Source organism: Malaclemys terrapin, chromosome 9 (assembly GCF_027887155.1).
Source record: "Malaclemys terrapin pileata isolate rMalTer1 chromosome 9, rMalTer1.hap1, whole genome shotgun sequence".
NCBI classification, from domain to species: domain Eukaryota; kingdom Metazoa; phylum Chordata; order Testudines; family Emydidae; genus Malaclemys; species Malaclemys terrapin.
The window spans coordinates 104,854,835-105,138,922 of record NC_071513.1 but is presented as its reverse complement, the minus strand read 5'-3'; the positions used below and the strand labels follow the sequence as shown (position 1 = coordinate 105,138,922).

At 49.3% G+C, this 284,088-nt stretch overlaps 6 protein-coding genes and 1 long non-coding RNA gene across 14 annotated transcripts; 6 read left to right on the top strand and 1 right to left on the bottom strand.

Annotated features, from left to right (window-relative positions):
- The first annotated feature begins 24,145 nt into the window (after nucleotides 1-24,145).
- LSG1 (large 60S subunit nuclear export GTPase 1) lies at nucleotides 24,146-47,159 on the top strand. Its single transcript, XM_054040290.1, has 14 exons — nucleotides 24,146-24,524; nucleotides 25,449-25,575; nucleotides 27,599-27,719; nucleotides 29,945-30,031; nucleotides 35,132-35,218; nucleotides 37,354-37,414; nucleotides 38,255-38,431; nucleotides 39,486-39,908; nucleotides 40,202-40,303; nucleotides 41,035-41,180; nucleotides 41,563-41,684; nucleotides 43,115-43,194; nucleotides 43,839-44,009; nucleotides 46,382-47,159. Exons 1-14 carry the CDS (start codon nucleotides 24,435-24,437, stop codon nucleotides 46,559-46,561), a joined length of 1,974 nt encoding a protein of 657 aa, XP_053896265.1. The 5' UTR covers nucleotides 24,146-24,434; the 3' UTR covers nucleotides 46,562-47,159.
- A 9,473-nt stretch (nucleotides 47,160-56,632) lies between these two features.
- On the top strand, nucleotides 56,633-77,793 carry TMEM44 (transmembrane protein 44). 2 transcript variants are annotated; one of them, XM_054040822.1, is made up of 11 exons: nucleotides 56,633-56,796; nucleotides 62,353-62,479; nucleotides 65,555-65,648; nucleotides 66,342-66,511; nucleotides 67,210-67,296; nucleotides 68,596-68,766; nucleotides 69,072-69,218; nucleotides 69,824-69,928; nucleotides 70,268-70,426; nucleotides 74,985-75,160; nucleotides 77,165-77,793. In XM_054040822.1, exons 1-10 carry the CDS (start codon nucleotides 56,678-56,680, stop codon nucleotides 75,084-75,086), a joined length of 1,281 nt encoding a protein of 426 aa, XP_053896797.1. In that variant the 5' UTR covers nucleotides 56,633-56,677; the 3' UTR covers nucleotides 75,087-75,160; nucleotides 77,165-77,793. The 2 variants fall into 2 exon arrangements, with proteins under 2 accessions (XP_053896797.1, XP_053896796.1); XM_054040821.1 differs by having other exon boundaries at nucleotides 70,187-70,426.
- Nucleotides 77,794-97,506: 19,713 nt separating this feature from the next.
- LOC128842925 (uncharacterized) lies at nucleotides 97,507-119,818 on the bottom strand. The gene is made up of 5 exons (XR_008446146.1): nucleotides 119,725-119,818; nucleotides 111,059-111,226; nucleotides 107,423-107,489; nucleotides 106,792-106,992; nucleotides 97,507-99,022 (listed from the first exon to the last, which is right to left on the bottom strand). It is a non-coding gene; the product is annotated as an uncharacterized LOC128842925 (long non-coding RNA).
- On the top strand, nucleotides 100,806-219,428 carry ATP13A3 (ATPase 13A3). 5 transcript variants are annotated; one of them, XM_054039253.1, is made up of 33 exons: nucleotides 100,806-100,823; nucleotides 155,381-155,477; nucleotides 157,735-157,908; nucleotides 160,277-160,447; nucleotides 160,871-160,941; nucleotides 164,948-165,028; nucleotides 169,617-169,686; nucleotides 171,512-171,646; nucleotides 176,210-176,282; nucleotides 179,192-179,323; nucleotides 180,436-180,615; nucleotides 187,905-188,062; nucleotides 188,827-189,015; nucleotides 190,203-190,264; nucleotides 191,045-191,195; nucleotides 191,699-191,815; nucleotides 192,902-192,919; nucleotides 193,035-193,188; nucleotides 193,290-193,410; nucleotides 197,624-197,748; nucleotides 199,682-199,860; nucleotides 201,208-201,330; nucleotides 201,419-201,498; nucleotides 202,408-202,450; nucleotides 202,557-202,666; nucleotides 203,913-204,009; nucleotides 205,085-205,157; nucleotides 206,658-206,835; nucleotides 208,151-208,338; nucleotides 209,558-209,646; nucleotides 210,161-210,241; nucleotides 213,092-213,181; nucleotides 214,911-219,428. In XM_054039253.1, exons 2-33 carry the CDS (start codon nucleotides 155,427-155,429, stop codon nucleotides 215,106-215,108), a joined length of 3,762 nt encoding a protein of 1,253 aa, XP_053895228.1. In that variant the 5' UTR covers nucleotides 100,806-100,823; nucleotides 155,381-155,426; the 3' UTR covers nucleotides 215,109-219,428. The 5 variants fall into 5 exon arrangements, with proteins under 5 accessions (XP_053895228.1, XP_053895225.1, XP_053895227.1 ...); XM_054039250.1 differs by lacking the exon at nucleotides 100,806-100,823 and adding an exon at nucleotides 104,739-104,850; XM_054039252.1 differs by lacking the exon at nucleotides 100,806-100,823 and adding an exon at nucleotides 132,177-132,200.
- Nucleotides 219,429-224,584: 5,156 nt separating this feature from the next.
- On the top strand, nucleotides 224,585-230,413 carry GP5 (glycoprotein V platelet). The gene is made up of 2 exons (XM_054040371.1): nucleotides 224,585-224,604; nucleotides 227,620-230,413. Exon 2 carries the CDS (start codon nucleotides 227,634-227,636, stop codon nucleotides 229,578-229,580), a length of 1,947 nt encoding a protein of 648 aa, XP_053896346.1. The 5' UTR covers nucleotides 224,585-224,604; nucleotides 227,620-227,633; the 3' UTR covers nucleotides 229,581-230,413.
- An 18,580-nt stretch (nucleotides 230,414-248,993) lies between these two features.
- Nucleotides 248,994-257,435, top strand: LRRC15 (leucine rich repeat containing 15). Of its 3 annotated transcripts, none has more exons than XM_054039611.1 (2): nucleotides 248,994-249,038; nucleotides 254,177-257,435. In XM_054039611.1, the coding sequence occupies exons 1-2, from the start codon at nucleotides 249,032-249,034 to the stop codon at nucleotides 255,961-255,963; spliced, it is 1,794 nt and encodes a 597-aa protein (XP_053895586.1). In that variant the 5' UTR covers nucleotides 248,994-249,031; the 3' UTR covers nucleotides 255,964-257,435. The 3 variants fall into 3 exon arrangements, with proteins under 3 accessions (XP_053895586.1, XP_053895587.1, XP_053895588.1); XM_054039612.1 differs by lacking the exon at nucleotides 248,994-249,038 and adding an exon at nucleotides 249,587-249,840; XM_054039613.1 differs by lacking the exon at nucleotides 248,994-249,038 and adding an exon at nucleotides 249,908-250,017.
- Nucleotides 257,436-260,693: 3,258 nt separating this feature from the next.
- On the top strand, nucleotides 260,694-266,858 carry CPN2 (carboxypeptidase N subunit 2). Its single transcript, XM_054040089.1, has 3 exons — nucleotides 260,694-260,735; nucleotides 261,162-261,409; nucleotides 265,157-266,858. The coding sequence occupies exon 3, from the start codon at nucleotides 265,163-265,165 to the stop codon at nucleotides 266,801-266,803; it is 1,641 nt and encodes a 546-aa protein (XP_053896064.1). The 5' UTR covers nucleotides 260,694-260,735; nucleotides 261,162-261,409; nucleotides 265,157-265,162; the 3' UTR covers nucleotides 266,804-266,858.
- Nucleotides 266,859-284,088: the final 17,230 nt, after the last annotated feature.

Here is a 284,088-nt window from a genome sequence, read left to right as displayed (position 1 = left end):
AGGGGCGGCGCTGGCGAGGGGCGGAGAGGAGCAGGGGGAGGAGAGCGGCGCCGCGTCTGCAGCCGCCCGCCCGCCCTCCTTCGCCGCGACTCCGGGCCCGGCCAGGGCAGCGACAGGCCGGGCCGAGCGGCGCTCTCCGGGGCGCGGATCTCCCGCGGGCGGCGGGGGCACGGGGCCGGGGGCAGGAGCGACCACAGCCGGCGGTTCCGCCGGAGCCAAGTCCCGGTTAACGGGGCCGCGCCGGGGGGAGCCGCGCGGGGGGCGCCCCGATCCATTCACATCCCCGGGGACCGGCCCGCCCGGCGGGTGCTTAGCTCCGGCTTAGCCTCGGAGGGGGGTTTTACCTGCTGTCCCGTGCCATGGGCAGGGGATACGCCGAGTTACAGGGGACATTCGCCTTTGGCTGAGGGCTGGCACTCCTGGGGGGACTAAGGGAGGGGTGTGAATGGGATTGACACGTGCAGTCAGGCCAGTTGGGGGTGAGACCTCCTCCAGTGGGGGCTGCTCGGGCCAGACCCAGTTCTGACAGTGGCTCGGTCATTTGCAGCTTGATTCAACGCTAATCCCATTCCACAGCCCTGGCCTGCAGCTGTGTGTGGGAGGGGGGGGCGCTCCTGCACCCCGGCTGGGACCGCCAGCCCTGAGTCAGCAGCCGGCTTCAAGAACCTGCCATGCAGCTATGCAGTCAGCCGTCTGCCTACTGAGTTCTGGGAGGTGGGCAAGGCCCCTCCCTGCCCAGTCGAAGGGGTGGAACAACTTTGGGCCCAAATGATTTGGGGGGACAACTAATAAGAAAACAGGGACAGGCATGTGGTCATAGGGGTAAGTAGGGAACCAGAGGGGGACACCGAGCAGAGAACCCTGGACAGCGCCCGCTGCTCCTCGAAGGTGTCTAGGGAGCCAGTGGACGTGGCCCAGAGGAACTCTGCCCAGAGACGTGACCTAAGGGAGGATCAGAAATCGGCCCCACAGTCACAGAACACCTCCTCGTCTAGCTTCCTGCTCCTGGTTTTATAGATGGCCACTTTGGGCAGCGCCAGGAGGGGGCTGATGAGGAGGTCTCATGACTTCGTGGGGCCCGGATGGGGTGTGCGTGGATCAGGAGGGTGGGGACAGTGCAGCCAGGACCTACAAACGAGGTTCTGGAGGAGCCGGAAAAGGGGCTGCGACCTGGCGCACTCCAGGTAGATGTGTGCCAGGGTCTCCCTACACCACAGATGGGGAGGGAGGTGAGCTGCGCCGAGTACAGGCCTGTGCTCACAGCTCCATGAGGGAGCCACCAGCTGATAGCAGCCAGCCTGCCGTGTGAGCCTGCCCTGTGAGCCTGTCGTGTGACCCTGTCGTGTGAGCCTGCCCCGGGAGCCTGCCCCGGGAGCCTGCCCCCTCAGTTGCATTGATCGGTGGGGTCGGAAGAACTCCACTGAGCATGTTCAGGATGTCCGGCTGATGCGCTCTGTGAGAAGGGGAGCTGCCGGCTGCAGCAGAGGACGGCTGCCTGGGTAAATAATAAATAAGGGATGGATGGAGAATGTTCCCGCACCGAGGGAGATCAGGCCCTTCTTTGGGCACTCCCGGAGGGAGGGGGTTTCTCCCCACCGAATGTGGCTGCTTTGGCAGAGTGAGCGTTGGCTTTGTGCCTGCCCCCAGGGAACTCCAGTTCAAAACGTTTTCCTGGAAGAAGGTGCTGCCCTCCGAGTCTTATGCCCCAGGCTTCCCCCCCTTGCAGTCTACTCAGTTCACATGCTGGGTGGCAGGAATGGCCCTTAAATGGGTCGTAAAAATGGCTACAGAGCTGAGCTGCTCCCAGCGCCAGGTTGGGAATTCAGGGCTGGGCTCATTCTGTCTGGATGTGGGCACAGGGATGCACCTGTGCCACTGGCTGCTCCACAGGATGGCTGCTCTCCACAGGAAGGAGGCCGTGCACTGCTGCCACCGACTGATGAAAAGGACTTCCCCACTCTTCCTTCTCCCCCTGGCCACCTTCCCCCAGGGGCTGGCTCTGCCCACAGGAATGGACAGATCTGGTTGAGACAGCAGGCGACCTTCACACTAACTACCTTCTGACCACAGGCAAAGCGCAGTGCAGCTGGGACTGAGTAAGCCATGTTTGAACAGTGTTTCAGAGTCCAGGGAAGGGAAGCTACCAGGCCACAGACCAACAGGCATCACTTGTAACTAGGGCTGTCAAGCGATTAAAAAAATTAATTGTGATTAATCACGCTGTTAAAAAATAATAGAATGCCATTTATGTACATATTTTTGGATGTTTTCCACATTTTCAAATTTATTGATTTCAATTACAACACAGAATACAAAGTGTACAGTGCTCACTTTATTTTTTATTACAAATATTTGCATTGTAAAAAAGAAACCGTATTTCAATTCACTGCATACAAGTACTGTAGGGCAATCTCTTTATCATGAAAGTTGAACTTACAAATGTAGAATTATGTACAACAAATAACTTCATTCAAAAATAAAACAATGTAAAACTTTAGCGCCTACAAGTCCACTCAGTCCTACTTCATAGAATCATAGACTATCAGGGTTGGAAGGGACCTCAGGAGGTATCTAGTCCAACCCCCTGCTCAAAGCAGGACCAATTCCCAATTAAATCATCCCAGCCAGGGCTTGGTCAAGCCTGACCTTACAAACCTCTAAGGAAGGAGATTCCACCACCTCCCTAGGTAACCCATTCCAGTGCTTCACCACCCTCCTAGAGAAAAAGTTTTTCCTAATATCCAACCTAAACCTCCCCCACTGCAACTTGAGACCATTGTTCCTTGTTCTGTCATCTGCCACCACTGAGAACAGCCGAGCTCCATCCTCTTTGGAACCCCGTTTCAGGTAGTTGAAAGCAGCTATCAAATACCCCCTCACTCTTCTCTTTTGCAGACTAAACAATCCCAGTTCCCTCAGCCTCTCCTCATAAGTCATGTGCTCCAGCCCCCTAATCATTTTTGTTGCCCTCCGCTGGACTCTTTCCAATTTTTCCACCTGTTTCTTGTAGTGTGGGACCCAAAACAGCCAATCGCTCAAACAAGTTTGTTTACATTTGCAGGAGATAATGCTGCCCGCTTGTTTACAATATCATCTGAAAGTGAGAACAGGTGTTCACATGGCACTGTTTTAACTGGCATTGCAAGATATTTATGTGCCAGATGCGCTAAAGATTCACATGTCCCTTCATGCTTCAACCACCATTCCAGAGGACATGCATCCATGCTGACGACAGGTTCTGCTCAACAATAATCCAAAGCAATGCAGAACAACGCATGTTCATTTTCATCATCTGAGTCAGATGCCACCTACAGAAGATTGATTTTCTTTTTTGGTGGTTTGGTTTCTGTAGTTTCCGCATCAGAGCGTTGCTCTTTTAAGACTTCTGAAAGCATGCTTCACCCCTCGTCCCTCTCAAATTTTGGACGGCACTTCAGATTCTTAAACCTTAGGTCGAGTGCTGTACCTATCTTTAGAAATCTCACATTGGTACCTTCTTTGCGTTTTGTCAAATCTGCAGCAAAAGTGTTCTTAAAATGAACAATATGTGCTCAGTCATCATCCAAGACTGCTAGAACATGAACTATATGGCAGAATGCAGATAAAACAGAGCAGGAGACATACAATTCTCCCCCAAGGAGTTCAGTCACAAATTTAATTAACACATTATTTTTTTAACGAGTGTCATCAGCATGGAAGCATGTTCTCTGGAATGGTGGCCAAAGCATGAAGGGGCATATGAATGTTTAGCATATCTGGCATGTAAATACCTTGCAATGCCAGCTACAAAGTGCCATGAGAATGCCTGTTCTCACTTTCAGGTGACCTTGTAAATAAGAAGAGGGCAGCATTATCTCCTGTAAATGTAAACAAACTTGTTTGTCTGAGCGATTGGCTGCAGAGGAAGTAGGACTTGTTGGCTCTGAAGTTTTACATTGTTTTGTTTTTGAGTGTAGTTATGTAACAAAAAAATCTACATTTGTAAGTTGCGCTTTAACGACAAAGAGATTGCACTACAGTACGTGTATGAGGTGAATTGAAAAATACTATTTCTGTTTGTCATTTTTACAGTGCAAATATTTGTAATAAGAATAATATAAAGGGAGCATTGTACACTTTGTATTCTGTATTGTAATTGAAATCAATATATTTGAAAATGTAGAAAAACATCCAAAATATTTAATAAATGTCAATTGGTATTCTATTGATTAATAGTGCAATTAAAACTGCGATTAATTGCGATTAATTTTTTGAGTTAATCGCGAGTTAACTGCAATTAATTGACAGCCCTGCTTGTAACATTAGTGGGCTGACCGTGTTCACAAACTGCTGGAGCGAAGACGTTCAAAGGAGATGGGCCAAAATATTTACCTAAGGGAGTTTGCAACCGGCCCAGGTGTCCCAGGAAATATTTTCTGTGTGGTTTGGAAGTGTTTAGTCGAGTGTGTTGGAACTGATTGGCTTTCATTTGCCCCCCTTCAGCTTCTACTGAAGTCAACTGGGGTGTTTCCATAAACTTCAATGGGGGTTGAATTGGGCTTGAACTGTCTCAGTGTGTGCCCAGTTCTGCTGCACTTAAGCAACTCCCAGTGACTCAGTGGCTGTGAGATCAGGGCCTGCATTGTGTTGTTAGAACAGTCATTAAATCTGCCCAAGTAGTAATCATCATCATCATTATTGTAGGTAGCGCTTACCTACAACCTTCCATCCAAAGCCCTCTAAGTGATGTACAGGCATCACCTAATTAACGCTCCGCACCAAGGAGAGGAGTGAGTGCACTGAGGTGCAGCGGCCTCACCAGTGCGGGGATGTGGCCGGTATCTTGGATCCCCTCAATAGACTTTTTTTCAAAATAAAAATAATACTAAACTTCTCAGGCAGCTCCAGGGACCCATCGTCAGGGGAGGCCATCCAACGTGGAGTCTGGTTCTGTGGGTCGCTGCACACTCCTGCGGTTTTTCCATAGGTCCCCAGGCCCCGCATGGGAGGGCAAACCCGGTGAGTTAAAGATTCTCTTGTTACTGTGGCTTAACATCTCAGTCCTCTAATGTTGTTTTAATAGATTTGGCTAATGCACCACTCAGATCCGAAGTCCTGCAGCAAGGGAAAATGCGATTATGTATGAGTAATGCTTTGTTTCTTATTTCTATGCAGCAGCATGATTACAAGCTGTATTCTAACTTTTTGCTTGGGTTTCACACACATATAGACAGAGAGAGATCGTTGTAGATATTTGGTTCATCTCTGTATGTATCATGGAGTAGTTACCGGTTTTCATGTTATGCATCAAATCCCCAGATAGAAAAACAGCCTTTGGCAGAAAATAGCAGCTCACCGTTCTTTAGATACATGCACCACAAAAAGGGGAGCGATGTTAACGCATCAAACAGAAAACACGTGCGTATGGTTAACTCATTTGCCAAACAATGGATGGAGTTTGGTTTACCTTAAAACAAATCTAAAGCCAGTCTCTTTTTTGTGACACTGCGCCATCTACCCGATTCTATTGGAACTGCAGGTACCCCATTACTGATGTGAAAAGTATTAAACTAAAGCAGGGGTGGGCAAACTATGGCCCGGGGGCCGCATCCAGCCCATCAGACCTTTTAATCCGGCCCTCGAGCTCCCACCGGGGAGCGGGGTCAGGGGCTTGCCCTGCTCCACGCGTGCTGTGGCTCCCGGAAGCAGCGGCATGTCCCCTCTCCGGCTCCTACGCATGGGGCAGCCAGAGGGCTCCGCACGCTGCCCCCGCCCCAAGTGCCGGCTCTGAAGCTCCTGCCGCCAAGGGGGGACATGCCACTGCTTCCAGGAGCTGCTTGAGATTAGCGCCGCCCGGAGCCTGCACCGCTGACATCCTCCCACGACCCATCCCCCTGCTCCAGCCCTGATCCCCCTCCTGCCTTCTGAACCCCTCAGTTCCAGCCTGGAACACCCTCCTGCACCCCAAACCCCTCATCCCCAGCCCCACTCCAGAGCTCGCACCCCAGGCCGGAGCCCTCCCCTCTCCCCCCCGAACTCCAACCCTCTGCCCCAGCCCTGATCCCACTTCCGCACCCTGAACTCCTCCTTTCTAGCCCCACCCCAGAGCCCACACCTCCAGCTGGAGCCCTCACCCCCTCCTGCACCCCAACCCCCAATTTCATGAGCATTCATGGTCCGCCATACAATTTCCATACCCAGATGTGGCCCTCAGGCCAAAAAGTTTCCCACCCCCGAACTAAAGCGTACTTTCATGATATGTCTATATTTAAAAAAAAAGTAAAGTGCCCTGGCTCCAGGACACTTCTTGGCCTGCAGCGCGGGGTTATAAACTGGGCACAGTGCATGGGGCGGTCGTTTGGGGGCTAGTACTAATAGCCCATTGCACTGGCTGTACAGAGCCCCACTCACCGGTCAGGATCCCAGAGCACCTTCAAAGCATGAATCCAGTTTTGCAGGATCCCTGGGGGCTTAGTATTATTACTCCCTGTTTCCCAGGTCGGGAAACTGAAACACAGCGGTTCAAGGCCTGCTTGTATGCGGCACTGCGCACGCTGGGCCTGACCCAGCAATGCACTGCAGCATGTGCGTAGCTCCATTTAAGTCAACGGGGTTCTTCGTGCTCAGCACTGTGCAGAACTGAGTCCTAAATAAGTTGCTCAGGGTCACACCATGGGCCAGTGGCAGAGCAGGGTAGGGAACCCAGGTGTCCTGACTCCCACCCCCATGTTCTAAGACCCAGCCCATCCTCCCTCTCCCTTAGTGGTAGTATTCCCTCTGGCTAGGTAGGTATTTGTCTCTCTGTGCTCCTGCCTGGCTCAATGGAGGCCGGATCAGGGTGTTCCTTGGGCTCCCTTGTGGGTTCCCACTGTCCCCGAAATGCCTCTCTCTGGGCACGGATGCTGAGCTTTTGTCTGCCCATGTCTTGGCCAATAAGAGGTGCTTGTGCCACCCTGCAGCCCACCAGCCCCAGGGCATTGTCACACAGGGGCACTGGCAGCCCGTTTAGTACACATCTAATCAACATGGCTGGGACTGGCAGTAATTAGAGATTGGTTTCTGCCTGCAGCCCACTGTGTCCATTCATGCCAATGGGATTTGCCCCTGAAGTGAACAGAATCACATTCCCGCGCAGTCCAGCGGGGAACAGCTGGCACTAAAATCCAGCCAGGCGTTCTGATGGCGCCCGACAGCCCTGGCCGCAGCCTTTGCTCGTGGTCTGACCTCACCTTTCGCCTTGCTAGACGGGATCCAGCAGGGCTGCTGCCTTCCCAACCCTGGTCAACCCTGCTGTGGAAATCAGGCTCCACCCCGGCATCAGATTGCCTCCCCCAGCCCATAGGAGTTCTCCTTCGACGCCCACCACGAGATCACGCCTGCGGGGTCCTTGGTCTGGCACAGATAACTGCCATTTCTTCGCTGGGAAACAGCCCTGGCTGAAGGTGAATGGCAAAAATCTAACCTGCATCCACAGCACAGAATTGCCGCCGTGGTGGAGATTCTTGGCAGCGGGGCAGAAAGGGCCCGGTGTGAGTGGAGGTGCGCAGCAGAGGGCCCTCCCCAGCCCCAGCAGTCTGGCGTGGGAGCACGCGGTGCTGCTGCCTTTGCCACACCCTTGCTGTGGAAGAAGGTTTCTGGTTCCCGTGCGCTCAGATGATGCCTGTGCAGGACGTCACGTTCAGATCCGTGTGTTTAAATCCCTTCCAAACGCCAAATGGACGTGGTCCTGCTTCTCCCCCAGATTGACGAGACCCTGATAGCCCTTGAGACCCGACCCAGCCTGTACTTCAGTCACGGAATAAACCCCCGTTTACTGAAAATCACCTGCCTCTGCACAGGCAGCCTCAGCGCTTTCATGAGCCGTGGGACCATGTGTCCCTAATGTCCCAACCCGCTCCCTCTGCAGACAGCACAGCCCTCTGCTCCACCCTCCTTCCCGCTGCCTCTGCTCCCTTCTTGCTGATTTCTGCCTTCCCACAGTAGAGCCTCTGCTAGGCCCGCAGGAAAGCCAGTGGAAACGCTCTCAGTGACTTCAGTGGGACTGAAGTAACTGCTGTGTTCAGGAAATGAGACAGTGAAAATAAGAACCAGGTAAGGCCAGGGCTGGTGCAGCTGGTGCTGCTGGGCTGAAGTGGGGACTAACCCACACACCAGGACTGGCTCCAGGGTTTTTGCCGCCCCAAGCAGGAAAAAAAAAAAAAAAAAAAAGCCGCGATCACGATCAGCTCTACTGCCACAGCTTCAGTCTTTGGCGGCAATTCTGCGGCTGGTCCTTCGCGCCGAGAAGGAGTGAGGGACCCGCCGCCGAATTGCCACCGAAGACCCGGACGTGCCGCCCCTCTCCGTTGGCCGCCCCAAGCACCTGCTTGCGGGGCTGGTGCCTGGAGCCGGCCCTGCCACACACGCTAGTCGTGGGGCCATCTGGTTAGTGCATGGTGTGGCGCTAGCCCAGACAAAGCAGTGAATAGCAGGTAACCAGGCTGGTTTCTGGTCTGCAGGAAACATCAACATCTGCTCAAGGGAAAAGGGCAAATGTGAGATGGAGAGAGGCTGCATTTCTCCGGTGGTATTTTCACGACCACCACTTGCAAATGAAGCTACTCAGGGGATTGCCTGGCTCTGGGGATAGCTGGTCAGAAGAGTTCTTCCAGCTGAACGGTTTTCTGTGGAAAACGCTGATTTGACTAAAGTGAAATGTCTCAGGGAACATATCGACTTCATCCCAGTGGTTAACAAAAATCTGCTGCACATTTCAATAAGGTTGAAGCACTTTGTTTCAGTTTTATAATTTCGGCATTTCATATCATCCTCAAAATGCTAACCCTGAAGCAAAGAACCTCGATAAAGTAGTTTTGATATTTTGAAAACGAACATGTTCTGGAGGTTTGGGGTCAGGTTAGAAATTTCGACTCTTTGTCCCACTTCAGGATGAAGGGAAAGTTCCCACCGCCTGGAAATTCCGAGCTGCTACCAGCTGTCAGGTCAGGAATGGCCCAGGGCCCCTCTGACCTCCAGGCCGCTGGTCCCGCTGCAGCCCCAGTCTGCAGTGCCAAACAGTGTTTCCAGCTGACGGCTGATCCGTGCTTGCATGGAATGAGTCAGCTGGGCTTCTGGGTAAAATGAAACCATTTAATACTCTGGGGGAAAGAGTGTCCTGGGATTTGTTAGAGCCGGATTTAACCCTCCTGTGGGAGCAGATTTTATTAAACACCGAGTACAGCACAAGATGAAGACTCCAGGCCTGCGAGGTGCTGCCACCCTACAGCTCCCGGGGACTGACACGGAGCCAGAGCTGCTTAATGCTCTCCAGATGAGGCCTGGCGTTTGCAGACAGGAGCGCTGACTAGGGGAGGGTGGTGGGTGGGTAGTAGGGCATTCACTGGAGCAGGCCACCCTGTGCAATGACTGCATCTCTTGGGAGTGGATGGGCCTCAGGGCTGTTTAAAATCACACCCAGCAAATAGGACTGAGGAGTTACTGTCACTGTGTTGTGAAACTACCGCTCAGGCCAGTGACAGCTCTGTGGGCTGAAGGCCGGACACCTCGGCTTCCACTCCCAGCTCCTCCACTGGCTTCACTTCAAAAATCGAGAGTCTTTGTCCTGATCTGGGACGAAAGGAAGTTTCAAAATGTCGAATTTCCCCCAGAATGGAAATTCTGACTTGTGACCAGCTGTGCTCAGGGGGCTGTGTGGCCTAGGCCATGTCCTGCTGTTGTACATACAGCCTGTGGCACACCCAGGGGTGCTGCTGTGGTATGTACAGCCTCTGGGCACACACAGGGTGCGGTTGTGGTACATACAGCCTGTGGCACACACAGGGGTGCTGTTCTGGTATGTACAGTCTCTGGGGCACACCCAGGGGTGCAGTTGTGGCATACAGCCTGTGGCAGACACAGGGTGCGGTTGTGGTACATACAGCCTGTGGCAGACACAGGGGTGCGGATGTGGTATATACAATCTCTGGGGCACATGACTGCGCTGTTTTATAAGATCAGATACAGTCTGTGAGGTTTGCTGCTCGCATCCACCCAGGTTTGTTTTTCGAACACCAAGCGCAGGCACACCCTGCTTCCTGTGCGGGATGGATTCTCGAGTCGTCCAAGCAGCATTTCCTGTACCGACAGCTATAATTAGAACAGCTGCTAGATGACATTCAGAACCCTGCTGCCTTTACTCACGCTGACTGGCATCTTCTCCACGAGTAGCCTCTTCCATTTCAGTGGGGTTACCTGTGGAGTCGGGCGCTGCGCTGCGCAGCGTGAGTGAGAGCCGCATTCCGAGACCCTCCTCGGCTCAGACTGTCATTGAGACAATAAGGCAGGTGTGTGGGGCGGCACTTGGGGCGGGGCAGTGTGCAAAGCCCGCTGGCTGCCCCGACGCATAGGAGCTGGAGGGGAGACATGCCGCTGCTTCTGGGAGCCGTGCGGAGCAAGCTCCCAACCCCACTGCCCGGCAGACGCTCCAGGGCCGGATTAAAACGTCTGAAGGGCTGGATGCGGCCCCTGGGCTGTCGTTTGCCCACCCCTGCTCTAAGCAGTATGATCCCCCGACCTCAGAAATGTGGCAAATGCACATCAATCACTCCCTGTGCACGTGCTGTGACTTCCGCTGTCTGAAGGGGTCACAGAGAGTAAGCAGCAGGGACTGGCAGAGAGTGTCGGCCAGGCTGGTGAGAAGGACAGAGAGAGCTTCCGTGCAGCCGGCCAGTATCCATGGGCTTGGTCATTCCCTGCCCCCCACTTGAGTTCCTAGTCCCACCTCTGGCTGCCCCATGCCTCAGCCAGTTCTGAGGAGCAGGAGCGAGCAGACAGTGCTTCTGAACATGTTTGGGGCCCTCCACACTTGTCTGTTCAGCAGAGGATCACGTGGGGGAGTCAGATTCGGGGCTTCAGTCACCCCGAGATGAGTGTTAGTGTCAGGCAGCTTTATAACAGTTCGCTGTCACTTGTGGGATTTTTTATTATTCTCTTTCTACGGCGCCATACGAACAATCCCCTTCCGAGCAGTGATGTTCCACCACACTGGCTGCTTGGGGTGCGTGTGAGCGCAGCTAGGTACTTGGGAGGAACAACCGGTGCCCATACTTACCATCAAAGCACATTCCTGTCTCTGATAAACTCTTTGAGCCAAAATCTGATCTCATGTTTTGGGGATCCGTTTCCTGCCTTGATGCAGTCAATAAAATGTAAAAATAGCCTTTGGTAGAACCCCCCTCTGATTATCCCCGAAAAGTTGCTGCGCTGGCTGGAATTAAAACAGCTGCAATTTTGCATAGAGCTAAATTATCGTTTGAGTTCTGGTTGTGGGGGGGTGAAGCGGAGATTCTTAATCTATCCGTTTGTAACTAACAGGCCTGGTAATACCACTGACTCGGGCACTGTGCAACTGCATGACTAAACAGCAGTTATTACATGAATATTTTAGAAGCACAGTACTGAGATCTCCCAGTGCTGTCCCGGAGGAGAATGGAAGAAAAATCTGCTACAAAGAACCATGTTTCCTGTCAGCAAAATGCCCTGGTGTCCTTGGCTTTTGAAAATGAGCTGCTGCTACTAAATAATTCTCAGGATTTGCATAAAAACTGGAACAGTGGTTTTGCTCCAAGGCAAAATAAGGTGGAGAGCGACCCAGTCATGTGGACACATGCAGAGAGAACAGATGATTCCACACTGCAGTACAAGAGAAGCAGACTTATTCTTTGTCTACCACTCAGCATAGCTTGTAAGTGCAAATGCCATTTGCTACGGTTGCCTTCTGCAAACTGACCGAGATGGCTACTGAATTAGAGAAAGGAGTCCATAGAAATATACAGGTAGGAAAAGGTGCTGTGGGAAGTGGGGCTTGTGATTCAGTAGGGGGCACTTTTTCTTGGGGTCAGCATCGAACCCAACCCAAGCCCAGTGTTAGGGCTTGTCTATACTGCCGTGTGGGGTCGATCTCAGATCATGTAGCTGAAGTTGCGTGAATAGTGTAGCTGAAGTCGAGGTACTTAGATCTACTCTTCACTGCGGTAGGTCGACAGCTGACGCTCTCCCGTCGACTCCGCTTGCGCTCTCGTTCTGGTGGAGTACCGGAGTTGACGGGAGACCGCTCAGTGGTCGATGTAGACACGATAAATTGACCCCCTCTGGATTGATCGCTGCCCGTCGATCCAGCGAGTAGTGTAGACAAGCCCTTAAAGGGGGCCAAGCCGCTGGAGAAGCCATCATTCGATGAGTTGTAAAAATGAGGTTCAACATTCAAATCCAGGTCACTTCTAGCGCCATGTTAATGGCTGTTCAGCCTGGAAGCCATTTGAATGTAACAACTTTATTGAACCGACCCACATACGGACAGAACGACACATCCTGTCAGTAGATAATGCTCTTTAGCTGCCCTAGCTATCCCCGCACACTCATATATACAGTCACTGCTTTTGTATTCAGCTCTCGGGACAATGTTTTTTGCCAATCAGCACCTCTCACAAACGCTGAGTTCACACACATGAATTCACACGCAGCCGGCATTAGAAGAGGGGATTGCTGCTTTATGGTGATGCTAAAAGAAATACATTTTGTTCAGGTGGGGTCTGTAAACAACTAAATGAGCACAGGATTAGAAATCCTGCATTGAAAAACAGACAATGCTCTTAAGAATCTGCAGAAGACTCCAGTGTCTCTATTTGACGGGTCACCCACCAGCAACTCCGCTGGCATGGTTCTGCTCAGCACAGTGCACACTGGTACATTTTGCTGCTGACATCCACAGATGCAAATCTTTTCTTATTATTTATGGGTCCCCCAGGACAGTTTCTGCCTCAAGAACTGGGAGAATTCCAGGCAATTCTCCAGCAACCGTAATACATAATGCAATAAATGTTGGCAATGCGCAGGTCTCTGGAAACACTTCATTCTCCCAAATTGATGATCAGGGCCGTCGCAACCCATTAGGCGACCTAGGCGGTCGCCTAGGGCGCTACAATTTGGGGGCGGCGACTGCGGCGGTATTTTGGTGGCAGGACCTTCTGCCGCCACTGTAGGGGGCGGCATTTCGGGGTGAGACCTTCCACCGCCTAGGGCGGCAGAAAAGCTCCTGTTGATGATGCCTGGGAAAGCTCCCAGTCAAAATCCACAAAGCCCTCACCTCATCCCCCTTCATGTCACTCCTCCAACTCTCCTATTCTGTGATGTGCCCAGAATCCTACAACCCAAGAATGGCTAGGCCGGTGGCCAGCTGTGATCACTACTCCAGATTGGCTAAGCATTGTGTGCACATCCTATTATTTTTTTAACCTGTTTTCCCCCAACTCCATCATGGTCTGCTTGTTTCATCCGCTATCATCTTGTCTTTTAGGCTACACCTACACTGGAAGCTGGTGGTGTAACTTACAGCTGGAGGAGACCTACCCCTGTTAGCTCTGATTGAGCTAACACTCAAAATAGGAGTGTAACTGCAGTGGCGCGAGCAATGGGATGGGCTAGCTACCCGAGTACATACCATGGGGCTCAGATGGCTACGGGTTCAGGGCAGCTAGCCACTCTGCTCTGTTTTGAGAACGCTTTCTCGATCGGAGCTATTGTGGGTATGTCTCCTCAAGCTGGGAATTACCCCTGAAGATCAACGTGCTGATGTATGCTTCGACTGGAAAGGACTTGGGGCAGGGAATGTATTTTACCATCTGTTTTCACAGACTCAGCCCAACAGAGCCCTTGCCTGGTGGGGCTCTGGAAGCTACCGCAAAGTTAAATGAAGCTAAATCCTCCTCTCAACAGTCACAGATACATATTTGCAAAAAGAACAGGAGTACTTGTGGCACCTTAGAGACTAACAAATTTATTTGAATACTTACATGGGGAGATAGATTCAATGTTTGTAATGGCTCAGCCATTCCCAGTCTCTGTAAGTACTCTGACACTTCTTATCAACCTGTCTGTACTGGGCTATCTTGATTATCACTTCAAAAGTTTTTTTTCTCTTCCTTAATTGGCCTCTCCGAGTTGGTAAGACAACTCCCATCTGTTCATGCTCTCTGTATGTGTGTATATATAGCTCCTCAATGTATGTTCCATTCTATGCATCCGAAGAAGTGGGCTGTAGCCCACGAAAGCTTATGCTCTAATAAATTTGTTAGTCTCTAAGGTGCCACAAGTACTCCTGTTCTTTTTGCGGATACAGACTAACACGGCTGCTACTCTGAAACCTGTCAAGATACATATTTGTAATTCATGCATTCCATTCCATTTATTCTGCATGTCCTGCAATATACATGTGTGTGTGTGTGTGACTGTGGGAGAGAGAGGGAGAACCACTGCCCTCTACTGGGTGGAATCTGATCTGCTCAACTCGTACCATGGGCCCTCTGCTTCTAATGGCTGATACAGATTCTCCTTCAGTTGATGTGGGGAGGACTTGTGCCTTTGGGGCAGGAGGAGCTGAGTTCTATCCTGGAGTGGCTGTTCTATATTGTTCCTATACTGTTCTGTCCTATATTGTTAAAGGAAGAACCCAAGAAGTGGAGGATGCATTGCCATTCTTCCATGGCAAGAAGTAAAGAGTTGCACCTCTCCCTGCACAACCTCAGAGCTGACCTTCAGGAAGCAGGAAGATGGTTCTCTTCTGCTTCCTGGATTGCACATGCCTTTGATGTTTGAGTTACAAGAGTTGCCAGATGCAACCAATGAAGAAATCACTGGTGGATGTGTCAGTATTCTGGCTGCTGAATAAGAAGTGGGGGGAGTGTATTTTTTTAACCAAAGTATTAAAGAAATATAAAAATGAATACTTTGGCCTAATACAGCACCCTTCATTGGCGCATGAGGACCTTAGATTGCTTATTCCAAAGATGAATAAATTAAGCCTTACCATACAAAGCTACCTACGGACCATCACCATAATGTCTGAGCACCTTCCCTAAGTAAAATGACAACAGTGATCTCTCTTTCTTCCTTCTCTGCTGGGAAGAAGCAGCCTTTGCTTTTTCCAGGGGGCAGGAGAGATGGAAGAAAGATGTTTGTGTGGTGGAGGAACCTACCACCACAGCAGTGACAGCAGAGGTTCCTGCAAGTCACAGTTGTGCTCTGGGAAACCTGTATTACACCTGCCCACTTTTTACACAAAAAACAAAAGAAGAAATATATATTTATAACACAGGCGAACCAGGTGTGCTGAGAGCTGGGAGCACTCTGACCTGATGGATATTTATCCCGACATGTGATATAACACGGGTGTACCAGGTATGTCAAGCATTGGGAGCACTCTGACCTGAGAGATACATATCCTGACATGCTTTATAACACGGTTGTACCAGGTACATTGAGAGCTGGGAGCACTCTGACCTGACGGATACATATCCTGATGCGCCTTTGATGATCAACATTCAATAGTAAGAAACAGCTTGGCCCCTGCGCATGCCCAATGACTGTGCATTCAAGAGTTAACCTGGCATGATCTCTATTTAAATCTGACACACATGACTTTGGCGCAAAAAGTAATGGTTGGATTCAGTCCAGGAGACGTAAAAAGAGAAACTTCTCATTAATCAATTCATTGCAAAAGAACAGGTCAAATTGTTTAGTAATTTACCCTTTACTCTCATCTCGATATGGATCTGTTGCAACGGCTGCTATTAAAGTCCATTTGAATAATCCTTTTTGGCTGGGCCAGCTGCCTGTCCCTGTCCCAACCTGTGCCCAGGGCTTTCACTTTCATCAGATGTTGGCAGCCATCTCATCTGCACTCTCTGTTTGCTAGACAGGGCCAGCTCTAGGCACCAGCAAAACAAGCTGGTGCTTGGGGTGGCACATTTTTAGGGGCGGCATTCTGGTGCGGGCCATGCCACCCCTAAAAATGTGCCCCGGCCGCCCTAACTCACCTCTGCTGCTGCCGCTCGCGCGCCGCTGCTTGCCCTCCCTCCCAGGCTCTCAAACCCGGGAGGGAGGGGGAGATCCTGAGCAGCCGTGGTGCGCGAAACAGCTGTTTGAGAGCCTGGGGGGAGGAGGCAGGGCTGGGGATTTGGGGAAGGGGCAGAGTTGAGGCGGGGCCGGGGGTGGGGTAAGAAAAAAACGGGGGTGGGGGGCGGCTAAAATTGTTTTTGCTTAGGGCGGCAAAAATCCTAGAGCCGGCTTTGTTGCTAGAGTCACTATTTCAGAGCCAGTAAGGTTCGTTTTCTATTTCTAAATGGGATAAGCAGGGCCCGAATCTCTACTTAGTGTCTTTCTTAGTTTGATTTTGTGTAGTGGAAACGAGAGGAAAAATCTAAGTACTCAGTCACCTAGTTAATTCTCACAAAATCATCACCGTTATTCCGCATCATTATTACCTGTATTAGAGGCAGGGCCGGCTCCAGGGTTTTGGCCGCCCCAAGCAGCCAAAACAAACAAAAAGCCGCGATCTGCGGTGGCAATTCGGCGGGAGGTCCTTCGCTCCCAGGCGGAGTGAGGGACCGTCTGCCGAATTGCCGCCGAATACCTGGACGTGCCACCCCTTTCCGGAGCGGCCGCCCCAAGCATCTGCTTGAGAAGCTGGTGCCTGGAGCCAGCCCTGATTAGAGGCCCCGTCAGGGATCAAGGCCCCACTGTGCTAGCCGCTGTGCAGATATGTGATCAAAAGACAATACCTGCCCCAAGAACCAAGCAATCTACATCACGAACATTTACTCTCCCAGACACCAACTCTATTAGCCGCTCCCCTGCTAAGGATACAAAACCAAGAAGGAATGATTCCTCTACTTAGCATTTATATGATTATAGTTTACTAGCTCATCAAAAATGACTCATTGAAAGTGAACAGGTAAGTGAAAGAGATCGAGTTCACCCTCGCCTCCTTTTGGCTGTGCAAGAGACGTTTTGTCCACTAGTGCTTTCTTCAGCCTAGTTGGACGTGTCTCAAAGTAACAGAGATTTTGCCAGATCTCTTGGCCCCGATTTTCAGTCGAGGTTGCACAGGGGGATGGATGGATGGATGGATGGATGGATGGATGGATGGATGGAGGAGGAGGTTGCACAGGGGGGTGGATGGATGGATGGAGGAGGAGGTTGCACAGAGGGGTGGATGGATGGAGGTAGGAGGAGGTTGCACAGGGGGGTGGATGGATGGAGGGAGGAGGAGGTTGCACAGAGGGGTGGATGGATGGATGGATAAATGGAGGTTGCACAGGGGGATGGATGGAGGGAGGTGGAGGAGGTTGCACAGGGGGATGGACGAATGGATGGAGGAGGAGGTTGCACAGGGGGATGGATGGATGGAGGAGGAGGTTGCACAGGGGGGTGGGTGGATGGATGGAGGAGGAGGTTGCACAGAGGGGTGGATGGATGGATGGATGAATGGAGGTTGCACAGGGGGATGGATGGAGGAGGTTGCACAGGGGGATGGATGGAGGAGGTTGCACAGGGGGGTGGTTGGATGGATGGATGGATGGATGAGGAGGTTACACAGGGGGGTGGATGGATGGATGGATGGATGGAGGAGGAGGTTGCACAGGGGGATGGATGGATGGATGGATGGAGGTTGCACAGGGGGATGGATGGATGGATGGAGGAGGTGGTTGCACAGACGGGTGGATGGATGGATGGATGGATGGATGGATGGAGGTTGCACAGGGGGATGGATGGATGGATGGATGGAGGAGGAGGTTGCACAGGGGGATGGATGGATGGATGGATGGATGGATGGATGGATGGATGGAGGAGGAGGTTGCACAGGGGGGTGGATGGATGGAGGAGGAGGTTGCACGGGGGATGGATGGATGAAGAGGTTGCACAGGGGGATGAATGGATGGATGGAAGAGGAAGAGGTTGCACAGGGGGGTGGATGGATGGAGGAGGAGGTTGCACAGGGGGATGGATGGATGGAGGGGGAGGAGAATGCACAGTGGGAGGGATGGATGGATGGAGATTGTACAGGGGGAGGGAGGGATGGATGGAGGTTGCACAGGGGGATGGATGGATGGAGGAGGAGGTTGCACAGGGGGATGGATGCAGGGAGGGGGAGGAGGTTGCACAGGGGGATGGACGGATGGATGGAGGTTGCACAGGGGGATGGATGGATGGATGGAGGTTGCACAGGGGGAGGGAGGGATGGATGGAGGTTGCACAGGGGGATGGATGGATGGATGGAGGAGGAGGTTGCACAGGGGGATGGATGGAGGGAGGGGGAGGAGGTTGCAAAGGGGGATGGACGGATGGATGGAGGTTGCACAGGGGGATGGATGGATGGATGGATGGATGGATGGATGGATGGATGGATGGAGGAGGAGGTTGCACAGGGGGATGGATGGAGGGAGGGAGGAGGAGGTTGCACAGGGAGATGGATGGATGGAGGAGGTTACACAGGGGGATGGAGGGAGGGAGGGAGGAGGAGGTTGCACAGGGGGATGGATGGAGGTGGAGGAGGTTGCACAGGGGGAGGGAGGGATGGATGGAGGTTGCACAGGGGGATGGATGGATGGATGGATGGATGGAGGAGGTTACACAGGGGAATGGATGGATGGAGGAGGTTGCACAGGGGGATGGAGGGAGGGAGGGAGGAGGAGGTTGCACAGGGGGATGGATGGATGGAGGAGGTTGCACAGGGGGAAGGAGGGATGGATGGATGGATGGAGGAGGTTACACAGGGGAATGGATGGATGGAGGGAGGGAGGAGGAGGTTGCACAGGGGGATGGATGGAGGTGGAGGAGGTTGCACAGGGGGAGGGAGGGATGGATGGAGGTTGCACAGGGGGATGGATGGAGGGAGGGGGAGGAGAATGCACAGGGGGATGGATGGATGGATGGAGGTTGCACAGGGGGAGGGAGGGATGGATGGAGGTTGCACAGGGGGATGGATGGATGGAGGAGGAGGTTGCACAGGGGGATGGAGGGAGGGAGGGGAGGAGGTTGCACAGGGGGATGGATGGATGGATGGAGGTTGCACAGGGGGATGGATGGAGCGAGGTAGGAGGAGGTTGCACAGGGGGATGGATGGAGGTGGAGGAGGTTGCACAGGGGGAGGGAGGGATGGATGGAGGAGGAGGTTGCACAGGGGGATGGATGGAGGGAGGGGGAGGAGGTTGCACAGGGGGATGGACGGATGGATGGAGGTTGCACAGGGGGATGGATGGAGGGAGGGGGAGGAGGTTGCACAGGGGGATGGATGGAGGTGGAGGAGGTTGCACAGAGAGATGGATGGATGGAGGAGGAGGTTGCACAGGGGGATGGATGGATGGATGGAGGGAGGAGGTTGCACAGGGGGATGGATGGATGGAGGGAGGGAGGAGGAGGTTGCACAGGGGGATGGATGGAGGGAGGGAGGGAGGAGGAGGTTGCACAGGGGGATGGATGGATGGATGGAGGGAGGAGGTTGCACAGGGGGATGGATGGATGGATGGATGGATGGATGGAGGTTGCACAGGGGGATGGATGGAGGGAGGGAGGAGGAGGTTGCACAGGGGGATGGATGGAGGTGGAGGAGGTTGCACAGGGGGAGGGCGGGATGGCTGGAGGTTGCACAGGGGGATGGATGGATGGATGGAGGAGGAGGTTGCACAGGGGGATGGATGGAGGGAGGGGGAGGAGGTTGCACAGGGGGATGGATGGAGGGAGGGAGAGGTTGAACAGGGGGATGGATGGATGGATGGAGGTTGCACAGGGGGATGGATGGATGGAGGAGGAGGTTGAACAGGGGGATGGATGGAGGTGGAGGAGGTTGCACAGGGGGATGGATGGATGGAGGGAGGGAGGAGGAGGTTGCACAGGGGGATGGATGGAGGGAGGGAGGGAGGAGGAGGTTGCACAGGGGGATGGATGGATGGAGGGAGGGAGGAGGTTGCACAGGGGGATGGATGGATGGATGGATGGATGGAGGTTGCATAGGGGGATGGAGGGAGGGAGGGAGGAGGAGGTTGCACAGGGGGATGGATGGAGGGAGGGGGAGGAGGTTGCACAGGGGATGGACGGATGGATGGAGGTTGCACAGGGGGATGGATGGAGGGAGGGGGAGGAGGTTGCACAAGGGGATGGATGGATGGAGGAGGAGGTTGCACAGGGGGATGGATGGATGGAGGAGGTTACACAGGGGGATGGAGGGAGGGAGGGAGGAGGTTGCACAGGGGGATGGACGGATGGATGGAGGTTGCACAGGGGGATGGATGGAGGGGGGGGAGGAGGTTGCACAGGGGGATGGACGCATGGATGGAGGTTGCACAGGGGGATGGATGGATGGAGGGAGGGAGGAGGTTGCACAGGGGGATGGATGGAGGGAGGGGGAGGAGGTTGCACAGGGGGAGGGAGGGATGGAGGAGGAGGTTGCACAGGGGGGTGGATGGATTGATGGAGGGAGGGGGAGGAGGTTGCACAGGGGGAGGGAGGGATGGATAGAGGTTGCACAGGGGGATGGATGGATGGAGGGAGGGGGAGGAGGTTGCACAGGGGGATGGATGGATGGAGGGAGGGGGAGGAGGTTGCACAGGGGGATGGATGGAGGGAGGGGGAGGAGGTTGCACAGGGGGATGGATGGAGGGAGGGAGGGGGAGGTTGCACAGGGAGGTGGATGGATGGAGGGAGGGGGAGGAGGTTGCACAGGGGAAGGAGGGATGGAGGAGGAGGTTGCACAGGGGGATGGATGGAGGGAGGGGGAGGAGGTTGCACAGGGGGAGGGAGGGATGGATGGAGGAGGAGGTTGCACAGGGGGATGGATGGAGGGAGGGGGAGGAGGTTGCACAGGGGAGGGAGGGATGGAGGGAGGGGGAGGAGGTTGCACAGGGGGATGGATGGAGGGAGGGAGGGGGAGGTTGCACAGGGGGATGGATGGAGGGAGGGGGAGGAGGTTGCACAGGGGGATGGATGGAGGGAGGGGGAGGAGGTTGCACAGGGGGATGGATGGAGGGAGGGGGAGGAGGTTGCACAGGGGGATGGATGGATGGAGGGAGGGGGAGGTTGCACAGGGGGATGGATGGAGGGAGGGGGAGGAGGTTGCACAGGGGGATGGATGGAGGGAGGGGGAGGAGGTTGCACAGGGGGATGGATGGATGGAGGTGGAGGAGGTTGCACAGGGGGAGGGATGGATGGAGGGGGAGGAGGTTGCACAGGGGGATGGATGGAGGGAGGGATGGAGGAGGAGGTTGCACAGGGGGATGGATGGATGGAGGAGGAGGTTGCACAGGGGGATGGATGGAGGGAGGGGGAGGAGGTTGCACAGGGGGATGGATGGATGGAGGGAGGGGGAGGAGGTTGCACAGGGGGATGGATGGATGGAGGTGGAGGAGGTTGCACAGGGGGAGGGATGGATGGAGGGGGAGGAGGTTGCACAGGGGGATGGATGGAGGGAGGGATGGAGGAGGAGGTTGCACAGGGGGATGGATGGATGGAGGAGGAGGTTGCACAGGGGGATGGATGGAGGGAGGGGGAGGAGGTTGCACAGGGGGATGGATGGAGGGAGGGGGAGGAGGTTGCACAGGGGGATGGATGGATGGAGGGAGGGGGAGGAGGTTGCACAGGGGGATGGATGGAGGGAGGGGGAGGAGGTTGCACAGGGGAGGGAGGGATGGAGGGAGGGGGAGGAGGTTGCACAGGGGGATGGATGGAGGGAGGGAGGGGGAGGTTGCACAGGGGGATGGATGGAGGGAGGGGGAGGAGGTTGCACAGGGGGATGGATGGAGGGAGGGGGAGGAGGTTGCACAGGGGGATGGATGGAGGGAGGGGGAGGAGGTTGCACAGGGGGATGGATGGATGGAGGGAGGGGGAGGTTGCACAGGGGGATGGATGGAGGGAGGGGGAGGAGGTTGCACAGGGGGATGGATGGAGGGAGGGGGAGGAGGTTGCACAGGGGGATGGATGGATGGAGGTGGAGGAGGTTGCACAGGGGGAGGGATGGATGGAGGGGGAGGAGGTTGCACAGGGGGATGGATGGAGGGAGGGATGGAGGAGGAGGTTGCACAGGGGGATGGATGGATGGAGGAGGAGGTTGCACAGGGGGATGGATGGAGGGAGGGGGAGGAGGTTGCACAGGGGGATGGATGGATGGAGGGAGGGGGAGGAGGTTGCACAGGGGGATGGATGGATGGAGGTGGAGGAGGTTGCACAGGGGGAGGGATGGATGGAGGGGGAGAAGGTTGCACAGGGGGATGGATGGAGGGAGGGATGGAGGAGGAGGTTGCACAGGGGGATGGATGGATGGAGGAGGAGGTTGCACAGGGGGATGGATGGAGGGAGGGGGAGGAGGTTGCACAGGGGGATGGATGGAGGGAGGGGGAGGAGGTTGCACAGGGGGATGGATGGATGGAGGGAGGGGGAGGAGGTTGCACAGGGGGATGGATGGAGGGAGGGGGAGGAGGTTGCACAGGGGGATGGATGGAGGGATGGGGAGGAGGTTGCACAGGGGGAGGGAGGGATGGATGGAGGAGGAGGTTGCACAGGGGGATGGATGGAGGGAGGGAGGAGGAGGTTGCACAGGGGGATGGATGGAGGGAGGGAGGGGGAGGAGGTTGCACAGGGGGATGGATGGATGGAGGGGGAGGAGGTTGCACAGGGGGATGGATGGAGGGAGGGGGAGGAGGTTGCACAGGGGGAGGGATGGATGGAGGGGGAGGAGGTTGCACAGGGGGATGGATGGAGGGAGGGATGGAGGAGGAGGTTGCACAGGGGGATGGATGGATGGAGGAGGAGGTTGCACAGGGGGATGGATGGAGGGAGGGGGAGGAGGTTGCACAGGGGGATGGATGGAGGGAGGGGGAGGAGGTTGCACAGGGGGATGGATGGATGGAGGGAGGGGGAGGAGGTTGCACAGGGGGATGGATGGAGGGAGGGGGAGGAGGTTGCACAGGGGGATGGATGGAGGGAGGGGGAGGAGGTTGCACAGGGGGAGGGAGGGATGGATGGAGGAGGAGGTTGCACAGGGGGATGGATGGAGGGAGGGAGGAGGAGGTTGCACAGGGGGATGGATGGAGGGAGGGAGGGGGAGGAGGTTGCACAGGGGGATGGACGGATGGAGGGAGGAGGAGGTTGCACAGGGAGGTGGATGGATGGATGGAGGGAGGAGGAGGTTGCACAGGGGGATGGATGGAGGGAGGGGGAGGAGGTTGCACAGGGGGATGGATGGATGGAGGGAGGAGGAGGTTGCACAGGGAGGTGGATGGATGGATGGAGGGAGGAGGAGGTTGCACAGGGGGATGGATGGATGGATGGAGGGAGGAGGAGGTTGCACAGGGGGATGGATGGATGGATGGAGGGAGGAGGTTGCACAGGGGGATGGATGGAGGGAGGGGGAGGAGGTTGCACAGGGGGATGGATGGAGGGAGGGGGAGGAGGTTGCACAGGGGGATGGATGGAGGTGGAGGAGGTTGCACAGGGGGAGGGAGGGATGGATGGAGGAGGAGGTTGCACAGGGGGATGGATGGATGGAGGGAGGAGGAGGTTGCACAGGGGGATGGATGGATGGAGGGAGGGGGAGGAGGTTGCACAGGGGGATGGATGGAGGGAGGGGGAGGAGGTTGCACAGGGGGATGGATGGAGGGAGGGGGAGGAGGTTGCACAGGGGGATGGAGGGAGGGAGGGGGAGGAGGTTGCACAGGGGGATGGATGGATGGAGGGAGGGGGAGGAGGTTGCACAGGGGGAGGGATGGATGGAGGGGGAGGAGGTTGCACAGGGGGATGGATGGAGGGAGGGATGGAGGAGGAGGTTGCACAGGGGGATGGATGGATGGATGGAGGGAGGGGGAGGAGGTTGCACAGGGGGATGGATGGATGGAGGGAGGGGGAGGAGGTTGCACAGGGGGATGGATGGATGGAGGGAGGGGGAGGAGGTTGCACAGGGGGATGGATGGATGGAGGTGGAGGAGGTTGCACAGGGGGATGGATGGATGGAGGGGGAGGAGGTTGCACAGGGGGATGGATGGAGGGAGGGGGAGGAGGTTGCACAGGGGGATGGAGGGAGGGAGGGAGGAGGAGGTTGCACAGGGGGATGGATGGAGGGAGGTGGAGGAGGTTGCACAGGGGGATGGAGGGAGGGAGGGGGAGGAGGTTGCACAGGGGGATGGAGGGAGGGAGGGAGGAGGAGGTTGCACAGGGGGATGGATGGAGGGAGGGAGGAGGTTGCACAGGGGAAGGAGGGATGGATAGAGGTTGCACAGGGAGGTGGATGGAGGAGGAGGCGGCCGGCGCGGAGGTGCTGACGGACCGTCTCCATCGGACCGATGGGAGCCCGGAACGCTTCGCTCTGGGGACGCGTTTCCACCGGACACCGGAAGTCGGCCGCGGCGGCCTGTACCGTTGCCAAGCGGTGCCGGGCCGGGCCCTGCTGAGGCTGCGGGGAGCCCGGTCTCCTTTCCGCCGGACGGACAAGGGGGACAGAGGTCTCCTGGGAGCCTTCCCTTCCCCCCCCCCATGTGCAGGGTCTCCTCACCAACCTGGCTTCCGGGTCACGGAACGAGCAGTTCCGGGGCAGGGACGGGTGCCGGTGGAGACCAGACCAGGAGAAAAGCGTTTGGGACAGCGGAGGCATCGGCATGGGGAAGAAGAGAAGCCCGGGGCTGGGTCGGGCCCTCATGAAAGAGAGGAGCCAGGCCAAGCGGGGCAGCCGGCAGCCCGACTCCTGGGTAACGGGCCCCTCGCGGAGCGCTGGGCGCCGGCCTAGGCCCGCACTAGGCTCCGCGGACTCTATCCCCCCCGGTGTGCCCCCCCCGTGTACCCCCCCGGCACAGGGAGCCCTCTCCCCCCCACGGGGAGTCCCCTCCCCCGCCCCGGTGTGCCCATCCCCCCACCCCACGGGGAGCCCCCTCCCCCGCCCCGGTGTGCCCATCCCCCCACCCCACGGGGAGTCCCCTCCCCCGCCCCGGTGTGCCCATCATCCCCCCCACGGGGAGTCCCCTCCCCCGCCCCGGTGTGCCCACCCCCCCACCCCACGGGGAGTCCCCTCCCCCGCCCCGGTGTGCCCACCACCCCCAACGCGGAGTCCCCTCCCCCGCCCCGGTGTGCCCATCCCCCCACCCCACGGGGAGCCCCTCTCCCCCGCCCCGGTGTGCCCACCCCCCCGCCCCCATGGGGAGTCCCCTCCCCCGCCCCGGTGTGCCCACCCCCCCGCCCCCATGGGGAGTCCCCTCCCCCGCCCCGGTGTGCCCATCATCCCCCCCGCCCCCATGGGGAGTTCCCTCCCCCACCCCTGTGTGCCCATCCCCCCCCAACGCGGAGTCCCCTCCCCCGCCCCGGTGTGCCCATCTCCCATGGAGTGCTCCCACCCGGGTGCTCAGACTAGCTGAGCGCTCAGAGCCTTGGTCCCGTGACGTTGGGTCTCTCCTAGCCTGCACCTCAGCAGGTCGGTGCGGTGAACACAGGGAGAATCACAGTGTGGGCCCCATTGTGCTGTCTGTGTCCTTGGCAAGAACTGCCACCTGCCAGGCCAATACCCTGAATCCTCTAGGCCCAGCGTGAACATGCCATTGGGGGCTCTGTTAGATGGCCTCTGACTTGGTGCTTACGGGCGTTACAGAGCAGCCTGACAACACATCTGCTTTTCTTTGCAGCTACATACAAGTGAGTTAAATGATGGGTATGACTGGGGCCGCCTCAACCTTCAGTCAGTGACGGAACAAAGCTCGCTTGAGGAATTCCTTGCTACGGCAGAGCTTGCAGGAACTGAATTTGCGGCTGGTAAGTTTTTGGCCATGCTAGAGACCCATCATGATATGATGATTTGAAATGTAAAGATATGTTGTGTATTAATAGGCATTAGGTATGTTAAAAGCTGGAGCGTGCGGCTTCTGAGGCTTTCCCTATGTTTTTGCATAAGCTGCTGTAGGATTACATAAGAACATAGGTTTGACCCAGTATGGCCCTTCTTAAGATCCATCTAGCTCTGTATCCTGTCTTCCAACGGTGGCCAATGCCAGGTGCCCCAGAGGGAATGAACAGAACAGGTAATGATCAAGTGATCCATCCCCAGCTTCTGGCAAACAGAGGCTAGGGACACTATTCCTGTCCATCCTGTCTAATAGCCATTGATGGACCTATCCTCCGTGAACTTATCTAGTTCTTTTTTGAACCCTGGTATAGTCTTGACCTTCACAACATCCTCTGGCAAGGAGTTCCACAGGTCGACTGTGTGTTGTGTGAAGAAATAATTCCTTTTCATAGAATATCAGGGTTGGAAGGGACCTCAGGAGGTCATCTAGTCCAACCCCCTGCTCAAAGCAGGACCCCATCCCCAGACAGATTTTTACCCCAGTTCCCTAAATGGCCCCCTCAAGGACTGAACTCACAACCCTGGGTTTAGCAGGCCAATGCTCAAACCACTGAGCTATCCCTCCCTCCTAATTAAACCTGCTGCCTTTTAATTTAATTGGGTGACCCTTAGTTCCTGCGTTATGAGGAGTAAATAACACTTCCTTATTTACTTTCTCCACACCAGTCATGATTTTATAGACCTCTATAATATCCCCCCCTTAGTCGTCTCTTTTCCAAGCTGAAAAGTCACAATCTTATTAATCTCTCCTCATACGGAAGTTGTTCCATACCCCTTATCATGGTTTTATGGAAGATAGGTATTGTTGAACAAATCTGTTTTTTTTAATACGATAACAAGGTTAGTTGATAAAAGTAGCTGAATAGATGTAATAGACTTTTGTAAGGTATTTGACTTAGTACATAATGATATTACGATTTAAAAAATTAGCACCATACAAAATTAATAGAGTACATATTGAATTGCTTAAGAACTAGCTTACTGACCATGCTCAAAAAGTAGTTAACTATGGGAAATTGTCATTGAAGAAGTGTGTTTCTAGTTGAGTTCTGCAAGGAGCAGTATTATCCCTGGTGCTGTTCAACACTTTTGATGCAAGTCTGGGGGTGGGCATGTGTATTTTGAAATAAGTGTCCTATTTGATTTAATATCAGTTGGAAAAAGCTTGAATTAAGCTAAATTAAAATAGGGTACTGTTATTCCATATTGAGCATGCCCACCCACTGACTCATACAAAACAATGGAAAATGTGAATTTAAAACCAACTTGGCTATTTCAGTGCAAATTTGTGTGTAGAGCAGGCCTTATGTGGAATGTCTCATGGTATCAATCCATCTCCTAATGGAACCAGAAGCACATCGCACAGATACACGCTACACACGGAACGTTACTTTGCATTATCTGCAAAGAAGCCAAGGATTGAATGGGGACTAATCCTTTGTCCCGCTAGGTGAAGGTTGAAGTGTACTAGCAGAGGAGTGGGTGGAAAGCTTACATAGCTGTCATCTGTGCTTTCTGCTCTATTGTTAGAGGTCTTCAGTCTCCCGGTACTATTAATCTCATACCTTTCCCAAACATTGAATTAGCATTAAAAACAATTCACTTTGACAATAGTGTTAAAGTCTCCCCAAAGGACTCAAACTGTGTTTATTGTAATGGTCAACAACTGATGTAGCATCTGTAAACTGAAGGACATATGCTGTGTTTGCACAAATTCGCAGTCAGAATTTGCATATAATTATTGGTGTCAAGTGAGCCCAGCAACCATTGACTGGTACGTAGTTGAATGGTTTTCACTGGAAAGGTTTCCTACCAGCTTGGCGTGTAATCCCACCACCTTCACATGGGCATTCTTTTATTGGAGCCCAGATCCTAACATCTGCACTTGCTGAGTGTGAATGTTAATGGCAGGGTTTTTTCCTTTATAAACAGAGAAAACGAATATCAAGTTTGTTCCTTCTGAGGCGAGGATTGTCCTGCTGACAGAAGAAGAGACCAAAAATATCAAGAAACTCCATGAGGAAAACAGACAGTTTTTGTGTATACCAAGAAGGTAAGATCCCGCTCAGGGCAATACTGCAGTGTCTCCTCCGTTGAGTCTATTGGCATTTCCTGTGTAAGTTTCCTTTTATGGGGATTTACAGTGCAGCCGTTATTATTTGACACGTTTATTCTAACATTTGCACTTCACTGAAATGTTGTCCTGTTGCTTGAATTTTTTATCTGAATGTACCAGTTACATCACAGAAAACCTGCCATTGGTGCTGTGAGGGGTACCAGGCACCTCATGATGTCCCTTGGGTGGCAGTGCACTCTTGGTGTAACATACCAGGCTCAGTGCTGGAGCACAGAGGCCCAGCAGCAGAGCAGGTAGTGTGCTTTTTTAAATAAGGTGAGGCACCAGGCAACTCAAAATACCGTATACCGCTTTGGGAGTGTCCACACTGGAGCTGGAAGGTTTTCACAGGGTACAGCAACACCGGAGGTGTAACTTCCAGCTTGGGTGGACACACCCATGCTGCCTTTGATTGGCCAGCATGCTAAACCTCGCAGCCGTGGCTGCACGGGTGGTGGGATGGGCTCGCTGCCCGAGTACAGTCCTATCAGAAATCCTAGCTCTGGTTTTGGGGCAGCTAGCCATCCCTCCGTGGTGCAGCCAGGCTACGATGCTGGCTTTAGCATGCTAGCTCAATCCAAGAGAGCGTGGGTATGTCTCCCGGAGCTGGACATTGCATCTCCAGTGTAGATGTACCCGGCGAAACCAAAGCAGTCCAGCACCCACATACTAGGGTATGCAGCGTGCCCTAGTGGGTAGAGCACTGGACTTGAACTTAAGAGACCTGGGTTCTGTTCCCAACTCAGCCACTAGCCTACTGGGTGACCTCAGCCAAGTCACTTCACCACTCGGTGCCTCAGTTGTCCCATTTGTAAAATGAGAATATTGATACTGACCTCCTTTGTAAAGCGCTTTGTGGTCTACTGGTGAAATGGTTAGATACGAGCTAGATGATGAGGATGTTGGTGGTATTATTGGAAAGTGAGAAAATTTCAAACTATTTTTGTTTGGTTGGTTTTTGTATTATTGCTGTTCATGACCATGCGAATCTGGGTAAAAGAGGATTATTCCCTCTTCAGAAAACCTGGTGACTTCAGAGCTACTATATTTATAGAGGAATGATTTAGATTTCATTCACATAGTATTCTGCTGAGGTGATTTTAGTAGGACACGTGTCCTGTTGTTCTGTCATTTCATTACTACTGTAATACTACTTCAAATATTAAAAAAAGTTAAGCTAACAGGTTGACTTGCAAAACAGCCAAATAAATTCTTGGTTGTATGTAATACTCTATTTTTGAGCCACTTCATGGTGCTCAAACATATATGCTGTGTACTGAATTGTTAACTAACCTGTTAATTTAGTTTTTTTATTATAGTTGCATGATAAAATAATTGGGTTTTCTAATTCAAGGGTAATAGCCCTCCACCTGAATGCTCTGGTCTGAGGCCATAGTGTGTAGTCTCAAAGTGCATTGTGTATGTGTGGAGACAACAACAAAAAAGCTTTAAAAATGATAAATACAGTTTACTTGAAACACAAATAGGACTATTACGCTATGGATAGATTTGTTTCTTGTACTCTTGTTCGTTTAAAATTGAGTCTTTAGCTCATCTACAATGCTGCAGTGCAAGACCTTCCCAAGAACAGGATCCCTATGCAACAGCTTCCGATTGTCACTCGTCCTTGCATGCGGTGTTAGTTCACTGCCTTCAGAAGCTGAACCAGTTGCAGAATTGAGAATCATAAGAATAAACTGTTAAGATGATTGACTGGAATATAAGAGTTTTAACACTGAGAAAGATGCAGGTACTGATTATTTTTAAAAGTCAGTTCTTTAAAGAGGACTGTTAGTCTCAGCCGCACTATTTGAGATCAGCCAGATAGAAGAGACTCTTAAACTCAAAAAGATCTAGCGGGAGAGATGAATCCCACATCCTATGCAATACAGTTGAGGAAACTGGCCTTTTGAGTGAGAGATTATAATGCATCATGGAATGCATTGTTCTGTTTAATGCACTCATCACTTTTTGAAATGAGATTTCATATTTAAAGAGAACAAAGAAATATGATATCTGTACATAAGAACAACAACCAATAAAATGCCTCTGAACTGTCCAGAGCAAATGTTCTTCCTGATCTGAAGTTTATTGGACAAATATAACCAAGAAAACATTCTAAAGCACTGTTGTATGTTTCTTTCAATATATGATCATTCTAGACCATACTGGGATAGGAGAACCAGTGCTGAGAAGTTAAAGCAAGCAGAGAGAGAGAGCTTTCTGGAGTGGAGACGACAGCTTGTTCGGTGAGTGTGCTACTCGTGCTTAACACTACTAATCAATGACATTAGAGGAGGGGTGGGTTTTCTATATCTTTGTTAGAGCCCTAAGGACACAGGGATCATGTCTTTTGCTCCTGGTAAATACCGGAAAAAACCCTTGGTGGTTTGTGACCACTGTGATCCTGGCCCATCCTTGTGGCAAGTTTCCGAAAAGTACCCTGGTTATTCTGAGGTTAAGAATTTGGACCATATGGCCTAGAATCCTAGCATTGTGGGGCTGGATGGGACCTTGAAAAGTCATTGAGTCCAGACCCCTGCACTGAGGCAGGAGCAAGTAAACCTGTAAATCATGTTTACATACTGCAGGTTTCTCCTTTTTTCCAAAAAAATGGAGGTTAATTTAGAATCCCCTGAGACTCCACGCTCTGAGCCGAAGCACAATGTCATACCCACACCCCTTTAGAGGAGGCGGGATAAGCATGTGTCTCTAGAGAATGTCAATGTCACTTCCGGTTTCTACAGGCTAGTGCTGCTCAAGAGAAGTGTGAGGTGCCCACCCCCCATGAGAGCCGAGCGCAGCTGGCCCAGAGAGTAAGCTGCCAGGAATGGCCCCCAAGTGCATTTTTTTCACATGCCAACTAGCTGTGTAGATACTGGGTGACACGGGGGTAAATTCTTTGATCTGTTCTGATACCCTAGCTCTGAACTTTCCAAGTTTGTTTGCTGATGGAGTTGGCTTTTCTTTGCTGTGACCTGTTGCCATCACATCATCTGTGTACTAATGGCACTAAGGTGGTGTGACGAACTGGGCCTGTTCTCACGGTGGTCTGTGAATGCTGACAGGGGAGTGTGCTGGGATAGTCTGCATTGCAGGATGGGATCTGCCCGAGGGCGCATACCTGAGTGTGTAACATGAGAACCCAGGAAGGGGTTGAAGGTGAGGTGACTCCTTAGCCCAGGAAACTGAACAAAGGCTGTGGGAGGGGTCGCAAAAGGAGAGTGCTGGAAGCAGGCTAGAAGGAGGCTGGAGAGATGGCTGGGGGGCAGAGATGGCTCTGACCCCCCAAAGGGGGGTGGGCTGGCATGCCCTGGGACCCCAAGCTGGACCTAACTGAGGGGGGCCCTGTTGTCTGTGCCTGCAAGACCTGTCTTGGACTGTATTCCTGTCATCCAAATAAACCTTCTGCTTTACTGGCTGGCTGAGAGTCATGGTGAATCGCAGGAAGCCGGGGGTGCAGGGCCCTGAGTCCCCCAATACTCCGCAACAACTGGTGGCAGCGGCGGGATCTACTGCACCCCGTGGACGGCGCTTCCTGCAGTAAGTGACTGGGGAGCAGTAAAACGAAGGGGGATTGACGGGGACCAGGCGCGCTGAAGAGTGAGAGAGAGACGGTTATTACCCCTGGGCGTGTGTGACCAGCGAGAAGGACTTTTGCAGTAACAGGGTCCCCCGAGGGGATCGCAGCGAGTGGTCCCAGGGGCGGAGGAGTCTGCAGCTCGACCCTGGCAGAGAGGTGGTGACCTCGAGAAGGGCTGGCACACTAGGGGGCCCCCTGGGAACTGTGGGGAGCTGTGAGCACACAGGCCGGTGAGTGGCCAGCAGGAAGATGTATGCCAAGCGGCTTAAGAGCGACCTGGTGGAGCTGTGCAAGCAGAGGCGGCTGCGCATTGGGAGGCTCACCAAAGAACAGCTCATTGCCCAGCTGGAGGCAGAAGATCGCGCGAATGAACTGATCCCTGTGTCTCAGGGAAGCAGCCTGGCAAATGCAGCGCAGGCACCAGTGTCTGTCCCAGCTGGGAGTGGTCAGCCGGCTGCTGAGGGTGTCCCGAGACCCCTCCTTCCTATGCCTAGGGGAAGGGTGGGGAGGAGCCCAGCAAATACCGAAGGCGCCGTGGCCCCCCCGGCCAGCAGGGGGTCCCCCCGGCGAAGCTCGCCGGCCAGCAGAGGATCCTCCCGGCGACGTTCGGCATCCGGGGAGCGGAATTGGCTGGAATGGGAGAAAGAGCTAAAACTGAGAGAGCTGGAGGATCGTGAACAACAGAGACAGCATGAACGGGAGGAGAAAGAGAGACAGAGACAGCATGAACGGGAGGAGAAAGAGAGACAGCATCAGCATGAACGGGAGGAGAAAGAGAGACAGCATCAGCGTGAACGGGAGGAGAAAGAGAGACAGCGTCAGCAGGAACGGGAGGAGAATGAGAGACAGAGACAGGAGAATGAGAGACAGCGTCAGCATGACCTGGAACTGGCGAGATTGAAGGGCAGCGAACCCCCGGCTGCGGTGAGTGAGGGGGGACCCAGGACTGCACGGAGCTTTGATAAGTGCATCATGGCCCCATACAAGGAGGGGGAGGACATGGATGACTTCCTGGAGGCCTTTGAGACGGCCTGCGAGCTGCACCGGGTGGATCCCGCGGACAGACTCCGGGTCCTTACCCCCTTACTGGACCCCAAATCCGTGGCATTGTACCGCCAACTGGGAGAGGCAGAGAAAGGGGACTACGAACTATTCAAAAAGGCCCTGCTACGAGAGTTTGGGCTGACTCCTGAGATGTACCGGGAAAGGTTCCGGAGTCAAGATAAAACCCCTGAGATCTCATATCTGCAACTAGCCGCCCGCATGGAAAGATACGCCAGCAAGTGGGCTGGTGGGGCCCAGACGAAGGAGGACCTGATTAAACTGCTGGTACTGGAGCAACTGTATGAGCGGTGCCCATCCGACCTGAGGCTGTGGTTGGTGGACAGAAAGCCAGAGAACCCGCGACACGCCGGGCAGCTGGCTGATGAGTTTGTAAAGAGCCGGTCAGGGGGTGGCAGGGAGGAGTCCCAAAGGAGCAATCCCACCACAACGCAGAGAGAGAGTCACCATGGGACCTCCCCGTGGGAAAATACAGAAAAACCCCATCAGAGGGGAACATCCGGCATCAGGACCATCCGACCCACTCAAGGGGACCCATGGGACATGGGCTGCTACCACTGTGGCCAAAAGGGCCACATACGGGCCCAGTGCCCCAGGCTCAGGGACAGACTGAGCAGGCCGAACCCACAGAGGGTTGACTGGGTAGAGACCCAGCCCGGCGAGAGGCAGCATTCCCAGGGAAGGGGGGCTGGCAGAGTACCACCTGCTAAGGAGGGAGGAGAGCCCCAGGCCAGCTTCTCTGGGGGGCCAGATGCTCCGGATTCAAAGTTCTCAGTTTACAGGGTTGGCGCGGGGCTGTCCCTGCGGAGCGAGTGCCTTGTTCCCCTGGAGGTGGATGGGAAGGAAGTTTATGGTTACTGGGACACGGGCGCAGAGGTGACACTGGCCCGGCCCGAGGTGGTGGCCCCAGATCGGGTGGTGCCCAACACCTTCCTGACCCTGACCGGGGTGGGCGGGACCCCATTCAAGGTTCCCGTAGCGAGGGTACACCTGAAATGGGGGGCCAAGGAGGGCCCCAAGGACGTGGGAGTGCACCACCATTTGCCCACTGAGGTGTTGATGGGGGGGGACCTAGAGGACTGGCCCAGCAGCCCCCAGACCGCCTTAGTTGTGACCCGCGGTCAGAGCCGGCGAGGGGCACTGCGCCCTGGCCTTGGGGGGGGTGCCTTGCCTGAGGCGCGGGACTCTAACCTGGTGGGGAGGGAACGCCCAGGGACGCGGCTCAGGGAGGCTGCAGCTTCGGACCCAGCGGGCGAGAAAGAGCAGGTGGCCATCCCCGTCCCAGGCCGAGTTGCAGAGAGATCCCTCCTTGCGGAAGATAAGGGACCTGGCCGACCTCAATGCGGTACAGACCATGGGACGAGGTGGCCGGAAAAGGTTCCTGTGGGAGAAGGGGTTCCTGTACCGAGAATGGGCTCCCCCAGGGAAAATGGAGTCAGGGGGGATCAGGAGGCAGCTGGTGGTACCCCAGAAGTATCGCCGCCAGCTGCTGTGCCGGGCCCATGACATTCCCCTCTCAGGGCACCAGGGAACCTGGCGTACCCAGCAGAGGCTGCTACGGAGCTTTTACTGGCCTGGGGTCTTTGTTACTGTCCGACAGTACTGCGGATCCTGTGACCCCTGTCAGAGGGGGAGGAAGGCCTGGGACAAGGGGAAAACAGCTTTAGGACCCTTGCCCAGCATAGAGGAGCCTTTTCGGAGGGTGGCCAAGGTAAAAAGGGCGGCTCTAAACCAAGAGAGCCCAAAGCACAGACCTCCAGACTGGAGCGCTGGGAGAAGACCACAGCCCAGTTGGAGCCCCAGAGGTATGGGGGTGGGAAAAGGGCGCAGGCCGCATAAACCTTCCCACATGCGAACTGCGAGTGCCATCAAGCAACCCCAACCTAAGGGGGAGCGTGAAACTGGAGGGGCCTGGTGTAATTCTCACCAAGGAATGGGAGGGATGCGGGGGCATCCATGGGAACGGGGGTAGGTTCGAACTTCCCCGGGTCACTGGCTAAAGTGACCCTGCTCAGTTCGGTCTCGAAGGGGGGAGAGATGTGACGAACTGGGCCTGTTCTCACGGTGGTCTGTGAATGCTGACAGGGGAGTGTGCTGGGATAGTCTGCATTGCAGGATGGGATCTGCCCGAGGGCGCCCGAGGGCGCATACCTGAGTGTGTAACATGAGAACCCAGGAAGGGGTTGAAGGTGAGGTGACTCCTTAGCCCAGGAAACTGAACAAAGGCTGTGGGAGGGGTCGCAAAAGGAGAGTGCTGGAAGCAGGCTAGAAGGAGGCTGGAGAGATGGCTGGGGGGCAGAGATGGCTCTGACCCCCCAAAGGGGGGTGGGCTGGCATGCCCTGGGACCCCAAGCTGGACCTAACTGAGGGGGGCCCTGTTGTCTGTGCCTGCAAGACCTGTCTTGGACTGTATTCCTGTCATCCAAATAAACCTTCTGCTTTACTGGCTGGCTGAGAGTCATGGTGAATCGCAGGAAGCCGGGGGTGCAGGGCCCTGAGTCCCCTATACTCCGCAACAGGTGGGTTTTCTTCAGGAGCTGAGATCTATTTAGAGACCTCACTGGAGGGGCACCTTAGTGTTTGGGTCCCTGCCTTGTAGATTACTCCATGAGAGGCGAGTGTGGTGTAATTCTAAGCAGACTTGGTGCTGTGTTTGCTGTGTAACAAGATCTGTGTGTGGAGTATCCTCTCTGTTTCTCTCTAGGCTAGAGGAAGAAGAGAAACTGATTTTGACCCCATTTGAACGGAATTTAGACTTTTGGCGCCAGCTCTGGAGAGTCATTGAAAGAAGGTAACATTTATCGGTTTCTGTGTCACGGATGATAAAAATCATGACTTAGAGAGAGAGATCATTGCCTTTTTTTGTTATTCATTTAAATCAGATGTTTTTTATTCACTTGTTGCTAGTACTTTACTTTACTCCCACTTCATAGTCTTAAGTGGCTAATGTGGACATTTTGTAACTATGAAGCTTCAGACCTAAAATGCTCATCTATGCTGAAAACATATCCAGGGCTTCATTAGCAGCCTCACTGTGAGAACAGCAGAAACTGAAACATGATTGATAAGCAGATAGCCCGTGCTGTGTTTGCAACCAACTCCACCTTCCAATATATTGAACTTCCCCAAGTCAAGAAAACTGAAAAAATCATAGTTTGCAGTCTGAAGTCAGTGACTTGTACTTCTAAGGCACATAAAGGCATTTGAAAACCCCACCCTTAACTGCCTAAATATGGACTTAGTAATATAACTTTAGGTTCCTATTTTTTAATATCTTGGCCTGTGTATATTTAAAAAAAATAACAAAGTGATTGTGAACATATTGAAGGACCACATTGTGAACACTGCATTAATTTTGTTTTCAAGTGAGAGATTTTATGCCACTAAAAGCAATTTAAATATCCCCCCCCACACACACACACACAATTCTAGGCCCTGATGCTGCAGATGCGTGTGCACATGCTTTGCTTGCAGCACAAGTAGTCCCACTGACATCAGCAACACCTGCAGCCCTCTTTCAGTGGATTCCCTGATGGATCTGCCTTCTAGGCTGTCCGTTCAAAATCTTTTATCCGCTTTAACCACCACCCCTACCCCACCTACATAGTCATTCCATGGCACTGGGGTGGTAGGAAAATGATGTGTTCTGGAATAGTGGAGCACTTGAAAGTTAAGGTGAGGTGGAGAGTGGGCTCCTGGTCTAGGGCCTCTTGCCATTCAGAAGAAGATTATTGGGGACATTAACAACAGCCTGGCATACCACAGAAATAATCTTTCTGTTTGCTCTGCTTAGCTGAAACAGAGGAGCAAAGCCGTGTGCCAGTTTAATCTAGTTTAGGCATTTAATTTTATTAGTAATTAACTTTGAGATTGTATCTCTACTGATTTTTCTGAAATTGAAAAATACTTCAGCAGCAAGGTCACAGTGATCTGCTCATTTCATAAAGAGCCTCTTTGTTACTGTCTCAATGTCACAGGAGGCTTTGGTTGGTGAGCTCCCATGCTGTGAGAAACATCCTCCTTTGTATGAGCCCTTATGTCTGGTATCCAGACACCTTACACGTGCTTAGACAGTGGTGCTGGTCTGTACACATCTGTGTGTTCTCCTTGGAGCTCATGTTTGTGGTCTAATCATAAAACTCGAAGATGGGAGAGACCTATTACGCCATCCAGTCCATATCCCTGGCAATATAGGCTTGCACGTTACGGGCATTTTCTAGAAGTGTTTGTTTCAATCTTGTTCCAAAAGTCTTCAGCAATTGGACGTCTCCCATTTCCTTCTCCTTACTATACACAGTCCTAATACATTGCTATCAGGATGATATTCAGCTTTTATTATTTCTATCCCATCCCCATGTGATGCATTATACGATTCCTTTGTGTCTGGCTTTCACTCCCTTCAGATGTAGCTGGTACTAGTTTTTCTCTGTGTGATGTTTAATGGACTCTCTCTACATCATTTTGTAACTGTATCTTTCGTCATAAAATTCCAAACCAACCAGTCTAATCTCAATGCTGAAACACGTGTACGGGCTATCCCTCCATCTCTGAGGTGGTCCCTCCCTGGGAAGTTTTAGTTGAGTCTACACTATTGGGTTCCAAGGCGGGGATGGAGAATTGGATAGCAGTGGTATCTCTGACATAAATGGTATTCACACTGAACAGTCATGAGTCTTACTCATATTCATTGTGGTAAACTTCTTGACTTGGGAAGTTTTTCCCAAGGGCACACTGACAAGGACTGTGTGTGTGAAGGAACTGTTTCAGTTGGAGTTCTGAGCAGGTTTGACACTTGGGATCAAATGGGCTTATCCTGCATGATTGATCTCCTGGGGCTTTCCCTTCTCCTCATGTAGTGCTTGGCAGTCATTGAGCTTATACAGAGAACAGCCAGCAGAAGGTGCTTATTGGCCTTTTATTTTGCAGTGACATTGTGGTTCAGATAGTAGATGCCAGAAATCCTCTCCTATTTAGATGCCAAGATCTGGTAAGTTAAGTGAAGCAAATGTCCTTCTAAACTACTGTCCTTGTCTCAGTGCTCACTTTGACTGTGTATAATTTTATATGCAGTATCATTATATGGATTACACAGCATATAAGGTGTGTGTGTGTATTATATACTCCTCTCAAAAGCAGCGTGGAATCAAAAACCAGTGGATTACTCTTCTCCTAAACATTTAAAAGAAATATTGGGAATTTAAGGGCTAGTCTACCCTGGCAACGCTAAAGTGCTGCCGCGGCAGTGCTGTCACGTGCTTTGTGTAGTTGCGGCGCTCTAAAAATCCACCTCAACGAGGGGTGTGGCTCCCAGCGCCGGTGCACTGTCTACACTGGCACTTTACAGCACTAAAACTTGCTGCGCTCCGGGGGGTGTTTTGTCACACCCCTGCGTGGGAAAGTTGCAGCGCTGTAAATTGCCAATGTAGACAAGCCCACAGAAACAGCAGCCTCTGAAATAAAATGCCCTGCAGCAACAAAACTGCGGACTTGATAAATAGAGTCAGCTTTGGGACTCGGTACTCCAAGTCTGGAGCCTTTCTGTGCCACGCCCGCACGAGTATCTAGGGTATGTTGTGTACGTAAATGCCAGCTGTGTCTGGCCCTTTGTATTGCAAATATCCACTTTGTGCAAGCAGTCCCAGTAACTGCATTTGCAAATCAGACATGCAGCTGTGTGCGGAATCCTTTGTAAATCAGGCCCTAATGGTAGAATTGTTGGTGAGCCTACCGAAGGGTACGTTGAAGCAGACCTACTTTTACTTTCCTTGATGTTGGACTGCAGCGGTTTCCAAATCAGAATCCTGTCTAGTCCTTTTGTGTTCTCCAGGAATGTTACGTGAAGGAAATGAGCAGCGACAAAGAGAACATCGTTCTACTAAACAAGGCGGATTTGCTGAGCAGAGAGCAGCGCGTGGCTTGGGCGCAGTTCTTTGAGAGAGAAGGTGTTAAAGTTGTGTTCTGGTCAGCCTTGGCAGAAGGCATGCGGCTGAGTGCTGAACGTAAGGTAGCTTAGATCACTTGTTCACGGGTGGTTGTGTGTCTGGTGAATTGTGAAGACTGAGACGTATGATTTTTCTTGGGGTCATGCTTGCAGTAGTGTAACTGAACTCCAGAAAAAGAGGGGAAATACCCTCTTCCTTAAGGAAGGGTAACTCCTGAGCCTCACTCTAGAGCAGGGGTTCCCAAGCTGTGGTACACATGCCTCTGGGAGTACGAGACATATCTCGGGGGGTATGCGGGAGGAATTGGGTAAAGGTGGCTTTTATTTATTAATTATTTTATTTATTGCATTTTCATAGTAGGCTACTCAGACAAAGTTTTAAAACTCTGTGGGAATTTGTTATATAAAAATACAGTAGTTAATTTACTTCAAGATGTACAATGAGAACACAGATGCACAGAGACACTGATGTACAGAGCCCTCCCCTCCAATCACCATACAGCGCTGGTTCAGTTGTCCAGCAACTGTCCAGTCTAACTGAGCTCAGAACTTAGGGGTTTTGGGTTGTATGTCGCACTATACGTATGTCTGTACGTAACAGTGAAATATGGACAGATGGCTCGAGAAAGGTAGCTTTAAGAACACACAAAGTATCTGTGATGAGAAGGGGGGGTATGTAGGCAGCTGGCAGATCTGGAAGGGGGTATACAATAAGAAAAGTTTGGGAAGATCTGCACAGTTACAAAATAGCATTTCAGTGGCAGATAGAGACGTGCACTGAAAGCTGTTGTGAAATGGCATAATATACCCCTTCAGTTCAGTTAGCACAGCTCTTGCAGGCCTCTTTCAAGACAAATGAAATAAGTACTGAGCAAAGATGTGAAGCCACTCGAGGAAGACCTCTACTGAGCTCCAAACCCTCAGACTGCTGCCGACACAGGAGTGTGGCATGGCTTATCGGTAGTCTGCACTAATCCTGTAAAATAGATAAGGGGGTGAGAATTAAATCTGGCTGCATAGATTTGTACAGTACAATAATTATTTCCCCCCAGCACTGCTGCTGGTTACGTTCTGCCCTCTCTCTATTCCATCCATGCAACTCTCATTCTTTACCCAGGGACTAGAACTTGAGGAGGCAGCAGAGGTGGCAAGTGACTCTGAAGCTGACAGGTCCAGTGAGGAAGAGCACAGAGCCCTGCAGAGCGGTGCAGAAAGCACACTCAGGGGTAACGCTCTGCATCTTGAAAGCAGAGTCCTGGGTAGTGATGATGACGACAGTGATGAATATGAGGACTGTGAAGAGGAGGAGGATGCCTGGCAGACCTGTTCTGAAGACGATGGTGAGGAAGAAGTAAAGTCCAGTGACCCAAGCTGTATGGAAAGCAGGACTGACAGGGCTTTAGGGCAGAGCCCAGCGCCACTGCAGAGCAGGCACATCGGTAACTTCAGCCATCTGGTACAGAAAAACGAACTGCTGGAGATATTCAGAACGATACATACTGGGAAGAAGGTGAAGGAGGGAGAGATCACAGTAGGGCTGGTAAGTTGGAGCTTGTACTCGAAATAGGCTAACGTGGTCCAAGAGCCTTGCAGTGTGAAATGTACACTTGTCCAGAAGGCCCGCTTCCCGTGAGGACAAAAACCTGGCAAGTGAAATCAGTAAGGATTCAAAGTGTGGATTCATTTTAAGCACTGCAGCCTTGCAGCTTTCTACAGTACAGCTTTCAAACGGTGCTTAGATTGATGGTTAGCCCCTGTGCCAAACCTCTATTAGTAGCTTAATAATGCCTTGCCTGGTATGACTGTCTTATCAATCCACTTTCTGCCTTCCAGGTGGGTTACCCTAACGTTGGTAAGAGCTCAACAATCAACACAATCCTTGGAAACAAGAAAGTGTCGGTGTCTGCCACGCCAGGTCACACAAAGCACTTTCAGGTATCACTGGGGTGCTGGCATTTCAGTCACCTCCGGCTGAAGAAAGTGTGATTGCAAGGTGGCTTGCCCCCATGACAGACGCTGGGAGTTCTCAAGTCTCTGATTTGAATGCCATGTATTATTTTGACCTGTGCCAGCGTGGTTTAGGAACATCTCAGGGGTTCTCAAGCATTTTCATAGAGTTGGCTACAGCTTAGAGAGTAACACATGAGAGCTTCTGTTCTGATGGAAATATTTTCCATATTCCATTGTAAATGTGGTACTTGGCCTTCCTCTCTCCATCAGCACATGGCAAGAAGGGGTTCTCAGTCAGAAGTAGGTACTTTAGATTCCTAAAGGTTGAGAAGCACCTTCCATAGCATAAAGTAAAGGAAGAGTATCGTCCTTGACTGTTCTGCTTTGCCCCCGCTTTGAGATGATCGATTCTTTTCAGACTGCAAGGAAAAGCCTTCAGAGCCGTAGCTCTCCTTTGTGCCCGGGAGTCACTGGTACACAGCTGGGTTCTTGTGGCTTTCAGCTGAGCAAAGTGTAGGCTCTGGCTGGCCATCCTCCATGCCACCACTGTAGTGTTGTGGAGTTTCTGCTCAATGAATCTTCTCCTGCACTAACCTTTTTTCCCTCACCTCACCCACACCCAACTTTACTGTGATTTTTCTGCCTTTCGTTCCCTTTCCTCACTTGGAACATACGTTGGCTGCTCTCAGTGACCTGTGCTTTTCTTGTCCATTTAGACTCTGTATGTGGAGCCTGGCCTATGTCTCTGCGATTGTCCCGGTCTGGTGATGCCATCCTTCGTCTCTACAAAGGCAGAGATGATCTGCTGTGGAATTTTGCCTATAGACCAGATGAGGGACCATGTTCCACCTATCTCTCTAATATCCTTTGCTCAGGGTTTGGAAATGTATTTGCACGTGTGTTTGGCATGTGGTAACACTTAGATGTGAAATATACTGTATGCTAGCAGGAACTAAGGCTGTCTGGCCATATTTATTGAAGTCAGTGATGTTGCCCAAGGGATGCAATAGACCTGTGTTTGTCGTCTTCTGCCTTTGTTCTTTTGAGTTGTGTTATTTTAAGATAATCCTCATTGTGGAGGCTTATGTGTCTTTCCTTTTTCAACCTATATAATCAAATCTGAAAGTCATTCTTTACTCTGAAAAGCAAAGTAGTCTCCCTGAGTAACCTAGAATACCTTTCGCCTGTGCATCTCGTGCACGCAGAACAGAACTCAGCCTGTGGCTTCCTTCACTAGCTCACATTTGCCAGCATATCCCACGACATATTTTAGAAGCAACCTATGGAATAAATATCATAAGGCCCAGAGAAGATGAGGAGCCAGATCGCCAACCAACATCTGAAGAGCTGCTAACAGCATATGGATGTGAGTGATGATACCCTAACCCCTCCCCCCCGCAATTCACTTAGTCACTGAAGCATAGGGTTAAATTCAGTTTCACACTTGGGTGTCTCAGGTACTAAAAACTTCCTTCTTGGACTATGAGGCCTTTGCTGGAGGCCATGTGTAGATGGCTAATCCTCTGTATGTGTTATAGTTACTCCGGGGGGAATTCTATGCCAAAAAATTATGTGCATGGTATTTTAAAATTCTGCAAAATTGTGCATATTTTATTTGTGAAAGTAACAATATAATCACACCAGTTTCAATTGTTTTGGTAATTTTTTTCAAAATACCCTGTCAGCAAGTATGTCTGTAACAATACAGACAACAACAAAAATTCCCCTTGGAGTAGAGAGTTAAAGAAACCCCTACGACAACCCAGTTCCTGTTTCTCTGTTATGCTTTTGTTGGGCGCCTCCGTCTGGGTGTGTCACACGTGCCAGCTGGGCACATCTTGGGAGGGAAACTGCCCCTTTGGTCTCAGACACCTGCACCCCCTACCCTCCAGAGCTCAGCTGCAGGATACCCCTCCCCACCCCCCGAGTCCAAACACTCCCTCCCCCCCCCACCCCCCGATATCCCTGGGATCCAGAGGGAGAAACAGCCTGATGCTGGGTCCTGGGCTTGTATGGAATTTCCTGCACTGAGAACCCTCATTTGCCCGGAACCTCCCAGCACCCCTTTCCCCTGGCAGTGTCCTGTATTTGTGAGCTGGAGAGCCGAGCTCTGCTGGGCCAGCAGCCCCTACAGGCAGCCGGCAATTCTGCAGCACAAATTGTGTAGCGAAAAATGGAATTCTGCATTGGGCAGTAGTGCAGAATTCCCACAGGAGTATATTGTTATGCTTTGCAAATTTGCTTCCTGCAGATGAAATAACCCTAATCAGAAGGCATTTACATAAAACATACATATCTGAATGGTACCTGGCAATGATCTTGAACATGGAAGTTAGTTTGTGACACGCCTCCTGTTAGGTGCCTGATGCCAACACTCCCGAATCAGTCAGCAGGGTCAATCTGAGCTAAATGCAACAGCTGTTTAGCTCCCTCTTCTGAGGACTGAGTGTACTCTCTGGTGTGTTTAATCTTCTCTAGCCTAACAGCGATTGGGTTTTGGGGGGTTGTCGAATCTCTGCATTTCCTTCTGACTAGAATGCTTCTCAATGCCCCTTGCAATCAACAGCGTTCCCCACACCTGGTGACAGCTTTCATCTTCCTTCCCCGCTCTTCCCAACAAGTCTAGCATCAGACTGGGATTTGGAGAGGACATGGGCTTTTTCTCAAAAGAAAGGGCTGTGCTAGCGACAGCAGTATCTATTGCATAGCTGTGGGTCTCTCTTCCCTTGATAGACTGTTCAGAGAGGCTGCTATAACAGGTCTCTGAATTTTAACCTTCTGCTGCCTTTCTCCCAGATATGAGAGGATTTATGACAGCGCATGGGCAGCCAGACCAGCCAAGATCAGCTCGTTATGTGTTGAAAGATTACGTCAGTGTAAGTTCTCACTACCGCTGTTCTCGATCCTGCTCAAGCCGCTCTGCCTTTGGGGGATGACGGAGTGCAATACGCTGAAGTGTTTCTTTAGCCAAAACTCTCTAATCTGGGCTTTTTACTCAAAAAGAGTCTAAGAAAAGAATGAGCTCTCTGCTGATGACAGTTAGGAAGGTGGTTTTGTGTGTGATGGCAGAAAGAGACCTGCTAGGCAGCTCATGCTAGCTGGAGAGGAAGGAGTATCTATCAAATATACAGCGCATAGTTGGAAAGAGAACTTGTTTTGGTTAGTAGCCTTATGATGGCTGCAGTGCCCATAACTTTGACAATAATAATCCTTTGCACTTCTATAGTCCCTCTCATTGGATGAGCCTTATTAGCCCTCATGGCACCATTGGGAGGTCTGTGTTGTACCCATTTGGCAGCCAGGCAAATGAAACATTGCGCAGAAGGGTTTAGAGTTAGACCGAGTCACTGGAATAGAGCCCAGGAGTCCTGACACTCAGTCTGCAGCTCTTAGCCACTAGACATAGTTTTGCTCTCTTAACTCATGGAGCCCACCCTTGCCCTTTCAGGGTCTGGCTGTGAGATTCTTGCCACGAGGATGGAAGCCATTGATTGATTGATTGATTGATTTGATTTTTCAGGGTAAGCTGTTGTATTGCTATCCTCCTCCTGGGATTGACCCAAAAGACTTCCAACACCAGCACGAAAGATATACACAGCACAAAGCTATGCAGGGCAATGCAGAAAAGTCCGAAAGCAATCTGAACGCAAAACAAATTGAGAATGTGGTGGACAAAAAATTTTTCCACCAGGTAAGTTCTGGAGTAGTTGCCTTAGAGACATCTATGCTAGTAGCAATTTGTCAGCATCTTTAGAACGTAATCAGAAAAAGTAACCATGGAGGATGTTAAACAGCAGCTACAAAAGTTAGACATTTATAAATCAGCAGGTTTGGATAACTAGCATCCAAGAATTTTAAAAGCCTTGGTGAAGGAGCACTTTGGACTGTTAATATTGACTTTTAATGTCTTGGAACTCTGGAAGTTCTTCTTTAAGTAGTTTCCCTATGGGCACTCCACTGTAGATGCGGTAACACCCTGCGCCGGGGATCGGAGATCAGTAGCGGTGCCTATTGGGGCGCACATGCACTCCTCCCCATCTCGTGCCGTGAGCTTCTCAGCCGCTGTTGGTCTGGTATGGAATCCACAGCAGAGCCCTTCAGACATCCGTAGCCTTAGTAACAGAAGTGTTTCCGTTATAACATTCACTAATATAACAGTCACTACGCAAGAGGATAAATGGACACAAGTCAGATATCAGGAATGGCAATATACAAAAACCTGTAGGAGAACACTTCAACCTCCCTGGCCACACAATAGCAGATGTAAAGGTAGCCATCTTACAGCAAAAAAACTTCAGGACCAGACTCCAAAGAGAAACTGCTGAGCTCCAGTTCATTTGCAAATTTGACACCATCAGATCAGGATTAAACAAAGACTGTGAATGGCTATCCAACTACAGAAACAGTTTCTCCTCTCTTGGTGTTCACACCTCAACTGCTAGCAGAGCACCTCACCCTCCCTGATTGAACTAACCTCGTTATCTCCACACTGATATATACCTGCCTCTGGAGATTTCCATTACTTGCATCTGAAGAAGTGAGGTTCTTACCCACGAAAGCTTATGCTCCCAGTACTTCTGTTAGTCTCAAAGGTGCCACAGGACCCTCTGTTGCTTTTTACAGATTCAGACTAACACGGCTACCCCTCTGATACTCGTTATAACATTATATATCTTAGCCATTGCCTTTTTTTTCTTCTTCCCCCTGTTTTTTAAAAAAAATCTGTTGCTCTTTCCTCCCCGTTATTCTTTAGCTTAGCATAGGTTTCTTTTTCTACGCTCTTCCCAATTGGGAAGTTCTCCCTTCTTGGGGTTATGCCCAGATCCCATGGGTTCAAGAGGTGCCTCTCTTGTTGTGAGACCATTCCTGTCAGTGACAGTCACTCCCAGTACATGTCCCTCCCTGAGACAGCATATGTCTCTCAGAAGTGTACTCACTGCCTCAAATGAAAGGCTTGGTCCAGAAACGACTGGGAACTGAGGCTAATTCTTTCACTAATGGAGAGCTCTCATTGAGACCAGGGTCTGAGGCTGGTCGTAACCTCTCCTACGCAGCGGTCACCATCGGCACAATCATCAGCCTACCCTCATTCGCCACACAGCACCAAGAGAAAATCTACTCTCTCCCGCCCAGACGAAAGGAAGTGGGCCACTAGCTCACCCTTTAAGGAGGCGCCTCAGAGAAAGTCTTCCCCTGCGAGGTCAGTAGCCTCAGCGTCTTCAGAGGTGAGACTTAGGAGGCGACCATCTGAGCACCTCTGGTACTGGCACCGAGGAGAGGTCCAAGGACCCTAAACGGGCAGGACCACAGACAGAAACACTGTCCTTCAGCACCAAGAAGGACTCTACAAGAATTTTGAAATTGGTACCACTTGTCTCAACTAAAACAACTTTGAATGCTTCCGCACCGAGCAAGCCCTCAACAGTGACGTGACTCTCGGCTCCAGGTCCCTCTGGAGGAAGTCAGAGAGCAACAGCACAAGTTGCTTGACATCTTGCAAGCTCTACATTGGCAAATATAGCATTCTTGATCAGCGAGGCCTCGCTGGACCCTGCCAAGGTGATCTGGCAGACCCCAGTGTCCATAGCACCCACTTGCAAGCGAGCGGACAAAAAATACTATGTCCCTGCTAAAGACATGGAATTTCTTTTTTTTCCCACCCTACTCCAAAACTCCCTTGTTGTCAGTGCAGTACAGGAGAAGTTCACAGTTAGGCCCAAACTGAGCTGCCCATGTGCTGGGCATTTCCCGGGTGGGCAGGAGCACGAACGAATCCCAGCAGAGTGACTATAGTGTTGCTCTGCAAAGGCCATTACAGCCCAATGACTAAAGTTAGACCACTGCAATCCCAATGTGCCCCTAGGTAGCAGTCTGACCTATGGCCCTCTGAGGCTCTGTCCCTTGGCACCACTCCCCCTTTGCCAGAGGGACCTCTGCAGTTCTGGATGTGCCCCCTAGCATCTCCATTGGCTTATGCCTGATGTTAAAATTAATATGTTGTAATTTAATCTACAATTAAATGCCTCCATGCTTACAGGTTTGCAAATATTTATTGTTTTTTAGGAGAATGTCCGTGCTCTAACAAAAGGTGTCCAGACCGTGATGGGATATAAACCTGGCAGCGGGCCTGTGTCTTTGGCTGCATCCAGCTCCGAGAATGTCAGAGGAAAGCCCTGGAAAAAACATGGGAACAAAAACAAAAAGGAGAAGGTTCGCAGAATCACCAAGCACCTAGATGCATAGCTGTGGCATTAGCCCCATGCGCTTGCGGCCAGGCTGGAGACCGCAATGTGTCCTACATATTATGCACGCACACTGAAGCAGAAAGGATAAACTAGTATCAGGGTTTCACATTGGAAATCTGAGTGTGCTACAGACTGCCTGGGGCAGGTGTGTGAGGTCAGACTCTGCCACACAGTGTTTCTTCCTTCGGAGAAAGAAACAAAGCTCCCTGCTAACCATCAGAGAACTCGCCATTGGTCTCTCCTGAAAGCAGGTCACTTTAGGCTTTTGATTGCTCCTGAAAAGTCAGTCCTTTTGCCGAGAGTGGTTGGAGTCATGTTAGGAGTATGTCTAGCTTCCAAACAAAACCTATTTTATAGCCGTGGAGGGTTAAACAAAAACCTGTACAACTGATTAAGAAGTTGAATAATTGAATCTTATTGGATAAAGTTTGTTATATTTGAGACACTTTCTTCTGTCTCCCTTTTTTATCTGTTCTGGTAAATTCTGGCAGAACATAAATTAATGTTCAAAAAATGTAGTCGTGAATTTTTTTGCTATTTAGTTCTGGCAGCAGGAATGGTTTATCTGTATTAAAGTCACTCCCTACTTGCTGCTTGGCCAGTGTAACATTCAGTAGAGTTTGTCTCTGGAAACTTCTCTCAGTTTACTGGCAAAGTAAAGAGCTGGAGATGAAGCTGGGCCTGAACATGCTGTGGGGAAGGAAATGTGGCTTTTCTTTCCCTGATGTTCCGTTGGTTTTGGAATTAACGCTTCTATATGGTTTTCATTTATCTCTTAAAACAATCTCCATCTGACTGAGTACTAGTCTCTTAAATCAATTAGATTTGATGTCCTGTTGGTGGCCATGTCTTACTATGTCTCATCGAAGGTCTAGTGCTGGGCAGATATAGATATAAAATATGCAGTAATGGAAGCATCATATGTAAAACCAGAATTGAGCCCTAAAATAATTCAAACTAATGAGCCCATATTAGTTACAGAAATATTCAATCTTCAGGAATTCAGTGTGACTTCAGTGGCAGGACATGCTCAACAAATACTGTCAAAGTTGAGAAAAATCCAGACTCCGAAGGTATGTGTCAGAGGCCAGAGCAACCCCCCAAGCGAGGCTTGCACACTGAGTTCCCTGTGTCCATCTGTCATTACTCTCCATTCCTGATCCGCTGGCCGGGAGTAATAGGGCTGGAAAGCATTGTGAGGTTAGTTAACTAGTACTTTGTTTTTCCAGGTTTCTTGATGTTCTCTAGAAATTATACAAGGTATTTACTCCTGGTGGAATTCTGCGCCAAAAAATTAAAAATTCTGCGCACAATATTTTAAAATTTTGCATATTTTATTTGTCAAAATAACACAATATAATCACACCAGTTTCAATTATTTTTGGTCATTTATTTCAAAATACCTGTCAGCAAGTATGTCTGTAACAATACAGACAACAAAAAAAGATTCAGGAAATGTTTTTTGACAAATAGATTCCTTACTAGGCATATTGATACAGAACTCTCTTGAGTAATAATTCATTTAAACGACAATACAGAACCGTATTTCCCACCCCTCTCAGAAGCAGAGCAAAGGCTTGGGGGAGTCAGGGGTAACGGAAGAAGAGCTATGGGGAGAGGGAAGTAAATTCCTGGGAAGGAGTCTGGGTGTGAACTTGGAGGGTTGTTGGGGGGGCGGGAAGGGATTGTTGGGGAGCTTTCCCCATGCAGACTCTGGCTGACCCCTAGCCTCTCCCATTCAGTCAGGCACATCTGCCCCATCCCCATGTGTCTCTGTGCCCCCACCCAGCCACTCCCCTGTCCCTATGTAGCTCTGCCCCCTCCCCATCACCGTGTGTCTCTGCACCTCCGCTCCCATTCACCCCGTAACCCAGTCTGTCCTCCCACACTAGCCCTTATGTGCCCCTGTCTGACCCCCTTCCCCCCCCCAGCCCAGCACCCCACACTGTCTCCCCACAGCTCCTGGCCTGAGGAAGAGACACTTTCTCTCCCCTCGCTGCAGCTTTGGGCTCTCACCGCAGCGCCCTCCGGTGGGCAAAAGGCAGAACTGCAGACGTTTTCTGCTGGGAGCTGCTGCGGTTCTTGCGCCATAGCGCCCTGTGGTGGGCAATAGGCAGAACTGCAGCAACATTTTGGCAGAAGCTTTTTTCTGCACCCAAAAAACAGAACTCTGTGGGGCTCATTAAATAGACACACGCGCAGTAGCACAGAATTGCCCCAGGTATTGGACTTTGTTTGATGGCACTTTACACCTGAGGATCTTACACCCCCTCACGAACATTGGTGGCAGTAGTGAGGGGAATTGCCGTCTTACGTAGGGAAGTGTCACTGCCCCATTGTACATCTGTGGAAATGGACACTTCGCGACAGCAACTACCTCGTGCAGGGAGGCCAAAGAACTAACTGCTCAGGGCCCTGTATGTTGAGCCTCTCTCAAATGTAAAACTCACAGTGTAATCAAGTATCAGAGGGGTAGCCGTGTTAGTCTGGATCTGTAAAAAGCAACAGAGGGTCCTGTGGTACCTTATAGACTAACAGACGTATTGGAGCATGAGCTTTCGTGGGTGAATACCCACTTCGTCAGATGCACCCACGAAAACTTATGCTCCAATACGTCTGTTAGTCTATAAGGTGCCACAGCACTCTTTGTTGCTTTTCACAGTGTAATCGGTATTCTAAGATAGCATCCCCTAGAGAAAGATGGTGTCAAGTATCAGGGGGTAGCCGTGTTAGTCTGTATCTACAAAAACAACAAGGAGTCTGGTGGCACCTTAAAGACTAACAGTTAGTCTTTAAGGTGCCACCAGATTCCTTGTTGTTTTTTTAGAGAAAGATGGGTACATGGAAGAGCCTTCTGTGGCCCGGGTCCCTGAGAGAAGTTGACAGCAGCTAAAAATAGGTTTTTGCCTTGAAGCTTTCATTGCCAAGAAACCAAGCTCCAGGATGGAGAGGCTCTTTTGAAGTGCAGTGGAGAACTCCATGTCAGAGATGTAAGGAGAGGTGATGCTGGCGATGCAGATGTGAGAGCAGCAGCACAGAGTAGCTATGCTCCACAGGTGGCATTCTCTGCCCTGTTAATACAAATGTGTTCTTGAGAGTGGGAAGGAAAGAGGTCTGTTAATGTGGGGTGACCATGTTGAGGCTTCTCCAGTAAGAAGCAGCAGAGGTGCTGAACTTTCTATCCTCCAGTGTGAACTGAATCTGGGAATCAGATGTAGTGAAAGGGGTTAATGATTCTATTCTCAAGTGATTGCTTCAAGATCTGCTAAGTACAGAAGCCTGTGGTGCTCTGCTGATGCCGCAGTGATGTTCCAATGGACAAGACGCTGGATTGTGAGTCAGGAGAGCTATGTTGTGTATCTAGCTCTGCCACAGACTCTGTGGGCTTGTCTGCACACAGTCTTGAACTGGTTTAGTTAAACCAGTGCAAACCCCCATGTGCACCTACCTTGGTTTAAAACTGCTAAGCTCTGTTTAGCTTGCCCTGTAAATTTATAATATAAAGTGTCCACACACACACACACACACACACACACACACACACACAACTGCATTGATCTAACCCTTCATACAGCTATCCTGTTATGGAACCTGGACATTGAGTTCTGATCTCTGCATATGAGAAGAGGTGTTTTAAATCACACCTTTAGTTAAACTGGTGCAACTGTGTGTGTAGACCAGGCCTCAATTGGCCATTGGCTAAATCATATAACTTACCTGTGCCTTCGTTTCCCCTCTCTGTAGAACAGGGGTGATACTTCTCCTCTCCATAAAGTGTTTTGAGATCTATGGATAAACGGTGCCATAAAAGTCATGGAGAATCTAGAAATATCTCGGTGGATTTCTCAAAGTCCGGTTGTGGCATGTGAAGGGCACGATCAAATCACGGCTCAGGAAAATGGAACCATCCTGCCCTTGCCAGTGCTGGCAACTTGAACCCAAAGAGTGCTTAATAGTATTAAACTGCCTGTGTAACAGGGTGGCCTCCTCCTAAGGGCCAGGAAGCCTGGAGCTAGAGGCCACCCTGTTCAGTGGGCCCATCTTTGCCTCCCAGCCTACGGGTGCTGGACGAAGTGGTGTCACATGACAGCCTGAAGCTTGGGCCTCGTAAAAGGGAATAAAACACAGTTTAGTGGAGGAACCACAGGGAGCAACCTGGGCTCCTGTGGCAGGCCATGAAGTAGGGTCTGCAAGGACTCAGGGAAGCAGCCTGGATGTCAGCACCCTGTTGCAGAGCATAGAAGACAGACAGGTAGCCCTGAGGGCTGAGACCGTGAGAGGGATGGTATGGACGCCGCCTGAGAGTCCAAGCTCCACCCCAGAGCAGAAAGACTTAAAGGGAGCCCAGAAGGTAGGTGGAGGAGGAATCCCTGGCCACAAGGGGGCGCGTGGGAGTCAAGTGCCCCTGTTACAGTGTGTTTGTGTCGCATTACAAATAGCTTTAGATTCGCCAACAGATGATCCCACTCAGGCAGACAGGGGAGGGAGCTGAAGACAGACATCTTGGTTGAAGTGCTCTGGATCATGGTGTTACAAAGCTATGTTTGATTATTGTAGAAGGTAAGAGAGAAGCGGTTTTCGTGCAGCACATCAATCTAGGGGCTAGTCACGTGCTCTGAAGAGGGGAAAAGAGCAGACCGTGAATTGCCTGCTAATGAGTCCAAATCCCGTCCCCATTGTAAACAAACGGTTATGAAAATGTCACAGGTACTTGACAGTGGAACACTGTTTTGGCTTCAGCCCACCTCTTTCCCTGTAAAAGACTTCTAACTACGTCACAGCGCTGGCAACTTGAACCCAAGTGAAAGTGCTGCTGGATGCACCACAAGATGCACAATGAATGTCAGACTGACAGACCGGGGGGGGGGGGGAGGAGAGAGAGGGGTGTGTGTGTGTGTGTGTGTGTGTGTGTGTGTCTTGGCTCTGAGGCTCCTGAGAGCTACAAAGATGGAGTGGCTGACAGGTGCACCCCTACAGCTGCTGTCTGCCTTAGATACTAAGCAGGACCATTCTTCTGCTGAAGACCAGAGAAGCTGTAAGATGTTACGACTCGTTTCACAACCACTGTGTGGCAATTGCACCAGGACATACCCACGTGCTTGGCTTTTGTGGGAGAACATGCTGCTTATTTTAAGATGCTCCTTACTAACGAAGAGATGAAAGCTGACCAAAGGGCACTTCCGCTGCAGTGATTTGCCCGTGTCATTGATGGCCACGGGAGAGGAGACACTCCTGCTTTTTTGGAGCAAAATAATAACTTCACTGTGTGTATGTTTCATTCATTCAGTAGCCAGGGTTATTTGCTGAATGATTTCTACAAATAAATCTTGCTTTGTAGACGGTTCATGAGCAGTTCCGCACCTGTATTCAATACCTGAAATTCAGGCTGTGACAACTAGATGTACAGGTCACGTGCTATTGTTCCAGCTCCTTGATCGGAAGAGTGTAACTCCTGGAAACGGATTTCTGCAGCAGCTACTCACTTTGACAAGTTCCAGCTTCACTTCTACAGACATACAGGTGCGCATGTTCACGCACGCACACAATAACAATTCACTCTTTCCACAAACATTCCTGCCAGTAACTGCAATCCCTACATTATTTACAGTAAATGAGGGCAGAAAAGGTGCAGATGTGGGTGGAGTGAGTGCAATGAATTATTAATGGTTCAGAGCTGTGTGCATTATTTACCCAGCTCTGTTATACCTCAGATGTTGGCTTGGCACTGTACTCAGGAGGGGGCACAGTCGTACCCAAGGACTTCCCAGACACTACAGTCCAGACGCAGAATGCCCCAAAGATTACAGGGGATAGTCCAGGCTCATGTTTAATGTAATGCTGCTGTTGGGCTGGTACAACAGGCAGCTTTGAGCTCAGCAAACAAGCAGTAAATTTAAATCAACATTTTTCTTGCTTTATCTTTTTCTTCTACTGCTGGACCAAGTCGTCCCCTTCCTCCTTGCTGAGAACAACTGCCTTGTCCTGGGGACAGTTCAGATTTAGTTTCTCTCAGCAGTTGCCAGGCATGAGGTGATGCAAAGATGGATCCTAGGGTGAGGGTGGATATATGAGGGGTGGGATGGTGCTAGATCAGTGACTCTCTGTCCCCATTGCTTTCATTTTTAAATAAATAAATATTCCTCCCGTGTGTGTGAAGTGAATCTGCTGCGTGTGAGTCATGCTGTGATGTACTGAATCGGCAGGGACAGTTCACAGCACTCCCGGAGCTCTACATCACTCCCCTCAAATTGTCACAATGTGGGGTTGATTCTGAAGCCTGTTGCGTCAGACATCACCAGTTATTCTGGGACTGTGGATGGAGTAGGGGAGGGTGAAATTTGGCATTTTGACCTACAGGAACACTTGTTTTTGTCTCAAATTGTGAGCAAGTGCACATCGCAAAGATTCTGGTGGAAAAGAAATTTCAAAATTTGACTTGAAACATTTTGTTTCAGCATTTCTGGGCAAAACGTTTTGACATTCCCCAACTCGAAGTGTTTTGGTTTAGTGAACTGACGTACCATGCAGTGTTTTGAGTCCGTTCAATACTAAACCCCACTTTTCCCACTAGTAGTGCATGGCCTCATGAGAGTTAATGGTTAGGAACCTGACGGTACCATTTTCCCCTAGAGGCCAGGCTACCTGGTTCAACTACATCTCCCGCGATGTACCCTAAGACACTTAACTCCCATGCTGTGCCATGCAGCTCGGTCAGAGGGAACTCCACGTTGCAGTATGGGAGTTGTAGTCCTCCAGCCAATAGATGAGAATGGAAGTCTGAATTACAATCCCATGAGGCAATGTGTTGATAGGGAAATTCAGATTTATTGATGTAAAGTGATTCAAAACTAAATGTTTCAAGTCGGTTAAAAAATAAAATCGTCTGAGTTGGGTTGAATTGACCTGAAAGAAAATGTCTTGATTTTCCTGGTGGAAAACTGAAAACTTTTAGCAAAATCAAAATTCTCCTGCAGAAAAATTTGATTTTGTGGAAAGTGCATTTTCTGTCATAATGACTTTCTGACAGAACATTCTGGAATGGCTCCGGAGCAGAGTCTGATCTGAGTTCTGCCTCCCCTCACTCCAGGCCTCTGTCTGTATGTGTGTTTTAAAAGCTCAGTTTGCAATTGCAGATGGTTTCTGAGGGAGAAGGGTCTGAACTGTCAGTTAAGGAGGTGGAAAAGCAGGAAGTGAGGGCATTAATGCTGCCAGGGATTGGGCATTGGCCGCTGTCAGGGCAAGCGCCAGTTCCTATATATAAAAGCACCAGGTGCGAGAGGCTCGTCACACAAACCAGCAAAACAAAGAGCCTGGCAGGAACCTGTAATAAGCAGCAATATTTGCTCAAGGCACAATGTCCACCTAGCAATGGGCCCCACCCTGTCCTCACCTTTTCCTTCCGTATGCGAGATATAGCTACAAGCTTTTATGGCTCTTTCATTCGACCGCTGGAAAACCATGGTAAATAGCAATAAAATTAATATTGTACACTGCTCTAGTGCCTTCTAGGCTGAAGGATCTCAAAGCATTTTACAAACCCTGCTGAACTTGCTCCCCTTGAAGTAAAGGAGTGAGGACTTTAAAATGTGGCCCTGTACGTGCCAGCCTGGAGGAGGATATCAGCCAGCATGCCCCCTGCACAACTGTGGGGTAGAGAGCAAACTTTGGCCACTCATCTAAAGGGACTGGTCTGCCCCAAAATAGCTGAAAGTGACAGGTGTTTGTACGGTGCTCATCTGTCCTCCGAGGACATGCAGTGTCCTTGGTGAGGGCAGAGGGTGGGCAACTGCATGGGGCAGCAAACATCCAGGGGATAGCTCTTCTTTCAGGGGCACCAACGGACCCATGCGCGTGGTCCCTGGTGCCATAGCTGGCACCTTAAGCACTGTATTTGCCCAGGTCCTGGCCTGGATTCCACCTAGCAACACCCAGACGAGCCTCTCACATCTGGTGCTTTTATATATAGGAAGTGGAGCTTGGCCTGACAGCTGCCCTACCCAATCCCTGGCACCCCTCTGGCCTATCTGTAATCAACGGGGAAGGAGAGGATTTCTGGCCAACATGGCTGCATGGGGCAGTGGATCGGGCACAGGAGCGAGAGGCAGGAGACCTGGCCTCTATTCCTGGCTCTGCCACTGAGTCAGTGTGTGATACTAGCCAAGTCCCTTCATACCTCTGTGCCTGGGTTTCTCCACCTGGAAAACAGGGATAATAAGGCTTGCTAACTTCTCTTGAGTGCACTGAGATCTGTGAGTATTATTTCTGTGCGCTGGTCATCCACCAATGGCTTCGCTTCAGTGCTGTGTCCTGTTCCTCTGCCCTTTGTCTCAGGAGCTCTTCAGAGCAGGCACTGCCCCTTTTCTTGTGTTCTGACAGCACCTGAGACACGGTGCTGCTTCTACAATCTAAGTAAATTCAGCCCTGTCCGTTACTAAGCAGTGGGTGTCATTTCTTACCATGCTGCAACTAAACACTTGTAACTTCTCCAGAGTGCTGCTGGGCACTGTCTGCCTGGGAAACAAGGCTTTGCCGAGCCCCTGAATAGGTCACAAATCTGTGACGAAGCCGGACTCCTGTTATCGTGCTGCATGCCAAGGTCACTACGAACTCCAGAGCGGCAGGGGGGCTAGAACTCACATCCTCCTGCTCCAAAACCATAGGCCTCTTCTGCATGAGCTGAGGAGAATTTCCTAAAGCTGGTGTGAAGTTGGGCCTCTGACACAAGGGTAGGCAGTTCTGTGTCCATGCCACAGTGGGATGTGATGACACATACACAGCCTGTTTTGCACTAGTGCGATCAATGTGTCCCATATACTAAAGCACACGAAGGCTGAGGGGCGCTGGAGATGCATTATCCCCCTCTTAGAAATGGGAAAACTGGATGAATGTGACTTGCTGAAGGTCACACACTGAATCGTGGCAGAGCAAAGGGCTAGGAGCTAGAAACTCCTGGATTCTGTCCCTGATCGAATCCCTTGACCGCACTGACAAAAACCTTCCTTGCTGCCACTGCCTTCCATGTTCCAGCACCAGCAGTGAGCCGGGGGCAGTTCCTGTCTGCTGCGGAGGGGTGGCTGGCGTGTAAGCCCTTGGGGGCCCGGATGGTCTCTCCTATTGAAGCACTTGATGTACTTTTAAGTATCATAAACTAATAAATATTTCTCCCATCAAGCGGGGCAACAGGTGCCGGAGCTTCCTCTCAGATGTTTCCCTAAGAGCAGGCAGGTTTCTCCAGCGTGTAGAAGCCGGATGGCTCCTACACAAGGCTGCGCTGAAGGAGCAGCCACGCTTCAAAGTAGGGTGACCAGATGTGCCGATTTTATAGGGACCGTCCCGATTTTTGGGTCTTTTTCTTATCTAGGCTCCTATCACCTCCCCCGCCCCCTGTCCCGATTTTCCACATTTGCTGTCTGGTCACCCTACTTCAAAGGAGCCATTGCCAGTGGAGCAGGGGACCGCTGGGCCCTGTCAGCTGCGGAGTGACTGGCCCTGTTCCTGGCTCCCAGATGTTGAAATCCTCTTGCTGCTCTGGCTAATGCTTTAGGTCAGCTCCTGAACATGCCCGCAGCAGGGTGAAGTGCTGCTGGCCCCTCTGCTGCCCAGAGGCGCGGCGGGTGTGGGCCCTGGCTGTTCGGGGCCGGTGAGAGGAGGATGTGCCCCAGGTGCTGCACACCCTGTGGGCCGGGAGTGCGTTCCCCGAAGGGAGGCTGGGGGGCCCCGGGGGTCTGGGGTGAGCTCACGGCGCTGGCCTGTGGCCATGCAGGTAGCAGCCAAGAGCCCCAGCTGGAGCAGGTCGCTGGTGCTCGGCGCTGTACAGACAGGCCCAGCCCCCAGAGCCCACAAGCCGAGCACCGGACAGGAGACGCGGGGGGGGGGGACACGGGCCCTGGCACGGCCTGGCCCCGGGGGGCGCGTCTGTCCCGGGCCGGGCCGGGCTGCCAGGGACGCGGCGCCGCTCGCGGCTTCCCCGCTAGGGGCGTGTGGCCCGGCCGGGAGCGGAGCGGAGCGGAGCCGGCTGCGCCCTGCCCGCCGGGACCGGCCCCCGCGCCCCGGACGCGCCCCGGACACGCCCCGGGCGGCTGCTCGGCGGGCTCCGGCCAGCGACGGGGCTGCGATGGGAGCCGCCGCCGGGAGCTGGGGGCACCTCGCCGCCTGCCTGGCCCGGGACAGAGCCTGCGCCTCCGCCGCGCTGGGCAGCCTGGCCGCGCTGCTCTGGGGGTCCGCCCAGGCGCTGTGAGTCCGCCCGGCCCCGCGCCCGTCCCCCCGGCCTCGGGCCTCCTGCCCCGCGCCTGGCCCCGTGCCCCTCTGACCTCCATCTGTGCCCCCTGCACCGCCTCCTGCGCCCCTCTCCCCGGCCTCGGGCCTCCTGCCCCGCGCCTGGCCCCGCGCCCCTCTGTCCTCCATCTGCGCCCCCTGCACCGCCTCCTGCGCCCCTCTCTCCGGCCTCGGGCCTCCTGCCCCGCGCCCCTCGGCCCGGCCTCGGGCCTGCCCCGCTCCCTCTGTCCTCCATCTGCGCCCCCTGCACCGCCTCCTGCGCCCCTCTCCCCGGCCTCGGGCCTCCTGCCCCGCGCCTGGCCCCGCGCCCCTCCACCTGGCCCCGTGCCCCTCTGACCTCCATCTGTGCCCCCTGCACCGCCTCCTGCGCCCCTCTCCCCGGCCTCGGGCCTCCTGCCCCGCGCCTGGCCCCGCGCCCCTCCACCTGGCCCCGTGCCCCTCTGACCTCCATCTGTGCCCCCTGCACCGCCTCCTGCGCCCCTCTCCCCGGCCTCGGGCCTCCTGCCCCGCGCCTGGCCCCGCGCCCCTCTGTCCTCCATCTGCGCCCCCTGCACCGCCTCCTGCGCCCCTCTCCCCGGCCTCGGGCCTCCTGCCCCGCGCCTGGCCCCGCGCCCCTCTGTCCTCCATCTGCGCCCCCTGCACCGCCTCCTGCGCCCCTCTCTCCGGCCTCGGGCCTCCTGCCCCGCGCCCCTCGGCCCGGCCTCGGGCCTGCCCCGCTCCCTCTGTCCTCCATCTGCGCCCCCTGCACCGCCTCCTGCGCCCCTCTCCCCGGCCTCGGGCCTCCTGCCCCGCGCCTGGCCCCGCGCCCCTCCACCTGGCCCCGTGCCCCTCTGACCTCCATCTGTGCCCCCTGCACCGCCTCCTGCGCCCCTCTCCCCGGCCTCGGGCCTCCTGCCCCGTGCCTGGCCCCGCGCCCCTCCACCTGGCCTCGGGCCTCCTGCCCCGCTCCCTCTGTCCTCCATCTGCGCCCCCTGCACCGCCTCCTGCGCCCCTCTCTCCGGCCTCGGGCCTCCTGCCCCGCGCCCCTCGGCCCGGCCTCGGGCCTGCCCCGCTCCCTCTGTCCTCCATCTGCGCCCCCTGCACCGCCTCCTGCGCCCCTCCACCTGGCCTCGGGCCTCCTGCCCCGCGCCTGGCCCCGCCCCCCTCCACCTGGCCCCGTGCCCCTCTGACCTCCATCTGCGCCCCCGGCACCGCCTCCTGCGCCCCTCTCCCCGGCCTCGGGCCTCCTGCCCCGCGCCTGGCCCCGCGCCCCTCCACCTGGCCCCGTGCCCCTCTGACCTCCATCTGCGCCCCCGGCACCGCCTCCTGCGCCCCTCTCCCCAGCCTCGGGCTTCCTGCCCCGCGCCCCTCCACCTGGCCTCGGGCCTGCCCCGCTCCCTCTGTCCCCCGCCCCTCTGTCTCGCCTCGGGCCTCCTGCCCCGCTCCCTCTGTCCTCCATCTGTGCCCCCTGCACCGCCTCCTGCGCCCCTCTCCCCGGCCTCGGGCCTGCCCTGCGCCCCTCCACCTGGCCTCGGGCCTGCCCCGCTCTCTCTGTCCCCCCGCCCCTCTGTCTCGCCTCGGGCCTCCTGCCCCGCGCCCCTTGGCCCGGCCTCGGGCCTCCTGCCCCGCTCCCTCTGTCCTCCATCTGCGCCCCCTGCACCGCCTCCTGCGCCCCTCTCCCCGACCTCAGGCTTCCTGCCCCGCGCCTGGCCCCGCGCCCCTCTGCCTCGCCTCGGGCCTCCTGGCCCGCGCCCCTCCACCTGGCCCCGTGCCCCTCTGACCTCCATCTGCGCCCCCGGCACCGCCTCCTGCGCCCCTCTCCCCAGCCTCGGGCTTCCTGCCCCGCGCCCCTCCACGTGGCCTCGGGCCTCCTGCCCCCCGCCCCTCGGCCCGGCCTCGGGCCTCCTGCCCCGCGCCTGGCCCCGCGCCCTTCTGCCCCGCGCCCCTCCACCTGGCCTCGGGCCTCCTGCCCCCCGCCCCTCGGCCTCGCCTCGGGCCTCCTGCCCCGCTCCTGGCCCCGCGCCCCTCCACCTGGCCTCGTGCCTGCCCCACGCCCCTCTGTCCTCCATCTGCGCCCCCTGCACCGCCTCCTGCGCCCCTCTCCCCGGCCTCAGGCCTGCCCCGCGCCCCTCGACCTGGCCTCGGGCCTGCCCCGCGCCCCTCTGTCCTCCATCTGCGCCCCTGCACCGCCTCCTGCGCCCCTCTCCCCGGCCTCAGGCCTGCCCCGCGCCCCTCCATGTGGTCTCGGGCCTCCTGCCCCGCGCCTGGCCCCGCGCCCCTCCACCTGGCCTTGGGCCTGCCCCACGCCCCTCTAGGTACCCCGCCGCCCACGCGCTGTGAGTCTGCCCGGCCCCGCACCCCTCGGCCCGGCCTCGGGCCTCCTGCCCCCCGCCCCTCGGCCTCGCCTCGGGCCTCCTGCCCCGTGCCTGGCCCCGCGCCCCTCCACCTGGCCTCGGGCCTGCCCCACGCCCCTCTGTCCTCCATCTGCGCCCCCTGCACCGCCTCCTGTGCCCCTCTCCCCGGCCTCGGGCCTGCCCCGCGCCCCTCTGCCGAGGAGCGAAAGCCAGGTCCCTGGGGCCAGAGAAGGGGGCGATGCAGATGGGGTGTGGAAACCTGGCTGGGCCAGATCCTGCTCCGTGCCTGGGTTTGCCCCGGCTGCCAGGAGACACCCTGTTATCCCCCTGGGGCCCCAACACTGGGCTACAAATTCTGGAAGAACGACTTCTCCTCCGGCCCTGGTCGTTCTGGGTGGCGTGAGGGGGGCCCTGGAGGTGGTTAGGTGACCAAACACCTCCCCCCCCCCCCCCCCCCGTTGGTGACTCACAAGGAGACAAGTGCTTCCTGCAGCCCGAGCTCAGACCCCAAACTCTGAGAGAGGAGCAGGACACAGCACACGCGCCCCTTGGCATCTCCCCGCCTGGCCCCTGCCTTTGTGGATCTTCCCATTCTTAGACTCCCGGCTCTCCATGGGCACTGCAGGGAGCCAGGGTGCCTAACTCAGGCTTTGTGGCTCAAGGATTTTCCTGTCATTTTCTAGAACCTACAAGTTAGGAGCTGTGACCATCTGCATTGCAATGCCTGAGTCTGCTGAGGGTTCGGGCCCTGGTGACCTGAGAGCGCCTCCGCTCCAAAGCACTCAAGCCACATGACAGCCACCTTCTTGGGCTGGGCATTGAAATACAGAAAAAGCAACCTGTGTGTGCGGAATGGGGGGCCTGAGGAGCCTGCGAGGAAGGAGCAGAGCCCTAGGAAAGAAGTTCATAAATAACCAGGGATTGACTTGACCTGCAAACTCTTTGGGGGAGGGGCTGTCTAGTGTAAAAATGTCATTCGGAAGGCCAAAAAAGAATTTGAGGAACAGCTAGCCAAAGATTCAAAAGTAATAGCAAAATCTTATCAACTATATCAGAAGCAGGAATCCTGCTAAACAACCAGTGGGGCCACTGGACGATCGAGATGCTAAAGGACGATAAGGCCATTGCGGAGAAACTAAATGAATTCTTTGCATTGGTCTCCATGGCTGAGGATGTAAGGGAGATTCCCAAACCTGAGCCATTCTTTTTAGGTGACAAATCTGAGGAACTGTCCCAGATTGAGGTGTCATTAGAGGAGGTTTTGGAACAGATTGATGAACTGAACAGTAATAAGTCCCCAGGACCAGATGGTATTCACCCAAGAGTTCTGGAGGAACTCATATATGAAAAGCAACAGAGGGTCCTGTGGCACCTTTAAGACTAACAGAAGTATTGGGAGCATAAGCTTTCGTGGGTAAGAACCTCACTTCTTCAGATGCAAGTAATGGAAATCTCCAGAGGCAGGTATAAATCAGTATAAACCTCGTTATCTCCATACTGATTTATACCTGCCTCTGGAGATTTCCATTACTTGCATCTGAAGAAGTGTGGTTCTTACCCACGAAAGCTTATGCTCCCAATACTTCTGTTAGTCTCAAACGCGCCACAGGACCCTCTGTTGCTTTTTACAGATTCAGACTAACACGGCTACCCCCCTGATACTTGACATCATATATGAAAGTGAACTTCTCTACCTATGGTCATGGCTGGCCTGGTTGACTTAGTCTTGTTGTCTTCCTGCAAGGTATCATCGAATCTACAGGCCTCGTACTCTGTTTTATTCCTGCTGATTTTCATGCCATTTCTTTCAAGCAAGCACCTTTGTCTTGCTAAATCTTCTTCCACTTGCTCTTTGCTCTCCCCTGTGAGCGCTATATCATCTGCAAAAACCACGGTGCACACCGCATGTTTTGTGTAAGTGCATCGAGCGCCAACGGGAACCAAAAGGGGCTACTGCGGAGCCTTGATGTGCTCTGACTCTTACTAAAAACTGTTCGGTTTCTCCACGTGGCCTCCCGACCGTGGTAACCGCACGTACCGACGGGGCGTGTCCCAGACATGTCTGATGTAGTCTTCAGGCATCGGTTTCGTTCTCATACACCACCAAATAACTTCTCTTGGAACATGGTCATAAGCCTGCCCAACATGGCAGAGTACTGTCCGCAGGGTTTCTACTTTTCTCTGTATTTTTTCCACAAGCAATCGTAATGCAAAGAGAACATCCATTTGTTCGGTTCCGGTAGAACAGCTCCTAATTTGTTGGGTACATTTGTGAAATGGCTAGAATGAGTGGGACAAGGTGGGTGAGATAAGCTTTTTGAAAGCGAGGAGCTTTCGAGCCACACAGAGCTCTTACTGAGTGGTGCATTTTGGGGATGTAATTGGCGCTCCCAGGTGCCCCCAAGCCCATTCCCCAGAGTGTCAGCACCCAGCCTGCACCCACTGGTCTCCTTCCTGGGCCTGGTGACCGATGGGGATGGTTACAACTGGGGAGGTGGCGACCGAGCAGCTAAACAAAGCAGCGGTGCCATCTGCTCCAGAGCCGCTCCCTGCCCTTCCTGCGGGGCGAGGCTGGTGCAGAGATGGCACTGGCTGATCCACTGCATGGGTGCAGGGAGTTCCCTGAGGCTGCCTCCGGTGCTGGGCCTTGTCCCCCTGTGTGTGTTGGCTGGGAAGAGGATGCGCAGGACGGCCCGAGCCCGGAGTTTGGTGTGGGGTCGTCGGGAGCCGGGGGACCGAGTGCTTTCCACCACCGGGGGTCAGTGTCACTGGGGCAAGGCCTCCAGCAGGGACGAGTGATCTGGGCGACCCCTCTGGGGTGCTTTGAAGGGGCCCGATTCCCAGAGGTGGGTGCTCAGCACCCTTTGGAATTCACCCCTCCTCCGAGGGGTGTTGTTTGCCCTGCAGCAGATCATCACCGCTGAGTCTTGGCCCCACGTGGGGGGCTGCAGCCCAGGGAGGGGAAGTGAGCTGCCCTGGCCACCCCGGCACAGACCTAGTGCTAGGGCCACTGGCTGTGCGGTTCCCGGAGCAGTCTTGGGGCAAGCCAGAGAGCACCCCGAGCCGTGGGGCCTGGCCTGTGCCTCATCCTAGCCGATAAAGCTGGGCTGAGAACCCCAGCCCCTGGGTGAAAGGGCAGCGCTCCCCTGCTCTGATCCCTCTCCCTCTGTGTCCCTCCCAGGCTGGTCCGTGCCCGCTGCAGGACGAAGGGCTGGCAGGAGGTGTCGGGACTCTGCATTATTTACAGCTTTGTGGGCAGCATGTGCAACACGATCGGGGCGCTCCTCGCCAAGCAGCTCGCCATCCAGGTACGCAGGAGACGTCCGGCCTGGCCCCGCAGAGGCCTGCAGATCCTGGAGGTCAGGCATGGGACAGCCCCCAGCCCAGCCCCTACGGCCAGTGCAGGATGTTGGCTAGGGCTTTGGTAGGGTGACCAGAGGGCAAGTGTGAAAAATCGGGACGGGGTGGGGGGTAATAGGAGCCTATATAAGAAAAAGCCCCCCAAATCAGGACTGACCCTATAAAATCGGGACATCTGGTCACCCTAGGCTTTGGCCATGGTGATGGCGCTCCCTGTGCGCCCCTGGGCCCAACAGAGCACAGAGTACTGCCCCAAACCCCTCAGCCCTGGCCAGGCACAGCTGTCCCTGGGCGCCTTGCCTGGGGGCTGGAGGGGGCAGGTTCCCTGGCTGAGTTCTGTCCCTTTGTTCCACCAGATGCCACGGTCCCCCCACCACGAGACCCCGCCCCAACTCCCCCCGCAATCCCAGGAGGCCAGCACAGATCCAAATGAGAGCTCTGATCCCTGGCATCCCCCCGCCATGCGGGCAGCCAACTCTGACACAAGCCCCCACCCCCCCTCAGCCCAGCCATGGCTGCCTCAGGCCCCCTGCTGAGGAGGGGACTCTGGGGTGAGGATAACGCAGGCTCGGCCCAGCTACCTTTCCCTTGTATACTGTGCTGGGGGCCGTGTTCGTTGCCCTGCCCAGCCAGGCCTGGCCCCACAGAGACGCCTCTGGAGGGGACGAGGGGATGGTGGCAGGGAGTGGGGCGGTACATGGGCAAGGGTCCCTGCCCCACGCAGAAGGGGGGCCTCAGTCCCCCACTGATGATATGGCTCTTTAAGCCTCGGTGCCACTCTTTGCTGCAGCTTCTTCCCCTTGACCCGGAGCAGTGGTTCCGGGGCGGGCGTCTCCCTGGCTGAGTCACTGGAGCCCGGAGGTGAGGCTCACACTCCCCACCCTGTTTGTCCTGTTCCTCAGGGCTGACAGAGGAACAGCTGCTTCCCTGAGGTGAAGTCATGAACAGCCAGAGCCGGTTTGGGGGGGCCCTGGGCCCAGCCTCGCTCACTGCCGGTGTCTCCTCAGCGCAGGGCGATTGGTCACTCCCAGCATTCACGGCTGGCGCTCGGGGTATGTCCGCACTGCAGGCAGACGCCTGCGGCAGGCCCGGGTCAGCCGACGCAGGCTCTGGCTAAGGGGCTGTAGAATTGCAGGGTCCATGTTCGGGCTCTGGGACCGTCCCCCCTTGCGGGGTCTGAGGGCTTGGGCTGGAGACCGAACATCTACCCTACAATTAAACAGCCCCTTAGCCCGAGTCTGCTGGCCGTGGGTGTGTAATTGCTGTGTAGACATACCCTCAGAGGCCGCGATAGCTGCATTAGAAAGAGACACAAGGAGACACCCAGTCCTTGTCCCTCCCAGACAGACCATCCATCCCAGTGTATCTGTCCGGGGAAGATGCGTTCGTTCTGTGAGCACGCTGAGTTCTGCCCCTCTGGCTCAGCCAGCAGTCCCTTCCCCGAGTGCATGGGGCAGGCGGGATGGAGGGGACCCAGGAGTGCTGCTGCCTTTAGTTCGGCCGGGCTGCGTGGGACTTTGCTCTGGTTTAACCTAGGGTGACCAGATGTCCCGATTTTATAAGGCCAGTCCTGATTTTTGTCTTTTTCTTATATAGGCTTCTATTACCCCCGCCCCCGTCCCTTTTTTTCACACTTGCTATCTGGTCACCCTAGTTTAACCGGTGGTGGGATTCTTAAGCCCAGCTAGTGAAAACATGTGCGATGTTCTCTTCTCCCACATGGGGGCGCCGCAGGCCCTGACTTGTGCGCACCATTCCCAGAGCTGGGCGTGCAGACGGGCTGCGTGTGTGGACACATGGACCCCCCACGGCTGCAGGGGAAGGAGGCACGTCAGAGCTGGAGCGGCTGTGCCTTTACCTGCTCGGAAAGGGGGCTGTACGCCACGTGCTTCCTGAGCTGAGCACGAACAGGCGAGCACGGCAGGCCAGCCCCATTGCTGGGGGGGAGAACAGCCTCACGGCACTGCCCTGCAGGGCAGTTGTCCCCACTCCCAGCCCCTGGGCTGTTGCTCAGAATGGAACAGCCCCTGCAGGTTTTTCACAGCAGGGCTTGCTGGGGCAGGCGGGCTCTGTGTTGTGCCCCCGGCGCTGTCTGCGCCTTAGCACAGGGACGGTTGGTGCAGCGCTGCCACCAGCCACTGTGGCAGAGGGTTTGGAAGCTGTTTGAAAAAATTCCTTTTGTGCTTAAATTCTCCAGGCAGGTTCCTGGGGCCGGGATGAGTCCCTGACCCTGTCTGACCTCGCTGCGGAAGTTCCTCTCACTGGGAGTTCTTGGGGGGGTGCAGGGCACTCTTGGGGGCGTTGGACCAGACTCTGTGTGCTGTGGCCAAGAGGCTGTCTGCAGCGGGGGCTGAGAAGACGGATACTGTGCACTTCACTGGCTTATCTGGAGTAAAATCTGAACTCTGTGTCATACTCCAGGGTCTGCCCCTGCCTGGCCTGGGAGCTTCAGAGCCCACTGGGGTGACGTTTGGCACCATGGGCTGTCGGCCAGGCTGGGAGTGACAGAACTCCAAGCACTATAGCTCAGGAGAGCCACCCCAGCCGTGAGCCGGTCACCATGCCAGGCCTTCGTCTGCCCCGAACAGTCAGCTGCTGGCTCTCCCAGGGACGCCGGGTGTCGGCTAGATGGGCAGAGCTTAGTTCAGTCCAGAGCGTGCTGCGGGAGCTGTCTGCCCCATTGCTCTGCCCTAAGCTCTCTGCAGCAGGCCCTGTCTCTGCCATGGCCCATGACGCTGTTGGTCTGGGGGAGGCCCAGGGAGCGCTGGGGTCACCCGAAGGCTGCCACAGAGATCTGTGCTGAGAGCTGGGGACTGGAAGTCGGGACCCATCTGCTCTTTCCCAGCTCTGACATCTGCTGGCTATGTGACCTTGGCCAAGCTGTTCACCTCTCCGTGCCAGGGCCATGCGCAGAAGGAGGCTGATATCCTCCTCTCAGGGCTGTTGGGAGACTGGTCCTCACTGTCCATAAAGCGTTTCTCCATCCTGGGATCGTGGCTCTGATCCGATTGGTCTCTCCGCAGGTCTTCATAGGGGGGTACATGGCTGCTGTTGACATCATTCACTTCCTGCTGACTCTCTTTCCTGTCTGTGTGTCTGACCCCAGACCCACACCAGGTATGTGCCCGGCGGGTCACCCTGTCCTGAATGGCGGGGGCGGGGCGGGGCGGAACCCCAGGCGATAACCTGGCCCCTCCCCAGACTAGATGCATACAGGAGTGCTGGGGGGCCCAGCGTGCTACAGGGGATGAATACGTTCCAGGCCACACCGAGGGCTGGGGAGATGAGTGGTGAGAAGCATGCGGCTGGGAGGGGGATTTGGGGAGAGGCCTGGCTTGGAAGGCTGGATGCTGGGGGGAGGGGCTGGGCGATGAGGGGTGGAGGCTGGGCTCGGGGAGGCTGGGTGCTGGGGAGTGGGGCGAGAGGGCTGAGTGCTGTCTGGGGGGGAAGTCTGGGTGCTGGGGGAGTGGACTGGGCGTGGAGGGGGTGGGCTGGTTGCTGGGGGGTGGTGGGAGAGGGCTGGGTGCTACCTAGGAGGGGGGGTTGGCAGGGGTAATAGAGGGCTGGGAGAGGGGCAGGATGGGAGGGGGTGAGGACAACGCCCCCACTCCCAGCACAGCCAGTGACCGGGGGCAGGCGAGCTCTTGGGGGACGAGGATCCCGTTTTGGGGAGATGTTCTCCAGCAGCAGAGGCCGGTGCTGCCGAGGACCCGGTCCCTACGCTGAGCTCTCAGCTGGTGCTTGCAGTGCGGGGCCGGTTCCCCGACAGGCTTTCGTTGTGTCTCCTGGCTGAGACTTTGTCCTGCGCAGCTCCGCCCGGCAGGAGGAAGAGGAGGAGAAGACAGGTGAGGAGTAGCCTCCTTGCCCTCGCTCTGCCCCTGTGCACGGGCCCCGGCTGGTACGTCCTGGCGATGGCCACCTCATCCTCCCCCAAGGAGTTCCACGGCGCACAGAGGAGACTGCTCGGGACGGCACTGCAGGTAACGCAGCTCCTGCTGCCTGTGTCCCTCTGGGCTGGCAGGGATCCAGCCAGGGCAAAGCTCCCAGCGGCAGCTCCTTCGGTGCAACCCCTCGCAGAGCCTGCTGGGGCCGGGGGGAGCCTGCCTGAGGGAGCCCCGGCCAGGAGCTGCGTCAGGCCGCCGGCACTGGGGTGTGGTTTCGCCTGCTGAAGTTAGAGGCGATTAGGCTCACAGACATCAGAGTTGGGAAAGGGGGTGCTGCCAGGCCCGGGGGCGCAGGGGCTTGTCCGCGCTAGAAGGAACGGGGTGAGGCAGCACGCAGCCGTGTGTGTCGGCTGGCTGGGGGCCGGACGGGCCCATCAGATTGTCTGTCTCTAGCTCCCGTCATTCTGGGAAGCGACGCTGCTCTAATGAGCTACCGAAGGGCGAAGCTGCGGGGCTCCAGAGATCCCTAGAGACGCAGGGGAAGGTTTGTCCCATTGTGCACAGCAGACGCTAGGCCTGGCGTTTCCAGGCTGCCCTGGTGGCCCTAGAGAGCGGGAACCGTGGTGGGTCCAGCAGTCGCGGGAAGGCAGGTGCTGTGCGGGAGCTGACAGCGTGTCCGGGCGGATTAGCAGATGGGGGTGACACGCAGTGCCTGGCGGGCCCCTCTGCTGTGCAGTGGGGTGTGCCCTGGGGGCTCCCAGTGGCTCAGGATTTCTTACCCTCCCGTTCCGCAGGAGAACACGGAAGTGCTGGGCTTTGCGCTGGGGATGCTCGCTGCGCTCGTCGCCTTCACGGCCAGGATCCCCGCGCTGTCTGGAGCGGTAAGTGGGCTGGCCGGAGCTAGGTAACGCGGAGCCCAGCACAGGGCGGGGGCCCTGGTGGCCGTGCAGTGCATGTGGCTCCATGGCCTGGGGACAGCGGGTGTGCACAGCAGGAGGGGCACAGCCTGCGAGCTAGCTCCAAACTGGGGTGTGTTGCCCCGGCCATGGCGCAGGGCTGCAGCCACAGCCCCGCAGGGCCTCTTGCCCTGGTGCAACAGGGCCCTGGGCCAGTGTAGATGTGGGTCTTGTGGCCCCTCCCGGCACGCTGGGGCGTGGCACTGTCTCCTGGACAGCCTCTCCCCGCCTGCCCATGTGCCAGGGGGAGTCCCACCCACTGTCTTCCCCCGGCCCGGGCCTCCCTTCCCAGCCTGCCACCGTCTCTCCGCAGCGCTCACTCCTGCCCTGACGCTGTCGCCCTGACGCTCCGCGAGGCCCAGGGACTCTTATCCCACACCCTGTCCCCCCTGCTCCCCAAGTCTGTCTGTCTGCTCCGACCGTGCTGTCCTGCAGCAAGACTCCTCTGTGGCCTGCGCCACACTTACAGCACAAAAACAACAAGGAGTCTGGTGGCACCTTAAAGACTAACAGATTTATTTGGGCATAAGCTTTCGTGGGTAAAAACCTCACTTCTTCAGATGCATAGCCTTACAGCACAGTCTGTCCCTGACGGACCCAAGGGCCTGAGCCCGCCCGTGGCAGCAAACCTGTTGTGTCCATGGGCCTGCTCAGGTGTGAGTGTTTGCTGGCTCGGGGCTGGGCCGCGGTCCCTGCTGCTGCCTGGCAGGCCTCGCTCGCCCTAACCAGGGTTTGTTCTGCCCCTGCTGCAATAGCAGCACGATCTGGGATCGACCGGGCAGCTCCCTTGGGGACCCAGACCGAGGGGTTTACCTGTGCCCCTTGCCTTGGGCTCAGACTCCAGGTCGGTAAGGCCCGTGGAGGAGGAGCATGGCAGCATTCACGTTGCCCTTGCAGGGTGGTGGCCTAGAAGGAGGCAGTGCCCCTGACCCCCGTGTCTGCGTGTTTGCACAGAGAACGGTATTTGGCTGTTCCCGTCTCACTGCAGAGGCAGATAAACGTGGCTCGGGACACGGACCGGGCTGCAGGGAAGGCCGGGCCAGATGTCAGCTCCCAGCCTGCAGACAGCTATGCGCAGTCGCTGTGCTTCCACTGCTGAGTGCACTGCGCTGTATCTGCTGCAGGGTGCTGCCTGGCGAAGCAGGGACTGGCCCTGCTGCCATGTGGGGGGATCGGGGAGCGCTGATTCAGGGAGCCAGTCTGACCTTCACCTGCTTTCTGCAGTGCAGAGGGAGGCTGTCTCCAGTGACCCAGCTCTGGGCCAGCGTCTCCTCGGCCCTGGCCAGCGTCCTGTATGCAGCGGCCATTGTGACTCACGACCAGCGGCCCGCGTACTTCGTGAGAGCCATGCCCTGGCTCCTGCTCGCCCTGGGCTCTGCTGCGCTCGACGTGGCTGTATCCTTTCCCCGCCGGCTCCACGGACTGGCACGGGGGGTTGGAACAGAGGCCGAGGGCCTGAGCACCCCTCGTCTCCGGGGCACGACGCAGGCTGCAGAGGTTAGGCCCCTGGGTCTGATGGGCCCTGAGGGCTGCGGATCCTGCCCAAACCCCACGCCATTCTGGCCAGCTTGGTGGTGTGGGGTGGGCATTGTCCCTGAGCCAGTGCTGTGTAGCTCCCTTCCAGGCAGCCCTGTTGTGGGGCAGAGGTGGAGCCGGTGTTCCCCTGAGACGCCGTCACTTCCTTAACGCTGGGAGCTCAGATCGCCTGTCTGTCCTGCTTGATGAAAAGCCAGATGGGCCAGCGGCTGGGCCTTGTGGCTGAGGCAACAGAGACCCCGGCCACGTGGGCGCTGCTGGCGCAGGTGGAGGAGGAGGAGGAAGAGCCGAAGGGAACCGAAGAGGAAAAGGTTTCTCCTCCTGTCTCTGGGTTCTCCCCTGCCCTGCACCGTGTGCTGCCACTTGCCCTGCAAGGGGAGACGGCCAGGGGCCGGGGTCCCACCCCGCGGTGCCTTGCCGAGGCATTAGGATGGGCGTGAGGCCCTTGCAGGGACGGCTGTGCCCGCTGCAGAGCTCGCTCCTGTGCTGCCCGCAGGCGGTTGGGAGCCTGCCGAGGATTTTGTGCCTCTTGGGTTTGACATTGGCCGTTTTACCCCAGCATCCTGCTACGTCGCTGCACGGGACGCAGCCTGATCCGGGGCCCCGCTCTCCTCTGTGTGCCCAGCTGGCTCCCGGCTCCTTCCTCCCACCCCCTTTGGGGGGCTGCACAGCCCACGCTGACAGCCCCTTGGGGTATCCCCTGCGCCTGCTCCCCACCCCCTTCCTCTCCCTCTGCCCTGCGGCCCAGCTGCTCTGGTTCTTCGTGGAGCCGGCCGTGACGCTCTGCTAGTTATACAGAGCCGCAGTGGGAGGGAGGGAGGGAGGGGCCTTGCTCCGGCCTCCACTGAAGAGCTCAGCCCTGCCGTTCCCAGTGCATGTTGGGATTTGCTCGCTCACTGCCCCCCCTCTCTCCAAGGCCCCCAACTGGCTGCCGCTGAGCATGTTCCCGGCCCCCAAGTCGCTCCACGAGGGGGCAGCCGTCGGCTGCTGCCTGGATCTCACCATCGAGCAGGTGCAGCAGGTGAGGCAGGAGAACCGCTGGGGCGCTGGGCGGGCTGACAGCACGGAGCTGAGCTGCGGGTGGAAGTGAGAGGCTGGCCGGGATTGCAGCGGGCTGCGGGGGGCGGCCAGCCAGTGAGAGACGCCGAGCCGGGCTGAGCCAGGCTCTGTGGGTGCACACGCCCGTTCTGGGGTGACCAGGCGCTCATCAGTCTGCAGCTTTTGGGAGCCCTGCCCCCGTAAGCAGTGGGGTCTGCTACCCAACCATCTCCCCACACAGGCCTCTCCTCCGGGGCTTTCTGATCCTCCTACTGTGCCCCTTGATTCTACACTGGTAAATCCTGCTCCCTGCTACGTCCAGGCTGGCCGCGGTGCAGTGAGGCTGCCGGGAGATGGACAGACGAGTGCTGCCGACCCCGCCCTGCCGGAGCCCCCTGCCTACCCTCCAGTCCAGGTCACCCACGCCAAGCTCTCCCCCTCCAGCTCCTCGTACGTCTCCTCCATCAGCTCCGAGCTCGAGGTAGGTGGCTACCACCGGTCGTCTGCCCTGGATCCTGCGCTAACCCCGGCCTCTTGCCTTGAACTCGGCCCGCGCTGCCTTCACTGGTGCGCGGTGCACAGAGCCGCTGGCCCCAGGCCGGGGACCGTCCCACCCAGGTGTGTGTGTGGCAGTGAGAGCGCTCCCAGTGCAGGCCGGGTCCCCAGAGCCGGGCTAATTGCCACGGGATAGGTCCAGTCACAAGAAGCCAGCTCCCCAGATAACCAGATATCCCCCCCCCCCACACACACACACACACAGATGCCCCCTCCAGGGCTGCGGGAGGGCCCGTCTCCATCTCTGCCTCACTGACTGCCGTGGGGCGGGCCGGAGGGCCAGGGCAGTTCCCACTCAGGCAAAGCGTCACTTGCCATTAGCAGGAGCTAGCGGGGCTGGTTGTAGACTGAAGACTGAAACGGAGCTCAGCACGTAGCCCCTGCGTTCTGCGTCGTAGGCAGGGCTGGGTGCGTCGCCCCGTATTAAACTCGACCTCATCTCCCTGGCTTCAGTTGCTTCAACCTTTGCCAAACTGTCACTGTCTGAGCTGAAAGTCCCAGGCTGGGGGCTGCCTCAGGCTGAATTGTATTTTGAAGATTTCACCCAAGATGGTTCGGCTGGTTCCAGGAACGAGGCTGGGAAATATGTTGTTTGGGCCAGGTTAAAAACTCGGGCGACTTTTCTTTCAAAAGTTCGAACTGACGCGCAGTTCTGGGGCAATGCCAGCGCCTCCCAGGCCTGCTTTGCTCCTCCCCAGGAGGAGATTTCTGCGTCGACTCATTGGTGCTGCTGTCACACTGCGCGACGTTTCATAGAAACTCTGCAAAGCCTGTCACGGTTGTTGGGGCGATTTCTGTCCCGAGCGACGTGCATGCAGCTCGCCCTGGAGCAGTGCCGTCCCTCCGAAGGTAGAATTCAGCCCACAGTGGTGTGATCCCAAGAGCTGGACAACCCATGTGCACGAGGGAGGGCGGGGAGCAAATAGTGGACTATTTTATGTAGTTCTAAAAATGGGACCATTCCGTTCCAGAACATAAATGGGAATGCTCAGCGTTCCTGTGCCATTGTTACAACCCGCCAGCACCCTGGGCTCTGGGCCTCTCCCCTCCTGTGGAAACGGGGCAGTGTATGCTCCTTGAGAGACGGGCTGATGCATGGCCCACTGCCCTTACTGTCCCTCAGCCTGACAGAACGGAGAGTGCAGAAAACCTCTGCCAGCACTACCCCCCCCGGGTTCCCCGGCCTGGTGCTCAGAGAGATTCCTGTCTGAGGCTGCCGTTTCTTACCGTGTCCCTGGCGTTTCAGCAGGCGTCTCTGGGGGAACAAAGGGGTTTATGGCAGGAGATTACAGCAGGTCAAATCCCCTTCTGCCTGAGCTAGCACTTGCCTTGCACCGGGACCAGCACAGTTACCATATGGAGGGGGACGAACAAAAACACATTTTGATTCTATAACGTTTGTTTTGTTTCGTTTCTGTTTTTTTTTTTTTTTTTAAACACCTGCACCTGATAACTGGTTCCAGTAGGAGTGCACTGCACACTAGAAAGAATCTCTTCGGATGATTGGGGCGAGGTGGCTGGTTTGCACTCCATTTCCATAGGCTGAACGCGGTTTGACAGTCACTCCGTGTTTGAAAATAACAAGATGATTGAGCTCAAACAGCTGAAATACTCTTGGCGGGTAGGGGGCAGTATTTCCAAGTACAGCCCGGAGCAGCCCCAACTGGCGCATGTGGCTAGTTGGCAGACCCAGGGAGCCTTCGCTGGCGTTCTGGGCTCTTGCAGATCCCACACTGAAATGGCTCCTGTGTTTGTTTGGACAGACTGGATTGTGTTTCTGTCACAGTGTCTCACACACCTTGTGAAATCATGTTTTCCTTGCAGTCGTTCTTCCCCCCGGCTCACTTTGCACAGTCGCTCGCCCACTCTCTTTGGCTGTTTTGAAAATAAGAACTCCCCGTATTTCTCTCCTCGCTACAGCTTTCCTGCTCTCGAAAGCTGCTTGTGAATGCTCCCACGTGGCTGTCTCCACCTTGGCTAGGTACCAGAGCGAGGCGTCAAGAGAAGGGGTCTGGGCTGGGCTGCTCGGTGATGGCTGCTCTAGACCAACTCTTTTCTTGATCTTTGTTTTTCTTTTGCAGCAAAAGTACTGGGAGGCCTTAAACTCAGAACAGGTCTGGCGAACTGTCACTTTGCTTTGCGCCGGGCCCGCGACCAGTATTCCAGGGACACCCATGTCTGCCAAGCGTCTTTCACTTTAAATCCATGAAGCATTACAACTGAAGTCTGTCTTGGGTTAGATTCATGAGACATCACAAGCCCCAGAAAGAGGCCAGATTGCAGGGCAGGAAACAATCACTCATGAATTGAAGAAACATAACGTGCTTGCTTCGTCCTTCGTGCAGTCCCGGGGAGAGGCTCTGCTCCCAGGCCCGCTGGTGTAAATCGGAAGGGACTCCCCTGACCCTTAGCAGAGCTACTCCGGATTACACTGTTGCACAGGAGTAGAGTCTCCCCCATGATCTCCAGCCCAGGGTCGTTTTTAGGTCACAGAACTAGTTGAGGTCAAAGAGGAGAGAAGTCGTCTAATCTCCCCTGAAGGAAGTTACCCCACCTCCAAACTGGCTTTCACTGGCTGGAGATAAAGTAACAATGACGATAAACTCCACGCAGCCCTGGACTCCAGAAAGCCGTGTCCCCTGGGCTGGCATACATCAGCCATGTGGTGCCGCAGCCAGCGCTGGGTTCGTCTTGTGGCTTCGTAGTTTTATAGCGTCTCCTGTGGGGCAGAGGGAAGAAATTCTGCCGATCCGTTCCTGGGAAGGAGATGGCTGGGGAGGAGAGGCACGTCCAGCTCTGTAGTGCTGGGAGTGGCTTGTGTGAGTCGCTTGGTCTCAGTCCCGTCCATCCACTCTCACAGCTGGCGGAGAGGTCAAGCAGGGCTCGCGCTGTCCGTCCCCCCGAGAGGTGCCCCTGCAGGACAGATCTGGGGGCGCAGGCAATGTGGAATGAGCTTCTGTCCCCTGCTGGTATGCAGCGTGGGCAGGCAGATGCCCCTTCACAATGAACAGAGGCAGAAAGGGAGTTCACACTGACCTGTGGGATCCCAGGTACCGTATGTGCCACATTGAGCCATAGGAGTTGTGAGTGGAGCTTGGGGACTGAATATCACCACTTTTCTCCCTGCTCTGCCCTCTGAGGGTGATCCCTGCTGCATTGTGGGAAGTCATGTGGGTCCGCAGTGCGGTGACTGACCTGGGTGTGTGGGTTGTTAGTGCGCTTTATCACAGCTACCCCGTGTCTCCCCCGGGTGCAGACCCGCCCTGTGTGACAAGGGAGGCGAATCGAGTTACTCTGCCTGAGTGCTGGAGGAGTTTGTATGTGTCACTAAAGCACCAGGAGGGCTCGGTACACCTGGGCCGTTGTTCTACGAGCCCCGTTCGGAGGGCTGCAAGTCAGGGCGGGCATGAATTGGCATCTCGTGCCGTCACACAGCATTGCCTCAAGCCCTTTCTGAAGCAATGGCTTTAAATGATGGACTTCAATCCATCAGCTGTATGATTCTGTAGATCCACTGGCTAGTTATATGGGGGGCTAAAGCGGTAAATACTGCCTGGAATCCAATGGGCCTCGTTCTGCACGGCTGTGGGTACAATGCAGAAAACGTTCCTGACTCCAGAATGGCTGAAAGCCCTTCTGCTGATGTCTGCAGATATTTCCGAGGTCCGTGGTACAGAGCTGGAGCTGTGTTTACCAGTCAGGTGGCCTGTGTGGCACGAGTGTCCCCTGATTACCTCCCAGGTGGGGAACAGTTGTTCTGGCCGCTCGCTCTCGTTATCTCTTGACAGTAGGTTAGGTTCAAAGTGACAAACGGGGCTGAGTGCTGCTCTGGAGAGAGCGCCGGCCGGCCGAGTATTTCTGGCAATGACCCGCAGACAGTGCAGTGAGCCTCACACCGACCTCTTCTCAACAGCAACATCCGTTGTCCCTGGAAGTGAAAGTTGGCTGAGGCTTCTCGGGTTAGCAGCCCTCGATAGTCCCCTTAGTGGAGATCCGTCTCTGGTTATTAACTGAGCAGTAACGGCCAGAGCTGGTTAGAAAACCACCGAGAGTTTCTGGAGAGTTTTCACCCTGCTGGGATCCGACAGGCGGCTTTTCCTTTCATTCCGCATTTGTTCATGAAAATTTGTATTTGATTTCAAAAATGTTTTTTCTCAGTTTGTTTCCCCCTCTTCCCTCCGTTTTTTTTCCATTTTCCCGCTTCCAGTGGGAGGGGGAAGGAGAAAAGGAGGGAATGAAAAACCTACCCCAAAAAGGTTTCCATGTGGAGTTTTGTTGAAAAATTTTTAAAAATGAGAATTTTGTGACAATTTCTATTTTCAGATAAGGTTTGAATTCAGGTGGTTTTTCCCCCTGTAAAACCGGCCTGAGCAGCTCCTGTGTGGCCAGTCTGCATCCAGTGGAGAGCAGACCCCACTTCTGTAGGAGCTCCGGTGCTACAGACCTGCCTTGTCCCTGTAACCCGAAACCCTTTCTCTTCGCAGTGGGACTTCGAAGGCATGAATCTGCAGTGGAACAGAAACGGTACCGAGGCGCCAGACATCCAGCCCGGCAACAGCTCACTGCAGGCTTCGGGTTTGACGTGAACGCCCTCAAACAAGCCGCAGCTGCGCTGAGACTGTGTGATACTGACGCCCCCGGGGCAGAGAAATCATAGCAGGTAACTCAAAAAACCAGCAGAAGAAAGATCCTCTGTGGAAGATCCCTGGCAGGTCCAGGTTACAGCAGTACTGTGGGCCATATCCGGGGATGCGGCTGGTTTGCACAGGGCAGGGAGTAGATGCAAATGTAGCTCAAATCTCACCGGTGTACTTCCCTGATCCTGCTGCAGCGTTGGGCGGGGCGGCTTCTTCTGCACTGGGCTGGAGCAACCTGAAGGCCACGCAAACAAACCCTGTCTGCAAACAGCCCAAGGAGCTGAAAACACAGCTGGGGCTCGGCGTGTCTCTGGCCACACGCCTGTTCCCTGCGGCACTCACACGGGTGGTGGGGAATGGCAGAAGAGCCCCATGGTCAGCGTTCCTTGGCCTGAGACTCACCGTGACGCTGGGGCAGCCCACCCCAGGCCCTGTTCACATGGGGGGGCTTACAGTGACTGCACCTCACCAGGGATGCTGCAGTGTCTGCACTAATCAGGGCTGAACTGCGCCCATTGCCCAGTGAGAATAACTGACCTCTGGGGGAGCGGAGGGCGTGGGGGCAGTTTCCCCGCCCGGGCACCGTTGGGTTGGCCGTAGCCCATTGATCAGGGTTTCCAGCCCTGCTCCCCGAGCTGCAGGGAGGGACTCACAAGCACCCCCACTGTGGCTGTGCGCTTCCTCTGAGCCGGGCCCCGTTGGTGCCGGAGGGGGATGAGCCCTGACAGGTCAGTAACAGGAGCACGTCCATCTCCCTGGCCGGAGTTGGGACTTCAGAGCTGCCAGTCCCAGGACAGATTCAGAGGAGAAATAACACGCTGCTGTTTGACCGCGAGGGAACTGAGCAGCGTCACAGAGCTTCTCCATTACTTCCAGAGCAGGTTTCTGGCAGATCCGCTCTGGTTCAGCCCCACGACGTGAACTGACAGTGGGGAGTCCTACGGCCTGTGCTGGGCGTCTGTGTGGGGCTCCTCAAACAGCTGCTTCGGACTCAGCAGCCAGTCCTGGCTGGCGTGAGCAGGGGAAGCACAGGCCGCTGGCTCTGCATCACTTCCGCTAACAGTGTAGGTGGCCCCCAAGCCTCCCGTTATCTGCTTGTAACTGGCCGGATTCTGACCAGACCTTGCCGACACACAACAGGGTTTGCTGGCCAGGCAGAGCGAGGCTGGCTCGCACCAGCTCCTGGCATGGGGAAGCTCTGCTGTTCCTGAGTTACCTGCATGAGGGCAGTTGCTGCCCCAGCTGTGGGGGGTAAAGGGGGGGGTCACACTCCCACTACCACAGCTGTGCTGGCCTTTGGCCTGGGCAGGGCCCTTGGAAAGAGCTGCAGGGCGAAGCAGGTTTGGAATCCCCGTTTCCTTGGCCAGTCCAGGTGCTCTGTCACCTCGGGGGCCCCCCCGCGTGCTCTGGGCACTGGTATCACAGTGCCCCCACACGCAGATCACTGGTGTCTGAAACTGCTCGGTCGAGCCGCAAGCCCCCCTTCGTCTGCACCTTTTCGAGCTGCTCCTTCTAGCGCAGAGACGCTGCTGGGAGTGAGACGCAGGGGGCCGCTGGGATGCGCCCCAGGGAGAGCTGCGAGGGCTGAACGTTGGGGTGGGGGCGCTGTTGTGACCCGAGAGGATGGTGTGAAAAGCTGGCAGCAGCGGCTGTGTGGGCTGCGTGCGGCGAGGCGGGGGTGCAGCTGGGAGATGTCAGGTCCCGCACTGCAGCAAACAGCAGGATGGTGCGTCCCGCCCTGCGTGAACGTGGAGCCAGCTCTGCCTGCGGGAAGGGGCGCTGGGGCAGAGGGGTAATGCCGGGCTCGCTTTGGCTGGAGGGAGCAGGCCCAGGCAGGGGTGGGTGGGAAAGGCTTTCCTTTTCTGTTATGCTATTGGGTCTTAGAGCAGCACCTATAGCCCCCTATAGATTGATCTCCTGTAGACTGTTCCGGGGGAGGGGTCACAGGCTCCCTTTGTCACATTGCGGTGGGAGATTGCAATCCCCTGACCGTGTGCCCTGGCTGTTCTACCCCTTCTGCTCTCCAGAGTCCCTCGCAGCTCCGCTCCGTTCCCCTGGCAAAGCTGGAACCCCTCCGCTCTGCGCCGCCACCCGCAGCCAGCCGTGCCCAGAGCCAGGCTTGGGGCTTGTTGAGCACTAGGCCTGATGAGCTACAGCAAACGGGAGGGCGGCCTTGCTGTGCATTCCTAGGACACTGAGCTGCTCTCACTCTCGGGCTCCACTCGCCTCACCCCTGGCTTCTGGGAACGCAGCACAGGCGAGAAGACGACATCTGACGAGAGCGTCTGGCATTTTGTCGCTCCCAATCTGATCTCGCAGCCCTCAGCCTGCCTGGCGCTGCCCCGCTCCAGGTAGATGACCCATCTGGCAGCTGCCTAGGGCAGCGAACGTACAGCGATTGTTCAGGGAGTGAGCGACTGTGACCTGCGCTGGGTCAGACGCTCCCTTGGCCCAGAACAGCAAAACATTCCCGAGCCGGCGCTGATAAGAAACCTCCACATTAATATTTCTAACGGCTGGAGATTAATTGCCTGTTAGTAAAGCTCAGAAATCCAGACAATGCAAAGACTGGAAAGCCAGGGGAAAGGAAATTCTTCTGCTGTATTGCCTTTTCCTATTCAGATAATGCACAATAAAATATGAGCATGCAAGTCAGCGCCTGGGGAGGGCTGCCTCAGTCGTGTCCAAAGCAGTACCACTTGCAGATATGCCAGGAGAAACCCTAGAGCAAGTGCTCTCACATGTTGTGCAAGGGGGCAGACGGGCTCTGCTGCCTTCAGGGGGGTATGTAGTGAGCAGTCATATTGATACTTTACACATCCCTGGTGTCTTCTCACCGAGAATCTCAAAGCCCCAGGCACCTGTGAACTGCTTGTGCCGCAGAACACTGCGAGGACGTGGGCAGGTCTTTGGCCCAGGGGGAGATGGGCAGAGAGGTGGCTTGGAAGACTCAGGCAGCCAGTCTGGCAGAGCCCAGATCCCGTGTTGCAGACACGTATCCTGTTACCATGCGGCCAACAGCTCATACACGATGGGGACAGGGAAGGGGAGATAGTGAATGGATGTTTGACAACAGCAAGTGGGTCACGACGCCCTGTGGGGCAAATCCTGCTCCCACGAGTAATCCTGCTGGCCTCCCGGGGATCCCTTCCCTGGCCTAGCAGTGCTGTGCCCTGGGGGCAGACGCGGTGACAGTGAAGTGTGTTCATGTGCCCTAGGGTGACCAGATGTCCTGATTTTATAGGGACAGTCCTGAGATTTGGGGCTTTTTCTTATATAGGTGCCTATCGTCCCCCACCCCCTGTCCTGATTTTTCACACTTGCTGTCTGGTCACCCTAATGTGCCCTGCTGGCCTCCAGTGATTGTGTGCGTGATGGATCTGGCGTTCTCTAGGCCTCAGAGGACACCTTTCCCCTCCCTCCCCAGCCGCTCTGCCACATGGAACAATGGGAGCCTGGCATTGCTGGGCCCTGGATGGGAATAGCTGGGCTTAGGCGGGCCTAGGGAGGAGCTGGATTTTCAGGGTGGGGAGGGGGGTTTGCACGTCTGCTCACGTTTTGCCGTTTCACCGATTCATGGAGTTTAAGGCCAGAAGGGACCATTAGATCACCCAGTCTGGCCTCCTGCATCACACACGTTGCCCGTTACCCCCGTGTTGGTCCCAGAAACTTGGGTTTGGCTCCAGCATCTCTGAGCCAGTGCGTTCAGGTGCATCGGGGTCTGCCTCCATCACGCAATGCAAGGAGAGCTGGTTCTCCTCTGCTGGCCCCCCTGCAATCTGCTGACTCCAGGGTGCAAACCAGGGTGGCACTTGGTTGAAAATCTGCAAGCAGAGTAGGTGTATGAGAACAAGGGGTCAAAAAGTGTTTGCCCTTCCACAGACCTTTACTATAAAACTGAGTAAAGACTGGCTGTGATATCGAGGGGAGGGGCACTATGGGACCTTGAAGGGTCAGGCTGGGCAGGGAGTGGGGCTGCAAGATTTTCTTTGCTTTCGATTAATAAAACGTTCAGTGCCTTGTGGCCCCCAGGCTTGTTTGTGAGCCCCGGGGGTCATGATCCATGGGCTGAAGGGGGTGAGGGGCTGTACAGTCTTCAGCATCGGTTGGAGTGTCCCTGTCTGTCAGCATCTGGCATAACAGGAATGTCCGCCCCTCTCTGCCCTGGGCCTGCAGCCTCGACGCCTCCCGCTCCCGTGCCTGCCTCCACCGGCCGTGTTTGGGGACCCAAAGCCGTGGCCAGCGGTGCTGCTGGAGATTAAGGGGCGAGTTCACTGTGCAGTGTTTTTCAAGGGGAAAATCCCTAGTCCTGCTTGGTGCTGGTGCTGTTGTGTAGCAGCCCTCAGGCCGTGACAGGCACGCTGCTGCGGGACAAGGTCTGGCTCCGCCACAGGCGGCATTATGTCAGTGGTGACACAGAGAGGTTCTTTGTGTCGGCCGGGCCCTGGCCCCCGGCTGGTGCCTCGTGCCCCTGCCTGCCCTTGGCCTAGTTACTCTGCATCACAGACGGGATCAGGCTACGTGGGAGTGACATACCTTGTGCCTGGGGTGCAGCGACCCCCCCCGGCCAATGCGGGATGCAGCCCCTGCTGGCTCTGCCTGGGATGGAGTCCAGCCCCGAGAGCTGGTGTTAGTTTGTGGCACCGTTGGGTGCGTATCCCGGGCCAACAAAGGGGTGCTTGGACCCGCTCAGCAGCGTGTTGTGCTTCCGTGTGGGTAGCTGGCGGGTGAGCTCTGTGCTCCGGGACATCCCATGCAGGGTGCTCGTGCTCGTTACGCTCTGCCTGTAGAGAGCTAGCCAAGGGCAAAGTCTCTTGGGGCCAGCGCTGGGGCTGGGACCTGCCGGGGGTGTGGTGAGGCTCCCGCTGCTCCTCAGGAGGTGCCCCCCCCCGGGAAGCGGCAAGAGGAGGTGATGGACGTCACTGGATGGATGGGGGCTGGAACCCCGGTTTCACATCCCGCACTCCCTCGCCCATTCGGAGATGCCACCGCCTCGCCTGGGGACGGGCCCAGCGCTCGGTTCCCCTGGGGCCTGGCTGGACCAGGGCTGAGGTGGAATTCCTGGCTCCCATTCGCCCAGGCCTAGGCCCTGTCGGGTGTGTGCACGCAACAGAGCGGTCATGGGACGCTCGCGCCTCCGCTCGGCTTGTCTCTTAGCACCCAGGAACCGCGGTGCCCAAGGAAAAGCCCGGCACCCTTTGTTCTCTCTGCGCCCGTAACTCCTGCACTCGGCCTCCCTGTGCCCCGCCAGACCGGCTGCAGCATTGTCCGAGGTAAGGTTGTGAGCAGCCCCGGGGCGAGGCAGAACCGCCCCGTGGCTATTGTGTCAGGAGCGCCGGGTGGCTCTGGTTCCAGCAGCCCAGGCCGGAGGAATGTGGCTCGGTGCCAGAAGCTGCTGATAAAATCTCTGCTTGCAAAGGAGGTCGAGTCCCCGCTCTCCTGCCGGCGATGTAATCTGCTCAGTGCTTGCCGGGCAGCGATAACGGGCTCGGCCTCATGCGGCCCGGACTCCGCGCGCTCCGGCTGTGACCACAATGAGGAAAGAGCTCAGGGTGCACGTTAACCTCCCCCAGCCCCTCCACCGCTTGGAACAATAGCCTCTGTGGGCGATTACGGAAAATCACATGCTTAGTCCAGCTGCAACCAAACCAATTTGTCAATGTCCCGTTTTCATTTCCCCCGATAAGACAGGGCCGGGGAGTACAATAATCCCTTCCTGAGAGACAGCTGCGGCTCCCCTCCCCAAAACACACACAGCAGGGAGGCTCATTTTGGCCTTTCTGGGCTTAGTGGGAGCAAGTCGCAGTTTTTCAATCCCACTGGGGCTGCGATGCCAGGGGACGGGCAGGGAGCCTCTGTCCCAGCAGCTATCTGCAAATCAGAAAATTCTAGGAGTAATAGAGCATGGAAAGGTGGTTTCCATCTCCTGGGCTGGGCTGTGTGGGAATAGCCAGCAAAGATGAGGGATCGGTTTAGCCCAGTGGCGAGAGCGCTGGGCTAGGTGACAAAGTCCTCTCTCTGCCACTCATTCACTGCGGGTTGGACAAGTCATTTGACCACCCCGTGCCTCAGTTTCCTCATCGGTAAAACGGTGGTAGAGCTATTTACCCTCCTGTGTAAAATGCTTTGAGAGTCTCCCGTGTGACATGCCAAGCAACATTATTAAAACACTGCACATTTTAAAGCCCCTATGCCCACATCAGAACGGTCCCCCAAACACGACACCGCCTGCTTCAGAAGCAACCTGCCGAGGGGAAGGAACCCACATCGCAGAAGATGGGTGCAAAGAGGAGTGAGGAGCCAGCCCCAAAGGATGCTGGGAATGCACCCAGAATGCCTTGGGCCCAAAGCACCGATTCCATTCTCCACACCCCCCGCTGGTTCCGTGAACGTTCGCTGCTCAGCCAGGAGCCGCTTGGTTCCGTTTCGTGGCGGTGCCATTTTTCTCTCATCACTTTTTTGGAACCAAAGAGCAGAGCAGCTCCTCCTGCTCCCTCCAGGAGCGTGCAGCTTGCCCTGACGCACACCTCCAGGAGGGCGGGCATGCGGCTCTTTGCCACGCCCGCACTCAGGGCAGGCCCTCTGTTCACGGTTTAGTCTCCCCCGCCCCCGAATTGTTCTGTTGCCTCAATGAGTTTTTGTTTGTTGTAGTTGTGGAAAATCCCCTGGTTGTGTTATTTGCAAAGCTGCAACTCAGGCTTCACTGGCGTGTGGGATCTGGGCAAGGCACTGAATGACCAGGAGGCCTGAGCCCTCCCACCCTGCTCCCCCAGGGCAGGCCTGCTGCATGAGAAGGGGCCGGTTTCACAAAGCCCCATTTCAGAGCAGAACACTGTTTCAAAGAGGGATTTAAAAGAGGGCAGAGAAAGGCGGTACAGATTCAAGATTCCAGACAAACCTCCAGGGCATGAAGCTCAGGGAACCAAACTTATTATGGACAGTAAAGACTAACAGATTTGTTTGGGCATAAGCTTTCGTGGGTAAAAAACCCACTTCTTCAGATGCATCTGAAGAAGTGAGGTTTTTTACCCACAAAAGCTTATGCCCAAATAAATCTGTTAGTCTTTAAGGTGCCACCGGACTCCTTGTTGTTTTTGTGGATACAGACTAACACGGCTACCTTTGATATGGACAATAGAGAGGAGAGCATACTTATAAAGTTCTCAGAGGACACCACGCTGAGAGGGGTTGCAAACACTTTGGAGGGCAGGATTAGAATTCAAAACAACTGTAACAAAGTGGAGAATTGGTCTGAAATCAACAAGATGAAATCCCATAAAGACTAGTGCAAAGTACTGCACTGAGGCAACTGCATCACTACAAAATGGGAATAACTGGCTAGTGGCAGCACGGCTGGACAGGATCTGGGTGTTCTAATGGATCACAACTTGAATATGAGTCAACAAAGTGATGCCGCTGTGAACAAGGCTAATATCATCCCAGGGTGTATTAACAGAAGTCGTATACAAGACTGTGACCGAATACACCCCTGTATTCACACCCTACACACGACTGCAATAGTCTTTGTACAAAATATGCCTTGTGAAGTATCATTTGAATGCTACTAACTCACTGTCAATAACAACACCATGATGAAAGGTGCAGGAACATTCTATGTAGAGTTATTAAACCTAAGTGGAAATTGGGTCTGCAATGTGGTTACCAGACAAGCCTGGGGAAAACAGTTTCTCAAAGACAAAGAACAAGCTGGTGCCTCTAGCCAGGTGTCATCAAAGCTGATGGGCCATCACCTGTCAAATGGCCGTTCTTTGGCAAGGAAGGGGGGCGGGAACAGACAGATCTGCATCTTAGCAAACAACAGCGTGGAACCTCTTTCATTGGGAGACTCCATAACTCCAGCCTCACAGCAGGAATGAACTTTATCTGGGGTAACCCTCAGGAAAATGCATTTCAAAAGGGGGAATGGACAAAACCACCGCAAGGTCTCTCTCCTTATCCATTTCTCTCTCAGCTAAGAAGACAGAAGTGTGACGTTTTTGATATAATCTGGGACCATATAGATCATTGTTGCAACCAAGGTCCTGTAGTGGCACCCAAATCTTGTATAAAGGGGGTCAAATAGGGTGTCTAAGACAAGGTTATGGTTTACTGGTTATGATTATGCTGTATATATGTGTGTATCAATTTTGTAGTTGAAGTTATGAATATTGGCTCTATACTGTCTGTATTTCAAACTTATACTATGCTTCTGGGTGACATCACAGACAAGCTGGTGTTAGCTCTGCCTAGCCTGCTTGATGGCCCATTAAGGACCATCAGCTATACAATGGACCCATTGAGAGAAGGCAAATATGCCTTGAGACTAAGCAAAGTATGCAGGAACTGGTCCATGTGACTCCAGACTCCATTTTGCTGTAATTTTCCACAGTAAGAACAAAGAGGTGTTCTTACACCTGGAAAAGACTATATAAGGCTGATGCCTCATCTCCATTTGGTCTTCAGTCCTGCTTCTTACCTCTGGAGGGACTTTGCTACAACTGAAGCTCTGAACAAAGGACTGAATGACCCATCCCAATGGGGGATGTATTCCAGAGACTTGATTTGAACCTGCAGTTTATTCTATCTCTGCTACAAGCCTGAACCAAGAACTTTGCCATTACTGTATGTAATTGATCCCATTTAACCAATTCTAACTCTCATCTCTATCTTTTTTCTTTTATGAATAAACCTTTAGATTTTAGATTCTAAAGGATTGGCAACAGCGTGATTGGTGGGTAAGCTCTGATTTGTATATTGACCTGGGTCCTGCTCTGCTCGGCACTGGCAAGGCCTCAGCGGGAGGACTGTGTCCAGTTCTGGGCGCCCCTCTTCAGGAAAGTTGTGGACAAAGTGGAGAGAGTCCAGAGGAAAGCAACAAAAATGAGGACCGGTTTAGAAAGCTTGAGCTCTGAGGAAAGGGTTCACATACTGGGCCTGGTTAGTTGTTAGAAAAGCAAACTGCGAGGGGACCCAAGGAGAGTCTTCAAATATCGTAGGGGCTGTTATGGAGAGTGAAGAATGGGCTTTATCTGCAGCAAGGCAGATTTAGGTGGGACATTAGGGAACAACTTTCTAACTCACGGGGTAGTTCAGCTCTGGGACAGGTTCCCAAGGGAGGTTGTGGAATCCCTGTCACGGGAGGTGTTTAAGAACCGGCTGGACAAACCCCTGTCAGGGATGGTCCAGGTTTACTTGGCCCTGCTCACCAAAGGGGGCTGGGCTCGATGACCTCTTGAGGTCCCTTCCAACCCATCACTTCTATTCTGTGATTGATCAGTCATCCCCTTCGGCCGGTCACATGTGTCGCCTGTTCCATTCCGTGGCTGTAGTTAATCCCACACGGTGTGTTAAAGCTTTGCACATCAGAGGAGCTCACAACGCCCCTGAAACAGTAGCGTAGCTAGCGGGGTGCAGGAGAAGCAGCTGCTTCCCCTCAGCACATGTTCCATAAGCAGCGCCTTTCCAAAAGCGGCTGGAGGAGCAAGGGGGGGCACAGGCTGGCGGCCCGCAGCGCAGCTGGCAGCCATGTCGGGGTGGCGGGCACGGCCGGAGGAGCGGAGGGGGGGGCGCAGCATGGCGGCCGGCAGCCGGAAGAGTGAGGGGGGGCCACGGGGGTGGCACAGTAGGGATGGAGGAGCCATGGGGGGGGAGGGGCGGTGCGGCCGGAGGAGGAGCCAAGGGGGGGGGGCGGGCGCCTTTTTTATGTTTGCTCCCCCTCCACTTAGAAGCTGGCTACGCCACTGCCCTGAGCAGATAAACATTGTCCTGTTTCACAGCTTGAAAACACGGCGTACTCGACATTTCATGCCCCTGGGACAAGTGATTCTTAGGGCTAAGGAAGGTTCCTATTGCCAACCAACCGCACACCTTTATCTGGCTCTTCAGGTACAGACCTGCCACTGCCAGCAGGACCCACCTGTGTGTACCAAGCCCGCTGGAAGACAGCCCTCAGCCAGAGCTGCTGCAGGGCCCTCGCTAGGCAATCCCACCTCGCAGCTGCTGTGCACAAGCCAAGCTGAGCTCTGCTAGCAAAAGGACCAATAGGACCCGCAAATGGCATTGTCATCACAATCCGACTTCTTACCCTGAAAGTCTGCCAAGAACTTCGGCTTGTAAGAACCCAACGGGTGGTGAGGAGCAGTTCTGTGTCCTAGCACAGGGATTTGCAGGTCTCTGCAGTTGGTTTTCTCAGGGGGATAATGCCCAGCCCTGCTGCTGAAGGCATGTCCCTCTGGAGCGACTCACCTATTGTTCAGAACTCATTTTCTGCGGGTTGAATTCTGGCATATCATTATCTTCGTGAGCCTGGTAACATGACCCTACACAACCCCCAATGCAGAGTCAATCTAGCAGCATTTATTGGCTAAATTTAAAAGATCTAGTTTCCCTTTTTCCTGCCTTCTCACCCCGACTCGACACCCTGATGATATTTTCCTGTTCTTTCTCCAAACAGCGGCCTGGGGTGGGAATGCGCCAGGCCACCTTCATTTTAAAGAACTCGTTGCAAAGGGAACACCGCTCTCCTATTGCCGCTGCCTCTCAGCGGTGTGTGCATTGCACGCTGGGAGCCAGGCGTGAGCTGACCGCGGGATTGGGAGCCAGGAACTCCCAATTCTCACTGGGGTTCTGACACAGACTTGGGTGAGTTACCTGGGGTCACTCACAGGGAAGCTGCTCCCCGGGCTGACAGCAGTTGCTGTGCTTACGTAGCTCTGGGCTCCTCCGGTCCTAGACGACTTTGAGCACTGGGGGCAGGTCTTTCGGCTGCACCATTGACATTCACTCCTGTTCCTTGCCTCCAGTCCCTCCTCCTACACCAGGCTTTTCCTGAGCCAGGCGAGAGGGACGTCAGTGCCCTGGCCGGCTGCCGCCTGCTTGAAGCTCCCCGTTCTGCAGATGATTGTGAGGAAGCTGGTGGCTGGCCAGCTCCAAACATCCTCACGGCCATTGTGCCCGGGCAGTCAGCCTCCGCCTGGGCTGTGGCGCAGGAATGGAGCCAGCGCCATGGCTGGCCATCTCCGCAGACAATGGACAGAGGCGAGATGTCCTTGCTGATACTGCCCACGATCCCACCAGCCTTTGGCACTGACGACAGACTGGTGCCGTGACCGCAGGCCCTGGCTGTGGAGGGGCGGGCCGGGTGCTTTCAGGGGGCACTGACCCCTCCCAGAGGGTGCTGATCCGTGCTGAGCCTTCTCCCCCGAGGGGCTCTCTTCCATCAGCTCTTTGTTCAGCCACTGCTGGGGAGATGGTGAGACGATACAGGCTGCAAAGCCATCGGTGCCTATACTGAGCTGCGACCCGACAGCACAGGGCCCTCGTTCCAACCCACTGGGGAGGTGGTGATTTGAGTCCTTGGGCTGAGCTTCACCTGACAGCAACCTTGAGCACGTCAAGTGTCCCCCTCTAGTGGGTAAGGGCCTACTACTGCTGCCAGCTAACCTGGGCTCCTTCAGCGGGGGGAGGCCTGTGGTTTTGGTGCTGAGGGTCACAGTCTCATGGTGGGGGAAGTGCTCTGTTGAGTGAGGCATCTACCCACCCATTACCCTGCAGGTGCAGGCTTACCCTCAGCTCCTCCCTGCACGGCACGCCCAGGGTGTTGGGTCACCAGAAAAGGGGTTTTTTACTTATGGGCGGTAGGAGACTGCACTGGCGCCTTTCCTGTGTGGCTCTGGCCTGGACCAGGGCCTTTGTTACCACTTGGTTTAGACTCTTGCCTGGGACAAAGCCACCTGGTCCAGAATTAAATTAATGGAGATATCCTAACTCCTAGAACTGGAAGGGACCTTGAAAGGTCATCAAGTCCAGCCCCCTCCCCTGCCTTCACTAGCAGGGCCAAGTACTGATTTTGCCCCAGATCCCTAAGTGGCCCCCTCAAGGATTGAACTCACAACCCTGGGTTTAGCAGGCCAATGCTCAAACCACTGAGCTATCCCTCCCCCCAATGCAGCTGCCCACCTTCTGAGAGGGCCGGGGTGATGAAACCCCTCCCCAGTGTGCTGGCTGCCAAGTGACTGCCCGGGATCTCAACAGACTGCTACATACAGGCGCCAGGTTCTCCTAGGGACGGCCCCCATCTCCAGCTCCTTGGGCGTCTGGAGCGCCACATCCCAACGGGGAGCTGATGGGAAGTGGGGCTTAGGGGCTGTCACCAGCAGGTCTGCCCCTCGTGGATTCCCTTCCTGGTCGCAGGCAGGACGAGCTCCAAGTCACAGTGTTTCTAGCTCTTCCTGTTGAGTGAATGATGGAATCCTGGGTTCTTAGCTGGCTGGTTGGTTAAAAGTTGTGGGCAGCAGAGTGTTTTGTTCGTGGTCCTTGAAATGTTAATGGATCCCATTTAAGGCTTTAAAATGCACCCAGATCGTGTGGAGATGGGCACCCACTTAGGGCTGGTTAGGCTGAGAACATACATTGGACAGCTGTGTCTCTCGGAGCTGTGGAAAATCCACACCCCCGAGAGCATCGCTCTGCTGACCTCACCCCCAGCGTAGACAGCCCAAGGCTGACGGAAGAATCTCTCGGAGAGGTGGATTAACTACAGCAACGGGTCGTCTACACCGAAGCGCCACAGCGGTGCAGCTGCAGCTCTGTAACCGGGCCGCTGTGGTGCTTCAAGAGTAGACATGATACCCTAGGCACCAAGGGCCTTCAAGTGTAGACATGATACCCTAGGCACCAAGGGCCTTCAAGTGTAGACATGATACCCTAGGCACCAAGGGCCATGAAGAGGACTGAAAAAGGCATGGGAGCTAGATTGATCTCACTGATGTATATTCATGCTCATATCTCTGTCTGCATGAGAACGATTCTCTGTTTCTTTCTGGCTCGTGAACTGAAAAGCTACTTGGTCTGGACCCTCCCGGACTGCTCCTGATTTCTCAGGGAAGCTGAATTGCTTCCTTTGTAATCACTCAAACCCCTCCCCACTTCCTCTGGGTGTGTGCAAGAGAGAGACAAGTAGCGTCGCCCCCTCACCCAGATTTATTAAGGAACTCTCCTTCTCACATCTGCCCATCACTGCCCCACTCCTTCTTCAGTTCCCGGGGCTTCTCCCCCCTCTGCCCTGTCCCAGGGCACGTGCTGCAGGGCTGGAGTGGGGAGCTGAGGGTCTCTCCCCACTGCTTCCTGGAGCAGCTGGGCTGTTTCTGCAACATCCAGAGGGGACAGTCTAGTCACAGTTGCCTACGGGGCTCCAAGGTCTTTGGTACATCATCTGCAGCGGCAAGGCCTGTGGGCAAGATGCTCGGCACCCCCCTTCAGCACACAGGGCCCCAGGGTGCCTCACATGGAATCACAAGAAGGGATTCCTACCTGGGGGCCCACAAAGGTGTCCTGTGAAAACACACCTGGAGTTTCCTCCACCCCTGCTCCAGGCCCTTGGGAGCGCGCCCAGCCAGGCAGCAGCACCCATGCTCCTTCGGTTAGGACATGCCTGGGCCTGGGCAGAGCGGCAGGAATCCACCCAGCAGCTGCAGGCCTGGAAACTACTTAAGGAAGCAAAAGGAATGAGTCATTTCTTGTGCTAATAAGGGCGGGGCAGGAGGGCTGCGGAGGATCCCCTGGCCTGGTTTCACCTTATAAATGGGGACTTTGCCAGTGTGGGGAAACATCAAAGCTGGCGGGGCAGGAGGGCTGCGGAGGATCCCCTGGCCTGGTTTCACCTTATAAATGGGGACTTTGCCAGTGTGGGGAAACATCAAAGCTGCCTGTTCTACTTTGTCACAGCTGTGTCTGGGCAGGAAGGACCATTTGTTGGTGGGGGCCTGGGAAGAGAGCAAAAGACTCAACCAAAACTCACCATGATCCTACCTGTTCCTGAGCCGGGATTTCAGAGCAAGTCTGGGGATTTGCTGAAAACCCCCGTGCCTGGAACTAGGCAAGCAGGTGAGAGTCTCAGCCTTTCTGGAGAAAAGTCACATTTCCAGCGTTTGTTGCTGTGGAGAAAGGCGGGAAAGGGTGACTCACGTGTGGCCGAAAGGCTCAGACCCCAGGACAAGAGCCAGGATTTTTAGTTATTTAGTTCATGATTTTTAAGCTGATGCCTTGACTGCGGGTAGCCTGATGCCTGATATTTGAGCGGGGGAGGCCGTGCTGCCCTCTGTACCAGGCACCTCCAGGAGGTGTTGGCTGGCTGCAGGCAAGCCAGGTACCCCCTCAGACAGTTCTCTCCTAGTGGGACGGTTGAGAGGCGAGCTCCCAGCAGTGTGGGGAGGCTGGGCTGGTGAACAGCTGCCTTGCTCTGGAGGTGAAAGGTGCTATCAACATGCAGAAAGCATTGGTGCGTCCCAGTGGGGTGAACAGCACCTCCCTGAGGTGGCGGATGAGGCCTGGGGAGCTCTGGAGGGAAGGCAGTTCCTACAAGACTCCTTAGAAAACTCCTGCCAAAGCGCTTCAGAGGTGTTAACTAATTAACCCTCACAGCTTGCGTGGGGTGTGGGGGCTTGAGGCACAAGGTGGATAGGTGACTTGCTCAAGGTCACCGAGTGAATGGGTGTCAAAGCTGGAAAGAGAACCCAAGAGTCCAGACTTCTACATCCCTGGTGTAACCCCTCGATTGCAGTGTCTGTAAACCAGCCACCAGAAAATCTCTGGATGCTTGTGTAGCCTCATACCACAGTCCTGGTGAGCAGCTCACTGGACCTGCTGGGGAGTCGCCTACAGCCCAGGGGCACCAAGATACAGGGTGGGATCATTACTCTTGCATCATGCTGACACGGGGCGTTCGCTCCAGACAGGGCATACAGGAAGAGCGCAGGGAAGCCAGGCTTGGGGAATAAGGTCAGAGCTCCCAGTAAAGCCAAACTCTTGTGGGTGTGTGTGGGGGGGAGTTTGGATGCTCTGGGCCTGGATCCAGGAAGGGGCTCAGGTGTTGCAAAGCCCAGCATCGTGGCATGGAGCGTTTAGGTGCCTAGATAACCCCAGGCACAGACAGCAATCCGCCTAGCAAAGCTGAGCTCCCCAGCGGGGCAGAGACACGGGCCTTTAGAATGGGATCTACCAAAGCCAACAGGCCTGGCTGGTGGGAGCCCCTTACGCTAGCCAATGGGAGGTGCTGACCAGAGGTGGGGGATGCTAAGCCCTGCCCCTTCTGCAGAGTTTGGCACCCACATCTGGGGAGGCGCCTGGCTCTGAGCCGTGAATGGGAACGCACCCCGGAGCCAGGCAGTGCAGGCGTTTCTGGTGAGCGTGAGGCAGGTGCTTGCCTGGCTCCGCGCAGAATGGCTGGAGGTGAGGGAGGAGGTGCTGGTTCTGGTGCCCACGGGCCAGCTCTTAGCCCAGTGGTTGGGATGTGGGAGACCCCTGTTCAAATCCTGTCTTCCCCTCCAGCAGAGTTGGGAATCAGACCTGGGGGGGGGGCTAAGGCGAGCACCAGCAGCACCCCCTCCTGCTTGGTAGCAGCCTCTGAACACGCCTACCGGCCCCGGCCCCACACGTGGGACTGGCTAGTGATCCCCTGGTTGGTGAATCGCGCCGGGGCTTCGGCAGGAGCCAGGCCTGCAGGTGCCTAGCGAGAGCAGCAGCGCGCGCCCAGAACACCGGTGCCGTGGGGGCTTTGAGCGAGAGAACTTAGCCCAGGGTGAGTGTCGGTGCCGGCACTGGCACTGGCACTGTTTGTCGGGAGTTCTGTGGCGCAGCAAAGCCTCCGGCTGGGATTTAAGTGCCTGGCACCCAGACTGAGCGTGAAGGTCAAGGTGGGGGGCGGGGGAGAGAGACGGGCTTGGACACAATCAGCTACTTGATGCTGCAGCTAGTGCATCAAGTGTCGCATTGTGTTCACAGGGGTCATCTGGGGCCTGCTGCGCTGCTTGTTGGCTCGCACTGAGGCCGCTGGGTGTGGCGTTGTCTCCCCAGGGATGTGGGGACTCGACTGCATGAGTCCCTGAAAACCAGAATGGGCCAAGCGCTGGAGAGAACCTGGGGAAAGGGGATAGATGTGGGCAAGACCAGTGAAGGACTACGATGATTCTGCAATTACCACCCCCTCCCCTTCTTTAACCAGGGGTTTGAGTCAAAGCTGGCAGAATTTCAGCCCAGAGGAAGCTGTAAATCCAGTTGGCTGTAGGATGGGCCTCCGTGTCACTTTGCAATAGCAGTGTAATTATTACTGCCCAGGAAAGGCTGGTCTCTTTGCCCAGTGCATTCTGTCTTCCTTTCTATGAACCCCACAGAGTCACTGACGGGCAACGCGCTGGAAATGCCACCAGTTCATGTGACTGCTGTGCTTCGGAAGAATTCTTCTCCTTTTTTACTCCCATCCAAATCCCTCAGGAGTTTTTTCTCTCCCTGCCCGATTCCCTTTCAAGCACCCAAGAGGGGCTTCTCTCAGTGAGCCCTAGAGAAAAATCGGTTTCTGTGAAATCTGCTGGTTGAGATGAACCTGCCTATATGAGTCTAACGGAGAATTCATTTCTGTCACAACCCTTCCAGCCTCAGCTTCCAGAGCTATATACATATATGCTCAATTTTGGGGGGGAGCCAAGCTGGAACCCTGTCCTCCTGATACCTCCTCAAGTGGTCCTTAGGGATAATTTTGATTTAGTCCTGGGACCCAATTATATCCTATACCCCACTTCATTTATTTGGGCCAGGATGGGCTAGACCAGTGGCTCAGTCTCAACCTTTCCAGATGACTGTACCCCTTTCAGGAGTCTGATTAGTCTTGCGTACCCCTAAGTTTCCCTTTACTTGCTTATAAAATAAGACATGAAAATACAAGTGTCACAGATTTTTTCAGTTTGGGATTGTAGTGTATTTATGGCGTTCAAATGGTCTATCTTTTTGTTCCTCTTCCAGAATGCCAGACAAGAGATTTGCTGGGGTCCTTGGCTCAGGGCCCCACATGAGGAGTGCTGGGGTACATGTTGTCCTCTCATTGGCTGCTGTGTGTGCTTAAAATGGGCCTCAAATCTATCTTGTTTCATGCTTTCAAATCTCTTTCTTTCACTTCTGGATAGCAGCAGGGTGTGGTGAACTGAACCATTATGTGTGGCTTGGTGGCAGTGCTTTAAAAAGACTATTCTCACTAGATACACAGCAGCAAATCTGTGGCACTGATCCCAATAAATGGGGGTAGGGTTGTGCTCTAGTGAATTAAAATTCTAGAAGATGAATAGTGGAATGTCGGGGGGAAATGAGCCCTGCTCTTCTACTTTCTCCATTAGCAGCTATGGATGGAAACCAGCTTGAGAGCATTGCTTGCAATCTCCTGCCAGGACAGAACCAAGTTACTTCCTCTGTCAAGGATCACCTGTTAAACTGATACCTTACCTTGCTGGATCTCGGCCATGAGGCTTAACATCTATGATGTATTAGGTGATGGGGGGAGGGATAGCTCAGTGGTTTGTGCATTGGCCTGCTAAACCCAGGGTTGTGAGTTCAGTCCTTGAGGGGGCCATTTAGGGATCTGTCTGGGGATTAGTCCTGCTCTGAGCAGGGGGTTGGACTAGATACCTCCTGAGGGCCCATCCAACCCTGAGATTCTATCCACAGTAGACCTTAAACAGGGGTGGGGGTGGATGTGGTAGGGGGTAGCCATTTTCTCCCTGGCTGCACAATTCCCCTACAGACTATTTATCACCTTTACTGGTAGCAAGAGATGGAGCTGGATGACTTTGTTTTCAGGCTGGCAAATGGCACAATGTTTGTAAAGTTTCAGAGTAGCAGCCGTGTTAGTCTGTTTCCGCAAAAAGAAGAACAGGAGTACTTGTGGCACCTTAGAGACTAACAAATTTATGATAGTTTAGTGTCCTTTTTCCTTTGTAGAGAGGCAAAGTTTGTCTTGTAAATGGCTTGTCTAGTTTTTGTAAAGTTTATCCATGAGGAAGTTTGTGTGGAAGGTTGGTTTGTAAAGTTTGTAAAGTTCACTGTGTTACCCTTTGCACTGGCCTCAGAGGTGTATCTCTGGTGTTAGATACTGCAGTTATTCAGCACATATTTGTTTCAGCAAGCACATGAAGATGTTTATCTCCTTCTGTTACAAGGGGTGTGTGTGTGTGTGTGTGTGTGTGTGTGTGTGTGTGGCGCAGAGTTGTGGGATGCCAGCTGAATCGATCGGTACAATCATTTTCATTTGGAACCATCTCACACTGCCAATATGCACTGGGCTCCAGTGTTTTGTTAGAGCTACTGCAAGAAACACTTCCTAGGATCAGTGTCTGAACTAGGAATGTTTCAGAAAAGGAAATTTTATCCCTGTAGGGTGGGAGAATGTGGTCTGAGGGAAATTCCATCCAGGAAAAAAATTAGGAAATGAATGTCACTTGGTATAGTCTAGTGCATCGGCCCTCAAACTGTGGGTTGGGACCCCAAAGTGGGTTGTGACCCCATTTTAATGGGGTTGCCAGGGCTGGCCTAGACTTGCTGGGACCTGGGGCCCCAGCCTGAGCCCCACCATCCGGGGCCAAAGCTGAAGCCTGAGGGCTTCAGCCCTGGGTGCCAGGTTCAGGTTACAGGACCCCTGCCTGAGACTAAACCCCTTGGGCTTTGGATTTGGTCCCTGCTGTCTGGGGCACTGGGGCTTGGGCTTTGCCCCCCCCACACACACACACTTGGGGGGCAGGGCTCAGGCCAGTTCAGGCTTCGGTCCCCCCTCCTGGGGTCATGTAGTAATTTTTGTCAGAAGGGGGTCATGTTGCAGTGAAGTTTGAGAACCTCTGGTCTAGTGTATTCCAAAGGCAAAAATCATGCTCTCCAGAAGCACTGTTATAAAGTCGTCCTTGTTGGGGATGGCGATGGTTTGCCACTAGCTATGGAGGGGAATGAACTCTGTTAGAGGCAAGTAAGCCCACTTCTCCACCCTACTATCCTCTCTCAGCTTGAATACGGCATAGGAAAATAGAGCAGACAACGATTTACTCCGGCTCCATCTCTATTTGTGCCAAGCGAGTGCGTGTTTTCAGGAGGTTGCTTCAGCAACAAAAGCCAGTTTAATGCCATTCAATGAAATTAAACCACCACCCTGCATTGTGTGGGTCCTGCATGTCCTGGGCTTGTGAGCTTGGTGGTGAGTATCATGTGCGTGCAAAGTACAACAGGCCAAATGCTGGGCTTACAATGGGATTGCATGGGCTGTACGTCAGCACAGGAGCTGGCGCAGTGGGTTTGTGTGGCTTGAACTCCAAAAGAAAAATAAATCCCCTTAGTGAAGAGAGGCCTGGGCAGTCCCTGTCCGGGTGGAGGTGACATTCGTGCACCACCAGCAGCTTCCTGGATAATTAATAACCTGTGTGATTGCCACAGCCGTGGTGCCTGGCAGACAGTAACTAGGAAACCACAGCCGGTCAGGTAGCTAAGGGTATGTCTGGGAGTGAGCCGCCTAGCCCAGTGCCACAGGTTCGTGTGAGTCGGACTTGTGCTAGGTGCTAATAGCTGGGGTAGCTTGGGCTGGAGCGTGTGCTCTCGGCCCTAGGTAGGGTGACCAGATGTCCCGATTTTTATAGGGACAGTCCCGATTTTTGGGTCTTTTTCTTATATAGGCTCCTATTACCCTCCCCACCCCCCTCCCGATTTTTCACGTTTGCTGTCTGGTCGCCCTAGCCCTAGGGGAGGGGGTGAGCTTGGGCCTGAGTGATGTCTAGACAGTATTTCAGTGCTAGCCCAAGCCCCACTCACGTCTCTGGGCCCGGGCTGGGGGCTCTCTCCCCCTGCCCGAAGTTCTTACAGATGGGGAAACTGAGCACCTTGGGTAACTCAACCCCGAGGGAGACACCAGCAGAGCCAGAGCTGGAACTCAAGAAGTCCTGAATCTCAGGCCCCTGCTCAAACCACGGACCAGCCCTTTATACGCTACAAAGACAATTCAGTTTTCGAGGGAAGTGGTGCATGAGGCTGACGGAGACCACATTAGTGTGTTTCAAGGCACGGGGTGGGGGCAGGAAGACTGGAAGGGGAGGCTTGGGGATAAGAGTACAGCCACGTGGGGGCTGTCCCCGTCGAGCAGTAAGTGAAAGGTCCTGGATCTAGAAGGCTGCGTGGGTGACAGCAGTCCTAAAGGCCATTTAACTACAGTACAAAAAATGAAGATGTAGAGTATATACACAAGGAAACAGTGTCCAAGAGCTGGTGTGTGGGATTATTGGAATGGATAGAAATAGAGAAAGGCACAATGGCACTACAGTAGCAGGCTGAGTGGGTAGATGCTTAATAATCGACTGTCCTAGCTTATGTTTGTATAAAAACTAGTCAGGATTACACAACCAGCCTCAGTCAGTTCAACAAACCTCTTAAGTGTAGTAGCTATAATCCTTCTTACTTTGTTCCTTCCCTACTGTTAAAACCACAGCACATATTTACCGCGGGGGGTGCAAGAATCGTTTCCATGACCAGTGTAGAGAGGGATGGCTTTTGATCCAAGAACTGTGTGAAACTTTGGGGATCCAGCATTTTTCCATTGAAAGCACTTGGAAAAGCATCTTGAGCAAATTTCCTCTGTGAGAGTTAAACCCCCTCTGGGCAGCTGGCACTGCACTGCATTTTTAAAATGTGCAAATGGGGACATCATATGGGGCAAATGCAAGGCTCACTTAGGATGTTTGATGCCTGAGCTGTCCCTAGGCCTACTTTTTTTTTTTTTTTCAATCATCTGGAAACTTTCCTATGATAAGTTAAATGTGGCTTAAGGAGCATTAAAATGAGATTCTAAAGACTTGTATTTTTCAATTGTACATGACCACTTTTTTTTTTTTTTAAACAAAGCTGTGATTGCAAATTAGTCACTTGCATTTTCACATGGCATATGCCATATTCCTCCATGAATTCAAGCGGCCAAGCGGCCTGATTACATCTTGACCATCAAATTCTACATTTTTCCCAGGCATGTTTCATCTGCACTCACTCCCAGGAGGGTGGATGAATTCCCAGGCAGGTTTCATCCCGCGCTTGTTGCTGTTGCCAACCATGGAGCCTGAAAGATGCAGCTGGTAGAAGGTGCCGTTGTTTTGGTTACGTGCAAGGGTCTTGGCTCAGGAAAAACAATGGGGGTATTGTGGCCCCCACATCTGACCCCCCTCCCCCCCTTTTTAATTATGGAAAGGTGGAGTTGGTCATCTCAGCAGAACCACTTCTTTCCCCTCCCCCTTTCCTCTGGATCGGGGTGTGCAGGAAGTAGGCAGGGGTTGGGCAGGTGGTGGGGCAAAAGGGGACAGGAATACACATGGCTCCCTTGCCCCCAGGAGCTTGTATGGAAAAGGCAATACTGCCTCGCAGCATGGGGCCTTTTAAGGAGGGTCCCTTGAGCAGCTGAAGCCAGGGGAGAATTTGGTAGTACAGTTCCAACAGGGCCATGTTTCCACCACTGAGACCAGAGCATGGCCTCTGGCGCATCCGCGGGCCTGGCTGGCTTGGAGGTGGGTCACGTGGCCTATTCGACGCGAAGGAGTAAACCCCACCCCGAGATGGACTTTGTGAGGGAAGCCTGGTCCACTTTCGGATGCCACCCACTAGACTGCAGGGGGCAGACCCTAGAATCTACCCAGAGCCCTGGGATATGCTCAAGCTTATCAGTGCAGGATCTGACCCTAGAATCTCCGCTTTCGTTGGGACACCCCAGCACCCCTGCTAAAGACAGGAGACGCTAACAGGGATCAGAAATGACTATGAATTGTTTCCATAGAATTCTATCAGAAGAGGCCTGGCAGGATGTGCTCACAGACAGACTGAAAAAAGTAACAAGCGTATTTTGCATTACTCTAATTTATGAGTATTTGAGTGTTTACTTGGTATAAAACTTGACAACTCGTTACTGATCTCCTTGGGTGCCGATTAAGTTATGATCTGAGGTGTAAGGCCTGGACCCTATTACAAATATTGTTAAGGCCAAATGATTTGGTTATTATTCATATTTCTGTACTTCCTAGGCTCTAGCCCCATTGAGTGAGGCACTGAACACATATACGAAAGAGGTGGTCGCTGCCCTCAGAGTTCTCAATCTAAGTAGGAGACTGAGACATACCAGGGTACAATCCAGACCAGTGGGGGGAGTGGGGGCTGTTGCCCCTGCCCTGCAGTGTTGGGTGCCTTACAATGCATTGCTGAATTAGCTCCCACTTGGGCCGCTCACAAACAGCCTTCCAGCATGCACGCCACACCTTGAGTGCTCTGTGTAACTGCAGCCTGCCAGCCACACCTGAGTTTTATTCTGGCTCTCACCACCCTTGGTTATACTGCAGCATGACCCCAACGCACCCCAAGTCTTAGATTTCCCCCCCAGAAATGTATGTCCTGTACTGCTCAGTCCTCTCCTGGAAAATACAAGTTATATTAAACCTGTTATTCCTTTAATACAATAGGGACAAAACTTGTCACTCCAAATGGAGTTTCCCAGACACTTCAATTTAAACACACCAGCTTAGATAAAACAAGTTTATTAACTACGAAGAGATTTTACAACAGTACAAGTAATGAGGCATAAGTCAGAAATAAAGATAAGAAGCTTAACACATCATTTAAGTTATCACATTCAAGCAACATTTCTCATCAGATGCTTTCAGCAGTCTGACTCACCAAACCCTGTAGGTGAGGACCCTTCTCCAATGCTTGCTTGCTTGGTCTCTTCAGGGGCAGTGAATGCAATGGGCAGGGAAGGTGGGGGGGCCTTGGGGTGTTTGTCTCTCTGTTTTATAGTTTCAGTCCCTCTCCTGAAAAACATTCCCAGCTGGACACCAGGAGACAAAGAATCTATATGGAAGAATGTTCCCTGCTGCTTTTTTTCCTCTTACCTGTTTGAGCTTTTTTTGTTTCCCTTTCTGTTTGATGACCCTGTTTACTGCTTAAATACAAATTAAGCAGAGTGCACATTTTTTTTGTTTAAGATAGACCTGTTTGCCAACCTTGGTTGGGCAGGGCTCTGGGATTTGGGACATGTGTTAATAACACCATGCAGTGAAATCTTATAACTTCACATACAGTGTTGCTGCACATTCTTTACCGGGACAATAATGATCAGCAAATTATGCGTTTTCAAATGATACCTTACAAGGCATACTCTGTACAAAGATTATTACAATAGTGTGTGAATACAGAAGTACATTCTGTCAGACAAGAGACAACAAGTAGATACAGGCAGACGGGGGACCACAATAACAACGAAACATTATTTGTCAGCATAAACAGTGTTCACTAGCAGCCTGAGCATTGTCTTACGACATGTTAGTACATTCACCAGGTAAAAGACAATGTCATGTGTGGGAAAGCTGGAGTTGGTATATAGTCTATGAATTACCATAAGGGAGAGTAAGTACATATCCAGGAGGAAGAATTTTTATTGTTCTGTAGGATGGACTGGCCAACTTAATTCACAAGTAAGAGAAAGTTACATTTAAAGGAACTTGTAAAGGGTATGGTGACAGACAGCAACAAGGTTAGGACTGGTCTGTGTAGGGAAAGAGCCAAAAAGAACTTCCTGCATGGAAAGCATATTTAGGAATAATACCAAATTTAAGTAAAGAGACTTGAATCAATTCAGATTATTTACCGACCAGATCCAGATAGGAAGGTGTGTGAATCTACGATCATAATATCCAAGGGAAACCCATGAACTCTGCAAATGGCCATTGGATTTGGTGAAACAAGGCTGCTATAGTTACTTTTATGTCGCTCCCACGTATGTGTGGGTTGAAATGTAAAGCAAGGTCTCTAGGAAATTATGGCTGTTCACACCCAGTATAACATTTTCAAAAGTAATGACCATAATGAATTGTGTGTTGATGAGTCCCAGGCTGAGCAGCTGAAATATGGACTGAATCAGACGGCTGAGCTACAGGGTTAGTTTTCCTCTTACTGTTGCCACCGGCTTTCTTCCTTGTTCGTGCCATACTGAGCTGATCCAATACCTTATACTTTAAAAGAAGTCACAGGATAATAGGGAAGGTCCTCTCAGGGATCAGTAACTGGTTAAAAGATAGGAAACAAACCACAGAAATAAATGGTCAGTTTTCAGAATGGAGAGAGGTAAATAGTGGTGGTTCCCCCAGGGGTCTGTATTGGGACCAGTGCTGTTCAACATATTCTTAAATGATCTGGAAAAAGGGGTAAACAGTGAGATGTCAACATTTGCAGATGATACAAAATTACTCAGGATAGTTAAGTGCAAAGGAGACTGCAAGGAGTTACAAAGGAATCTCACAAATCTGGGTGACTGGGCAACAAAATGGCAGACGAAATTCAATGTTAATGAATGCAAAGAAATGCACATTGGAAAACATAATCCCAACTATACATACAAAATGATGGAATCTAAACTCGCTGTTACCACTCAAGAAAGAGATCTTGGAGTCATTGTGGGTAGTTCTCTGAAAACATCCACTCAATGTGCAGTGACAAAAAGCTAACAGAATGTTAGGAACTATTAGGAAGGGAATAGCCAAACCATAAATATCAAAATGCCACCATATAAATCCATGGTACACCCACACCTTGAACACTGCATGCAGTTCTGGTCACCCCATCTCCAGAAAGAGATATTAGAATGGGAAAAGGTACAGCGAAGGGCAACAAAAATGGTTAAAGATATGGAACAGCTTCCATAGGAGGAGAGAAAAGAGTTGACTAACAGGGGGATATGATAGAGGTCTATAAAATCAGGAATGGTGTGGAGAAAATGAATAAGGAAATGTTGTTTACCCCTTTGCAGAACACAAGAACTAGGATCACCCAATGAAATTAATAGCCATCAGGTTTAAAATAAACAAAAGGAAGTAGTTTTTCACACAACGCATAGCCTGCAGAACTTGCTGCCATGGGATGCTGTGAAGGCCAAAAGTATAACTGGGTTCAAAAGAGAATTAGATAAGTTCAAGGAGGATAGGTCCATCAACGGCTATTAGACAATTTGGTACGGGATGCCTCATGCTCTGGATGTCCCTAGCCTGTTTGCCAGAAGCTGGAAATAGGCGACAAGAGATGGATCACTCAATAATTGCCCTGTTCTGTTCATTCCCTCTGAAGCACCTGGCATTGCACTGGTGGAAGGCAGGATACTGGGCTAGATGGACCATTGGTCTGACCCAGTATGGCCATTGTTATGTTCTTATGTAAAAATTCAACAAGACAATTTGATTAATTTCAACTCATTATAATTAAGTTTTCTAACATGCCCCTTTCTTAGAAAATTACTAATACATTGCATGAGAGCACCTCATCTCTTCTGAAGAGCTGGAAAGAGGCCAAACAGCAACTTAAAGAGAAGGGTGGAGGGAACATGTCATTCGCAGTTGACTGCAAGTTAAATTTTGAATGAATAAAAGTATGCATGGTAATGGAGTTTGTGAAGCAATAAATGAATTCAAATTTGCCAGAGGATAGAAAAATAATAGTATAAAGGAAATCTTCTGATGTGGGTAAGATACATATTAGAACTTGCTATGGATAGAAAAATATGAAGAGCTATTAGCTTTTTATTTGTAAAAGACTAAAAGAATTTCAATGAAGAACAATGTCTAAAAGTAATTCTCTTCTACTATCTTCACCAACAGGAAATGGTTGGAGAGAACTTATTTTTAACACCAATGATAACTTTATAAATACAGGTGTTTGTTTGTTTGTTTTTTTTTTAAGGACCACTCAATCCCTGCTGAGACTGTTATGATCATCAAGCCCATGACTTCTTTTCAAGCTATCGTCTATCTTTTAGAAAGAGATGCAGTCTTGATTTAAAGACTTCAAGTGATGGAGAATCCACTACAATCTTGGGTAAGTTGTACCAATGGTTAATAGCCTTCAGTTGAAAACTTGTACCTTATATCCAGTCTGAATTTATCTAGCTTCAGCTCCCAGCCATTTGATCTTACTCTTTTTTTTTTTCTGCTAGATTAGAGTCTTCTACTACAGTAGGTGCTAGTTTGCAGCAATACGTTGTAAGAGCAACTGCCACTTACAAGCGATGTTTCCCCGGGAACAGTTTCCATACTGTGAATTGTCGATGCTCCCCATAACAGCCACTTAGGAACAATATAGCAAAAGGGCATGGATATGTTGCTACTAATGTGCACCTACCGTATTAGAAATCTCCTCAGTGTAGGTATTGGTAGATCATGATCAAGTCCCCTCTTAACTGTCTTAACCAGTTTTTGTGTCATCTCATCTCCAAATGTTACCAGAAATGACTTCATACTTTCTTCCAGATCATTGATAAAGATACTGAATAGCACTGGGTGAAGAACAAATCCTTGTGAGACCCCACCCCCATTGGAGGCCAACTTCCCATTTACAATTATTTTTTTAGATCCATCAGTTACCCAATTTTTCATCCATTTAATATGGGTTGCATTGATGAATCCCAAATAGAGACAGGGCTTAACTTACTAAGAACTTCAAAAAGGATCTGTGCCAAGGAGTACCTTGTGTACACTATAAGTATACCTGCATTTCTGTAACTAGTTTGTGACATTCTTATCTGAATCTGTTGCAACAAACACAACTGAGTATTATTCACAGTGCAGCTTTTCCCCCAAGACAGCTGTCAGGGGTCCACTCACCATGGTTATAAATCGACACCCATCAAGCTGTTTCTATCAGGCTAAACTGGTTACACAGGCCCAGGTCCTCTCTACACCACAAAATAATTTGTGTCAAGCTGGTTACAGGAAGACAACTATGTATTGCCCTAGGTGCTAACAGAGGAGAAACACTTTTTTATTGAGTGTTAACTAACTTGGGGGTGGACACAAAGCCATATTTATAGTTAAGCCTATAATGACTGGTTGCAAAATTAAAGTCTTAACAGGATAGTGCAGAGTCAATTATGGGAAGTACAGTGCATGCTTTGGTTAGAATATATACTTGTGTATTTAACAACTTCAAATATGTATGCTTCCATCTAGCTTTTCTTCCCTGTATTCATTTAGTCACTTTTGACAACGTTCTTGGTGCTGGGCAAGACCCATGATACAGACAGACCAGGCCTCATGGTTAAGGCTGAGTGTCTGTCATGGAAGTCACAGATTCCGTGACTTCTGCAGCGGCCAATGCTGGTTCAGGGGCCAGCAGGTAGGGGTGTGGTGTGGTGCTTATCTCGGGGGGAGGGGCTCCCCAACTCCCACTGGCATATCCCTGCAGCTCCTAGTGGAGGGGCCAGGGAGCTCTGCGTGCTGGCTGCCCCTGCAGGTGCCACCCCCACAGCTCCAATTGGCTGCGGTTCCCGGCCAATGGGAGCTGCGGAGCCAGCCCTTATGGCAAGAGCAGCATGCGGAGCCCCCCTGGCCGCCCCACCCCCAGGAGCTGCAGGGACATGCCGGTCTGAGCTGGGTAGGGAGCCTACCAGCCCCACCAACCCTCTCTCCCAGCACCAACGGGGTGCCAGGCCACCATACACCAGCGCCCGCAGTACCCTGGACTGCCCCCTCCAGAGCACCTGCAGCCCCCTGGCCCAAGTTTTAGTTAGTGGTATATAGTAAAAGTCATGGACAGGTCACAGGCTGTGAATTTTTGTTTACTGCCCGTGACCTGTCCATGACTTTTACTAAAAATACCCGTCACTAAAACATAGCCTTACTCATGGTGCAGACAATCTAATAAGCAGACAAGATGCATTAAGACATTTAGTTAAGAAGATAACAAGGAAACATGCTTTTACCGTTTCTATCAGGGACTCCCCTCTGTAGGTCACAGTGGAAGACGTGAGTCTTTAGGAGGGAGAGATCCAGAGATGCTGCGGGTAAAGCGGCTGAATGGGGGCACTTTTTTTGTCTGTATTTATATCTTAATAAAATAACACAAGCATGTACCAGGCATATCTTACAGTGTGTGGGTGCTGAATGCACGGACTTTAAACTTTCTGAATTATGATGAATGGAAGGCCTTGTGATCTGCATTGGGGACAGTAATTTCTCCTATGTTTAGCTGTGGGACTTAGATTTCTCACATGATCTTGATGTTGGACGCCGCCATTTCAGGGTTTCTATTGGACCAATTTTGCAGAGGGGTACCCCTGCTGAGCCACTACAAGTGGCTAACTCAGCCATTTGCAAATATTTTCACAAGGGGGGATCTCATCTTAGTAGGGAGATTTTCCATGGACAACCTTCTCGCCCTTTCACAATCACATGCTGTGTCAACTGCAACAGTTACTCATATGGAAGAACAAAATTAGGAAGGTATTTAGTGTACTTTTAGTTTCTATCAATGGAATTTAGCAGCTGGAAACAAGAGGGAGTCAGCACCACCAGACCTGTCAGCTTTCGGCAGCCTACCAGTTACAGCCCCGAGGACCAGAGTCTGGGAAATTGTTTTAACTCATCACACCTACAACTACTGTGCCCTCTGTATCAGACAGAGGAAAGCAACTGTACTTATCCTTAAATGCTCTCTCTTCTTTATGCCTTGACACAGGATCAAACCCACAATGTAAAGGCCTGTCCTCGACCCGAAGCAAACCCCTCTGACAAAGACTTAAGAAAGATGTCTTTCACTCAACAATTGCATAACTTGGCATGCCAATAACTACCAGTGAATTGGCTTAGGAGAGGGGTGGGCAAACTATGGCCCACGGGCCAGATCCGGCCCATCAGGGCTTTGGATCCGGCCCGTGGGCTTGCCACCCCTGTAGCGCTGCGGGCCCCGCGCTGCTCCCGGAAGTGGCCAGCACCACGTCCCTGCAGCCCCCCGGGAGGGAGGGGGTAGAGGGCTCCAGGCATTGCCCTCACCAGCAGGCACCGCCCCCTGCAGCTCCCATTAGCAGGGAGCGGGGAACTGCGGCCAATGGGAGCTTCGGAGGAGGTACCTGCAGGCGAGGGCAATGCGGGGAGCCCTCAGTCCCCGTCTCTCAACCCCCCCCCCCCCCCCCCGGGGCTGCAGGGTCATGGTGTCGGCCGCTTCCGGGAGCGGAGCAAGGCCAGGGCAGGCAGGGAGCCTGTCTTAGCCCCACTGTGCACTGCTGCCACCCCGGAGCCGCTGCAGGTAAGCAGCACCAGGCTGGAGCCTACACCCCAACCCCCTGCCCTGAGCCCCCTGCCACACGCCTCCTGCATCCCAACCCCCTGCCCTGAGCCCCCTGCCACACGCCTCCTGCATCCCAACCCCCTGCCCTGAGCCCCCTGCCACATGCCTCCTGCACCCCAACCCCCTGCCCTGAGCCCCCTCATCCACTCCACACTCCAGCCCTCTCCCCAGCCCTACATTCATGGCCCTGCGTGCAATTTCCCCACCCAGATGTGGCCCTTGGGCCAAAACCCAGCTTAGGATGACCCCACTCTGGGAAATGGCAAGAATGCACAGAGTCCCCGAACCACTGCCCAAAATACTCCTCCTCCCCTAATGCCAGGTGCCCCTCACCCACCAGGAACAACCACCTCACAGCACCCGACAGCCACACTTCCTGAGCACCAACCCCTCACCCTCTCTTCAGCAACCTTCCTAAACACCACATCTCCCCCTGCACCCAACGCCCCCTAATGCAACCGCCAAGACCCCCAGCGACCCCGCAAAAACCCCATAACCTCCACAGCGTCCTCACCTTCCCCGAACGCCCCTCCCCCATCCCGCCCGGCCGCCGCGTAGTGTCGTGACCCCCCCCGGCCGGGACTCGGAGCCCCGCGAGGGGGGGGGGCGGTTCCGGCACCTCCCCAAGTGGGTGGCTGTGACGTCACATCCTGCCCCCCCCCGCCCCTCCGGTGCGCGGAGCCGGTTGGAAGCGGTTCCCGCCCGCCGCACAGGAGCGCGGAGCCGGCCCCGCTCACGCCGCCGGCGCCATGGGGCTGAGCTAGGGGCGCCGCGCCGCCGGGTGAGTGTCCGGGGGGGCCAGCCCGGGGAGCACGTGGGAGGCGGGTAGAGCCTCGGGCCGGGCCGGGCCGCACGCGCCTGCCACGTGCCCTGCGCTGCGGGCGGGCCGGGCCCCGCTCCCCTGCAGGCCGCGCGCCGCGCGCCCCCGCCACCCTCCCCCGCTCCCCTGCAGGCCGCGCGCCCCCGCCCCCTCCCCCGCCCTCCTGCAGGCCGCGCGCCGCGCGCCCCCGCCACCCTCCCCCGCTCCCCTGCAGGCCACGCGCCGCGCGCCCCCGCCACCCTCCCCCGCTCCCCTGCAGGCCGCGCGCCGCGCGCCCCCGCCCCCCTCCCGCGCTTCGCTCCGCGCCCCCTGGCCCCCCCCCCGCGCCGCGCCCCTGCAGGCCGCGCGCCCCCGGCCCCCCTCCGGCGCTTCGCTCCGCGCCCCCCCCCGCGCCCCCGCTCCGCGCTCGCCGCCGCGTGGCCCCGCGTGTCCGGCCCGTCCCCCGGGCGAGCCCCGGCGGGGGCGGGCACATGGACTCTGCCCCGGCGCCCCGCAGGCCCGGCCGGGCGCGAGTGCGGCAATCGGCGCGTGGGGGGTAATCGGAGCCTAGATAAGAAAAAGCCCCAAATATCGGGACATCGGGTCACCCGGCTCCCGGGGCCGGGCCGGGCCAGCCGCTGCGCAGCTCCCCGCTGGGGCCGGAGCCCGTCAGTGCCCTGCCCCCCCGCCCTGCCCCACCCCACCAAACCTGGGGGACACCCCACAGCCCGTCAGCGTCCTGCCCCCCACCCCCCGCCTCACCAAACCTGGGTGACACCCCACAGCCCGTCAGCGTCCTGCCCCCCACCCCCCGCCTCACCAAACCGGGGGGACACCCCACAGCCCGTCAGCGTCCTGCCCCCCACCCCCCGCCTCACCAAACCTGGGGGACACCCCACAGCCCGTCAGCGCCCTGCCCCCCACCCCCCGCCTCACCAAACCTGGGGGACACCCCACAGCCCGTCAGCGTCCTGCCCCCCACCCCCCGCCTCACCAAACCTGGGGGACACCCCACAGCCCGTCAGCGTCCTGCCCCCCACCCCCCGCCTCACCAAACCTGGGGGACACCCCACAGCCCGTCAGCGTCCTGCCCCCCACCCCCTGCCTCACCAAACCTGGGGGACACCCCACAGCCCGTCAGCGTCCTGCCCCCCACCCCCCGCCTCACCAAACCTGGGGGACACCCCACAGCCCGTCAGCGCCCTGCCCCCCACCCCCTGCCTCACCAAACCTGGGGGACACCCCACAGCCCGTCAGCGTCCTGCCCCCCACCCCCTGCCTCACCAAACCGGGGTGACACCCCACAGCCCGTCAGCGCCCTGCCCCCCACCCCCTGCCTCACCAAACCTGGGGGACACCCCACAGCCCGTCAGCGCCCTGCCCCCCACCCCCTGCCTCACCAAACCTGGGGGACACCCCACAGCCCGTCAGCGTCCTGCCCCCCACCCCCTGCCTCACCAAACCGGGGTGACACCCCACAGCCCGTCAGCGCCCTGCCCCCCACCCCCTGCCTCACCAAACCTGGGGGACACCCCACAGCCCGTCAGCGTCCTGCCCCCCACCCCCCGCCTCACCAAACCTGGGGGACACCCCGCAGCCCGTCAGCGCCCTGCCCCCCACCCCCTGCCTCACCAAACCTGGGTGACACCCCACAGCCCGTCAGCGCCCTGCCCCCCACCCCCTGCCTCACCAAACCGGGGTGACACCCCACAGCCCGTCAGCGCCCTGCCCCCCACCCCCTGCCTCACCAAACCTGGGGGACACCCCACAGCCCGTCAGCGCCCTGCCCCCCACCCCCTGCCTCACCAAACCGGGGTGACACCCCACAGCCCGTCAGTGTCCTGTCCCCCCATCCCCTGCCCCACCAAAGTGGGTGACACCCCACAGCCCGTCAGTGTCCTGCCCCTCTGCCCCCCGCCTCACCAAACGTGGATGACACCCCACAGCCCGTCAGCGCCCAGGGCAGCTTCCACTCCAGCAGATCCTCTGGCCACAGCCCGCGGGCACGTGAATACTGCTCCTCTTGGGTACGGTTCTGCATCCTTCGCCATTGTCCTTACTATCCGCGTTCGGGTCCGGTAACTAGCCTTGGCAGTGAAGAAAACTGTGTCCATTTGACACGTCCTGGGAATTTTAGGTAGGCAGAATGTAATTAGCTAAAGTGAGATTTAGCCAGGGCTGTCTAGTTGCTTATACTCTTTTGCATGGATGGTGTGTCTGTTGTTTTAGTGACCATAGGGGTCAAGACTTTGCTTTTACATCTCATTCCAAAAGCATCTCACAGCAAATCTGGCACTTCCAACCACACAGTACCCCTAACATCAGGTACAGACACTAATTCAGAGGGAAGAACACCACTTCCTGCAACCCCCTGAATTTTCCCCAACCAAGGACTGCTGAAGAAGCTTGACCATAGTTTCTGAGCTCTGATAAAATCAGAACTGGAGGTGGTATTCAGCAGCAAAACCCTGAGGAAAACTGCTCTGATAGTTTGTGCTCCTGTGAAGTGCTTTTCAGGAATCAACAAATTCAATCAAAAGTATGAAATAGCTACCTGAGAAACCTGGATCTGAAGAATGCAGGCTTCCGTAACACCTTGGTCTTTCAGCAGCTTGACACAGCTGTTAATAAATGTAAAATGTTTTCAATTTCTCCAGTATCATTAATTGAATTACATATATTAATTATTAAGTGACTGCACTCTTAACCCCAGATATAACCTGAATTAGTGTTTGGCTAACTCTGTTGTAGGGTAGCGAGTATTCTCATTAACAAATCCCTTGAATTTTGCTTCTTGATTAAACTTCACCTTTATGTATAATTGAGGCAATACTGTCACTTTCTTATGACATCAGGTACATTCTTACTGTTCAGTTAAACCTCAGTTTATACCTACGCAACCGTGAGTTGTTGGTAACTTTTGCAAGAAGTGTATTCCCTGTCAGGAACCTTCATATCTGTGTCAGTTTTGATAGGATATGGTTCAGCTGAGTTTAAGAACTTAAAAACTCACCTGATGTTCAAGTTTTCCAGTTGTATTTAGATCTTTCATTATTTTCTTGTATGGTTTCAAATTTATTTAAAAGCATCTATCCCAACTGGCTCCTAGTATTTATGTAACTGAAGTATATAATCATGGATGATAATTCCAAACTATAATCACTTAAACTCAACAGACTAAACCCCGTTAGCAACAATAACCTCTCTCAAACATCCACCCTCTGTCCCTCAACCTATCTCCTTAGCAAAGGCCTGGGAATGAGTTTGACGTGAGCCTTGCAGCATCTTCTGAAGGTCAATAAAACATTTTATCAGACCACGGAGGAGATCATGTTCAAGCATTGAGAACCCTTCAAGGACCCAGCCACCAACCTCTGCTATTTGGAGTTGTTGCAGTATATCCGAGGGCAGAGAGAGACACTTCATTAGCTAGGTTCCAAACCATTTAGGGCTTTATGGGTCTAAATTAACAATCTAAACTCCATCAGAAAACTAATTGGAAGCTAGTGCACTCACGGAGCGCTCAGCGTGCTCTTGCTGTGGATGGCCACTGGGCAGGCATGCCACTGCATTCTGCACTAAAGTGTGCTAAACACCCACACATCAGAAGCTTAGGATGTTTCTATCTGCATAGACCTCTCATCTTCTCCATTTTATGTTTCAGAACAAATGGCAGATCTTACTCTGAATTCTTGGATAGTATCTTTAGCAACTGAGACAAAAGAGTCTTCTATTTTAACTCCTTCAGTCCACTTATTTGCTTCTTTCCCTTCCTTCTCTGTACTGATGTTTGGTAATCACCAGTCAATCACACATTTGCATGATTGATCACCAACTTTCACATTTACTACCTTTATAGTCAGAAACAAACACCAAGTGAATTCAGCATTGTGAAAACTGAAAAACAAGATAAGCTAGGTAGCTTTGCACTGAACCATATTAGCAGATGCCCTGTCCAACTTCCAGAAGTTTCCAAATTCTAGAAAGCCAAGGCCCCTCACAAGTTATAGCTTTACCTACTGGGTCTCCAACTCTCCACTTGAACTTTCAATGATAGTTGGTTAACCCACTAAGCCTTTGTCATCGGTAATCACTCCATTCATTCCCTCTTCCCCTCTAGGCGTCTATCTAGACAGTTCTAAATCTTTTGTTTCCTCATAAGCAAACCTTGATGTTTTTATGACTTCCCTTTTAAGTTCTTAGACTAGTTAGTTTTTATTAATAAATTAGGTTCTAATTTTTGTTTCTATTTAAAATAAAACATTTCCAATATATGGTCATGTAATTACTTCAGAATGTCACAGAAGTACCAAAAATGAAAAAAGCAATAACCATCCCCTGAAAAAATCCACCGTGCTGGATTTTTAACAACATTGCTACTCCCGATAATAAGGTCTATGCTTAGTGATTATAACATCAGACCATCTGATCATAGTTATCCAAGTCTAATGTTTTAATTGTTTTTCCTTGTGGTTTATTAACATATTTTCTATTTTGAATGCTGAGAAGTCTGGTCCAGTTGTTGCATAGGTCTAGAAAAAACAACTGTGAAGACATTGATTGCTTTGTATTGTCGGAGTTGTGTAGTGTTTAGCCTCAACTCTCTTGGTTTGCAAGTGCAACTGAAACTAAATTTCAACTATTATTTTAATCCCCCCTATTTTATTGCAGGGGACTCAGCTGCTGAATCTAGTCCGCACTGAATTTTCAGACAGGTTAGCCATGCTTTTCTGTGAACAACTACATTTGAAAGCATTGCTGCTTTTCTTCAATTACCTTTCAGAATAAAGACAGGTTTCAGAATAAAGTTGACTTTTACAAAACATTGTGCTCTCTAGGGTAGATGATGAGATTACTTTTTAACTTGTGAAAAACAGATGGCCACCTCTGTTTTACGCTCTTTTTCAACTTCTTGAAGAGTTAGATATTGTAAGTTGCAATTACTTCTGCTTCTGCTGTTCTGAATGTGTGGGTCTTTACTCTTTTCTTCACTTTGGGTTTATCTGCACTTGACTTTTTTACCTAAGCTGAGCCCTGACATAATGCACAAACTTCTGTAGAAAGGAATAAATGTTTGGGGACTTTTGAGGGTAGCTTTCACAGTGTGTTTACTACTGTGAGTTAATTGGCAATCAGTCCACTTGAGATTTTTTTTTTTTTTTAAAGTGTAGTGTAGACATACCCTTCAAGAGCCAAAGAAAGGTATTTAACTTGTGAACTTAATGATATCTGGTTTAACTTCTCATTTTCTGCTGATAATTCTGTAATCAGCTAGGATCATCTCTTCCTTTCCCCCCCCCCCCCCCCCCCCCCCCCCCCCCCCCCCGATTCCTTTTGATTGTTAAGGTGGCTTGCTTGTGTATGATAGACGTCACGCATTTTGTACAGTATCATGCCTGGTCTACACTAGAAAATTAGGTCGGTTTACTATGTTGGTCAGGGGTATGAAAAATGCACACTCCAGAGCGGTGAGGTTGAGCCGACCGAAGTCCCTGTGTAGATGGCGCTAGGTTGACAGAAGAACTCTTTCCGTGACCTAGCTACTGCCTCTCGAGGAGGTGGATTACTGACGTTGATGGAGAATCCCGCTGTCGGCGCAGGTAGCGGCGACATTGAAGCGCTACGGCGGCGCAGCTGTGCTATTGTAGTGTTTTAGACAAGTCCTCAGTGTAGTCACCTGGGGGAGGAACTCTGTGGCTAGTTAGTAGCACACGTCAATGCCACCCAGCAGTTTAGGACAGCAAGTGAAAAATACTGTACTAATAACAATACTGAGCACTTCACAAAAATGGTTAAGCATTATTATACCTGTGTTAGATGGGGAAGCTGAGGCACAGAGAGGTTAAATGACTTGCCCAGGGTTGCACAGCAAGTGGTGGAGCTGAGAGAAGAACCAAGGTCGTCTCTCAGTCCAGTGCTGTATCTCCTGGCCCATGCTGCCTCCTGTTACTTGTATACTGCCAACTATATGTGAGGTGCTTTAACAATAGGTAAGAAGGCACAGATTCTTGCCTCAAAGAATAAACAGTCTAGCTAGATAATGCACAAACATAGGAATGGTGGAGCGAGAAGTGATACAAGCAGTCTGGTTTAGAGATCTGCTGAGGCCTAATTTTATAGCCCAACCCAGAAGCTGACCCAAACTTGACCCAAGAGTGTTTAGTGTTTTCAGAACCCACAGGACCCAAACCTTTGTCAGCGCTGCTGCCGCCTCATTCTTGGGGCTTGGATTGGTGGGGGCTTTCTGCTCCCTGTGCCTGTGATCCATCTCTGGTCACCTCCTGCCCTTGGGGTTGTCATGGCAGTGGCTGCATGCCCCGCTTCTGCCGGATACTGCTGCTTTGCTGAGCTGTGTGCGCTGTGGAGTGAGAAGTGTTGTGATTCATTGGCATGCTCGCTCTGCAGCACACAAAGTGCGCACCAAGGTGGGTGGTAGTTGGCAGGAGTGGGGCACACAGCTGCCGCTGTGCTGACCCCCCAGGCAGGAGGAGGTGAACAGAGATGACTCATGGGAGCCCCAGAGGGTCAGGTTATTTTCAGATCCAACCTGACGCTAGTATGTTTGAACAGTGAAGTTTGGAATACATTTTGCCTTGGTTTTTTAATATTCAATAGCAATTGCAGGGGAAATTTTAGGAAGGCAGAATGTAATTACCAAAATAGGAATTTGGTTAGCATATTAGGATTAGCATTTCCAATCTTGTGAAAAATTCCACGGGATCTGGACCTTACTTTTTCTTCTTATAGAAAGCACCTCTAACAAGACAGTTCCCCCACTCACCTGGCTTGGGCACCAGTTCAGTAGTGGTTCAGAGAAGAATCATGCATTGTTCTTATTATTTGTATTATCATAACTATACAAACAGAACAAAAGATAGTTCCTGGCCAAAGATCAAGTCAAGTCACCAACACAATTTCTTGTAGAAACTGATTTTCCTTGCAGGTCTTCTCTCCCGGTACTGAGCTGGGCTGACCCTGCTTAAGCTCTGAGATCATGGTCCAATTTAATAAATGGTTGTAGAATACACCTGTTGTACCAACTTCAAGAAGTCTTCACTCTCATCTGGCACTAGAAGTAGTAGAAATTATAGTGTTTGAAATATGAACCAGGGCACACAGCCAACATAGTGTTGAAAAAGCCAAAGGTGTTGATTTTCCTATCCAGTGTTCTAGCTTCTGCTGTTCTGGAAATTGTTTGTTTATGGGAAATGCCACTTTCAGTTTATACTCTTTCTTCTACTCTACTTCCATACTAAATGTTTCTAACTCTCACACTTCTCATCCATTTCTAGTCTCTTCTATTTCACTGGTTACTAAATATTTTTGGCTTTTCCAATGCCTATCTCAACAACGAATAAATGAATTGTTTTAGAACATTAGTCTGGAAGGTGAGTTACAGATTTTTTCAAGTGGAATAGTAATTTATCATACCTGTCTTTTGTGCAGTGATGTTGCTAGGCCTTTGACTTTAGTATCTGAGTGCCTCAGAATCTTTTAATGTATTTATCCTCCCAACATCCCTATGAACTAGAAAAATGCTATTATCCCCATTTTATCGATGGGGGAACTGAGGCACAAAGACACTAAAGCCCATATATTTAAATGTATTTAGGCACCTAAATACCTTCAAATATCTGGACTTAAGTGATTTGCGCAAGGACACATAGGAAGTCCATGGTAAAGCAAGGAGTTGAAATGGGACAATGCAAGTTCCGGGCTAGTGACCTAACCACCGGACCATCCTTCCTATTCTAGAGGACTTCAGATCCTTGTGATGCTGCCTCTTTGTCATATACAAAAAAGGAGTTAGATTTTACACTTTTGCTTGGCTGAAGTTAGTTTTAGAAAGTAGACATAAACTGTTACCGCTAGAAGCACTGAATTCAACAACTTGTGCCTTATCAGATTTAAAGGAAACCCAAGGGGAAATGTTCTAAAACTTTCCTTACTGAATTTCAATCTGCTTTGACTTTCTTTATGCTAGAGAAAAGTAAAAAAAAAAAAATACATTCTTCAATACACTGTAAAAGGAGGCACTTCTTAAAGCAAAAGCAATTTTCATGAAATTAAAAGATTCAGGAAGAATTGTCTAAAGATTTACTTTCATTTCCATGATTAGCTTTGATTTCTTTCCACTATCCCACCCCAACACACACATTATGTAGCTGCTGCTTAAGTACACACTACACTCTTTAAAGCAGTCTCTGAGGCCACAATCACGCAAGCACTTGAAATACACCCAGTAAATTAAATGTGTATGTTCAGGCATACCTACGCTACAGTTGCTAAGCGACACTGGTATGGAGCTGCAGCTGTGCTGTTGTTGTGCTGTAGTATAGATGCTTCCTACATTGACGGAAGGGGTTTTTCCGTTGATGTAGTTAAACCATCTCTCTGAGAGGTGATAGATGGAAGAATTCTTTCATCAACTTAGCCGTGTCTACTCTGGTGGCTAGGTCAACCTAACTACAGTGCTCAAGGCTCACTAATTTTCACAGTGCTGAGTGACATAGCTAGGTTGATCTAATTTTTAAGCATAGACCAGGCCTAACTATTTGGAGGATCAGGGCCTTAGACTGTGAGCTCTTTGGGGTGGTAACTGTCTTTTACTACAAATACATAGGGTGCCTATTACAACCGGTCCTTGAGATGAATCTGTATATGCAATTGACATGGTAGATCTTAAAAGTTTAAATCTCCCTCCCCCCCCCCCCCAAAAAAAAACCCTAAAACCTGTTGATTTTGTAGCTAGTTACCTAATAGTCTTTCCTAGATAATTGTGTTTGAATGTTTAAAATTGTATGCTGAAGTGTTTCCTGTTTCAGGTTGATGTACAGTAAGATAAAAATAAAGAGTTTCATTGAGGAAAAGCTACTTCCTTTGTTAAGTAACCTACATATCCGAGAATAAGGATCAGTTGATGTTAATCCGTGGTTCTAAGTCCTCAGGGCTGCGGCCAGGAGAGATGCCTCTGAACCAGCCCCTCCTCAACCCAGCCTGGCCCAGTGCTCCACTTCACTTGCGATGCAGTTGGCTCCTCTCTGGACCCTTCTCCGCGCCCAGGGCCCCCCGGCCCAGGGCTTCTCTCCGCCCCGCTCCTCTCAGCCAGCCGGGTGAGTGCTCCTCTCTCAGCCCCCACCCACCCTATCACTGGCAGGCAGCCAGAGCCCGAAGCGGTGGGCTGTCACTGGCTGCCTGGACTGTGGACGGACCTGCTGCGGCCTGGGGAGAGGCGCCCTGGCCCCAGCCCCCCTCATCCCCCGACCTGCAGCGGACGAGGGGAGAAGCGCCCCAACCCAGCCCAGCCCTGGACATGCTGCAGGCAGGGGAGAGGCACCTATCCCATTGCCCCAGCCCCGGTGCTGCCGTGGCGTGGAGCAGCGCCTTCTCCCCCCCCCCCCCCCCCGACCAGGTGCTGCTGTGGGGAGAGAGAGCTGGGGAGAGTCCTCTCTCCCCGCTGTAGCCCCGGGCCAGCCTGCACACCAAACCCCTCACCCCAGCCCACATCCCCAGCTGGAGCCCCCCTCCTCCACCCCAAACCCCTACCACCTCCTCCACCCCAAACCCCTCATCTACAGCCCCACCCCAGAGCCCACACCACCAGCTGGAGCCCTCACCCCCACCTGTACCCCAACCTTCTGCCTCAGCCCTGAGCCCCTCATCCTTGGCTCCACCCCAGAGCCTGCACCCCCTATGCACCCCAACCCTCTGTCCCAGCCCTGAACCCCTCAGCCCCCCCCCTCATGCATTTTGTTATGTGCACCAATATGGGTGCACATAAACAGGGTTGTGTCACACATCACCTCCATATTGCTGCACATAACAAATTTCTTTCCGCACATGTGTTGGAAAAATTAAAGGGAACGCTGACGTGGTTGTATTCTGCTCAGAACTCTGAAATAGTCCAGTCCCTAACAGAAACTCGACTTCAGCCTTTTACCCCCGCAGAGGAAAGATACTCGTAACAGACTGTACGTGATGCAACAGCTGGGGGAGAATTACTGCTTATGTTTCTGCATTCATTTTAAACTATTTTAAGAATAGCTTATTGGAGTGGCTTAGCTTAGTTAAAATTGTGTTTTGAGTGATCCTATGTCAAATGCCAGAGGCCTAAGTGGTCATAAAAATACCTGGTTTTGTTACTTCTGATTCATTCACTTGTTTTAAAACTGTTTTCATGACCCTTAATTCTCTATCCCTTCAAACCTTCCTTCTCCAAATTAAAAAACAAACAAACACAGTTTATGTCAGTTGGCTTTTATTTAGTTGAGCAATAAGGTGATTTCTCAGTGCCTTTTTTTTTTAAGAGCACAGATTACTGTATCAGAAAAACATGACGTTTTTATCGTTTATGGAATGAGTACATAGAACATAAGAACGGCCATACTGGATCAGATCAAAGGTCCATCTAGCCCAGTATCCTGTCTTCCGACAGTGGCCAATGCCAGATGCCCCAGAGGGAATGGAACAGAACAGATAATCATCAAGTGGTCCATCCCCTGTCACTCATTCTCAGTTTCTGGCATATAGAGGCTAGGGACACCATCACTGGCCATCCTTGCTAATAGCCATTGATGGACCTATCCTCCATGAATTTATCTAGTTCTTTTCTGAACCCTGTTATAGTCTTGGCCTTCACAACATCCTCTGGCAAGGAGTTCCACAGGTTGACTGTGCCTTGTGTGGAAAAAATACTTCCTTTTGTTTGTTTTAAATTTGCTGCCTATTAATTTCATTCGGTGACCCCTAGTTCTTGTGTTATGAGAAGGAGTAAATAACACTTTATTTACTTTCTCCACACCAGTCATGATTTTATAGACCTCTATCATATCCCCCTTAGTCGTCTCTTTTCCAAGCTGAAAAGTTCAAGTCTTATTAATTTCTCCTCATATGGCAGCTGTTCCGTACCCTAATCATTTTTGTTGCCCTTTTCTGAACCTTTTCAATTCCAATATATCTTTTTTTTGAGATGGGGCGACCACATCTGCACGCTGTATTCAAGATGTGGGTGTACCATGGATTTATATAGCGGCAATATGATATTTTCTGTCTTATCTATCCCTTTCTTAATCATTCCCAACATTCTGTTTGCTTTTTTTGACTGTCACTGCACATTAAGTGGATGTTTTCAGAGAACTATACAAATGACTCCAAGATCTCTTTCTTGAGTGGTAATAGCTAATGTAGACCCCATCATTTTATATGTATAGTTGGGATTATGTTTTCCAGTGTGCATTACTTTGCATTTATCAGCATTGAATTTCATCTGCCATTTTGTTGCCCAGTCACCCAGTTTTGAGAGATCCTTTTGTAGCTCTTTGGAGTCTGCCTGGGACTTAACTATCTTGGGTAGTTTTGTATCATCTGCAAATTTTGCCACCTCACTGTTTACCCCTTTTTCCAGATCCTTTATGAATGTTAAATAGGACTGGGTCCAGTACAGATCCCTGGGGGACACCACTATTTACCTCTCTCCATTCTGAAAACTGACCATTTATTCCTACCCTTTGTTTCTTATCTTTTAACCAGTTACCAATTCACGAGAGAACCTTCCCTCTTATCCCATGACTGCTTACTTTGCTTAAGAGCCTTCGGTGAGGGACCTTGTCAAAGGCTTTCTGAAAATCTAAGTACACTATATCCACTGGATCCCCCTTGTCCACATGTTTGTTGACCCCCTCAAAGAATTCTAGTAGATTGGTGAGGCATGATTTTCCTTTGCAAAAACCATGTTGACTATTCCCCAACAAATTATGTTCATCTATGTGTCTGACAATTTTGTTCTTTATTATAGTTTTAACCAGTTTGCCCAGTACTGAAGTCAGGCTTACAGGCCTGTAATTGCCAGGATCACCTCTGGAGCCCTTTTTAAAAACTAGTGTAACATTACCTTTCCTCCAGTCATTTGGTACAGAAGCTAATTTAAATGATAGGTTACAGTCTACAGTTAGTAGTCCTGCAATTTCACATTTGAGTTCCTTCAGAACTCTTGGGTGAATACCATCTGGTCCTGGTGACTTATTACTGTTCAGTTCATCAATTTGTTCCAAAACCTCCTCTAATGACACCTCAATCTGGGACAGTTCCTCAGATTTGTCACCTAAAAAGAATGGCTCAGGTTTGGGAATCTCCTTCACATCCTCAGCCATGGAGACCAATGCAAAGAATTCATTTAGTTTCTCTGCAATGGCCTTATCGTCCTTGAGTGCTCCTTTAGCATCTCGATCGTCCCGTGGCAGGCTTTCTGCTTCTGATGTACTTAAAAATGTTGAGTCTTTGGCTAGTTGTTCTTCAAATTCTTTTTTGGCCTTCCTAATTACATTTTTACACTTCATTTGCCAGAGTTTATGCTCCTTTCTGTTTTGCTCACTAGGATTTAACTTCTACTTTTTAAAGGGTGCCTTTTTGCCTCTCACTGCTTCTTTTACTTTGTGGCTCTTTTTTGGTTCTCTTACTATGTTTTTTAATATGGGGTATACATTGAAGTTGAGCCTCTATTATGGTGTCTTTAAAAAGTTTCCATGCAGCTTGCAGAGATTTCACTTTTGGTGCTGTACCTTTTAATTTCTGTTCGACTAACCTCCTCATTTTTGTGTAGTTCCCCTTTCTGAAATTAAATGCTACAGTGTTGGGCTGCTGTGGTGTTTTCCCCACCAGGGGAATGTTACATTTAATTATATTATGGTCACTATTATCAAGCGGTCCAGCTATATTCACCTCTTGGACCAGATCCTGTGCTCCACTTAGGACTAAATCAAGAATTGCCTCTCCTTTTGTGGGTTCCAGGACTAGCTGCTCCAAGAAGCAGTCATTTAAGGTGTCAAGAAACTTTATCTTTGCATCCTGTCCTAAGGTGACAGGTACCCAGTCAATATGGGGATAGTTGAAATCCCCCATTATTATTACTGAGTTTTTTTTATTTTTATAGCCTCTCTAATCTCCCTGAGCATTTCATAGTCACCCATCCTGGTCAGGTGGTCGATAGTATATCTCTACTGCTATATTCTTATTATTCCAGCTTGGAATTACTATCCATAGAAATTCTATGGGACAGTTTGGTTCATTTGAGATTTTTTACTTCATTTGATTCTACGCTTTCTTTCACATATAGTGCCACTCCCCCACCAGCACGATCTGTTCTGTCCTTCCGATATATTTTGTACCCTGGTATTACTGTGTCTCATTGATTATCCTGATTCCACCAAGTTTCTGTGATGCCTGTTATATCAATATCCTCATTTAATACGAAGCACTCTAGTTCACCCATCTTATTATCTTAGACTCCTAGCATTGGTATATAAGCACTTTAAAAACGTGTCACTTTTTAGCTGTCTCCCATTACATGATGTACTTGAATGAAACTCCTGTTCATTTGACTGTTTCTCATCAGATCCTACCTGTATTTTATCTTCCATCTTCTCCTCCTTACTAGGACATAGAGAATCTCCATTAGTAGATCCACTCCTAAGGGATGTCTCTGTCCGAGCCACGTGCTCCTCTGCACCTGTCGGCTTTCCCCCAGCCCGTAGTTTGAAAACTGCTCTATGACCTTTTTAATGTTAAGTGTCAGCAATCTGGTTCCATTTTGGTTTAGGTGGAGCCCATCCTTCCTGTATAGGCTCCCCCTTTCTCAAAAGTTTTCCCAGTTCCTAATAAATCTAAACCCCTCCTCCCTACACCATCATCACATCCACGCATTGAGAACCTGCAGTTCTGCTTGTCTAACTGGCCCTGTGCGTGGAACTGGAAGCATTTCAGAGAATGCTACCATGAAGGTCCTGGACTTCAATCTCTTACCTAGAAGCCTAAATTTGGCCTCCCAAGACCTCTCTCCTATCCTTCCCTATGTCACTGGTTCCTACATGTACCACAGCCACTGGCTCCTCCCCAGCACTACACATACGTCTATCTAGACGTCTCGAGAGATCCGCAACCTTTGCACCAGGCTGGCAAGTCACCGTGCGGTTCTCCTGGTCATTGCAAACCCAACTATCTATGTTTCTAATGATCTCTTCCTAATAACTAGAGTTCCCTCCCCTGGAGAGGTCTCCTCAGTGCGAGAGGATATCACATCATTTGAGGAGTGTCCCAACTATGGGATCATTTCCCTCTGCTTCAGTTGGATGTTCTCCTTCCCTGGGACTTTCATTCTCTTCAACAGCACAGAGGCTGTCAGACTGGAGTTTGGACCGTTCTACTGTGTCCCGGAAATTCTCATCTGTGTACCTCTCTGTCTCCCTTAGCTCCTCCAGCGCAGCCACTCTGGTCTCCAAAGCCCCTACACAGTCTCTAAGGGCCAGAAGCTCCTTGCACCGAATACACACATATTCCACCTGCCCATAGGGCAGGTAATCAGACATGCTGCAATAAACTGGTAGCCCCCACTCTGTTGCTGGACTTCTGCCTGCGTTATCTTTTTACTCCTGCTGCTGACTCCTTTGTTGTTTTGTTTTTATCAGGGGATGTTTTTTGGCTGAAGTTTAAGGAATGTTAAGGGCATGTAGCCCCCTCCCCGTACTCCGTCGTCGTAAACTCCCTCGCAAAACTCCCCTGTTCGCTAGCTCCTCTGGTCGCTGAGGAGCCGGCTTTTTAAAGCTCTGGTCTTCCTGAGGAGTCCCCTGGTTAAGGGTTGATGGGTGCTAAAGAGCTTAGGAATCAAAGCCTCATTAAGAAGCTCTCAGTTCTCAGCCTAGCCTAGCAGGTCGCTAGGCTCAGCACCCACACAGTCAGCACACAGTCCCCCAAACAACCAGACCACACGGTATATTTCAGTCAAACAGCAAGCACACCACAACAAACACACACACAACCGACAACAAACTTATCCCAAGGGTCATGTAATCGCTCCTTCTTCACCTGGAGAACTCCGTCGCCAAACTCCCCTGTTAGCTGCTCCTGTTCGCATAAATTGAGAGAGAATGTTCTGACCTTGAACGTTGTCTTCTGCAAGTTTTCCTAGATGAACAATTTTCCTCCTTTTTACAGTAGGGTCAAAAGGCATTACAGATAAGTGTCAGGTTAATGATTACTGTGCTATTTTAAAGCTGAATGGAATATACAGTATTCCAGCGAACCTTTAGTTTTTGCAATTTGTTTTGGTAAAATACCAAAAACTGAATTCATTGATTGGATTTTTATTTAAAAAAAAAATGCACAAGCTAGAAGTGTCTTATTTCTTACCTTATCTTGATGGAGGAAGATTGTATACACTCAGTTTGAATACTGTAAAAGAAGATTTAAGCAGATTACTGTTACACTGTCTGCGTGTCTGCCTTCTTTTGTATTACTACTTGCTGTCATTGCATTGTTAAGCATTTTTCTCTCACTAATAATTAGGATTTTCCTTGATCTAAAATTGGAGACTTAAGGTCTGACTTCCTAATGGATGCTCAAGCATTTTGATTTGAACAGAAGCTGTTGGTGCTGAATAATTTTTGAAAATCAAGCCCATAATATCCTGTTACTGGTAGGTGTTTTGCTATTGACATTATTGTGGTGACAGAAATTCAGTATTTATTGATGTACAACAGTCAAGCATGTGAGAAAAATGAGTTTCAGGGGGGACAGGGGAAACTTCATATTCAAGTGCTTGTTCATGTCAATTGCAATCAGGTGTGCGCGTGCCGTGTGCACAACGGCTGGAAGATTTTTCCCCTAGCAGTATCCGTAGGGTCAGCCTGGGCATCCCCTGGAGTCACGCCTTCATGGCGCCCAATATAGGGCCCTGCTGACCCGCCACCCCCTCAGTTCCTTCTTGCCGCTGGTGATGGCTAGCTGGAACTTCCTTCACTTTTGCTTCTGCAAGCGCCTTTAGCAGTGTCCCACTGTCCATTGTGTATAGTTAGTAGTAGTAGTGTTAGTGGTTTCTCTAAGTTTCCCTTACAGGGATCTCCCTCCCTCAACCCCCCTCCTCCCCCCCCGTTTCATTCCCCAACACCGGGGCATGCCTCTGTCACCGGGGTTCAAATTGTGTGGAGTCTGCGATAAATTGATGCCAGATAGTGACCCGCACACTTCTTGTTTGAAGTGCCTTGGTGAGAGTCACCAAAAGGACGAGTGCCGCATTTATAAGAGGTTTTGGCCGAGGACCCTTACAGATCGCGAGCAGAGACTCAGAATTATCCTCACTGAGGCAGCCCTCCACCCACAGTCTGACCCGGGGTCAGTGGAGCCTGTGCCGAGCGCCGCCGCCTCTGTGCTCAGCACACCAACGCCAAGAGAGGAGGCTCAGGACTCCCGGCACTGACACGGCGCCAAACATAAGACTTCTGTCAGGTGCTGAACTTTGTCCCCAGTGCCCCAGAAGAAAAAGAGGCAGGAGAGGGGAAGGGCTCCTCCTAAGGAGCCAGCAGCAGGGAGGCCTCCGCTCAGCCAGCCTACTTGGGCCCGTCGCCTCCCAGGGGCTTGTTGACTCCTGCCCCGCTCCGCAAGGGGTCTAGTCGAGTCCGGCCCACACTGTTCTCTTGACCGTCCTGGCTGGGACATTCAACTTCCCTCCACTCCAGAGACTTTTGAGGTGGTGCAGGACCTTATTTGCCTGACAGCACTGTCTTCTCCAAGGAGGAACGAGGCAAATAACCCGGCCACCTATTCCATCTAAGGGCAAGCCGGCGATGATGTCACACCGCTCCCTGTCTCCGCTGCGCCACTCCCCGGTGCCGGCCGCCCACATGGGGGGACCGCACCAATCCCCAGAGGCTCGGCACCACCCAGTACCGCTCCTCCATGGTCTTCCTTTTCGGAGACCTCGGAGTCTGAGGTGGAGTCCTATTGTTCAGATAGGTCCAGCAGCAGGAGGTCTAGGACTCGGCGACACTGCTAGCCTCCTCTGGCGCCGTGGCCAACTCATTGGCAACCACCAGCTCAGTGGCCCTTTTGGACTTGTTGGGCCTAGCATCTAGCCCAGGTTCAGAGCCAGGCGTTGAGATCCAGGTCGGCGTTGGTCGTGTCGGCATCCTTCGCCCCCTTGCAGCAGCTGGCACCGGAGACAACGCCAATACCTCTGCCTGCTGCTCTGTACTCGGCGCCAGCAACCACCTTGGTGCTGGCGATACAGCAGCCCAATGAACAGCATGACCCTCTTGTCGCCGAGGGCAGTGACCAAGGCCATGTGCTGGAGCTCTCGTCTTCGTCCTCTCCAGATGAGGCTGTTGCGGGCACTTCAGTGGCCCCGGCTTTGGAGGACAGCAGGGTCCTGCAACAGTTGGTGCGCAGGGGGGCCCAGAACCTGGGGATCCAGGCAAAGGGGCTGGTAGAGGATGCTGATCCCATGGTGGACATCCTCACCCCCTCTGGGCCCTCGCGTATTGCGCTGCCACTCATCAAAACTACAAATGAGACCACAAATACCGGCCTCTTTGCCCCCTACAGCAGGGGTGGGCAAACCTTTTGGCCTGAGGGCCACATTGGGGTTGTGCAACTGTATGGAGGGCTGGGTAGGGAAGGCTGTGCCTCCCCAAACAGCCTGGTCCCCTCCCCATATCCAACCCCTCCCACTGCCTGCCCCTCTCAGAACCCCCAACCCATCCAACTCCCCCCGCTCCTTGTCCCCTGACTGCCCACTCCCGGGACCCCCGCCCCCTATCCAGCTCCCCTGCTCCCTGTCCCCTGACTGTCTCGACCCCTATCCACACCCCCATCCCTTGACAGTTTTCCCGGGACTCCCATCCCCTATCCAACTGCCCTCTCGTTCTCGTCCCCTGACCACACCCTCCTGGGACCCCCCGCCTCTAACTGCCCCACTCTTGTGAGACCTGAGACCAAAAAATCCCTTCCAGAACCAACAGATGCGATCACTTGTGTCAGTAGCAGATGAGAGGGGCAAAAGAGGGCACTAATATTAGCCCTTGTCTGGGGATGAGTAGAGAGAATTGTGCAGTATCCAAAATCCTCTGCATCCACAACATAAACCAATCACATGAGAGAAATGAGACCTCACACTGACAGTTGAACTAGACTGCTTGTATTTCTTCTGCTGTTGGACCACTTGCACAGGTTTTAGAATCAGGAGACTATATCTTCCACCCTTCCCTCTGGCCAAGGCTGCTTGTTAATTCATTTTAGTTAGTGCACACTCAGTTGAGCTGTGTCCATAAGATGCAGAAGTTGAAAGCGTATTAATGGCCAGTTAATACATGTTCTGTAATCCACTTTAAAGTGTATTAAGATGGTTGTGTTTTGAGTTAGTGTGAACTAATGTAGTTGCAGGGATGCATGTGGCCGGAACACAATACACAGATATAAAACAGACTGCACAATAAATGGCTATAATTATTCATGTTATTAATGGACGATGATAAGTCTGATATGTACCAGCTCAGGTGTAAATTAAGTTGAGAGTGTTCCTTTGGGGCTGACAGATTCCCTACCGTCTTTTGGCACATAGTTTGGGATAGCAGATTGAACCTTTAGTATGGTCTAGAACAGCCTTTTGTGGGACTTCAGTAGGACTATTGGCTGCAGCCTAGCACACACAACTAATTTGAGACATTTGGATTAGTTGTGCCCATTAGGCTTCCTTATAACTGACCGGTAATTAGTGGCCTGTACGTCATTGCTGGCAGCATTAGATGTGCTGGACCCTGCAGCGTGATCCATGGTAACATCTGCAGCCTTCAGAGATACAGAAGGAGGTCCAGACAACAATTGAGGATCTCTCTTTTGAAGGTTGTGACCTGTTCAATGCAAAAAACGATGAAACTCTGTACTCTCTGAAGGATTTGATGGCTACTCGGTGATCCTTGGGAGTCTGTATGCCAGCTCTTAGGAGAAAACTGGCTGGGTCACAGAGTTACTTGAGACAGTTGCTATCTACCTATTATTTCAACCCAAAAAGATCCCTGGAACCACGAGGAAGAAACAGAGGTTTCAACAAAGGAGGCCCTCTGACTGTTTGCCTGCAGCTATACAGCTGCCCATCTCATTACTGCAAAATTGATATCATCATTGAGAGCTGTATAGAGAATCTGGAGAATCTTTACCTTCTCTCTCTCTCTTTTCCTCCCCACCTCCCAATTGTTGGCAACCAGATCATTCTCGTATTCTGACCTAATATAACTGTCAACTCAGCCCCTGACATTACCTGTCTCACCCACTGGGAGCTCTCAAATGAAGGTTAGAGCCTACATCCAGACCCAGCTTTGTTGTGTCTGACAGAGTGGATGCTGGCTGGTTAACTATAATGTGAAGAAGCTGCTCTGCTGAGGTCCAGTATTTATTGTTGCAGAACTGGAAAGACTCAAGTAGGCTGACCTATGCAGCCAAATGGAAGAGGTTTTCTATTTAGACAGCTCAGTGCCATGTATTTCTCATAGGGTATGTCTATACTGTATTACAAGCCCAGAGTTTGACCTCCCTTCCATCTGCACACAAATGGCACTAATCCAGGGTTCAGATCTGGGGTCCCAGAACTCCACAGAAGTGGAGGGTCTGAGCCCGAGTCAAGCTGTGACCCAGGGTTCAAGCCCTATTGCTCTGCAGTGTAGACCCAGCCCCTCTGGACTCATGCTCTGGGAGTCCACCAAAACTACCCCACAATCCCACGGACCAACTTTCTGTGTCTTTTGGACAGTCAAGTTTGACAGACAGTCACGTTTTCCCACTCTGCACCACAAACAAAGGGCTAGAATGGCCACATTTTGGGAGGCGCTAGGAAGTCTGGGATATGGGTGGTGGGACTTGGGCTCTCATCATACAGTGTAGAAGCTGGAGTCCCAGTTTGGGACCCAGGCTTCAACAATTCTTAACCTCGGGTTACAAATGAGAGTAGACTTCTCAAGCCCTAAATTAACAAACTGTGGGTTTGCTAGTTTGAGATTTACTAACCCTGGCTTACATTGCAGAGTAGACGTACCCCTAGAGAACCTGATTCCTGGTATTCTGGACTTTCTTCTATCCCTACAGAATGCAGGGTTATCCATCGACTCCATGTGGGTACACTTAGGGTACATCTACACTACAGGGGGGAGTCGATTTAAGATACGCAAATTCAGCTACGTGAATAGCGTAGCTGAATTCGACGTATCGCAGCCGACTTACCCCGTTGTGAGGACAGACGCAAAATCGACTTCTGCGGCTTTCTGTCGGTGGCGCTTACTACCACCTCCGCTGGTGGAGTAAGAGTGCCGATTCGGGGATCAATTGTTGCGTCCCGATGGGACGCGATAAATCGATCCCCGAGAGGTCGATTTCTACCCGCCGATTCAGGCGGGTAGTATAGACCTAGCCTTAGTAGCATCAGCACATCATTCCACTGCTCAGGATTACAACATATTTCCTATCCTACTGTTGCTAGATTCCATAAGGGAATCCTTCATGAGTTTTCCCCATTCTGAGAGCCCGCCCTTCCTGAAATTTTAATGTATTTTTATCTGGGTTAATGGGTTCTCCTCTTGAGCCCGTAGCAACATTGTCACTACTACATCTAGCTATTAATATGGCCTTTTCTTTTTTTTTTTTTTTAATCTATATCAACCAACTCAAAGTGTAGGAGAAATACAGGCATTTAGGGCTGGTCCACCTTACATGTTTGTTAAGGATAAGGTAACCCTTAGGCCTCATCCTAGGTTTTTACTTAAGATTGTTTTTCACTTTCATTTGAATCAGATGATTCACCTGCTTGTTTTTTTTGCCAAGCCCCCCTGCAATTTAAGGGAAAACTAAACTACACATCTTTGATGTAGTTAGGACTCTTGACAGAACAAAGCCATTCAGGAGTTTCCCCAGTCTGTAGCATTTGCAGGCAGAGGGAAAGACTGACTAAATGGGTTCTTAGTTGCCTTAAATCATGCTATGAGTTAGCTAGACTGGATCCATCAGACAGGTTAAAGCCACCTCCACCATGGCTCAGGCAGCTTCTGCGGCTCCCCTAAGAAACATACCAGTTTCAGAAATTTGCAAGGCAGCTACATGAGGGTTAGCCCACTGTTTCACAAGGCATTATTTCCTCCTCAAGATCTGATGCCTACTTTGGCAGAACTGTCCTGTAATCAATATGTAAATACATTCCAGGTACTCACCTGCTGTCCATGAGGTTGCTGTTTGTAAGTCATCAGAAGTGGAGTATGTGTGGCCAGTCACTCAGAGAAGAAAACTGTTACTTACCCTACAGTATAACTAGTTTGAAACGTGTTGCTTGCATGTATTCCGAAACCCGCCACTCTTCCCCACTACGGCAGTCCAGTAACACCTGGATTCTGTATTGGCAAAGGAACTGAGGGACAGTTGGGCTCATTATGCCCTTGTGTGATGGTGCACGAGGTGATCCAAGCTGCAGGCATGACCCCAGTAGAGACTGCTGGCCAAAATAATTTGATTTGGTGTACATATGCACAGAGGGTGGACAACATGATCTCAAAGAACCAGATACTGCAGGGTAAGTAACTTAGGTTTGGTATTAATAGTAAATCTGTAGCGCTCATGCCATAGTGGTTTAGTGTCCCTTAAAGATCTGGGACCTGTGGATTTGCAACTGAAGGGATGGTCAGTTCCTAGTGTCTCATCAAAAACTAGGAAAAATACCCGATTTTAGAACAATTTGCCTTTCAAGTCTCATAGTTTTTCTTTTCCTTTATTCTTTGTTAAGGACGTCTGCCTGTGTGTGTGTTGTTTTTTTTTAATGGAATATTTCAGTTTCCATGATGTAGTTGGTAGTATTTAACAGGTTGTTGGTTTTTTTACCATAGACATGTTTACTTCCTTTCATCAAAATATATAGTACAATAACTAGAAAGTTTCAGAAAATACATGCAGCTTTTCTTATGTTGACTTGCAAGGACCAAGTGTTATCAGGAAGATATCAGAAATTCCTGTCCTGTAATCTGAGTTTATTACAAAGCATTGTCAGAAGCTGTTATAGTGCAGTCACTGTAGCACTTACAATTCTGTTCTATATAGAATATTGTATTCTTTTCCCAAAGAACCATAGATGCAAGTGATGGAAAAGACCAATTATGTCATCCAACCTAGCTCCCAAAGGGATAATTCATCATTTATTTGTATTCTAATAGCATCTGAAGTCCCCAACTAGGATTCTCCTTCATGGGGCACATATTTTTATCCTTTATTTAGATCGTCCAATGGTCTTGATGAAGGGAGTGTAGAAGCTATTTGTGTATTTCTGTCATGTGAAGGATGGTGTAGGTCAGTGTGCATCTTATTTTTAAAAATAGCCTCCAACTTGACTTTGCTCAGGTTTTCAAGTGGTCTGAAAATCAGACCCCAGATAACTCAAGTTGAGAATCACAAATAGAGGTGTCCGGGTACAGAGGTTGCATTTGAAAATTTAACTATGGATTGGTATCCCTGGGTGAATAAGTTATTAATTTGGACAGCAGAGAAAGAACTGTACTGTCCTCTGTGTTTCAGTCTCTGTTTCCAAGAAGACATTTTTTTGTTTTAGCAGCAGAAAAGGAATAAAATTCCATAGAATCATAGAATATCAGGGTTGGAAGGGACCTCAAGAGGTCATCTAGTCCAACCCCCTGCTCAAAGCAGGACCAATTCCCAGCTAAATCATCCCAGCCAGGGCTTTGTCACGCCGGGCCTTAAAAACCTCCAAGGAAGGAGACTCCACCACCTCCCTAGGTAACGCATTCCAGTGTTTCACCACCCTCCTAGTGAAATAGTTTTTCCTGATATCCAACCTGGACCTCCCCCACTGCAACTTGAGACCATTGCTCCTTGTTCTGTCATCTGCCACCACTGAGAACAGCCGAGCTCCATCCTCTTTGGAACCCCCCTTCAGGTAGTTGAAGGCTGCTATCAAATCCCCCCTCATTCTTCTCTTCTGGAGACTAAACAATCCCAGTTCCCTCAGCCTCTCCTCATAAGTCATGTGCTCCAGACCCCTAATCATTTTTGTTGCCCTCCGTTGGAGTCTTTCCAATTTTCCACATCCTTCTTGTAGTGTGGGGCCCAAAACTGGTCACAGTATTCCAGATGAGGCCTCACCAATGTCGAATAGAGGGGAACGATCACATTCCATCTTTAACAGAGCTCATGTGAAGAATGTCTTTCCTCCTGCACACAAGTTTTCTAAAGTTAGTTAGCCTTAGAACTACAAAATCCTTTTATTAGAGCAGTTAATATTTGTAAGGTCAGTTTCACTACATACACAGTTGAGTATGAGGAAGAATTTAAAAATAAGCGGAGTTGTGATTAATAGCTCTCGTTCTGAAAGAAATAAGTATTCCAGAGCTGAAACTGAAGGCCCCTTTACCAACTGTCAGAATTCACTAGTTTGGTGATAGAACCTGCAACAAACTCAGACTGTTAATAATACAAGATCTGAAGTTTTAATATTTCAGTGTTACAAAAGGTGATAATTTGCATAGCATCAACAGCATGAGGTATTCCACAGATATATTCACTTACATAAACAATGACGGAAGTCAGATTTAGAAATAACAGTTTGGGTGGGGGGGAGGGGATGAAATGTGAGTATTTCAGCAGGTTTCTGTCAGGATTTAATTCCAGCTGGCTGTAAAATCTAAGGCCTGGTCTGCACGAGAAAATTAGGTCAGTTTCACATCCCTGACCAAGGTAGTTAAAAATCCACACCCCTGAGCAGCGTAGTTAAGCCGACATAAGTCCCTGCGTTGACAGTGCTAGGTCCATGGAAGAATTCTTCTGTTGACCTAGCTACTGCCCCGTCCCTCGAGGAGACGGATTACTTATGCTGATGGGAGAAGCCCTGTTGTCCACATCAGTAGTGTCTGCATTGAAGTGCTACAATGGCAGAGCTGTGCTGCTGGTGTGTGTGTGTGTGTGTGTGTGTGAGAGAGAGAGAGCGAGCATGTGCCAGCCAAGCAGCAGCCTGTGAGCACATGTGATCCTGGAAAAAGCTAGAGAGTAAACCTTGGGGCTGTAAACTAAGAAACTGCCCCTTCTGTTCTTGTTTCCTCTTGTGTTTGGAGAAACAGTGCTCTGTACATTCCTTGCAAATAAACAAGATTGCATAAAAGAAAATACCAGACTCCATCAATTTCTACTGCCAACTGTAACATTCCAGGGCCTCGGACTTTGACTAGCTGGTTGGGTGAAAAGGGGGTAATGTTAGTTAACTTCTGAAGGAAATCCAGATTTGTATGACTACTCTGAATGACTCAGAAGCAGCTAGATTGACCATGGCTTGAACCTTGGCAGGAATGTGATGGCATTGACGGTAAATTTCAGGACAGTGAGTCAGATTTGTGTTCTCTTCCTGTCTGTCAGAAACTTGCTGTCTGCTGTATAAGTGACCTTTTCCTCAGTTTCCCCATCTGCAAAATGAGACTATTTTCCCACCTCATGTGGCTGTTGTGAGGCTAAATTATATGGTCATAGCCATATACGTTTCTGTAAATAAGTAAATTGTCATCAGCAGCAATCTCTCAACTGATTTATGGACTGGTGTTTCAGTGGCTTTTTATATACAATAGAACCTCAGAGTTATGAACACCTCGGGAATGGAGGTTGTTCATAACTCTGAAATGTTTGTGACGCTGAACGAAACATTATGAACATTGGCTTAATACAGCTTTGAAACTTTACTATGCAGAAAAATATGCTGCTTTTAACCATCGTAATTTAAATGAAACAAGCACAGAAACAATTTCCTTACCTTGTCAAATTTTTTTTAACCTTTCCCTTTATTTTTTCAGTAGTTTACGGTTAACATAGTATTGTATTTTCTGTTCTTTTTTTTTTTTTTTTTTTGAGGGGGGGGGTCTCTGCTGCTGCCCTTCAGCTAACAAGCACATAAATTGTGTATAACTTCAACTATACAAACCTCCTAGTTTTGAAATTGATAACATTATTCAATAAAATGACTGTTTACATATGTTAAAAATGAGCTATCGTCACTAATTCCCTTAATGCATGTTATTTGTATTGAGGGCCGAGTTGCTAGGCAGATATTGAAAATACAGCCCCTACCCTTCTTCAAAGAGTTTATAGTCTAATTAAGATGAACATGACCCACAGTTCAGGGTATTGAGATATCTGTCATATACTTAAATTTACATTACCTTGGTTTGAGTGGGGGAAAGCATTCTCTTAATGGTAAATGTAAGAGGTTTTACTAAAGTTAAAAACTTGTTTTCAGGATTCTAGATCAGAAAAATAGTGCATGTTTAAAATCAACTAACACCATATAGCAGTGGTGGCCAACCTGAGCCTGAGAAGGAGCCAGAATTTACCAATGTACATTGCCAAAGAGCCACAGTAATACGTCAGCAACCCTCCATCAGCTCCCTCCCAGCGCCTCCTGCCCACCGATCAGTGCCTCCCGATCAGCTGTTCCTCGGCATGCAGGAGGCTCTGGGGGGGAGGAGCAAGGGCACGGCAGGCTGAGGGGAAGGTGCGGGGCCTGTGGCAGAGCCAGGGGTTGAGCAGTGAGCACCCCTGGCACATTGGAAAGTTGGCGCCTGTAGCTCCAGCCCCGGAGCCGCATATTAACTTCTGAAGAGCCGAACGTGGCTCTAGAGCCAGAGGTTGGCCACCCCTGCCATATAGTAAAACATATTACACATACTGTAATCTGTGCAAAAAATGGTCTTTTACTCATCTTTCAGATTTGAATGCTGTGGTGTGGCTGTGTGTGTATTATAGTACCATGACTTCATCATTTAGAAAATATACATTACATTTACTAGTACTGAAATAACATTCTACAGAACATATAGAAAGCCATGTTCTTTCTTCCCCTTGGAGTTTATGATCTAAATGTCACCAGTAAAACTACAGTTATCAGTTATTGTCCCTGGTTGTTTATATTGTACTCTTCAATTTATTTGCCAATTTAAAAATTTTGTGATTCATGATGGAGCCTCTGATTGATGCAAATTAGTGAGACTTTACTGTATTTTAACAAAACTAGTGCACCTCCCCAAGAAATCTGAGCTGTGGATATCTTTGTTTCTAAGAGTTAGTGATATCACAAGTACCATAGAAAAGAGAACGCAAATGTGTGAGGGAGGATTAAAATCTCACCTGGTACCATAAATGTATACAAACTATTTAAAACATCTGACAGTTCCCAGGTGCATAATCCTTTGAGAGGTCATCTTTTCCTACCTTAAGTTTATAGATGGCTAAGGAATGTTTGGGATTGCTGCACCCTCTACATTAACTTTTTTCTTTAATTTTTGAGTCCTTTTGTTGGATTTTATTTTGTTGAAAGTAATGTGAACCCATTGGCTTCACTGGAATTCCTTCAGATTTATACCAAAGTAACTGAGCTTAGGATCTGTCCAATACGTTCTTTAAGTTCAAATGAAAAACTCAAAGTTCTCAAAATGACAGACGGTGAACAACAGCTTGTACACAGAGAGTGACTTGCTATTATAAACACAATGACAAACTAGACAGATATCTCTCTGAAAGAATCACTGCCATAATTTTGTTTACTTTTCAGGATCGAAAATAAATGGTCCCCAAATATCTAATTCCATCATTTGTGGTCCTTCAGTTACCCAAATCTTTTACACAGTCTCCACTCATCATTATTGTGTTACTTAATTTATTACTTATCTAAATTGCCCCGGACTTTGAATACACTCCTTGTATAAGTCTAACAAGTCAGTTCAATTTATTTTTATCAATACTGTTCCAGCTGACTACAATTATTAGTTTATTTGTTCACTTGTGGAATCAGATGAGTAGGTCTAAAAATGTAGTATTTTAGCATCACTACTGTTTTTAGATTGTAGTTGGATTTGTATAACAAAAACAAAACTGCATTCCAAACAATACATTTGTTGATACATGTCAGTTTATAAAATAGGGGTTACAATGGACTAATTCTTTCAGACCATTGCATTTGGTACTTGTGATGGTTCTTTACTTTGGCAGAGAAATCAGGGTGTCTATGGCTCACTTATCTCAAGATCTCATGGAGGTGCTAATTTTGTCTAAAATACCACACTAATTAATTTTTGTAACCCGTGCCAATGTACTTTAGAAACTTACAAACCAGTTTTGCTTTTAGCAGTGTCTTTGGTTTACCTTATAGGGTATGTCTGTACAGCAGTTAAACACCCGTGGCTGTCCTGGGTCAGCCGACTGGCTTGCGCAGCTCAGGCTGTGGGACTGTTAAATTGCTGTGTCGACATTTGGGCTTGTGCTGGAGCCCAGGCTCTCGGACCCTCCCCCCTCACGGGGATCCAGAGCTCAGGCTGCAGTCGGAGCCCGAATGTCTACACAGCAATTTTTAGCCCTGTGAGTCCGAGTCAGCTGACTCCAGCCAGCTCGGCCATGAGTCTTTTATTCCGGTATAGATGTACCCTAAGGTTGTTCGCCTGTTCATCACAACAAACAAGATTGGTTCCATAGTACAGATTAAGAGATCACTGGTAGGTGTTTGTATTCTAATGATTAAACTGCCAGTGACCCAATGTTCTTATGTGATTGCTTTCTTAGTATTTGATATTACAGTAACTAGCTGCCACCTGGGATATTTTCAGTGTATAGTGTGGGTGCCCACTAGAGGGCATAGGTGGCTTTCGTTCTCTTCACTTCCTAAAAACAAAAAACGTGTACATTCTTCGAAATGATTTGTAAGATTGGCTCATAAAGACTTGAGTCAGACCTTGTGATTACTCTGTGCATAGATTACCAAATAATAATATACTGAGAGTCAGTAGTACATGTAGAGATAAAAATCTCCCTGAAGGGATATCATCTTAAACTTCTTGTTGCCTCAACAGTGGATACAGTTGTGAGCACAACTTATTCAAGGCAATTGGTGACATTCATTACAAGTAGTCCTTGTCTCATAGCATAACTGTTGGCATTTTCAGAATGTGTTTTGTAAATAAATATTTGTCTTTGTTTCAGAAAAAGAGGTAAGGACAGTCAACTTTTCATTTTTTCTGGAAAGACTCTCCTGGTTGATATTAAGAGGGATGTAAATCTTCACATTCTTAATATTGATGACATAGACCATATAACAGTGTTTGTTTACTTGGCATTTACTTTGGAAATGTCACTTGACCTAGCCTATGGAAAGTTATAAGGGTAGGGGATGTGTGTGTGATTTTGTAGTAGTCCTGTCTCTCTGGAAACTAGGAGTTCCTTTTAGATTATTTTTAATAATGCCCTCGTGTGGCTGTGACACTATTGTTGATCTGCAGCTAGTTGGTCCAAAATTTGTTTTATCAAGATAATTTTAAATGAAACATTCCCTTGAAAGTACAACACTTAATATATTATTTCTTTGATAGGATAACGAGCCTTGTGGATAAGGGAGAAGCTGTGGATGTGGTATATCTAGACTTTAGTAAGGCATTTGATATGGTCTCGCATGATATTCTTATCGATAAACTAGGCAAATACAATTTAGATGGGGCTACTATAAGGTGGGTGCATAATTGGCTGGATAACCATACTCAGAGAGTTGTTATTAATGGTTCCCAATCCTGCTGGAAAGGCATAATGAATGGGGTTCCGCATGGGTCTGTTTTGGGACTGGCTCTGTTCAATATCTTCATTAACGACTTAGCTTTGGCATAGAAAGTACGCTTATTAAGTTTGCAGATGATACCAAACTGGGAGGGATTGCAACTGCTTTGGAGGACAGGGTCATAATTCAAAATGATCTGGACAAATTGGAGAAATGGTCTGAGGTAAACAGGATGAAGTTTAACAAAGACAAATGCAAACTGCTCCACTTGGGAAGGAAAAATCAGTTTCACACATACAGAATGGGAAGAGACTGTCTAGGAAGGAATACGGCAGAAAGGGTTCTAGGGGTTATAGTGGACCACAAGCTAAATATGAGTTAACAGTGTGATGCTGTTGCAAAAAAAGCAAACATGATTCTGGGATGTATTAACAGGTGTGTTGTGAGCAAGACACAAGAAGTCATTTTCCGCTCTACTCTGCGCTGGTTAGGCCTCAACTGGAGTATTGTGTCCAGTTCTGGGCACTGCATTTCAAGAAAGATGTGGAGAAATTGGAGATGGTCCAGAGAAGAGCAACAAGAATGATTAAAGGTCTTGAGAACATGACCTATGAAGGAAGGCTGAAAGAATTGGGTTTGTTTAGTTTGGAAAAGAGAAGACTGAGAGGGGGCATGATAGCAGTTTTCAGGTATCTAAAAGGGTGTCATGAGGAGGGAGAAGATTTGTTCACCTTTGCCTCTAAGGATAGAACAAGAAGCAATGGGCTTAAACTGCAGCAAGGGAGGTTTAGGTTGGACATTAGGAAAAAGTTCCTAACTGTCAGGGTGGTTAAACACTGAAATAAATTGTCTAGGGAGGTTGTGGAATCTCCATCTCTGGAGATATTTAAGAGTAGGTTAAATAAATGTCTATCAGGGATGGTCTAGACAGTATTTGGTCCTGCCATGAGGCAGGGGACTAGACTCGATGACCTCTCGAGGTCCCTTCCAGTCCTAGAATCTATGAATAGTGAGGTTTTCTTTAAAATCCTTTTACAGAAGGTTATCTTCAATTTTCCTTTTTTATAGGGTAACTTTAACAATGTTAAAGCTAGAAAATTAACAGCCTTTCTAAATATTGGGAAGCCCTCTTTCAAGTTGCTCTCTTGTATGCAGTGTTGTTGTAACCAAGTTGGTCCCAGAATATTAGAGACAAGGTGGCTGAGGGAATATCTTTTATTGGACTAACTTGGTGAGAGAGACTAGCTTTTGAGCTTACACAAAGCTCCTCTGGCCTGAAGAACTGTGTGAACTCCAAAGCTTGTCTCTCACCAACAGAAGTTGGTCCAATAAAATATATTGCCTCACTCACCTTGTCTAATTGATGTCTTGCACATAAGAGCACCAATATTTAAATAAGAGAAATAGCTTTTAACGTGAGCTTATGTATACATTCCAATGGAAGCATGTAGATACAAATAGGTGCTAAAATACTGTTACCTTGAATGGTCCCTTAGAATACGTGCTAACTACTTATGCTAAGTTGTCTGTTCCATCTTGTATATAGCTGTGACAATCTCCGTAACTTTCCTGGACCTGAGGAAGAGCTCTGTGTAGCTCGAAAGCTTGTCTCACCAACAGACCATAATCCAATAAAAGATATTACCTCACCCACCTTGTCTTGCTAAAATACTAGGTAGTTTAGCTTGACTCGCAAATGAGGTGGTATGGCTATAGGGAATTAAAGCGTAGGCTGATGTTCAACTGGTACTTTGAGCTTGTTTTGACATCTAGGAAGGAGGCTTTTCATCACTAGATCATTGGTGTGAATCCAGACTAGGTCCGTGGCAAGCAGAAATTAACTCCTCATCTGCAATTCATTTCCTAGTAAATTATTTTATACAAAAATTAAAAGCATCACTGTCACATATGGTATGTTATTGACTCTGAGATGAATGGGCATGAGAACTTCTCAGTATCTCATAGGTTCAAAAATTCTTAGAGTTTAGGGCTAGAAGATCATTTAATCATGTTCCTCGGACTTGCAACACAATTCATTCCTCAGAATTGTGTTGTAAGTTGAAACGTTGCAAGTCGAAACCACTTTTCCCATAGGAATTAATGGTATGAAGGGGGGATTGGTTCCTGAACCAATAGTGCTTGATGCACTATTTTCACCACAAGAACCCAGATTTTTGTATTCAGTGAATTCTAGATGACGAATGTTGCAACATCAGTGTTTTTACTGTACACTGTATTTTGTAAGCAGCATTCAAATAAACATATAAACTCACACATGCTGCTCAGAATGCCGGCAACACAAGCTCAGAAAGCCAGGGAGAACTGCACACATGTTGAGCCTCAGCCAATCACTGTTCAAGCATCCTGATTGGCTCCCAGCCCTGAGCTCAGCCAATCAAAAACAAGCGGCAAACCTACCCGGCAACAAGCTACCCTGCTGCTTCAAAGCCAATCAGAAGCAACCCCTTCCCGCTCCATACCAGTATAACGCAACCAGGAGGTGATTTCACGCGTACTTTATGCAAATCAAGCGTTGTAAGGGCGAAACCAGTGTTATGGGGGCGAAATGGGCAGTCAGTTCAAAAGCGTCGTAAGTTGCATCCGACATAAGTCAGGTGTCGTAAGTCCGAGGACTCCCTGTATATCACAGGCCATTACATTTCAACCAGTTACCCCTGTATTGAGCCCAGTAGCTTGTGTTTGGCTAATTCAGATCTTCCGGAAAGGCAGAGATGGAGAATCTACCACTCAGTAGCTAATCAACCTTGCAGTTAAAAACCTCTTATGCCTTATTTCTGGTTTGAATTTGTCTGGCTTCGGTTTCCAGCCATTGCTTTTTGTTATGCCTTTGTCTGCTAGATTAAAGAACTCTTCAGTACCTAGTATTTTCTCCCCATGAAGGTACTTAGACACTGTAAATCAAGCCACCTCTTTGTCTTCTTTTTGATAAACTATTCAGATTGAGTTCTTTAAGTCTCTCACTGTAAAACATTTTCTCCAGCCCTTGCATCATTTTTGTCGCTCTTCTTATCTCCCTCTCTAATTTTTTAGCACTCTGTCTTTAAAATGTGGACACTAGAACCGTACACAGCATTCTAGTATCGGTCTCACCAATGCATATACAGGCGAAATCATCTCCCTATTCCTGCTTACTACTCCCCTGTTTATACATCCAACGATCACACTAGCCTTGTTTTGCCACCTCGTACTGGGAGCCCAGGTTCTGTTTTTCACTATGACCCCCCCTTCAAGGTTTTTCAGGTTGGCTTGACATGACCTGTTTTCCATAAAACCATGTTGACTGGCATTAATTATATTCCTATTCTTTAATTCTTTATTAATTGAATCCCATACAATCTTTTATAATTTACCTTGGCTTGATGTCATGCTAACTGGCCTGTAGTTCCTGGGTCATCCTGTTTGCCCTTTTAGAATATTGTGACAACATTAGCCCCTTCCAGTCTTCTAGAATTTCGCTGATATTCCAAGATTTATTTAAAATGTTCATAAGTGATCCAGACATCTCCTGTGCCAGCTCCTTTAGGATTCATGGATGCAGGTTATCCGGGGCTGCTAATTTAAAAATCGTTATCCCTAGTAGATATAGTCTAACTTCCTCGGTTACTAATGGACTGGAAAATACTTCATCATTCCGCTTCTTTCTAAATACAGAACAAATATTTATTGAACACTTCTGCCTTTCCCTCCCTGCATTAACAACAATTTTACAGTCTCCATTTAGTAATGGGCCTATACCATTGCTAAAATTTCTTAATATATTCTCTTATTGCCTTTCAGTAATGTTGAAGTTGGATAACTCATAAAGCTGAAGCTACAAATTTAATACTTGGTTTGTTTTGTAAAAATTATAACATTAAAACAAATCAGATTGGTAAATTCTGTTGTTTTTAACCTGTGAACATACGAAGTTGGCAAGTTCACATGGAGAGGATAAAACTTGACATCCCTCTGCTGGTTAACATTAACATGTTTAACTGTGCAGTTGTGATTCAAGAAACTTTTATAAGCTGCAGTGGCAAAGCAAGCAGTGCTCATGGCTCCATAGATTAAAAAAATGGGGAGGAGGAGGATTTTTTTATGTGTGCGTGTGCGTCTGTGTGTGGTTGGTTTTAAACAGCCTCAGGAAAGTTTAAGGAAAAACTGCCTTTACTGCATAGTTAAGAAATCACACTTTAATTCCAGAGGTTAACGTTTGATCCCATGACATTTACTCTTCCACACTTCACATCTGATGGCAGAGAATAATGCATTTAATAGGGAAGAGAGGAATAGAAAGGACTACATATGTCTATGCTGTGTCGGTCCCAGGATATTAGAGACACAAGATGGGTGAGGGAATACCTTTATCAGACCAACTTCAGTTGGTGAGAGAGAGTTTTTGTCAAGCAGAAGTTGGTCAAGTAATAAATATTACCTCTATATTTGTCTAAGTGTTTGGGAACTATCTAACTTTAGGAATTTTTTAGCTTTGAGTGTTGGATTTCTCAACCACAGATCTGCATTAATATGTGACTGCAGTTTAAAATAGTAAAAATATAAGAGTTCAAGAAATGCAGGTGATAATTAGATACTTCACCAGTTGATTAATCAATTTTTGTTTTTCCCAAGTTACTTTTGTAACAAATGTTAGCAAGTTATTATTAGGTACAGTTATAGTTAACAAGTTTTTGAAACTGAAGATATGCAGGCAGCTACACTAGAAATGGGTTTTTCAGTACAGCATTAATTATAGAACTTTGTTTAGTTATAATGATGTGTATGGTTTTGAATGTAACATAGGACATAACATTATCTTGAGTGTAGCATGTATTTTACTATAAACATTGAAATCTCTATTGCAGCCTACAGACAAGTATAATTATACAAAGATACACTTTAAAAATATAAACACAGTTTTGGTTTAGTATATGTTGGATACAATGGTCTTCCTTAAGCCTAAGCACAGAAACAAAAGCCTGCATTATTATAACAGAAAGCCCAAGATGGGAAGTGATAAAATGGGTATTGAGTAGAGGGCTTTGTTAAAACTTAGCTGGTGTACTTGTAAAATTTCCATGTATTCATTAAATTCTTATGTCATTCTTATTGTTAGAGGTTGGTTAGTTGACTAAAGTGTTAAGCTTTGTTTGCCGTGACAAATTATAACCCTAACTCCTTTCAAAATATAGTTGGAAGATTCTGAACTTGAATAGTTCTTACAAATTGTATGCATTATCCAAATATTTATTCTACATTATGGGGATAAAGAATGATATTTAAGGGTGTCTGTGTACAGAAGAAACACTGCAGAATTATAAATAGCAGGGTCTTAAATTTCTGTAAAGATGTATTACTCAGTTTAGAAATGTCTTTCTGTCAGAGCCCCTTTTGCCCTCTTTATTTTAATTTAATTATTTTCTCTGGAACTTGAAACAAAAATCAAGATGTTAAAACAACCTTTTTTTGTAATGCACTGTAAACAAAAAAAGGCATTTTATTTCAAATTTATAACGGTATATTGGACTGACATTACACTTTTTGGCACTAGAAGATCATCTTACTTCTGAAGATGAAACATCACAGGAATTTCAGCTTCTTGTGATAAGGAGTGTAATGGATGTGGGGAGAAGATGACCTCTAATCCTAGATCTGAAGTTTCTTGAACAGGAGTTCTCAAACTGGGGGTCGGGACCCCTCAGGGTCACAAAGTTATTACATGGGGTGGTGTCGAGCTGTCAGCCCCCACCCCAAACCCTGCTTTGCCTCCAGCATTTATAATGGTGTTAAATATTTAAAAAGTGTTTTTAATTTATAAGGAGGGGGTCGCACTCAGAGGCTTGCTATGTGAAAGGGGGCACCAGTACAAAAGTTTGAGAACCACTGTTCTTGAACATACAAACCAGCAACACTTTACTTTTCTCATACAGTATAGTGGACATCCACTGATACTGACCCTATGGAAATAGCATTGGTGATCAACTCTACTTCAAGTCAGAGCAAAAATTCTGGGTTAGACATTTGTTCTAAAGGAGTGCTGCTTGGAGAAGGCATGAGAAAGGGTGGAGGGAGGTTTTGGAAACAGCTTTTCCTTTGGGGACATCATAGGCAAGGGATCTGAGGAAACTGACAGGTCCCATAAGAGAGAGTGGCTACAAATGGAAGGGGCACGTGGAATCCAAGTTTCAGTGAATGCTTTTTTTTTTTTTTTTTTTTAATATCTTTTGGTATTGAAATCCTACCACATTCAGGTCAGAGTTTGTGTACGACTGTCATATAATCAAGCCTCCTTAGTTTAAAAGGAAAAAAAAAAATTAAATTTAGCTGCAGACTCTGCCAGCTATTTCAAAGTCAGTTAATGAAGAAAATAGGGTTCTTTTTATTTGGAAAAGATGCCGTATAGTTCTTTTGCAATATAGTTTCATAAGATTGTGTTTGTCAATATTTCCATTTCTTTGGGCCTTATGTTTTTTCCGTTCACCCTTTTCCATGATTCTGTTGTGCAACAGTTTTTAACAATAAAACTTGACAAAGGTTTTGGTTTATGTACCCAATTCTCCATCTCTCCTGTATGTAGAAGGCCCACTGGAATGCTGTGTTTGCAGCAGCTGCAGGATCAGGCAGTAATTGCTAATAAGACTTATTTTCTTTTCCTTTTCTTTCATTCCTTTTGCATGGAAATTTAAAAAGAATAGTCACAAGAGTGAAATGCCTGCAAGCTAGATGAAAACTATTTTAAAGACGCCATAATAGAGACGCAAACTAAATGTATCCCCCAAATACAAAACAAAACAGTAAGAGGACCAAAAAAATGCTCCCATGGCTAAACAACAGAATAAAGGAGGCAGTTAGAGGCAAAAAGACATCCTTTAAAAATTGGAAGTCAAATCCCACTGAGGAAAATAGCAAATCAAGTATAAAAGTATAAGTAGGCAGGCTGAAAAATAATTTGAAGAGCAACTAGTAAGACACACAAACTATCAGGATTTTGTTTTTTTTAAAGTACGTCAGAAGCAGGAAGCCCGTCAAACAATCAGTGGGGCCACTGGATGACCAACCTGGTAAAGGAGCACTCAAGGAAGACAAGGCCATTGTGGAGACACTAAATGAATTCATTGTATGGGTCTTCCCTGCAGAGGTTGTGAGGGATATTCCCATACCTGAGCCATTCTTTTTAGGTGACAAATCTGAGGAACTGTCCTGGATTGAGGTGTAAATAGAGGAGATTTTGGAACCAGTTGATAAATTAAACGGTAATTAGTTACCAGGACCAGATGGTATTCACCCAAGAGTTCTGAGGGAACTCAAATATGAAATTGCAGAACTACTCATTGTGGTATGTAAACTATCACTTAAATCAATCTCTGTACCATATGCCTGGAGGGTAGCTAATGTAACTTTTTTTTAAAGTGATTTTTAAAAAGGGCTCCAGAGGTGAACCTGGCAATAACTGGCTGATAAACTTAACTCCAGTACCAGGCAAATTGGGTGAAACTATAGTAAAGAACAGAATTATCAGACACCTAGGCCTGGTCCACACTAACCCCCCACTTTGGACTAAGGTACGCAAATTCAGCTACGTTAATAACATAGCTGAATTCGAAGTACCTTAGTCCGAACTTACCGCGGGTCCAGACGCGGCAGGGAGGCTCCCCTGTCGATGCTGCGTACTCCTCTCGCCGAGCTGGAGTACCGGTGTCGACGGCGAGCACTTCCGGGATCGATTTATCGCGTCTAGACCAGACGCGATAAATCGATCCCAGAACATCGATTGCCTGCCGCCGGACCCGGAGGTAAGTGTAGACGTACCCCTAGATGAACACGATATGTTGGGGAAGAGTCAACGTGGCTTTTGTCACCAATCTACTAGAATTCTTTGAGGATGTCAACAAGTAGGGATATCTAGTGGATATCCAGTGGATATAGTGTACTTGTGCTTTCAGAAAGCCTTTGACAAGGTCCTTCACTGAATACTCGTAAGCATACTAAGCAGTCATGGGATAAAAGGGAAAGTCCTCTTGTAGATCAGTAACTGGTTAAAAGATAGGAAACAAAGGGTAGAAATAAATGTTCAGTTTTCAGTGTGGAGGGAGATAAATAATGGTGTCCCCCAAGGATCTGTACTGAGACCAGTACTGTTCAATATATTCATAAGTGATCTGGGAAAGGGGTAAACAGGTGGCAACATTTGCAGACAATACTACATTACTCAAGATAAGTAAGTCCAAAGCTGACTGCAAAGAGTTGCAAAGGGCTCTCACAAAACTGGGTGAGTGGGCAACAAAATGGCAGATGAAATTCAGTGTTGATAAATGCAAAGTAATGCACATTGTATGTATAGTTGGGATTATGTTTTCCGAAATGATGAGGTCTAATTTAGCTGTTACTACTCAAGAAAGATCTTGGAGTCATCGTGGATAGTTCTCTGAAACATCTGCTCAATGTGCCTCAGAACTCAAAATAACGAACAGAATGTTAGGAACCATTAGGAAAGGGATAGATAAGATAGAAAATACCATAATGCCATTATATAAATCTATGGTACACCCACACCTGGAATACTATATGCAGTTCTGGTCACCCCGTCTCCAAAAAGATACATTAGTATTGGAAAAAGTACAGAGAAGAGCAACAAAAATGATTAGGGGTATGGAACAGCTTCCATATGAGGAGAGATTAAAAAGACCGGGGCTATTCATCTTAGAAAAGACATGACTCGGCCAGGGGGATATGATAGAAGTCTAAAAAAATCATGAATAATGTAGAGAAAGTGAATAAGGAACTGTTATTTATTCCAAGTAACACAAGAACTAGGGATCACCTTATGAAATTAATAGGCAGCAGGTTAAAAACAAACTTAAAGAAGTACTATTTCATACAGTGCACAGTCAGAGCGTGGAACTTTTTGCCAGGGGATGTTGTGAGGGCTGTTGCCTGATTCTGTAGTGGTTATTGATTATTATTGGTTTCCAGTTAATTACTAATTAAAGAACTGGGGATTGTAGGGTTCTAGGCCCAGAATCAAGGTTATCAGGTTCAGTGTCTGGTTGGGAATCCTCATGTGCACAATGGAGACGCACTCAGGGCAAAGAAAAACTTTATGCAATTTTATTAGTACTGTGACGGGTTGGATCACAGAAACCCCCTTGGGAACTGCCAACTGCTGTGCCAAGACTGGGAATCTAGCACCCTGTCTTGTTGAGCCAGACATTCCAGTCTGCTCCAGCACAGACCCAAGGTCTGAACCACGTGCCCCAAAGCTGCAGACTTAACTGAAAGCAACTTACAGAAGTGTTCCTGTCTTTAACACTCAGATGCCCAACTCCCAATGGGGTCTAAACCCCAAATAAGTCTGTTTTATCCTGTATAAAGCTTATACAGGGTAAACTCATAAATTGTTCTCCCTCTATAACTCTGATAGAGAGATATGCACAGCTGTTTGCCCGTCCAGGTATTAATACATACTCTGGGTTAATTAATAAGTAAAAAGTGATTTTATTAAATACAGAAAGTAGGATTTAAAGGGTTCCAAGTAGTAACAGACAGAACAAAGTGAATTACCAAGTAAAATAAAATAGAACACGCAAGTCTAAGAAAACTGAATAAAGATAACACCTCACCAGTTCCAGTAAGCTTCCTTTTACAGACTAGTCTCCTGCTAGTCTGGGTCCAGCAATCACTCACATCTCCTGTAGTTACTGTCCTTTGTTCCAGTTTCTTTCAGATAGCCTCTCCACCCCCAAGGATATCTCTTTAGCCAGCTGAAGACAAAATGGAGAGATTTCCCACAGGCTTAAATAGACTTTCTCTTGTGGGTGGAGACCCCCTCCTCTCTCCTATGCAAAGTCCATCTCCAAGATGGAGTTTTGGAGTCACGTGGGCAAGTCACTTGTCCATGCATGACTCAGTTTTTGAAGGCAGCAGCCATTGCTTACCTGCTACCTTGAACGTCCTCATGTAGACGTCTTGTGTGGATTGGAGCCTCCCAAGATCCATTGTCCCTTAAGTGCTTCTTGATTGGGCACTTAATTTGCACGTTCCTTTCTCCAGAAGCTGACCGAATGCTTTACAAAGGCTAATTAGAAATCAAGCCAACTAGCCAGTGAGCCATTGATCACCACCTGTTGAGCTCGATGATCTAGCCAGCTTTCTCTCCACCTTATAGTCCATTCATCCAGCCCATACTTCTTTAACTTGCTGGCAAGAATACTGTGGGAGACCTTATCAAAAGCTTTGGTAAAGTCAAGGAATAACACGTCCACTGCTTTCCCGTCCTCCACAGACCCCGTTATCTTCTCAAAGAAGGCAATTAGGTTAGTCAGGCATGACTTGCCCTTGGTGAATCTATGCTGACTGTTCCTGATCACCTTCCTCTCCTCCAAGTGCTTCAGAATTGATTCCTTGAGGACCTGCTCCATGATTTTTCCAGGGACTGAGGTGAGGCTGACTGGCCTGTAGTTTCCCGGATCCTCCTTCTTCCCTTTTTTAAAGATGGCACTACATTAGCCTTTTTCCAGTTATCCGGAACCTCCCCTGATTGCTATGAGTTTTCAGAGATAACGGCCAATGGCACTGCAATCACACCCGCCAACTCCTTTAGCACCGTCGGATGCATCTGGCCGCATGGACTTGTGATTGTCCAGCTTTTCTAAATAGTCCTTGTTGAACCTCACCAATCTAACCCCCAGTGTAGCCAGTGCTAGGTCAATGGAAGAATCCACCTCTCGGGGAGATGAATTAAGGACAGCCATGGGAGAGAGCCTCCAGTTGCTGTAGTAAGTGTCCACATTGAAGTGCTACAGCAGTGAAGTGTATCTTGGGAAGCATATAGATGGTCCTTGGGGTGATTCATGGGGGTGAGGTTGTAGAGTTTTTGTTGGATTTGTTTAGGGAAGGATTTGATGATATCCTGAAATTCCTGGGTGAATTGTAGAAAGGGATTTTCGAGTTCTTTAACTCAAAATTAAAGTGGTGTGTAAGAGTTGTTTCTTGGCCTCATTGACACAGTCGTCACAGTTGAGGACTATGACGATGACCCTCTTTGGATGCTGCTTTGATCACTATGCAGTGGTTGGATGTCTAGGACTGCATAGCTGTCCTCTAGGGAATGGAGAGATTGTTGTGGCTGTGATATTTAAGAATTTCACAGTTGATTTTTTTTTCTCCCCTGAAGCAATTGATGTAATGATCAAGTGTATATCCGGGTTGGAAGGGACCTCAGGAGGTCATCTAGTCCAACCCCCTGCTGAAAACAGGACCAATCCCCAATTAAATCATTCCAGCCAGGGCTTTGTCAAGCCTGACCTTAAAAACCTCTAAGGAAGGAGAGGTTTCAGAGTAGCAGCCGTGTTAGTCTGTATCCGCAAAAAGAACAGGAGTACTTGTGGCACCTTAGAGACTAACAAATTTATTAGAGCATAAGCTTTCGTGGACTACAGCCCACCTCTTCAGATGCATATAGCTATATGCATCCGAAGAGGTGGGCTGTAGTCCACGAAAGCTTATGCTCTAATAAATTTGTTAGTCTCTAAGGTGCCACAAGTACTCCCATTCTTTTTAAGGAAGGAGATTCCACCACCTCCCTAGGTAACCCATTCCAGTGCTTCACCAACCTCCTAGTGAAAAAGTTTTTTCTATTATCCAACCTAAACCTCCCCCACTGCAACTTGAGACCATTACTCCTTGTTCTATCATCTGTTATCACTGAGAATAGTCTAGATCCATCCTCTTTGGAATACCCTTTCAGGTAGTTGAAAGCAGCTATCAAATCCACCCTCGTTCTTCTCTTCTGCAGACTAAACAATCCCAGTTCCCTCAGCCTCTCCTCATAAATCATGTGTTCCAGCCCCCTAATCATTTTTGTTGCCCTCCGCTGGACTCTCTCCAATTTTTGCACATCCTTCTGGTAGTGTGGGGCCCCAAACTGGACACAGTACTCCAGATGAGGCCTCACCAATGTCGAATAGAGGGGAATGATCACGTCCCTCAATCTGCTGGCAAAGCCCCTATTTATACAGCCCAATATTCCGTTAGCCTTCTTGGCAGCAAGAGCACACTGTTGACTCATATCCAGCTTCTTGTCCACTGTAACCCCTAGGTCCTTTTCTGCAGAACTGCTGCCTAGCCATTCGGTCCCTAGTCTGTAGCAGTGCATGGGATTCTTCCGTCCTAAGTGCAGGACTCTGCACTTGTCCTTGTTGAACCTCATCAGGTTTTTTTTGGCCCAATCCTCTAATTTGTCTAGGTCCCTCTGTATCCTGTCCCTACCCTCCAGCGTATCTACCACTCCTCCCAGTTTAGTGTCATCTGCAAACTTGCTGAGAGTGCAGTTCACGCCATCCTCCAGATCATTTATGAAGATATTGAACAAAACCAGCCCCAGGACCGACCCTTGGGGTACTCCGCCTGATACCAGCTGCCAACTAGACATGGAGCCATTGATCACTACCCGTTGAGCCCGACGATCTAGCCAGCTTTCTATCCACCTTATAGTCCATTCATCCAGCCCATACTTCTTTAACTTGCTGGCCAGAATATTGTGGGAGACCGTATCAAAAGCTTTGCTAAAGTCAAGGAATAACACATCCACTGCTTTCCCCTCATCCACAGACCCCGTTATCTCCTCATAGAAGGCAATTAGGTTAGTCAGGCATGACTTGCCCTTGGTGAATCTATGCTGACTGTTCCTGATCAGTTTCCTCTCCTCGAAGTGCTTCAAAATAGATTCTTTGAGGACCTGCTCCATGATTTTTCCAGTCATCCGGGACCTCCCCCGATCTCCAGGAGTTTTCAAAGATAATGACCAATGGCTCTGCAATCACATCCGCCAACTCCTTTAGCACTCTTGGATGCAGCGCATCCGGCCCCATGGACTTGTGCTTGTCCAGTTTTTCTAAATAGTCCTGAACCACTTCTTTCTCCACAGAGGGCTGGTCACCTCCTCCCCATGCTGTGCTGCCCAGTGCAGCAGTCTGGGAGCTGACCTTGTTTGTGAAGACAGAGGCAAAAAAAGCATTGAGTACATTAGCTTTTTCCACATCCTCTGTCACTAGGTTGCCTCCCTCATTCAGTAAGGGGCCAAACACTTTTCTTGACCTTCTTCTTGTTGCTAACATACCTGAAGAAACCCTTCTTGTTACTCTTAACATCTCTTGCTAGCTGCAACTCCAAGTGTGATTTGGCCTTCCTGATTTCACTCCTGCATGCCTGAGCAATATTTTATACTCCTCCCTGGTCATTTGTCCAATCTTCCACTTCTTGTAAGCTTCTTTTTTGTGTTTAAGATTAGCAAGGATTTCACTGGTAAGCCAAGCTGGTCGCCTGCCATATTTACTATTCTTTCTACACATCAGGATGGTTTGTTCTTGCAACCTCAATAAGGATTCTTTAAAATACAGCCAGCTCTCCTGGACTCCTTTCCCCCTCATGTTATTCTCCCAGGGGATCCTGCCCATCAGTTCCCTGAGGGAGTCAGAGTCTGCTTTTCTGAAGTCGAGGGTCCGTATTCTGCTGCTCTCCTTTCTTCCTTGTGTGTCAGGATCCTGAACTCAACCATCTCATGGTCACTGCCTCCCAGGTTCCCATCCACTTTTGCATCCCCTACTAATCCTTCCCAGTTTGTGAACAGCAGGTCAAGAAGAGCTCTGCCCCTAGTTGGTTCCTCTGATAGTATGGTATCAGGTTCTGTGGTGGGGCAGAAGTACTGTTTCTTGGAGAGAACAGACAGTTCAGCTCTGCTGAGGGGTAATTTTGGTAAGTTGATGATGTTGAAGTGCCATGTAATGTCCATGTGCTGAGCCCCAGTCGTGGTTTCTCCTGGAGATGCTGTTCTATGGGTTGTGGAGTTCTTGTAGTTGGTTCCACTTTGTTTTTGTTTTGCATGGCTGTTATCTGGGTTTTTTGATAATTATTTTCGGTTTACAACGATCTGTAACGTACTAACCCTTATTTGTCCTATGATTAGAGATGTTATCTGCCAACTTCATCTTGAATGGTCTCTTGCAACACGTGTTAAGTTCTTATTTGTTCCACCTTGTATTTATCTGTGGCATTCCAATTACCTTTCTCAGACCTGAAGAAATAGCTCTGTGTAAGCTCGAAAACGTCTTTCTTTCACCAACAGAAGTTGGTCCAATAAAAGATATTACCTCACCCACCTTGTCTCTCTTAACTATAGTAAGGCAGGTGGTGTTCTGTGACCCCCACTTTTCTTGCTGACCAGTATTCTTGTTGTTTTGTGCTCTGCCTGTCTGTCATATCCACCGATTGTTTCTTATTCTTAGGTTTAAATAGTAGCCTGTTGTTATATGCATTCAGCCATGGACCCAAGTTAATACCCCTATCTTTTGGTGTTCCTTTAGAATCTATTGTAATTAGTAACTTGATTTTTATATGTTCTATGAAAAATGCACTTCCAGCAAGCACAGAGTCCTTTAACACCATGCTGGTTTATTTCTGACTCCTAAGGAAGAGTGCTTTATAACCACTTGAATTATGAACACCAGTTTTTGCAGCACCTTGAAGGTCTCCCTATTCAGGCATTGATCAAGCCAACTCCTGTTTACTACAAGATCTAATGGGTTTCTAATCGGGTGTACCATTGCCATGTCATTGATTAACTTTTTTTTTACAACATTTTTGCGGAGCAAAGAATAATAAAATATATATATTTTTCTACTTCACCTGTGCCCACTGATGAGTTTTTTGTGTGTATCTTGTATTGTGTGCTTAATCATATAAAAATGTTGAGCTCAAAGCTGCTCACTGTAAATACAAGGAAGGGTTTGGTCAGAAGCATAATATCCTATATGCGTGTAGCCATGCAGATAACATCAGGGCTCATGCATGCACATGAAACTATGTCCTAGGACCCTAGTGAGCTGTTGTACTAGTTTGAATAGAGTGAGCTGTACCAACAGTCTGATGGCTGGAGTCATACCCTCTATACAAATCCAATTAAAGTTTTTCAATTGTTCCCCTTCCATCCTCCCCTGGGCCAACCCTCCCCCCCCCCACCAAACCCAAACCCAAACCCAAACAGTGCCAAATGTTCTGCGATATTTTAATCTTTTGATAACACAGTTTGAAAAACCCTTGGAGACTTTTTTAGATTTTAGACAAAATAGTTCATTGGCAGGACTTCCCTTGTAGATAGGGTCTCAGTTATTAAGAACTGCATTGTGGAGCTCATGATAACAAAAGCATTTGGAGAGGACGGGTGATAGACTGCTACTGGTAAGAGAAACTTTTTTTTGTTACTTAAATGCTGTTCCAAAGATCTGAGAAGCAGTTGAACAAAAGATGTTTAATCTTAAACTTCTTTTTTTCACCATTAAACTAAGAAAATAAAAATACTTACATAATTAAAACAGACTAAGAAGGGGATGGTATTGGAGGATCTAACTACATGGCAAAACACTTCAGACAGACAAACAAAAAGACGAAATCTCCCCCCCGCCCCCACCCCACCCACACGTACTGGTGCCTATGTTGCCATCTTAGAACGTAGTATTGTATACATCCAGGCACCGGGAATGTCTCTCTTCAAAACTTCATTCTTTCCTCCTGTGTGGAGATATCCTTCCCAAGATTAGAGGTTCTCTCATTTTTTCCTACCATTCTGCAATTTTCAGTTAACTTGTTTTTTTCCAGTTCTTTAACTTATGGCAACCGCTCATGCTTTCAGCAGAAACTCATACCTGTGACAAATGTTCAGCATTGTTGGCTTAAAATCCTTTCCATACAAAATTGTTACAAATGTTCTCTACAAACTATACAGAATCTTAGAAAGTTGATTTCAGAACCAAAGAAAATAGTCTAATAATGGTCCTCAGGAATCTCATTGGACTTTAAAAAGTCTTTTGATAGATAAATTACCATGAAATGTTAATTTTAACAGATTTTGTATATTTGTGCCTTTTTGTCTCATTTGCACATTAGTGCAAATTAACGTTTGAAATGAGGAATTGAGAATATTAGGAGGAGAATATAGTCACTCTTCGTATAATGGCTGAGTACAGCTAGAACGCTTTTAACAATACCACATTTATTAATGTTGCCCAACTTTGTAGCAGAGGACTATATTGGCAAGCTGCTAGGAACATAAGCGCTTAAACCAATTTGATATAATTTTTAATTTGTGTCTATTTGTATTCACTGTGATGCATTTAGAGTAAGTAAAACATATAAATAAAACTTGCTGTTCTTAAACTGTCACTACTTGCTTTTTCTTCACTTTCCCTTTCTCTTCACATCTGCCATCTTGTTTCTCATGTCATTTTTTCTGTCTACTTCATTCTGCCTTTTATTGGGTTCCCTCAGCTTCCCTTTTTTTTTTTTTTTTTTTGGCCACTCTTCCTGTTCACACTGCTTTCCTTTATTCTCCTTCCTTCTCATCTTGACTCTCTTTTCTCCATGCTGTTGATAGAGCCAGCTGAACCTTGGCCTTTTCCTCAGGTCCATGGCTGCCTGAAGACCAAAGTGACTGGCTCTTTACCAGGGACACGCTTGGCAAAGAAGGGGGTTGATCAATTACCACTGCTGCTATTTGCAGGTGTCTGTTTCTGTTCCTTTCTATGACTTAGCTAATCAGCAGGGAGCAGAGCAAGCGTCCACTCCCTGCTTTTGGATGGCCTTCAGATTCCAGGAGCTGCTTCATCTGGAGCCCAGCTAGAGGGTGGGGAGATGTAGGGAGAGAGCAGCTGGCAGTGGTGAGATGAAGGAATTTTATTTGCTTAACATTAATTTATGCTAGGGAAGTTTTGAGGACACACTACTTGTACTAACTGTTTGAATATTTGAGGTTGTGTCCTGATCCTGCAAACTCTGATTCATGTGAGTAGTTTTTACTCAGGGAGTCCCGTTGGAAATACTTATGAAAGTTATGCGACAAGGTTTGCAGAATTGAACATTTAATTTGCAAATTGCAGCAACTTTTTGATATTTACGGGGTGAGGGTGTGTTCATGTATTTACATTGGAATGCATATATTTGTTGTTGTGGGTTCTGGTGGCTAGACAGCCTGGTATATGCATGTTTGAATTAGAAAAGAAGATAGAACTTATATGAGGGAGTAGTTTGTTATATTTGTATTAATTTTTAAAGTAACAGTCTTATTTCTGAAATAGGATTTTCAGTACCAAAATGAAAACTCTGTATCAGCGTACTTTGCCTTTTTTGTTACTTTTTGAATGCCTAGCAGTATAATAAAATACACTTAGATTATCTGTGCCATGTGGTTTGTGGAATGAGTCCCTGTTTAAGAATGTAAATTGATCCAGATTTGCAAACAGATATGCAAATATGAATAATCAAATACCATTTATTCCTCTCCCCCTCAGTGCTTTCTCGGTACCATTTATTCTTCTGCCCCTCAGTGCTGGCAACTGTTTGCTTTGGCTCGCTGTTCTCAGCAAGACTCGAACTCTGCCGTCGGGCACTGAGACTGATAGTGCAGCAGAGTAACGTGCATATTTTTTTTAGGGCTGGAGCAAGTTAGTTCCAGCATGATAAATGGAAATCTTTTCTCACTTTTCTCACGATTGCTGTGAACTTTACTATAATTCATTAGGCACCAAAAACTTTTCTGGTTATACAAACTGATTTGAAAAAAAAAAAAAAATCCTGTGATTTATCTGTTGTGGGTACATAAACTTGCATTTGACATGTGTTGTTAATCTAATGGTCAATTTTGTGAATTTTGTTAGAAACCATTAATTAATTTAGGGCAGTTTTTACTAATAAAATTTCCAAGATATTTTCCTCAGTTAAAAAGATTCTTCAAAATTAATCTGCTGTGTAATGAAGAACGTACAGGTGACAATTTTAATAAACTCAAATACCTGGTTTTAGAGGGAACTTTGTTTAACTGTTATGTACTCCATGGAGCAGTGGTGTGCATTTGAAATTAAAAAAAAAAAAAAAAAAAAAAGTGAAGTCAAACTAGAGTCAGAAATTTACACCAATGGTTCGATTTTAGTTGGTCATGTGATATAAAAATGTCAGTTTAGCAATGGAATGGGAAATTGAGTTTGTCGTATTTCTATTTTTATGACTGGAAGCCCTTTTAGCAATATAGACACCTTGAATGACCAAAGTAAGTAGTCCAACTGGACTTTTAAAATTCAAATATTTTTATTAGGAGAAATCATTTTAGCTTCACAGGTTCTAAGAGGCCTGTCTTGTGCAGGCTTGTCAGTGAATAGTGCCAAAGCTTAGTTTGAAGACAAATGGGGACTCTCTAGCTCTAGAGTACACTAAGTGTTAATACATTTTTTTGAATAATTCGTTTGTCGAGATTCTGCTTCCATTGGAACTGTGACAGCTAATATTGATTGACTTGGTTCAATCAAATGTGTGAGGACACTGACACAGTTATTCAGCTGACTAGAAGTGATATTTATTTAAAAAAAGATAATATAGAAATTATTTTTAATCTTTATTTCATAGTGAGGCTTCTATTATTATCTAAGAACTTGATCCTGCAAAGAGCTCCCTGCAGATGGACTCCTGCACCCATTTGGATCCCAGTTGACTTCAGTGGTGGTCTGTGTTGGAACATGGGCTGCCTGCACAGTTCTCCAAGAGGGATCAAGGCCTAAGCATACAATAATACAAGTTCTATTACAGGTGGGGGTGGAAGCACTCCCAATAATGCTGCCTGATGGTTCCCTTCACCCTGTTTTCAGTCATTTTTAACTTTGCCAAACTTTAACCATTTGGGTTGATATTTCAGCTAAAATGGTTCAGTCATTTCTGAGAATGAAGCTAGGGAAAAACATGTTGTTTTGTCCATACTAAAAAATTCCAGTGGCCTTCTTTGAGAAGCTCTTGCACCCTTATGCTTTGGAGCAGTGACTTGACTTTTGGCCGAGAGGCAGTCTTTGTGGCAGGGATATATGCCTCTACCCCGATATGACGCTCTCCTCGGGAGCCAAAAAATCTTTCCGTGTTATAGATGAAACCGCGTTATATCGAACTTGCTTTGATCCGCCCCCCCCGGAGCACTGCTTTACCGCGTTATATCCGAATTCGTGTTATATCGGGTCATGTTATATCGGGGTAGAGGTGTATATGCCCTTTGCCTTCCGCGTGAAAATCTCTCAAAATTTGGCCAAGTGATAAGTCTTTGAAACATCTCAGTTCATACATGCTTAGTTTTGACTTGCTAGTGCTTTGCAGCTAGATTCTCTGAAGATTTATATTCATAGATTCTAGGACTGGAAGGGACCTCGAGAGGTCATCGAGTCCAGTCCCCTGCCCGCATGGCAGGACCAAATACTGTCTAGACCATCCCTGATAGACATTTATCTAACCTACTCTTAAATATCTCCAGAGATGGAGATTCCACAACCTCCCTAGGCAATTTATTCCAGTGTTTAACCACCCTGACAGTTAGGAACTTTTTCCTAATGTCCAACCTAGACCTCCAACCTAATGTCCAACCTAGATCATGTATTCCTTGGACATGCGCCAGCCTAGGGCTGACTTTTACTGCAATTGCAGCTGTGGCTGGGCATGAGAACTGAGAGCAGGGTGCCTCTTGCCTCTACTCATGCCCCTGCCCCCGGCAGTGTGGAGGAAAAAGCTGCCCCATTCAAATGCAGAAGGGACAAGAAGTGGAAAGGAGTGGGGTGGGACGTGATTGGGGAGAGGGGGCAGTGCACTGCCAGGGCAAGGGGATTGGGACTGAGAGCTGGTGGGGTGGAGGGAAAGACTTGGAGCAAGAGAGGGAAACGGTTGGATGAGAACTGGGAACCCCTGGGGGTGAGGAAAGGAGTTGGCGGGGAGGGGATACAAGAGTCTGAATGCTGGAAAGGAGAGAACTGGGACTGGTTGTGAAGAGAGACTGAAAAAGGATCCTGGGGTGAGGGATGCTGATGTTGGACAAAGGTCCTGGGGAGGGAGATGGGGAGCCAGTGGGGCTGAGGAATGTGGGCAGGAGTAACTGGAGGCCGGGGTGGAGAGAGATCGGATGAGGCGCAGGAGAGGGGAAACTGGGACTGGCTGGCCAAGCAGACTGGAAACAAGGAGTCGGAGGGGTTGGGAGGGAGTGGGCATGGGTGGTCAAGGAGCCTGGGGCTAGGATGAGAAGTCTGAGATGTGAGGAGTGGGACTGACTAGGTGAGGAGGGTAGAACTGGGACAGGGAACTAAAGGTGGGGGAGAGACAGGACAGGGGCAGATTGGAGGGGATGGAGCAGAAAGGGTCACGCTTTGGAGGAAGTGGGCAGAAGAGTCTGTGCCCACTAGAGCACACTCCCCTCCAGAGCCTGGCATGGGAACCCAAGATGCCTGAGTGTCCTCATTTCTCTGCTGTTAGGAAATAGCTGTGAGACCCACTGACAAAGTGGCCCATCCCCCTCTAGAGCTGGCTCACATAAGAACATAAGAACGGGCATACTGGGTCAGACCAAAGGTCCATCCAGCCCCGTGTCCTGTCTTCCAACAGTGGCCAATGCCAGGTGCCCCAGAGGGAGTGAACCTAACAGGTAATGATCAAGTGATCTCTCTCCTGCCATCCATCTCCACCCTCTGACAAACGGAGGCTAGGGGCACCATTCCTTACCCATCCTGGCTAATAGCCATTGATGGACCTATCTTCCATGAATTTTTCTAGTTCTTTTTTGAACCCTGTTATAGTCTTGGCCTTCACAACATCTTCTGGCAGGGAGTTCCACAGGCTGACTCTGCGTTGTGTGAAGAAATACTTCCTTTTGTTTGTTTTAAACCTGCTGCCTATTAATTTCATTTTGGTGACCCCTAGTTCTTGTGTTATGAGAACCATGCCAGCAGATCTTGGGTGTAAAAAGGTTGGAGACCACTGCTCTACAGTTTCTTCCACACTATCCCTTGTCATAGAATCATAGGACTGGAAGGGACCTCAAGAGGTCATCTAGTCCAGTCCCCTGCACTCATGGCAGGACTAAGTATTATGTAGACCAACCCTGACAGGTCCATCGAAAACCCAGAAATAATCCTATGGCCATCACTTCTCAATTCTTGATGTCTGGTGTGTACCCTGCAAGAAACTGTCCATCTGTTATGGCTAGGATGAAAGTCCATTAGATAGTTAATATTTAATTGTAAAAGAGAGCACCTTTCTAATGAGACAGAAACATCAATGTGGGCACCTAATAAACTCACATAACTGTGTGACCATACTACTGTTACCCTTGTCACCCTCCACTTTCCGCCTTCTCTTTTGTTTGTTTCTCACTTCTTGTCTTTTTTTGAGTTTGGAAATGCTTTGTCCGGGCAGGGACTGTCTTTCTGTACATTTGTTCAGCACCTAGCGTGGTATAGGCCTGCTCCTGAGTGGGGCCCTTGGGTGCTGTCACAATACCAAAAAAAAAAAAAAAAAAAAAAATTGGTAAGAATTTCTAATTCTTGTGTTCTGTTTGGTACTGCTCTCCAGCTGTGCATTTCCACCTCCATAAGAATCTAAAAATACAGTTCATACTAAGGATATATAATGGTGTGTATGTTTACCGAGGTGCTTTAGTCTTGATATTAGAATATAATAATAATAATAAATAAAAAATTCAGTTAGAGGTGTCAACCAATTTCAAGTTGAAATTAAAGCATGGCTTTATGGCCAGGGCACTGAACTTAGAGTGAGGAGATTTGGTTTCACTTCTTGGTTCTGCCACAGATTTCCTGAGTGACCTTGGGCAAATCACGTAATCTCAATGTATCTTGGTTCCCCATCTTTAGAATGAAGATATTTCCATACGTTACAAGGGTGTTGTGAGATTAAATTCACTAATATTAGTTTGGCATCTAAGTAGCTAGAAGTACATTTTTAGTTATATCTGTTTACATTTGTCAAATAACACTTTATAGACTTCTAGAATAAAATTGGGTTTTGAAAAATAATTTTAAAGTTTAATTATTTTAGTGGGCACTTCTGTATATTGAACAGCAAAATACTTCAACATCTACTATGGTCACAAATTGTGTTAAGAGTTAGATGAAAGCAGGTTGTGTCAGTGCATTTCATGTACATGCACGTTGTGAATGTAGTTATGCCAGTGACACATCAAAAGTTAATGCATGTGCACAGTAGTCAAAATATTGCTTCAATAGTGTGTTTTTTTCTTCTTCTTTTTTTTTTTTTTAATACTTCTCTTGCTAGAGGTCTTCCGGTATCTGAAGTTGAGAAGTTTCTTATCTCAGTAAACATGGAAAAGGAAGAAAAGAAGATTGTCAATACAGGCGAGGAGGATGAGATGGTAATCAGTTTTAGGGTCTCGTTTCACAAATTGAAGAAAATGTTGCTTTTCTGTTTGGGGCATATTGCTTAAGGCACAGTCCCCATGAGCCCCCCCGTGCAAGGCTGGGGCTGGCATTGCTGCTTGCCTGCTCCCTGTGTCCCCCACCCCCCCCCCGTGCGAGGGGCTGACATTGCTGCTTGCCTGCTCCCTGCTCTCCCCCCCCCCCCGCCCGCGAGGGGCTGGCATTGCTGCTTGCCTGCTCCCTGTCCCGTGCGAGGGGCTGGCATTGCTGCTTGCCTGCTCCCTGCTCTCCTCTCGCCCCCTCCCCCCCCGCGAGGGGCTGGCATTGTAGCTCAACCCACACCCAGCATGTTCTTCTGCATCCAACTTGTTTGACCAAAGTGAGCATCTGTCCCACGTGCTCGGGCCAACTGATCAAGTTGGCAAGAATAAATGGGACAAACACAAATTTTTTCCAAAAAAGTCAGGATGGCTGGGACAGGGCTTAAAGAAGGGACTGTCCTGGCCAAAACCCTTAAAAAAAACCTTTTGACAAAAATAAGAGCTCTAGCAATTAGAGTGTAATGATATTTCAAAAAAAGATTTTGCAAATACTGTTCAGTGTTCATATTTTCATAAATGTGAATGATGCTGGTGGGTCCCAGTGACAGCTTCCATTTTACTGATACGTCAGAGCAGGAAATCTGTTCCGTGTAATCTGAGACAGAGGAAATACAGCTCAGCATCTGAAAGTTTCCTTTGTGTTACTGCACTGAAACACTTAGCGCTTGGCCACACTAGCGCTGTATAGCACTGCATAGCGCTGCAACTTGCTGCGCTGAGGGGTGTGAAAAAACACCCCCCTGAGCGCAGCGAGTACAGCGCTGTACAGCCAGTGTAATCAGAGCCTGCAGCGCTGCACGCTGCTCCCCTCGGAGAGGTGGAGAGAGCTCTCGCAGCGCTGGCGGCGCGACTACACTCGCGCTTCACAGCGCTGCCGCCCGAGTGTAGCCAAGCCCTCAGTTCATTCCTTCCTCCCATTCCCAACTACCCCCTTTTTATTTCTTCCCCAGAGAATGAAACCCATTTGTCAGTCAGCCTGATTTAAATCAGCAAAGTGTTGATTTAAGTCCTCGATTTTAATCAACTTGTACTAGTTATTTTCTAAAGAAGATGCTTTTTCATTGGTTGATATAATAACAGTTAAAACATGCTGATTTACAGCTAAATAGAGCCTTTACACTAGATTTGGTACACTTTTGTTCCCTGCCTGGGAGGGTACACTATAACTATATACCTTAATTGAAGCAATTATAAAGCTTAATATTTTCAGATTATTAATTGTACATTTTAGTATGTTAGAAAATGGTGAATGATATGCTATTTTATAGATAATTCACCTTTTGCTCATGATTTGTGTCATGTTGCATTAGGATGGTAACTGAAACTTACTTAAACACCCAAAACAGCATATAAAATGTATTTTTATTAAACAAAACAAGCCCTTACTACAATACATGACCTATAGTGTCCTATTTATAAAGCTTGACCTAAAAATTAGATGTTTTACCCCTGATTCTTTCTTTATATAGAAAAGCAGTCTTTAACTCAAAGTTTTTGATAGAGGCTCATGTATTCAGCATATTTTTTTTTATTGTTGTAAGACATTATAATAAGTTTAGGTCTTAACATGTTTTGTATTAAATTCAGATTTCATTTTAACAGGTTTATTTAAAAAACTATATAATTTAAATAAAATAAAAAAGAAGATTAAAATCATTTCCCCCCCCCCAAATTATCAGTTTTATCCACCCTAGTTTGTTGTCTGATTGTGAGCAGAAAGTAATATACTAAACTGTTCCCAGCAGTTGTTGGGGTGTAGAGCAGGCTTGCATGCCATGTCCAGTTACATCTTCAGAACCATGGACCAGAACCAGGTCCTTAAAAACTAAAGGTTAGATTGTAACGTAAGTTTCCCTGCATAACTGCCTCAGGAGCAGTCCAGGGAGGAGTCTGTGTCTGTATTGCAGTGTTTTTAAATTGGTGTGTATGTAGCACTTCTGTGGGTTTTAATGAGTCTATGTGCAGCGTTGAACAAAAGCAGTAGCCACAATATAATGAATAAACTTTTTTGAACCCTCCCCCTAGCAAGGAAAAGGAGGAAAAACCTTTGAAATATGACACATTTATCTGCCACAGTTTGTAACAGGTTACTCCTGAATTTTTCAGCCAAAGCAATTAAGGATATCTTTGTTCATTATTTGTTTCCGTACAGGAGATTTATGGTTATAATCGGTGCCACTGGAAGCTAGTTTTAGTTGCTATAGGGGTGCTTTGTACTGGTGGCTTCCTCCTCCTTCTCCTCTACTGGATGCCTGAGTGGCGTGTGAGAGCAACGTGCAAAAGGACTACACTTAAAGACTGTGAAGTGGTGCTACTGAGAACGACTGTAAGTTTGTACACTGAATGTGCTCTAGTTTTGTGAATGCAGTGTTTGAAACAGAAAAGTTAGAGGTGGTAGTTGTCAGCTCTCAGGCTTGTAACCTTAGTGATATTACTTCCTTTGCATCACAGTTTATAAATAAATGATCAGGGTAGTTTGCCAGTTGTAAGCAAACTGAAAACATGAAGGAGGCTTTGGGGTAAATTAAATCATGAGGACTTCAGAAAAAATACTCTATTTGCTATGAAAATTGTAAAGGATTGTACTCTGCTTGTGTAGCTTTGTGTGTGAGAAGAATGGTGAATATCCAAAGGACGTTTGCTGTTGTTAGTAAGGACTTTTGATACTTTAGTATTTTGTGTTTGCCTAAATAAGTAATAGAAACTAAATAGCTTTCAGTGAAACTTTTAACATCTTCGCTAAGAGGATTTTTCAAAAGGTTTGATAGTCATGCACTCATTATTCCATATTGTTTGCATTCATAACTCTATTAAATAGTTGAGAAAAATAAATATCAAGAAATTGATTTTACTCTCAAGAAAGGATGATTATAAGGTAGGTGCACAGGCAAAATATATGAAAAATATACAGGCAATATCTTGACAGTGTCCTTTTTAGCTAAAGCAATATGACTGTAGAATTTAATTTGTGTATGTAAATGTCTAAAGAAGACTATCTTCCTCCAAGATTTACTCCTCCTATCCTACTTAGTTTTCTTTTGTATAGAAGATTTCAGGAACTGATTAGACCTGGTTTTGGAAGGCCGTGAGCTAAGGCTGTTGCTGCACCGGCCTCAGAGTTTTGTATAGCATAATATAGAGGTTCTCAAGCTACTGTCAGTGATGTGCAGAACAGCTTCTGTCACAATGGTGCAACATCCATCACGCATCTAACAAAAATGCTTTCTTCTAGTTGTGGCCCTCGTTCAGGACTGCTAGGATTTCCAACAGTTTTTCTGCTCATTTCTAACCCTTAAGAAAGCTCTGCACAGCTTTTCATGTCTTTCTTTCTCCAATGTTTCTTTGATGTAAATTCAGCCATGAACAAATGTGCAGATAACACCAAATTGGAGAGGCAGTCTAGATAGAAGAGGACAGAAATAAACTACAAAGTGACATGGAGAGGTTAAAGCATCAGAGATTGCAGGTTATGAGTGGATATCTGGTATTAATTACTTAATTAAACCAATGTCAAGTCCTGTAGAAAGGAAGAGGATATAAACGGGAGAAGTGGAAAACGTGGGGACAAAGCTATGCAACACCATCTTCATATTAATGCAAGATTATTTGCATCCATTCTACTTATTCCCACATATATTATATATGAAACTATCTCTGGCACCCCAGGGGCTAGAAGTAGGTGTTCAGGATCCCATTGGGAAACTGGAAATCTCCCTCTTCCAGTGGTATAAAGCTTATGTATAGGAAAGTTTGTTACTGACCCAAGGCTAGATCTTGCTTGTTTTGGGCTTTGGTCAGGTGTAATTTTCGGGAAGACTCCACGTTTTACAGGATAAAGTTTCTCCGGCAGATTAATTGCAAAATAAAATGGTAGCTGCTATCTGTTAATGAATTTTGAAAGCTAGAATAAGGCCCAGAGTAGTTGGTTTCCTGGGCAGGAGGAGGCAGACAAAGGTGTGTAGTAAATTTATCACATAATTCTGCAATTTATCACATGGCTTTGCCACTTCACATGGACATCACCTCCACATTTGGGAGTGCTATGCATGTATGAATTAATTATTCCCCCTCCCCCCGATACTTTTAAAAATTAAGGTTGAAAGTTTCTGCAGAACACTCACAAAAAGTGCCAATATTTCTATACAATAAATCTTATACTTCAGAATAGCCCAGAAATAGAAAAACAGGGAGCTGAATAGTTAAGGGGAGCAGTCATTTCACTCATGCTATTCCTTCTGTATCTCCTATCCCCTATACCAGTGACACCCCCCCCGCACTTAGCGTAAACCAATCCCCCTCGTGCTCTGAAATAATAAATTATTGTTGAATATATGGAAGAAATACCATGCCATTTATTTATAAAAACCGAAAGATTCCAAAGCTGAGTCTGAGGATTCACTAGCACACCTCAGAGCTTTGAAAGTTTTCTGCTAGTGTTATGTGGAGTTAGTGGTAAAATGTTTTTATAAATAAAAGGGAAAACCTTGTCCTTGGGGTAATTTGGTATCAATCCCATGGTGTCTTTCATTTCTGTAAGTATATGTGGACCTTGCTAATTGGATTGTTTTCCACCTGACATTGGTACTTATTAAAGAAAAGAAAGATGTCTCTAGGTTCACTTTTATACATCCTTACAAGGTATTAAACAGTATTCTGCAATTTGTTTCTCGATTAACAATTTTTTTCTTTGTTAGGATGAATTCAGGATATGGTTTTGTGCAAAGATTCGTATTGTGCTTTCTCTGGGAGACAACCCATTACAGAATCCTCAGTCTATTGAAGACAAAGTTTCAAATGGCCATAGTGGTCATTCATGTGAAAGCCCTGCTGAAGAGAATAGAAACGACCCAAACAAATATTCTCCTGTAAGTGGACCTGTGGTATCTGAATCCTTAATCTTCAAGGCAGCTATGAAAAGAATATATATTATTCACACACAGTACAATACATGTGACCTGCTTAGACTGCCAAAGAGGCCAGTTGGTTGAGGTAGGGAAATGTGCTCTTATATTTTAAGTCACAAAGTGTAACAGATCTTGTGCATCTGTATATTGTGGGATTAATGAAAGAATAAGACTATTGAAAAGTAAACTATCTTGTATAAAATATATTGTCAGTATTGGAGAGAGAGTACACAGGAAACATTTTGTATTTCATTTTTAAAACTTATAGTGTACCTAATTTAAGTTCAGTTTTGTTATAATTTTTTAACATGATACTAAATTAAATAGAAATCGGGCGCTGAACAATGCCAGCGTAATACCTAATTGCATGTATTTGCCTTACAGATTCGCTATTTCACACACCACAGCGTAATGTATTTCTGGAATGATGCAGTCCAAAGTTTTGACTTCAAAAAGTAAGAACACTTCTTTTTTACCCTTGCCTTGCAGAGCAAGTATACGTATTTTCTTGGTAGCCATAACTGTGTTCCCAAAAAGCTTATAAAAAATGACAGTATTCCAGTACTGTTTTCCAATTCTGTTTTCTTGTGAATCTTTCTCTGGTTTGAGCCTTTTCCATCTCCCCAATGAACTTCAGGATTTTCTTGATTACTAGCGGGGGGTCTTGGTTAATCCACCGACTAGCACACCACATCTCTAAGAGTATGTTGACGCCTGGGACTGTCCTGTGCCAGCTGACTTGGGCTTGCAGGACTGGGCTGTGGGGCTCGTTAATTGCAATGTAGACATTCCAGCTCTGGTTGAGCCTGGACATCTACACGGCAATCAAACTGTCCTGCGAGCCCAAGTCAGCTGGCACAGGCCAGCCCTGAGTTTTTAACTGCAATGTAGACATCCCCTAAGAAGGCTTGGTTTGTTGTTGGGGAAGAGGTGTAGCCTTCCGACGTCCTCTGTGCCCCACTATATGTGTGTTCCTCCTTCCTGGCCCATGTTGAGCCATCCTGCCCTGAGGCACAGCTGGAGTTGGTGAGAATTCTGCATGTGAAATGTGAGTAAGCTTAGGTCCTCTGTCTGGATCATGTGTCTAGATGCTCAAAACTCTCTCAACCACTGTTTTGAATGACTTCCACTTCCTGGGATCACAGCGTTGGGGCCTATCACTTCTGAGACTTTTTATTTACATCTTATTTTGAGCAGAATCTGGTTGTAAGTACCTTAGCCATAACTCTGTTTTGGTGCCCTACGGAGCTGATAAGAGTAATTTTCTCTTTAATTTGAGTTAAGTTAGGAGAATATTTCTATAACTTTTGATTCCTGGAGGGTGTACTCTTGAGTGAGTCCACTCTGATTTACTTCTACATATCCCCTGTGCTCTAGGTCACTTGTGATTTTTTTGTAGTGATCTGCAGTCTAAATTAGAGATGTAGGGGGAAGATGTGGAGGTCAAAGAGGGTAAGAGGGATCGTCACTCGTTTCCCAAAGTCAGGCAAGCCTGTGGATGCAAGCTGTTTCAGAAGCCCAGCATTAAGTGACATTTCTTTTTTTTGCAACATTCAATATAGAGCGCACAGTGGAGGAATAGTCACCTCTTACATTGCTGTTCAGTCAGGTCCAAAGCAGAGGGAGGGAGGGATTACACCCCAGTGGCCAGTTATCCAGCTGTCCATAAATGTACCCCAGCCGTTCCACATTAATCCTGCTTCTGAGCTGGAACTCTCTCGTTAGTAATAGAATGAGGTATGAAATTGGTCTGAAAATTGTTGACCTAACAGTGCTTCCAGATGGAGTTACAGCCCCAGCTGCTTTTCCCGAGCGTTATTAGCTCCACCGCCTCCCTCATTCAGTAGCGGTGCACGGGGCATCAGGGTTCAGGAAGAAAGTTACCAATGTCAGGCCCTGCAGATAAGCTTTTCCTTTCATGCTGAAAGGCAGAACGAACACACGGTCCCATTTTTCCACTTTTGAACAGCAGCTTGCTACAGTGGGAGATTCAGACAGCTCAAAGGCTTAACCGCTGTCTTAACCATACTTAAGCAGTCTTAACCACCGGTTCACCAGACTGAACAGCCATCCAAACAAACAACTCCTAAGGCTAGGACACAGTTCATGTTTGGCCCCTCCAAAAAAAAAAAAAAAAAAAAAAAGGTAGGTGGGGTAAGGGAGGCAAGCAAAAATAACTAAAACCCCACTATTAAGGAACTTTGCTACGTAAGTGAAAGCCTGTCAGTCATGTTGCCCCACAAACATTTCTTGCTTTCTAAAGAAATCTGTAAAAAGTAGTATGAAAAGTTGGCAAAACCACTACATCAGAGTACAAGTAGTGATAAAACTGTAAGGAAACTTACTGTCTTTTTTGGGGACAAAAATATATATCTTGGCTAGTTTCAATTGAGTGCAAAGATCTTATAACTGGAAGTCTGTATTCAATCCCCAAATTTACCATAATTAGAGGCAATGTGGCAGCAATGCCTACAGGTAACATTGCCCAGCACTTTGCATTATAGGACCCTATTTTCAGTTGCTTGTAGTTTGCCAGACTTAAACTGTTTAGGTTGGATTTTCCATGAGAGGTGTCTGCCTCAGGTGTGGATGGTGGGTTTTTGGTTTGTTTGTTTGTTTTTACTTTCAGCTAAAATGGTTCATCTGTTTCAGACAATGAGATTAGGGGAAAGTATTTCCTCTCCCCCCCCCCCTCCCCCAGTTAAAAATCCCCACAAACAAAACTGCCAGTTGTTTGATTAAGAAGCTTTACCTCTTCCATGCTTTGGAGCAGACATATGACATTGGTAGAGGGGGCTGCCTGTGTGTCATGGATGCCTTTTTCTGTTTCTTTGAAAAAGCCTCTGAAAAATCTGTTTGCATGTGTTTAGAAGAAGTTTGTTAGAGCTTGGCTGCTAAATTCTCTGAAGATTCCATCTGCGCTGAACATACTTCATTCCTTCACAGCTCCTACCTGCTGAACTGGACTGTGCATATGCCATTCCCGCAGAGTAAATTAGGGTGCTCCATCCCCTGAGCAGGGTTTCCTGTGCAGTTGCTCATCTCATCTGCCAGGACTGCTGTGGCACTAGGCACAGAAACTCTGTACATGAGACTTTCTTTCCTGTGCTCTGGGAGTGAAGCAGGGTTGTGTAGTGAACGAGGTTGTTGTCAGTGTAGGACCCCTGTCTCATTTGTTGCACAAGTTGGAAAGTGCACAGTGAATGTGGCAGGGAATTGCAGGAAGAGAAAAGGTGGCATTGTTGTTAAGGCCTCCCTTGGAGAATTTAATTCTATCCTGGCCTCTGCCACAGAGTTCCTATGTGAGTCTGGGCAAGTCACATCAACCAGAATTTCTCCGATGGCCAACATGTGTTCCTCATTTTCCTTGTACCCAACTTAACACGCCTGGGGTCAGATTGGCGGAAGAGCTAAGCGTTCACAACTATAAATGAGGTGCATGGGAGCTCTGCTGTCAAACATATAAAGTGCTATAAAATGCTAACTATTCTGAAAAATCAGGCCTTAGGCTTCTTAAATTGATTGTCCAAAATTAATGGACACTTTTGACAATTTTGGCCTTCACCTCTGTGTCCAGTTCCTCATTTTGTACATGAGGAAACTGAATACTACCTCACCTCACGGGAATGTTGTGAAGATAAGTTCATTAATCTTTGTAAAGAGGTAAAATGATACTATGAGCACTATAGAAAACCCATGAGGAAACTAATAATTCTGTATTTAGGGTAGTGTTTGGATGATGTGCAGTAAATACATGGGGCCACACACTGAATGATGAAGATAAAAAGAAATATTGAATCCATCCTGTGCACTGAATGAGGCAGAGGTCCTGTGGGAAAATTGGTATGTCATATAATTTAAAAATGTATCATAATGCATATGCACAATGGGGTTGAATTAAGGTTGTATGCGGGGGAGGGTAAGAAGGAAACAATAAGACAATGACAGTGGTTTCATTGTACCAGTGGTCTAATTGTTGTCAGTTTTTGTAGGCCTCATGGAAAAGAATTTTAAAGAGGGATTTGAATAGTAATTTGTAGGTCAAAGCTAATCCATATCATATCCATTTTATTAAATTCAAATTAAATAAATTCTTGCCTGTTTTTTTTGTGGAAGCGTCCAATACTAGTTACACAGGTGTTTAAAATAAAAACTTAAATTTAAAAATAAGTGATGTAAAACCAAAGAGCAGACTTGACCTAACCAAGAGATGAATTCAGTGGTCTTCTGCTCAGTCTTTAATTTACCTAATTGATACTTGCAATAACTAGGCAAAAATGAGTGGAATGACATTCATAACTGACTGCTTTTTAATATTGTTCTTGTATAATGCAACTTAAACTTCTAATAAAAATGTCTGGTCTTTACAGTTCCTAAGCATCTTAATGGGAAATTTTAAAAAAGAATATTAGCTAAGAAGCTTGATTCTGAGAACTTGTTTAATTTCTACAATTATTTTAGGGGACTGGATGAGTCTACTTCCTGCTCTTCAATTCATAATGAACATAGTAAAGGTTTGACTAAGGAGGTGCATGACTACAGGTAATACAATATTCAGACTAAAATATGAATCAAAGAGATGTCAGAAAGGTACATGGTTATTAGATAGCTGTGTTTATGGTATATTTCTCATAAATGAATAAAATTAAGTGTGATCAGTGTGTGTGGTTTGGATGTTAAACTTCCCTTCAGAAGAACACCTTGAATTGAGGAATCATATTACATTTGAGTGGTCTCCTTTGTCATTGCTTATATCAGCATTGAATATAGATAGAAATGTTTTTTTCTAGTCTCTTCAACTGTGTTCGTGTCAGATCATTTTTTCCGCAATAGCATTACCATTAACAGTGGAATCGGCAGCACCTATTGTCTTTGAAAAACAAAGGCTTTAATTTCTTAATTCCTGGCAGGAAATTCTTGTGATGCTCAATAATCGTTTCAAATCCACAAATTGTCAAAAGATTCAGAAATCAATTGCATATACAATAAGGTGGGTAAGAGAGATGACAGGGCTCTTATGAGCTGGCAAGGTGAAGGTGATAAAGTTGGGAGGAAACTGGGTTTGGTGAACACAATGGAGCAAAATGTATACATCTAGGAACAAAGAATGTAGGCTGTGTTAACAGAATGAGGGACTCTATCCTGGGAAGCAGTGACTCTGAAAAAGATTTGAAGGCTGTGGTGCTGTCTCAGGGCTCTTTAAATCTAGCCCCTTTTCCTGGGCTTTTAACCTAGCTGTTTCTCTTTTCAGGGCGTGGGACACTTCAGCACTGCCGGGAGGGGGAACCTGGGTCCACCCACTACTCAGGGTCCCAACCCAGGGACCTTATACACAGCAGCCACTTACTGCTTCCTTTACTTGATAGCTGCTACATTCCTTAGGCCTCATCCCACCTGACCTCTTTACTTCTGTCTGGTACCTTAGGGCTAGAGTTCTCAGATCCTCTCACTCCCAGGTTTAGCAAATGCAGCCCATCAAGCTCCTTTGACTACAGAGGAGCACCCATCTGCTCTCAGCCAGGGTCTGGCCTGCTCAGTCCTGCAGGTCCTTTTATCTGAGCTTGCTGGGCTCTGATTGGCTGCTTCCGCAAGGCCCATCTAGGTAGGCCTGGAAGACCCATCTCGACTGCTCCTTTCTGGGGTAGAGTGTGGTGGGACTTTAGGGCCTCCAGCAGGGGGCCTCAAAGGGCCTGGTACACCCCATCTCACTTATCTTCAGAAAAATGATAATTGATAAATAGGAATTTTGTTTCAACTTCGGACTTTTAAGTGTATTTTATAAGATAGGTAGGGTGTTTGCCCATTTCCAGTCCTCTGGAACGTCACCTGTCCTTCATGAGTTCTTGATGATGATAGGTAGTGGTTCTGAGATTGCTTCAGCTAGTTCCTTAAAGAATATGAGGATTAATTTTGTCAGGCCCTGCCAACTTGAATATGTATAACTTATCTAGCAGCAAAGAGTCCTTATAGATTCACCCACGAAAGCTCATGCTCCAATACGTCTGTTAGTCTATAAGGTGCCACAGGACTCTTAGTCTGGATCTGTAAAAGCAGCAAACACGGCTCCCCCTTTGATATATAACTTATCTAAATATTCTTTAATCTGATCTTTCCCTATTCTGGCTTGTGTTTCTTCCCCCTTGTAATGAATATTAATTGGGTAAAGCATCTGGTCACAATGAACCTTTTTAGCAAAGACCTGAAGCAAAAATAGCCATTAAATTCTAAGCAGACTTCTTGGTGTCATATTAGCTCGCTTTCCCCATTAAATCGTGGACCTATGCTTTCCTTTGTCTTTCTCTTGCTTCTAAGACCATACGAACGGCCACGCTGGGTCAGAGCAATGGTCCATCTAGCCCAGTATCCTGTTTTCCCTCAGTGGCTGGTGCCAGATGCTTTAGAGGGAGGGAGCAGAACAGGATATTTTGAGTGATTGTTGCCCTGTTGTCCAGTCCTAACTTTTAGCAGTCGGAGGTGCAGGGACACCCAGAGCATGGGATTGCATTCCTGACCATGTTGGCTAATAGCCATTGCTGGACCTATTCTCCATGAATTTAACTAATTCTTTTTTTGAACCCAGTTATACTTTTGGTCTTCACAACATCCCCTGGCAATGAGTTCTGTGTTGTGTGAAGAAGTACTTCCCTTTGCTGGTTTTAAGCCTACTGCCTGTTAATTTCATTGGGTGACCCCTGGTTCATGTGTTATGTGAAGGGGTAAATAAAACTTCCTTATTCACTATCTCCACCCCAGTCATGATTTTATAGACCTCAGTCATATCCCCCCTTAGTCGTCTCTTTTCCAAACTTGAACGGTCCCAGTCTTTTTAATTGCTCCCCATATAGAAGCTGTTCCATACCCCCTCGTCATTTTTGTTGCCTTTTTTGTACTTTTTAGAATTCAAATATCCTTTTTGGAGACGGGGTGACCAGAACTACAGGCAGTGTTCACAGTGTGGGTGTACCATAGATTTATGTAGTGGCATTATGATATTTTCTGTCTTATCATCTATCCCTTTCCTAATGGTTCCTAACATTCTGGTAGCTTTTTTTGACTGCTGAGGCACATTGAGAAGATGTTTTCAGAGAATGATCCACAATGACTCCAAGATCTCTTTCTTGAGTGGTAAAAGCTAGTTTAGATCCCATCATTTTATATGTATAGTTGGGATTATGGTTTCCAATGTGCATTACTTTGAATGGTTTCCAATGTGCAACACTGAATTTCATCTGACATTTTGTTGCCCAGTCACCGAGATCTCTTTGTAACTCTGCAGCATGCTTTGGACCTACCTATCTTGTGTAAACTCTTCTATTGTAAATTCCCTTCACATTTGAGTTAGTTAGCTGTTGTGCCTTTAATATTGTTTCTTTGAGAAATGCCAAGTCTTCTGACCTCCTTTTTCCTTAGATTTTCTTCCCATGGCACCTTATCTACCAGTTCTGTGAGTTTGTCAATGTCTGTTTTTTTTTTTTTTTAAAGTCTACTCTCACTCCTTGCTTTCCTTAGGATCATGAAATCTATCATTTCATGATCACTTTCAGCCAAGTTCCCTTCCACCTTCCGATTCGCAACCAATTCCTCCCTGTTGGGCAGCATCAAGTCTAAAATGGCTGTCCCCCTGGCCACTTCTTCCATCATCTGAAAGAAGTTCCCAGCACATTCCAAGAATTTACTGGACATGTGTTTTGCCATATTACTTTTACTATCCAGATATCTATTGGAAAAGTTCCATTATTACCAGGTCTCGTGTTTTGAATATTTCTGTTTGTTCTAGAAATGCCTTATCAACCTCCTCCTCCTGATTTGGTGGTTTGTGGTAGGTCCCTATCATGATGTCGCCCCTGTTTTTTTCCCCACTTTTATCTTCACCCGGAGACTTTCAATTAGTCTGCCTCTCGGTTCTTTCTGGACCTCAGAACAAGTATATATATTCCTGCTGTATAATGCAACACATCCTCCCTTTTGTCCTTGCCTGTCCTTCCTGAACAAGCAATATTCCAGTCATGAGAGTTATCCCACCAAATCTTTGAGATGCCAGCTAAGTCACAATTTAGCTTGTGTACTGAGACTTCCAGTTCTTCATGTTTATTCTCCATATTCCTTGCATTTATGTATAGACTTCTAAGATGGTGAGCCGTTTCCTGCAGAGATTTCCCTCTTGTTATTCCTATGACCTATTGTAAATTTCCATTTCTCCTCCTCCTTCCCTGCTTCCAGCCCTCTTCAGGGTCACCTCTTTTACTACCTACCTATGGGCTTTTGTCAGCTGGCCCCTCTGCAACTATTTAAAATCCTCCTCACGAGATTGACAAGTTGATGTCCCAAAGGTCTCTTCCATTTCTTTGTCAGGTGGACAAAAGCAGTCCTCCTTCATGGAAAAGCATACCATGGTCGAGGAAAGGAAAGCCCTCTTGTCAAAGTAATCTGTGTAGCTGTGCATTCGTCTCCAGGATGTGTCTGTCTGTGCCTGGGCTCATACCTTCAACTGGCAGGGTGGACGAGAACACCACCTGAGCTCCCGACCCTTTCACCCTCATTCTCAGAGTCCTGTAGTTATTATTAACCTGCTCAGGCTCACCTCTTGTATATGTGGTGTTGTCAATGACATCACACTTACATGTAGTTTGCTATCCACTGTTCTCTCTAAATCTTTCTCTTACTATTTCCAGGTAACTGTTGTTTGGTTTTGTATGTGTTTTTCTTCTCAACTGTTCTGTTTTCATGTAGCATCACATATCATTATATGTAGATCACTGTCTTTATCTCTTCAGGTCACTTTGTGTTTAGGTTTTTTTTCTGTTGTATGCTTGGTACCTCTCAGATTTTTTTGGCATCACCAGAAAATTGGTTCAGTGAATACCTAGATCATAAATAACTTAACGTTCACGGCTTGCAGTGTCTCATCCAGACATAATTTTTTTTCTACTCACTGCTGATACATTTGTCTATTATTCATCCTCGCCTAGCATTTAAAAGGCTATATTGCCTATGTGAAAGACCACCTAACACTCTCAAATGAATGGGAAGATAAAGTGCTTTAAAATAATTAAGGTTAAAATAACAGTAGTGTGGTATAAATTATCTGCAACCAGAGAGCAACTAACTTTTTGGCTCTCCCTCCATACAGAAAAGTATTCTATGGAGTAAATGAAATTGCCGTGAAAGTGCCTTCCATTTTTAAACTTCTGATTAAGGAGGTAAGAACTTCTTTTATTTAAAAAAGTACTATATAGAATTAATAAATATTTGGAGTGGCAATGAATGTGTGTGAGGTTTCAAATGGGGATTATTTTGTATAAAGTAAATTTTAACCCTTTTCTTCACTTGTGAGATTGACCTTGTCATAAACATACAGCTAAGGGTAGCATAAAATCCCTCCTTTACCTGTAAGGGGTTAAGAAGCTCAAATAACCTGGTTGGCACCTGACCAAAAGGACCAATAAGAACAGAAGATACTTTCAAATCTGGGGGGGCCGGAGGGGGGGGGGGGGGAGGTTTTGTTTGTGCTCTCTTTGTTGTCTTCTCTCTCTGGACAAGAGAGGGACCAGGCAGGAAAAAAACATCTCCTAAAAACCTAACTGAAATGAGAATCTAAGATTACAAAAATTGTAAGTAAAGGCAAGAAAATGCGTTAGATTTTTTGTTTTAGCTTGTGAATTTTCCCTATGCTAAGAGGGAGTTTTATTCCTGTTTTTTGTAACTTTGAAGCTAAGCCTAGAGGGGAATCCTCTGTGTTTTAAATCTTTTTATTTACCCTGTAAAGTTACATTCTGTCCTGATTTTGCAGGTGTGATTCTTTTACTTTTCTTTTATAAAATTCTTCTTTTAAGAACCTGATTGATTTTCAGTGTCCCAAAAACCCAGGGGTTTGGTCTGTGCTCACATTGTCCCAGCTGGTGAGGATATTATTCTCAAACCTCCCCAGGAAAGGGGGTGAAGGAGTTTGGGGGAATATTTTGGGGAAACAGGGACTCCAAGTGGCCCTTTTCCTGAATCTTTGTCTAAATCACTTGGTGGTGGCAGCAATACCGTCCAAGGACAGGGAAAGGATTTGTGCCTTGGGAAAGTTTTAACCTAAGCTGGTAGAAATAAGCTTAGGGGGTCTTTCATGCAGGTTCCCACATCTGTACCCCAGAGTTCAGAGTGGGGAGGGAACCCTGACAGACCTTAATATTTCTTAGACCTCCTGATCGGGGGAGCCAACAGCTGCAGGCTTTGTGGGGCCCAGAAGCCAGTTCTGAGTCTAAATAACAAGAGCATTACAGATAATGTCAGAGCTCTATGCAGAGAGTTAAACTGTGAAAACCCATGCTGCGTCTGGCTCTTGCCAGGTCTCTACTCGTGAGCACTAAATATACTCGTCTCAAACTGTAAACGTGGTAAAGACTCGATAAGAGTATTCACCAGATGAGTGAGTCTAAATTGCATGTTTATCTTGTTCCATTTTCTTTGTATCTTCTCTTGGCAGTACAAACAAATGACTAGAGTTGTTCTCTTTTATGGATAACATGGTTTTTAAACTCATTGAGCTAGCAGTTACTCCTGAAGTTTGGGCTCCTTAGGAAAATAAACTTGCCAGACTTCCAGCTGGGCAGTTGTCTGGATACCAATTCCCTTGTTAGTCAAGCTAAAATTGTCTTTTTTTCTTGAGGATGCTGTTAAGTGTTCAGTATCATTGGAAGTAGAGATGCAAAAGTTAGAGAAAATGTTTTGGCCGACTTCTGCTCTCACTTGCACATGCTGCTCCCATTGACTTCAATGAGAACTGTGTGCCTTTGGAATTTGGCCCTTTTTAAGGAAATCACTCTGATTTTGTAATTTACTCTGGCACGTGAAGTGAAATCTTAGTGGAAAACAGGACGCACATAGGCAAAACTTTGAAAATGTTTTGTAAGACAGAAGGAACTGAAAAGCCTAAGTTTCTCCCACTGAGAATAAGTTGTATTTATTTCAGACTAATTTAGGAGAAGAGTTACATTTGATGTAACCTTAGTATGTTTTTTCTCTCTTCCTCTCTCTCAGGTTCTAAATCCGTTTTACATTTTCCAACTGTTCAGCGTAATATTGTGGATCACTGATGAATATTACTACTATGCATTAGCGATTGTGATTATGTCTGTGATATCCATTGTTAGCTCACTGTACACCATTAGAAAGGTAAGTTCAAATTAACATAGCTGTCATCACAAACACGATTTTTACAAGAGTACACATTTCAAAATCATTCCCTGAAAACCCTACTTTAAAGTTTAACTTCATTGTGTGTGTAATTTTGAGATGAAATTGACTCCAAAGAACTCAATATTTTAAACAACAAAACAAACCCTTCCACCCCCCCCCCCCCGAAAGGGAGATAAGACCAATTAGCTATGTTTAAAGTGTATAAGAATCCTTTACCTAAAGTCCTTCACGTGCTCTATTCTATGGAGATACTGTTTACATCTGCAAAAATTTATCTAATTTATGTGGATTAGTGAGGGTAAGAGAATGGTTAAAGTTGGATGCAGTCAGATCTAGAGTTCCTGGGTGCTTGGATTTGGTTTCTCAGTTTGACCTCCATAAACAGATATACAGAGGTCACACTGAAAAACATAAAAAGAACAGGAGTACTTGTGGCACTTAGAGACTAACAAATTTATTAGAGCATAAGCTTTCGTGGGCTACAGCCCACTTATTCGGATGCATATAGAATGGAACATATATTGAGGAGATATATATACACACATACAGAGAGCATGAACAGGTGGGAGTTGTCTTACCAACTCTGAGAGGCCAATTAAGTAAGTGGGGGAAAAAAAACTTTTGAAGGTTTTTTTCACTTAATTGGCCTCTCAGAGTTGGTAAGACAACTCCCACCTGTTCATGCTCTCTGTATGTGTGTATATATAGCTCCTCAATATATGTTCCATTCTATGCATCCGAAGAAGTGGGCTGTAGCCCACGAAAGCTTATTCTCTAATAAATTTGTTAGTCTCTAAGTGTCACAAGTACTCCTGTTCTTTTTGCGGATACAGACTAACACGGCTGCTACTCTGAAAACTGAAAAACATGTGGCCTTGGGGTTGGGTGGTTATGGCTGTTTATTTCCTGTTGGCCAAAGGGAGGAATGACACTACAACTCCTAGTTCAGTCTCACAGTTCATTACAACACTGATACTGGTTGCTCCACCTTGTATGGACTCCTCCTCCTTGGAAGAGAGAATGAAGGGGGTTGAGCCTCAGCACTGTCGCACAGTGAACTGCAAATCTGATGATGCACTTTCAGTGCAGAGTTGGGGGTTGCAGTTTACTGAAGTTGAGATTAATGAGATTATAATATAGTTTGTGGGAGTCTGAATTCAGAGTCAGGAAGTCTTGACTGAAGACAGAACTACCATGGAACCATTTCAAAGCAATGCTCAATAATTCAAGGTCAGAGAAGACTTTTTGGGTTTTTTTTAAAAGAGCAGCATTTAAAGTTCACAATCAAACTCTGCATTTTTAAAATGTATATAAATTAGCGAGTATGATGTTTGCATTAGAACTAGAGCAGAGAGGATAATTCATTTTTCAGTTTGGGTGCTGAACCGAAAAATATGACGATGATAAAATCAGTTTGGGTCAAGCCACAATTGAAATTTTTAGTTTTCTCACAAACAAAAAAAACCCCAAATTAATTTTGATTGTTACTCCCCAGGACTGAAGCTGCTGGGTGAAGAGCTATGTCAGTTTCACTCCGCAGCGTGGGCTCTGACAGCCTGCAGCCCTGGAGCAGCCATGCCATGCCATGCCCAGCCAGGGACACCGGGTCTCCAGGCCTATGGCTACACTGCAGTAAAACCCCTCCAGCTGACGCGGGCGCCTGGGGCTCAGGCTGCAGAACTGTAAAACTGCAGTGTAGCCGTTCGAGCTCCGTAGCTGTTCCGGTCCTGCGAGCCCAAGTCAGCTTACAGGGGGCAGCCGTGGTGTTTTATTGCAGTGTAGCAATACCCCTGGAGTCCAGAGTTGGGAGCCTGGGGCTTCCAGGATTGCCAGGCTCCCGGCTCTGCAGTAGGGAACCTGGAAACCCTGGCATGGCAGGTGTCCTGAGCCACAGACCTAGAAATGCCAAAGTCTGCGGCTCTAAGGCAGTCCCCTGGTGGGTCTGCCCTGGCGCTGTGAACCTGGCAGCACTGGGGTCACCAGCACCCTGCTGTGGAAACACTGCCTTGGATTTGCCAAAATGTCTTTGAACCCAAACATATTGGGCTCAACAAATCGGTGTTTTCTGAGGAAGCAAAGTTTCATCAGAAAATTTCTGATCAGCTTTAATTAGCATTTATTCAGTGAATTTGCACTCCCTCTCTAGAAGCCTGGGTAAAAATATGGGCCTTGCACTGCTCCTTATTTCACTAGGAGGGTGGTGAAACACTGGAATGCGTTACCTAGGGAGGTGGTGGACCTTCCTTGGAGGTTTTTAAGGCCCGGCTTGACAAAGCCCTGGCTGGGATGATTTAGCTGGGAATTGGTCCTGCTTTGAGCAGGGGGTTGGACTAGATGACCTCTTGAGGTCCCTTCCAACTCTGATATTCTATGATTCTATGATTCTATGAAAGGTTGACACATTCCAGGTTTTTTGGTCCAAATCCATTTCCTAAAATATTCTATATGAACGGGTCCCATAGTACTATAGAGTTCAAGGTCATTTAAAGAAGCTTATTCTGTGGTCTGATAGAGTATGGATCTACAACATGCAGTTTCAACTGACAACTCTCCATCATACCTACTCTAAAGAACTCAGAGAAGAACCCACACCACAGTTTACCCAGGAATTTAAAGATATCATCAAATCTTTCCACACACAACTCCAAGAGAAACTCTACAAACTCATTCCCCAAGAACCCACCCCCGAACCTTCTACATGCTTCCAAAGACACACACACAAGGGAACCCAGGAAGACCCGTCCTATCTGGCCACAGCACTCTCACTGAAGGAATGTCAGGACTCATAGAAACCATCCTCAAACCACTGACCACACAAATGGCCAGCTTCCTCCAGGGTACAACTGACTTCCTTCACAAACACTGCAACATTAATAGTGTTCCTCAGAGCGCCATCCTCTCCACCATGGATGTCATTTCCCTATACACCAACGTCCCTCACAATGACGGCATGACTGCTTCCCTCAGATATTTACAGGACAATGGACAACCCTCAGATATTCACCCCAAACACATCGCCAAACTCATTCATTTCATCCTCACCCTCAATTTTCCATTGAACAACAGTCACTTTGTCCAAACCATGGGTAGTAGGATGGCTCCCAATATGCCAGTCTCTTCATGGGCCACCTTGAAGAAGAATTTCTGGACAAACAGACCATGAAACCAATAATATGCCTGAGGAACATGGATGATATTTTCGTCCTCTCGGCAGACAGCTTAAACTCCCTCAAGATTTCCACCACAACTTCAGCAACCACCACCCGTCCATCAAACTGTCACTGGAGCACTTCCACATGAGCATCGACTTCCTGGACACGACAATCAGCTTCAACAATGGAACCCAACAGTCAACTATATATAAGAAACCCACGAATCACCACTCCTCCGTCACAGATCCAGTAACCACCTCAAACACACCAAGGAATCTGTTATCTACAGCCAGGCGCTCAGATACCACAGAATATGCTCTGAGGAGAAAGTCCAGGATATACACCTTAACACACACAAAGCTACCTTCACCAAACAAGGACACTCCACAAGAGAAGTAGATCACGTCATGAAATAGGCCATCCAAATACCCCAAGAGAACCTGCTTCAATACAGAAATAAAACCCCTCCTACCGCACACTCCTACCACCACACGCTGGAACCCGTATGAGGTGTCCTCAAACAACTACAACCCATGCTCAATGGGGTCCTGATCCTGAAAGAAATCTTTCCTGAACCTCGACTTCAAACAACCCCCCAACCTCTCCAAGCTCCTCATCAGAAGCAAGCTTCTCACAGATCAGGACACACCAACTCAAAGCGGCACCAGACTCTGCCAGAACAACAGATGCAAAACCTGCAGTCATATCTCCACTGCTACAATGATCAACACCCCCCTCAACACACCTTTCGAGATCCATGGGTCCTACACATGCTCATGACAACATGTGGTGTACCTCATCCAGTACACTAAATGTTCAAATAACAACTATGAGGGTGAAACCAGACAATCGCTGTGTACTCCAATAAACTCTCATAGGGTGTTTTTGTCTTTCATCATTTTTCTATCACCAGTAACACTTCACAAAGTCATCGCTCTATATGTGACCTATCAGTCCTCATCCTCAAAGGAAACTTGCACAACACCTTCAAAATATGAGTCTGGGAACTTAAATTCATAATCCTGCTAGATACTACAGATAATGGACTGAACAGAGGCGCTGGATTTATGGCTTATTACAACAATCTGTAACCCACTAACAAGCATTCTTCCTCCCCTCCCCCCCCCCCCGCAGCTGCCACCCTCCCACTTCCTTTAACACCTCCCCAGCCATGGGGGGAAAGAGCCACTTCACCTTGAATAGTCCCTTGAATTCCATGTTAGCTCCTTCTGCTAAACATAAAGAGCTCTGGGTAAGCTTGAAAGTTTGTGTCTCTCACCAACAGAAGTTGGTCCAATAAAAGATATCTCCCCCACCTTGTCTGTGTATGGATCTAGAAGGCTGTTAGTGCTTCTAATTAGTGACTTGTTCTTTTCCCCCCTTCCAGCAATATATTATGTTACATGACATGGTGGCGGCTCACAGCATTGTCAGAGTTTCTGTCAGCAGAGCAAATCAAGGTAAGTTTCCCTGGTTGAAAAGATAAATCTAAAACTGGTTTATCTGGTCCTTAATGAATAGTTTAAAATCAATACAGGTCCTTGCGTAGTTCTGTATGATTAAAGTAATTGGGTCCTTGTGATCTCTTAGCAACATTGCTTAGGAAAAGGGACAGGTGTGAAGTTAAAAGTTGGAGAAGATAATCTACTTGAGTGTCTTCTTCCAGATGATCAGCTCAGTATTTATGCTGGAACAGATCTAGATAAGCCCCTCGTGTCCCTCCCCCATTTTCTTTTATGTACCTCTCCATGCATATAGCTAACATTGCAATATCCTACTTCTGGCCTAAAGGATAAAAATAGAAACCCCACGGGAAGACATATTTTTTAGTACCTTTCAGTGAATCATAGCAGGGCTGTAACCTCCTTTGTCAGCCACATCGCCAACTGTTCCAGGTTCTGCTGGCTGGTTCTCATAACACAAGAACTAGGGGTCACCAAATTAAATGACCAGGCAGCAGGTTTAGAACAAACAAAAGGAAGTATTTCTTTACACAACACACAGTCAACCTGTGGAACTCCTTGCAGGAGGATGTTGTGAAGGCCAAGACTATAACAAGGTTCAAAAAGAACTAGATAAGTTCCTGGAGGATAGGTCCATCAATGGCTATCATCCAGGATGGGCAGGGATGGTGTCCCTAGCCTCTGTTTGCCGGAAGCCTGGAATGGGCGATGGGATGGATCACTTGATTATCCTCATTGATGGATCACTTGATGGTCCTTCATTGAGTAACAGGTAGGCCCGTTACTTAATGGGGAGAAGGAGAGAGAATAATAATAATAGAAAATGTGGAAATGGCAGAGGTTCTTAATGACTTCTTTGTTTCGGTTTTCACCAAGAAGGTTGGTGGTGATTGGACGTCTAACGTAGTGAATGCCAGTGAAAATGAGGTAGGATCAGAAGAGGCTAAAATAGAGAAAGAACAAGTTAAAAATTACTTGGACAAATTAGATGTCTTCAAGTCCCCAGGGCCTGATGAAATGCATCCTAGAATACTCAAGGAGCTGACTGAGGAGATATCTGAGCCATTAGCGATTATCTTTGAGAAGTAGTGGAAGACGGGACGGGAGAGATTCCAGAAAACTGGAAAAGGGCAAATCTAGTGCCCATCTATACAAAGGGAAATAAGGACAAACCAGGGAATTACAAACCAGTCAGCTTAACTTCTGTTCCCGGAAAGATAATGGAGCAAATAATTAAGCAATCAATTTGCAAACATCTAGAAGATAATAAGGTGATAAGTAACAGTCAGCATGGATTTGTCAAAAACAAATCATGTCAAACCAACCTGATAGCTTTCTTTAACAGGGTCACAAGCCTTGTGGATGGGGGGAAGCGGTAGATGTGGTATATCTTGACTTTGGTAAAGCTTTTGATACTATCACGCATGACCTTCTCATAAACAATCTAAGGAAATGCAACCTAGATGGAGCTACTATAAGGTGGTTGTAAAACCATTCCCAGAGGGTAGTTATCAGTAGTTCACAGTCATGCTGGAAGGGCATAACGAGTGGGGTCCCGCAGGGATCAGTTCTGGGTCCAGTCCTGTTCAATATCTTCATCGTTATTTAGATAATGGCATAGAGAATACACTTATAAAGTTGGCAGATGATACCAAGCTGGGAGGGGTTGCAAGTGCTTTGGAGGATAGGATTAAAATTCAAAATGATCTGGATAAACTGGAGAAATGGTCTGAAGTAAATAGGATGAAATTCAATAGGGACAAATGCAAAGTACTCCACTTAGGAAGGAACAATCAGTTGCACACATACAACATGGGAAATGACTGCCTAGGAAGGAGTACTGCGGAAAAGGATCTGGGGGTCATAGTGGACCACAAGCTAAATATGAGTCAACAGTGCAACGCTGTTGCAAAAAAACCAAACATCATTCAGGGCTGTATTAGCAGGAGTGTTGTAAGCAGGACACGAGAAGTAATTCTTCCGCTCTACTCCGCGCTGATTAGGTCCCAGCTGGAGTATTTTGTCCAGTTCTGGGCACCACATTTCAGAAATGATGTGAACAAATTGGAGAGAGTCCAGAGAAGAGCGACAAAAATGATTAGAAGTCTAGAAAACATGACCTACAAGGGAAGATTGAAAAAATTGGGTTTGTTTATTCTGGAAAAGAGAAGACTGAGAGAGGACATAAGTTTTCAAGTATGTTAAAGGTTTTTACGAGGAGGAAGAAAAATTGTTTTTCTTAACCTCTGAGGATAGGACAAGAAGCAATGGGCTTAAATTGCCCTAAGGGAGGTTTAGGTCGGACATTAGGAAAAACTTCCTAACTGACAGGTGTTTAAGCACTGGAAAAAATTGCTTAGGGAGGTTGTGGAGTCTCCATCATTGGAGATTTTTAAGAGCAGGTTAGACAAACACCTGTCAGGGATGGTCTACATAATACTTAGTCCTGCCATGAGTGCAGGGGAATGGACTAGATGACCTCTCGAGGTCCCTTCCAGTTCTGATTCTGTGATTCCCTGTTCTGTTCATTCCCTCTGGGGCACCTTCCATTGGCCACTGTTGGAAAACAGGATATTAGGCTAGATGGACCTTTGGTCTGACCCAGCGTGGCTGTTCTTATGTGGGGAACAGAAGTCTTGAACTGCCTTAGGTTCCTTGTGTGACAAATTGTTTGTATTATTTCTGAGGCACCATCAGTGTAAAATCAAGGGTCCATACAGAGAGTTAGTGAATCATTAGTTTAATCATTTTAAGTTATACTGTTAATAGAAACAGCAGCATAATTGTTGTAGCCTGGGCCATGGCTGTTACATCCGTGTAGGATTCTGTTGCTGGTGCTGATTGACAAGACTTTATTTACAGTTGCAGAAAAAGAGCTTGTCCTTAAATTTTTACCTTACTTTCAGAAATAGAAGAGATCCTTTCCACAGACCTTGTGCCTGGAGACATCATGGTGATTCCATCTAATGGGACAATCATGCCCTGTGATGCAGTACTTGTCAGTGGTACTTGCATCGTAAATGAAAGCATGTTAACAGGTGAAGTAAAATTTACATCCTGGATGGCTGAGCAATGTGGCTAAAAATGCTAGCTGATAAAGTTATGTCATTGTTCTTTTTCTGACTTGCAGCTTACCTTATGAGAAGGAATTTGTTTACATACCCTGAAATGGGTATTTTTATAATGTACTCAAGATGGTATTGATAGTATTTATACAAATTTTGGCAATATTAATATTATGTAATAAGCATTTATATTGTGGTACTGTACTGCTTATAAGCCAACCATATCAGGGCCTATATTTGTATAATTAATGGGGTAATGAGGAGGTGTCTTCATCTCACTGTTCTTATTTACCTCTCTTCTGTTTTCACTATTTAATTAAAATAAGCATGTTTCTGTTAAGTAAGGAATCTGCAAGTTGAGAGTTTAAGAATTCTCAAATGTAATGTCTTAAAGTGTGACCCGTACGAAAAGAGACATCCGTACAAAGCTTTTGGATCGCCTTTCCTTTAGGCAAGTTGAGTATTGGTTTCGATCTGGGTCATGTTTAATTGCTAGACACTATCGTATTTTGTTTTTGTTTATAAGTGTTGAAATTGCTACATGAATAATTAGCAAGCCACTGATCAAAACTGGATAAAGGTGCGTGTAGGAACATACGCTAGCAAAGCTTACTATAGGTAGCCTTGCCTGTATCAAATGACTCTTTACAGCAACAGTTACATTTATTGTTTGATAGGTTTTTATATTTTACCTTCAGTGCTACAAGCAGCAGCATTTTCATGTTTTGCTAACTGGTGTAGTGATTTAGAGGAGGGAAGACTGGGCGCAAGAGTCTTGGTTTCTGTCTGCCACAAGTACTCATGTTCTTTTTGCAGATACAGACTAACATGGCTGCTACTCTGAAACTTGGTTTCTGTGGGAGGTCTAGAAGGTTAAAGAATGGGATAATGGGAATTAGGACTCCTGGGTTCGTTTCCCAGCTTTACTGTCTGGCTGAGTTAATTTAAGCAGATCACTTTATTTCTCTGTTTTAAAATGGGGATAACACTCACTATTTTAGAAAGTGCTTTGAGAGCTATGGATGAGAAGTGCTTATTATTTGTATTTGATTTGGATGAACTGAAGAACTTTTTTTCCATTTAAGGTGAAAGTGTTCCTGTAACAAAGACTAATCTCCCAAATCCTGCAGAAGACCCAAAAGCAATGGGAGATGAAATATACAGTCCAGAAGTACATAAGCGACACACTTTGTTCTGTGGGACCAATGTCATTCAAACCCGTTTTTATACTGGAGAACGAGTCAAAGCCATAGTAGTGAGAACAGGTACAAATTCTAATTGTTCTCACTTATTGGCGTACCGTTTGATTTTTATAGTTATGTCTATTTGCTGCTCTCTACCTTTTGTCAGTTAATGTCGTTGTATTAAACAGATAGTCCCCAAAGCATCTAACAAAGTTACTTTTAAAACTTTTATTACAATGGTACTTGATAATGCCCTGCAGGCTATTGATTTTTCAGCACTGACAAATCAATTAACCATTAGAGTCAAGGGATTTAAAACATGCCCAGAAACAGTTGCAGTAGCATTAAACTCAGTTTGCAGTGTTTTTGCTCAAGAGTGCATTGTGTCTCTTTCTTTGATTTTTTTTCTTTTCTTTTTCTTTTGGATACATTTGCTTATGGAGAAAGTCTGTTTCTCATGTTGAAGAAGTAAATTTTATTTAAAAAGCAGTCTCTGCCCAAAAATGGCAGACACCTTGTTGTATATTCACTATCTTTATTTATAACGCTATACTTAGTCATATTAATAGTCTGGATTACAGAGCTATTAAAGTAGTGAGAAGTATCGTTTTAAAACTCTGCATAGGATTCCCCAGAAGAGCTGTCAGTATGTTGCAAGTCTGTTTCTTAAAAAGAAGCCTACCTACAGACCTATGCTTAAACCATAATTCTAGATAGGAGAGGTAGGTTTAGCTTGAATAAAACATTGTGAGCTTTCTAAAGGAGTTTCCCAGTAAAATCATTAAACCTTTAACAGCTTTTCATCAGTGCCTGAATAAGATGCATGGATAGATGATTTTCATTTTTAATATAGGCATGGACTAATCATCATCTATTCTAATCTTACTGCTGTGTGTTTTTTAAAACATCTAACTGATTTTTTTCTGTAGTTCTATTTTAATCTTATTTCCTTTTTATTTTATAGTAATTTTTTTTCTAGTGGACATATCCCTGGACTGCTATTAAAAAGCAAAAATTATTTTCAAAAGACAAATTCTGATAGAAACACTGCGTATGTTCAGTTTAAATTCTTACTTCCTTTCTGATTCATTTTGTTTTTCACTCTCGTTGATTTTTGAGTTCTCTTGGTAGTGGAGGATTGGAACCTGAGGAATGTCAGTGCAGATATCTTAAATGTAAACATTCTTAAAATTATATATGGTTTTCTTTCTGCATGTAAAATGTGTAGTCTGCAAATAACCTCTGGCAAGGGAGCCCAGTAGTCTCACTTCCTGCTTTGACTTCAAATTAAAGGCAATATCGTCAATTGCCCTTCATCATGCTGAGGTCCACAGACCTCCATAGTTCTGCATAGTCCATAGTTTAAGTATCATGTTAATTCAAGTAAAACGTAGCTTTGAGTTCTTTCAGGAGGGCCTTAATGTGGATATACCAATGTCCAAGCCAAAAGGTCACGGCTCTGTAGTATGATGTTACCAGCATGTTGAAGAAAAGGTCACTTTGTACGAATCCCAACATTAAACGCTTCCTTAGGGCAACAACCTTATTCCAGACTCTCAAGGTCATAGAGCAAAACCTTGGACCTTCATTCTGCCTCTTATGGAATTATCCAGATTGAACCCCTGCCAGGCAGTATCCTTATTCTTCCTGGTCATTAGGCACCTCCCAAGAGCTACTGTCTCTGCTTTTAAGTATCAGGGGGTAGCCGTGTTAGTCTGTATCTACAGAAACAACAAAGAGTCTGGTGGCACCTTAAAGACTAACAGATTTATTTGGGCATAAGCTTTCGTGAGTAAAAACCTCACTTCTTCGGATGCAAGTCTCTCTGCTTTTGAAATTAGGAGCTTTCTCAGATTAGACCCAATATTGTTCTTTTCGTTCTGACAGGTAGTCCTGTCGTAGCACTCATTCCCTGAGTATGTTCAAAAATATTATTTATTTTGAACATCAAAGTTCAGTTCCTAGAAATGCTGATAGTCTCAGGCTGGAGAAGTCAATTCTCATGTATTGGAATCTGCTATGTGGGCAAATGTCCACAAGTGCATAAATTCACCAAATTTTACATATTGGCCAGCCAGTCTTTAGCCAATGCCATTTTGGGGCAGAATTTTTCTCCATGCGTTAGGGCCCAGGGGTCACGGGTTTCTTTTCTCACCGCTGGGTCGCCTCATTGTGGCTGCATCTGGGGAATAGCTGTGACTGGTATGGTGCCCCCTTCTGTCTCTGCGCATGCAGCGGCCCCTCTCATGCTCCAGGAGTTACAGTGCTTCCTCTTTGAGAGTTGGTATGCTCTCTCTTCATGGCTTGGCATTCCGGCCAGGTCACTATGCGTCTTCCCCCTTCTGCAGTATCAAAAGCTCTCTGTAAGAATTGTCTCAGGCAGTCTTCCAATTCACTGCCCAGACTCTGCCACTTCCCCCATGGCTGTAGGGGAACCTAGGCCCGCCCTCTACTACAGGTTCCAGCTCAGAGACCTTCGAGTCAGCAGCCAAAGTCTGCACAGTCCCAAACCCTGCTGCCATTTCCCTGAGTCTTTGCCTACTCACCTCTACCAAGCTTCCTTCTGCACCACCTTCCTCGGGGCCAAGATCCCAGGGGTTCTGCTTATTTTCTCCTTTTCCCTCTCTAAGCCCAGAGAATGACTACAGGCTTCCACGCTGCAGCCTCCTCCTGCCTTTGCTAATTGGCCTTATACCAGCCCCCTCCTGCTCAGCTGGCCTCCATCCTCAGTCAGGGATAGCTTATCAAGCCTAAATGTCCCTCAGGTGTGGCCCGTCAGGTTACGTAACACCTCTTGGGCCACATGAACCCTTTTTGGGCTAGCATGGGGGGCCCACACTCCATCACACTAGGGGAAGATGGAAATGTATAATGTACCTTGTTTGAGTTTCCTTGTTTAAAGAATGGTTCTCCTTCCCACCGTGTAAGCAGATGACTGTGAAAATCCCATTGGAACAGATCTGTGGACGAAGCTTGATGAAGAACAGGAAAATTTTCTGTGCTTACATGAACATTTCCTTTTTTTGAGTAAAAAGGTCCAGAGATTCAGTCTGTCCTTGTGACAAATAGATGATCCAGATTAGAGATGGAAATAGACAAAAAGTTTGGATTTACTTTGTTAGGTGGAATTCCCTGTGATCCTCCAGTAGGTGAAATTGTTGTGCTTTTTCCTCAAGGTGTAGTTAACAAAATCTATAATGTAGGAAATTAGAATTGAATTAATCTGCCTGTGAGAGCTGTCTCAACTGGAGGGCGCTTCAGCTGGCAGGGGATTCTCATGCAGCCAGTAACTGACAAGTGTGGGTCTGCCCCCATGCTGAGTGCAGACTGAAGTACCCACATAATGGATCTGTGGACTGTGTTTTGGAAGAAACATTTTCTTAAGGTGGCTGCATAGGGGAGTAAGAGGTTGTAAAGTCCTATTCTCCTCTGTGGCTTACAGGAATCCCTGCTCTGTGCAGTGGGGAGTGTGGGTTCAAAGGAGACACTGCTTCCCTGCCCGCACGCTTCGGAGGGGAACAGCTCCAGCTGTGGTTCCACACTCCACATGTGCTGTCTGATGTAAAGGGGTGAAGTAATCACTGAGTAAGAGGCTGGTGAACATTACGTTACTTTCCCTCTGAGCCAGAAAGAATTGTGACTTCCTGAAATTCCATACTTCTTGCATTGCTCCTGGGACATCAGTTACGCGCTGTTCCTTATGCATATTGAGATGTAAAATACCAGTCTCACGCTAAGTATCAGAAGTAATCCGAGGGAGTTATGGTTGCTCTGCACCTTTCAGGATTAGACCCTTAGTATTAACAATTTGTCTTCGAGTTAGTGGCCACACAGATTTCACCCCAGGTGTACATACGCCCCCTATACCTGAGATCAGATTCCTTTTGAATAGCAGTGTCTGTTGTGGTTACATGTGTGTTTTGTGACCTCTGTAGCTTGGGATACATGGAGTAGAGCAGCCGTATCCATCGCTCAGTTCCTCTTCAATGCTGTGAGATGGAACCCTGCGGTATCCATATCCCTCAACCACAGGACGTATCCTTAGCTTAGTTACTGCCATCATGTGACTCTGCCAAGCCCATAGAATCTCAGGGTTGGAAGAGACCTCAGGAGGTATCTAGTCCAACCCCCTGCTCAAAGCAGGACCAATCCCCAACTAAATCATCCCAGCCAGGGCTTTGTCAAGCCTGACCTTAAAAACCTCTAAGGAAGGAGATTCCACCACCTCCCTAGGTAACCCATTCCAGTGCTTCACCACCCTCCTAGTGAAAAAGTTTTTCCTAATAGCCAACCTAGACCTCCCCCACTGCAATTTGAGACCATTACTCCTTGTTCTGTCATCTGCCACCACTGAGAACAGTCTAGATCCATCTTCTTTGGAACCCCCTTCAGGTAGTCGAAGGCTGTTATCAAGTCCACCCTCACTCTTCTCTTCTGCAGACTAAATAAGCCCAGTTCCCTCAGCCTCTCCTTGTAAATCATGTGCCCCATCCCCCTAATCATTTTTGTTGCCCTCTGCTGGACTCTCTCCAATTTGTCCAAATCCCTTCTGGGCGGGGACCAAAACTGGACGCAGTACTCCAGGTGTGGCCTCACCAGTGCTGAATTGAGGGGAATAATCACTTCCCTCGATCTGCTGGCAATGCTCCTACTAATACAGCCCAATATGCCATTGGCCTTCTTGGCAACAAGGGCACACTGTTGACTCATATCCAGCTTCTCGTCCACTGTAATCCCCAGGTTCTTTTCTGCAGAACTGCTGCCTAGCCATTTGGTCCCTAGTCTGTAGCGGTGCATGGGATTCTTCCGTCCTAAGTGCTGGACTCTGCACTTGTCTTTGTTGAACCTCATCAGATTTCTTTTGGCCCAATCCTCCAATTTGTCTAGGTCACTCTGGACCCTATCCCTACCCTCCTGCGTATCTACCTCTCCCCCCAGCTTAGTGTCACCTGCGAACTTGCTGAGGGTGCAATTAATCCCATCATCCAGATCATTAATAAACAATGAGTATTCCCACTATCTTCTTTCCCTGGAAGACCGTGCATAAGAGCGCTGCTCTGTTTGTCTCTCGTTCTCCAAACGGACTCTTAAAAACAGGGAGGTGAGACTTAAATTGTTCCTGCTTGAAAAGTCCATGGAGTCTCCAACCTCTGCCTCAGAGAAACTCAGCGTGGGTCAGTCTGATCCTGCTTCACCTTCCAGCTTCAGTGCTCCCGCTGCCCATGGAGCCCACACCGCTCCCCTACCATCTCAGTAACTTCTGAGAGAGGGAGGAACGAGCGCAGCTCCAGGGGGGATCTAGGAGCAGGGCTCCCTCACCAGCCCTGAGTAAGAGACTTAAAACTTCTCCTGGGGCCTCATTCACCAAGAGTCGCAGCTTGGAGTCCCATTCTGGTTCCAAAGAGCACGACGGCACTTTTTACCACCAGCGTCACGTTGTGCCATGTTCCCTTGCACCAGCTTCCATGCTGAAACCTGCAGCACCCACCACTTCTCCTTCAGGGCCAGTCACAACCTTCACGGTACCGATGGCCTTCGCAGCACTGGTTGTCTCAGTGCTGGATATTTCAGCACAGACTGGGTGGTCCCATGAAGGGCTTCGATCTATAGGTGCAGTCCCCGAGTCTTGTTTGGAGTGCTTCAGCGATGTTATGTGCAAGCAACCAGACTTTCTCCCCTTATTCACCGGATCCAGCATGGATTCCTGGACAGCTCCGCTCCACCTTTGGTGGAGGCCTACTCTTTTTCATTGTCCTCCTCAGAGCACAGTGGCGACCCCTCTCCTTCCCACCATACAGGTCTCCATAGGAATCCAGAGATGACTCCATCAGAGGACACAGAAAGAGGACAGGGTTTCTCTTGGGGTTCTCCGTCTTGGTATCCTCCTATGTGCCCTCCACCCCAGTATGCCTATCAGCCCTGGCCCTGGGGTTCTCCCTGGGGCATGAACACTATTCTAAGAAGCCAATGCTTTCCACTCTGGGAGCCTCCCCCATTCTTGGGACCTCAGCTTAGTCCTCATTGGATTAATGGGGACCCACCATTTGAATCTATGGCAACCTGCTCTTTGTACCGTCTTTCCATGAAAGGTGTCTTTCTTGTGGCTTGTTACTTGTTACTAAGAGTGTGGGAGAAGTCCAGACCCTCAAGGCAGGTCCTCCGTACACCACACGTCACAAGGGTAAGATCATCCCTAGGCCTAACCCAAGTTCCTTCCTAAGGTAGTCTGATTTACATCTCAATCTATCCATCTACCAGTTTTCTTCCCAAACCTCCTTCCATCCTGGGAGAATCAAGGCTTCGAAGGCTAGATGTGGTGAGGGCATTGACCTTTTGTTTAGACAGAACAAAGTCATTCAGAGCCTCACCTAGATTGTTCCTGGCTTTTGCAGAAAGGGTTAGAGGGCAACCTCTTTCCACTCAGGTTATCTAGTAGGTTTTGGACTGTAGTAAGACTTGGTATCAGATAGCAAGCAAGGATCATCTGGGTCACGTTAGAGTCCATTTCACTAGGACTCAGGCAGCTTCTGGTGCTTGCCTGGGTAATATACCAATATCTGAAATATGTACGGCTGCTTACCTGGAGCTGGGTTCATACATTTACCTCTAATTATGCCTTGGTTCAAGAATCCATATCAGAGGCTAACTTTGGCAGTGTTGTCCTGCTGTGACTTTGAAAATAGGACTCCTTGAAAATAGGACTTCCCACCTCCAGGTTTGAGATAACTGTTGTTAGTCATCTAGAGTGGAATCTCTGTGAGCAGTCGCTTGAAAAAAAGAACAGTTACTTACTCTGCAGTAGCTGTGGTTCTTTGAGATGTGTTGTCCATGCAGATTCCATGGCCCCCTTTCTTCCCCACTGATTCAGAATCCAATTCCTCTTGGAATTCTCACCGAGGAACTGAGTGGTTATTGAGGCCACCCTGCCGATGATACCTCCAGTTGCGGTGGACGCGAGGGCAGGTGCAGTGCAGGCATGGCTCAAACAGATACAGCTATTTAAAAAGAATCCAATCTCACTTGCCTATTAACCCATGCATGCCTAGAGTGGAGTTTGTGTGGACAATAAATCTTGAAGAACCAGTTACTCTAGGGTAAATAACGGTTCTATGTGCAGGGTTGCAGCTAAAATATAAAGACTATCTGAGTGAAACATTGATAAAACTAAATTTGTTCTTAATCTTTTTAATGATTTGATTCTGGAAGTCAGAATTTGCAGATACAGCATGCAAATAGGTTTAGCACTTACAAAACCTGAGGATCAAAAGACTAGCTCAGGATTTTAGTGTCTCAAAGGCTTTTGGTGCATTGTATGACATTGCCATTGTTTACACTTTTAATCTGATACCTTAAAATCCCTCTCATTATAGGCTTTAGTACATCAAAAGGACAGCTTGTTCGTTCTATACTGTATCCAAAGCCAACTGACTTCAAACTCTACAGAGATGCCTACATGTTTCTGCTGTTCCTTGTGGTGGTGGCAGGAGTTGGGTTTCTTTACACGGTTGTCAATAGCATACTAAATGAGGTATGGTTACCATCTCTCCATCACCCTACTAATTTATTTTAACTGTAGAAGCTGATCGGTGTTTTGTTAGTAGGGCTGGGTGAGCTTGTGCAAGACAACTTTCTGCAAATACTAAGTCTAATTTTTAAATGAAACCTTTATGGCTGCATTTGTTTTCCGTGAATGTTGTAGCAGACAAATTTACTGACAGGAATGTTTAGCAAAAAAGCAAAATTTAAGGGACTATTAGAGGAAAGTGAAATTTGAATTTCTAATCACAAGCTTTTGCACCAGAAAATTGATTCTAGAAGTTACTGTGATCCAAAGAAGAAATAGGATACCATGTTACTTATGTCTAATCAAAACGAATTAGATATTGCATAGGCAGAACATATTACACAGTAATGAGCTACATACCAAGGATCATTCATAGAAATTATTTGGTGAGATTATAGAAAATACAAATTTATCAGATTTGTTGCACATTATTCACTCACCTTTGACTTTTAACTAATGTATGGGGGAAGATATCAGAGGCTTAAATATGTAAAACCTTTTAGCACTAGATAGCTAAAATTGTATTGTGCAAGTAAAGGTTGTGGCAGCATTGTTAACTTTCTGAGCACAGCAGAAGCTACCTGTGATAATCCAGGAAGAGATGAAAGGAGCGTCACCTCTGAAATCTGTGGCCCAATACTACATTAAACGTAATGTACTAAGGAGAGACTGGTGAATCCTATAAGCTCTGGATTTGTATTCACTTTGCGTACTCTCTTTAACTCTAGGTTCCTGCTCATATAATAATCATTGAGTCTCTTGACATTATAACCATCACTGTACCACCTGCACTTCCTGCTGCGATGACTGCTGGGATTGTATATGCACAGAGGCGGTTGAAAAAGATTGGTATCTTCTGCATCAGTCCTCAGAGGATAAATATCTGTGGCCAATTGAATCTCGTGTGTTTTGACAAGGTTAGATACGTTTTAAAACTATTTTGCTGGTTATTGGCTGGAAAGTGTTGTGTGCAGTTTTTAAAAAGTAGCCGTTATAGTAGTGGCTACAATGGCATTCATAATCATGATTTCAGAGCTAACTCGTTAAAATTGAAAAGCTCTATTCCAATAGCTACAGATCCTAAGTGAATTCATTGGTGGTAGATGCTAAACATAGAAATACCCCTAGCAAATAGTTACAAATCTGAGTGGAATGTTCCTCTCAAAGCTCCAGATGCTACTTTGTCAATAGTTCCGAGAAGCATAAGTGTTGTGTGGAGATTGGGTCCAAACTGAAACTGTCTGAAGGCCCCCAAGCTTCAGGAAAATTCGGATTCAGACTTTGTAGCTTGGCCACACTTCTCATTTAACTTTATTTCAAATGAAAGGCCAAGCTCATATGTTTAAGGTTGTTCCTTATGTAGGAATAGGCACAATTAAAAGTCAGAAATAGTGCAAGTAAACACAGCTAGTCTGTCTCTTCCTTTCAGCTAGTACTTAATCCAAACTTCTTTCCCCTCTACATTTTTCTCTAACTCCTTAAACTGTCTGCACAACTGTTTTATTTCTGTTTGGCAGATGTATTCAAAACGGTGTGTTAACTCTGTGTAAATAACTACTGCCACGGCTAACAGTTTAGTTTCAACCCTCCCTCCCCAGTTTGGGCTGTTGCTTCTTTTTCCATCTGGTGTCTTTTTCACTTAGAATTCTATGTAAAAGTTTAAGAATTTCCTCTTCCAAAGAATATAGGCCTTGTGAGCTCACATAATTGAGGGCTGAGGGGCTGTGTATTCCATCCTGTCCCCATGTGCACAGATAGATGTTGTTTTTATTACAGACACTGAGCAGTGAATACATAGCACTGGGCCAGTGACATAGTCATATAATTCTGTTTTACAAAGTGAATGTTTCCACAAAGCCATAGGCAGTTATCTGCAGAATCCGTGAGGAGATGTGCTCTTTTTTTGTTCTGTAAAGATCAGTTAGTAAATATTAAATCTATATTTTGGTTGGAAGTAAAAGTGCAACAGTTACTGCTCAAGCGTAACTTTGCTCATTTTCTGCTAATATTTCTGCTGTATCCACTGGCCCTTTTCAGAGCCCACCTCGGTTCTGAAGGCTTTTCTGTTGACACTGTCTGTTTTATTAATTTGTTTTTGTGGCAGACTGGCACGCTTACTGAAGATGGCTTAGATCTTTGGGGGATCCAAAGAGTGGAAAATGCTCGGTAAGGAGAAATGTGCTGCAATATTTGCATGGGAGAGAAGTTTGGTTTCATTATTTGGTACAGTGTGATTGACGTGAGAGCAAACATGTAACTGGCACTCAGACTACGGTGATGAGCGGGATATAAGAACCTGCATAAAGTAGAAAATTGTGATCTTTTGTGTTCCTGAATGTGCACAAAAAAAGTGACTAGAAAGGGGTACATATCAAAATGTGATCAAGACTTGGTGGAAAATCCGTGACACTTTGACGCAGCTCTAAAATGTGGGTTAGCTAGCTGAGGGGGGAGGGACCACAATGGAATTATGAACAGCGCACAGAAACCATGCAAAGTAATTTGTGAGCTTGGCCTGTGCACTTGTTTTTGGCTTTATCGTCACTGGCTGGTCAGGCGGTTTTATCTGAGTTAGTATGAACTTGATTCAGGCAACCAGTTTTACTTCCTGTGTAGACAGGCCCCATGTGAAGTTACATGTGATCAAACCAGAGGTGGTTGATTATTTACATAGTGAGGATGGGGGTTTCAAAGGAGCCTAAAGAGTGTATATGCCTATATCCCATTGAAACTCAGTGGGAGCTGGTCGCCTAGCTCCCTTAGGCTCTACTGTAAGTCCCCGCCTGCAGTCCTAATCCATTCCCTGTGTTGTATGGAAAGGATAAGCTTCAAAAGACTTGTGTAGCCAGTGTTCTGCTAATATAACCCTTTGGAATTTTCTCTTAATAAATCACTGTAGAGCAAAGCACATCATCACTTCATTGGCTTTACTGTCTTCTGTGTTAGTTTCCTTTTTCCAGAAGAGAGAGCTTGCAATGAGAGCCTGGTGAAGTCTCAGTTTGTTGCTTGCATGGCAACTTGTCATTCACTCACGAAAATTGAAGGAGTGCTTTCTGGGGACCCGCTTGATTTAAAGATGTTTGAAGCCATAGGATGGGTAAGTTCATTAGTTCTTTCAAGGGAATCAGCATTTCTAAGTGCAGTAATCTGAAATGTCACATAGTCATATGATATATGATCTGTTATACACATCCTCAGATTGCAAGATTTAAATTCCTAGATGGGCTACAGTACTGGAGTGTCACTCTAAAGGGAGAGTGTCAACCCAGAAATTCATGTTTTAAAAATACTTATGTCTCATACTAAAACGTAAATTATTGACACTGAAAGAATTCTTAATATCTAATGCACTTTTCTCCAATCTTGGGAGTGTGGGTCAGTTTCTGGCACTGTGCACCCTTTTTTAGCTAAAACTTTTGAAGAGACTTTGGTCTATCTGCTCTTTCACTGGTATTTAATATTGTTGATTCTTAATAGAAATCCTGTCGAGAAAGATAGAGCTATTGATGTTGACTACTGGAATTGTTGTTTTCAGAAATATAATTGTCTGATGTAAAGTTAGTTAATGAAAGAAGTGAATTAGGTGTTGTTTTCATTTAGATTCTTGAAGAAGCAACTGAAGAGGAAACTGCTCTTCACAATCGAATAATGCCAACCGTGGTTCGACCTCCAAAACAGCTTCTTCCAGAATCCAAACCTGCCACAAATCAAGAAATGGTACAAAATTTCAAAGCAAATATAAACCTCTGTTCTGCATGCATTTTGTTCTTTAGCTCATTGGAGGAGTTAAGAGTGGATGCATATTCCTCTGTATTGTGGTCCTGCAGATCTAATCCTAAACAGGATCAGGACTGGTCACTACTTTGAAGGGAAAATGTAGGGAGCACTCAGGTATTGCAGGAGTTGGTGATTGGATAGATGGCACTACTCCTTGACACCAAATTAATGCATCAGTATGATGATGATCTGATCACTTCTGGTCATTTTAAAGATACGATGATGCTTTTTGAAACAATTAGGTATCCTTACCTGGTAACTAGTTTGCCTCTGTATGCTCCCCATGTAGTAGCTGCAATATTCTCGTCTTACTTCGTGTCCTTAGGTGTTGAGTGGAGTTGGGAGTGCATTGTTAAACTCGTACCATGTTTCACAACAGGGTTCTGCATTTTAATTCGTATAACAGCTCTGAATTTATAGCAATAAGGAATAATACTTAGCAATTCTCTAGCACCTTCAATCCATGAGTCTCTAAGAGTCTACAGGGAGGGTCCCAGAACCCAAACTCCAGCCTGAACCTGGAAGTCTGTACAACAATGAAACAGCCCTGCAGTCCGCGCCCTGCGAGCTGGAGTTGGCTGGCATGGGCCAGCCACAGATTTTCTTTGCTGCATAGACACACCCAAAATGCTTTTCAAACTCTGAGTTACACCTCACCACCCTCTGTGAGGTAGGCACAGGGACACACAGCACTTCTGTGGCAAAGCTGGGAATAAAATTCTTATCTATTGATACCAGGCTCGTGCTTTCACTATTACACCACATTTGTGAAGTGCTTTGGGATCATTTGGGGTGAAAGGCACTATATAAATGCAAGACATTAATATCAAACTTGTTCAGCCTAATTACAATACAGTGCCATTTAAATTGAAAATCTATCTTGGGGATGCAACTGCCATATCCTATTATTCAGATGTATTACTGATCGGATACTTATCTGATACTAGCACTGGAAATATAGCTTTGAAATGAAGCGTGGTCATAGATTGTTAGAAACAAAGTTTTTTTGTTTTTTGTCTTTTTTAGGAACTATTTGAGCTCTCGGTAAGTGTGAATATTTTCCCTTTTCCTAAGAAAATGGCTTTAAAAAAAATAAAAATAAAGGGGATGGATATGTTCAGCAACTCTCCCTCTTTGTTGTCTCTGATCAATTATACAGGCCAGTTATGAGATTGGAATTGTGCGTCAGTTTCCGTTTTCTTCTGCTTTGCAACGCATGTGTGTAGTAGCAAGAGTGCTAGGGGAGAAGAGAATGGATGCGTTCATGAAAGGTGCCCCAGAGGTGATTGCCAGTTTGTGTAAACAAGAAACAGGTAAAGGAATAACCTGACTTTTCTCATAGAGTTCAGATGTGCTATGGGAGGTTTTAATAATTCTGTAATTGGCTTTTTTTTTTTTTTTTTTTTTTTTTAAGTTCCTGTTGATTTTGAAACCATTTTGGAAGACTACACTAAGCAGGGCTTCAGAGTTATCGCTCTTGCTCACAGAAAATTGGAATCAAAACTTTCATGGCACAAAGTCCAGAATATTAACAGGTAAGAGGGGCTACTTTTAATTGAGAACTAACATATTTAAGACAATTCATACTAAAACATGCACTATTTACATTCTTGGTATTACTTGAATCGCCTGAAGGCTGCTTATTTTGTTTTTACCTAAATTACATCTCCTTTCTAGCTCTCACCTGCAGTACTGTGCAGTGATGTTGGGATCCTGGACATTAGGCAGAGAAGCCTAAGGCAAACAAGTGTCTTCTGGTGATAAAGTGCGTGCTGTGGAACAGCCCTGACCCTACAGTATACCATAACTGTTGTGTTGCGGTATCTGATACAGATTAACATGACAGTCCCCACTTTCTTCGTAAATATAAGTATATTTATGTAGCAGAAGGTAACGCGTCCATTAAAGACTGGGTGTGGTGTTCCTGACAACAACCAAACATGGAAGACATAATGAGGATTGTGAACCTGATTCTACACACTGTTGCACAAGGTCTGCACCCTGTTTGAGTAAGGGAGTTACAGCAGCTCAGAGCTGGTGTACCAGAGTAGAGAATCAGACTCCATGTTTCAGATGTGGAAGAATCAACAGAAGCAACTGAACATTCACAAAAGAAGCCAGTGTCTTGCATACTTCCATGTTGTTCTGTCACAAAAGTGGCTCATTGGTCTGGCTGGCATGCCTGGCTTGCCAGGTTTCAAACACTGCCTCTCTCGTTGGGAGGCTGTCCCAGTCAGTGACGGCCACTCTAAGTGTGTCCGTTGCTTGGGAGAGTTCCAGAAGGGTAACTTTTGCCTGGCTCTCAAATCCTAGAGCACAGAAGAATTGGGAGACCAAATTGAACCTTCCAATGATGGAATGCTCTCTTCAACCTGCTTCTGAGTATGGTCAGCAGATCCCTGCATACATCTGTTTCCGGACAGACCCAGGGCTCCTTCAACCTTGTCCCAGGTCTCCCACCACAAGAAGGTGGCTCCCAAAAGGCCTCAGTCCCCTGCTAAGTCTGCGGTGTCAATCTTCGACCTCTTGATTCAGTACCGTGGAGATGAATGACTCTTCTTCCGGTACCAGCAGGGCCGGGAGATGCCAGAGCACTTCGGAGAAGCATGGCACTAGCAGGCCCCGGGGTACTGTGTGGAAGGACAGCAAGGCCCAGGGCATATACTCCTCTAGAACAGCACCGTCTACATCAGACTTATTAATGGTGCCTTCACACTCGGCTCCATCAGTACCAGCAAAATCACGGTGCCAGACACTTTTGGCCCTGGCGCCTACATGCTCCAGATCAACAGTACCATCCACCTCAACTGCTGCATCAATCTCCACCCATTTCGCACAGGAGGAAGTCTGCTACTCCCAGGATGTGTCAGTGTTAGGCAAGCTGGTGTCCCCACGGCTTATGTGTACCGAACAACTCTCGGTACTGAGACCCTGGTGTCTGGATTGCCATTGCTTCCGGGTACCACAGGATTCTCTGCCATTTTCTGTTGGGGGAGCCCCCATTGGAGGACATTGAGGAGGATGAAGGAGACATTCAGTCAGTCTCCCCCTCTCAGTGCAGGGTTCCCTCCACATCGTTACAGGAACCCATACTTCAACAAGGATTCTTCCCCACATCAGGGATGGTGGGATCAGTCCTGGGTACCATCCCTCTGTTATCTGGGCCCCCCAGTGGACATGCTGGGATCCTTGGGCAGTGCATAAATAGCAATTTGCCAGACATCTGGGTCCATTGCACTGGGAGATGAATTACACAGTCTCCACCACCAAACCCCAACACGAGGAGACCTTTGAAAACAAGAGGCCAGGACAGACAAAGGCTACCCCTCAAACTCGTATTTCGTCTTCATCTCCGGACAATCCAGTCATCCCTCCATCACCATCGATGGGCAACAATTTTCACCAGTTCCAGGACCTTCTGAAGAAGGCGGCTGACACCGTCCAGTTACCTCTCGAGGAGGGTAAAGACTCACAGCACAAACTCCTGGACATTCTATAGTTGGCAACACCCACCTGGATTGCGCTACCCATTAATTAAGTGCTTCTGGATCCAGCAAAGACTGTGTGGCAAACTCCAGCCACCATCCCACCAACTGGTAAACAAGCAGATAAGAAATATGTCCCACCCCCCAAGGGACTCAGAATTTTTGTTTTCCCATCTCCTATCTAATTCCCTGGTGGTGGATGTCATAAATACAGGGTAACCCCAGTATTACTCCAGGTCTACTCTTTATGATAAAGACCAGAAGAGATTAGACCTTTTTGGCCAAAAGGCCACTTTATCCGGGACCTTCCCATTTCAGATTTCAAACTATGAGTCAGTTTTGAAGTCTTTATTGATCATCTTCCACAGGAGCATAAGAGCACTTCCAGGCCATCATTAAGGAGGGTCAGTTATTAGCTGGAACCTCTCTCCAAGTATCCTTACATGCCCCAGACACTGCCACCAGAACCATCTCCAAAGCAGTTGTCATGCAACGGGCATTGTGGCTCCAGCTGTCAGGGTCCCCAAGAAAGCTTCAGAATACTGTTGAGGACCTGCAGTTTGATAGTCAGAAGCTCTTCTTGGGAACTGTGGACAAGTCTCTGCACACACGGAAGGACTACAGGGCCACATTGATGTCTCTTGGTATATACGCTCCTAGGAACAAGAGGAGATTTAGCAGGTCTCAGACTGCACAGAGACTGTGCCGAGCCCAGCTCTCTGGATTTCACAGAATCACTGAACCCTTTAGAAAGAGACAAATTCCAGAGGCAAAGAGCATCCCAACCCCTTCAGTGAGTACCCAGTTATCATTGAAACAACAATTTGAGTTGGTTGAGGATTGACTCCTCCCTCACCTCTAGTTTGCAAGCTGCAAACTTTTGCCATCACTTTTGGACACCGCCTTTCCCATCTCCAACAGGCCTGGCAGCATATTAAAACAGACAAGTGAGTCATGGAGGTTATAACATCAGGCTACATCAGTGGTCCCCAACCTTTCAGCGTGGCGGGCGCCTGATGATTAGCCGCCGAAATGCTGCCGAGAAGCGGCAATGCCAAGAACCGTTGCTGCCAAAATGCCGCCGAGAAGCAACGGCATTTTGGCGGCGACGCTTCTTGACGTTGCTGCTTCTTGGCGGCATTTTGGCGGCTGCTTGTCTGGTGGCTGCGCTCCTCGTCAGTAGGCGGGTGCACATAGATGCCCCAGCGGGAGCTTTGGTGCCTGCAGGCACCGCCTTGGGGACCACTGGGCTACATCATCTGCTTCATGTCCCTCGCTCCCTTCCACTCTTCTTTCCCCTCCCTCTTCGGGGACCCCGCTCACAAGACTATACAGAGTCAAGAGGTATACTCGCTCCATCATTTAGGAGCGACAGAACTGGTCCCATCCCCTCACGATGGGGAAAGGGTTTTACTCAAAGTATTTTCTCATGCCAGAGAAGGACAAAGAGTTGAGACCAATCTTAGAACTAAGATGACTGAACAAATTTGTAAAGTCTCAAAAGTTCAGGATGGTGACTCTGGCAGTTATAATCCCTTCTCTAGAAGCAGGAGAATTGTTTTTTGGCGCTCAGTCTACAGGACACCCATTTCCATACAGAAATACATCCCGCACAGAGGAAACCTTATGAGCCAGGATCATTTTCAATATTGAGTACTTCCTTTTGGTCTCTGTTCGGCCCCAAGGATGTTCTCAAAGGGTCTAGCAGGAGTCGCTGCTTACCTTTGGCAAGAAGTAATTTTGAGTTTTCCCATATCTCGATGACTGGCTACTCAAGGGTTGATCTAAAAAAAAGGTACTAACTTCCCCAGACAGCCCTCTCTCTCTTCCTAGATTTGGGTCTCCAGCTAAATGTAAAAAAATGCGCAGCCCTATATGCCCTTGTGTGTGGCACGAGATTCTGTAGTGCCCATGCGCGGGCTGAATGGACAGAAAATCTCGGATCAAGGACTCCAGAGGTGCACGAGCACCCACAGGGACACGCATCTCAAAGAAATGCAGTTACTGCACAAAACGAGGGACTTCTTTTCCACTTTTGTGATTATATTTTTTCCCCCTTAAATAAATAAACTAATTAAAAATTAACAGAAATTATTTCTCAAATTGCTTATGAAGCTGAATCTTTTTATTATTTTTCACAATTAAAAATAAAATCTTTCTCTCTCCTTTGCCATAAAAGCATAGTCACATTGTTAAAAAAAAAAAAAAAAAAGCAATCCACCCTACATCAATTTCTGAAAATGTTTTCCCCCTGTTGTTACAGAGATGCCATTGAAAGCAACATGGATTTTATGGGGTTAATTATAATGCAAAACAAACTAAAGCAAGAAACCCCTGCTGTACTTGAAGACTTGCATAAAGCCAACATTCGCACTGTCATGGTCACAGGTTAGAATACAGTTAATCCAACATTTTGGGAACAAATAAATGTATTGTTTTGAATGGGTTTAATGCTTTTTTCCCCGTCTATGTGTTCTATGTTCTATGTGGGTTGTTATATTTAACGTTCAGAGTGTAAAGCTGAGTTGGATTTAGTTTCTCTGGTCCAAGTTCACTCTCTTACATAGAAAAAGTTTGATTTTGTACAGAAACAAGAAGAGAAAGGGACAATAACGTTTCTGCTTTTGGTATCTGAAGAGAGGAAGTATGATCTTGGGACAACCCACAAGGCTAAGAGCCAGAAGATCTAGATTCTGTTCCTTACTCTGCTGTATACTCCCTGTGTGGCCTGGGGCAAGTCGTTTAACCGATCGGTGCCTCAGTTTCCCCATCAGTAAAAGGAGGGGTGTCTGAGGCTTAGTTCAGTCATATGTATAAAGCACTTTTGAGAGGCTTGGAAGGAAGATGCAATGGAAATTCACATTAATATGATTTGTGCTATTTGTTAAAAATTATGCATTCATTTGAGGGGGGAGGGATTAAATTGTTGTATAGATATACCAAAATTCTACCTTACTATAATAATATCCAAGAGTGAACTGTGAACGATGCTGTGGTGATTCTGTGCTTGTTCCTGTGATTGATTGATAGTTATTTTGACTGAATTAATTGATCTGACCTATGGTCCTTCTGAATAAGCTTTCCTGCTCCGCCGTATTTTAGTAGAGTTAAAAGTGGTGCGTCCGTCTGCCTCGTTCGTTCTTTCTCCAGGAATATTTCTGTTTATAGCTTTTACATCTTGGTAGGTATGGAGTAGACATGGGACTTCTGCTACCTATGAAAATGGTAGTGGACATCTTGCAGAAATGACACTCAGACACATAAGATACCGTACCAACTTACATTACTATCCTAGAAGAGAAAAGAAAAAAGATTTGGCTGTGAAATAGCAAAGTGGGTCACCCAGGTTTAGTTTTGTGAGGTTTGCGCAGACTAGAATGATACTGCAACTGCTACGCAAGGAAAGCTAGAAGTATCATGTAATTTAAAATGTTTGGCAGATTAGTCAGGGCACAGAGACACAAGTAGGTGGATATGTGCAAACACAATGATATATTGTCCTGGAATGAAAGGTGCTATATAAATGAAGGGACAAAAAGTCAGGACTGGGACTTTATTGCCTGCTATATGGCTTGCTTTTCATATGACCTTGCATAAGTCACTTTGGGCCATATTTTTAAAAGGATGCATACTTCCTAAGTACCCCAAAACAAACTGTGTCCCCTCTGAAACATGCACAAGACTTTCAGTGCTGTATCTCTGTCGCCCCCTTACCCCCAATACAATGAAATTGATGATAGTAGATATTTAATAATCATAGAAGATTAGGGTTAGAAGGGACCTCAGGAGGTCATTTGATCCAACCCCCTGCTCAAAGCAGGACCAACCCCAACTAAATCATCCCAGCCAGGGCTTTGTCAAGCCGGGCCTTAAAAACCTCTAAGGAAGGAGATTCCACCACCTCCCTAGGGAACCCATTCCAGTGTTTCACCACCCTCCTAGTGAAATAGTGTTTCCTAATATCCAACCTGGACCTCCCCCACTGCAACTTGAGACCATTGCTCCTTGTTCTGTCATCTGCTACCACTGAGAACAGCCGAGCTCCATCCTCTTTGGAACCCCCTTTCAGGTAGTTGAAGGCTGCTATGAAATCCCCCCTCACTCTTCTCTTCTGCAGACTAAATAAGACTAAATACCAGGAGGTACAATATCATGGCTATCTGTGGATTTTAATTGTTGTAAGGAAATCATTGATGCCAGTCAGACAGATCTGCTGCTGTTGTTTTAAAGCAGGTTTCACTCAAGTATGTTCCTTTCCCAATGTTCATCTGTATTGCCATTTGTTTAATGAAACCCTTTTTTTACTTTACTTGCTTAACAGGTGATAACATGTTAACTGCTATCTCTGTGGCTAGAGACTGTGGAATGATTCTACCTCAGGATAAGGTCATTATTGCTGAAGCGCTACCTCCAAAGGATGGGCGAGTTGCCAGGATAAACTGGCATTATGCAGATACCCTCACAAAATGCACTAATTCATCACCAGCCATTAACTCACAGGTAATTTCCGCATTGCTTTATCTCAACAAGCGTTAGCATGAGATTCACTGCCAGGTTCACTTATTTAGTTTCCTTAAATTATTCTAGTACATAGTTGTACAAGTCATAATAAATGCACTACTTAACTTACCAATGAAAATGCAATCCCAGAAGTACAGCACAATCCTGCCATTCATAATATGGGGCTGGTTTAGAACTGCCAAGTGTTTCGAGAAAGAAATTCCTGTGATTTCATCTTTCACTGAACTCTGCTTGGTTTAATTAACAACTAAAGCTCAGAGTTGATTCATTTTCAGTCTGGAAAAATTGCTTGAGGCCATTTGAGGAAATCTGGGTCAGATGCACTCAGCTGGCCAACAGGGTGTGCCTCTCTATTGCAGAAGCTGTCCATTGGCCAGCACACCAAAATCCTACCCAGCTCTATCTTTCTCGACAGGATCCTACCCTGTGGCAGAGCAGCATAATTTTAAGGCCCTTAGCGTTAAGTACAGCTAAGAGATGAATGGTAATAATAGTGATATTTATATTGTTGTTCTCCTCTTCAAAGCACTGTGCATGCATTAAAATAATGAAACTACAGTGAAACAAACTCTGCTCTTGAGATCTACTTGGTGCTGGGTTTTGTCCTCTTCAGGGGAAAAAGTAAATATAATGAAACCTGTCTCAAGGACAAACAGCTTTACTGAACACTGGCCTGCATAAAGATACCATCCCAGGATATATTATACAGTGTTAAATTGCCTCCGTTTAACGGCTTGATCTTATTCCCATTTGAGTCAGTTAAAAAAACAAACATTTCTCATCAGTGCTGCAGGGTAGGGTCTTAAACGACCACCGTCCCAAAGCAGCAAAACCTGCCCCGTTGCAGAGACTGGCCCCAGACACAGCAGCATCCTCGCTTGTGAGACCTGTGACTCAATGTCATTTGTGCCCCAGGACTCTGCATGCGCTAGTTCTGCTTACGGCGTTCAGGGTTAAAACACCAACCAGCAGTACAATAGTGAATGTTACTCTAAACCCACATTTAAAAAGTAACCGGTAGATTGATGCTGCAGCTGCAGGTGACGCTTTCAGACGTCAAAAATCTGTTTTTATTAAAGGGCTTGTTCTAAAATATTTATTTATAATTAACTATGTAATAAACTGTTGAATTTTTGCTATTAAATAAGTGTAATTTAATCTTACAAGGCTTCCTGCAGCTCAAATTAAAATTCTCAGCAACCTTTATTAAAGCAATATTTCCAAAGCTACTGCTTCTGTTGGTCCTTTATATAGTGCCTTAAAATATGAAGAATATGGGTAAGTATATTATGACTAAAATAACCAAAGTTCCTTGTTTTGATACAGGATATTCCAATTAAATTGGTCCATGAAAGTCTAGAGGACCTCCAGCTAACTAAATACCATTTTGCAATGAATGGAAAGTCCTTTGCAGTGATACTGGAGCATTTTCAGGACCTTGTGCCCAAGGTTAGTAACCTAATTGGTGTTTGGCCTTTTGGATGATGTGCAGATTTTGCACGTGACTAATGTTGGTAAGAAATCTGTTGTCTTTCAGCTGGTGTTGCACGGCACTGTATTTGCCCGCATGGCACCTGATCAGAAAACCCAGCTAGTGGAAGCGTTACAAAATGTGGAGTGAGTATTTATTTGTTTCTGAAAATGTTGGGTGTTTAGTGTGTTAGAAAAATGTCCTTGGGGGAAAACAGAGCATTTTACTGTTTGAGCTATTTACATTTAGCCTGGTAAAAAGGCTAGACTATAACATCTCAGTTGGCAAATCGGACAGTTAATAGAGCTGTTTAAAAAATAGTGTCATTTATTGGAGGACTGTGAAACACAGCTTTTTTTAAATAGCCACTTTTTCAGGAGGTTGCAACTGAAGAATTTAATTTGGTACAGCATCAATTTAGACTAAAATTGACCAATGTGTTTCTGAGGCATAATCAAAAATCTTGTAACTTGGCTTAGTGTGAACAATTAATATCCTCAGTTAATTTCTGCTTATTAAACAAGTAAATATTTGTGGGATGAATTCTGTTTATTCAGTCATTCGTGTCCTGTCAAATTGGCTCTTACTTTTTTTTTTTAAATGGGGATTAGTCTAATGGCTGGTTTACTTTTTTCAGCTGTTTTTTTTTTTTTTTCAGTTGTAGGTTTTTCAAGTGTTAGTGATAGTTTCCATCTGATGCCTTAGAAATAATTTGTTGAAAAATATGTAACAAAATATTGCAAGATGCACCTTTCCCACGCTATAGAGGCAGCCTGGTGCAGCAGATGAAGTATGGGAAAGGTGGTCACAAAGTTCTGAGTTCTAATGCTGGTTGTGGCATTGACCTTAGCTTGCTTCTTGACCTGGGGCAAGTCACTTAACTTTTCTGCCTCAGTTTATCTACTACATAGTAATAACCTGCTATCCTGAGGATTCGTTAATGTCTGTACAGCACTTGGAAAGCATCAGGTTGTATAAAAGTGTTCAGTATAATTGGAATAAGTATTATAGTTATGGAATGAAGTAGAATGCTGAAACTTGTCTGGTTTTTATAGTTACTATGTTGGCATGTGTGGAGATGGTGCAAATGACTGTGGTGTAAGTACACTTCTATTTTGTTTAAGGAGCTATTGTCACATTATTGTGAATTTTAAAGCTAAAAGATGATTAAACAATCTCTAACTCTCCTCCTGATAACCGGCAGGCACTGAAGAAGGCCCATGGTGGTATATCACTGTCTGAACTTGAGGCTTCCGTGGCATCACCATTCACCTCCAGGACTCCTAGTATTTCCTGTGTGCCAAACCTTATCAGGTAACGCACCGCAGAATTTTCAACAAGCTGTTTCCCATAAGTAGAAGTGGTTGATCTAGCACTGCGTGCAAGGCAATATCCTACATGCCAGCAATATGAAATCAAAGCAGGATCCGACATAACCCTTCATATTTTTTGCTTTTAGTAAAGGCACCTGTGAGTAATGTATTGTATTTTCACAGCATGATCCCATATGTTTTTATCCCAATTGTAGTCCATGTAAAATTAATTTCTTCCTTAAAGTTGTGAGTGAGCCTTTAGCCATCTGAAGTAGTCTGAAGGTATATTAAATTTCCTAAGAATTAATTGATTTGCTGCCATTAGAAATCAGGAATAATTTTTTGGAGTTTACAGGCAGCTTTAACAACAATTCTAATATCTGTGCTCTTGGAGCGAGACCATTCAGGACTGAAAAAGCCATCGTTCATGCCACAGATTCTGTTCATGCCCTGAAGTGCTGTTCTGCTCTGAAGAGTGACAGTAAAGGAGGCACTTGTGATTTCATGTTTATCTCAATGATTTCTGGACCAGATTTACTCTGTTTACATTTATAAAGGTGTCTCTTTCTAGGTGTTGTCAGTCCCTGCAAACTTAACCTGGGGTCCGAGAGGCAAGCAATGTTCTTTCCTGCTTGTGCATAATCGCCAGCAATAAAAATTATTCAGGAACTTCTGCCCTTAGCGATAACTTTGGGGGAAACCCATTGACGTTTCAAATGGAGTTGCTGAGAACTGATTTTTGTCCCAGCAACTGGAACTTGGTTAACAACTTTCCTGATGCATGAGCCAGAATAGAATCCGGTTCAGTATACTGCAGCTGTGCAGGCTCTGTAATAAGTGCTCAGAAGTAATTTGTGTCCCTGAAGTCAGCAGATCTGATTCTGAATGCACACACAGAGCGTATCAGTTGAGTGAAAATGTGCCACCATAGAAGAGAGGTGCATTTTAATTTATTTATTGGTTTTCCAGTGAACCTTTTTTAAATTAAACAGCATCAAGCAGAAATTTGCTGATTCTCTGTAGATGGCATGTTCATAATTGTGATCAGCTAGCAAATATATTCTCACCCCCCTTCCCCCACTTTTTTTTCTTTTCAGTTTCTTTACATGTCTTTGATCTTTTGATCTTTAGCAGAAAATATCTCACCGCGTTGGCTATTCTGTTCAGTGCTAGCTGTCTTTTTTTTAACCAGGCTATAATTGTTGGCTTAAATGGCTTTAGTTATATGGATGTATTTGTTTTTACAGGGAAGGCCGTGCTGCTTTAATAACTTCCTTTTGCGTATTTAAGTTTATGGCTTTGTACAGCATTATCCAGTATTTCAGCGTTACCCTACTATATTCTGTGAGTATTTGACAATATAGCACTCAAACATTATTAAATATAATTCAAAGGGTTTAAGATAAGCAAATTAACCTCTGGCTGTTGCATATTAATGTACTGTCAATTTCTTTGGGAGCTTGGTGATTATGGTAAGATTCATCATGCCTTCGTTCTCTAGATAATATATATAATTGTCATCTAGAAATATTAAAACTTTGCCTTTGATGACTAGCTAACATTACCACGGTATTCACAATATTTCATGTCTTTCTCAGTAGTTAGTATAAGGAATACTGTAGTAATATTTTCTGTTTATTAAAGGCAAAAAAAACAAAATCAGGTTATAACAGCTCTCAGAACTGCTGTGATGGAGGTATGTACCTAGAGAGAGCAATAAAATACTAAAACCTAACAGAACGTGTAGAATGAAGACCTGTTTTTCCATTGGTTACCATGCCGTAGTATCAACAACTACCAAAGGAACAGTACTGTAAACAAAATTACACGTCAGTAATGGCATACCGCTTGAGATAGAGCAACTGGAAGATACTGAGTTGGGTGTATTTTGGCAGAAATTACTTAATGTAAAGGCCCTCAGTGGAAATTCCCTCCACTTTAACTGTTGTTGGTTAATTCACCTTTGTATCTTTAATTCAGAATACCATTTAGTAGTAAGGGAGTTTTGGAGTGGCAGTTTTTGAGCCATATGCTGTGTGATTAAATGAATGGGATTTTCTTATGTAGAACCCTTGGGGAACTTCAGGGTTTAAGATCACCTTTGTTTGCTGGGTGTAGGCAGCATTGTTATCTACTAATTTGGCCAAAGAACAACGTACACTGAAAAACTACCTAGAAATTGATTTGACTCTGCATGCTTTAGTATCATACACAACATTGCTACCACAGGTTTTGATCCTGCAAGGGGCACCGTACTCCTGACTCCCACAGACTTTGGACGCTCAGCCTATTACTGGATCGACCCATTGTTTATAAAGTTTCTGTGCAACTATTCATGCAAATGAATATTTTAAAAAAGCTGTAAAATGTTTCTTAATGTGAAGAAAGGAGTAATATCGCACTTGTGTTTTCTGTATAGATCCTGAGTAATTTAGGAGATTTCCAGTTTCTTTTCATCGATCTGGCAATCATTTTGGTTGTTGTCTTTACCAGTGAGTATTATGCTGAATTACTTCTGATGTTTTGTTGTATTAGCAATCAGCTGTTTAATTAACTATGAAAAAAGAGCAAATGTGTGTCTGAAGCACATGCTTTTTAGCATCTTGTTAAATATTCCTACTAACATCAATATGACTTTTGGTTTGATAACTGTAAAGGTACTATCTCAAAAGTATGAGTAAACTATATGATAAATTACACAAGTTTCTGACAGGTGTCCCCCTGCATCTTTCTTCTACAGTTCTGCATGTAGCTATAGTATGGGAGGGAGATGGGGTTATTTAAAAAAATCTGAAGGTAAAAATCATATTATTTCGTGTTTTCAATCCCATTGGTCATGTAAATGGTCTAAATGTACATTTTTAGTTATGTCTGCCATGAGAGTAAGTATATTCTTGGTTGTCCTTGTGGCAGCCACGGGTCTCTTGTGGCCCTTGTCCTTTTTTCGGTAGATGTTCTCTCGGTCTCTGTGCACTGGGGATAGGTAGGAGAAGGGATTGACCTTCCACCTCCCCCACCTGACACACGCCGGCAGGCAAGAGCACAGGAACCTCCTTCTCTCCTTCTCTTTCTATCCCAAGAGAGAGATGCTACTTATGTCTGTCTCTCCTTAAGGGAATGTAGGAGAAAAGGGTGAACAAAACTGTGGGAATATCCCCAAAACAGTGTACGAATTAGAAAATCTAATGCTAAAGTATTGCACTAAATCGGCGCGAGCTCAGGTATGTGACGTGTCACCACACAGAGTTGATTAGCAGCCATGATGTCATACATGCAGCTCTTGGCAGTTCAGTGAGGCTGAAATTTGACCAGAAGTGAGTAGGCATTATTTAAAGAGTTAAGACTCTTTAAATCCAAAAGATCATGGTGCGATTACACTTTGTTGTTTACATTTTCACAGATGGATTTTTTTTTTATGCACAAGAGATTACATTCGCACTTGTGCTGTAGGCATATGTATTTATCCACACTTGAAAAGCAAGCAGATAATAATTAGCTCAGGGGATATTAACAGAAGAATTTTTGCTCTGGAAATTGAGGTATACTGTCTGACGACACAGACAGGGAACCTGTAATTGCTGCTGATTCTTACAGGTGCCATGAAGATGGGAAGGTCGGTCTACCTCTGCTGTTACTCTGGGTCCGCTGGGTTAGCCAATGGGAGGCTGGTTTTCACCATCTCTGTGGCAGCAGCCTATCGAGATGCTGCCTTGTGCAAACTGATACACATTACTATGACTCAGAACCACCAAAGCAACTTGGGACAATGCGTATCGCAAAATATCGGGACAAATTGCGTTCCGACCTAACATCGGTCAGGACGCGGGACAAACACCTAAATATCGGGACAGTCCCGATTTTATCGGGACGTCTGGTCACCCTACCCAGAGCTCCTAGCGTAGACATAGCCTAACTCCATAAAAGTTAAACAAAATAGTACTTGGAAATGTGCAGATTATAAACTATCCTTGATTTTCTTTCTCCCAATACAGTGAGTTTAAATCCTGCTTGGAAGGAGCTTGTTGCACAAAGGCCACCTTCAGGTCTCATCTCAGGTCAACTTCTCTGCTCAGTTATGTCTCAGATTATCACCTGCCTTGGTTTTCAAACCATAGGATTTATTTGGGTCAAACAGCAACTCTGGTATGAGCCCTGGACCACCCAGTCAGAGTAAGTTGTACCCGGGTAAATACAGAATATGGTAACACTGATTGGGGGAATGGTTTATAAATAATTGAATGCCCTTTGGTATCTAGGAAATTCCAAGGTGCATTTCACATGGCAACTGGCTAATGTGCAGATTTCCTTGCCATGGAAGGAGAAAAGGCGTCTGATTTCTTGGGTCAAACTACACTGGGATTCTTGCCTTGAGTGGGTCTCAGCTTGCCCTGCCAGCCTCTGTCACAGAACTGGAGGTCTCCCTCTTTCCTGCTGCCTGTCAGACTCATGTGGGGACCAGTAGGGAAAAGTGAGGTCATGTCAGATGATCAGGATATGGTGTGTGGAAGAATTGGCAAAGGGCTGGGGATACTGCCAGGTGAGCAGAGAGTGAGAGATGATTTGCCGTCTTGGGGGAAGAGGAATAATTGTCTCATGCTCAGGAAATTAGATCAGGACCAGCGGCGTAATGGGCTTCATTTTGTGCGGGTTAGGAGGATTAGTGAAACCCGTGTTATGGGATTGGGCTGCTAGAGGAGGGGAAGTACAGAAGAAGTTTCACTGAGCTGCAGTACCACGGTGTACAACACTACGGTATCGTATTCTAAGGGTTGAAGATAATGTACTGGGGGAGTTCTGTGACCTCCTCATAAGGAACGGCTGCAAGGACCACAAGAGAGCATCAGAGATGGACTGTCAATGTTTACGTCACTGTGTGGAGGGTGGAAAGGACGGGAAAGTAATAACGTTTGTATGACAGTCTTGTGTACTAAGAGAGAGTCTTAGCAATTACTTCCAGCTGTTAATATTGGTAGAAGTGGGCCTGCACTGGAACCTTGAATCTGAAGAGCCCTGAACTTCAGAGCAATTTTCAGATCCAAACGTCATGGTTTCTATGCCTATTTCTGCTCCGTATAATGAAATTATATCCTCCTGTTATGAAGCAGCAGCAAACTGGGCTACAGGCCATTATTTATACCCGTCTCGCTTTGTTTGTTTTTCAGTTTGTAAAATTCACTTACTGCAGCCTCTACAGGCAGTAGAACAATAAGTCCTATACAATTCGTATCACTAACTGACACAATGGAAACCCAAAAGAATTCAGAACTCACGGGGCACAAAAGAAACTCCAGTGCATGACCTCAGTCACCACCCAACACAAAGGCCTTTCTGAATTACTTCATTAACTGTAGTAAAATGTCTAAAATATACCCACCATAACCTCTGTAGCAATTTATACTGGAATTATTTTCACAATAAAGACAGGGCTAAAACTTACTGTAATCCTCTACTTTGACTCCGTGTTGAATGTTCTTCTGTGTTGCAGTGCATGTAACTTATCAGCAGCCACAAACACCAGTTCCTCCCAACATGAGAATGAGACTCTTCATGATGAGCACAATATCAAAAACTATGAAAACACAACGGTGTTTTTTATCTCCAGCTTTCAGTACCTCATAGTGGCAATTGTCTTTTCTAAAGGGAAGCCCTTTAGGCAGCCTTGCTACAGAAATGGTAAGTCTCTTCTCATTATATACAATTCCTCTGTGTTTCTCTAAGTAAGAATTCCAAATGACAATAGGCATATTTTGTTCACTTAGCACATTTGCTTAGGCACATGTTGTGCTGCTTTTGCAGTAACAGATTTGCTGCTGCAAGAATGTGGGGTTCCCCCAAGAGAAGAGGGAGGGGATAGTTTCTCAGGTGAAAATAGATGGGGCAGTATTGTAGAATATTCAAGATTTCCTCTGGGAATTTGGGAAGGTTAATGCAGAAATTCTCACATTCTACAAATTTTAACTTTTTTTTTCTAAAGTAAAATGCATGAAATTTAAATGGTATGCTCTCGCTGGGAAAACCACCTAAATACAGTCATTACCACTGTATTGAATGAGGTTTCTCTATTGACTCAATGATTTTGGTAGCAGAATACTCCTGCATTCCATTGCTGTTTTGTTTAAGACATGGAATAATAACATTTTTCACTTCTTAAATCTGCGGGGACTGTGTGCTTGCCGCATACACTATTTCTGCTTGCTAATACCCTTCAGATAGACTTGTGTATTTAGAAATCTCACGTGCAGATTTTTTAGATTTAGATTCAGTTGCTTTAATGTTTTTCAGAATTCTGAAAGATTCTGGTCGCATTATGGGCCTCAAAACTTACTTTTTAAAAATGGTCTTTTCTTGGGAGTGCAAAACAGTGTAATCTAAAATCTGTAACTTTTTGTTGCTAGGGCAGTGGTTGATTTGAACTCCTGTAATTGAGTCATTTTGTATTTATCTAAAATTATATGTATGGTATATATTGTTTTAGAAGGTTAATGGAGGAAAAAAAATATACACACACACATACACGTATGTGCATGCGCACTAAAGTGAAATGAGGATTATATCCACCATTGCAATGTGGTTTGAGATGTATATTCTGTTGTTGTGAAAGGGGAAAACTTCTTGTAAGTTAAGTGTCACATAAGCTGCATTGTTTTCATAAGGTAATGAGAATTAACCAGATGTTTAAGGTGGCTTTTTTGCATATACAATAAAATCATTGCAGTATAATTTTACAGGTGAGAAATCCAAGACTGTTTCATGTAATATGTACTTGTATATGGTCTACCAATGCAAAATACATTTTGTGAACTGTTACTCAGGGGTTATTGTAATAGATATATATGCAGAAGCGAAGCATGACAGTATGTTTAATGTTGTATTTCTCTTTTTCTTTTTACAGTTCTGTTTGTTATATCTGTGATAGTTATTTATATCTTCACATTATTCATCATGTTGTATCCAGTTGAATCCATTGACAGGGTTCTTGAGGTAAGATTCAACAAGCAGGTATATACACTTCATACCTCATAAAATAAGTTGGCTGGCCTCTCTTCCAGACTAAAGTTCCCATTGACTAGATTGACCCTTTGAAAGCTAGAGTTCAAATTCTGCCAGAAGACAAGCCTAATGAAAATCTGGCATATACCTATAGAGTCAAATGAGAGCCAAATATAAATTTAGTCTCACCATTTTTTAATTTTTATTTTAAAAAAATCCCTTTAGATCTAACTAATGCAGAAGAAGCATGTGTTTAAAACCCTTAACAATTTCTCAGCAAGATACTGTAGAATGAGAGGTGAGACTACCAAATGCACTCTGCAGATAAGCATTATTTGCCCTATCACAAAGAGTCGTGTTTAAGCAATAAAATAGGAGTTAAATTTGAGGTTTACAACCAAGCTTGTTTCAAATTTGCTTTATTTCATATGTACACATTTTATTGTGTGTAATTGTTCAATGCATACAGTGGACATTGGTCACCTGTGACAACTTTGTCTTGCAGCTAGTTTGTGTACCATATGAGTGGCGTATAACAATTCTCATCATCATCATCATCAATGCAATTGTATCCCTCTTGGTGGAGGTAAGTAGCTCAGATTAACAAGTGGTCTTTTCCATGTAGCCTTTTCCTGGGCTACAAGTACATCCTATATAAAATGCTGATGGAGTACAGTTCCGTTTGTACTTCTAATGTATTTTCAGGCAAGGTTAAGGCCACAAAGTTTAAAGTTTCATAATACAGATAATTAATATAATAAGGAATAATTGAGTTAAGCATCGTTATTGAATTCAATGTAATGTACAGAAGCAGTGAACTATGTTGAACACAGACTTCTGACATTGATTTTTTTAGTGTGTGTCACTATCCTTATGTGATAAACTGAGTCACACTTATGATCCTTAACAGCATAAGGGACCATTAGATCCTCTAGTCTGACCTCCTGTATATCACATTAAATTTCACCCAGTTATCCTTGTATTGAGCCCAGTAAATTGGGTTTGACTCAAACATACCTTCCAGAACAGCTTCAATCTCGATTTGAAGAGCTCAAGAGATGGAGAATCCACCACTTCCCTTGATAAATTGTTTCAATGGTTAATTGTCCTGTGTCTAACTTCTACTTTGTGCTCGTCTGGGTTCCATTTCCAGCCATTGGCTCTCGTCTTGCCATTCACTACCTTTCATACCTGGTATTTCCCCCCTGAAGGTGCTTACACACTAATTGTCACCTCTCTTTTTTTGATTAGCTAAACAGATTGTGCTCTTTAAATATCTCATTGTAAAGCATTTTCTTGAATCATCTTTGTGGCTCTTTTCTGCATCATCATCAATTTTTCAACATCGTTTTAAAAATGTGGCCACAGAAATGTATGCCATATTCCAGTATTGGTCTCATCAATGCTGTATACAGAGGTAAAATCACCTCCTTGCTCCTACTTATTGCTCCCTTGTTTATACATCCAAGGATCACATTAGCCCGTTCTTCCACAGTATCACATTGGGAGCTCATGTTCAGCTGTTTGTCCACTAAGACCCCTAAATTCTTTTAGAGTTGCTCTTCACATTTTCACATCTGTTCAATTTGTTCATGACACACCGAGTTTGAGTTAATACCGCATTTGCCCCCTTAGCACCTGCCCCTTGTGTTGTTGGTTTAATACCCTCTCCCCCTCATTGGCTCCAGCTAGTGTCTAAGAGAGATGATTAGCTGCCCGTGAGATGCATGCTAGTCCCATTCATATAGCCCCGTCTGTCACTGGAATATGGCCTAGTCCTCCACAAATCCAAGCCTTCAGCCTCACACCAGTTGCACTGTCTATGGTTCACGTCCAATATGTTATGCCTTCTCTTGCTTTTGGGACTGGAAGGCTCTCCAAGAAGATAACTTGGACGTTCCTCCTCTTCAGCTCCCTTCCAAGGTCCCTGAAGTTTTCTGTAATCTGTGGGATGCCATAGTATTGGAACCAATGTGTATCCCCACCAGTGGAGACTTGCCAGAAGATTTAATAACCCCATCCCTCTTGCATTTCATTTCATATTTTCGCCCTAGGGTGACAGCACACCATCCTGCTCTCCTTGTGTCCTTTGCTAAATTCAGTGTCCGCTCTTCATATGGAGTCACTGATGAGGATTGTTTGTCTTCTTGAGACAGGTGAAAAACCTGTCTTCGTAGCTGCTTGCTTCATAACGCAAGGATGCCCATGAGGCATGTCCCTTTTAGCTTTCTGTTCTGTTCCTCTGGAAACAGGTTCCTCTACAGTTGCTTCACTGAGTACCTGATACTGAATGAGTACTTTTAGCTGGGTTGAATGCCTCCTGGTTTTCTCTCTGCTCTTTGTCATGAATCATCAGCCCATTTCTTTGGTTTCTGTTCTCTCCAGTTCTCCTTTCACAGACTCCTCCCCTTGTTGTGTCTGTGGTAATGATTTCCAAATGTGGTTGTCAAAGAAGTGTTGAAACTTGTGCTTCCAGACCACATATTTTCTCCTGTAGTATGGCCCCCAGCTTGCATTCATGCACCAGAGATCTATTTGGTCTTCTGACAGAAAAGTAAACGTAGCATGTCTGAGGCAGGACACAGTTGTTCCCTTATTGTCCATATTTGCTACCTGGAGTAGAGCTATACCTCCAAGAGAAGGAGCCAGACTCCCTCCAAAACTCACCAACTTGCCACTCTTATTTGCCTGCCTCAGGAGTTCACCTGGCAACTGACTATATTCTAATCTTCACTGCTCAGCTCTGTCCCCCTTCAACCGGGCGGGGTGAACCTCTTGGACTCTTCAAACCCTGGGGCTGTTCAAAGACCACAGGGTTGCAGCCACACACAGACCCATCTCACCTAGCCTGGACAGGGGTCCACAGCCCAGCCACGCAACCTTCCTAGAGAACAGACAGACTAGACACACAACTCACCAAGTCCCTCCGCCTCTGAGCACGCCATCCGCACCTGTGCCCCCCGAAACCCTGACCAGTTTCTAATAACTAACTTTGGTCTGTGATCAGCACTGCTAAATAAATACCCAAAATGTCAGACTAATCAGAATGCAGAACATGATTTGAGAAAAGAATCTTAATTTAAAGCTTCCTTAGAACTTGCAGTGCTTACTGGAGATTCTTAAAATAGTAGTGTCAAAACTTGTTGTTTAAAAAAAAAAATTCCTATTTGTGTAAATGCAGTTGTCATAATTATTGCAATTAATGTAAAGCATATATTTGTGCTTTTAAAACCCTCATGGAAGCACTTAAATACTGAAGATGGTTTCTCTCTTAAATACTAATAAAAATAAATTTTGTCAAATGAAAGCTGAGTTTAGTTCTGCACTGAGTTAATTATGCCTACATCACCGTTTCAGATTTTATTTTTATGTGCACACTAACAACAAATGATCATTAGTCTTTTTAATTCTTCCCACTCACTGCAATGTCTCACAGAATATCCTCCTTGACATGATCCTTTGGAAGGTTGTGTTCAGTCGAGACAAACAAGGAGAATATCGCCTCACCCTACCCCAGCCACCTCAGGTTGGAGACCAGTATTTTGCTGTCAATCATTCAACTGTATGCAGATTAATTTAGTTTTGTACCATGCATTGTGTAGTGGTTTATGGGTGTGTGTTTGTTTTCTGCCTGTATAAACCTGTTTTTAAATAGTGTCTTTATCATATTTCTGTAACTTTACAATTAAAAGGGATTTTAACAGAAGCATCTTTAAATATTATTGTAAACGTGTCCTAAGCAGGTGAGTGTACATTTAGCTTCACTTACAGGACTTGAGAAACAGTGTGAGGCCTCTCTAATTTTTCCATTGACTTGTTTTTTCACTCCAAAATGACACACTTAAAATTTCAGGGACTGACACATTCAGTGTCACCAATGTTCATTCCAGACACTTAGTAGTAGTCTGCATATCAGCAGATCAGTAGAGTAAGACTAGAAATGTCTTGATTCTCATGAAATCAGGGTTCTTAACTGTGGGTTTGATCCAGCTCCCAATGAAATGAATTAAATTGACTTCAAAAGGTGTTGGAGCATCTTCTGTGTGATCAGTAATTTATGGTACTTACAAACAAAGTGAAACAAAATGACAGACATGGTGAATTACCACTCCTTTTTAAGCTGCTGTAGAAGGTGACAGTGTCGGCAGCTCTTCCACCTCAAGAGATAGTCAGCAAACTGCATTTGGTACCAGCCGGAGGCTACTGTCTATGGAAAATGCAATGTAGTAAAACACTGTTGGTTTGGTTATTACCTTTAACGCCTTATAGCTTTTGTCTACCTCTGGGCAGAGAACCTGCACGAGGCCCAGCCATTGCTTCAGTCAAAATTGACCCTGATTTTGAGAACTGCAGTGATGCCTAGGGCTCGTGCTAGCATTCTGCACAGGGTAAATCTAAGCCACGGCGCATAAGAGCAATCACTTATATCCACCAGAACGGCAGCCATACCCAGTAAACACAGTAGACTGAGAAATGGGAGGAACCAGATATTTTGAGAATGATAGCAGTGTGTTTGTCTATTTATTCCAGTTAGTGGAGTAAAATTTCTAAGGTTCATGTATTGCCTATTTAGTATGAGGGGAGTGAGGAAGACTTTAAAAAAAATAAAAATAAACATGGCGTGATTTATTCCGACACGCTAGCAGATTACTTCTAATTCACTGCTTTGCATGCTTTTTAATAGCACACACTGTCAGATAGGCATGGTTAGTTTAAATTGCTTACTGCTTGTTGTTGGTTGGATACCGTTGAACAAATGTGTATATGTGTAAAATATTTAGACATTTTTTCCCCCAAAACTTGGGCATCAAACAGACACAGTTACATCACAAAAAGTGTTTTAAGGCCATTACTCCTCAGTAGTCTACTTTGGGAGTTGACTAGTTCCTCTGAAACAGTGCAGTTATAGGCAGTACTATGAACACTTTGAAATGTACATGAAAATGATTGCTGGTGCATGAGACCTAGATACTATGATGCAGAATCTTATTTTCGCCTTGCATTTGTACCTTTTAAAATCTCATTGCTGCCACAATGCAAAAGAGGGGGTAGGCGGCCCTATATATAGATTCTGCACCACACTATCTTGATCCTGTATAATGACAACAATTTCTGAATCCGAAACTAAAACAATTCATAATGAAAGTCAGATTCGTTTCTGATGTCTCATTGTAAAATTTCTGATGTGGTTTTAAAGTATTTTGCTCTTGGCAGCCTAGTTTTCAGATCTGTTCATTTCCCTGTCCCGTCTGCAGGAGCCTTGGGATCGCTGGAGAGGGTGCGTCCTTTCCTCCCTGTTTGGCTGCAGAAAGAAGATTCCAAAAGCCAAGTACATGCACTTAGCTCAGGAACTGTTGGTTGATCCAGAATGGCCACCAAAACCTAGAACAACTACAGAAGCTAAAGATCCAACCCAGGAAAATGGTTCATATCCAATAATCACTGTAACATAACAATGAATCTCAGTGGTATGTTTCTTTAGCAGTATTCAGAGCTATGTAATTTTATGGCTTTATTTAGTATTGCAGCATGCTAAGTGTTCTCCCAGTGCAAACATTTCCGGTTATTTGGTCTCTGAATACAAAGTTCAGAGCTGGACATCGTACAAATTATACATAAAAAACACTGAGCTAGATGACATATAACAGAAGAAACATTTTTTTACTAAATTTTGAAGCCTCACTTGTCCAAAGTGAGCTGTATTTAAAGGTTTAAACTGCAGGGCAGTTAAATAGGGTCCTTTGAGTATTTGGGGAATGTTGATATTTGGTGGTAATTGTTCCACCCTGTGTTCCAACACCAATGTGAGCGCAGTGTGCTGTCTGACACAGCCTTTTCACAGCAGTACTAGAGACCCACAGAAACCACATGGAAAGGGTTGTCAGTTATTTCTTCTTCACTTTTTATCAGAAAGCATTGTGACTGTAAGATGATCCTGGAGTTTTAGTGTGTATCCCTCCTACTTCACATGGACTAAAAACAGATTTGTACCTAATAGTTCAAGAGCGTTTCCAGCTGAGGGACAGGTAAGAGTTTGGACTTGCAGCTAGTCCTTAAGTCTGACCCTGCAGGTACTGGGAATGCAGTAAAACCTGTGTGCTCAGTCCCTAGGAGGAAGGAAGCGCATCAATCTCCTCTTACCCTCCTCTTCAGCTAATCCTGAATTGTCATAGGCTACAGAAAGACAGGTTGTTGGGGTCTTTGAGAAGGGGGATGCTGAAGAACCCAGGCCAAATAATTCTTCCCTTACATCTTACTTTTATTGCATTTAACTGACTGGTGGCTCCATACGCTCTTACTCTGTCCAACAAAGGAATTTGATTACTTTTATCAGACCAGGTTTTATTTGTATCATTTGAGCGATTTTTAACACCTTTGCATCAGCAAGGCCAGAACTACTGCTAGGAGGCAGAAAATGGTTTTCACGTGCCCTTAGCATTAGCAAATACTAATCCTGGGCACCAAGGGCTTATGAATACCAAAGGATTGGTCTACCAGTGTCTTAATTACCATGTAGTTGTGTGCAGCAATGTTAAGATGGAAACAGATGAGCCACAATCCAGGTCCTGTTATAAAATTACTGGGCTGCCTTGGATCTCTCTCTTTTTCTTTTTCTTTTTTTAAATCTTTTGCACCCAGTGGTGCCATGAATGCTTAAAGTGTCAGCGCACAGTTTCACCATGAGGTGGTGCCAAAGAGCATTGTACTAAGCCACTTGGAAAATTAAATTGCAAATATGAGACAGCAAGCAGCAGCAACTTCAAAAATATTGGGTTTTAGAAGCCTATCAAAATGGGTAAAAAACCCAAAGCCTTTGGCAACCAAATAAAACAGTAAAACATTGAGGAAAAACTCCTCCAGTCAGTTCTTATTGCTCTTTTGAAAGAATAAAAAGTGCTAAAATTTGGACTGCCTTTTTTAACTACGTGAAATTGACTGATCTAAGCAACTCTGAACTTTGGGCGAGGACACCAGAAATCCAGCTCTGGCCCTTACATGAAAAATCCTGTGGAATTGTATGTAGGGCTGAATGAAAACTGTGGAAATTACTCCACTCTAGGGAGTGTTTTCCCTCTATAAAATCCAGGGGATAGCTTGTTAAAGTTATCTAGGGAGGGTCTCATTCTCTAGGATTCTTTGCAGCTCAGGCCTATTTCCTTTGTGTTTTTGTATAAGGCGTCGTGTGGTAATATCCTCCTTGCCTCGACGGTGTTGAACATGCCATGCCAACGTTGGAATTAATAATTGGGGCATAAATGGTTTGGAGGGTTCCTCTAGGACTGTGAAGATTAGCAGTTACATTAACAGTTACTCCTCATGAATGAATAGTACGCTTGTGGTGTACTATCCCCTATGACAACTGACAGCTCTCTTCCTGTTTTATTTTGGGAAGGCATTTACCAGCTTTTAATCAGTAGTGCAGACCAGAATTGTCCTTTTCCTGCCTTTTATACTGTTAAACTTCAAACAATATTTGTAACTTTAGAAGAGTGTAAAAACTGGATCACTGCTACTGACGTTGCCACTGTTGAGTCTTTGAAATATCTCATTAGTGTGGAATTTGGGGGGAAAGAATATTGCTAGCTGAGTGAATATTCTTTATATCTCCCCTTTATAGAAAATATTTTACTTTAGTGGAAAGATTCCATGAAGCTATGCATCTTGGACCTTGGAGCTGTGACTTACGACCACATCCTATATTTGTTTAAATGTTAACTTACAGGGGGTTTTGAGTTAGTTTAATTCATTTTAACTTGCTTGTTCAGTCAAAAGTGAAGAGAGAAATGTGCACATGGTCTGCATCTTTCAAGTACTATTGCTCAGTGCTCTTCCCACAAACTGCTAATCAGTCTGTCCTCATTCAGATGTTAAAGTCAGTCTTCCATTTGTGATGAGACTATTCCATGTACCAGCCCATTAGAAATATCCAGATAATAAGGAGTAAACTACTTATGGAGCAGTGAGTTTGTTTAAAGAGTATTCTAATATTTTTAATTAGGGCCAAAATTGTCAAGTGTGTCCATGACTTTTGGGTCATGGCTTGTGAAAGTGAGAGCAGGATTTTCACTGGTCCGGAGCACCTGCAGGATTCTTTGACTCCAGATGGAATTGTGGGTCTCAGCACCTCTAAGAGTCCGATGCTATGTTCAAGTTGGGCACCAAAATTAGTGGATGCTTTTGACATCATATGACGGAGCAGCAAGGGTCTTGGACCAAGAGCAGTGAGCTATTGGTAAGAATAACCGATCAGCTGTCTTTTTTTGGGAAAAAATCCTTTAAAATTTTTCTTTTTGTTGCAAGGTTTTGTACTTCCGAGGGTTCAAATACAGCCATGGAAGTAGGCACAGCTCCTACTGAAGTCCCTGGGAATTGCACCTTCTTACCTCAGGACAGGGTTCAGCCCTATTTGCCTGTGTATCACTTTGAAAGGAAGATGTGGTTTGTCAGGTGTACAGAAAGCTAGCAAACTAGATCTGGCCCCAAATTAGCAAGTTCAGTTCATATGTTGAAGTATGTTGGACTTCAGAATTTGTGCTTAAAAGAAACCTTTTTGTAAATTGTTCTTGAAAGCTAATGAATTCAGATGAACAGAACTATTTAGTGGGTCCTACTAAATACTCTTGATGGTCTTTTTTCTTTCTATTATATAATTCAGCCTAACACTGAAGAGTCTGATTCAGATTTTCTTATTAAATTATTTAAGTGTATACAGACCTAAATTTAAATCTGTATATGTCTTTCTTCAGTGTGCTAGGATTTGTAAATATAATTGATATAAATATTATTTATGCACATACTTAAAGGAATGGTCTACCCAGGAAAGCAATTGTTAAATAATAAATGTAACTTTTAAAATGTTTTTAAATAAATAACCAGATCTTTAAAATGTGTATCCCTCAGGGTTGTTTTTAAAGTTCTCCTTCCCTTCAGATATAATTAGTGGTAACTGTAGATTTCAGACATTATGTAACTAAGTCTGCTGTAAAATAGGCTGCAAATAATGCTTGAGTCAAAGTGGCGAAGCCAACCACAAAGCAAAGATTGTTTAGATTCATTTGTAAACTTTAAATTGGGAACTTTTACAATTGCACTTTTATTTTTAAAATGGTCACAGTTTTTTATTCTATTTATTTTATTTCTTGTTCTGTGTTTATGAAGATTGTGCTGAACCAGTTCATCTGAAATTGGTAAATAATCCTCTACTGTATTATGTATATATTATATTAACATTAAACACATGCAGGATGCTTTTTTATGCTGCAAATTTTTTAGTATTTTCCTTGGTCATCACAACATTCAAGATTTAGGAAGTGCTTTAGAATTTCTCCCATGAAATTTTGAATTATAAAATTAGATTTTTGTATGTCTGAGGGAAAGGGGTGGTTTTCTGACAATTTTTAGAGTCCTGAATATGTTAATTTTATACAGTATAGCTTCAGGTTTTTACAGCTATTTTCAATGAATTGCAGCTTGTTTGATAATTTTGAACCAGAAACTACTCTTGGTTTAGGTGATGACTTCCTTGAAACTAACAAAAATAGAAGGCTCGTGATTTTAGCGTTCTCTGGAAGCTCACCTTCCTCTTATTTTTAAAAAGCTAGTTTAAATCAGAAGTGATACTGCATCTTTATATTTAAAAACACGTAATGCTGCTCTAGAATGGTACCCAGTTGTCAAAGAGGCACACATGAATAACTGTACATTACAATTGTAAATAGCCTTGTAAAATCCTTTTTATGATTGAAGCTATTTGAAATAAAAATGTAAATGGACAGCGTGTACTTTCATAGCTTTTGTTACTAGTGTTCAGGAATGTTTCTCTAATTCCCCCGGTCACACATCTCGGGCTCGATTCAGAGCCCATTGAAAAAGAATGACTCCCATTGGCTTCAGTGGGCTTCGTCTCAGCCCCATCTCCATGCACTCTTGCTGAGTAAGGGGCACGTGTGTGCATATACACGCACCAGATTAATATCTGGAAACAATGACAGTGACCTTAGTCTTGCATCATGGATTGATGAAGGCCCTGTCGAGGCTGTAACTTGTACCTTACTAAGGATAGTGATGCATTTCTGCTTCATTATTGAGATCTTCCAGTGCTGCATGCTTGCAGCGTGGTGTGCTGATAGTATTTCTTCTATGGTGACACTTTCATTTCTTGCCAATCTTCTGCCTGCAAACAATGTTCCTGCCACTACCATATCTGTCCTGCTCTGAGTCTGGAAACATCACTTCATGAATGAGGCTGAGACCCTTTCCATACTGCAGAGTGGAAATACATTTAAATATTCCAGGTCAAAGAACTTTGTTTAAGAAAAGTTAAGGTAGAATGTGTTTTGAGAGGGGTCCAGCCGACACCCAAAAGCTTGACAGGTTTTTTAAAAACCCAGGCACAAACCTGGAACCAAAACAATATTTTATGAAACTTTTGCTTTCACCAAGATCCTTATGGACTTAGGGTTTTGTTGCAGGCAGTTCAGGGAGGCAAGGGAATTAAACTGGGGAGACACAGAAAGGATGTAAAAAGTGCCCAGCCTGGATTGCTTAGCCTTAGTCTGGAGCAGAAAGGTGTCCATTCCCTACTGGTGCTGCCACGATTCTAGCTCTGATGCAGCAAAGCCTTGTGATGGAGAAGTGACTGGAACTGGAGGACCTTGTTCCCCAGATCCTTACACTTTGGCAGAAGTACAGGGGATTTCAAAATAAATACATACATAAATCTGAGACTGATGTTCCTTTGGGTCTACTACAAAAGCCTGTATATTCAGTTATGTGTTGGACATGTGACATAACATAAGCAAGACATTCTGCTCCTCTTAGGCGTGTATTTCTGTACCTTATTTGTGATGGGGGGATGGAATAAAGAATTCTGGCTCTACTCAGACTTCTACTGGGCAGTTGGGGCACATATGCCACACGTTCTGGTGGACCACATCCACACTGACCATAACTGTCCTCCCTCTTTGAATGCAGGTTTCTAAATGTATTCCACTGTGGGAACGCATGCACTGCATGCCCCTGGGGTCAGAGAATTTTTGCAAGCAGTATTTGTTGCTCTGTGCATGTGCCTTTGCCTTCCTTCATGAGTCCTTACATAATTTAAAGAACTCCGGGGCCACCCTCTGCTCCGTGAGAATATATACAACTGCCCTAAAAGGGAAGCATCACAGGCAGCCTTACAAACCTAGACCAGCATCTCAATAATTATTTCACCAGCAGTCTTATGACCCTCCTGGTAAGAGACAAAGAGAACAGACCTCTCGTTTTCCTGCACCTCCCATGCCTACAGCACCGTCTCAATCTTATCCCCTAGTAAAAAGATATTTTGTGACAGGAGCTCAAGAGCTGCAAGCCATTTATGATGCCTCTACGTGACACCCCCCCCCCCCGTACCCTTTGGGGATTGTTTAGCACTCCAGTTCCACAACTGGAGTGTCATAGCAGACAAGTGGGTATTAGATATCCTCTATCCCAGCTATGCGATCGAATTTACTTACCTACCTTCTCCAAAACCCCCATTCTCTCGAGGAATCCCTCTTCCAGCGAGGAACAATAGAGTGCACACCTTTTCAACACCAAGGAAACTCTACATAGTTCTTAGTCCCTAAAAGTTGGGTAGTTGGAGACAGAGATGTACCCTCGATCTCTGTAATCTCAACCACTTTATTCACCAACTGAGATTTCACACGGTTGCTCTGGCATCAATATCCTATCCCTGGAAAAAGACACATAGTTTACAGCTCTTGATATGAAGGTCATGTACTTTCACATGGATATTCACCCCGTCCACAGGCATTTTCTCAGATTCAGTGTGGGCCCTGACCACTTTCAATACAGGGTCCTCCCATTCAGCCTCACCACTGCCCCCCAGGGTCTTTACTAAGATCTTTCTGGTAGTAGCAATTCTTTTCAGACAGAATGGCTTTACTGTTTTCCCTTATGTTGATGGTTGACTTCTCGTTGGCAAAACATATCCGGAAGCCTATGAGTCAGCCTCATCAATGCTTCAACGACTTTCTTCCCTAGGAGTCAGTGTGGACTTGGAAAAGTGTCCTCACTCCATGCAGACTATAGACTTCATAGGGGCCACTCTAGATTCAGTCATGGTGAGAGTTCCTCTCCCAAGGGACAGGTTTGGCACCAGGAGCACGCTAATAGATAAGGTTAGATCAGGTTATAGGCAATCTTTGAGTTCCAGTCAGAACTTGTTTTCCTTCTGGAGCCAATGGCTTCATGGACTTATGTTATCCCATTCACCAGACTTCACCTACATTGCCTTCAGGCGTAGCTCCAGAGCGTGTATTCACCAGTCAAACACAGCATGAATACCTTGGTAATAATTCCATCCAAAGTAACTTCTTCCTTGGTGTGGTGGAAGGATCCCCATCAGGTATGTGTGGGCGTCCCCTTCCTATTATCCTTGCCAGACAAGATGATCATTAGAGACCCCTCTCTCTTCAGCTGGGCAGCCCACATGGACAACCATACGGTGCAGGGTACTTAGATGTCCCAAGAGACCAGGATGCACATCAACCTTCTGGAACTCCAGGCAGCGCGAGAAGCTTGCAAGGTTTGTCTACCATTCATCCTATCCCACCATGTCCTCATAATGTCAGACAACCTGACAACTGCCTCATAAATCAATAACCAGAGAGGAGTGAGATCAGTCACCCTGTGGAATTGGTGTATCAGGAATTGAAGCATCCTATTGGCAGCTTATTTTCCAGGAACTCGGGATGTGTTAGTGGACACCCGCAGCAGATATGTCCCCATTAGTTACGAGTGGGAGTTGCATGATTCAATAATAAATAACATTTTTGTTCAGTGGGTGACCCCCAATCAGGATCTGTTTGGCTGAACAAACAAGAAGTGCAACATACGTTGCTCCAGAGGAGCTCTTGGACTATGCCCTCAGAGCGATGCTCTTTCTCCCCTCATCAGACCATCTGAGCAATGCCTTTCCTCCCTTACCACTCCTACCTTGGGTCTTACAAAGTCACAACAGGGTACAATTCATCCCCATTTCCCCCCAGTTGGCTCCCAGATCTCCTACAATAGTCATCTCGTTCTCCACTCATCAGCCAGACCTTCCCTGATCTCTTGATCCAGGAGAAGCGCAGGATCAAGCATCCCAACCTCAAAGCGTTTCATCTCATGGCTTGGATTTTTGGATGGGCATCAACATTAGAACATTCCTGATCAGAAGCTGGACAAACCACCCTTAATAATAGCAGAAACGGCTCCGCTAGGAAATGCTATTCAGCCAAATGAAGCATTTTTCCGTCTGGGCACAACAGAAACATCTCCCGAGTCAGCAGATATTCCCCTATTTTGGACTATCTTGTTTCTCTCTCAACAGCTGGGCTATCCCTCGGTTCTATACGAGTCCACCTGGCAGCAATCAGTGCATGCCATCTACCGTCAGGTGATTATTCAATTTTCATTCACTCATTGGCTAGCAGACTCTTAAAGGGCCTAATCAGAATCTTCCTGCCAGTAAGAAAACCTCCTCTTCATTGGGACGTAAGCCTTTTATTTATGGTACTCACTAAGCCTCCTTTTGAGCCGTTATCTACCTGTTCATGTCTAACTTATCAATGAAACTATCAATGAAAGTTGCATTCCTTGTGGCCATCACCTCAGCCGGAAGGTGGGTGAGCTGGGAGCCCTAGTGGTGGGTGTGCTACACACTATATTTGATAAGGACCAAGTCTCTTTACAACTACATCCAAAGTTCCTCCCCCAAAGTAGTTTCGGAGTTTCACATGAACCAATCAGTCCACGTATCTGTTTTTTCTGAATCTCCATTCATCTGAAGAGCAGCAGAGACTTCATTCTCTCAGTGTGTGACCAGCTTTTACCTTCTATTTGCAAAGAACAAAACAAATTAGAAAATGACCTACATTGTTTCTTGTTATAGCAGAATGAGTCTGAGGTCAAGCTGTATCCTCCCAGGGGATCCTTGAGTTGATTTCAGGCTGTATTCTGTTGTTACTAGTTGCATCTTCCTCCTCATTGTGGGGTGAGAATTCATTCTACAAAAGCAACTGCAATGGCATTGTTTCAGGAAGTGCCCTTACTTGACATTTGCAAATCAGCTCCTTGGCGTTCCATCCATACGTTTGTGAGGCCCGATGCTCTAGTGCAGAACTCCCCACTGACGCTTCCTTTGGGACAGCAGTTCTCCAAACCGCTCTGCTGCCTGCATCTTCACACTCTCTCCCTACTTGAGTACTGTTTGTCAGCCACCCACAGGGGAATGCACATAGGGACCAGCACTCAGAGGAGGTTACTTACCTTATAGTAACTGGCGGTTCTTCAAGATGTGTGGTCCATATCTGTTCTATCCGCCCTCCCCCCCCTTTGCTTTGGCTCTTTGCTAGATTTGTCGTAGAAAAAGAACTGGAGAGGCAGTCAGACTGCGCCGCCCTTTATGCCTTTGGTTGGAAGCGCGAGGAAGGCTAGGGCATGGGCAAGGATCAATGGACACTGCTGGCAAGAATTTGCCAACTCCAAGTGTATGGCACGCATGCATACCCACCGTGGAATACTGATATGGACCCCACATCTCCGAGCGCCTCCAGTTACTGTAAGGTAAGTAACCTCTTTTGTCCCAAGGCACATTGCTTGCAAAAGCCCTTTGGGGCGGGGGGTTGTGTGTTTTGCTGCGCACCCACAAATCCCACTGGAGTAAATGGGAGCTGTGGGTATGGAGAACCTCTGAAAATCAGTCCACTTCTCTTACGTGACTTCACTTTTGGCAGTGAAGTTAAAATAAATTCTGGCCTTTGCCTTTAAAATACCACTCATTTTTGCATAAGTTAAGAGGTGTTATCTTGAGGATGCATTATGCTGTCAGCCTTCCCATGTAAAATGCAGAATCATCTCAGAGTCCTCACTTGTCCGCTAGACGCTTACTGGACGCCTCTAGGCTGCTTTGCTTCTACGGTAAGACTCAAGCACCTGTTTTTACATTCGGCTGGGGGCTGGGTTTAGAATGTGCACAAGCTAGTAATTCACAATAGGTTAGATAACATGTTATTGAATCTGGTATATTTGATTTTCCAATCATGTGGGTTCAAGTCCTGGTATGTAAACGTTTCAGTTTTACATGTTGTTCATGGATTGAGTTCTGGCATTCTTGTACAATACACTGAGAAATCGTTAGGAACACAGGAATTGCTGCACTAGATCAGACCCAAGATCCAGCTAGCCCATTGTCCTGTCTCTGGTGGTACCCAGCACCGCAGGCTTCAGAAGAAGATGCAAGAACCCTGCAGTAGGTGGAAGTGGGGTAATTGCCGCTCAGTAGGGAATGGCTGAAGTCCTGAAGCATGAGGTTTAATACCCCTGACGGAATTTTCAGCATCATTATAACAACTCTGGATATTCTTGTTATCCGTACAAATGTCCGATCCTGTTTTGAATCTTCCGACGTTTTTGGCCTCAATCCGATCCTACTCTGCCTTTGATCCATGAGGATGCTTCGCCTCTCACCCAGTGATGAGATTCCTTAGCAGGCGTTTGTGTGGGATCTTAGGCCCTGCGGGGAGGAGGAGGGTTCTGAATAAATTGCCAGCTGGTTCTCCTTTATCTGCTTCTTTATTGAGACAGTCAAAGAATTCTAGGGTCCAACTGAGAGAGTTTTCTTCTGCAGAAAGTGTGCTGGTTACACCCTATCAGATCAGGAACAGAGACTAGCAAAACACCTGGATGTACGGATCATTTCAAGCAGTTTGCCAGATGCAGACGTAAGGCTTTACTGGTCCATACGTCCCTGAATCTTACAGCCTTTTTAAGCAGATACAACATCTGCTTCCCGTCAGTCCCCTGGAATAGCGACTGTTTTTAATGAACGAGTTTATGTTCCTGTTAGCAGCTCAGCCGCTTCAGAATTCTTGGATGGACCCTCAGGCCTGATGACTTTCGCTTTTTAAATGATCACTTTGCACCAGCAACTCTTCTTCTGTCATCTCCGCCTCTGAGAGCAGCTCAGAGCGGGTCCAGGACAGGAATCTCCCAAACATCCTCTGTGGTGAAACATGATGCCAAGAAATCATTCAGCTTCTTCAAAATGTCCTTCTCTTCCTTAATTGGCCCCTTTTAACCTTGCTAAACCAGTCACCCCAACTTTCGCAGGCCTCCTGCTTCTTATATACTTGAGTCTTTTGTTGTTTGTTTTTACACTTTTAGCTATTTGCTCTTCTAAATTCATTTTGGGCCTCCTAATTTCCCTTTTACTTAATGCCTGCTGTACTTATGCTCCTATTTATTGGCTTCACAAGAGTCAGATTTCCAAATTTTGAAGGATTTCTTTCTGGCTTGATTAGACTCTCAAACCTTGCCATTTAACCATAATGGTTCATTAGTTGCCTTCCTAATTCTCTTTGTGTTCAGCGATGTGTGTGTCTTCTGAGATTCTATTATTATTTGGCAGGGGGGGTTAAGTATATTCCATGCCGCTTCTAAGGATTTTACTTCCTTTACTTGTAGCATTAGGGCCTTTTTGATGAATCTCATTGTATTGAAATCTCCTTTTCTGAAGTTTAGTACCACTGGTACCTTACCTCCCCCTTGGATGTTGAGTCTAATTATATTATGGTCACTATTACTTAATGGCTCAGCTCCTGTTACTTCTTGAATTAGCTCCTATATATTACTTACGGCTAAGTCAAGAATATCCTTTCTTGAGTGTTCCAAGAAGCAATCATTTGAAGTGTTGAAAAATTGCTTCTCTCTACTTTGTGCTGTTGTACCATTTGATCAGTTTATAGTGGGGTGTTGAAGTCCTCCATTATCATCACTGTGTTAGATTTTGCTGCCTCTTTGATCTCATTCAACAGTTAAACTCTTACCCAGGTATGACAGGACCTAAAACCCTATTGTGCTTCTGCTAATACATACAATTTCAAAGCTAATTTCCAAATGTTAGGTGACCTACAACTGGGAGAGAAATTTCATATAACCGTATAGATCTCGAGGATGGCTTACGCTGAGCTGTTTGGCCATATCTGTAAGAGTGCTTGTTTTGCATGATGATGATAAAATATTAAATATTTTAATCTTCAAAGAAGAGCATACTTCAAAGAGTTTTAAAATATTAAAAGTGATCACAAAATATTGATCTATTATATGCTTTTATTGTGGCTAATACAAATATGAAAAATTAAAGATGATAAATCTTCAGTACTCTGAATTTAGAGATGAGCACCAGGATTGCCATCTGTCTGGCTTTTACCCAGACAGTCTGGTTTTTGGCTTCTGTATCCCGGTGCTAATTGCCAGATGCCTGATTTTTGAGTGGAAAGTCTGGTCGAAAAGGGGACCTGGCAGTGTCCGGTCAGATGTACTGACCGGGCCCCCACGGTCCAGTTACCGCGGGGCAGGGAGAGGTGCCCAGTCATTAACCCGCGCCAGCCCCTGCCCAGCGGGGCCACCTCCTACCTGCAGGCAGACTCCTTGTCAGGCTGCAGCAGCTCCCATCCCAGCCCCAGAGTGGAGGGATCCCAGCTGGTGGTGGGGAGGGAGGTGGAGACGATCCAGCGAGTGATTGGGGTGGGGAAGAATGAGTGACAGGGGTGGGGCCTTGGGGGAAGAGGCAGCACAACAGTGGGGCCTTGGCGGGAAGAGGCTGAGAAAGGGCACGGTCTGGGGGAAGATGCAGAGAAGGGGTGTGGCCAGGGGGAAGAGGTGGAGTACGGGGCGGGTCTTGGAAGTGGCGGGGCCACGGGGGGTCCGGTTACCAGCAATTAGAAAGGTGGTAACCCTAGTGAGTACCATCTAAATGCCCGTAATCAAATAAAACCATAGAGTTTGGGGAGTTTTCATCATAATCCAGTACATTTTTAGGTTTTTGCTACAGTCATTCACACAATAAATTTTATGATTAGTACCAAATTGTTACAAATATGTAAAATGGAAACTGGATTCTCTGGTACTAATTTATAACTGCTCATATTCCAGGCACTTCAGCAAGGATGTTGGTTTTTCGTTTAGCTGTAATCATCCATCTTTTCCTTCAGCTGAATGCATCTGTTTGCCCTGAGAAATGCGAGTGTATTCTGAAAGATGCCATCCGTTGCTCTGGTTCCAGTATCAAAGACCTAGCATCGTTAGGTCTGCCTACCAACATGACACAAATTCTGATAACAAATACTAAGGCAACCGACTTGAAGGACAAAGTCTTTTCGGGAATGACAGTGCTCCAGCGTCTCATTCTGTCTTCAAACCAGCTTTCCCTCATTTTGCCAGGAGCTTTTAAAGGCTTAGTAAAGCTAAAGACCCTCAAACTGTTTGACAACAAGTTGACTCAGCTTCCCACGGGAGTGTTCGATGAAGTGGTGGCCCTTCAGCAGTTGATCCTTGAAAAGAATTTGCTGAAGGATATTGAGCCCAGGCTGTTTGACAAACTAGTCAACTTGCAGGAGCTGTTTTTGAACAAAAACCATCTGACAGAGCTTCCTGATGGAGTACTAAGAAACCTCGCCAAGCTTAAACTACTGAACTTATCCAGAAACTATTTGGCAGCCTTGCCTAGAAATATATTTAGCACATTAACCAAACTTGAGAAGCTCTCTCTGTATATGAACAGGCTCAGTTCAATAGACTCTGGTGTGTTTGATAACCTGAGAGAGCTGCAGGAGCTTCGTCTGCGGTCAAATGACATTCAGTCCATTGCCCCGGATGCATTTCGCAATCTCCTTAAACTAAATAGTTTAACGCTCTCTCGAAATAAACTGCAGCTGTTACCTCATGGGCTCTTTCTGCATTTGCACAATTTGACTGAATTGACCTTGTATGGGAATCCATTGGGATCCCTTCCAGAAATATTGTTTGGAGAAATTAGGACTCTCCGGACTCTGTGGGTATATGACACCAAACTCTCAACTGTGCCAGATTTTGTGTTTGGTAATTTGACAAATTTAGAGCTACTTGTGCTGACTTTCAATCCCGAGTTAAGTGTTCTCCCAAGGAACGTGTTCAGTGGTCTAAATGAACTTCTGAGTTTGTCTTTGCATACAAATAATCTCTCTAGTCTCCCGGAGGGCATCTTCCAGGGTCTGCAGAAACTTCAGGAGATTTCCCTTTTCAATAACAGGATTGAGGTTCTTCCTAAAAACCTCTTTTATAATCTCAATAATCTCCAGGCAATTTACCTAAATTGTACCAGCCTGCAGTCTCTTCCTGGAGACTTCTTTACCTCATTACCCAAGCTGCAAGAGGTCGTGCTTGACAACAATCCTTGGAAATGTGATTGTCAAATCGCTGAATTCAAAGGGTGGCTCCAGAGGAATTTAGACATAGTAAAAAATGTCACGTCTCTAACTTGTGACAGTCCCATAGCATTAAGGAATATTTCTCTCTTGTCTCTACCAGATGATCATTTTCACTGCCCCTCTACCACAGTCCTTCCACACCACACATCTGAGAGCTCCACTCGTTCCCACACAGCATCTTTTCTTGTCACTGAACACTTGCCTTTCACTTGTAAGACCCCCACAGCTCCTGTGCCCGTGATACATACGAACACCCCCTTGCTGCCTCCGTCTGCAACTCCATATTTTATTGACTCCATCACTGAAGACGTTGAGCCGTCTGAATTTCACCCCACAGAAATTCCAAGCCAAATTCCCACTGGCATAATGAGAGAAATCAACAGAGTAAGAGAAATTGTCTCAACCACTGCCGCACCGGTCAGTGGATCACAAGACCGTCTAAGTGCATGGCCATTTTTTAAATGTAACTTTCCATATAGTCAAATATTTTTGTATCTCTATGTTTTGGCTCTAACAGTCCAAGTTTTAACTGTTGTGACCACTTTCTATGTGGTGTATGAAGTCAGGCAGCTTGTGCACTGTAGCAATAGCCCTGCTCAATCGGTTGAACTGGTGAGAATTTTACACAGGGTTAGGAATGCAGATTAGGAGCTCAGCACTAATGTAACATAGAGGATTAGTTGCATTACTGGGCACAGGCCTCGTATTTCGGACATTACAGATCTTGCATAGCGAGCACTGTAAACAGAAGACTGTGTTTGTCTCTCAGCTGCACAGCATTGTATATTGAAAATGTACTTGATCTACTGTGTATTTTATAGCGTTTACCTGTAATAATAACCCCAGCTTCAGCCAGTTTTCTAACTTTTGAAGTGCCGATAAGCAGTGGCAAACAAACTAGTTGTAGAGATTATGTATAGCGTTTGGCCATCATGCTTAACTACTAATACTGCTGGAGAGAAACAGACTAATGTAATCATAAGGATTTTTCAATTTGTGCATTTTGAATAGCTTTTGGTTTCAGCTGTTTGAAGGATAATTCTGTACTTCAATTGTATGTATTGTTTTGTTGGTTTTAAAAGAGAGGCTCCAGATCAAACAGAAGTTATGGGCTTGAAGTAGGAATGGCTGGGTGAGGTTCTTGACCTGTGTGATGCAGACGTGCTGGAAGTTGGATGATGGGGATGCGGCAGCACCTCATGGCTTGCAGAAATAATAGCAATTAATGTGTGGTTTCCATCACAGACAGTTTGGTTCAGTGGCTCTCAGCACCCCCACTATACAATTGTTCCCCCAGCCCTGGCAGGAGGTCAGACTAGATTATCATAGTGGCCCTGCCTGGCCTTCAAATTGTGTGTGTTTGAAAAGGACTAAACTGCACTGTTAGAAAATCCGTCTTGCAAATGGCACCTTGGATTATTGGTGTTCATCGCTTCTACAGGGTGTTCACTTTTTGGACATTAATCTGCTTGGACAATGGAAAATAAACGAGTCACTTTCCTTTGTTTCTAGTCGGTTTTATTTTCTAGTGATCTGCATTTGCACCCCACTGCAGTGTCGAAGAACAAAATAGATCCATCCAGCCCAGTGTCCTGTCTTCCGACAGTGGCCAGTGCCAGGTGCCCCAAAGGGAAAGAACAGAACAAGGCAATTTATTGTCACTCAGTCCTAGCTTCTGGCAATCAGAGGCTTAGGGACACCCAGACATGGGGTTGCATCCCTGCCCATCCTGGCTAATAGCCATTGATGGACCTATCCTCCATGAACTTATCTAGTTGTTTTTTTGAACCCAGTTATACTTTTGGCCTTCACAACATCCCCTGGCAAGGAATTCCACAGGTTGACTGTGTTGTGTGAAGAAATACTTCCTTTTGTTTGTTTTAAACCTGCTGCCTATTAATTTCATTAAGTGGCCTCTGGTTCTTGTGTTATGAGAAGGGGTAAATAACTCTTTCTTAACACCATTCACAATTTTATAGCCCTCTATCATAGCCCTCCTTAGTCATCCCTTTTCTAAGATGAATAGTCCCAGTCCTTTTAATATCTCCTTGTATGGAAGATACCCCGATCCCTTTTGTTGCCCTTCTCTGTACCTTTTCCAATTCTAATATATCTTTTTGGAGATGGGGCAGCCAGAACTGCACATAGTATTCAAGGTGTGGGTGTCCCATGGATGGCTATAGTAGCATTGATATTTTCTGTCTAATCTCTCTCTTTTCAAATGGTTCCTAACATTCTGTTCGCTTTTTTGACTGCTGCTGCACATTGAGCAGATGTTTTTGGAGAACTATCCACAAAGACTCCAAGATCTCTTTCTTGAGTGGTAACAGCTAATTTAGACCCCATCATTTTATATGTATAGCTGGGATTATGTTTTCTAATGTGCATTACTTTGCATTTAGCAGCATTGAATTTCATCTGCTATTTTGTTGCCCAGTCACCCAGTTTAGTGAGATCCTTTTGTAGCTCTTCACAGTCAGCTTTGGACTTAACTCTCATGAGTAATTTTGTGTCATCTGCAAATTTTGCCACCTCACTGTTTACTCCATTTTCGAGATCATTTATTAATATGTTGATCGGCACTGGTCCCAGTTCAGATCCTTGGGGGACCCTGCTATTTACCTCTCTCCATTGTGAAAACTGACCATTTATTCCTACCCTTTGTTTCCGATCTTTTAACCAGTTACTGATCCACTAGAGGATCTTCCCTCTTATCCCAAGACTGCTTACTTTGCTTAAGAGCCTTTCGTGAGTGACCTTGTCATAGACTTTCTGAAAGTTCAGGTAAACTATATACATTGGATCCCCCTTGTCCACATTCGTTAATGCCCTCAAAGAATTGTAATGGATTGGTAAGGCATGATTTCCCTTTACCAAAGCCGCGTTGACTCTTTCAAAACATGTTATGTTCATCTACGTGTCTGACAATTCTGTTCTTTACTATAGTTTTAACCAATTTGCCTGGTACTGAAGTTAGACTCACTGGCCTGTAATTGCCAGGATCGCCTCTGGAGCCTTTATAAAAAATCCGTGTTACATTAGCTATCTGCCAGTCATCTGGGACAGAGGCTGATTTAAGTGATAGGTTACACAGCACAGTTAGTTGTTCTGCAATTTGTTATCTGAGTTCCTTCAGAACACGGGTGAATGTCATCTGGTCCTGGTGACTTATTACTGTTTAATTTATCAGTTTGTTCCAAAACCTCCTCTAATGACACCTCAACCTGGGGCAGGTACCAAAATGAGGCAACATAGCCTTCCCTGCCCTTTCCTCAACTTGTGCTGAATAGCAGTTGTCTTGCTGATGAAAACAGGCTCATCTGTGTTTAATATGCCTTGTAGTACAATGTGATAAACCCCGTCAGAGTGGGAGGGTTGGATTTGTTTTGTTACAGCAAGTGTGGAGCTGCCTGGAACACCATGAATAGAAGCAGACGAGTGTTTTATTGCAGCGTGTTCAAAGAGAAGAGGGAAGAGTGTGAAACTATTTCCCAGTAGTTTCCAGACTAACGCACACTGAGACTTCACAGGCAGCTACCATACATGTGGATTCCTGCTTATGTACGTTTTTATGAGCACTTGGTGTCAGACCAATTCTGGTACCTGTCATGTCAATATTATACTGCAAATCTACTTAGAATCAGGAAAGAAATGAAGGTAGGCTGCATGTATGTGTGAGAGGAAATTGTCCTGCAGACTAGCAGGGGCTACTGTTCCTTCCTGCCATATATATTACAGAGGGGGCTCCAAATTTCAGAGCAGTGGGGTTTGATGAAAAGAGTTGGATCCAAAACTGGCAGGAGCTGTCTCCTCCAGAAGTGGATGCATCGGAAATCTTGCAAAAAACATTTGTGCAAGATTTTGGCCCAAAATGCCAGATGTCTCATGGCAACAATGTGGAGTGATTTCCATACCTTGTCCCAGTTTGGCCTCAAGCCCGAAGACTAGCCTAACCCTAATCCAGACCTGAATCCGAGTTCATTCGTAATGACCAAGTTCCAAAATTGAGCACACTGGAGGCTTCAGCTCACTGCAGCACAGTCAGACATTAACTAAGAGCAGCGTGATCTCCTTCCATGGCCCGGCATCCTGGATTTCACAACAGGAAACCTGGTGCAAGGCTCTGAGGTCAGTCAAGAGATAAGAATAGAAGGCTGGGTGGGGGCCGTTTGTCTCCCAGGCCCGGATTGCTGGGCTTCATTCTGGCTCTGACTAACCGTTACTGCCCAGTGCCAGAGAGGGGCTGAGGGGTGCGGTACAGCTCCCAGTCCAGACCTCCCAGAGGTGGGGACTTGCCTAGGGCCTGGGCAAACCAGGCTGGTTCCTGGGCAAAGTGAAGGCTGGACTTCGGGGCTCTGTGCAGGATGGGAAGCCTAAAGTCAGTTGTTTGTCAAGCTGCCCCCACACAGGGAGCTGGGAGCTCCTCACCGCGTTAAACCCACAGTGCTGCTCTCTGGGGGGCACAGCCTGGCCCCCTGGTGGTGTTTACCCCCGACATGGACATGCGCAGGGTCAAGGCTTTAATTCTGTGCCCTGGTGCCTGTGTCAAGGGGGCAGCTTCTTTCTTGGGCCTGATCCGGGAGGGTGCTGAGCCCCCTCAGCTCCCAGGGTGAAACTCGCCTCGGTGCCAACGGGCTCGGCAAGTCCCTGGACCCACTTACGCTCCACTGGTGCCCGGGTGGCCAGTGCTTAGCCCCGGTCGCTGGGCCTGGTGCTGGGGCATCTGCTCCCCGAGGGTGACTGGATCCATTTCAGCCCCATGGCTGCGCACTGCTTCGAACAGGGCCCTGCCTGTGGGTGGCAGAGAAACGTCACGGGGGGGTTCTTGGCTCCACCCACTCTACAGGCTGCGGTGCACAGCCCTGGCCCATTAAACACCAGCTGTGCAGCGAAGCCCCGTCACCGCCACGCACCCCTGGGGCTGGATTCACCCCTCCGAGGGGCGCACGTGATGCAGAGGACCTGGTGTGCAGCGAAGCCCCGTCACCGCCACGCACCCCCGGGGGCAGGATTCACCCCTCCGCGGGGCGCACGTGATGCAGAGGACCTGGTGTGCAGCGTGAACTTCACGCCGCAGCCCACTCCTGCTGCTTCTGGGATGACTGCAAGCTGCTCTGCGCGCTGCGGTGCCCGCTCCAGCCCTGCCCCTCCCTGGGCCGGCTCCCTTTGGGACAGCCCTTGGCTGGACCCTGGTGTTCTCTCTGTTTGACACACAGCTGGCCCAGCGGGAGGAGCAGCTCTGAAATGTCGCATTGGCGTGAGGGCTGTGCAGCGTGCTTGCAGCACAGTGTAATCACAGCTGGTCCTGTTTCCCCCGGTCTGCTCCCAGGCGCTGAAACTCTTTCCAGCTCTCTACGAATTTACCCAGCAAGAAGGTATTAACTCTAACTCTCCTCCCATGCCCCTTGCGCCAAGCACATCCCTGCCGTCTGCCAGGCTGCCCTGGGACTAAGACACCCTGTGTTCCCATAGGCCATGCCAGCTGCTTCCCCTCCAGATTCTCCCCACGGTCCCTCCCACACCTACCTGGTAGATCTACCCAGCTACCCACAGATTTGCAGGGCTCTGTTCATGGTGCTCTCCCTTTCTTCCCGCCTGCCCCTGAAGCATTCAGTGCTGTGGTTTTGGGTTAAATGACCTGACACAATTAGCGCCATGCAGTTCCCTGGCCGCAGTGGCCCTTTCCATCGGCTGCATCTCTGCTGCCCATCCTCGGACTTGTGTTGCCACCGCACTGCAGTTTTGCAAAGCTGAAAGTCTAAAATCTTTTCTACAACAGATGAAGCTTGAAAATCACTGTGCTTAGGAGGCCATCAGCCAGGAGCCGGCCCAGCAATGGGAGAAGATGCATGTGTTGGCTAACGTTAACGGTGAGGGATGTGTAAAGACCTGCAGAATTCCCCGGCTGAGGGCTTGCCGGATTAGAGGTGTGATGAGTCTGGGCTCTGTGCCAATGCATCTCTCCCGGTGAAGTTACTTCAATAGCAATGCAGGAGCCAAGGCACTTCCTGGTGGTAACCGATTGGGGGGAGCTGATGGACAAGGTGCAGCCAAGGGTCATTATTCTTATTGTTTATAAACTGAAAATGATCAGGGAAATGAAGTGAGAGGGGGGCCTGGCCCTGTGACTGCTGCATTCCAGTCCCAGCGCTCACAGCTGCTGTCTCAGGCCTGGAGAAAGTGGCTTTCAGTTTTAACCTCTCAAACTCGGGTTTCTAGTCCCCTGACGCTGGGAGGTGCTGTGTGAGGGCTAAGGGCTGGTACTGGCGGGCGGGCTTTTCATGAGGGTGATGCAGTTTCACTGTTGTGGGAAGGGCACTCGTATTTCCAGTGTGTGCCAGCCAGCCACGTCACTTGGATCGCCTCGTGGCCACAATCCCACTCCTCAGCCTAGCCTGGGCTCTCCTGCCGCCGCGCCGTATGTCTCTCTGGGATGGGCTGATCTCCACTTGATGTCTGCTCTCTGTTTAGAGCATGGCCAGGGCTGGGAGCCAGCTCCTCCTGGTGCCTAGGGTGACCAGACAGCAAGTGTAAAAAATCAGGACGGGGGTGGGGGGGTAATAGGAGCCTATATAAGAAAAAGACCCAAAAATCGGGACTGTCCCTATAAAATCGGGACATCTGGTCACCCTACTGGTGCCAGATCTGTGCTCAGACACTGGCTTGCTCAGGGCTCCCTTCCTGGGTGCTTCCCATCTGGAAAAGGGGGGCTAACACCTCACTTCCTACCTGCGGGAGCTGGAGGCAGAGGTGGGGGCGTGCATTGTGTCTGCTGTGCTGCAGGGTCTGATGGCTTGGATGGGGACAGCTGCGTTTTAAACGCCGACCCCTGCTTTGGTGGAGCGGGTAAAGGCTGATCTGGAACAAATCCTGGGCTGGCAAAACTCCAGTGAGCCGCTTCCTCCACTTCAACCCGTGAGCACGGGGAGGCCCAAGGTCCACCTCCCCTGCAAACCGGCTTTCCATTCATCCCCAGCCCTCAGACACGTCTCTTCCGCTTGGGATTATCTCTGCAGCATGACTTGGCCAGGATTCCCGCATTCCTTCCTCGGTGAACACGGCTCTGGGGCCCTGGCCAAAGCCCCATGTTGCTGACGCTGCTAGGTCCTGTCTGTTCCCATTACCTGCTCTCAGTCAGGGCTTTTTCAGGAAGGGGCAGGGGTGGAAACACAAAGGTTTGGACTTTCCATAAACAGTCACTTTCCTTCTGTTAACTCAGTGGAGGTTTTAACTTTATCTCACTCATCGGGGCAGCTGATCGCTCACTGATGGAGAACAGGCTGCAGATGTCTTCCTCATCTGAACATCCCACCATTGCCATGTCCTCGTGAAAGAAACAGCAATGCTCCCTTTTCCCCAGGGCTGCCGCTAAGCGCTGTTCAGCTCAGCCATTGCTGTATGGGCCCCGTGTAACAGTGGCAAGTTCGCCTGGGTGCTGTAGGAGAGACCCAGGATGACATAGTCCCTGCAGGCTGGGAGACCAAGTGTGGTGGTGATTTCTCCCCCATGCTGGGCGGGGATGAGGTGCGCCCTGGGGGGGAACACGGGGAGGCACAGAGGTCCCCAGTGGGCACACGGCGTGTCCCCAGTCATCACCCCGTAGCAGGACAGAGCAGCTAGGTTTCCCTCATGCGCCGCTGAGACTTCTCCGCATGGAGTGGCGTGTGCACGAGGGTGCAGAGAACACCACTGTGGCTGGATCTTTGCACCCTCGCAATCACGCAGGAGCCGTCCACAGAACAGACCTAAAGAAGGCCAGGCCTGGGGGGAGCAGGAGGCTGGTGTTTGGGGGCACAGAGACACCGGGGGCATAGAGTTCCTGGTCTAGGTGAGGGGCCAGTGCCTGGCTGGAGGGGGAGTTTTCTATTTATCCGAGGTATAAATGGCCCCTTTGCTGCAGAGTCTGGGCACCTCGCCCTCTTTACTGTATTTATTACTGCAACCCCCTGGGGGCAGGGCAGGGCTGGGCTCTCATCCCTGGGGGATGGAGGACAGTTGAGGCACACGCACCTGGCCAAGGTTGCACAGGAAGGCTGTAAGGGAGCGGCGAGCCTGGGTCCCAGTCCAACTGCTGCGCCATCCTTCTCTTTTCAGCAGGGGTTTGAATGGCAGCTGTTGACCTGGTGCCCTGGGAATGGCAGGTCTCCCAGGCAGAAGGAAGCGGAAGGAGTGTGAGGAAGACGGCGCTGGCAGGGCGAAGATGGTGAAGGAGGTAGATTGAAGGACGTGAAATAACTTTGCAGGAATCTTGGCATGTGCAATATGGGGGGAAGCAATGGGGTGATGGTAGCTGGAGAGAGAGGCCCCCGAGGTGGCTGGTGAGAGTGAGGTCAGCTCGCTGGAGGCCCTGTGGTGCTCGCGGGGGGCAGACGGTTTCCTCTGTGCACGTGCGTTTCCCTTGTGCGCTCCTGGAAAGCGATTCCAGGTCAGGTCTGAGCGCAAGACCCACTGCTTTGAGACAAGCCTTCCACAGCAGCGACCAGCAACTGGGGTGCCTGGGGGAGCCAGGCTAGGAGCAGAGGGCAATGAGGTGAGACTGGAGAGTGGTGGCACTTCGGGCGTGCTCTGGGTGTTGTGCTTCAATCCCACGGGGAGCAGCGGTCTGGGCTAGCGAGGTTTGTTCTGCTCTCGACAGGTTCTTATCCCACCCTTGTCCCTGGGGTCTGAGTCGCCGCTCAGACGAGCCTTACACGCCATGGCTGACGTCTGTCCCGTGTGGTTCAGCCTCCCGTCCTGTCCCGGAGGTAAGGGGGTGTGCAGAAGGGCGAGGGCCTTGGAGATCATCACCGAGCCCTTGAGCTTGAGTCACTGCTCTGTGGGAAGCCGGCGTGGGGAGTGGAGGGGTCTGAGGCGCTGGCGGGAGCTGGTGTAGGGAGCAGAGGGGTCTGAGGCCCTGGCAGGAGCCGGCGTAGGAAGTGGACAGGTCTGAGGCACTGGGGAGAGCCAGCGGAGGGGTCTGAGGCACTGGCGGGAGTCGGCGTGGGGAGCTGACGGGTCTGAGGCGCTGCGGGGAGCTGACAGAGGGGTCTGAGGCGCTGGCAGGAGCCGGCGTAGGGAGCAGAGGGGTCTGAGGCCCTGGCGGGAGCCGGCGTAAGGAATAGAGGGGTCTGAGGCCCTGGCGGGAGCCGGCGGAAGGAGCAGACATGCTGCAGAGCTCTGTGCTGTCGCCTCAGACCTGGGCCATCCCCTCCCGTGGCACAGGACATGCTGCCATTTCCTTGCCATGCAAGGGAACAGCGAGATCCGAGCTGTGATTAATCCGCGCCTCAGAGGCTGATGTCATCTCTCGCCATCTGATAGGGCCGGCGGAAACGCTGGCTCCCAGGCTGGCCGTGTTTCCAGCAGACAGCTCTGGCTCACGGCATGGCTGCGAGTGAGCATTGCCGGCTGCTTGGCAGCTGTGTGAGAAACTGGGGCCAAGGCCAAGGCCAAGCCCACGGAGCTGCTAATTTTAGCTGTGACTCTGATTTTCCAACCAGACAATCTCCGAATAGTGCCCTGGGGCCCTGGCCGGAGCCCTGCCGCCCCCAGCTCCACACTGGCCAAGGGAGCTGGGCGCGCAGCTTTGGGGGTGCGGGGCGAGAACCAGCCTGTCCGAGGGGGAGCGGGGACTTGCCCAGGGCTCCCCGGGGCAATGGCTGGGCTGGTGCCAGCGGTAATGGCGCCATCGAGGGCAGGCAGCTGTTTCGGTAGGAAATCCGAGACGGTCCCTGCCCCGATGACCCATGCAACCGGCAGGTACCAAGTGATCAGCGTGAGGGGGCAGGTGGCAAACGGGATAGGGGCTGGGGGAGCTTCCCCTGTGCCTGGCGCATGGGAACGCCCAGGCCACGGGCGCTGTCGTGTTTGTTTATTCCTTGTTAACGCTTGTGGGTATGTCCTGGGATGGCGGGGAGGGGGCTGAGGACAGGGAGGGCCTGTGGGGCCATGGACATAGGGGTGTGGCTGCTGGGAGAGGTGAGCATTTGGGGGGAAGTGGAGGGTGCCAGTGGGGAGGGGCTGCTCTGTGATGGGGAGGGAGGGCCGTGTGCTGTGGGGGTGGGGGGTTGAGGCACAGGCAGTGGGTGTGAGGAGGGGCAGGACATGGGGGCGGGGGGTGCAGGACAGCCACAGCCCCGGTGAGTGTTGTGGAACAGCTGCAGTCTGGCACGGTTATTTCCCTCCCCAGAGCAGCTGGCTCACTCCCGGGTAGCCGGGGCGGACGTGCCTGCTGCAACGCTCCCCGGGCACCTTGCCCCATTTCCTGTTCCCTCATTCACCTCCCCCCGTGGGGCTGCGCCAGGAGCTGATCTCCTGCTCACACAACTTCTAGGGGTGCTGGAGGTGCAGCACCAGTGAAATACCAGCGGGGGGGGGGGCGGCCTGCTGTCTTCCCCTGCTGAGCAACCCATGAACCCCCACCCCAAGCCCCTCTACGTCCCCTTTCCCACAGCAATCCCACCCCTCCCTCCGGGGGGTGTCCTGTGGGCCTCTGCCTTGGCGTGTCCCATTCGGATTCGGGGCAGAGCGCACGTTCTCTCTGCAGTGTACTGGACAGGCAGAGCACCACACACCTCTTGGGGGCTCGGGCAGCAGCCAGCCCCACACAGGCCCATCAATGGATGCTCAGGGACGCAACCCCATGCTCTGACTGGGAGTGGGCGACAGGAGATGGATCACTTGCTGATTCCCTGGTCTGTTCATTCCCTCTGGGGCACCTGGCATTGGCCACTGTCGGCAGACAGGATACTGGGCTAGATGGACCCTTGGTCTGACCCAGCCTGGCCGTTTGTTCTTACCCTAACGTTGTATAAAGCCGCTGTGGCCGGGGTGTGGCAGAGACGTGTTGGGGGGCTGCTGGGAAGGTGACGCCCCTCTGAGCTCCAGTACCGGTGGGTGCAGCAGGTTAGCAACATGCCTGTGATCTGCTGAAGCCACCTCTGCCCTAGAGCAGAAAGCCGTCGCAAACAGGCAGTGAGTGAATCCATCCTCAGCGAGGGACGCTCGGAGCCTGGGGCTGGCCTCTGATTTTGAGGAGGAGCATCTGGTGGTCTTCGGCACCCGCTGCGGCGGAGGAGTGAAAGCTCCAGGAGCAGAGTGCGGAGAGCAGCCTGGGGGCTGTGGAACGGCGATTTTGAAAGGACGGCGATGGTTTCCTTGTGAGAGGAACCCCCTGAACTAGACAGCAGAGAGCGGCCTGGCGAATCTCCTGGACAGCCCCTAGCTCTTAACGCACGGCCATTTCCTGACCTAGTTGTTCAGCATTGTCTCTGCTTGTCTGGAGAGGAGATCGGTCCCTTCGGGGAGCTCAGCCTGCGTTTCAGCAAGATCCCAAACACGTTCTCCATTGTGCCTCTATGAACGGAGCCGCACCTAGTGCTTGCAGACTATAGGTCTACACAGTGCTGGCCAGATCTCAGCCCAAATCCCACTGACGGCAGTGCGAATTCTGCAGGAGTTGAAGACTAAGAAAAACTGAGTAAGGGCCTCAGGATTTGACCCTATGTCAATCATTTCAACTGGATGAGGGAAAAATCCCGAGCCCTTGGTTATTTTTAAAGGCTAGCTAGTTGTTTTAGGCATACTTAGTCCTGTCCTATGTCCAACAGGCTCACAGCAAAACAGATTTGCTTTGAAAAATGTTTATCTCATCCTAAACTATGTCTATATGTTCGTGCTTGGCCCTGCCTTTGCTTTCCAGCTATGCTGAGTTCATTCCAGATCTGTCTCTGCTAACATCCCAGAGGGCTGTGCAGTGCGGACTTGTGCAGTGAGCTCAGGCCTGGGGGCTGGCGTCCCCCGATTTCTGTTGCTGATTCTGCTATCGCCTTTGGGGTGTGTGGCCGAGGGCAAGTCACTTACCTTCTCGCTGCATTTCCCCACCTGGAAAATGGGTTTAACAGTATTTATGAACCCACCTCAAGGGCTGCTGTGCTGAAACGAAATCAGCTGCAGTTTGCAAAGTGCTTTGAAGGTACAAGATGCTTACTACTGACACAAAGCGATGCCAGCCCGTGCACTAGGGGCAGTGCTGTGGGATCTGTGCAGAGGGTGGAGGACAGGTTATTGTTTTGTCTGTGATCATTCTTTGCAACCATGCGCTAATGCTACAGCGCCCCAGATGGAGAGCTCTGGACTTGGGAGCAGTGTCTTTGGGTGTTCATTGTGGCTCCTCCATCAGCCCCTGATTAAAGATGGTGCCTGGTGCACAGATCCCGAACGGGAATGGGCCTGAATGTGAAAGCAGAATGGTCTCCCTGCTGCAGAAGAGTCCCAGTGTCATCAGCCTTGTCTGCGCTGGCTTCGTATAACCCTAAGATCCCCATCACGCCACAGCGTGAGCACTAATGCAGCCAAAGTGCTTGCGGCTGCGGGGGTTTAATCCGCTGTTCTCTAGGCCGCCAGTGAGCAAGGGCAGGCAGCATGGTGGTAACACTGCCAGTGGCTGCAGCAGTCCTGCGTTCACTAGTGCTCGGGTCATTACTCATCAGCTCTCGTGACGGTGGGGAGCAGCCTCACGTAGAAACAGCTTTAGCTGTGGACGTGTTCTCTGCACACAGACACCGAGTACCTGCTTGCCGTGCTGCAAACATTCAAAACAAGGGGTGACCTCTTCTCCGAGATCCATTCCATCAGGAGCGGTTCAGGTGGGAGGTCTGGAACGCCTGCCCTTCCCTTCTCCACGACCCCATCTGCTGTCAGAACCAGAGCCGTACTGCCTTCAGAGAGTCGTACGTTCCGTGGCCAGAAGAGACCATTGGATCATCTAGTCTGAAGTCCTGCATAACAGACCAGGAGCACCTTTAGTGCTTAGGAAACTTCAGCTGGTACCGAATGCTGCAGTTCGACTCCTCAGCAATGCCAGCACATCGAATCGTAGGACTGGAAGGGACCTCGAGAGGTCGTCTAGTCCAGTCCCCTGCACTCATGGCAGGACTAAGTATTATCGAGACCATCCCTGACAGGTATTTGTCCAACCTGCTCTTAAAAATCTCCAGTGATGGAGATTCCACAACCTCCCTGGGCAATTTATTCCAGTGCTTAACCACTCTGACCGAAAGTTTTTCCTAATGTCCAACCTAAACCTCCCTTGCTTCAATTTAAGCCCATTGCTTCTTGTCCTGTCCTCAGCGGTTAAGGAGAACAATTTATCACCCTCTTTTATATCACAAACTTGTACCTATCCAAAGACTGTTATCATGTCCCCTCTCGGTCTTCTCTTCTCCAAACTAAACAAACCCATTTTTTTCAATCTTCCCTCATAGGTCATGTTTTCTAGACCTTTAATCATTTTTGTTGCTCTTTTCACTTTTCTCCCATTTGTCCACATCTTTCCCAAAGTGCGGTGCCCATTTCTCCAGTTGAGGCCTTATCAGTGCTGAGTAGAGCGGAAGAATTACTTCTCGTGTCTTGCTTACAACACTCCTGCTAATACAGCCCAGAATTATGTTCAGGTTTTTTGCAGCAGTGTTACACTGTTGACTCATATTTAGCTTGTGATCCACTATGACCCCTAGATCCCTTTCCGCAGTTCTCCTTCCTAGGCAGTCATTTCCCATGTTGTATGTGTGCAACTGATTGTTCCTTCCTAAGTCAAGTACTTTGCATTTGTCCTTATTGAATTTCAGCCTATTTACTTCAGACCATTTCTCCAGTTTGTCCAGATCATTTTGAATTTTAATCCTATCCTCCAAAGCACTTGCAACCCTTCCCAGCTTGGTATCGTCCACAAACTTCATAAGCGTACTCTCTATGTCATTATCTAAATCATTGATGCAAATTTTGAATAGAATTGGATCCAGGATAGATCTCCGCAGGACCCCACTTGATATGCCTTTCCTTCTTGAGTGTGAACCACTGATAACTACTCTCTGACTATGGTTTTCCAACCAGCTGTGCACCTATCTTCTAAGACAGGGGTTCTCAAGCTGGGGGTCAGGATCCCTCAGGGGGTTGCGAGATTATTACATGGGGGGTCGTGAGCTGTGAGCCTCCACCCCAAACCCCGCTTTGCATCCAGCATTTATAATGGTGTTAAATATGTACAAAAGTGTTTTTAATTTCTAAGGGGGGTGCACACAGAGGCTTGCTATGTGAAAGGGGTCACCAGTGCAAACCTTTGAGAACCACTGTTCTAGGGGGTTCATCTAGGCTACATTTCCCTAGTTTGTTTATGAGAAGGCCATGTGAGACCGTACCAAAAGCCTTATTAAAGTCGAGATATACCACATCTCTGCTTCCTCCCTATCCACAAGACTTGTTACCCTGGCAAAGAAGGATATTAGGTTGATTTGACATGATTTGTTCTGGACAAATCCATGTTCATTGTTACTTATTATCTTCTAGGTGCTTACAAATTGATTGATTATTTCCTCATTATCTTTCCAGGTACCAAAGTGAAGCTGTCTGGTCTATAATTCCCTGGGTTGTCCTCATTCCCTTTTTATAGATAGATCTATATTGGCCCTTTTCCAGTCCTCTGGGATCTCTCCTGTCCTCCACAAATTCTCAGAGATAATTGCTAATGGCTCTGAGATGTCTTTAGCCAGTTCCTTAAGTATTCCAGGATGTATTTTGTCAGACCCTGACAACTTCAAGACATCTAACCTAAGTAATTCTTACCTTGTTCTTTCCCTATTTTAGCTTCAGATCCCACCCTGTTTCCACTGATGTTCACTAGTTAGTCGTCCAATCACTGCTAACCTTTCTGGTGAAAACTGAAACAAAAAAGGCATGTAACACTTTGCACATTGCTGTGTTTTCTGTTATTGTCTCTCCCCCTGCCCTTATTGAGTAATGGGCCTACCCTGTCCTTGGTTGTCTTCTTGCTTCTCATGTATTTGTAAAATATTTTCCTCTTACCCTTTATGGTCCCTAACTAGTTTAATCTCATTTTGTGCCTTGGCCTTTCTAATTTTGTCCCTACATACTTGTGTTGTTTTTTTATATTCATCCTTTGTAATTTGACATCACACCTGTCCTCCACTCTCTCCTCCAGCTTCACACAGAAGAGCGAATCAAGTTCATGGTCTCAGCCCTCATCTTCGAGGGGCCAATGTCCTAGGCCCTTGGTACTTCAAAGATCGACTAAAGTTCTGGGATGGAGACTGGTCAGCAGCTCTGCTCCTCTGGCCCACTGGGGCTTTATACAGCACGGGCAAAACTTGTCTGTGTGCAGGAGAGAGATCTTCCTCGGGCTGGTCCCAGGAACCAAGGACCACCCCAAGCTCTCCACCTTCCTTCCAATCGCTCCCCGGCTGCACACACTTCTGCCTGTGTCAGCGATTCGCTGCATGGATTAACACACGACTGAAAGGCGTCCAGATACTGCCGTGATACGTGTGGTGTAAACAGTGACACAGAACAGACGAGAGACCCTCAGCCAAGGATTCCTGCCGCCATCCCGTAACTTCCGGTTGAGCCAGAGCAGATCTTTTAGAAACTGACCTCCAACCTCGATTTAAAGGTAAGGCCTCAAGGGCTGAAGAACCCAGGTAAATTGTGTTGCGTTTCAGGACTCGCCTCCGCCTGCAGGCATTTGTCTAAAGCGGCAGATCTCAGCTCTGTGGGGCAAGAACCAACATTGCGTCACAAGGGAGTACCCAGCAGGTCATGGCCCAACAAAGGATGAGTATTACTGTGTCGAAAGGTGGGTGGGTGGCCGAGCCCTGTGACTCTACATCAGTCGGTCTGACCCTTCCTTCTGTTCAAAGGGTCTAAGGCGACTATACTCCTACTGCAACAAACCCTCGTGCAAGAATGTCTGTGTGTAAGGAGCCCCGAATCCATGGCGGGGGATGGGGGAAGGGGCTTTAGATGTACATGGAATACTAGAGAAGGGAATAGCTGCTGAAGGGAAGCATTTTCCTCCCTGGGGTGTGTTTGCGTGTGTGTGTGTGTGTGTGTGTGTGCGTGTGTGCAAACAGCTTTCTCTACATCATTCGCTGGTGGATGGCATTGGAAACTCAGACATGTTCATTCACGTGGCAATAAGCTAAAGGGCTTGGATTCCATTCACGCGGCCGGGTACGCACAGAATCAGCCCAGGCCTTAATTAAGAGGAAACTCATTTTTTTAAGGGTTTGGGCGTCAGAACAAACGCAAACGCCCGGTGAAGAATGTAAGGGCTGCTCCGTTTCAGCCCCATGTAAGCAGTTTGGGAGTCTCAGCCTGGAAAGTATAATTAAGCATAACTCATCCAAACAGCTAGCGAGTTCTGCCTGAGCAAAGCCCCAGGAATGGACCCGCGCGCAGGCTTTGAACAAGAGTCTTTGTTTCAGTTGGTGTCATCCCAGAATCACCCAGCTCTCATGGCACGGTTCTCAGGGTGAGCAATCACTGGCGTGCTGCTTTGTGGCTGGGTCCTAAGTGGGCGTCGTCTCCTCTCAAAGGCCGATGCTCTCTGAGCTGGGGTTTGGCCTGGCGCGGAGGCTAGAGCACTGGCCGTGAGCCTGCTGTCGTGGGCTGGCTTTAGTTGTCTTTGATCTGAGGTTGGGGGCACTCCCAGGTCAGACTGGACAGGTGGAGTGGTCTTCTCCCTGACGTCGTGCAGACGTGGCATCAGGAGGAGATGCCATGGACAGTCTGTAGCCTGCATGTGTCTGCAATTCCCCTGAGCACCCTGCCTGACAGGGCCAGGGACTCGTGGGCTGCTCCCCCTCAGGGGTGACGGGACCAGTGACCCCAAGATTCCAGGCAGCCTTGAGGGGGGATGTTGCTCCCCAATAGATCTCTGCCACGCCGGCTGCAGAGCGCTTTCCTCCATCCCCTCTTTACTAGCTCAGTGACCCGGGGGTGAATCCTTGGCTGGACAGAGGCGCAGTGTTTGGCTCCAGGAATCATGTTCTCTGGGAAAGCAGCTGCCTCTCCCTCTGCGGCATATGGCTCAAAAACAATGTACTTGTGCTCTGTGACGCATTCCCTTTGCAAGGTGTCATTGGCCCTGGGGAGGGGAAAAGCAGTCCGGTCACTTTCCTGAATGGGGGGAGCCGTCGTGGTGTGGAGGGGAAGCTCAGGGCTCACCCCTGCCTAGCGAAGCCTGTTTGTTGTTCCAAGGTGTTTCCTGTGTCGGCGGAGCGGGAGTGTGAGGCTCAGATAATTGCAAGAGCCCATCTTGCAATTATGGAAAACAGGAAGAAGCCAGGAAAACACGAAAGCCTCGGAAATGCCTTTGCCAAAGAACCCACGTTGGAGCCTCTCCTCCTCCAGACATTGTCAGTATCAGCCCTTGAGTCACAGAGAGGGATGGGGACTCGCCCGCGGCCAGAGTGGGGGATAGAGCGCCAGGCCCCCAGTCCTGTGCTCAGGACACTAGCCCATGCAATTCTGTGCATTGGATGGGGCAGGGACGAAGGCATGTGATTTATTGCAGGACGGCAGAAGCACACTCCTTTATTGCATGGCTGTCATGAGCACACGTGTGCGCGCCGGGGGCTCCGTGCCCTCGTGTGTGTGTCTGTGTCCCCCCCATCCTTGCTCTGCACCAAGCCCAGCTGTTGCCTGTGAATAAAAAGCTCGGTATGTTGTGCAGTGACTGCGTGTGCCACGTCTCCTGCCGTGATTCTGGCCCTGCTGTTCTCCCGCGCTCGATCTTCCGGCCCTGGCTACAAACTCTCTGGTCTCTCTTGTACTTTCCAGTTTCTGCTGAGTTCGTCTCGTTCTTTCCCCTCATTCCGTTATTCTAAATTTAAATTATGGAGCTATACCTATCTCATAGAACTGGAAGGGACCCCAAAGGGTCATCGAGTCCAGCCCCCTGCCTTCACTAGCAGGACCAAGTACTGATTTTTGCCCCAGATCTCTAAGTGGCCCCCTCAAGGATTGAACTCACAACCCTGGGTTTAGCAGGCCAATGCTCAAACCACTGAGCTATCCCTCCCTTGGTCCCATTTCTCTTCCGGTGGCTCCCCCCCGTTCCGCCCCCTCCTGCCCCTGTTTATCTTGCAGTGTCTAGTTGTCTATCTGCGGAGCACACGTGCTACATGCGGACAATGCAGCTAGTTGGCCACATGCAGCATCAGGAGTAGCAGTTGTGGCCACCCCACGTGGAGGAAAAGAAGCGAGTCCCCTCATGCAGCCAGCAGAAGGGGCCAGGCGGGCGGGCCTGGGCAGGGGCCATCGTTGCTCGTGAGCTAACTCAGGTCCGTCCTGGTGGAGCGTTCCCGTATCGCAGTGCGATGTCATGGCATTGTGAGGTTGGCCTGACTGCCAGGCCGTGGCGTACGGTCGCCAACTTCCCTGAGGCCTCACTCCTGCCCCGCCCCCTCTCTGAAGCTCCGCCCCCACTCACTCCAGCCCCCCTCCGTTCATCGCTTGCTTTCTCCCACCCTCACTCACTTTCACTGGGCTGAGGCAGTGGGTTGGGATGTGAGAGGGGGTGAGGGCTCTGGCTGGGGGTGCAGGCTCTGGGGTAGGGCTGGGGATGAGAGGTTTGGAGTGCAGGAGGGAGCTCAGGGCTGGGGTAGGGGTAGGGGATGTGGGAGGGGGTGCGGGCTCCAGGATGGAGTTAGGGTGCGGGACGGGGTTCTGACCTGGGGCAGGTGATTGGGGTGTGGGAGGGGGTGCGGGCTCCGGGACAGAGTTAGGGTGCGGGACGGGGTTCTGACCTGGGGCAGGGGATTGCGGTGTGGGAGGGGGTGCGGGCTCCGGGACGGAGTTAGGGTGCGGGACGGGGTTCTGACCTGGGGCAGGTGATTGGGGTGTGGGAGGGGGTGCGGGCTCCGGGACGGAGTTAGGGTGCGGGACGGGGTTCTGACCTGGGGCAGGGGATTGCGGTGTGGGAGGGGGTGCGGGCTCCGGGACGGAGTTAGGGTGCGGGGCGGGGTTCTGACCTGGGGCAGGGGGTTCAGGGTGTGGGCTCCAGCTGGGCTGCGCTTACCTCAGGTGGCTCCCGGTCGGTGGTGCAGTGGGGCTAAGGCAGTTTCCCTCCTTGCCCCGGCTCCACGCCGCTCCTGGAAGTGGCCGACATGTCCGGTCCCTAGGCGGAGGTGCGGCCAGGCGGCTCTGCATGGTGTCTGCACCTGCAAGCACCGCCTCTGCAGCTACCATTGGCCATGTTTCCTGGCCAATGGGAGCTGCGGAGTTGGCACTGGCTGCCAGGGCAGGTAGGGAGCCTGCCTTAACCCCGCTGTGCTGCCGATCGGACTTTTAACAGCCCGGTCAGCAGTGCCGACCAGAGCTGCCAGGGTCTCTCTTCGACCGAGCGCTCCAGTCGAAAACGGGACGCTTGGCCACCCTACCGCGGCTGCGCCTCTGTTACGCTCACGGATGGCAATGCAGTGCTGAGCCGGGCTAAGCACAAGCTTTACGGCTGCCTTCGGGTGCCAGCTGGAAGCACCTCGTCCTTCTACCCCATCGCTCGTGTGCCCTGTACGGAGCCCAGCTGGCGGTGGGCTCGCGGGGCGAGCTTGCGGGATCAGGCCCGGGATCACCCCGGGCTGCTGGTTCCATCAGTACGTGAAGCAGCACAGCCGGCCTCGAGGGCGGACGCTCGCCCCAGGACCAGCCCACGCCCCACTGCGCCTCAGCAGGGCCGTTTTGCAGGAGTGGTACGGTGTGAGCTGGACTGACCGAGCGCGCTGGCCTTGACCCCGAGCGGGGCTCTGGCTGCAGCCTGCCCTTTGTGGTTAGCTCCAAACCTGCCACTTAGCCAGCTCCTCGAAAGCCAAGAGGGGCCTGAGGCCCAGGCCACGTACTGTACGGAGCCCCAAATAGCCCTGCCCTTCCAGACCCACCCTGGGCCAGCCAGAGCTCTGTCCCTCACTCCCTGCCCGGCCAGGCAGAGGGGCTGTTCCTGGTACAGGGGGCGGGGGGCAGTCCCCAGAGGCTGTGGGGCCAGGTGTGTGCTGGGGACTCACCCCAGCTGCGGGGGCCGGAGGCAGAGCTGAGCAGGGGTTTGCTGGGGGTTGTTCTAGGCCCATGGAGCCGTGGGGAGAGTATGATGGAGCCAGGCCGTGGGGCGAGCTGGACCAGGGCTCACGTACTGCCTGGCTTTGGTGGGTCAGAGCAGGTTGCTCCCAAAGGCCTTGGCTCGCGGTCCGGCGCCCAGGAGCCACCTGAGGGGCCCCGCTGCGGGGGGCTGGCCTGGACAAGCAGCGCGCCCTCGGCCCTGGCCGCTGCTGATGCTTGGTAAGTGACTAGCTGTTTCTCCTCCCACTGTCATAGGGGCCTGGGGCTGTCCCCCAGTGGGGCACAGGCTGTGTCAAAGCCGCCGATGGGGAGGGGCAGCGCTGAGTGGGGGTTACAGCAGGGAGCAGGGAGGCAGCAGCCCTGGGCTCTGTTCCTTGCTGTATCCCTGGCTCCCTGTGTGACCTTGGGCATGACACTTAATTTCTCCGTGCCTCAGTGTCCCCATCTGAGAAGTGCAGCCCCCTCCCTCTGTACAGCAGCTGAGGTCAGCGGGGAAAGGCGCTGTCTAAGCAGCAGGAGACTCTGCTGATCATCAGCCTCGCTCCCCTCGTCCCAGGTTTGTAGGCACAGAAATGGTCAGTCTCAATGTAGGAGTGTGAGTCGTTCTGTGTCTCACTGGGGGCTTGTCTGTGATCCGTTGGGGAGGGGGAGCACTGCCCCTGGGAGCGGCCCTGGGATCTAGGCAACGTCTCTGCTGTTGTGACATCCAGCTCTTGGGGCTCGCTGCTCCCCTCCAGACAAAAGCATCAGGACTCACAAGGATTCAAATAACGGGTTACGTTCCAGCTCTTCAGACAAACGTTCCCTTCGGTTTGGGAACATCAGGGGAGAAATAGACCCAAGGTTTTTCTGTTCCAATGATTTCTCTAGCCTCTGACACTGCCCTGTTGCTGATTCATTGATTCAGACAGTTTAAATACTGGGAGGGGACATAGCACTGTGCTCACACAGCAGCACTGGGCTTTCTGCTGCTCAACATCTCCCTGGTACTGCAAGAGCTGAGCAGCAAGACACAGGGCTGGTAAGTTACTTTTTCATTGACTGTGTTGAGAGCGCTCGCTCCAGGCTCAGCGTGGGGACAGGGCTGAGGGACAGCAGTGTGTTCGTCCAGCCTTCGAGTTCTCTTAGCAGCACCGAGGGTTTGTTCTTATCCAGCAAACCAATTCTAGAGAATTCTTGTGAGAGCAGAAATATGTAGGTAAGAGGAGTAAAACTCAAAGCATGATAAATAATAATCCATAAAGAATGGGTGAAAAGAAAAAGTAAAGTAAAAGTTTCAGATGGGTTGATTGTTAAAGGGGTGTGTGTGTGTGTGTGTGTGTCCTGACCAAGACAAAGGAATATAATGAATAGAATAGTTTTCAGCTGGTTTTAATTAACTGGTGGTTGAATCTTTCAAGTTCACTTTAAAGGGTGTGACATGAAGAGACCGTTTGATGTGCAGAGTGCTCAGTTAAGTTTATAAGCTGCTTGATGTAAACAAAATTGTTCTCAGATGCAAACTATTTCCATCTGTAAACCAAAAAAATGTGATGGCTTTTTAGGGATTTTTTCCCTCTTGCAAGCAAATATTTTCCCTGGCAGCAATACAGCGAGTCCAGTTAGCGAGTCCGCCCAGCTCCAGGCTGGGACGCTCACCCAGCACTTAGGCAGGTAAAGGGGGGGTCAGTTTGAGTTACTGGAGTCAGGGGTCAGAGCTCCTGGGAAGCTGCCAAGGGCTGGCAATTGAGTCCTGGGCAGCAGGAGAGGGGAGCAAACAGCGACTTTCCATTTCTACCCTGTGTGGACCAGCGCCACTAAGTCGAATTCTGAACCCAGGGGGTTGGATGGGGCTGTGATGGTGCCAGGGGGCCGTGGCTCTGTCCAGGGACGGGTGGGGCCAGTGGAGGTGAAGGTCATGAGCCCAGTGTGGGAGGCTAGGGGCTGGGGATGGATGCTGGGGCTCTGCAGTGCCCCCCGTGGCTGAGAACGATTGGGCGCCAAAGGGCGTCTGTCTCCCCCCACACCCTCCCACCAAGGTGTGGTGGGCTGGGCTGCTGCGAGCCTTACGCAGACACCTCCCCCCCCGGGCAGGGTTTGCCAAGGGTCTCTGGACCCACGTAAAGAGCCAGGGGCCCGGGCGTGCTAGAGAAGTGCAAAGTGGCGCCATTTGCTCACACCCGCGCGCCATCCCGAGGCAGCCCATACGCCGGCACCATGCCATCGGGCCAGGCCTTCCTTCGACAAACCAGTCTGCCCGGGGCTCAGTGCGCCCCCCTCCCCAGGAGCAGGGGCTGAGCGTAGGCTCCGTCTCTGCCCGGCCGCACAGCTGCCCGCTGGGTTTGGCGGGAGGAAGCTGCCTTTGCTGACTTGACTCTCTCTCCAGGTGGGTTCGGAGAGGCCGGCCAGCCTCTGCTGTCCAGCTGCGGGCGCCTCAATGCACCACAGCCCTGGGTGAGCCGTGGCCGGCCCGCCCCCTCCAGACGCCAGCTGGACGCTCATGGGTGTGGCTCTTTGGGAATGGGCTCCCGGGCCACAACCAGCCGCATCTGGGAGGGTTTTCCCATCTGAGCTGCACTCCAGGGCTGGCCACTAGATCTCACAGACAGAACTGAAACGGCAGCTCTCCACTATGGACGGCCTTTCTGGAGCCGCTGAGCCCGTGCTGGGACCCCGGGTGTGTGTATTGGGGGGGGGGGTTGTGCCCTCCTGCTCAGGGCACGTGTCTGCCAGTTGGGGCTCACTGCTCAGCCCCTCGCTGGGGGTGCGGTATGGTGGGGGAAGGGGCATGTCCTGCTCCTTGTGGGCTTAGAAGCCAGGTGCCCCCATTGTGTGTTTCATCCCCACCCGCCCTGCACAGGCAGGACGGCCCCACAGCCCCATCTCCGCACTCCCCCCCAGGAAGGAGCCAGGCCCTCCCCCCACACCACGGTCCAGCCAGCACCAAGGTTTCCCCTCCAGCGAGGCCCATGCTGGCCTTCCCGGGGAACTCCCTCTGGCGGCCCTCACTGCTGCTGCCGTGTCAGTCGGGTTTGGGGACGCTGCAGACCCTGGGGACGGCCCAGCTCCTGGGTAGTCGGCCTGCGAGCCAGAGCCAGGCCCAATTCTGAAAATGGCTCTAGGGCCCCTGTGCTCCTGACCCCAAGAGGCAGCCCCAGAGTCGGCAGGGGGCCAGTACCTCTTGCCTTTCACTGGCCTGGCCCGGAGACCATCCTGGCAATCCGTCAGCAGGCTCCCTCCCACGGCCCAGGGCCACCGGCCACCCGGCCCACAGGGCAAGCCAAAGAACTTGCACCCAAGGCGTTTCCTTTGTCTCCCCAAAGGGCTACCCCTGAACAAAGAGCTGCTTTCTGGGACCGTTAACGATGGTTCCAAAGAGCCTGGCACTTAACATGAGTCACAACTCGCCCCGGCCAGGGCTGCCCGGCGCCTGGAGGTGCCTGTCCTGGCGTGCAGCGGAGCTGCGATGCGTCTGCGAAAGATCCCCTGGTCTCCGTGCACCCTGCGCAGTGAGCCAGTGGGGCTGACTAGTGAGCAGTGAATGTGCAGTGGCCGGAGTCACTGCAGTTACTGGGGCTCGTAAACCGTCCAAAGCCCAGCTCAGGGTGGAACTACGCCTGCTCGGCAGCCCTGCAAACACCAGGGCTCAGAGTTTCCAGCCATCAGCCTGACCACCTCCGGTTATTGCCATCAAGCACGCAGGCCCAGCACCGCTCCTCCCCAGCGCAAGTGCCACAGAGATGCTGTGGTGGCAGGGGAAGCCGTAGGCTCATTGCAGTGGGGAACCTGCGGGACAGTGCAATTAACGCCTGTTATTCTTGCACGTGCAGTGGATGTAATTAGTTCAGCTCCACTAGCAGTTCGAAGAGGGAGGGTGCTGCATAACAGCCCAGTATTATTGTTAGCAGCTTTGCTCACCTAATTGCCCTGGGTTTTGGTTGAATTTCTAAACCCTGAATGGATGCCAGGAACTGCTGGTTTGAGTTTTCCACTGGGCTCTGCTCTGGAGACGTCCCAACGCTGATTCCAGCTGGAACAGCTCACGAACGCGGCTCTGCTGGAGCACAGGAAACCACGCTCGCAGCCCCTGTGGGCTACGCAGGAGCAGAGCGATTTTTACTTTTGCTGCGAAAAGTCTGTGAATGATTCTAAGAGCTGTGGTGGGTGCCGGGCTGCGTGTGAGACACTCTTGGCTTTGCTCCCAGTTTGTTCCAGTCTGCCCTTTGTTTGTCCAGGCTGACGCTCCGAGATCCCGTTCCCATCCCTCGCTTGGGTGGGAGGTCTGTGCAGCCTCAGTGGGGTGGTCAAGCCCTCCAGCCCGAATCTTCTCCAGGGAAAGGGGCTGGCTCGGGAAGGAACTGGAACTGGCTTTAGTTACGTGTACAAAATCTGTACCATAGAGCCAAGCCAGGATTCTCTGGCCCCGTTCCCAGCCAGCTAGGCCTCTGGGTGCTACAACTCCCACAGAACAGCGCTGCTCAGTCCAGGTGCATCGTGTGGATTTTGTACTTCCTGTGGACGCATCGGTCATTGGCCACTGCCGGCAGCTCCAGGGCTAGAGGGGCTATCGATCTGTTCCCATGTGCCAGCTGCCATGTGTCTATTAGCATCCTCTCATTGAACCCAGTTGTGAAGGGGTGTGGCTGGCCCTCGCTGCAGGCGAGGGGCTCCCGGCGCGTTGCCACCCTGGGAACGGGGAATCTGGATCATCCTCGCCCCAAAGGCCCTGTTCCAGCCGCAGCGGTAGTGGGAGAGCTCCCTCTCGCCATGTCGTCTGCCTTGTCGTCCTGGCGCACACGGGGAGGTGGGGGCAGGTCACGGGTGGGGCAGCTGCAGCTGGAGCCCAAAGATTTTAACAAAGGATGTAGCGTGTTCTAGTGGTTAGAGCCAGGACTGGGCACCAGGGGCTCTGAGCTTTAACCCCAGCGCTCCCACAGACCTGCTGGGCCCTTGTGCCAGTCACATCCCCTCTCTACCCCTCAGGCCCCCTCTGCAAAGTGGGGGTAACAAGGCCCATGTCTGTAGGGCCCTGCAGCCCCTGAGGCCACGCGCTCTATAGCCGCTAGGGACTTCTCACTCCTTGCTAGTATAAATGTGTCTCTGGGGGCTCTGTGTGTGTCACCCAGATGCTGGTGGCTTCTAATCTCACCCAGTCAGTGCAGGGCATCTCTGCGTGAACGCTGGTTCCCCAGCTGGTCTCGGGTTTCCTGGGCCTGTTCCATGTATTGTACGGTAAGAAGCTGCTGCAGCCCTCGTGCTGTAAGAGCCGGTCTCTGGTGAGGTGATTGATGGCCCTAGCGACCTCCAGCCCGCCTGACGTTCGTGCAGCTGATGGGAAAGCATGGCCGTTGAATGCTCTCTGTTTGTTTTGCTTCCAGGCCCCATGGCGCTGACAGGCTGGGTCCCGCTGCTCGTGGGGTTTCAAGTCCTTCGCTTGGCGCTTGGGCAGTGTCCTGAGGAATGTCAGTGCTCCAAATCGGCCCAAGTGGTGTGCTCAGGAACAGAGATCGCGCAGCTTCCCAGCCCCATCCCCACCAACGCCATGAGCCTGCAGATAATCAACACCCGCATCGCTGAGCTGGGGGACGCTCCCTTCGGCAACGTCTCCACGCTGATTGCGCTGAGAATTGAGAAGAACGACCTGGCTCGGATCAGCCCCAGAGCCTTCCAGGGCCTGGCCGCCCTGCGCTACCTCAGCCTGTCCAGCAATAAGCTGCAAGAACTGCCCGTGGAGCTCTTCCAAACCTTGGGGAAACTCGAGTCGCTGCTGCTGTCGGGCAACCAGATCCTGCACATTCAGCCCTCCCACTTTGCCCAGCTCAGCAACCTCAAAGAGCTGCAGCTGCACGGGAACAACCTGCATTCCCTCCCAGAGGGGGTGTTCGACCGGCTGCCCAGCCTCACCAAACTCAACCTGGCCAAGAACAGCATCGCTGCCCTCCCGGCCAAGGCCTTGCGGAGGCTGCCGAGGCTGCAGGTGCTCAGGCTGTATGAGAACAAGCTCCGTGAGATCCCCGCGGGCGCCTTCGACAGGCTCCGGGAGCTGCAGGAGCTGGGGCTGCACCAGAACCAGATCGGGCGCCTGTCGGCCGGGCTCTTCGCGCACAACGGCCAATTGCAGAAGCTCTTCCTGTCCAACAACCTGATAGCAGCTCTGCCCCAGGGGGTCTTCCTGCACCTGCCCGAGCTCTCCAAGCTGACGCTCCATGGGAATGTGGTGCGAACCATCGCCCCTGGGGCCTTTGGGCCCATGCCCAAGCTGAGCGAGCTGTGGCTCTATGATAACCAGCTCACCGCCCTGCCAGACTTCGTCTTCAGCAACCTCACCCAACTGCAGCTGCTGGTTCTGAGCAGAAACCAGATCCGCACCATCTCCACCTTTGCCTTCCAGGGCCTAAGTGAGCTCCTGGAGCTGTCTCTGCACACCAACGCTCTGCGCACCTTGGACGGAGCGCTCTTGCAGGGCCTGGCCAAGCTGCAGAACATCTCCCTGCAGAACAACCAGCTGCGTGCCCTGCCGGGGGACCTGTTCCGGAACGCCCCTGGGCTGCTGAGCCTCCAGCTGCAGAACAACTCCCTGGAGAACCTCCCCGCAGGCCTCCTCGAGCCCCTGGCCCAGCTGCGCCACGTGACGCTGCACGACAACCCCTGGCGCTGTGACGCCAGCATCCTGGCGCTGAAGAACTGGCTCCGAGTCAATCAGCTGAAGGTGGGGGACAGCCTGCCCGTATGCGCCCTGCCGCTCCTCGTGAGGGGTGCCCCAGTTGTATCGTTTGATGAGGGGCACTCCTCCCCGGAGACCCCTTCTGGGGCCCCGACATACCGGCCAAACCCCACCTCCTTCGGTCACCCAGAAACGTCACCCTACGCCCATCCGTCTGACCAGGCTCAGGAGAAAGTTCCACCAACACCCTTCAGCCCCTCGCTGACCAACCAGCCAAGCGCAGGGACGGAAAGTGGGTCCCTGACCAGGCCACCGGCCGTCCCTGGTGTCACCCAGAGGGGGCTGTGGGGCCTGACTCGCACTCAGAGCGGGGTGGTGGTCGCTGTCATCACGCTGGGCTGCCTGGCAGTGCTCTGCACGCTGGTGGGGCTGGTAGCCTACAGCTGCAGGAAGAGGAGCCAGGTGGTCCTGATGCAAAGGAAGGGGCAGAACAAAGCATAGGCTGGACACCGTGAAGCTCTGTGCGGATTGCGTTGGCACTGCAGAGCCCCCCGTGTCCCACCCCCTCAGGGCACGGCAAGTGGGCGTGGGGCTGGGAGAGGGGGAGGATTTCAGTCCATACGCTACCAGCAGGCCTTACATCGACTATAGTGACTGGTGCTAAATTGCCTTCCTCACAGACTGACCCAAACCTCCTCACCCTGCCCTGTAGGCAGAGCCTGAGGCCTGTTGTCCCCACTGCATCACCGTGGCCCCTGTGGGTGCTCCCATGGGCCCAGCCTAGGCACACAGGAAGTAGCCCCCCCATGGGCTCTCCATGGCCTGCCACCCCATGAGTGGCACAGCTCCCTCCATGCGCTGTGTGGTGGGGTCAGCCTGGGGCCTTGGACATAGGCCAGAGGCACCAGACGCTGGCTCCCCCCAGCAGCTCTGCGGCAGAGCCGTGGGCGCGTGAGGAGGAGTTGGCGCAGTCAGTTCCTGGCCCTTCGTCCCTCTCGCTGTCCCAGCTCCGTCGCCTGCGAGGGTCCAGGGCTCTGCTGGGGAAGGGCCAGGGGTCTGCGAGGAGCAGGGCCGGCCTGACGCTCTGCCGGGCCTCTGAGCTCCCCCCACCCCAGCGCCACATGCGCAGGGATCCGATGGCCATGGCCCTGCTGTCGGGACAGGGCAGGTAGTGGCGGCTCCGCTCCCAGGCCAGCTGGGCGCGGGGTCCCCAGAGCCGCACACTGACTCTGCTGGGGCTCGTGCCCAGCTGTGACACAAGTGTGTCGTGGCAGTGTGTGTCCGTGGGGGTGCCCCGGCCTTCCCTAGCTCCCGCTCCCGTCAGCCCTGGGACAGAGCTGGCCGTAGAATCAGGCTTCGTACCCGCGAGCCGCTCACAGAACCAATCAGCCCAATTCAGGCAAACAATTATACTGCATGGAAACTCAGGAAAAAACGGGCAAAATCCGAACGCCTGGTGCCCCGGAAATGCCGCGGCCCAAGGTCTGGGTTGGATCGGTGCGCGTCTGCCGTGCAGTCACCGGGGGTGGGGTCCCTGTGCTCCCGCACTGCATGCTGTTCGTTATGGAGCATGGACCTTCCTGTTTTTTCACCTCTCACCACCCATAACTCTGACCCCCACAGTAGTGCCCAGTGTCTGCCTCTCCCCCGATCGCTAGGGCACGACACTCCCCCTGCTGCCATCCCCCCATATCCAGTATGGGCTGGAATCCTCACCTACCACGGCTAGAGCCATCTCCCCACTCCCGAGCCGACCCCCCCGCCCATCGTCTCCTTGTGCTTCCCCATTGACCTGTCTGTATCCACCTGTTGTCTCTTGGCCAATACTTAGAGTGTGAGCCCTGTGGGGCAGGGACCCTCTGCTTGCTCTGCGTTTGTACAGCACCTTGCACAATGGGTCCTGGCCCAGGGCTGGGGTTCCTAAGTGCTACAGCAATATGGAGAATAAGTGACAATAAAATATCACTGACCCAACCAAACTCCTCTCTGTCTGGTCACTAACATCTCCTCTCACTCCTCCAGACACCGGCCTCTGGGAGCCGCTTGCCATGAGGCCTCAGGCAACTGGATCTACTCCACCCTCCGAAGCACTGACTGAACGGGTCCAACAGCTCCCTGGCTCTCTTGGTCAGAGCCTCCTCTGATGTACTCGGGAGAGCTGGGGGGGTCGCTGTAAACTGGTAAAACAAAACCTCCAGGCCCAGTGTTTAGAAAGCAAGGGCCAGAGCGTGACCCTGGTGACGCTGGCTGTAAATCCAGGGTAACTCCATAGACCTTACTGCACTCACGCTGGATTTACACCTGAGTCACTGAGGCCAGACTCTGCCCCTCCGGGCCAAAGGCTCTGACATGCGCTGTGTCTGCAGTGGGCGTTTACTCCGCCGGAATTGGGAGTGGCAAGAAAATCTGCCCAATGCTGGTAAAGCACCCAGGCTGATGGCTGGCACTGCCCCAGAGTGGGGCTGGGCACGACCTTTCAGCCACGGCATAGCACCGTCAGCTGGGCTCCCTTTCCATGCCAAGCATGCCACCCACCCCTTGGCACGGCTTCTCCCCAGCCCGGGCCTGGCTCAGTCTCTCCCCCTCGTGCTCTGGCTGAGGGCTGCCAGCGCATCCTCTTTATTTCACAGACCTCAAACCAAAGCCCTTCGCCTGTCTTGTCATCCGCCTGCGGTGCTGGAGCTCCTCTCGTGTTCACAGCCAGGGCTGAAGGTGCTGACCCTGCTCTGGTCAGCAACGTTAGGAGCACCTCATCCTTCCTTCCCACGTCCATGTAACTTTCACTTCCTGGTGCTGGTCCTCTTCTCCAGGGCTGCGTACTTCCCCCCCCGGCTAGCGTACTGACCACAGCGATCTTTGCGAGTCTATTGTCGCTGTCCGAGTGACACGGTCGCTCCCTGTCGTGCGCTACGCATAGCTGCCCAGGCTGGGGCCCGCTCTGCTGCAATTTGTCAAACAGGCATCCCCTGGCCTGAGCAGTGATTTTTGTTTCAAAGCCAGATTCCCTCCCCCGCCCTTTTAGTTTCAAATCCTAATTATGGCTAAAATTCTGGCCGGGAGGGTGGGCTAACTGGAAAGCATTAGCAGTGAGCTGGGGACAAGGGTCAGGGTTCCCCTCTCTGCCCTCCACCCAGGACAGGTGTGACGCTCTGCTAGGACACCCAGACCCATAAGCCGCTGTGTTACCTCTGCCTCCGCAAGGGTGAGCTTTGCTGGGACGTCGCCTGTGTGTCAGCGTCCTGCCACGCCCGTCTGTCCGCCCCTCCACCTCAGGACTCTGCCGGACTAAGCCTGGCTGGTAACACTCAGTGAACCCAGTTCCCGAGCTGCCTCTCTGCAGAGTCCGGTCTCTCTGCCAGGAGCCCCACAGAAATGACCCACGGCTGCTGTCTCCGGAGAGACCGTACACACGCCAGCCCGTTCGGCTCCCTGTGGACTCACTTGTTACTTCACCAGACCAGCACGGAGACGGCTGAGAGGACAGCTAGTATGTTCATTAATAAAGCTCAGAGATTGATGTGATACTAAACAGAGATAATAGAAACGGCAAATGGTTACAAACAAAATCAAACAGGCCTTTCAGTGTCTGGCTGTAGCAAATCGTCCCTCCACAGCTGCCATCGGGCCACCAGCATTTCCCGGTCCTGCATCCACCACTCCCAGGGTGCTGTCCCCATGGCGACTGAGGGGTTCCCTCTCCGTCCTTTCAGAGCCCAGTGACTCTTGGAGAGGTAGGCCCTTGATAATGCCTTCTCCCCTGCTGCTTGTGCCAACGCCAGGCTGTGTCCCTCCCGGGCTGGTGAATTTGTTTCTCCAGGTGTTTTAATCACTGTTTACCTTAGATGTAAATGTCCTTCCATTGTCTCTGTGCTCAATTTACGGGGGAGACACAGGCAGATGAAACACCGTTCCATTGTCTAGGGCAGGCTGGCATATCCACCGCCTCCAAACCTAGGTAAAGAACAGACTTCCAGCATACACACGCACCCGTCTTTACCCTCCAGCTGTGCAGACAGCGTGCACTGACAGGCAGGGGTAGCACGTCACCAGGGGTTAGGTGATGCTTTGCTCGATATCCTTTTAAGGTCCAGAAATACTGTATCCAGTCCGGTGACTCAACTGCGTCTCCTCTGGAGTGCTGAGCCCTGGTCTCTCCCGGCGGTGTCTGCCCCGATTGGCCCCCGGGACGGTGGGGCAGCTGCATCCCGTGTGGCCACGTCAGAGGAGCTGACTGGGAAAAGCGAGCCCAGAGGGGCAGATATGGAGGTGCCGTGGCAGAGCGGACACCAGGCTGGATCCGCCTCCCCCCAGGGTCAGCAAGGCCTGCTGTGTCCAGTGGGTTTCACCCCTGGCAGACGGGCACGCCCACCGCTGTCCCCCCCCCCCAGCCCATCCATTGCTGCTGGCAGCCCTGTGCTCAGCCAGGCGTCCCCAGGGGCTCTGCAGGGTGGGGATCAGGCCACGTCCCAGCTGTCCTGGCCATCTTTGGGGTTGCGCTGGCTGCTTGCAGGCCCTGCCCCTCGTGCCACAGCAAACCCTACGCTGCCGGTGGCCATCCTGCCCTGGCTCTGTGCCAGCAGGAGGGCACTGGCTGGAGGAGACCGTGTACTGATGGTGCCTATTGGAAGCCAGATTTGCTCTCCCCCCCCACCTCCTCCTCCTCACTCACACAGTGGGGTCAGCACGGTTCTCTGGGGAGAAAAGCTGGTGTAAGAGAGGGGGAATGTCTTTATTGAGCGTAAGCAGGGACCCCACCCCTGGGTTTGCTTGCCCTGACACAAGACCAGCCATGCGCACCCCTGGGAGCGCTAGGGACTGACAGGGAGCGGCTGAACGCCCAGCCACGGAGGCCTGTAAGGAGCCCTGTAGCTCTGCATGGCCCGCCTCCCGCGGTGATTCCTGCCACAGCACCTTCCCTTCAGGGTTTATTCAGAGGCACGCATTTGGCTGTGCAAAGCCGCCTGCAAGCACGTGAACGTGCCCTGTGCCCGTTCGGTTCCAGCCCTGCCCGGTAGGTGCCACACCCTCTCCTATTGGCGCGGTGAGTGGCCGTGTCACTCCCAGAGTGGTTGGGGCCTTCGCCTGCACGTACAAATAACCTGGCACGAACGTTAAGTTCGGAGTTCTCTTCTGGTCCTTAGCCAAGAGTGCGGAACACGCAGCTCCCTCCGGCGGCTGAGCTCAGAGTAACCCCCTGGCCGCTGGCGCCAGCTGGGAATCTGCCACAGCATCCTGAAACCGGTGGAGGAGGCGATTAGTGCGACAAGACTCAGGTGCGTGGGCTTGGCTGAGCCAGGGAGAAGGACCTGGGCATTGCTAGCTCACCAGGAGCCAGTGCCATGTGCTAGCTGTGGGGTAGGCCTGTCTCGAAATGGGTCCGAGAACTCCGTGCCAGTCCCCATGGAGAATCTCATCCCCTTTTGCTCGCACCAGTGTTGCGCTGGAGTAGTACCCTCGACGGCAGTGGTGCTCCAGTTGACTCACAGCAACGTGAGCAAGCGGGGACTCACCACGCTGCTCCTCTGGGGCGTTTGGTTAGACCTGGGAACTGAACGGTTATGCGTGTTAAGTGGCGGCAGGGGGTTTCACCACAGGGCAGAAATTACATGGAGCCCAGCACAGCTGAGAGGAAGCGGTTGCTTCACGTTAACTCAGCTGACAAAGTGCTGAATCTGGTTTTTCTTTTTCTGCTTCTACAGCAAGAGACACTTCCCACCTTCCACGGCCCGGTCTCACCCCGCAGAGAGCAGGAGCTAAGAGGCACTTAAACAACCCAGCAGCTGGGGGCTTAGTCTGGCTTTAGAAAGCCAGTTCCTGATGGCTAGGGTAGGATGTGACTGTGACAGAAGAAACTGAAAACAATACGTTTTGTACAGTAGCAGCTCCGGGCATCCAGCCAGCTGGTGACACCTATACAAGAACCGCCCTTACCAGACAACTTCCTCAGGTATGTGACCGTCTCCCTGCAAGCGACCCCCCAGATTTACTAAATACAACTCTACCCCTGCTAGCATAGGCAACTGTTTTTTCTTGGCCCTTGAAGGGGGTCCTTTGAGCAAGGACTCACTGACAGGGCCTGGGGAACAGGGTGTCTCTCTGGCCATATCACAGCTGGCCAAGATCTTTGCTCTCCCACGCCAAGCAAGCCTGGGGGCTGGATGTGAGGCTAGCCGGGGGCCTGAGGGCTGCAGGAAGCAGTGCTGGCTGATCGGGAGATGGTGATTGTCTGAACTCTGACAGTGTGCCCAGCCTGGCGCTGGGGGCTGTGCTGCTGGAAGGGATGCCTTTCGGATGAGATGTAAAACCAAACCCTCAAACCCTTGTGGTTTATTAATCCCGTGGAACGTTCTGCAAGCTCATCAGTGTTCGTGCTAGTTCCTGGCCAATTCCTAATAGCTAGAGACGGGGCCGAGCTGTGCGGTTTAATGTCCATGGGGCCGAGCTGTGCAGTTGTTTAAAAGGCCTTAACAGAGAAATTGGGGTGTGGACTGGATTCAAGCTTCCCCAAAGTGTGTGTGTGGGGGGGGGGAAGGAGGGGGGGAGCGGGGGTTGCAGTTTGCATCTGGATTTCTGTCTCTAACGGTCACATTCTCTCATTTCCCCTTTGTTAGCAACAGGAGAAGTTACTGGTCGCTTCTTCCCCTAAAAGCTTTGGGGGGTGTTCTTGTGTCAAGCAGCTGCTGCATTCCCCCCAGTGGTGGCTGCTTTACAGGGGTGGGTGAGAGAGAGATCCCTTTACCATGCAGGCAGTTTGTAAAAAGCTTTGAGATCCTCCTGAATGAAAGGTGCCCCATAAGCATCAGATTTTTATATTCTACCCACTTTGCTAGGCCCATTCTTGAGTGAGCTTGGTGAAAGTCGAGGGGGAATTTAAAAGCGTTGCTGGTTGCATTCTAATATTTTTAGAAAGGGCTGATGCTGGGTGTTCCAGAAGCAGTTCCCCCTCATGGAAAGTGCCTTTGTTTTGGGGGAGCTGGTCAGTGGTTTCGTTTACTGAGAAGCAAGGCGTTTCTCTCTGCTCACGCCGACGCGCTGAGTCTTTTCAGAGCATTCTCAGGACACAGGATGTTGTTGATGTGAAGCAGAAATCACTGGCCCCATCCAGGCTGAAAGTGCCTCCGTGTCCCTTGCAGTAAACATGGTGCCGTTTGAAGGGGCAAATTCCTCCTGCGAGGAAAGGGCGGAATCACGCCCGCGGCCTGGCTTGGCTGGACGAGAGGTGTCTGCATTGTCGCTCCTCTCAGGCGCTTGGGACCCTGCGTTTGTTGGCAGGAACGGGGACTTTTGCAGCTGCGTTTGGCTTTGCATGAAGAACTGCGTGGGTAGGAGAGCTAAAAAGGGTGGGTCAAATCCAGCTCTGTTGCCCTGGTGTCAATCCAGAGTCTCCCTAGTAAAACCAGGGGTGTCACTCCAGGCTGACAGCAGTGCCGTGGAGAGCAGAAGTTGGCCAGATATCTCGTCCGTGGACTCGTGCATGCTTTTGGATACTGCAGATAACAGCTGGGTTCTGGAGGCGACTCATTGCTTGAGGGGTCTGAAATCTCTGTCGCTGTCTGATTCCATCGGGAAAGTAACAGATCACCCAGTGTGGTCTGGGAAAGGGAACGAAGGTTCATCTGATAGCAAGGGTTGTGCAAAACTCAAAGCCCACCATGTATTTGCACGTTGGGGACAATGTGAAATGGTTGGTGGCTTTGTCTGAAACGTTAACTGGTTTCTATAGATGTGAGTGTGAGCAGCCCTCTTTCTGGCTGGGTATTGTAGCCCTGAGGGGAGGGAGCTACAAGAGTGCAGGGGTATTTTACACGTACTACTGGACAGATGTGTAGATACCGCTAGTTAACCTGCCAGATGTATGTGCAAATCAGAGCATTGTGCTTGCACTCCTGGCAGTGCACATACCAAGTTAGGCCACTTTGCCTGTGCACAGACACACCCCTACAATCTCACTAAACGTTTGATGCTGAAGTGTGACTTGTAAATGGAAGGTTTGCACAGCCACTTTACAAAAATCCATCGAATGTATCGCTTCTGTGATACTGATTCTGGCTGAATCTGCCTACCTGGGTGTGCAGACGTGTGCATGCACACTGCTCCACGTGTGTTCTAAATCCCTGATTTATGCACACACATGGCAAAACAAGTGCCTTGTACACCCGCAAACCAGAAATTTCCAAATGCAGATAGAATGGCACTGACATAAAGCAGGTGCATCACTGAATGTGTGCGATGCCTGGAGACCCGTTTACAGAAAACCAGCCCTAATGGGGCAGAGGTTCATCCAGTCTAGGTTGGCATCTCTCCATTAGTCACTGAGGCTCATGTACACCAGCTGAGAATCTGGTTCACTGCCCCTGAACTTTCGTTAGACACTCGAGTGCAGACCCATTCTACAGAACGTCCCTTTTCCTAAGGGTCGGGTAATGCAGTTATGTACGTAAGAGCGACAGGCACCTTGTCGCAGAACAGGTTTATTCATAAACGTATCAAGTGTCTCACTGTGTCCTCCTCAGACGTGGTAATAAACCCCAGTTGGACGTTTACTTTTGCCCCTCTGAATCCCTCCTAACTAGCCGTGAGGCCTAATCCCTCCTCACGGCTGATTTCAAACGTCAGCGGGAAACGCACACTTGTGGGGCCGGCCGGCGCTGTTCCCCTGGTGTGAGGCTGCTGCTGACTCAGCGTCACTCACCAGGAATTCCCCCGGGGTCGCCGAGCGCAGCGTCTGGCCCTCGCAGCAAGAGGCCTGAGGGATCCTTCCCCCCTCCTGGCACAAAGCCCGGATGTGGTTCTGCTCCCAGCCCAGCACATGGGTCTAATAACAAACTCTGCATGAGCAGGGGCCAAGGAGACGTGGCAGAGACAAACCCCTCTGCTTTGAGGAGAGGGGCAGGTCTGGGGGGGCCCTGGGCACTCAATCACAGCCCTTATGGACACACATGGGCGCCGGCTGCTTCACTTAAAGGTGATGAGCCAAAGAAGACTTTGACGGCACCAGTTGTGTGGGCGACTCAGAGCTCCCTGCGAAATATTGAGGCAGGGCTGAGAACGGGGCACTTCCTCTGGGATCACACGCCCAACTGCAGCCCCCCCAAACCGCTTGGGAAAGGCCTCGCGACGGCTCCGGGGCAGAACGGGGACTAGAACCTTGGCTTGCTCCTGGCCCTGCCTCGGGCCTGTGCTCCTGCCGCTGCGTAGCCGGGGGGGACCTAACCTGCCTCACATGTCACTTCCCAGCGGCTCTATCGGGATTCCCGCCTGTCCCCCAAATCCTGCCCCTCCCCCACCCGGCTGGAGGGAGCTGCCTGCAGTGGGGGGCGGGTGGGTGTGCAGGATCGCGACTTGGGGCCACATGCAGGGCTGGGCACCCAGTGGCTGCCAGGTCGGGGGAGGCTCCCTGCGGAGCTGCAGGGAGAAGTTTTTGGGGTGAAGCCAGTAGATCCCCAGAGGCAGGGATTGTTGGGGGTGAGGCATTGCTCATGGCTGTACCGTGGGGCGCCTGTGGCGATCCCTGGGAGCCTGCCCTGCCCCACCATGGCAGAGCTGAGAACAGCCAACCTCAGCTGTCACTCAGAGCAACCTTTGCTTAAAGGAAATGCTGCAGCCTCTGGCCAGCTCCCGCTTTCTGTGACTTCTCCAGGCCATCTGGGAAGGGGCTGGGCCCGGGGCTACTGACCTGTGTGTTTTTCTCTAGCGCAGGATGACGTTTCCCACACCCCTGCTGCTGTGTCTCCAGGGCCTGCTGCTGGGCAGGTTTGCCCAGGCCTGCCCGCCCCCCTGCCAGTGCTATGACGGAACAAAAGTGTTCTGCTCCGGGGCGGAGATCCGGGGCATCCCCGAGGGCCTGCCAGGCAATGCCACTCAGCTCTTCTTCGTGGAGACCTCCCTCGCCGCTGTCGAGAGCGGGGCCTTCAGCAACTGCGGCAGCCTCACCAGGCTGGTTTTCCTTAACAACCCAAGCCTGGCCCTGCAAGCGGGCGCCTTTGGGGGGCAGCCCAGCCTCGCTGAGCTCGAGGTCTCAGGCAGCAATTTGTCAGCCCTGAGCAGCGAGGCCTTCGGCAGCCTGCTGGAGCTGCGCAATCTCGTCCTCACCTTCAGCGCCCTCCGAGGCCTGGAGCCAGAGCTCTTCAACCGCACGCCCAGCCTGGAAGCGCTTCACTTGCAAGGGAACAAGATAGAGACCCTGCCCCCCAAGGTCTTTTCCCTGCTGAGGGGGCTGAGGGAGCTCGACCTGTCTCACAACCCCATGGCCCAGGTGCCCGGCCGGCTGTTCGACCCGCTCGCCCTGCTCCAAGTGCTGAAGCTGAGCGACGTCGGCCTCACCCGCCTCCCGCTCGGCATCTTCCAGCCCCTGAGGAGCCTCGAAGCGCTCTCCCTGGATAGGAACGCGCTGGCGGAACTGCCCCTGGGAGCCTTTTCTGGGCTCTCCCGCCTGCGGAGACTGGAGCTCCAGCACAACGCCCTCACCAGCCTGCACCCCTGCACCTTCTCCTGCCTGCCGAACCTGGACGTCCTAAACCTGGAGGGCAACCGCCTCTCTGCGCTCCCCGCCGGCCTGCTCCGGGGCACGCCCAAGCTGGGCCAGCTCTTCGCCGCCTCCAACCGGCTTGAGACCATCCCTGAGGGGATCTTCAGCAACCTGTCCCAGGTGCAGACCATCGTCCTCTCGCACAACCAGCTCAGTCACCTGCCCGCGGGGGTCTTCAGAGACCTCTCCAGCCTCACCACGCTGCAGCTGGACCACAACATCTTCACCGCCCTGGCGGGGGACACCTTCCACAACCTCCTCAGCCTAGAGGTGCTGGATCTGGCCGGGAACCACCTGCAGGCACTGCCCGAGGGGATCTTTGACTCCAATGACTACCTGCTCGGCGTGGCCCTGAAGGACAACCCCTGGGTGTGCGACTGCCGGCTGGCCTCTCTCGCCAGCTGGATCCGGAACTGGTCTGCGCCCCTGAACTCTCAGACCTTCTGCGCAAGCCCTGACCGCTTAAAGGGATGGGCGCTCCCAGCTTTACCTCAAGAGCAACTGGTGTGTCTGGCTGCTCCGGGCCCGGCAGACTCCTCCTTGTCCCCGGGAGAGGCAGAGCCAGCCCGGGCCCCGTGCACCTACAGTGACCCCCAAGGCACCGTGCAGCTCACCTGTGACGCAGCCGCATGCCACCGGTTAACTGTCAATCTCCCTCCACAAGGGGACTCGACTGGCCAGGGACTGGCCTATGACAGCAACTGGGTCTTGAATTCCAGCTGTGGCACAGTGAGGGTCCGGGTCACCATCCGTGCAGAGCCAGGAGGGGCAGCAAGGGAGGAAGAGGCTGTTTCTCACCCCCCCCCGTTCTGAGCCCCAGGCCGGAGCTCTCCCCAATGGGCTGGTGCCATTAAACGTCACAACCAGAGTGATGGGTTGTTATTGTTCATCTCAGTTCTCCCCTGCGCTGTGTGTTTATTGTCCCGAGGCGCTGTCTGAGAGCCAGGCGTTGGTACGGGTTTACGGGCATCTCTATGTATTGGCTGTAGCTCAGGTTTCATTAAATGCTATTCCTAGTTTAAAGTTTCCCACAGTAAAGAACGTGCAGCTGCTCCCAGGGTGACGCTGCATCCCCCGTCCTGGCGGTCACCAAGATAAAGACATGCAGGGCTGCAGCTATCCAGGGGGTCCCTCAGACATACCAGTAGGAGGGGCCCGATTCTGACCTCACTTCCGCGGGTGTCAGTTGGGAGTGAGTTATTGCATAGCCAGGCCCAAGGTGCCAGGGTATGTATGGTCTATAGCAGCCGTAACCCAGCAGGGACTAAGGACAGAGCAAAGGGGGCAGGACGGGGGCGGGGGGGGCACAGAGATGGGCTGGGGGGGTTCCAATAAGCAATCCTCCTCTCTTCTGCTCAGCGCGTCTGGAAATCAGGCCCCAGTCTCCAGCTGGGATGCTGGAGTGTGCGCGGGGGTCATGCTGTCTGGAGCGGATCACGACTGTTTGCACCAAGCTTGCCGCAGGCTGAGAGCCGAGACCCCAGTCTGGCTGCATGTTCTACAATTCGGTGTCACCAGCCCAGGACAGTGAACACCTGAAGCAGTGTAACCGTCTTACCAGGCAGTCCCCTGGGGCACTCGGGGATAAACCATCACTCATACCAAGGATGACACCATATTCATTTTGCCCCCAGTCCCAAAAGACCATTCACTTACCCCAGGTCAATTTGTGTCGTTGACCTCACACCAAAGACAGCACTGGTAGCCAGTTCTGTAACAAACTAACTAGGATAAAGGAAGAAGAGAGTTAATTACAGGTTAAAGTGACAGGCGTATATACACCAGTGAGTGTCAGTCTGTGGGCTTGTCTACACTTGCTGTGCCGCTGTAGCACTTAGTGAAGACGCTACCTGTGCTGATAGGAGAACGTCTCCCATGGGCGTAGTTACTCCACCCCCGAAAGTTGGTAGCTGTGATGCCGGGAGAAGCTCTCTTATCCACATAGTACGGTCTGCACTGGGGGCAATCACAGCGACGTCGTTAAACCGACAGGAGCTGGCAGTGTCGCCGAAGCCTCCGATTCGAAAGGTGATGGGGTTGTAGTAATCTGGCAGTTCAAACGGTCTCCTAGGGCTGACCCTGGCCACGCAGCAGGGCATTTCTCTGCTTATGTCTAGGACTCTTTGCCCCTCCGAGTTCAGACAGCATCGAAGAGATTCAGTTTCTTCCTGACAGGGATTTTATCCCCTCCCCTCCAGAGTCCTCGCCCCTAGGATGAGTTCATGCCCAGGTCTCTCCTTGCTGGAGGGAGTGAGGACTCCACTCCACGGGGCCTCTCGCCTTTGTCCGCAGGCCGAGACTTTACCTAACTAATGCTGCTTCTCCGGTGTGGTGAGTTACACAATGCCAGAGGTTTACAACCGACCAGCAACAGAGCTACCCCATGGGCTAGCGAGGTTCTAAGGGAGAGCAAGACATGCTGCATCCTACAAGCATTTCGTGAAGTCTAAACTTCACAGCCAATCCCTAGTCTGATCATGCTAACGCAACACTGAATGCAATTCAGTGTTACCAACTTCACAGCCAATCCCTAGTCTGATCATGCTAACGCACAGGCAATTAAGTCTGTTTCCAGCTAGGACTTTGTAAGTTTTCAGGCCTTGGCATGGTCTGCCAGTGTCACAGGGGTGGGGGAGGAGTATTGGGGGTACACAGAGCAGATTGCCGTATTGTGACAGTGACTTCCCGGCTCCGGAATGGAGGCTTCGCTGGACGTTCCTGGAGTGGGCTGCACACCCAGGGGATCTCCCCGTTTATCTGTGCGCAGGCTTGGGATGGACGTGACAGCAGTCACGTGGGGCCGGGACCCCGTGACAGCCAGCTCTGTGCCAAGGCCTCCAGCTAGTCACCTGCTTTGCCATCCAGTCTCCCCTGAGCGTCGGGCTGGTGTGCTGTGCCGTGTCTGGCCAGGTGAGTGATGCTCTTCTCCCATGTCATAAACGTAGCGCAGAACTGTCCCCGCCCCCCACCCCCCGCTTGGTGACGTCCCTCGCCGAGGTCCCGCCCGCGGCTGTGGCTGGGGAGCAGAGGACACCACAGCAATTTATCTGTGTGGAATGAACGAGTGCACGTGTCAGTGCATTCCTTGTACAATCATCCCGGGGGAGGACATCTGCCTGCATGGCTGGCCTGGACGACACGGGGTCCCCCCGTTGCACAGGGCTTTGTTTAATTCAGCAGTAAAAACGACAGGCTCTCTGGGGCAGGGCTTGTACAGCGCCTAACACCCTGGGCCCTGGCTGGCTTTCTTGGGCACTAAGCTAATACAAATAATAACAACCCCCCTGCCCCTGTTTTTACTGCACGGCACTGGCTGCTAACCCGGCCCTGGAGGGTGTGTCTACCCTGCAATCAATCCAAGGCGTGACTGTAGCTCAGCTAGACGTACCCCGCCACCTTTACCCGCGCTAGCACGCTAAACCCAGCACTACCCATCCAGGGGTGCAGGCCCCAGCACCTCCCCAGCTGGGCGTGTCCAGCCGGCGCATCGCCACTGCTCTAACTGCGGTAGCCCAGGGAAAACTACCCCCGCTGCAGTCACACCTCTGAGCGCAGTGTCGCCAATACGCATCGCATGCCCATCGGGAAAGGGCAGAGGGTGGTTGGGCAGGGGGCTGGTGGGAGGTTATAAACCCTTTCACCGGCAGCTCCCCGGCTCCGATGCTGTTACCACCTGGTGGCTGGTGTGAAGGGAGCTGCTCCATCCATGCCCAAGTACTGCCGAAAGGGGACAGGGACGGAGCAGGCTGCAGAGACGGAGCTAACTCGGTGACCGTAGCACGGGCCCCTCCAGGGCCGGATTGTGCACTGCCGCTGCCCACGCTGTGCAAGGAGCTCGCCGGTCGCCGGGGCCCCGGTCCCATTCACTGCGGTGGCACCACATTCGCAGGGAGGGATTTTTCGAAAGAGTAAAGTAGATACAAACCTTGTTTCTCTTGGGCAGTTGTGTGCTGTCCGGCCCTGTGGGCCCAGAGTCTGGCACTGGGGTCCCACTGCACTGCACCGAGAGGAGATTGTGTCCCCTGCTCTCCTGTGCGGCTGCTCCCCCCTGAGCCCGTCTGAGCCCCCGGGCCGTTTCCAGTCCCCCGAGCCTGGCTGTGCAAGCTGTAGGCTGGTCAGTTACTGATGAACCTAACGGCGCTTTATTGCTCTACTGTTCCCAGTTTCCTGGCTGCTGCCCCAGCCCCTTGCAGCCTCAAGCCCTGCCCAAGCATGTGGTGAGTGTGCCCCTGCCATCCGGATCCCTCCCGCCGTGAGGGCTGGTCTGCACCAGAAAGTCGATTCGGATTAAGGCAGGTTGTGAATTGAAAACTCCACTAGTGACTCCAGAATAACCCCACCTGGCTACACGCCGGAGAGGAAGGTTATTCAGAGGCCTGTGCTGCAGCGCCATCTCACGGCCAAAAGCAGGGGGCGCCGCTGAAATGGAGACAAAGATGATCATCTGTAGAGACATGGGCCCCCAGCACCCCGAACAACAACAAGCCTGCAAGCTCTGGCTAGAGGAAAACCCGTGTTTACACGCACCTCCCCTAGTTCCTTCTTGGCTCCAGGCTGCCCCGCCAGGGGGGCAGTGCGGCGAGCAGGGAGCCGTCTGGTGGACAGACGCCACTGCCCTCGCCAGGAGGAGCTGGTGCTGGTGCTGTGTCCGCCAGCCAGGGCTGCAGACTCCATGGGGGGCCCTGTCGCTCAGGGCCGCTCTGCATGGGAAGTTGTAATTGTACCGCTAGAGTTAAACTGCTGCAGAGACAGCGACGTAACGCCCCGGGGAGGGGGAACACCCTCTCGTTTTGCCCGATGTAACGCCCGGGCGGGACCCTTTCATCCTGCCCGATGTAACGCCCAGTGGGGATCCTCTCATCCTGCACAGGAGTGACGTGTTCTGGCCTAGCTTAAAGCCCTTCCAAGGCGACCTCAGATGAACTGGAAAAAGCCATTTATACCAGAATGAGCGTCCCCACACGGCGTGCTGCTGTAATGGTGTCGGTTTAAATTCATGCCCTCCCTTCGGCTGGGGTAACTGCCCCACGCAGAGGAGCTCTCCGAGGCGCGGGGACCGGTGGCTGCTCAGTGACCACTGTGTGTCCACACCATGCAGCACGTGGACACCTACCCCATCTAGCTAGAGCAAAGCCAGCTTGAGTAACAGCAGCAGCGAAGCCGCAGCGGCGTGGGCGTTGGTTGCTCGGGTACGTGCCCGGGGTCCCGGGCAGGAGGGGCGCTAGCCCATGCACCCGCCCAGGCTGCCGCGGCTTCCCTGAGTTGTTACTGGATCTGGCTTTGCTCTAGGTAGCTCGGGTACGTCCACACATGCAGCAATCACACCTCCTGAGAGCCCTGTGCACAGGGCACATTCCAGCGAAGAGTCCCTTGGCCCAGCCTGTTCTCCACACCCTGCCGACGCTGCGTTACTAGGGCACTTCCGAGGCCTCATTTAAATCAAATCCTTTACACCAAACCCGCCTCTTGACCCCTCGTTCGGCAGTACCTGGAGTGAAAGGGTCACAACGTGTGTACACACCCAGATCCCGGGGGAAGGGGAGGGGCATTGTGGCCTGCAGGTAAATGACCCTGGATTTGATCTCAGTTAGGACTGGCTCATGAAATCGTGAGGAAATTAACAAATACTGCAGAGCAACTGAAGCTCCCCTGTCAGCAGCCTGATTGAGTTCCAACTCCTCCCAAGGAGATGTGTTTGTCCGGGAGGGGCGGGGTGGACACCTTCCACCCCAGGTTCTGCAAGCAGGGCCCCTGGCTGTCTGTCGCACCACTGCTCACTGTTCGTGAACGGACGTTCATGCAGATATAGGCTTTCTCGAAAGGAGCGCTGTCTGGGCCAGGAGCTGCCCCGGTGTAATGGTGATGTGGGTTACCCAGCTGTGGTTCTAGCAGGGAAGAACTAGTCTGTCCTAGAGCGAGACTTGATCTTGAACTCTCCTGCTGGTTGCCCTTCCTGTTCGGGACCCCCGCTCTGTCCCCCTGGCACGTAAGTCACACAAACCAAGGGGGTAACCTCCAGCACTACTACTGGTACCTCTGAATCAGGAGCCAGACAAAATCATTGTTTTAATGCCCTCTATAAGCCAATGAGCTCATGGATTCTAAACTGGGAAGAGAGAGGAACGGATTTCATTTTTCTTCATAATTAACATTTGGAAACGTCTTGTTTTTCAGTGCAATGCACCTGGTTTCCTTTTCCTTCTCTCCTGCCAAGCCCTTAAGTGCAAATGATACAGCATGGGTGAAAGTGAGCATGGACCCCCCCAAAGACTACCAGGGGGTCTACACAGGGCCATAAAAATGATGTCAATGCGATTCCAAAGGCTGCAAGGTCCATCACTCCTAAAACACCTTTGTGCAAACCGACACATTGGCGATAAGATTAAGACAGTCGAGGTTGGGGGAAGTGGCTGGGTACAGAAGAAAGAACACAGAGGTTCTGCCAAGTGCCACGGCTGTTGCCCCAGAGGCTGGTGGCTGAGTCGTGAGCTTCAGAGAAGCCGAGGTGTGGAGTGACAGGCCAAGGGCCAAGACCCCAGAACCCAAGTACCTCACCAGCAAACTGAGCGGTCGTGAGCCCAGCTTCCAGCACCATTCGTGTCTTTCAGAAATGTTGTCAGGGCCCCAGGCAAGGATTCTGCGTGGCTGGCTTCTCCCTGGGAAGGCCTTGGAGGTAACTAACATGGGCCTCCAGCCCCTGCTCTCTGCACCCATCTCCCCCGGGCAATGGTTCATGCTCTTGCACTGGGGCTGCGGGGGTGCCGGCTGCTCCCCGTTCCCATTGCTGCCGGCGAGAGCCCTTTCCATGCTTTGCCAAAGACACCACATGCTTTCCCCTGCCCTCCAGCTTCCCAATTACAGCCCCTCACGCTCACGGCTGGGTGGTCAGTGGAGCAGGAGCCCAGGGCCTTGTGGTCCTGAGCTGAGGAGGTGGAGGTCCTGGCTTCAGTCCCCACGGATGGGGGCTATCGCTAGCCGTAAGACACTTTGGGTTGTGACAAGTAGGTGTCTTTTTATGGCTGCCTTGTGACTGCCCCTCCTGCGGCTCCACTGGGTGCACCAGTGATTAAACAGCTCATCATCCGGCCCAACATCTCAAACAGCAAATGAGCTTGGCCCCCGGCCCCCTTCCCACATGTGAGAGACGGGATGAGCTGTGATGCCATCCTGGGGCACTCCGCTGTGTGCAGCGCCCTAGCCCTGTCGCCTGGCAGTGAGGGGGGCAGCGGGTCCTGGCACAGAGCTCAGCAAGAGGAAAAGACCAAGTTAAACGGAGACGGGCGAGCACACTGAGTCCCACAGGAGAGCCCTAGTTCCCCTGGCCTGTCCCCAATGCTGTCTGCTCCCCCTCCCCTCCCCAGCCACCTCCCCCACACCGCAGGGGATACTGACACAGGCTCGAGGGAGGGGAGACCAGCCGAGGTGGGCTTTCACGGGGCCCCAGGCAGTATTTGCAGGCATGTAACTAACAAGGGCAGCCCAGTGCCCAGCACCTCGCTCACGGACAGTGGAGCCAGGCCCTAGATTGCAAGGGACCCTGGGCAGCTCGGGCACACTGCTGCCCCTTTAAACACGGCCCCCCCACAGGAGGCCCGGTGCAGGGCTCTGGGCGTCCCAGAAGGGCGGATGGCTGTGCCCATCTTGGTCTCTGGGAATTGAGTCCATCTGCCCTATCCTGCAGCGCCTCCCTCACGCTGGCCATCATGGTGGGTGTCTCATCCTCCCCCCCCCCCCCCCGTGATGGGGTCCCTCTGGTGGGTGCTGTGTGTGTGCACCTCACTCCCCCCCCATTGTTTGCAGGGTGGCTGAACCCAGGGGGCTGCCGGTGCCATTCACTGGCATCCCTGCTGCTCAACCGGGCAGCTACCCTGCCTCCAGTGCTCGCTTCGCTCATACAGGGTCTCCGGTGACAATGACAGCGCCTTGCGGGAGGGGAGAGAGGAGACTGGGAGTGTGTGAAGGGAGAAGGAATCTCTGCCCCATAGGGTGTGTGCACAGCCCATCACCGAGAAAACTGGCAAAGGCGCTAAGGGAAAACAAGACAGTCCTGGGACTGGAAATCTTCTGACAGGTCTTTCTGCAAAGAGTCACTAGATGGCACCAAACGACAGCCAGTGACCTTGTTCCCGCCTGTCCACGGGCTACTGAAATTTTGACGCTCCAGCTCCTGACTTTACCCAATAGCTTTACACTGCACCATGCACTTCGCTTAGCAGCAGCGAGAGGGAAAGGCTGCAGGAGATGGAAATAGAGACTAATGACTCTGGAAGTCCTGGCATAATCCACCAGGCTGGGACGGCACCAAAATAATGGGCAGTTATTGGGACAAATTACTTTGGGTCGCTCTGGGATTCTCTACCACAGGCGAAGTGTTCAACTCATTGCCACAGCTGAGTCTGAAGGACGTTTTCCCCTGTTGGCCCTGGGGACTGTGGGACATGGAGGGAGTCCTGCATGTGGTTCAGCCTGGGTTTATGCCACGCAACACGGGAGCAAGGGAGACTGGTGCTGACCTTGGCTCAGATGGGCCTTTGCCCATTTTTATCTGCTTTCTTTTCCCTTCGTTTCTAAACTTCATTTGCCTGAGACAGCCCATAGGTGCTCGTGGGCCTCTGCCCAGAACGAGGTATTTGCATTGCCCTGGTGCACTCGATTTGGGCTGTTTCTGACAAAGCCGATCAACATCTTTGCCTCTGACCATTAAGCTCCCAAGGGACAGGCACACAGGGTTCGATCCTGCTCCCACTGACTTTAGAGGGCTTGGGCTCGTTGTCTTGGTTTCCTTCTTGTTACTGGTCGACGTGACGTGTGGATTATGCAAAGAGCCACAGGGCAGCTCCCCGGTCACAGCAAACCCCACGGGGCTCTGTATTCTGTCCGACTTCCCCTGCGCTGTGTTACATGACAGATCAATATTTGGATTTCTGAGTTCCTCTCTCTCTCCCCTCAATTTCCTCATCTCTGATATTAAAGTCGTCCTTGTATGCCGCTGCTGCCTTGTACTAACCTGGTGACAAGGCGAATGCTTTTATCCCAAGGTTTTTCTCCTTGTAACCTCCTGCAGTGGGTTCTGGTCCTTGTCTTCTGCTTGAGTGCTGGGGTCCTAAACCAGAACTTGCTGGCAGACAGCCCTGTGCGCCCCTGGATGGGAAATTTCCCCTGACACAAGGGCAGGGAGAGAGAGAACAAGCACCTTTTCCTTTGAATTATCCCCCAAAGGCAAACAACAAACCCGCCACCTCTTTGAAATGCTGCCTGGCCAACGTGCTGCCTGGAGCTGTAGTTGGCTGGGGACGGGCCAGTTTGTTCAGCTACAATAACTGACCTGAACCTTCCCCAGAATCCCCAACTGACTCCAGCTCTCCTTTGAACTTCAGAACAAGTCTGGCAAACTGTCCTAATCTCCTGATTTTGGACGTGTGTCCCCGTCTCTGTAGTCCTGGGCTCCAGCTCACAGCAGAAGGGTACGTGCCAAACTACAACCGAGTCCATCAGTGCGGTTGTCCTGGCCTAGCAGGAAGTTGCAAAGCTGTCACTAGGAAGTTGTTCCCATGAAATCTTTAGTCCAGCTGCTGACACAAAAGGTTCAGGTGGATCTGATAAGCGCTGGATAATAAGTGTATCAGCTCTGGAACTGTTATGCCTTCGTTTGCAATGTACTGCGCCTTTACCTCTCTAAGAGCTGATGTTTGCAGAGACAGGGAGCCAGTTTTTTGTTCCATTCAATGCAGCCTGTCACAGAGGGGAGAGACACATTGTGTGTTCTCCGCTGGAGATTTCAGTGTTGTTAACTCTCAGCTTTATCATCAGTCTCACAAGAGCTTTGTTTGTTTGTTTGTTACAAGCCCCAGCTCCTGGAGTGAGGTGAGTAGGTGAGAATCTCAGCTTCCTTTTGAAAAACAAAACAAAATGTAAATTTCGAGCCCTCATGATTGCAGAGTAAAGCTTGAGAATGTGAACCTTAAAGGCTCAACCCAGAAGGCAAATAAAAGGACTGACAATGTATTCTTGATTACAAACTCGTGATTTTTCGGGACCTGACTCATGTTTTTTGAATGCTCGGTGTTCACAACGTTGTGACTTTATTTTTGTTCTTTCTTGTTCTGTTGTTCTCAGTCTGAAATAAATCATTGTGACTGAAAGTATCTGCATCCCTCCCCCCCCCCCACAAAAAAAAATCAGGTGAGGTTTTTGCATCTGATTCAAACTGAGCCACCGCTCTAAACATTGTAGAGGTCCCCTCCCCACTAGTTGGATCCAGAGGTTGAAAAGTTTCTGCAGCTTTCTGAAATGTCATCCCAGTGTGGGGATAGCTAAGAGGACACAAAGCAGGAGAAAACAAACACAGCAAGTCAAATATTAAGGAAAGAACAGCCTGGCGTTCCACTGTCTTCTGGGTTACTCAGAGGGGAGAAGCGAAGTTATACTCAATCCACTTTTTGAGCAGAACAGGATACAGAGAGCACAACTTCTGTGTATTCAGAAACCTGACGGTGCTTTGTGTTTAGACTGCATTAGAAATGGGCTTAGACCAAAACTGTTAGAGAGGGACACCACTCAATATTGGGGTGTTTGATCCAGTGCCCCTTCTCTCTTTATAATGAGCTCAACCAAAGACCCAGATCTTTACATCCTTGGGCTTTGGAAAAGTCTGGATCCAGATTTGGAGCCAACCCCAAACTTTTCAGCTCAGGCCCATTTTCGTGCATAAGTGCAGTTAAACTCTAGGTTCCTGGTCTGGTCCCTAGCTCTGAACAGCCTGAGTGCTGGGATGTTCGAGATTCATGGGATCTGAATGTTGCAGCCTGAATCCATCTCTAGACTGAATTGGACGTGTCCTTCCCACGGTCCTTCATACCTTGAAAACATGGTAATGAGAAATGAAAACTCCCCTGACTATGCAATACCGCACATAGTGCTGGCTAATGAACACCCACACACAACGCCCTGTGACCGTCTCAGAGCGTGGCCCCATTAGCACTTAACACCATTTGCACAGCACGGGGGCAGCTCAGACTGCGCTAGGGGACAGTGGACGTGCGAAGGTACACCAGGTTCAGGCTTTCATAGAATTATAGAATATCAGGGTTGGAAGGGAGCTCAGGAGGTTCTAGTCCCACCCCCTGCTCAAAGCAGGACCAACCCCAACTAAATCATCCCAGCCAGGGCTTTGTCAAGCCAGGTCTTAAAAACCTCTAAGGAAGGAGATTCCACCACCTCCCTAGGTAACCCATTCCAGTGCCTCACCACCCTCCTAGTGAAATAGTGTTTCCTAATATCCAACCTAAACCTCTCCCACTGCAACTTGAGACCATTGCTCCTTGTTCTGTCATCTGCTACCACTGAGAACAGTCTAGATCCATCCTCTTTGGAACCCCCTTCAGGTAGTTGAAGGCTGCTATCAAATCCCCCCTCATTCTTCTCTTCTGCAGACTAAATAATCCCAGTTCCCTCAGCCTCTCCGCAGAAGTCATGTGCTCCAGTCCCCTAATCATTTTTGTTGCCCTCCGCTGGACTCTTTCCAATTTTTCCACATTCTTCTTGTAGTGTGGGGCCCAAAACTGGACACAGTATTCCAGATGAGGCCTCACCAATGTCGAATAGAGGGGAATGATCACATCCCTCGATCTGCTGGCAATGCCCCTACTTATACAGCCCAAAATGCCGTTTGCCTTCTTGGCAACAAGGGCACACTGTTGACTCATATCCAGCTTCTCGTCCACTGTAATCCCAGGTCCTTTTCTGCAGAACTGCTGCTTAGCCAGTCGGTCCCTAGTCTGTAGCGGTGCATGGGATTCTTCCGTCCTAAGTGCAGGACTCTGCACTTGTCCTTGTTGAACCTCATCAGGTTTCTTTTGGCCCAATCCTCTAATTTGTCTAGGTCCCTCTGTATCCTATCCCTACCCTCTAGTGTATCTACCACTCCTCCCAGTTTAGTGTCATCTGCAAACTTGCTGAGAGTGCAGTCCACGCCATCCTCCAGATCATTAATGAAGACATGCTAGTGAGGGATCTGCTAAGCAAGAACTATGTTTCCCATCTCACCCTTCCCCACTGCACTTCCCTTTCCCCTGGCCAAGGGGAAGGGTCCTGAATCAGGAAGGGACTGGCTACTTTTGGGAAGCGGTGGCTGCATGGCTTGCCAGGAGCTGCGGAAAAGCTGGAGGCAGAGGGAAGCCCCCGGAGCTGCGCCCAGAGCTGCCTGTGGAACGGGCTGTGGCTGCCAGACATCACAGCTGGCTGGGAGCAGGTCCGTGTGGCACTCACGGGGGAGCAGCAGCAGCTGGGCGGGGAGCCAGGGCAGAGGGGTGCCAGTGAGAGGCACTGTCTGAGCCTGGCTTGGAAACCCACCAGGGCTTATTTGCTTGAATAGAGACAGGCTTGGAGAGGGCAACCCAGGTACTAGGCTGAAGAGCCCTGAGGCTCGGTTGGGCGGCCCCAGGGACCCCAACAGGAACTGCTCTTGCTGACTTTGAACTGGGACTGTTTTAGCCTCTGTCCCTAGGACATCTGCCACCGCCCCTTCCCTGCCAGCCCTGGTGAAATACCCTCTCCCACAGCCACTTGTTGGAGTGGTCACTGGGACCTCCCCGTGGCCTAGCTGCTGAAGTGCCTCCAAGTCGTGGTACACCTGGCAGGCTGCTGGCACCTCGGTGGTTGGTGTGTGCCAGCACTGAGCAGCAGCAATATTTACCCTGGCAAAATGCCTGTCCTAGAGCTTATCCCGTGTGTTGCATTGCATTGCTGCTGAAAGATAGCAGGGAAATGTCTCAGCAAACACGGCCCCAGTGGTGGAACTTGCCTGCCCTCAGCCATGTGGAGGAAATGCTCTAGAAGGAGCAGAAAGTTGCTCTGTGTTAGTTCACTAACCCTGACTGTAAGTTTGTGCTAAGAGTTAGCGCGGTGCTTCGGGACCTGCAGCTGCTCGCTGGAGCCCTGATGATGTCTGTAAAATACTGTAGGGCAAAGTGGAGCAGCAGCCCATCTGCGTGGGATAGAGGGAAGGCCCGTCACTCAAGGTAATGAGAGACAGATGTGGGGCGGGTGTGTTTTTCCTGGCAGGCCAGATGTACTCTGCTTAATAAATGCTTTCGAAGGGGTGGGATTTTACAGGGTTCTGGGGAGCAGAACCCTGGACATTTCCCAGGTGAGAGGGATCGTTTTTGATTTGCAGATACTGGCTGGCCCAGTGCATTTTCAGCAGGGCAGCACTCGGGGGTGTGAGTAGCGTAACATAATCACGTCTTTAGGGACATTGAGAGCCACAAAGTACGCCCACCTTCTTATTAATTACGTCTTATTAGCACCATCTGGCCTGTGTCTAGTGGTGCACATTCTAGGGTGTATGGGCTGCCCTTTTCTGCAGATCTGTGCGCTTTTCAGAGGCACCTGTCCCCCCTTGCACTGTTTGGCAACTGAGCAAAATGTTTGCAGAGTTTTGTCCATGCTGTACTAAGGAGCCTCTCCAAAGTCCTCGTTCCTACCTTTGGAGCGAAGTGGCCAGCACTCCGAGAGCAGCATTTATACTGTCCCTGAAAATACCCTGAAAGGGCCCGGTCTGGCTGAGTATCCGCTCAAGTGCCCCGCACACTTTTGGGTGCTGTCACATGCTGATCGCGAAGGCATTCCTAGCCAGCCAGGGCATTTCCTGCTGTGGCTGATGATCAAGTTACACTGGCCTTCCAGCGAAGAAGTGGGCTGTAGTCCACGAAAGCTTATGCTCTAATAAATTTGTTAGTCTCTAAGGTGCCACAAGTACTCCTGTTCTTCTTTTTTTAGAGTGAAGCTAGTGGTTAGAGCAAGGGGCTAGCAATCAGGCGTTCCATTTCCATCTCTGCCACTGGACAAGTTACTTTACCCCTCTGCTCCTCTACTTTGCCTGTCTGCACAATGGGAATAGTGACACCGACTTCCCAGGGGAGCTCTGGGGCTCAGTGAAAGCGTGTTTATAAAGTGCGTTGAGATCCTTGGATGAAAAGGGCTGTATAAAAATCCTTACGTTTTCCTTCTCTGATCTATGCAGCACCCGCTCAGACACATACAAATGTTGCTTTAACAGTCTAAACGCAGCTGTACCTTGGATCCTCAGGTATCCGTATCGCAGCTCGTCAGTATAATGGAGCAATGGAACCAGACGTGAACTTTACAGGTATTAGCCGTGAGGCAGCATCTAACCAAAGTCTGCTGCATTAAGCAGCCGTTGTGAGTCCCAGTGAAATCTGGGGAATGTCACGGATCCCAGAATTGCTGTATGATTTCTGCCTAGCAAGGAAAGTCTCTGTTTGTTACTTCATCACGAAAACGAATAACTGGCAGAACACGTTTCCGTGGTCTTGAGCGCGAGGCCTCCGAACCCCCCGGAGCAGTGTGTGCTCACCTGTGATTAAAGCTCGGGGAACAAAGCAGAGAAGCATTTTTATGTTTGTGGGAATCACATCCATTAATTCCCCTGCCTACTATTCACGACCCCTTTTACTTTGTCATTCAGAGAAGCAAGATTTTATTCCTGAGAACGCTGGCAGCAAGCAAGACCTCCAGGAGGCTGATGGGAGCTGGGATGAGGACGAGGGTATTGAAGCTAGCTGTGCTCTGGTGACATTTTGAAAAGCTTATTTGTTGTTTGCTCGGTGGATCCATTGAACAAGGATGGATACCTCCCCAGAAGAAAAGGGGTTTTCCCTGTTTATAAAATGTTAGGTTAGCCAATCAGGGAACAGAAACAATGCCACGTGACCAGTCACAAAGTGCAAACAGTCATAGTGGCCGGTTAGTGAACAATCACGAGGGTGAGTGAGCTGTTCCCTGGACAGAGGTGAGTAATGAACACATCCGGAAGACATGCACCACCCTGGAATCAATTGTTTGTTGGGAGCGGTTCTCGCAGCGGGAGAGCGATGGTGACAGGAGCTGGTGCTGTAATCGGATCTGGCTGAGGTTCGAGGGCTCCACCTTTGGATAGCAGCCTTGAACCATGCGGAACTGGAGTCAGTTCAACATACTGTGCTGTCAGGGGAGCTGGTCAGAGCGGTTTTCCTTCAAAGGATGCAGATTGCTTGAACTCAGAACCCTTCCCAGAGATGGTTGGATTCTGATGAAGGCCCGGCAGAGCCAAGCCTGCCTGGTTTCCTGCCAGCTCACCCACCTGGCTCTTCTGCCTGGCAAGCTATGGGTAGCAAAGCTCCTGGTATCCCTGGGAGCGCCAGCTCCTGGCTCAGGCCGTGCTGCCAGGCACGCTGCAGCTGCAGGGGAGTCGAGAGCCAGCAGTCCCTGGGAGTGCTAGCACTCTCGTGCCTACGCTCTGGCTCAGCTGTGCTGCCGGGGTCCCCATAAACCCACCAGGCAGAACATCATTTGGAAATCATTGAAACAACCTGTTCTGAGTTTTCAAAAAGAATTTTTTGGTCTCTGTTTCTAGGTGAATTTTGAAATGTTCGTAATTCTGAAATCCACTGCGAAATGCACTTACCGTTCTCCCCATGGCTCTAGTTATCCCCGAGGCCTGTGTGCTTCTGCAGGACAGCTGGCCATCACCAGCAGTGCAGTAGGGTTAGGGCCAGAGCAAATTGAAAAGTGTGAGTGCCGGCATGAGGCGAGGGTGGGGGTTAGCTCAGGAGCTGCTGCGGCCGGGAAGAAGCACCTCTCCCTCCCAGCCCAGGTGCTGGTGCGGGGAGAAAGGGCTGTGGGGGGTGTCCTCTTTCCTCGCTGCAGCCCCAGGGCAGTCGGCACCCCAAACCCCTCATCCCTAGCCCCGCCCCAGAGCCTGTATCCCCAGCCAGAGCCCTCATCCCCCTGCACCTCACCCTCTGCGCCAGCCCTCGCCCCCTCCATACCCTGAACCCCTCATCCCTAGCCCCACCCCAGAGCCTGCACCCCCAGCCAGAGCCCTTATCCCCCTGCACCTCACCCTCTGCTCCAGCCCTGAGTCCCCTCCCACACTCCAAACCCCTCGCCCCCCCCACATCACCGCAATATTGGTGCACATAACAAAATTAATTCTGCACATGCATGGGAAAAATTAGAGGGAATATTGGTTAAGGGGCGACTTGATGCCAGTCTATCTACATGGGGACAAAGATTTAATACTGGGCTCTTCAGTCCAGCAGAGACAGGTCTACCAGGATCCACTACTGGAATTTGAAGCCAGGTGAATTCAGACTGGAAATAAGGTGTAAATTTTAACAGGGACAGTAACTAACCACTGGAACAACTTACCAAGGGTTGTGGTGGAGCCACCATCGCTGGCAATTTTAAAATCAAGACTGGACGTTTTTGTAACAGCTCTGCCCTAGGAATTATGTTGGGGCAGGTCTCTGACCTGTGCTGTACAGGAGGTCAGACTAGACCATCACGATGGTCCCTGCTGGCCTTGGTACCAGGGTGTCGCTGAATAATAACTATGTGGTATCATCCACTGCTGGTTTTTTCTCTGGAGTGGGGTGAAGGAACAGGGCCGCGGCAGGGCCTGTGCTGACGCGTAGTGCAATGCAACATGGATGCCATGCTGAGCCCTTGTCCGCAAGCAAGCTGCCCTGTGCTGGTGTGTTCTGTGGTTGCCACGCTGCCGCTCCCTTCCAATCCGGTCCTACTGGAACACTGCTGTGTGCAGTTCGGCCACCTGAAGCCTGTCTGGCACGGCAGCGATCCTGACGTCTGATCCTCTATAGCTCATCAATGGAAACTGTACTGCAATACATCGGTCCCAACCTGATGTAACCTTAGCAGAAACAGGGTTGAGTCCTGCTCGCCTGGCTCGGGGGAATGCTCCGTAGCCCTCCTGAATTCCCAGCAAAATGTTTTTTTCTTTCATAAGAGCGGCCGTACGGGGTCAGACCAAAGGTCCATCTAGCCCAGTGTCCTGCCTTCCGACAGTGGCCAATGCCAGGTGCCCCAGAGGGAGTGAACCTAACAGGTAATGATCAAGTGATCCATCCCCTGTCGCCCATTCCCAGCTTCTGGCAAACAGAGGCTAGGGACACCATCCCTGCCCATCCTGGCTAATAGCCATTGATGGACCTATCCTCCATGAATTGATCTAGTTCTTTTTTGAACCCTGTTATAGTCTTGGCCTTCACAACATCCTCTGGCAAAGGGTTCCACAGGTTGACTGTGCATTGTGAAGAAATACTTCCTTTTGTTTGTTTTAAACCTGCTGCCTATTAATTTCGTTTGGTGACACCTAGTTCTTGTGTTATGAGACACAGTAAATAACACTTCCTTGTTTACTTTCTCCACACCAGTCATGATTTTATAGACCTCTATCATATCCCCCCTTAGTCGTCTCTTTTCCAAGCTGAAAAGTCCCAGTCTTATTAATCTCTCCTCATACGGAAGCCGTTCCATACCCCTAATCATTTTTGTTGCCCTTTTCTGAACCTTTTCCAATTCCAATATATCTTTTTTGAGATGGGGCGACCACATCTGCATGCAATATTCAAAAGGTGGGCATACCATGGATTTATATAGAGGCTATATGATATTTTGTGTCTTATTATCTCTCCCTTTCCTAATGAGGCCCAACATTCTGTTCGTTTTTTTGACTGCCGCTGCACATTGAGTGGATGATTTCAGAGAACTATCCACAATGACTCCAAGATCTCTTTCTTGAGTGGTAACAGCTAATTTAGACCCCATCATTTTATATGTATAGTTGGGATTATGTTTTCCAATGTGCATTACTTTGCATTTATCAATATTGAGTTTCATCTGCCATTTTGTTGCCCAGTCACCCAGTCACTCTTCGCAGTCTGCCTGGGACTTAACTATCTTGAATAGTTTTGTATCATCTGCAAATTTTACCACCTCACTGTTTACCCCTTTTTCCAGATCATTTATGACCTACTTTCTACTTACTAGGGTTCTGCTTTCAGTCACAAATGTGGAATTTTACCCTGACCTGCCATGTAGGTTGGATCTATTCAGTCCTGGGGCAAGGAGTCCTGGGCCAATTCAGTCTTGGGTTCATGTACCTGAAGACTCATTAGAGCTAAACCAGGGGCTTTATAGGTCGGGACCCCCCTTGGAATGGACTATGCCGCTTGTTTCTAGCCCTGACAGAACATGAAGTATCAACACCTTCAGTCAGGAAGGGGAGAATGTTC

What these genes read in the sequence shown, in the direction of transcription:
- GP5 (XM_054040371.1), top strand. Translation starts at nt 227,634, where the DNA reads ATGTTGGTTTTTCGTTTAGCTGTAATCATCCATCTTTTCCTTCAGCTG.
- ATP13A3 (XM_054039253.1), top strand. Translation starts at nt 155,427, where the DNA reads ATGGAAAAGGAAGAAAAGAAGATTGTCAATACAGGCGAGGAGGATGAG. An exon ending in TTAAACTTCTGATTAAGGAG is followed by an intron (nt 169,687 to 171,511) that starts GTAAGAACTTCT and finishes CCTCTCTCTCAG; the next exon opens with GTTCTAAATCCGTTTTACAT. An exon ending in AAATGAAAGCATGTTAACAG is followed by an intron (nt 179,324 to 180,435) that starts GTGAAGTAAAAT and finishes TTTCCATTTAAG; the next exon opens with GTGAAAGTGTTCCTGTAACA.
- TMEM44 (XM_054040821.1), top strand. Translation starts at nt 56,678, where the DNA reads ATGGGAGCCGCCGCCGGGAGCTGGGGGCACCTCGCCGCCTGCCTGGCC. An exon ending in CCAAGCAGCTCGCCATCCAG is followed by an intron (nt 62,480 to 65,554) that starts GTACGCAGGAGA and finishes GTCTCTCCGCAG; the next exon opens with GTCTTCATAGGGGGGTACAT. An exon ending in TGCTCGGGACGGCACTGCAG is followed by an intron (nt 66,512 to 67,209) that starts GTAACGCAGCTC and finishes CCCGTTCCGCAG; the next exon opens with GAGAACACGGAAGTGCTGGG.
- LSG1 (XM_054040290.1), top strand. Translation starts at nt 24,435, where the DNA reads ATGGGGAAGAAGAGAAGCCCGGGGCTGGGTCGGGCCCTCATGAAAGAG. An exon ending in TGGAGACGACAGCTTGTTCG is followed by an intron (nt 30,032 to 35,131) that starts GTGAGTGTGCTA and finishes GTTTCTCTCTAG; the next exon opens with GCTAGAGGAAGAAGAGAAAC. An exon ending in GGCTGAGTGCTGAACGTAAG is followed by an intron (nt 38,432 to 39,485) that starts GTAGCTTAGATC and finishes TTCTTTACCCAG; the next exon opens with GGACTAGAACTTGAGGAGGC.
- CPN2 (XM_054040089.1), top strand. Translation starts at nt 265,163, where the DNA reads ATGACGTTTCCCACACCCCTGCTGCTGTGTCTCCAGGGCCTGCTGCTG.